Source organism: Falco rusticolus, chromosome 7 (genome assembly GCF_015220075.1).
Source record: "Falco rusticolus isolate bFalRus1 chromosome 7, bFalRus1.pri, whole genome shotgun sequence".
In the NCBI taxonomy this organism is placed as follows: Eukaryota; Metazoa; Chordata; class Aves; order Falconiformes; family Falconidae; genus Falco; species Falco rusticolus.
Window position 1 is genome coordinate 44,521,618 of NC_051193.1, and position 288,358 is coordinate 44,809,975.

The 288,358-nt window shown below is 37.7% G+C and overlaps 1 protein-coding gene and 1 long non-coding RNA gene across 6 annotated transcripts; both read left to right on the forward strand.

Moving 5' to 3' along the window:
- The first annotated feature begins 2,184 nt into the window (after positions 1–2,184).
- Positions 2,185–128,710, forward strand: FUT8 (fucosyltransferase 8). Of its 3 annotated transcripts, XM_037395729.1 has the most exons (12): positions 2,185–2,496; positions 29,944–30,020; positions 36,313–36,483; positions 65,518–65,943; positions 75,514–75,629; positions 75,774–75,939; positions 82,881–82,995; positions 96,759–96,996; positions 114,546–114,792; positions 116,008–116,184; positions 123,193–123,343; positions 127,752–128,710. In XM_037395729.1, the coding sequence occupies exons 4-12, from the start codon at positions 65,741–65,743 to the stop codon at positions 128,067–128,069; spliced, it is 1,731 nt and encodes a 576-aa protein (XP_037251626.1). In that variant the 5' UTR covers positions 2,185–2,496; positions 29,944–30,020; positions 36,313–36,483; positions 65,518–65,740; the 3' UTR covers positions 128,070–128,710. The 3 variants fall into 3 exon arrangements, with proteins under 3 accessions (XP_037251626.1, XP_037251627.1, XP_037251628.1); XM_037395730.1 differs by lacking the exon at positions 36,313–36,483; XM_037395731.1 differs by lacking the exon at positions 36,313–36,483 and having other exon boundaries at positions 65,518–65,592.
- Positions 128,711–187,538: 58,828 nt separating this feature from the next.
- Positions 187,539–243,731, forward strand: LOC119151750. Of its 3 annotated transcripts, XR_005105532.1 has the most exons (6): positions 187,539–188,043; positions 218,650–218,793; positions 223,389–223,634; positions 240,219–240,371; positions 240,488–240,636; positions 240,769–243,731. It is a non-coding gene; the product is annotated as an uncharacterized LOC119151750 (long non-coding RNA). The 3 variants fall into 3 exon arrangements; XR_005105530.1 differs by having other exon boundaries at positions 240,488–243,731; XR_005105531.1 differs by lacking the exon at positions 240,219–240,371 and having other exon boundaries at positions 240,488–243,731.
- Positions 243,732–288,358: the final 44,627 nt, after the last annotated feature.

Below are 288,358 nucleotides of genomic sequence, written 5' to 3' on the forward strand. Positions count from 1 at the left end.
GAAAGCTGTGCCTCAGTTATGGTTCATCTTGATGCAGCTTAGAATCATAGAATGGTTTGGGTTGGGAGGGACCTTTAAAGGTCATCTAGTTCCACCTCCTCTACAATGAGCAGGGGACATCTTCAACTAGAACAGGTTCCTCAGAGTCCGGACCAACCTGACCTTGAGTGTTTCTAGGGATGGGGGCTTCCTTCCCTTACTTGTACTGCATGCACTTTTGGCCTTTTTGCATGTATTTAGACTTTGCAAATGTTTTTGATTTGTGGTACTGTGGTTTCTCCCCCGTCAAGAGATGGTAGGATAGCAAGTTTAATGTTTTTCATAATACTTTAATTTTTCTTACTTTTTTCCTATGCATGCCTTAGCAATAGATCACTAGTGGATTTATATCACAAATGGAAAATGCCTCTAAGCTGTTCTGAAACAATAACTTTTTTTTTCTTTTACCTGTGTAAATATTATACCTAACCCAATGGGTTTCTGAATCCAAATCCCTGACTCTGTTTGAAGGTGTGATCACAATGTAAGTGTTACTTGCAACAACTATGATAGTAATAGGGGCTAGCAGCAGCAACTCAATACTTGACAGCCATTGGCAATCTGCTTACAATTTCAATTTCTAAACTAATCTCTAGTGCTGTTAGTTAGGATTTAAAACCTTAGGGAAAATAGATATATTCATTATTTTTGCATTTCCAGATCTCTCTGGAAGGTTGCTATGGGCACAGAATATTATAATTCTTCTTTCTGTCCCCCAGACGATGCTTGCAGCAGCTGTGCCCCAAGCTCCACGTTAGCAGGTAGCTGACCCATAACACAGAAAGTCGAAAGAAAAACCAAGAGACGCTTGCATAGGCCTTATAAGCACATTTGTGAATGTTTACAGTTCTGGGGAAAAAGAAGAAAGAAAAAGAAAAAAAAGAGGGCTTGTGGAACAAGCTGGAGAAGACGAAGTGTGAACGAATACGTGACAGAGCACTGATACGCAGGACAGCTCTTCTGAGACTGGTAGGGGGTGTAAGAAGGATGCGATAGTTACAAAAAAATCCATCCCTATCAGGTCTGGCTTTTACACAAATTGTAGCAGACTGAAACACACTCCTGCTGTGAGTCCCACTCCACATGCTACCTTGCCACCTCTGCCATTTCATCTCCCAAGAACACTGGAACATTCCCAGCGCATGTAACAAACTCTGAAAACGTGTATAGTTTTCCCATGTGAATGCTTAGGATATTAAGTTACATTAAATGCCCTGAAATCTTGCATCTACCTCAGTTCACCTGTGCTTACGTGCACTTTCATGAAGTATTCTGATAAGCAACAGGAACAGAGGAAGCCATAGGTGCTAAGGCGGCGGTCAGGCAGGGGTGCCAAGACAGCGCAGGCCTCCTGCTCTCGCCCAGCAGCCGCGGAGCACGCCTTTTACTCTCTTAACCCGGCACCGTACCGGATTTCTCTCCTTTGCAGGGACCAGCGGATCAGGAAAAAACCAAACACACCACACTAAGCCGCTCCCGCGGGCAGGGTGCGACGGCACCGCGGGCGGCGATGCGCCTGTTGCGGCGGCCGCTCCGGCGGGGGGCTCCGGGCAGCGCCTGCCACCTACCCGCCGCGCCCGGCCCAACCCGCCGCCCGGGAGCGAGGCCGGCCCCGGCGGAGGAATGTCTCACGGCAGGGCCCGACCGGCACCGAAGGGCCGCCCCGCCCGCCGGCGCCTCACCCCTCGGCACTGCCCCTCGGGAAGGGGCACCGCAGCGGCGGCGGCTCAGCCGGGCGCCGCTCCCCTCACACGCCCGTCGCCGGGATGAGCGCCGGCGCTCCCCCCCCGCCCCCCCCGCGGGCCCTCGCCGCCGCCCCGCGGCCCCGCGGCCGGCAGGGGAGGCGCGGCGGGCGCCCCCGCCCGGTCCCCGCCGGGGGGTGTTGGGGGGCACGGACACGCCAGCCCCGTCCCGCAGGCCCCGGGCCGCCCGCTCCCGCCGGGCCGCGGGGTGCGGGGCGCGCGGCGGCGGGCGGCGGGGGCGCTCCGGGAGGCGCTCCCCCCCCGCGCATGCGCAGCGCGCGCGCCAGCGCTCCGTGACGAGAGCACTCCGGCGGCACCAGGAGCCCGACGCGCGCGCTCATAGGCTGCCTGGCCCCGGCCGGCGCGCGCCCGCGGCGCGGCTCTTCCTAGTGCGCTCGCGGGGGCGCGCGCGCCGTCGCTGGCGCCGTCGGTTGCTGTCGCCGCTCGCTGCACGGCGTACGCCGCTCCTCGCTGTCAGCTGCTCGCGCGGCGCTCCCCGCCCTCGGCGCGCGCGCTGTCCGCGTCTCGCGCTCCGTCGCCTCAGTCCGCCGGCGGCTCCGTTAAGCGGCGGCGGGTTCCTGCTTCCGTCTCCTCGCCGCGGTGTCCCCCCGCCCTCCCCTCCCCCTCGCCGCCCCGCCGCTCGCCCCGGCGTCTCCCCGCGCCCGGCACCCTCGGCGACGGCAGCGCGGGCCCTGCCAGCGGCGCCGGCACTCGGGTAAGGGGATGCGGGGGCTGAGCGGGAGCCACGGCGGCGGGGAAGCGGGTGCCGAGCCGAGACCGCGACCGCGCCGCTCCGGGCAGCGCTCCCCATCCCTCCCCCCGGGCCTGGCGCCGCCGCCGCTGCGACTCGGGCGCTGCTCGGCAACGGCTGCCGCCGGGGTGGCGGTGGCGGGGAGGGGGCCGGTCCCCCCGCCCTGTGCCGGGGTCCCCCCGCCCTGTGCCGGGGACCCCGTGGGCTCCCTCGCCTGAGGGGCGCTGGCGGGGCCTGAAGCCGCCGGCGAGCGCGGCGAGGGAAGGGGAGGCCGGGACTCGGTGGGCGGCCGGGGCATCACCATCGGCAGCGGGGCCGGGCCGGGCCCAGGCGGGAGGTGTTGCCCTGGGGAGCGGCGCGGCCGGCGGGGTCCGGCGGCGGGGAGCGCGGCCGCCGCCGTCCTGCGCGTCGCGGCCGCAGGGCGCGGGGGGCGGCCTCCAACTTTCCTTGTCCCGGGAGCTAGGGCCGCCCGGGGGCCGCCCGGGTTTGGCAGAGGGAGACGCACGGGAAGCGTGGGCTTCGTGCACAGACCTTACGCTCCAGGGCCCCTCGGTAGCTCGAGGAAGTGCTGGGCTTACAAGGGTGCGGAGCCATCGGTTGTTGCCTGGGGCTTTTCCCACGGCGACCCTTGCAGCATCTCGGCACGTTTAACCGCTTTGGTCTTGGATTCTGTTACTGATAAGGCGCCGGCGATTTTTCCTCTAGTCAAGTGTGTGCACAATGTATGCTCGGGTCTTTCACACGCATGTGCGGGTGTGTACCTGCTGTGTTGTAGATGCTCTCCAAAGACCATGCTGTGACCCTCTGCTTTCAGAAACTCATGACTGGGGGTACAGGAATAGGTAGACTGTAACGCCGTGGTGGAGGTTGTACCAAAAAGCCTACGGGCATAGACATCTGCTGAAAAATTGCTTGTTGAAAGACCGTAAGTTCTTTGGGGCTGTACCTGCTGTCCTTGTGTCCTCAATGCACACATGGTGCACTGTGATACACATGCTGTGCGTGTGTGGATGTGGAAAACCACAGTGTGTTCAGAAGGTTCTTCACTTCCTGTGATCTTGTATTAGCACTTCCCACTGCCTTTTGTGTGTGTACTGAAATATACAAGTCTGTTGAAATGTGTATGTTTCAGTATAAACATGTATACTGAAACATACAAGTCCACTGAAATGTGTTTCAGTATCTGCATGTACACATGTAATTTCTCTACCCCAAAATGCAGCATTTTAATGTCTAGACCTTAACTGAAAGCTGATAGAATAAATACTTCAGAAAGGGTGCTTAGGCATGAATTTTTTTTATTATTATTTTATAGTATTAATCTTTTTTTTCCTCTTTTTCTAAGTCATTTTCCACTGTAAATTGTCAAAAACTTTAGAATCTGAACTGCAAAAGCAAACAAATGGCCAACATTGCCTGTGCTGCTGGTGCTTGGGGTAGTTTTACAGAAGGCTCTGTTACAGTTCCTTCCATTATTAAAGCAAGCTAGTTAGCAGGAGTTTGTGGCTATGCTTTGATGTATTTCCAGCAGCGTCTGTTTCACTGGTTATTACAGGTATGCCTACTGCCAGACTCTTATTGATACTCGTTAGGGTTTCATGAATGTGTGTAGCTGAAACTGACAAACTAGTGTACTGCAAAGTTTGCATATTTTCCCATCAACATGTAATGAGACAACCTTTTTTCAGTGGTGAAAGTGTAATTAATTATTCATATTTTCTGAGCAAGCAGTTCAGTAATGAGGGAAGGGTAGGAATCAACTTGGAGAGTTGCATCATGCAAATTCACTCTTTTAGTGATGCAGCTGCCAGGACATTTGACAACTGGGAAATACAGAGGGTCAGATTAGAAGTTGTAGCTTGCTTTCTCTTTTACTCTTGCGTCTTTGTTTAGTATCTTTTAAACTGTCAAGATTTTAGTTCTAGCTAATATTAGAACAAGAAAAAAATGTTAAGTATACTTGCTGGAGTAGAAATGGAGCTAATTCACCTTAAGTGAATTAGTAAGGGTAGTACTAAACCACATAGGGACTTCCTTTTGTTTTGGAACCTGTGGTTTACGATCACTTTATTGGGACTGCAAACAGAGGCTTCATTGTGTAGTGGAATGTTTATATACTACAAATATTGCACACCATTGATAGGATTAAACAGGAAAATTGTAATTTTGGTCCATTCCAGTTTCTCTGTAGCTGTATAGAATTGTTGCTTTATCTGTCAGATCTGTTCTAAACCAAATGATTTTTCCAGTCTTGGAATTTATGTACAGTAAAAAATAATCAACAATAATTTGACTTATACATTATGTGATTAGCCTGTTCATTGACATTTAAGGGGATAAAGATGAAGAAGATTTGGACTTCTGTATTTAAATCTTGTTGGAGAGTCAGAATGTAAAATAAAAAGTAATTACTATAATCTTAGGCTGGTCTGGAGGGGGAGCTAGTGTCAAAGCAAAATGTGACCATTTTTTTCCAGAGGTATTCAAAAGCTTGCTGTTTGGTCATAGAGTATGCTTCTACTACAATAACAAAAACAAATGTAGATGATGCATGCTATGTATGATTGCATTAATATGCATCTCTTATATGATAAACATAATCTTCAAGTGAAGTGATGTGTGTGTTTTTTAGGGAAATTGTGCGTATGTTTTGCTACTATGCGACAAAAACTATCTTCAAAGAACTTTGAAGTTGTGAGATCAAGCTCTGATAAATCATCAAATGCCAAAGTAGGGATTCTTTTAAGAACTGTAGCTTGGCCTGTACATGGCTAAATGTTACACTTTCCCCTACAATGTTTCTTTTAGTATACAGCATGGAATGACATAATTGTGTTCAGTTAGCAATATTGAATCTTTTTCCTTGGTATAGGATGAGGTGTGGCCTTACTACTTGTTATGTGCTGTTCATACTGAACCTTCATCATTTCCTCTTGCTGTTTCATTACCTTCAGTCTCTAGTGCTTGCATGTTTTGCTAGTAATATTTTCACAGAAGTCTCTGGAGGTGTTATGTGTCCCTTCATGCTGAATATCCAGTTTAGGGCCTTTATGATACTATTTTTCAAAATAATCTATCAAGTGTTTTAATGATTTGCATGTTCTAAAATGTTTTCTCATAAAGGTCTGTCTCTATATGTAATTTACTCTAACAATAACCTGGCTTTTTTTTTCTTTTTTTTTTTTTTTTACAGATCCCTTAACAGGGATCCATGAATGCATACGCTAGAGAAGACCTCATTGTTTTAGTGTTTTAGTATGGTGTCTGTTGATTTAGACTGCAAGTATAAATAGTTAGATCTGCTGCAGCATTAACCCTGAGATACTAAGTCCAAAATTTTGATAAAGAGTGGATTGCCCATTGAAAGTGTGTGTGTATGTGGAGGGGTTTGTGGTGGTGTTTTTTTGGTTTGTTTTTTTGTTTTGGTTTTTTTTTTTTTTTTAGAGGTGAATTGCTTGCAAGGGACAAGAAGAAAATCAGATTTCTCTGGGACAATATTAATTCCCTTTCTTTTCCTGCAAGACCTGTCTTATTAACAGCACACTTGCCAACATTTGCAGTGTACATAGCAAAGTCCTTTTATATTATAGTGTCATTATTTAAATATTTTGTAATATCTTGTTCAGTAATACACCAAGAGTACCTTGTGCACAAGGGCACAGAGAACAAGATATAATTTTAAATTTTTGTGATGTGACTATAATTTATTTTTTTAAACCAAGGGCTAGTTTTTTGGTACTTACCTGTTTAAAAAAAATAAAATTCTTTGCGCATAAACAAAATGTTTCAACATGCTAGATCAAAAAATGCAGCAACCCTGATGGACAGGAGGAAGCCTATTAAGTGGGATTGCATTATAGCATGTAAGTCTTTAGAAAGGCTGAAATTTGTATGTTTTTCCATGAGACTTACGCCACTTGAGCTAGCAGAGAATGTGATACTAGTAGTTTCTAATTCATCTGTGGTCCAAGTGCTATGGTCTTGACATGGTTTTCTAAGATTTTCAAGTGTTTCAAGGCAGTGATGAAACTTGGGCATCTTGGGTTCTATTCCAGGCTCTGGGAATGAACATGTTCTGGTTGTTGCTGACTTTTCTGCTTATTTCTTCTGTGATACCTACTTAAATATCTTCCTGTCCCAGTCTTTTTTGCCCTATTCCAAAATTTTTGTTTCTTGCTAAAGGGCTTCTTATCTGAGATCCAGAACTGTTGTGCAGGAAGAGTCTAACTAGTAAATTGTTTAGCCCAGTGTTCTTCCACTGTTTGAATCCTAACTAGCTATTTGCACTCCTATCTGCTGGTCTCAGGCTTCAGTCCACTATCCTCAGCTTCACACCCAGTTCTCTTATTATGGCTAGGATCTGTCCTCTCTGTGTTCTGCATTTCCACTGGCTTCTGTTCTATTTTCTGAAGTTTTTCAACTTCAGTGTTGTACTTCATTCTGGTTTTCCGGCCTAGCTGGTCTCTCATCCAAATTTGTTTTTTTCCTTTCTTGCTGGTCTTCTCACCCATATCAGATTTGGTTTGTATCCCAAATTCAAGATTCTGTTCACAGTGTCAACTGTATTGGCTTTTTCCCTGCATTGCAGATCTTTCTTCAGTCAAGTCCAGTTGGTCCTCCTCTTTTCCACCCTTTTGTTCATGTGTATAGCTTATCTCTTCATGCTTGCTGGGTCCAGCAGGATATCACTGAGAAGCAATTTAGATGCCAGTGGTCCATCCTGATACTCAGGGAAACAAACAGGCCTATCAAGAGATGAGCTTTGCTCGGCAGGGAACTCATGTCTGAAGCTCCAGTGCAAAAATAGTATATACAAGCAGTGGAAGCTGGGATGGGCTACAGAGGAGAAATTTAGAAACATTGTCCTGGTATTTGGGGATGACATCAATGCTTACTTAGAGACGACACTTGCAGGGGAGGTCAAGGGCAGCAAGAAGAGTTTCTTCTAGTACTTTAGTAGTAAAAAGCTGGACTAGTAAAATATGGGCTTCTTTCTGAGTGTGATGTGTCATTTAGTGACAGTGGACAAGGGTAAGGCTGAAGTATGCAATGCCCTTTTTTCCTTAGTGAGTCTTCACTGACAAGGTCTCCCCGGGTCTCTGTGCTTAATGGCAGGGTTTTGAGAAGAGTAGCTACCAGCAGTGGATGAGGATTGAGTCAGGGCTTATTGAGAGAACTCAAATCATACAAGTCCAAATGGATTGTGTCTGAGGCTGCTGATTGTGCTGGACAGAGACACAGTGGGATCCCTCCCCATCATCTTTGAAACAACTTGGATATCAGGAGAGCTTCCCGATGACTGGAGAAAGGCATATGTTTTACCTTTCAAAAAAAAGCCAAAATACAGTCCAAGGAGGTACAAAGCTGGCTAGCTTCCTTTTCATCCCCGAGAAAATAAAGGCATGGATATTCTTGGAATATGTTTCTGGGTACAAGAAGTAGTTGGGAACAATTGGCATGGATTTATCAAAGGTAAATCATGCATGTCTAGCCTGACTGCCTTCTGTGGTAAAATGGCTGAATTTTTGGATGAGGGGAGAGCGGTGGATTTCCTTTACCTGGACTTTAGCAAGGCTTTCAACTCTGTCTCCAGCAATGTTCTTGTGTTCATATTTGGACGTAACAGTCTGAGTGGATGGAACACTAGATGAGTAAAAGACTGGTTGGATGGATAGACTTAGAGAGTAGTGCTTAAATATGTCTTACAGAGAGGTTGGTAACAAGTGGGGTACTGCAGGGGTTCAACCTGAGAAGGTGATAGAGTATGCAGTTGTGCTTGCAGATGACACCAGACTGGGGAGAATAGGTGGTATGCATGAGGATGGGGCTGCTATTCAAGGGGACTTCGGTACTGTGAACAGAAGGCTCATCTGGAGCCTTATGAAATTCAAGGACAAATGCAAAGCTCTGCAGCTGGGAAGGAAGAGCACCTTGGAGTGATGCAAGCTGGGGACTGACTGGCTGGGAAGCAGTGCTGCAGGAGAAACCTGGGGTCCTGGTGGACAGCACTCTAACTGTGGGCCAGCAGCAGCATGCCCCTGCAGAAAAGAAGGGCAACAACATCCTGGGCTCTATTAACAGGAACATAGCCAGTAGATGGAGGGAAGTGATTATCACTCTACATTAGACCACATCTAGAGTACTGCACCCAGTTTTGGGACCCTCAATACAGGAAAGACATCAATAAACAGAATTTAATTTGGTGAAGGGCTACCAAGATGGTTAGGGACCTGGAGCACTTGCCCTGTGAGGAAGGCTGAGAGAGCTTCGTTTTTTTTCCGCTGGAGAAGAGGTGGCTTCAGGGGATCTAACAACCACCTCCTGGTGTCTTTGAGATCTCTGAGAACATGGAGTCAGGCTCTTTACTGAGGTGCATGGGAGGACACGAGGCAGTGGTCGTAAATTGAAACAAAGTTAGTTCAGACTGGATATAAAGGAAAACTTTATCAGTGTAAGCATAGTCAAGCTGTGGAAGAGGTTGCCCAGAGAAGCTGTGTAGGCTCTGTATTAGAGGTTTTCAAGACTCAAGTGGATAAAGCTCAGAAATCTGGTCTGTTCTCATCGTTGACACTGAGCAGGAGGTTGGAGTGTGGACATCTGGAGGTCCTTTCTAGCCTGTGTTATCCTATTAGTCTACAACTGCAGGTGCTTAGCTTCCAGAAGCCTTATACTGGAATGGAATCAGTACAGACAGAATGTGTAGGTGACTCAGCTATTGTATATCAAAACAAAATCAATAATAGTAACATTACAGTGAGCTTGACAAAAGCATCATTTGTGTGTCAAGATATGCATTTTACTTCTCTTGGGAAGATGCATGTCGAGCTTAAAACATGCAAGTGATTAAATTTTTAAAGAAAAAAACAGTCTTTTGTAATGGGGCAAAAGTGGTTTTTTGTAGCTTTCCTCAGAAAGGGGAAAAATATGTTTTGCATACAGTGAAAACATTGAAGTAGTAGCTCAGCTTTGATGTGGATGCCTGGCACAGAATGGGTCATCTTGGAAAGCCTTTGGTAACTTAAAAGAAACTGAAAAAATGAATCTTCAACAAGGAAGTATCTGGCAACCTTAAAAATAGGTGATCTTTCTGGGTCAATTGTCATGATATGAATTTAAATTCATATTATGTAGCTCATAATGCATCATTTCAAGGTGGTGATATTCTGACTTAGCTGTAGAATCAGTTGCAATCAATTCTAATTTCCCCCCCTGCCCCAAATACATGATATACTAGCTCCCTCACATGATTATTGTTTCTTCCTGTTCTTTTCTGCTCTCTTTCCCTCCCTCTCTATGTTTTCAGAGTGGGAATGGAGAATAAATAAAGGAGGAGAAGCAGTCTTAAGATATGAGGAGCCCAGTAACTGTTTTGGAAGACTTTTGGCTACAAGCCATCAAATCAGAAGAGTTGCCTGTAGCAAAGAGCTACTGTTAAGTGGCAGGCTGGGGACTTTTTTTTCTTTATTTTTCATTTTTCTTATTCAAGTATGAGATGCTACATGAGGAAATTTTTGAATGACCCTTTTCTGAGGTTTTTGCTCCTTTATTTGTTTTTGCTAACCTGTAGTCTTTAGGGATCTTCCCTAAGACAAGTGGTGATGCCTGTAGAAAATTGTAGTTTCCAGTGAATCAACCATTTTACTTAGTTCCTTCAAATATTTGATATTAAAAACCCATATATTATATTGCTCATTTTCAGGTATAATACTTTCAAAATGAAATGAAGCACTTCAGGTTTTGGTCATTCTAGAATTTGGTGCAGTTAGTGCTGCTACAGTTGCTTTATGGCAGCAATACTAATTCTGAATGTAAATGCTTTTTAGGAGTTTACTTTCATTTTGTGTTTGTTTCACAACCTTATAGTGGGAAGGTGAATAGTTTTCTGTAGTATCAGGATGTTTCTCCTGTAAGTCAGTTAATAACAATGAGTATCACCATGACATCATTAATAAAAAGATAAAGACTGTTTTTAGAAGTTTGTGGAACATTGCTGTGAATCTCTTATGGAAGTTAATTCTCACTTGCTGTGTTTTAAAATCTTTCTTCAAAGTATTGATCTTCCAAAAGGTTTTGTAAAATGAGTAAGAATTCTGTTCAAACAGCCTCCCAATGTTCATCTTTAGTTATTAAAATACTTATGTTGAACTTCACCATAATTTGATTAGAACTTGCACAGTGTCATAATAACTTTACGGTAAGTCTGATTTGTATGGGAACATACATTTGTTAAGCTTCTTGGATATTTTTTAAAAAAAATTTGGAGGTGTTTATGTGCATGTATGTAACATTAAAGTGTTTATCTGACATGCTGTTTATTGAACAGTGCATAAAACTTTTTTATTTTTAAATAATTCTTTTAAATTGTTAATCTATACAATTACATAGATGTCTTCTTTCACCTCTTTACCTGTAAGGAGATTTCTGTTGACCAAGTGACTTGTTTCAAAATGTGAGCTTTCAGATTGCCTGAAACCTTTGTCTTTAGCTCTGTGCCTCTATTTGTGATGGTAAAATACATCATATACTTGAAACACATATACAGGTTTCTAATATGCTGTACTTAGCTGACATCTTGTCTCTTTTTGGGTGTTTGCTAAGCAACTTCCTCTGTTTGACAATCAGTATGGATATTCACATGTTAAATGATTGTATATGTGACACTGAATGGTTTTTGCTGTTGCAGTGTATGTGGTGTGTTGATGGTCTCTTTTTCTTTCTCTCATTTTTCTCCTACCCCAAGTTGTGTGAGCATGGCAGGGCACGTTGTGTCTTTAGCTTTCTCTCAGCTGCCTAGGCAAGCATTTGCTCCTTATTTAAGGCAAGGTTTCAATGCACAGAAGAAATATATTTTTAAATAAAAATATATTGTTTCCCCTACTTAAGGTTTTGTTTCACTGAGGTACCTTTGTGGTGTTGTGCTATGCCTTGGATAGTCTCTGTACTTCCTTTTTCTGTGGTCTGGGATTTTTAGCTTTTACAAAGGTTTGGAAAGACTTGCTTACAGTTTACTATCTTCTGGATGCGTGTCTTCACATTTCTGTCCATTAAATAAGTCTGTTATTTCTGTTGGGATTTTTTTTTGTTAATATTACAACTTCTTTTTGATTGGTCTGTTGCTTGGGGTGTTTTTGAATAATAGCAGTTAGGACAGTATGAATTACACCTTTTTCCTGATGTGGCCCACTGTTTAGGACACGATGATGTTGAAAGATGTTCTCCTTGAGTTGTTCTTCATTGTAGATGACTATTCAACACTCTGGATTTTGGGTTGAACTGCTAGACATTCTCTCTACAACTTTTGTTGTCTTTTAACTTCAGTGAGGTAGTGCTGGACTAGATATCAATACTCTTTAAGTTTGCCCTACCAGACTGTAAAGATGGATGTCAATTTGGGTAATGTGACAGCTTACGTTATACCCTAAGACAACATCTTCAAACTGCAGATATGGGCGTGCTTTGTGTACTTCCTAGGGAGCAGGTGATGCTGTCCCTTAACAAGTTGTTGATGGTTTTTTCTGATAAAATTTTTCTCCTTCAGTGGCAGCAAGACTCATGGAATGCATGTGAGAAATCTCTTTTATCCTTCTTCTCCACTTGATTACAATGGATATTGCTTTTACAGGATGAGGAGTTCGGTATAACCTAGAGCAAAGAAATGATGGTCTCTCGAAGAGCTAGACATACATATGAGATACAGAGAGTGCAGCATAATTTAAGATGCTTGTTTGATTTTCCTGTACAACGTATTGCAGTGTCATGCATAGGTAATGACAGATAATAATTTTGCAGATTCTGTGTCTATGGAAGTGCTGAGAGAACATTCTCTCTATTCAGTGGGTTGCTCTTCAGACCTCTCTGTGGGTGCATAAAGTTACTTGCTTGTAGTTTATCCTTGGGCATGCTGAACACATCTCTGGTATACCCCAGTTGCTTCAAGCTATTGGGCCCAGAATAGGAAATATCCCAAGTATTGAAATCTGTCAGTAAGGTCATAAAACTGTGTCTTGAGATGTAATGGGACATGCTGGTATCTCTCAGCCAGAGATTTTTTGATTCTAGACTTTCCACAGAATGAGTTTGATACACCATTTTACAGAGCGTTGATTTTTGCTTACTTCCAAGTCCACTGTTTTCTAAGTCCTACAGGAGATAAGATCCTGCTTTTGTGTGACCAACAATATCTTCAGTTAGAACTTTCAGGACTCTGCCTTTCATGGCATGTTTTCTTATATAGATTGTGAGTGCATATACTATTCCAAGCGTATCGATCTCAGGTTCATGATTTGAATGTTGTGGCTGTTTAGGGTAGGCTTGCTCATTCTTCACAAGTGTAGAAGGGGAACTGTCAGATTTGTATGCCTGCCTAAGTGGGTTAGTCAGCCAGATGCATGTCTCCAGTGCTGGTCTGTTCATAGTCACAGTTGACTCCCTGCTTAAGCAAATGCAAACAATTTTTTTTTTTTCTGTGTAACAATTTTTTCTCATTGGTTTGACTTTGTGAGTTTGTCTGTGCTCTCTCACTCTACGGTTCTGGTATTCAAGCAGGTAACATTCATGCCATTTTCCCCATAAAAAAGCTCCATTTATGGGGATACCAGAGTCTGCTGCCCTTTTATAAAGACGTTCTTTGTGTTTTGGCAACTTGCTCTCTTTCTTCCCTTCCATAAGTTATTTTTTTGGCTACTTGTAGACAGTATGGAGGGTCAACCATTGCAAGGCCACTCTCAGTAATCTTTGAATGATCATGGCAATTGGGAGAAGTGCCTAGGGACTGGAGGAAAGCGAATGTCACTCTGATCTTCAAGAAGGATAAGAAGGATGATAGAGGGAACTACAGGCTGGTCAGCCTTACCTTGATCCCAGGAAGGGTGATCAAATAACTAATCCAGGAAACCATTTCCAGGCACACAAAGGACAAGAAAGTAATTGGGAGTGGTCAGCATGGAGTCACCAAGGGGAAGTCATGCTTGACCAACTTTAACCTTCTGTGATGAAGTGACTGGCTTGGTAGAGAGTGGGAGAGCAGTGAACGTTGTCTGTCTAGACTTCAGTAAGGCTTTTGTCACTGTCTCCCATAAGACTGTCTGAGAAACTGATGAAGTATGGGGCTGGATGAGCAGGTAGTGAGGTAGGTTGAGAACTGGCTTGATGGCTGAGCCTAGAGGGTGGCAATCAGTGGCACAAAGTCTAGTTGAAGGCCAATAACTAGCAGTGTACCCCAGGGTGCTGGGTCCAGTCCTGTTTAACTTCTTCATGAATGACTTGGATGTCGGGGATGGAGTGCCTACTTAGCAAGTTTGCTGATGACACAAAACTGGGAGGAGTGGCTAATATGCCAAGAGGACTGTCCTGCTATTCAGAGGGATCTTGACTGGCTGGAGAAATGATGATGGGAACCTCATGAAGTTGAACAAGTGGAAATACCAAGTCCTGCACCTGGGGAGGAACAACCCTATTTGCTGGGCACTGACTGACTTGAATTACCTTTGCAGAAAAGGACCTGGGGTTTCTGGTGGACAAAGTGTGAACATGAGCCATCAATGTGCCCTTGCAGCTAAAAATTTTGGCTAACAGCATCTTGGGCTGCATTGGGATTAGTGTTGCCAGCAGTTTGAGGGAGGTGATCTTTCCCTTCTGCTCAGCACTGGTGCAGCCACACCTGGAGTACTGCATCCATTTCTGGGCTCCTTGGTGCAATAGAGACAAGAATGTACTGGAGAGAGTCCAGCAAATAGCCACAAAGATGATGAAGGAGCTGGAACTCTCTCCTGTGAGGAAAGACAGAGAGTTGGGGACTGTTTAACCCAGAGAAGAGAGAGCTCACAAGAAATCTTACCAATGTATATAAATGCCTGAAAGTGGGTACCAGAGTGGGGGTGAGGTAAGAGAGACAGTGCAGCGTACTTTCTGGATCTTAGTCAGAGAAGTCCAACAACAAATGGCTTAAGATAACTGCAGGTGGCCCTGCTTGAGCAGGGGGTTGGACAAGATGACTTCCAGAGGTCCCTTGCTAGTTCACCCATTCTGTGATTCATTGCAGTGTTGTGGTTTGATGTTTATTTTCTCAAGGGAGGATGCTCTTCTGTTGGCTTTGAACACTTTTCGTTGTAGTTGAGACTGGATTCCAAAAAGAGTTGTGTCAAAACCAATATTGAGACTATTCATCTCATGAGTGTGCAGGGCACTAGAGTTTAAGCTGTGTATGGGTCTTAATTACAAAATAGCTTCTTAGGTTTCAGTTGTGCTTTTGACAAGCATTTTGTTATTTATTGCATAAGCACCAGGAATGATTCTCTCTTTAACTGAATGTCTTCTGATACCTACCAGCTTCTTTCCATTGTCCTGTCTCTGTCATAGCCTTGCTGCTTTTTTTTTTTTTTTTTTAAAAAAAAAAACAACCCAAAACCCAAAACTTATGGAAAGAATCTGAGGATGTTAATGTTCTTTACCTTATGTCAGATGCAGGATGGAAAGCAGTAGACCTGAGAAAGGGTTAAATGAGTTATGAGGGCAGAGGGAGCACAAAATTATTAGTTGAAATGCCTGAAGCATTTAGTTGCTGAAGGTCTGAATGTGTAACAGAATTCTGATTATTGGTTGGCAGTTTTTACTATTATGGTTAGCTTTTGTGAAATAATGTTTGATAAATACATTAACATGTAATAGGACTTGATTTTCCTTTGCTTTTGTCATCAATTGTAATAATTGTAAAGGAGTTTTTATACTAGGTTAGACCTATTGGCAATAGCCACTAGTTCAGGAGCTAGTGACACCTTTGCAAAAGATAGGGAACTGGTAGGCAGCAGTGTGGCATTTCTGTAGGGGTGATGTAATCTTGTTCAGGTAAGTAGAATGATTGAAATTAATTTTTTTAAATAAGAGTCTCATTAGTTTTTGTCTGAAGACATAATTGCAGTGTTTTCTATATTATTACTTGCGAAAGTTCTTTAGTTTTTGAGGGAGTTTTAACTGAATTCTCAGGTTAAGTGCCTGAATTGTTGAAATTAACCCGTGCTAAGTACTTGGGGATACTATTCCTTCTGGACAGTAATTTAGGCAACTAAATATTTTGAGTTTTATCTGACATTAAGATAGCCTTTAATCAAACTTTTTATGTCACGTTGACATCAGTTGACCAAATATAAATCCTTTTTATCTGCAGTTTTTGTTGATGTGATGTGTTTTCCCTGCTGACCAATGTTTGATCGGTCCTTTAATATAATGTAAATTTTTCTTGTTTGTTAACTTTGGGGATCCCTTCTGTAGTACTTTGACCTGATTCAAGGTCAAGGTTCAAGGTTTGCTCTTAGTTAAATAACATCCTGCTTTCTCAGGCAGGGTGCCCTCTCCTTGTAGTAGAGACTTGTGAGAGAATTACGTATTTTGGAAGACAAGCATAAAATTGGCTATGATACAGTGTAGTGAAGCTTTTCAAGTACTGTCAAGTCATGCCATGTTGGTTAAGGCATTCATGTGGTATTTTGAGTGTATTTTGCTACAGATTGTTTCGGAAAATAAAAGATTAATCTTGATGGCTTTTTGCTGCGATGGAGAGACGGGACACTGATGCAAGCAAATGTTGATTTATTGTACAGAAACACGAGTTTATATATACTTTTGGAAGCTTCACGTTTTAAACAGATTGGTTCTTGAAGCTAAGCATTGCATACTAGGCAGTCCCCAATTGGTGGTTAACTACCATCAATTAACAGCAAGGTGTGACCTTTCTTTGGCGCCATCCTTGACGCCATCCGTCCCCCACTCCCCTATGCTCTTTCAGCATGACTCATCATGTTAATTGTTGTGTCTGTGCAAGCTCGAGCACGTTCCCCTCAGCTAACTGATTGCCACGCATGGTCCTTATTTCCAGCCCGCTCCTGCATCTCCCCCTTCCTGTTGCACAAAAAGAACCTATGAAACCGAACGAGTCATTAGTTTTCATAAGCATTGTAAAAAACAAGGTATAAGTAATAGAACAAATAAAAAAGCAACTAAGACATATTATCAATGTCAAAATAACCCACCGTCTCTGTTCCGTACAATTTTACAATTTCCCCTTTTTGTTTTTTGAACAGCTAGTACCAGGTTTGCCATGTTCTGCAGGGCCCTTGCAAACATGACAGCAACCAAGGTAATAGCAAACAAACAATACTGCCAATTGAGTGAATGGATGCCAAAAAGGCTGACATTTTCTCAGATTCTGATAAAATGTTGCTGCAATGGGGTGCCTAAAACCCACGCAGCACATACCATCAAAATCCTCATAGCCATGTCCTTGAACCACCAACAAAAAGCAGTGGCAATTTTGACCCACATTCTTAATTGCCTACCAAACAAGGTGATTTAACTCTTTAATGCTTTCCCTGCTGTTATTCCGGATAAGAGAAGAACCAATCTACAGAAAGACAATTATCGACATTCAAAGTGTAAACAATATCAACTTCTTTTGGATTAACGTTATACATAGGTGGAAGGGCACACCAAACAAGAACTGGTTCAGTCAAAAAGTTTGAAACATAGTGTCCTTTCCTTGAACATACTTCTGGGGTCATTCCCTTCATTCCCTCTTTTTTTATGCAACCAGAGACACTTTACCATAGCAGAGAAGCCCATATTTACATCTCTGAGCCCGGACACAAACCACAGCTGTATGCACCACCAGGCTCAGGGCAAAAACCATTCATGTAGTTACATAGCTATATATCTCTACAAGCATGCAGACACCTATTAAACACTAGATAACCATGTTTATCATAGCGACTCCCCAAACCCCTCACTTAAGCGTTTCCCACTTGCATTCCTGCCACCAATCCCTCAGACCCCCTTTCACCCTCCCCAAAAATACAATCAATGCATCGGGAGAGGGGGGGTGGGGTGGGTGGGTGAGTGGGGGGGAAGGTCTAGCTTCTTTTCCAGATCTATAGGACCTGGATCAAAAGGTTTATCAGTGTCAATGGAATCCTTGTCCGAGTTGTCCTGTTCCCGTGTTTGGTCCTGTGTTGTGAGGGTCGCTGCAATCAGTGACAGAAGCTTTGGGGGCAGAGGAGGTGTGGACAGAATTGCCATCATTGACAGTGTTTTGAGAAGAGTTGCGCTGTCGGTGGAATTTACAGCTTCCTCTGGTTTAGCACCGTTAGTAGAATTGGTCCACACTTGGCAAATAGTAGTCAGAATTTGCCACCAAGGTGCTAAATGCATTCCCGACACGGAGCTCCCCTCTGCGGCAGCATCATACAATTGGCTGCTGTATGAACACACTTTCATTTCTTTCAAAGTCTCTAAAGTTTCTTGGCTGCTCACCTGTCTCGATGCAGGTTGTCTGCCTGGTCCAGCCAGCAAGATGATTGTTCAGCCAAGCCGTCTCCTCCGGAACGCAGCCCTCTTCCACGAGCTGTCTTTTTTATCGACCATTTCCGTCCTTATTCTTGCAAGGCTTCAGAACACCACCATAGGAGTCACCATTTGAGGAGATTGAGGCACGGACTCTCGGATCTGACTAGAAGACCCTTCATGAGTCCATATGCGTCTCTTATAGGGGAAGACACCTGTTTCCCAAGTTTCCCACAGCTCACCTCTCAATTCCAGAGGGACCTTTTTTTTTTTCAATTCCTGCTTCCTTTTAGCAGCTCATTCAGCGTTCTGTGGGACTCGCAGCCTGCCGCTCAGCCTGGCGGTTCTTAAACCCATCACGTCAGATCCTTAAACGGATCATGTCGGGGTCACCAGTTTGCTGCGATGGAGAGACGGGACACAGCTTGATGCAAGCAAATGTCAATTTATTGTACAGAAGCACGAGTTTATATATACTTTCAGAAGCTGCGCGTTTTAAACAGATTGGTTCTTGAAGCTAAGCATTGCATCCTAGGCAATCCCCGATTGGTGGTTAACTACCATCAATTAACAGCAAGGTGTGACCTTTCTTTGGCGCCATCCTTGACGCCATCCGTCCCCCACTCCCCTATGCTCTCTCAGCATGACTCATCATGTTAATTGTTGTGTCTGTGCAAGCTCGAGCACGTTCCCCTCAGCTAACTGATTGCCACGCATGGTCCTAATTTCCAGCTCGCTCTTGCAGCTTTCTGTTTTTATGGATTTAAAAACATAAAAAAATTAGTTATATAAGAATATGAGCTAGTAGATGGAGATGTGGTTTAGTGGCCCATCAGAAATGTTAACCAAGGTGTCAATTATGTGGTTATTTTTGAAAATAAATGTGAAAAATAGTACACAGAATTGTATCTTGTTCATTTGAGAGTGCTATCTCAAAAGTGCATATTGAACAGCTTTCCTCTTAATGTTTATATAGCTAATATAAACACGGAAACACTTTTTCACAGTTTTTCAGCATTTATTTAAATGTATTTTCTCATGACACTGATGTGAACTGTTGCAATATGCTCACAGTGTGCTAGACAGTAAAGGTGCATCCTGGGATTTAATGAAGATTATTGTTTCTTGCTGAGAAGTTTGTAAATAATGGCTGTAATTCAGTGGCAACTGCAAGTTAAATGTATTTATCCAATACAGTTTTTTGTTTATTGAGGGGGTTTCCATTGATCTAACTTCTGGGACAGTAAGGAACTACTTGTGTACTTAATGTTTCTCTGTGCCATTTCAGTTCTTCAAGTGCTCCTCAAAGTCATAAACAGAGAAACTTTAGGTTAATAACCTTTGTTAGTGGCTTTTCTCCTGAAGTCTCTTAGAAATATATGGTATTGATGCTCAAACTTCTTACCTTCCCTGGCAGAAGCAACCACAAGGAGACTGATTATTTATCTGGCTTAGACATATTGAAAGAGGTGATAGCTTTAACTGTGTCTTTTGAAATCATGAGTGCTTTGGAATGGAAACACATGGAATGTTCCTTTGGACAGTTCTTTTCTTGATTGTTGCTTGAAAATGTTGTATCTGTGGTGTTTATTAACGGCCATCACCTGGTGTTGAAAGCTATCTAGAGCTCAGAGCCTTTATGTTATGGTATGCTTATATTTATATGTTAGGTCAAATGTGATGATAGAGGAAAAAAGTGCTGTGAACTGTGGTTTCCTATCTGAGAGTTCTTCAGCTGTGTTTGCATGTGCTGTGTGAAGACTTACTGTTATTTTGAAGGTGGATAGTCCCAAGTGTGCACAGTTGGTATGTACTAACATTAAAAGAACCCCAAAATACAGTGTGACGGTATTTAATAATCAGCGTAAACAATTTTTGTGGTGTATTAGTAGCACATATGTCAGTGTGAAAAGTTTTTGCTGGAATGTAGTAAACCAAAATGGAATATTGTCTTTTGAACTGTGATTTCTAATGGCATTTACAATATTGTGGGGACCCATCTTCAAGCTGCACTTATTACATAGGTGTAATTGGTGGCAGTTACTTGGTCAGCATGTGTAGTGTGTGGAGAAAGATACTTGGAAGGAAGAGTCGTCAGTTCTTGAGGATGCGGTTTGAGCCTCAGCAAAACAGTTGTCTCTCAGCTATCTTTTATCTTGCTCTTTTTTAGCTTTCCTGATGGAGTTGTATGAAGCATAGTGACAAGTTTGTCCTTCTTTATCCAGTAGACTCTCTAATGAGTTCAATGATGGGCAGCACTGATTTCAAACCATCTCTGTAAAGGTATCTCCTGTGTAGTGGCAGCTGCTACAAAATGTGCTTTTAAAACAGGCTTAAGGGTACATCTCAATGTTTTTTAACATTGTCTCAATACTTTTTCTTTCATGCTTCCTGGAGTTCTTACGTATACTGCCTTTTCCTTTCCAGCTGTCCTCTTACTGGGATCAGGGTTTAGCAGAAAACCCAATTTCATGATTCTCTATCCGTTGGTGTTTGAATACTGCCTTGTCTTCCTTGCATGGTGTCTGTCAGCACCTCTTGACTGCTGTGGGAAACTGATCTAGGGCTAAATGTAGCTGCTGTTAGGAAGGAAAACAGAAATTGTTTGGTATAATTTGTAAAGTTCTTTGCATATGAAAAGTAGCTTATACATATAGTATAGATTATACATTTCCATATTATATCTATAGATATACGTGTATACAAATCTGTATACTTATGCTAGATTATATCTAATACTGGTCACATAGGGTAGCTTGTATCACAGTCATTGGGTAGTGTAGGGAAACCTGAATTGCTACCAGTATATACTTGTTCTGGGAATGAATGAAGAGCTTTAAGTTGTGGAGCCTTTAACCCACAGTAAATTCATTGCAATGAGTCTGTTTGCTTTCTTTCATATATTATAGACTGAAAGAGGTAAAAAGATGAAATTCAGCTTAATTAAACTCAACATCTAACTTTAAAAATGATATTTGCTTTTTATCTCTAAGTAGGGAACACATATGTATGATTTTCTAAAAATTTCCTTTATAAATTAAGCATCAGAGGAACGAGAGAGGAATGCAAGATTGCCTAATGGGTAGTAAAAATGGGAGATATGAAAATAACCACTTCAGGAGGAACCTTCATGCATACATTTAGCAATAGCCTCTTCTTAATATCACACTATTTTAGTCTGTGTGGTGAAGCACGCTTAAGGAAAAGATGCATCAAAAATTATTCAAATATGAGCAACTTAAAAGACCTGAAACTTCTCTGAAATTAAATGTACCAATGTGTTAGTACATGATTTTCCCCTAACATTTAGGCTCTATAAAGCTTGGTGTGTAGTATCAAGGAATAGTTTCAAAGGCATTTCCTCGTGTGCTGTGAAGTACATACATTGTGTATTTTTTTTGTGTAACATTCATGCTAATGGAATTATAGTCAAAACAAATTTTCAGCTTCCTTTATTGTCAGGCACCACCAGCCATGAACAGACAAATTTCAAAAAGGTCTTTCAGATTTTTCTTATTGAAAATCCCTGACCGCTTCTTTGATCTGAATAGCTAGAATCTCAGCTTTGATAGTCTTCTTGACCTTTGTTTGAAGATCTACCTTTGATTAGCCTGTGTCTGATAAACATGAAAGCTGCAGTGCTGTCTTGCCTCAGGGGAAGCAGTGTTGTGTCTTCCTTTTCTCTCAGTCTTCCAGGATGCTGAATGCTGCTTGCATCTGTTCATAGCCTTCCCATGGAGCAGCAATGGCAGCAGTATGAAGTAGATACTATCTTTGAAATATGCACAACTGCTGATGTGGTTCTGAGTCACAGCAGTGAAGTTGACCACAGTTGTGTTAATGTCACCTTACTGCTATTTGACCAATCAGTTAATAAAAACAGAATTACTCAAGCTGTTTGAGGATAGACTTTGGACTAAAATGCTATGATTTTTATTTGGTTCTTTGAAAAACTTAAAATAAAAGATGAAATTATGTATGAATTCCTAATGTAATTTCCATAGCGGTATCAAACTGTGTGCTCACTGTGGGCAGGTTTGAAGAATTCACCTTTTCAAGAAGGAAGGAAAAAAAAAGAGAAGGAACAGGGTAGGCATCTAAGGCACAATAGAAGGTGCTGTTTCTTTTAATCTGCTACTACATGAATTGTCTCAATACATGCATAAAGGATTCTTAGTAATTCTGTTGGTGTTCCTATTTCTCTTGTGTGTTCACTTCTCTTTCAATATAAATTTCTTGAACTAAAAGAATGTGTAATGGTATCTGTAGGAGTAGCTGTTACTTGTAGTGGGTAGTAAGGTATACATTTTTTCATTATTTTAAAAACTTTACCTCCTTTATGTCTGAAGTTTGATAGTCTGAATTAAATCCCGCAGTTTAAAATAATCCCTCATAATTAATAGCAAGGTCCTCTATTTTTTTAATATAAATATGAAATAGAAACAAAAGAATTGTGGTGGTGTGTTTTTTTTTTTTTTTTAGCTTACAGCCATGTTCCTTTTTGTTGTGTTTTCAACATCACAATTGTTTTTCAGTGACATCCATAGTACTGTTTTACTTCTTCTGTAAAGCTTACTGATTTAGATATTTTCTTTTGCTGGGACTGTCAAACATTGTATTCATAGCCTTGTCTTTTGATAGGATGGGTTTTCTCTTTTGAACTAATTACTGGAATCCATAACAAATAATCATGAGGCTGTACTGCACAAACCATTTCCTTCCTCAAATTCAAACACAGGTTTGTTTCTTACTGAGTTTCAGACCTTATTTCAAGAGAACAGGTTTTGCCAGCATTTCAGCCTTTATTTCTTCTTCGTGTTGTCTGTATTCTCACTTACCACCTTTCTCAATTGGGCTTTTCTGAGAGCTTTTTCAGTTTCTTCTCTCAGTAGCCTGTGTCTAGAGAGAGCGTTCTCTGTGTGTGATTTCCTTGCCTCTAAATGTCCTCATTATTTTGGTTAAATTTCTAAAGACTGTTACTACTTTCCCCTTTTCTTAGTTTTGTGTACTCTTGCAGACTTTATCTACACTTAGGTTTTGTTTCCTTAAGCTGGTTTGATTTCAAATCCCTTTTGTCTGCATCAACACCGATAAAGTGGACCATTGTCTAATATTGAGGACAACTGGCAGGGATTGAGATTTGTCCTTTATGCTAATCTCCCAGCCTTCAAAACAGGTAGCTACATGCGTGGTAACATTTGGAAGTTTTCCCGGCCATGTGATAACGCTCAGACTGTTCCCAGAGGTTGGAAGTGTGCAGATGGCCTTTATCAGAAGTATTTCAGGGCTCGTTCTAACACGATAATTTGCATTTCAGTGTCTGGGAAAGTTTCAGGCATTAGTATATTGATGTAAGCTTTTAGGTTAACTTTTGTAAAGCAATAGTCAAGCCAGTTACCAAACAGAGGTTAACTGAGTTATATCTGTGATCTGCTTCCTGAAAGGCCTATCCTGTGAATTATTAATATTAAATCTTGTGCTTTGAATGATTCTGTTAGCCGTCTAGAAAGAATCCCGCAAACCAAAAGAACCAAAAAGAAAAAACAGGTTCTCTCAACAGTCCCTCCAAACCCTCATCCACTAAAATTTTCTTGTTTAGTAATTTATAGGAGATCTATACTTCCTTCTTACTGTAGCTTTCTCATTTTAATGTTCCATGGAGTGTTTGGCTTCTGGATCTCAGAACAACTCTACAAACCTTAGATATTTAAGACAAGATCTCCTGCTCCGCCACCTGTATCTGTCCTTCCTGAGCCAAGTACACCCTCTAACTTTATGTAGTATCCCACTAAATATGTTGTGGCAGTTGAGTCATATTTTTATTTTCTTTCTGAGATTTGCAGCTCCTCTTGTTTTATTCCTCATAGTTTTTGCGTTAGTTTACAGAGATTAAGGAAGCTCTGAAGATAGTCTACCGTTTGCCACCTTTTCCTCCCTGTGACCCTTTAACTAGCCATGCTTGCCACTCGTCACTGTGGAGCCATGATCTAGATTACCATTTCTAAGTCTTGTTATTTTATTAAAGAGGACAGTCTTTACCTTTAATTTGCTCACTGGTGATATAAATGACAGCAGATTTTTAAGTTGCCAGGCTGAGAAGCACAGATGGCACTTCACATGGCTGAGAAGAAGTGGGACTCTGGGGAAAAGAAACATAACGTATGTTTTCCTGGATTTGGGAGAGCTAAAAGAGGTGCAGTGCTTGGACTGTTTCCTCAAATTTTACCCAAATTTGCACTACACATGGAAGCGTGTAATGTGTTAGCAATGTCACGGTTACATACATGAAACTTTGTAAAGGCAAAAATGTAGGGCTGGGGGCACTGAACAACGTGACCCATCTTCTGGGAATATTGGGGATGTGTCAGCTAGGGTCATGTATTTTTTAAATAAAAGGGAAAAATGAATCAAGTGGTTGGGCCAATGTGTCTTGGAGGAGGGGAGCAGGAAAGAACTTTGAGAACTGCGTTGTTTTTTTACATTCTGGGTGACCTACCTTCTAGCAAGTGAATAGTTTAAGTGTGATTATATTTGGGATGTTATTAAATAATATAATTGTTTGGCCCTTTAATATGTCCATGAAATAAATCAGATTATGTACTGTTCTGTGTATTGTATCGGTTTTGTAGACTGTTCTTGATTTATACCTTGAGAAACCAAAATCACAGTATCACAAAGGGACTTTATAATTATAGCAGCTGTTTTATATTTTCTTCTGGTACTGAAACTCTTAAATACAATTTGTGCCATTAAAAATGGTGTACTCTTAGAACAAGGTCTAAGTGGCAAAGTCCTATCTGATACGGAAAAAGAAGTGTGAGGAAATCTTTGTCTTTTAGTCTTGTTTTAAGGATTTCTGAGGAATAGTGCTTCCAAATATGTATCTTGTGTGATTAAAGTAGAATTTCATTGAACAATTTTATGTCCTTCTGAAAACTGTGGTAGTCAAAGCTTGTTTGAAGGGGAATCTTCTCTACAAATTTGAACTGCAGAAAGAATCTTGTGCACTTAACTGCAAAACAGTTAATTCCTGAGAGCCTTTCTTCTGTGTGCAGTAGAAGTTAGATAATTTGGCTTTGATCCTTGCATATTATGGATTAAGTATATTCCAGCTTTTCTTTAGCTCTTAGCAGTAAGGAATCTCAAGGTAAAACTAGAAAAAGACATTTTATAATATATAGAATTTATCTATATCTAGATAAATTTTTATTTATTTATATATATATATTATATATATATATATATATATAAGATTATCTTTCCCTCTGTTCCCCTCAGATGTTCGTTCTTCCCATATTTAAGGAAACTTGCTTAGTATTAGCAACTAACAACGATGCCAGACAGATGGATTGATGGGCTTTTCAGCTAAATAACCATTTCTTCATTAGAAAACCACATTCTGTCTTGGCTTAGAACTGGGAAACACTTTTTCTGCACTTCACTTGGCTTACAGAAGGAATTATTTTTCATTTGTTTTTTTTCTTTATTAATAATGAAAAAACATTCAGTGTAACATTTTAGCTGGTTTTGTTGTTTGTTTGTTTTAAGTGGTTCTGATGTTTAAACAGATTCTTTTCATATATATTTCCCCTAACATAGGTTCAGGCACTTCTTTGCCAGCTACTTGAAACAGTAGAGCCAGCACTGAAATAAGCAAGTGACTTCACTAAAAAGCTGGTCTGGTTACTTCTGAAATTGCTGATACTGGAGAATGCAGGATTATCACACTTAGTAGTAGAGGATGGTTTATGTGTTTGGAGTTATAGACAATGATTTAAGTTTAATTAAAAAAATAATTGCAAATTCACATACTCGAGTGCTGTTAAGAGCTTCTGGTATAACTAGACTGCTAATCAAAGGTAGATTGTTGTTTGACCCAGATCCTGATCTGTTCCCTTCTCAGATCATGTGGCTCTGTGACAGTAACATGATTCTAAGACACACCAGCTGGTTTCTAGCTTTCAAAAAAGATTGTTAGGACCAGCCGATAAAGCATCGGTTGATTTGCATTTAGGATGGTATATAGCTCTGATTACAGTCATACTCAGAAAAGATTAAGTCATTTGGAAAACAAAGAATTGTTATGTGATTATGTTGAAGTTGAACTTGCCTTCTCAAAGGAAAGTGAAAGAATTTGGCATGTAAAGCCTGGGAAGAAATAAGAATAGTCTTTCTTGGGTGTGAGTGCACATATGGGAGAGAAATGACTGAAAATAAATACATCTGAGGGATAAACGTAATACCAAATCTTGTTTGAAAATCAGAGAGTGAGGTCTAGTCTTACAGAATCAGTAATGGGGAGAAAGAAACTTAGTGGTTCAAGATGGTGTTTTATATGTTTATACAAAAGACTGTGTAAGATGATAGGGTTGATCCTGGAGTCAGAAATTAAAAATGAGCATATGAGATTTCTTGGTACTGGAATAAAAGAAATACCTGAGAAAGAAGATAAAATAGCCAAGAAAATACTTGTTTGTTATTCATCATAAAGTTTACAATTTTACAAATTTTGTTATTCAGGGCTGTTGCTGGTATCCAGTAGAGATCAGAAGGGAATATTTATTTTTTTATTTTTCTGTTCTTGGTGCATAATTTATATTCTTCTGAAGTAGAGGCAATTTGCCAATGACTAAAGGTGGGATTCTGACTGATGTATCTGATTCTTCCTGTGGTATTGGGAAAGTAGTCTTGGCCTGGCATATGGGTCTAGTGTATGTATTTAAAATTAAATCAGTTTGCCCCAGTCAAATGGGGAAGGGAAGGGGGAAGTGTTTCTTTTTTTTTCTTCCCCCTACCTCACCCCTCTGTATTCCTGAGGTGATGTAAGTATTTTCATCTAACACTTCTGTAGTTGAAGGCACTTAGAGTGTGGCTGGTATCCTTGAATTTTATTCTCTTGCTGTTGTGCATTCAAGTTTTGAGTCTCTTTAAAATTCAACTTTAATTACATGAAAAGTGTTGATAAAATGTTTTGGACTTTGTTTTGAATGGGTTCTTGTAATGCAGGAGACTGGATTAAACACACCAGGTGGTATCTGAACCCTTTGTAAGGATATATTTATTTCATAAATAGATTAATTTTTCTAAAAAGAAAAGGTAGTGACTAGTCCATGTTCACCCAGCAATTCAAAGTCAGAATTAGGCATATAGCTAAAATTTCCTATCTGCAATGACCTTTCATGATCTCTATTTCCAAAAAGATCTCTGCAAGAGGTGCAGACTTACCTGGAAGGCACCATTGTCTAATTAATCTAGAGATATTTGTAATACTGTTGAGGTGGTTGAATAACAAAGGCAAAGATTTTTTTAAATAATTGTAATTTTTACACTATATATAGAATTGCATTGTCAGGGATATATTAGCAATAGTACGTTGGAAAATCGTAAGGATTTTCATGGTTTTAAAGTTTTGAATGACTCGGAGTAGGTTGACTGTTTTTTCCCATGGTTCCATAAAAAGATGCTGGAATAGACAGTCACTTTACACTAGTTGCGATGATCTTGAAACAGAGGGCTTTATTTCTTTCCTTTTATTAATAATTTGCAGACCAAAAAAATAATTGCTGGTCTCCTGCATCTTTATTTCAGTACAGCATTTCTTCTTTGTGAGTAGTACTCTGAGCACACTATGTGTTACAAGCAAATATTTGAAAACCAGTGCATAATTGGTTGCAAAACAATACTTGGAACTCAGATTAAATTTTCATTATCATATAGGTGGAATCTGTTGAGTGGAGCTACAGATGACTTGACCAGGCTAGGTTGGACTGTTATGTTAAACCAACATAACGTATCTCACCGTTTGGTTATGTGTATATATATGTGTGTGTGTGTATATTATATATATTTATTTATTCATGTTGTGGACAAATTTTGCATTGGAACTATGGTTTTTTCCCTTTTACTTTGTCAACAACTGTTAAGTAGCTACTTCACTCTGATGGTACGTTAGTACGGAAAAAAGACCCAGATATTCATGCTTTCTTTTTATTGTTCTGTGTGCTTATATATATTTTAAGATACCACAGTTTAAGATTTTTGGGGAGCTACCTGTAGGGCATGGTGAATTGCCCAGGCTGATAGGACTCTGGCCTTTTTGTACTGTCTGTAGTTCTGTTGCTTAAAGATAAATCAACTTGTAAATCTAGCAATAGTTCTTTTCATTACATGAAATGTACACTTCATGTTTGCTAGAGTCAATCTGTCTAAATCTATTTTCCATACATATGACTCAGATAATATGCTGCCTTCTACCTGTTACTGGGGTTGCAAATACGGTTTTGTAAGAAGATACAGCGTGATACTTCATATAAATGAAAAGTAACCATCATTCTAGACTGTGCTTTAATGGATTCACTGTAGGGCTACCTCTTGGAACAGGTGGGCTCCATGTTCAGTTTTGCTTGGCTTCCTGACTCTCTCCTTCAGCTGTTAGTTTCACCTCTCCATGTTTGTGAAACAGGTGGTATAACTGATTTGATGAGAGGTACAATAAAAGTTTTTCTGGAAAGCTAAACCCCTGATATTACTTTTTATACATGGGGTAACAGTGTTGTATTTTTTTGTTGTTGTTGTTTTGTTTGTATTTCTGAGTTGCTTTATCACAGGGAAAACTACATCCTTTATATTGAGTGCAACCCTAGCTGAAGTATACCCAAATTACCAATCTAAAATGGAAATAAAAATAGGCTATCTCACTCTGTCCTCAGAAGTTTAAGTTTTGAAAGTTCATGGGCTCTGACCTTGTAGGTGCTGATTATTTTAAATAATTTGTTACATAAAAAAGAAAATACAGAATTTCATCTTTTTTCCATTTTTATCACTGTTGCTTTTGAGATTTTTAGAGTTGCTGGTTCACCTTGTTCATTTAACAGTACAGCTGCTGAAGCTTCTCTTTGAAATACAGTCACTTATTTTTCATTCAAACATAAAGAGTGATGTGGCATAATTCTCATTGCAGTAAAACACAATTATCTGAAGCATTTATAATTTTTAATTCACTCCTATTCCTGGTGCTATTGTTGCTTTAATTGATTTCCTATTTATTTTTCTTCCCCAGTTTTATCCCTTTCCTAGAAGTGAGGTTCTCAAATTAGCCTTTTCAACATCCAATTTACTGCTGTTTCAGAGTCTGGTATGTGTAGCTTTTGCTTGCTTTTCTGTTAAATGACCAAGAATCAACACTTAGTTCAGTAGTATACAGGCATTCTGAGTTAGTGAGATCAGTGTTATAAAATGATGTAACTCCATACCTTGATAACTCAAAAGGAAGAGTTTGTTTAAAACAATCTTTTCTTCACCGAAAGGGTTGTGAAGCATTGGGACAGGCTGCCCAGAGAAGTGGGTCAGTCACCATCCTTGGAGTTACTTGAAAGACGTGTAGATGTGGCGTGGCACTCAGGGACATGATTTAGCACTGGACTTGGCAGTGTTAGGTTTGCGGTTGGTCTCAATGATCTTAAGGGTCTTTTCCAATCTTGGGTTCTCTGATTCTAGGTCTACTATGTATGTTATGTTGTGTTATGTGTAAACATAAATATACAAGTGGTACAAACCAAATTAATTTGCTTACATCTATTTGAAAGGTAGAACCTATTCTTTTCCAACTCTGGCAACTATTTCAGCTGGAGGAGTTTGCTATTTTAGTTTTTGGCATCTGGTTTTAGGATCTTGATCGTATAAGTTTTCTCAGCTTTTTATTCCTAAACCCTGGCTATATATATATCCCAGGAATAAATCGACTGCTTTCCCTCCCTGCCCCTTGCTTGCTTTATTTGTTTTCACAGACACCTTGAGGGTCCATGCTTAACCTTTGTTGATGTTTTTGGCAGCAAAGCAGGCAGTTTCTATTTCTTTGGACCTCAGTATAAATAGAGGTTGTTCATATATATAAATTTCTGTTTTCATAATGGTTTTGCTACAAGTAATCTAACCACAAATCATAAAATTCTGAACAGTATTTTTAATAAAAGTGTTCGCATGCATCTTTTGAGTGCTGCATATAATAGTCAAAGGATGAAAACATGAGTAAGATAAAAAAGGATAAAACCTAATGGTTGTCATCTCCTCTTCTACTTTCAGAGAATTTCATAGGCTTCAAAATGAAAGTGAGGAAGAAGAGTCCCCAAAAGTATTAATTTGAAGGATAATTATTGCTGGTAAGTAAGTACTTCTCTTCCTCTGTGATGTTGCCTCCACTGGGATGAAAACTAGATGTAAAGAATCTATATGAAGACCTGTGCTACTTAAACAGCAACTGAAAACTGCCCTTCTGTTCATAAATTCTTGTCAGCTGGGTGAAGCAAACTTTGCAAAAGAGAGGTCAGGTCCTTTGCATTTATGTCAGATCACTGACAAAACTGGGTCAATAAACCACCTGTTTCATCTTTCTTTTCTCCTTACACCCATTTCTCTTCCTTCTTTTTGCCTCTTATCTCTAAAAAGAGAAATTATTTGATAGATTCATTATGTGTTCTCTGTCTTATGTACAAAGCCTTTTCCTTGGCACTATTTTTGGGCCCTTTCATCTGTATTGCAGATACTACATGTATTTCTCAGAGGTAAGCGCTGCTTCTCTAGAAGCTGGGTGCAGGCCCTGTTTGATGAAGTTCCTCGTGAGAGAAACTAAACTGTTGTGGCTGAATATTATTGTGTGATCTGGGATATTCTAGATCAAATGCTAGATTTTCTCAAATGGTCACGAGTATTAAAATCCTAATATTACAGATTCTAACAGTTTTGAAGGTCCAAGCAAGTACCATAATACTCAAATAATTAAATGTATCATAAAAGATACATCTTAGAAGAACAGTAACTCTCTTCTTTTTGAGAAGTTGATTAATGAATGAAGAAAACTTCACTGAAACGTGAATTCAAGTGTGAATTTGGAAACCAAACATGTTATGATGTTATTCTGTTTTAATGCAATTGCAGGAAAGACTTATAAGCAGTGTTGTTAGTTATGGTAAGGATAAGAAGGTTGTGAAAGTTTATTGAACTTTCACAGTTAAACAAATTAGACTGTCAGCTCAAGTGAATTTGTTGCAGATGAGATGCTTTTACTGTTTGCCCAACTTCAGTAATGGTTGTCAAGCTGTAGACATCTAAAGTATTCTCAATTATTATGATTTTTTTATGAAGTTATAGCTCTTGAAGTACTTTGTTAGCTTATGAATTTAACTGATGGGTTTTTTTTGTTTTTTTAAAAAAAGGGGGGGGGGGTGGGATTTCAAATTATGTTCTTTCTGAGGACCTCATGGCCAGGACAGAACAAAGAGTATGGTGGTAGCTTTCCAAACATCCAGTTTCCAGTTAGGTTTCTTGGAACTGGGTTAGCTGTTGTAACTGCTTACTGTTGCTGAAAGGGGTTGTTTCCATTTCCCAAACCCTGCTCTCTTCTGTATCTGACGTCTGCTGAAACCAGTTAACTGATTTATCTCAGAAATGTGTGGAAAAGATGGCTAGTTTGTTTCTTGATTTCTGGGTTGAATCAACTCAGATAAGCATTCAGAAAGTGTTAAAGAGGTGCAGAGGAAGAAATGAGACTCTGCTGGCAGGAGCGAAGAGTGTGGGAGTATGGCCTGACCATTCAGCAGCAGCCAGTCAGTGGATCTGTCCAGCAGTTTGAGGTTAACGCTGTGTTGAAGTTGCCAGACTGGAAATTGATTTGACTTTGGAGAACAGATGGTGGCTTCTGTGAGAGCTTTAGACTGGAAATGGCTAACCTCGCCAGATTCTTCCCAGCTTTTGCTATTAGTAGGAGTGACCTGTCCGTACCGAATAGAAAGAATGATTTAGAGGGGAAAAAAGTCTTGCCAGATAACTAGAAAATCTGTAGTAGTCTTCTCTCCAGGTGGTGGAAATGAATGAAAAGTATGTATGAAGAACTTGCACAAATTGTCCAAACCTCACTTCTTATCAGAATTGTCTGGTCTGTTGTACATGATGTTACATAACACAGCAATTTGTCTTAGTTTACGGTTTTGTAAACTAATTTTTTTTTGGTTTAGGTGTGAGCTTGGATGCATGCATATATGCTTGCTTGTACTTAGTTTTTATCCTTCTTTTTGTACTGTGTTCACTCTGCCTTGATTTGTCTGTAAACTGTGGTGATGGTTGCATCTTTTGTAGAGTTGCAGTCCTTCCTTTAGCAGCGATGACAAAGCACAGTGGTTGAGAACTGCATGAAACCTCTTTTTGCCTTCTCTGTTCAATTTGTGCGGGAAGATAATCAAACGGATTTGTGCAGGTCTGTATAGTTAAGTCAGTGGTTTTTGTATGCATTGCTCAACTATTAAGGGAGATTGAGCAGTGGAGGAAAGCTCATTTGAGCTTAATATCTAGGTGAGATCTAGGTAGTGCTGGTAGGTTGAGGCAAGTAACTAAGTAATAGAGCAAAGGTGATACCTTTCCCATATTACTTGATCATGGCTTGTGTTGGATTCCTGCCTCCTGTCAGAGTGTATAACAAACTGCATGTGGAACTATTTTCTGTTATCAAAGTCCAGCTGGGAAAAACTGTATTTAATCTATCTACCTATTAATACGTTTTTCTTGATGCTTCTCACATGTAAAAACTTTCTAGTGGTAGTCGTTCATCCTCCCCCCCCCCTTTTTTTTTTCTTTCTTTTTTTCTCATATCATATTTCACACTTGATCTAATCCATTCCATCTATGAACTGTGGTTTTCTAGTTTACTAAAAAAGAAAGATCAACTGAGCATTTTTTATTAGATTCTAAAACACTTTCTTATCCTTTATTGGATATACTGTTAGATTTACCAGTGGTAGGCTTTTGAAGATAAACTATTCTCTGCAGAAGGCTTTTATATTTTTAGTTTTAAAGTTTGTTGTAGGGACACCTGAAACCTTGGATAGTTATTTTTTTATTTCTTCATATCGAAATCATTCAACATATGATTCCTGATGGAAAAGGAAAATATTTTTTCAGAAGGGTATGTTGCTGATCTAGCCCTGCCCTTTATATCAGGATCAAAGCTGGACCATCCCTCTGTGTTTCTGGAGTATCTACTATCTTTCATGCTTACTACTTCCCCCCTCACCTGAGGATCAGCGAAGTCTGTTTCTTGTTCTAATACAACTTCAGTTCACTGTTTCATTCTGGTAGTCATTTAGCTTGGATTCTTGTTTGAAAGATGGCTTGTTGCTTGGCTGGCTCGCTGAAATACGTTCTTTATTAAAAGTGTGTTCTCTGTCTAAGTCAGTTCTGCTGCAGTAGTACAAACAACAGTCTTTCATGTCTTTTTTTTTTTCTCAAGAGAAGAGGTTACTAATGTATCCATTGACTTGAACGTTTGCTGCAGTGAAAAATGATACCAGGCTGAAAGACTGCAGAGAAGTTGGAAGATTGGATAAGAATTTAAAATGAACCAACAAATTAGAATGACCTAAGAAAAATGGGATACAAGCCATTGAGGGCAAGCTCAAAATACTGCTTTTAAATTAAAGAAAATAAGCAAAAGGCTGAGAGTTCTGAAGAAAAAAAGGGTTAAGAGCTGACCTTAGGTCAATGGTATCATACACAAAAAAGGTTCTGAAAATGTAACATCATACCAGGATATATAAATGGAAGCACTGTCAGAAAACACTGTGTAAACGCCTCTGCTCAGCTTAGGGTAGAAATGGAGTCAGCTAGCTGATTGTGTCCAGTTTTGAGCTGTGCACTTAATACATGCAAACAAATCAAAATTACCTTGCCAAATTGGGAAGTCCAGAAGACAACAGTGATTGGAACACTGGATCCGTGACCTATGAGGAGAGGCTGAAAAAATTGAGGTTGATTTAATGTAGAGAGTAAGTGCTGTTCTAGGTCTTTTGGAACACACCAAATCTAATAAGCTTAATGTTTTTACCAGCGGAGATTAATGTAGTGTGGCTTGTGAAGTGCTGCAATAGACTGGGAAGTCCATAAAATGTAGTAATACACACGAGTATGTGTGACCTCATCTTAGAAGGGAGGGGTGGTCTAATAACCTTCTGATAACCTTACTACATTTTATGATTTAATGTCTAGTTTCTGGCTGTGTTAGTCTTGCCTTTTTGTTGTTTATTAGAAGAAATTTTAGTTGTCATGGAGAGAACAGGATGTGGATAAGTGCCAAGGGTACATCTACTGTATAGAAATATTCTGCAATTGGTTTGGTTTTACCTTTTTTTTTTTTTTTTTAATCTTGTAATCAAGCTACACTGATAACTCAGTACTTCTTTATTGTGTCTATGTTTGGATTATGTTAAATAGTGGCTAATAAACATTTCGGATATCGGCAGAACCTGTTAGTGTAGGGTAATCTTAATTGTTTTTACAGTTCAGTTGAGGCTTTTTTTTATTTTGGCGACCTCTTTTTTTGTTTTTAAACAAATATTGAAATAGCCGAAGTCTAAAGTGAATGAGAAAAATTAGATGCCTTGCCAGTATGTAGAAAAACCAAGAAAAAACCTTGAGTTAATTATAGGGTAATTCCCTTGAAATTGATCCTAATGATACTGTCTTTTAATCAGATTGATTTTTCCTGAAGATATTTGTTGTAACTCATGTTAATTGTATTAAAATCAGTTAATGAAACCTAAAAACTGTCAGCAAACTGGTAACTTTCAAACACTAAGGAAGGGTCCCTTAAGGCTGCGTGGCAGGGGGTTCTTGGTCATTGTCTTTGGCTCTTAAGGAGAATATATTGTTTCTAATAAAGCTCTAAAAGTTGTAGTTTTAAAGATACGGTGATTTTAATGATAGAAAGAGATCACTACCTTAAAGTGCTTGGCAAGTTGAACTTACTTGAGTAACTTGTGTTTTGATTGAGCCAAATTATGCCATCCCAGGTCTAGAGACCAGTATTGTAGATGGCACTTACAGGTTAGAGACTAGTTTTGAATGAACTACCAGGAGGAGGGATGTAGGGGAGGTGATATTTCTGCTTTATGCAATATGAATGGACTGTTGTGGGTGTACTATGGTTAGCTTGAAGGTCTAGTCTTCAGAAACCATCTTAGGAAGTAGGGAGGGGTTTAGAAAAGAGCTATAAAAATAATTTAGATTCTGGGAAAGCATCTTATTTTAGTACTTGAGAAAACTTGAGAAGTTTTGAAGATTTGTTCTTCAGTCCTATATGAAAAGGCATTGGTAAAAAGCTGAAAACAAAGTGTTTCATAACTAGTTGAGCAGTTTTTCTGGGATTCATTCATTCTCTCTCATTTAATGTGTTGGAATCACGTGAATGGCTTTAGTAAAAGATGCATTGCTTTGGACAAAATGTGTGGTTCTGATAGGAAAAAGTTTTAGTGATCATTTGATTTCAGTGATCAGTTTGTGGGATGTCAGATTATGTTGGAGACAGTATTAATACAGTCTGTATAGACATAATCCCCCCCTTCCCCCCCGCTTTTAAAATTAACCCTAATGGTACTTAGTTCATCAGAAAATTCAGAAAGCATAGAGACTACTGCAGTTGGTCTTCATTCATACTATATAAAAATAGGCTTGTAAGTGGTTGAACTTGAATAGGCTTTTTATTAAAATGGCTTCCTTCGTGGTATGGCCATAATTTTTAAACCAATTTATTGCAACTGGAACAATGTAGATTTGTAGCAAAGCACGCAATTCAACACTTGCCTTTTAGGAATAACAATTATTTATGGTAGCTTTGCATGTCTCAGTTTCAAAATTCAGCTTTTTCTGATAAAGCCTAATCTAGTATTTAAATTGTTTTGTAGATTAAAAAAAGTCTTCTGCTAACATTGTTTCACTCTGTAGATGACACATTCCCTGTCTTGTGAAATAATTGTTCCTTGATGTTCCTCACAGTGTAGTTTGTCAGCAATTGGCTACAACTTCAATTACCTAACGGTGACTGTGACTGGAATCAAGCTGTTGTCTTTAAAATGAACCGATGTGTTTTGGGTAACCTTTTTCATGCTGCAGTCTGTGTAATGTAAACTGCACAGATCTTTTTAGCATGTGTGAATTGTAGAATCGTGCTGGTTGGAAGGGATTTCCATTTAGTCCAGCTTCTCAATAGCAGCTCCAGTTAGAGCAGCTTGCTCAGATCTGGTTTTGTATATTTTTAAGAGTGGAGAGTCCATATCATCTGAGACCTACTCCAGTGTTTGACAGTCCTTACTTACAGGTTTGGTTGGTTTGGGTTTTTTCTTCTTTCTTTTATTGAGCTGGAATTTACCGTGTTCCAATTTTTATTTGTTGCCTCTTGTCCTTCCACTGGGCAGAAAAAGAGTGCAACCCCATCTGCTGAGTACTTGCAGGAATACCTCTGTGTATATCATAGTTAAACAAGAGGAGAACCAAGACAAGGATGAAAAGTTGGGTGATAAGGTCGCTTCTACCACAAGAGGAAAAAAGAATACTAAAATGTTGGTGCTGCTGTCCATGCTTTTGACTTTCTGATGCAGTTTCATGCTATCCCTGTTTGGAATACATTAGGAACATTACTACTGGAAAGTAGATTTCTTTCAAGACTCAGAAGAGGATACCGTAATAACATCTGTGAAAATTCACTGAAAGGGCGTGTACCAGAGGACACAGGCTCTTAGAGAAAGCAAGGAGACTTTGGATACCAACATGAGGCCTGATGAATGGGTGAAGTGAGTTCAGGTAGGTAGCTTGTGTTTATTGTTTTTATGTTCTTGCGGAAGCTCGACATTCTCCCTTCCCTCCCTGGCAACATCTTATGGTTGTAGCTTTGAGTATATGATAAAGAAAGGAAACAATAGAACTAGGTCTCTAAGCATCTTAAAAACATAGTTGGCCATAAAAAGCGCATGAAACTAAATAAGCTATTGTGTTCTGACAACCAGATAGAGTTTCTGGTTTAATTAATTAAATTAATTAATTGCAAACAGAAATATGTTACAACCAAACAATAAAAATAAAATACATCGGAGATGTGAAATACTCTTTGAAAGCAAGATAGTACTTAGTTGGCCAAACTAACTAGTTGGCCAGATTTGGGAGGTAGATTGGAAATATAAATGGTACAAAAGGCATTTCTTAATTTTTTTTCTTTAATTTTTTTCCCTTTCTTATCCTGTTTTCCCTTTTTTATTCTGTTTAAGTTTTGAGCAAATGTCTTTTCCATGCCATAGGATCGTTTAGGTTGGAAAAGACCCTTAAGACCGTTGAGTGCAACCAATAACCTAGCACTGCCAAGTCTACTACCTAAGCACCACATCTACATGTCTTTCATACCTCCAGGGGTGGTGACTCAACTACTTCCTTGGGTGGCCTGTTCCAATGCTTGCCAACCCTTCTGGTGAAAAAATATCCAATCTAAACCTTCCCTGGCACAACTTGAGGCAGTTTCATCTTGTCCTATCACTTGTTACTCAGGAGAAGGGACCAATATCCACCTCACTACACCCTCCTTTCAGGTAGTTTGTAAAGAGTGATAAGTTTTCCCCTGAGCTTCCTTTTCACCACACTAAACAACCCTAGTTCCCTCAGCCACCTCTTATAGGGCTTATTCTCTTAGACTCTTCACCAGCTTTGTTGCTTTTCTGTGGATGTGCTCCAGCACCTCGGTGTCTGTCTTGTAGTGAGGGGCCCCAAAGTGAACACAGTATTCAAGATGGTGGGCTCACCAGTGCTGAGTGTAATGCTTGCCATGCCTGCCTTCAGTGTCATCCAGCAGCCATAATCACTCTTGCCTCTGAAATTCAGCCATTTTTAGTGTGCTGTTTCTATGTTGGTATTTTCAGCTACTCAGAAGTTAACCCTGCAGACGTTTGGTATCTTTGAGCTATGATGAGTAATATACAGTTCTCTTGATGGTGGTAACAAACCACTCCTGAAACAAACTGATGTAATTTGGAGAGATTCTCCTAGGAAAAATGCAATGGTACTTGTGTTGTCCCCCACACTCCCCCTTGTTTAATGTGAACAAAATAAATCTGTGCTTTCCATTAGTGGCCTTTGGTTGAGTTGTTGGATACCTGGAAGACTGACTTTGATTAGGAGAAGGGAAAACATAACTTAGGAGATGATTTTATGAGCTTCTCTGGTGGTAAAAAGGCTACTTGGCCAGCAGAGATGGGAGGCACAGTGTATTAGAGGCAATACATCAAGACTAGAAGAATGGCCACATTAGATGGAAAAAGGAAGAAGGATTGCCATTGGCTTTGCAGACAGAACTGAGACCTCAATTTATTGCTCAGGGAACAAATATGTTAAGAGTATTGCAGAGGAATCCAAGTTCAGTTCTCAGTCTTTCATACCTTTACCAAAGTCAGCATATTACTGGTAACATTTTTGTCACAAATACTATGTAAAATGGAATGTGTAACAGTAACAGGAATATTAAATTCTGTAAAATCCATTCTTGTCTTAAAGCATTACCAGCTCCTTTTCAGCTCACGAAATGCATATTCAAGGGTCATGTTGTATCTTCTTATGCGGTAGTTCTATCATTCCTTTCTCCTCTTTAGACACCGTGTAGAATTTCACCTGTCAGGCTAAAGGTAGAATCTTTCAAGATAAATGTTGTCATTGTGTTTCTGCCACTGAATATGTGCCTTTCCAGGAAAAATGATAATGTTTTCACAAAGTTCCTATTTTTTGAAGACCACTTTTTGCACCTCACTGCCCAACCAGGTTAATATGGATGGTATGCTTTTTTTTTTTTTTTTTTTAACTATAGAAAAGTACTTCTTTCCCTTCTATGTTTAAGACTGGGTGAGGAAAGCAGAACTGCTATATGTCTCTTTCCTCTTGATTGATCACATTTTAGAAATTCCATTGTCTTAAAGTGATCTTTTTCCTACTCATTACAGTTGCAGTGCTGTGCAGAAGGTCATGTTTTTAGCTATTTACTTTGTGTGTCGCTTGAAGGAGATGATCTGGTGACTGATAGTAGTCTGGGACTGTAATCTTCCGAAGGGCATTCATTCCATTTTGCCCTGTTAAATGCTTTTAATTTTGTTGTTAGTGGTGTTATGTAGCACTTGTGTTTGGCATGAATGTAATTTGAAGGGCGTGAGGAGGTTGCCAATTGTCCTATAACTGTAACACTGAATGATCTTACAACTCGGTGCTTTTTTTCACAGATGCAAAAGCACCACTTGACACTCTGCAGCTGGTCAATGAATGCTTGCAGCAGTTGGTGATTTTGCTGCCCCATCTGTATCATGCATCCTTTCATCTTGTCTTAGTTTCAGCGTGATTTGGTAGTTGTTGAAATCGAACAACTATGGAAAAATTATGTATGCTATTGTTATATGTGGATAACACTCATCTGAGAAGAATTTATGTTTCTTCTGGATGGTGGCAGAATGAAAACTGGTATGGTGAGCTGCAGGTATTATCAAAAGGGGACACTAAAAAGCTACAAATGGAGCTGTGGGAAGTGGACTCTGTTTTCATAGTTCCCTGAATGTTTGGGTTAGCATCCTACAGAGCACTATAAAACAGTCCATTAATCGTATCTTAGGCAGTGATAAAGAAGGCTCTGGAATTTCAGCTGTATTGTGCACCTTCCTGTGGTTGCAGGGTTTTGTGAACAGGAGCCAGGATATTTACAAAAACAAATGTATGTATGCTGTGATATGCCACTGTTAGCAGCAGTATGACAACTGATGCTTTCTGGAATAAAACATTTCTAGTGTAGCAACACTGTTAGAATAGGTTCTTAACTTACTTGGTCGAAGTGTTTTATGATGTATGTATTTCTCTGTTACTAAACCATTGCTATTTTAATCCAGATCAAAGATGCTTACACTAATTTTGTCCCACTGGTTCCATTCAAACAATTCATCTAGTTGTTCTCAGTCTTCTGGTCTCCATGTTTTCTTATTGTTTTATAATGTTGTTTCCTGTTTTTCCTGGGATATTCCAGAAAACTAATTTGCATATACATGGAATCTATGTTTTTCAATTCATTATTGTTGCTATTAACTAATACATAATTCTTAAAATGTGTTATGATATGAAAAGATTTGTATGATGAACCTGAATTACTAAACTCTGTTGGAGGGGAGAAGTTAATTAATGCTGATACTTCTGAAGTTATTATGCAAGGACTGAAAACTGAACATTCATTCTATGTGAAATGTACATTTCTGAAAACTGCTTCTTTTCTGACGCATACACTTTAAGTCAAAAGTAATGGCATTTAGATGTACTCTGAACATAGTACAAAATCACCAAATCAGAACTATTCAACTGATCCCTAGATTTTTCAGCTACCAGTTTATATTTAGTTTTGGCTGTTCAGTACAATAGCAGTATTCCAGGGAACACTGCTAGGATGTGACCAGTGCAAAATAATCTCAGCGTTTGGGAGCATTTTACAGCAACATATGTTAGAGCAGATTATTATTTTGATGCCTCATTAGATCAGGGAGCATAGCACACAGCAAGGTCAAGAAAAAGGAAAACTCCAGCTCTGTTTAGTGGAATGCAGATCATACATTTTAATATCTTCAGAGATTATTTAAATATCATGCTCTCCACCCTTCACTCTGCTTTTTTTTTCTTCTATGCACCTTTTTGAAGCAATGATCTTTCAGGCTTGAACGCCACAAATCCCTCAAATTTGGCAGTACTTGTGGGTTTTCCCCGTTTGCCATATATCAAAGGATTGCTTATTGCTTGCATTTCATTTATTCCTTTGCATCAACTTTTTCATAATTTAATAACAGTTGTAAACATGTCATCTGGAGATGGAGTTGATGGCAGAGAGCATGTGATCTTTTCCTAGCCCGTGGCAAAAATAATCAGTAAGTTCTGTGGGATTTCCTAAAATCTATGGATTTTCTCCAGCTTTGTATGTACTGAGATTCAAAACAGGCTGTCGAGAAGCATCAGAATTAACTTAGCTGATAATTTGATATAGAAAATAATCAGGACTTTGTTGCAATTTGGTACTTCCATACATGTATGCGTCTTCCAAATCTCCTTTCCCTGTAGACACTCACAAAGTCATTGCCAGCTACTTGTGCTAGTGGCTTGTATTTCAACAGGATCTTAATCTGTGCCATTTCTTTTAGTGACCTTAAAAGGATGTCATGTGCCCATATGCACACAGGAAAAGTGTTTTAGTTGGGTGTGGGGTTTTTTTTTCATTTTTAATCTATATTCTTTTAGCAGGCATAGTATAAATAAATGCTTTTTCCTCTTTTCGTTTTTGTACACACCTACATTATTTTTTGTGAAACACAATTTATTCTGTTACTCTGCTTAATGCTGTAACTTCTTTTGATTTCAGTCTAATTCCTGGCCTGTTATGATGAGTAATCAAGTGTTTCTTTCATCGAGAAAGATTGTTGTGTTTATGAATTGATTATCGTTCTTCAGCAGCTAAATTGCTCAGCGTGACTGCTTGTTCAGAGTTTTTGAAGGCAAGAAGTATTTTGCCATGTTTTTCACCCTGTTCCTTTGGACCAGTTCATGCAGTCACATTGTGGAGAGGATTATAGGTTTTTCTGTAACAACAGTGGGGGTTTTTGTTTGGTTTTTTTTTTTTTTTTTTTTTTTTTTAATCTTTCCCCACCTGTCATTTAAGTATACAAGATTAAGGAATGAACTATAAAAATATGTTTTTCCTTGGCAAGTTATTTTATGACAAGCTAAGAACCAAGTCATTGCTAAAATTTTATTTGTTAATATCAAATATGAGAATTATTTTGGGATAATTTTGGTAGAACTGGTTGCAGTATAAAGTGTTTGAAAGAGTCTAATATTTTTCTTTCTTTATTGTCAGACTAAGTTGATTCCCCCTGCCTCATTTTATTATTGATAATAGTCTCCTGACATTTTTAAATGATCTTCATTTCTAGAATCACCGGAACTATGAATATGTAAAGAATATTTTTATGGTGTGTGATTGTAATGATTTGTTGGGTTTAATGCCTTTTTATTTATATCCTACTGTTCTGCAGTTTTGATCTAGAATATATGTTTTTGTTAAGCAGAGAAAATCTGAGAGAATGAGGCATGAGAGAAAAGCGTAACACAACAATAAAATGCCCCAAACCAACAAACAAGCAAACTAACAAGAAAAGCTAAGGAAAAAAAGCTTAGGCCAAACTATTCCAAAAGCCTGTATTGCATATGGGAAAGCTTCCTCACCAGAACCGTGACATGATGTGAACCACACTGCTCCTTGGTTATGTGCTTTTGTCATAGGATATAGCTTTATCTTGGTTGACTACAGTTCTATACTAGGACCAAATCCTATTCATATGTGTATATATAGAACTGGCTTTGTTGTGTAACTACAGCTTATGTTGGTCTCTGTACCAGGAAAATAGAAGGTGGTGTATTTAAGAGAACCTTATTTTAAAAGGATTCCAAAGCTGTCTTTGAGGCAAAAGATTTCAAAGTTTAACTTCTGTACCAAGCAAATCTGAAGAGACTGTGAAAATAGAGTTACTGGATATGTGCTGAAGTGTGGGATATTGAAGATGCCAATGTAAAGGTGTGACCTGATCAATAAACTGTAATGAAATTACCTGTTTTTGGCAAGGCTCTTCCACAATCACTTTTAGAAAAATGGAAGTCTGCTGGGAAAAGAGAAAAAGTCTTTTTGCAAATTTGTAACTCAGTAAGGGAATAGAAAAATAGGAATATATGGTTATTTTTCATAATAGAAACAGCGTAATGCAAGGATTCATCTTATCCTGCTCAGGGGTCTGTGCTGGGTCATGTGTAATTCATCATAAGAATAAATTACCAGGAAAACAGAGTCTCCTGGGATTTTCTGAATAGAATCTGTATGGGGAAACTTTAGCATTATATTTGGTTCTAAATAATCTTGATATAATGTTTACATTTTAAGTGCCAGTTTTTTTGTTCACTTCTCTAACATAGATTAGGAGTGAAGAAAGTTAGAAATGGGTACATATTGAGATTTGGGAAAAGATCTTTCTGTGGTCAGGTAACATGTAAAAAAATAAATAAATAAATCTGAATGGTACTAAATGAACCTTGCATGTATAATTTAAGGAAGATATGACTATTTGTGTTACTCAGTATAGTATGTGGAAGCCTTTTGGAATACTATGTGAAAAGACTAAAAAAAAATATTTTGCACTCCTTAAACATAAAGCTGAACTTGGTAGTAAAGAATTTTTTGGGGCCTCCCCCTTGTCTTGTTCTGTATTTGATGGATATTGTTTTATCTGCACTTAAATAGCAACCAGCAGCTTTTTCAGTTTAGTTCAATTTGTTCTGGTTTAGGTTTAACAATAGGTTTAACAATAAAAAAGTCAGAATACTGCTTTAGGTTAATTTCTGGTTCAAGGAAAACTAAGATTTTGGGTGAGGTTTTTAGATGAAGTTAAATTTAACTGGCTGTATTAAAAGTAAAATTCAAAGCAGTGGCCTTTTTCCTGTATATGATCTTAATATGCATTGCTTAAGAAAAAGAACCAGCAATTGTTGCTGTTTATTGCACACATTTCTTTTTGTATATTGCAATATGAATATACTAATAATATTTTTTTTAGAGCTTGTTCTGGCATTTGACAACACAGATTTTTATTTTTTTTTCTTGTACTTATGACTGAATTTCTTTGGTAACTTACTATCATTTAGTGGTCTGAAACAGATGAAAACATTCTGCTTGTTTGTAGATCTGGTTGTCAATACGCTGTTAATTTTGCTAACATCAGGAATCTCTTTTGCAGTTTGGAAAAGGTTAATAGATCCATTAAAAGCAAATCAGGACAGTGGAGATTTTTAAAAATACTGGAGTTGAATTTTTGATCACCCAATGCTATTGCAGACTTTGTCTAAAATCATTGCTATAAAAAGCAAGGTATACTGGTGTATTTAAAATATGTATTCCATTGTATGTGTGTTTTTAAAAGTTTAACTTTTTGTGTACAACTGAAAGATCCCCATACTTAAGATTTTTTGGGCTAATGAGAACTGAATCTGAAATCTTTTATTTCTCTCTGGAGCCATCTATGCAGATCAGTGGCATAAACTCAGTGTACATAATTTCTCATCCCCCCATATTTGCACAGAGAGTTTTCCCTAGAGAGCTGTCTTATGAAATCTATTACTAAATATTTAGACCATTTCTAAATGATTCTGTATGAAGTATGGTTCTTGCATATGTCAATTAAAGAACTTTTTTGTAATGTTATATATATTTCTGTGAAATAACCAGGGTCATTTTGCAATCATAACTTACATGCCAATCACTCCCTTTTTTCTGAAGAAAACCAAAAATACTCTGCCCAATATCTGGTAGTTGTAAATAAGTTTCTGTAAATCATTACCTGGGCTACCAGTAGTAGAGTGACATGATATTGCATGTTTTTTTTCATACAAGCCTGGTTACATTCCTCTTTACTCTCTTGCCCTCAATATTTCTGTCTTTAGTATCGATTTGAAATGTGTTTAGTAAATAGATAACAAAATTAATCTGTCATATGCAGGTAACTTCTTTTTAGTTTTGTTTATTTAAGAAAGCTTACATCAGTTTTGACCTCCTGATGTATGGACACTGATGTCCATCATCACTTATGCTTCTGAAGGCTGATGATTATAGTGAAGTAGAATATCTTGCTGCCAGTCCTGTAAATATTTAAACTGCTAAAGCATTACACTGACCATAGCAAAAGACTTAACATTCACTTGTGTTGAGCAGATACTGTAGTAGCGAACAGTAAGATAGCAATGACAGAATTGATTAGTAGTGCCACTGAAGTAAAAATGAAAAAGTGCAACATTCTCATTGAACCTAGGCATTATAATTCAGTGAAGGAATTTAGCACTTTTTATTTAGTTCTAAATTTAAAAAGAAGAAAGGTTATCACAAAATTGTGACACATTTTCAGAAAGAAATTCAGTGTGACTGTTCCTTTTGCCATACAAGATACTTAACTACATAAAGGGAAGGGCTAAGATTCCACTCCAAGTAAATGCAGTGGCAGCTGCTAACAGTCTTGAAGTCATATATGTGGTGTTAATCGACACCTGAAAAGGTGGCCTAAGAAGCAATAAAACTTTTTTAGAGGAACTAATTGTCATAGCACTTGTTATTGCTATGTTAATTGTTAGATGCAATTGTTATTTTTCAGCATCTCAAAAACTGGATCCAATCTACAAGTGTTCAAATTAGTGTTACATTTCATTTCCAGTTGATGCCACCGCATGTATGTTGTCCAAGTTTATTTAAGTTTGAATAAACTATGAGCAGAAGAGGCAGGGTTAGAATTCATCTGAGATACTGGAATGATATGCTTAGATATTTTGATTCTGATGTCTTTGCAAGTCGATGTTTACAAGTTATGCAGGTTGAGAACAAGAAGACTGAAATACAGTTCAGTCAGAATTTTGGTGGCTGTTTGATTTAGTCTTTATAAAAGATACATATTGGCAGAAGGCAAAAGCCATTGGAGAACTGGTATATCTGAGAAATTCAGTTGAGCATAAGGAATCCTTTCTAAAGAAAGAATTTCAGTGCTCATTATGTTAATAGCTTTGTGTTAAAACTGTGGTGATGGATGGAGAGTGGGGAGAAAATCAGTTACCACTTCATTAATGTTATTTGTCTAATTTTCAGTTTCTGCTTCTCCATGTATGACACTTCTGGGATATTTGAATAGCAGACATTAAGAATTTTTAGAAACTGAAGCATATAGTGTTCTGTGAACTTTAAAAACAAGTTTTAGTATCTTTACTTTTTTCCCCACTGACAGACTTGAAATGTAATGCTTTATGGTTACTTAAATTTTAAATGAAGCCTGTGGGTTTTGATGTTTTGGCAGTCTCAGTCTTTTACTCTGTATAACATGATTAGGAAATAGGCCAGGCACTTCTGCACTGAGAAAGCTGTGTTGGCATTCTGTCGCTTTCCCCCCCACTCTGATAAGTGAATTTAGTGAATGATTTATTTATTTGACATCACTGACACAAATGCATGTAAATAAGAAAAATAAATATAAAAATGAATAGTTCTCTTCCAAACTGGTGACTGAATAGCATTCTGAAAAGATTAGAAATACCTAAGATCAGTTTTGGAAAATGAAAATGTGTGAAATAGTGTAGGTTATCAGGGGTTTATTTTGTTTGTTTCTGATAATTCTTGTATGTGGATTGCAGCTGACTTTTTGGGTATGTATGGATGCTTCTGTGAACGCATCAGGATCTGAGTTAGGGGTGCAAAGCAGGGACAGTAAGTCCTTTGAATATGGTAGGATTAAATTATACCAGCAGCAGCATGTGACACTGAGCACAGTTTTATTTATTACATTGTTTTGAAAAGTGCAGTCTGCCTATGCTTTAAACAGTAAATGTAAACATGAAATGGTGTGATTTCTAAATTAAAACATGAACACAAAGTATTCACATGCACGGATTTCATTAGGATACAACAATCTCAGAAAAATAAGTTTACCTCTTGTAAGTCAGGAGGCCAACTAATCCATCTTTCCTGCTCAAACATGTAATCGGTTTGTATGTATGCGTACTTTATTACGAAGAAGTATTTGGTTCATCTGCAAGGGCCTGCATGTGTGCAGAAAGGACATTTTGAAGCAGACCATAGGAACTGTTCAGGAAGAAATAGCGATGTTTCAAACATTCAGTATATATTATAATGTCACTATTTTTTCTGTAGTACTTAATGTTCTCAGATTGCTTCTGTGTTTTAAAGGATATAATTTTTTTGGTAAACTATACTGGTTGGAAATGAACAGTTACAAATTTTCTTTGATCTTGTTTTCCAAATAGCCTGCTTTTTGGAGCCCTTAATTGTGTTTGTCCTAGTAATGCCCTATTATTTAGTAGAAAAACATAGTAATTACTGCATTTACAAAACTAATTACTGAGATTTTTCAATCAATTTGCTACGAGGAATGGCTAGCCCTCTGATTAGAACAAAATTGTCAGACAAAATGTCTTTTGTAATAGTTCGTTTCCTGTAAGCACAGATACTTAAAAATAAGCCATTTAATAAACTACAGGTAAAAGGTTATGTTTCATGTTTTATTTTACCATCCAAACAACTTTCATAACATTTCTTCTGTAGAAGTGCTTAGGCTGTATGATATCCCCTCGTCTTTCTCTGTTTTTGCATGACTGGTCACACATTGTGGCTTCTTTCTATGGCTAGCTGCTGCTTTTCATAAAGAGAAGATTGTGAGAGAAAATGGTCTTACAAGTAAAATTTATTTTTGTGACTAACTTTTAATCTCTATTAGCATTGACACAGTAAGACTTAGTTTTGCAAAAGGCAGCCCTAAATTCTGCAGCAGTGTGGGTTTGTTGTAGATCTGCAGAATTCCACTCGTGCTGCCTACTTCCAAATGCATATACATGGACTATATATCATTCTAGCCAACTCCCTTATAATTACTTTTGAAATTGTTACAACACAAGTAGTCTCCCTAACTTCAGTGCTTCAGAAGTTCATGATCATTATGTTTGGTATCTTGAAAACCCTTAAGAACTATATCACAACTGTATCAGAATGGGCTGAATTCTGTGACAGCGTTGCTTTACTGCTTGTTTTGTTGCAGTTCCCTTCACTTTTATTCTTCACTTATCTGAAAAGATTTTCAGTAATGTCCAGGGCTACGTGAGATCCAGACAGAAACAGTCAACTGTAAAATTAATTTGGTATGAACTTTTGCCTGAAAAACTTTCCTGTCCTTTTGAAATCTCAGTAGCAGTTCTCTGTGGAAGAAGTGGAAGCAAGCTGCCATGATCCTTCTATTTTCTGAGCTTCCAGAACCTGGGTTGTTCTAAGACTGATGCAGTATAATATCCATGGATGGATTTTTCTAGCAAGAATATTTAAGTCTATTTTTTAACATATCCAATTTGTAAAACTCAAACACATTTTACAGTGAATTTCATAATTTAATTGTGCCTTCTGAAAATCCGGATATGTGACGTCAACCAGGTCTCCTTTAGTTTCATGCAAATTTAATTGTATGTAAACTTCACCTTCTGAGGCATGACTTCATTCAAAACCCATGCTGATTATTTCCCAGGATCTGGTGTTTATCCATGTATCTACTGTTTCTGCTGTGTATTGTAGTTTCCTCTTATTTATCTGTTGTAGACGTCTTAGTTGCTGATCTGTTGTTTCTCTGATCCTACTCAGAGCCTTTTTAAAAAACTGATGGTTATATTCTGTTCCCTTATCATGGAATCTTAAGTGATAAGACACTGTGAAACTCTTAAAGGTTTTGTATTACTTGAGTTCTATTAGAATAGGTATGTGGATACAGTTTGGTCCTGATGGTTTGTTATTGGTCATTTTACTGACATTTCAAGCTGCAAGAATTCTTCTATTGTCTTCTTTGTGAAGAAAAATTTCAGTTTTGATTTAAATCCCTTTCTAGTAACTGGTAATGCATGTACTTCATTTAGCTTATTGCTGTGGTCCTGTATTTTAAATTGTGCTGTTAAAATTCAAACATCATTTGGCCCTACAGAATCTCTGTCAAGTCTTTTAGTTCTATCATGGTTTTAATAAGTTTTGCTGTAGTTTTATGCATGTAAGAATTTGCTTCTAAAAAATTCTATAGCCTACCAATTTCGTATCTTCCAATTAAGCTTCGTCACCACCTCTGTACTTAGCTCATAAGTGTCACAGGGAGCAAACCCTGAATCATTATAATCTTATGAAGCAGCTTAAGTTGTATTCCAGACTTCTTCTGCTGCTTCTTGTGTTGTTTCTCGAGTGGGTGTGGATTTGGTCACCAGCTCCTTCCCAGTGTTTTCTAAAAGACTGTCTCGTTCTGTTATAAAATCCTCTGTCTTTGTATTCAGCAGTCATGTCACCACAGAGCCTTCACTCACATTAAACAATGTGTTCTCTTACACTGGTGATATTTTAATGCCTCGCTGTTGTAACCTTCCTTCTTCTATCCTTTAGAATCTGTGTCATCAAAAAGTTAATCTCCATGTAAGGATATGTTTGTATCATCTACCATCAGATTTATGGGACCATTTCTGTCTCAGAATTTTCTTTATTCTCATTGCCCCTTGACTTATAAGCCTGGAGATGGAGTTGCTCAAGGTCTTTAAAAGTCTGTTCAGTGCACTTCTGCTGTCTAAAATCTTCTGAATTTAGCAAAACCAACTTCAAAAAAAGGTACTTCACTTCTGAACACCTCAAGGTAGATAATCATATATATATATATGTAGTGTTTGGGGTATTACAGGGAAGCCCCTGCCCTCCACTTAGCTTCTGATGCCATTTGTTTTAATTGTAAGTTCGTAATTTTTCAAGGGGCATAGCGGACTGATTTACTTACTGTTTTCTTGATTTTTTGTTGATTTTTGATTATATGAATAACTTAAAGGATCTACATCTCTACTCCTTATCCTCCTCCCTTTCTGCGGAGCTCAACTCAGATGCCATCCAGACTTCACCTTACCTTTCTAGGTTCTGTCCTGAGGCTCACTGTGCTGAAACAAGAATCCACCAGACTGGCACTAGGTTTGTTACCTGTGGCTGGGTCTTAACCAGACTGTTCAGCAAAAGCATTCCTGGAGTGCTTGACTCCCATGGGAGGCTGCTACAGGACCATGGAGAGCTCTCCCACAGACCGGCCTGGGGATAATGGGCATCTTTTGTTTGTTTTCTTGGTATGTTGCTAAAATTAGGTTGAACTATTCAGAAATAAAGGAGGTTGAAGGGAAGGGCTAAACCCCCTGCAATGGGAGCAGGAATACAAATATGTGGCATTAAAAGGGAGTAGATGGAAAAAGCTTAACCTGCAAGTTCAAGAAACTGTGAAACTGCTAAACATAGGAGCAGCTGCCATGATATAGTCACATCCTTATTACAAAGTGTTCACCACAAAGGAAAATATTGCTTTTCTGCCAAATAATGAGTGTATGTACAGTGATTCTGTGAATGCAGTGGCTTTCTTGGTGGAGATAATTGTAAGCTTGCCTAGGAAACAGTAAGAAAAACACATGATGGTAGGTTTTTCCTAGTGCTTGATCTTTTTAAAAAGGCTATTTCAAATGCTGCATTGTATTCCTTATTACCAGTCCAAAATACTTGAATGGGATTTCACTAGAAATACATATGAGAAAAAAAAGCAAATTTAGCTTTTAAGTCTATTTTTACTATACAGTATTCATATTGTTTTAATAATTACAGACTTTATATGACAGTGTAATTGGTCTTATTTTTAGAATGTTTAGCTTATAAAATATTCTTTTTTTAAAAAACAGCTTTCTTTTGTTTCTATTGGTAAAGTTATTTTACATGTATATGCGCACACACACACACAACCCCCCCATCTTGCATATTAAAGAAAATAGCTCACTAATTAAGGCTGGTATTTTCTAACGCTCGCCATGATTTGACAGCAAATCTATGAATTAGTGGTAATTATTTTATAAATAAAAATGGGAATTCTGATTAACAGTGTAATCTTAAAACTTGACATAAAGTTAAACATAAAGCTAATACCTTCAAAGGTGTTTTAAACTCATCTGTCATTTTCCCTTAATAATATGTCACAGAAATTTTGAGAGAAGAAGCCATTTGGAAGCTTCATGTGAGGCTTTGACTTGCAGCTTTCACAGTCCTGTTTTATTCATACCCTTACTATTGTATGAAGTACTTTTGAGTTTTTCAGTTCCTTCAGCTTTAAATAAAAAAATAGATCTTACATCAGCCATGCACTTGAGCTGTGGTGATGGTGAGGGTCAGATACAGGAAGCAATCAAGTTTTGGTGGCATGGAGCTCTATGAAAGCTGTAAACCAATGTAAATTAGACACTATGAACCTATATGCTAATGCACATAAATTGCTTCCCATACTTGAATTAGTTCATTAGATCTCTTTGTTGTGCTTTGTAGTGTGTAAAGTTCTAAAGTAAAAGGTTTTTATCTATGAAAATAGAATAGTGTTTAGAAGAGAACTGGAGTGCCAAGAGACATTTTTACAGGTTAAGATACATAAATGGTGGCACAGTAGAATTAAACTTCAGGCAAATACTTTATCATATGGCAATATTGGTATTTACAGTCTTCAGTAAAATTTGTCTTGTTCCAATAAAAGCACTAGAGAAAACACAGTTCAAGTAAAATTAGAAAATGGTGATACAAAACAAGACTGATTATTTACATAAGGATCACTTCAGACATTCTTTCCCTGATGTGGCCAACTCAAAGTTGTATTCTGGCATTTCTGTTACTGGGTTGTCAATTCACCCAGTCTCCAAGCTACCAGTATGTAACAAGGAAGGCTCTTAGCTCAGTTCTGTGACTCTTTTTTCCAGAAGATTTCCTGAATATTGTATAGCCTTGACTGTGCTTTGTTCACAAAACCTCCTGGTTGCAAATAACACTCTGGTTTTCTTATGGCTGCCAAGTGTTGTGCATTTTTGCATAACTATTACAAACTCAGCAGCTCTTTCATCTGCCTGTTTTTCATCTTGATTTATAAACATCCAGCTGAGTTGTGAACAGGCTGATGTTAAGTTTCTTGGTTATTAGATTTTGCATGTTGTTTTCATGCCAGCCAAAAGAAGAAAGATCTTACCTCTTATCTTGCTTCTGATGTTTCCAGCCATTAAGGAATGACATAAGGAAGCTGGTGGAAAAGAAGATTTAGTGGAGAGCTTCAGCACCAACAAGAGTGGAAAGATCAAATATTAGCTAAACGTTGTCCATCTTTTTTGTCCCACTCTGTTCCTTCCCCAAGGATCATGCTACCAATAGGAAACTTCACTTCCCCCACACAGAAGAGACAGCTGTGCTTTGGTCCCAGAAAGCACTGAAACAAAGCAAAACATTTGTATGTCTTATTCTGATAACGTGGACTCTAATGCAAAACTATGGAACAGAGTCACATCTTGGGAGTGGGTGAACGTCCTTGTGAATTTCTTGGCTGTGGAACCACATGCAGTATGAAAGATGTTACCTTTAGTGTTGTTTATTCTAAGTGATGATAGAAAATTAGCTGTTTTCTTATTTAAGCTTCTAATGAGAAGTTCAGTGTGATTTAAAGTGAAATGTCCAGTAAAATGTGGAGAGCATTAGCTTATTTTTAAAATCGGGCTTTTTTTGTCTTTTGGAGAAAAGAAAATGAAAAGTTTGGCTGTTGTGGATAAAAGGTTGTCTGAAAGATTTGCCAGATCAGTAAGCATGTTTGAATACTTTTTAATTAGGTCATGCTAGAGTGCCTTGGGGTCCATTCTTCTAGAAAAGTGATGGTAAATCTGTAGCTTATGTGCAGTTTGAATGCAACTCATGTTTTAGAATCACATCATGTGACCAGTAGTGGGGTCATGCTGACACGGGCTGTTGGTTAACAGAAATGCCCAGCTATTGGAAGAAATCCACCAGGAGCAGTGAAGTTCAGCAGGATGTTCTACTGAGTCTGGTTCAGGGAAGCTTCTGAGCACTTGATCTTTTCAGGATATGTGCTCTGCTGTGTGGCTATTGACCATGTTGAGATTTTGGTATGCAGCTTAGTGGGCTAAGAAGATTAGCCTTCTTTTATTCTAGAGGTTTACTGATCTCCAGAAGTATTTCACAGAATTAGGGATATTAAGCTCTGTGCTCTATTAAGGACATAGTAAGTTCTAAGTTCTGTTAAGAAAGGGATGTTCATCAACTCTTATCTGAACTAATGCAGGGCAGGAAACCCAATTCTTTTTAAGCTTTTGATTAAACATGTATATATTTGTAAGCATTTTTGGTGCTTCGATTTAAAGGGAATGAGTGGCCAAGAATCTGTTACCACATTAAGTCATGTTTCAATGCCTGAATGCTTTAGCTGTTACACACTTACAGGTTTAGGAACTCTTTTCCCCTTCTTCATGAGCTGAATTTATCTAAGTTAATCCTCAGATTTTGTTATGCCTTGGTTTGCAAGTGTAAGAAGCAATTCACTGTCAGAAATCCATTCATTTTTAATATGTTATCTCCTGCTAACTTCCATAGTCTGTTCTTTTACTATATTGCTTCCACAGATTTTCAGTCTTCCCATTTTCTTTTGGCAAGAGGTTTCTACAAGGGTTATCAGTAGTTTATTAACTTACTACTCTGGAGGAAGCTCATGCTTGATGTTAGAATTGATATTCGAATTTATATTATTCATTCTTGACTGTGGCTATGTTAGATTAGGGTTGTATGGAGTCAATACAGTAAATAAACAAGAATAAATAAACCTGTACTCTTATATAATTGTCCTGTTCGTTTGCTAAGTTAATTTTTATCTTAGAGACATTTGGTTAGTTCAGATAAGACTAAAGGTAACTTCTCACTTTGCTGTGTTTCTGGTTAATGTATTATCTTAAAAGTTAAAAGGGACTAAAACTGAATACTGCTTTATCCGTTGCTTATTGAAATGGGCCTGTATATATAATTGCCGTGGAGGAGTGTATTGTTTCTGCAATTGACTCTTTTTTTTCTTATCTTTCTGAAAGAAGAATCGGCAGTTACTTTTTGTCTAAGTGTTTGACAGAGAATCTTGCATATATTTGACAAGTAAGCTGCTCTTTTCCTTTCAATGTACAATTCCCTCTTTTGTGTAAAATTGCATCAATTGTAAAAAAAAAAATAAAATTACTGTATTATTTTAGGCTTTCTAATGTAATATGTTACAAAAATTGTAAGTACTTGTATTTATTACTGTATCTAAGACAAAGGAGTGCTTAGTATTTTCAGACAGTATTTGTTTTTACAGTTGATGTTTATCTAGTTCAAGAAAGTTCTTAATTGTGAGTAGTTCATAACTCCTGTTAAACTGTTTCAAGGTCAGTGTTCTATGTATATTTTCAGCTTAGAAAACCCATGTACTGTGGGTATGGATCTCTGAACCACTGCCATTGTGGTAAAGGAACCACTTGGCCGTTCATATAGCATCATTTTGAGAATGTTTGGTCTGTGATATTAAAATTACTTAAATTTTTGGGGTGTTTTGGGGTCCTTATTATTTTTTTGATCTCTAACCAGAAACTATATAGTAGAAGTAGGATTGTAGTAATGCTTTGTTCTCCATTCCTATTTTATTTTATTGTTTTTCTAGAAATTTAATAAGTACAGGGGCATGTTGGACATAATTTTGATGTGGTTCTGCCTAGGCTTTCTCCTTATAATTGGCTCCTCAAAGGAGACCAAATGTTTTTTGACTAAAGAAGTACCATGTTTTATTAGAATAACAGTTAGGATAATTAACATTTTAAGTATTGAAAGCTCAGTGAATAGGGAAAACAGAAGAAAAGTAAATTTTTTTTAAACTGCTTTTTCTCTCTCCGTGTTGTCAGTGTGAGTATACTGTTGTTTCCACTTGCTTACAGTTAATTTAGTGACTATAAGCTGTAAAATGCACAGTGCCTTCTGATCTGGTGGAATTTTTTCCTATCATGTGCAAGGTCAGGTATCCTGCTCCCTGCTCCTTACTGCAATTTCATTGCTTGGACTGCAAGCTCCTGTACTGGAATTTTCTCGGCTCCCATACTCTATAGTTTCTCGAACCTCCTGAACCTGAGCATAGTCAGGATATCTCCAAGGAATGCAGATGGTCCCTATTACTCTGAGAGGCCCTACCTGACCCAGTCATATTACAGAAGCATTAAGATGATTGTGAACAAGCAACCAGAATGCTTCCTGCCTCCCTAATACTGTCTGTCAAAAAGAATGGAGGGCACTTCTAAAAAGTATGAAGTTATATGCATCTAAAGGTATTACTAGAATTCATAAAAGGCAGGGCTTGGATCAATATATTTGTTGTCTGTAATAAATACTAAAATGAACAGAGAATTTTGTTACGAGAGCTGAAATATGTTTTTAAACTCAGAAATTATAAAGAGAGCTTATGTTTTTGCAAGTTGGCAGGAATTTTGTCGAAATTTTGAGAGTTGTATTCTTCTGCTATGGAATCCTTTTAAAGGGCTATTCAATTTATTTGTATTTTGTTTTCCCTACCTCTCAAGATCTGTGATATCTCCAGTTAAGTGGTTATTCTAGTGACTTTTAATATTTTGATTAAAATAAAATTCATTTTCTTTGCAAGGTTTTCTTAACATACTTATATTTTTGTAGAAACCATAATGTACATGAAAGAATATACATGAATACTCTTCTATTAATTTTATAAAAAATAGGTTTTAAAATAAATACTCTAACCTTGATTATTTTTTTTTTTCCATTTTCAAAGATGTGACTGGTGTTTTGAACAAGTAGTGCTTAAAGATGGGGAAACAATTATTTGACAAAACTGCTAAATGACTGAATGACTTTAATTGATTACACAGATTTGTATCTTCCATTCAAAATATGTAACATCTTTCAGCTGCAAATTTAATAGTATCTGTAAATATTAATGAATTCAATTTCAAAAAACATTTTGAGATTGGCAAATATTAACAAAGGAAACTGGGGCCTGGTGAGACTGGCTTGTACAAATTACTCATTAAATCAATACAGAGCCTGAAATATTCTTTGATTGCTAGATCACATTGTATCTCATCTAGGTACAATGAAAGATGGTAGCTGAAAATATTCAGATTAAGTGAGTGATCTTTGTGGAAAATCCATTATTAGTTAAATAAAAAGTAGGAAATGTGATATTTTAAGATTAATTAGGTTCTCTCTCAGTGTTGTGATTCAAGGGCAAATGAAAAGGAAGATGTTCTTATGTTTTTTCTCTGTTCTTTGAATGTGAAACTAAAGGGACTTTCTTATTTTAAACAGTTGTTACTTTCACTGGCTACTGGACTAGTGGAATTACTTGTTAGTCTCCAAGCCCATGATGCAGTTGTGTTTATTTCCTCCTGTCATGTAGAGGGTAAACTGTTCTTCAGATATGTTATGAAATTTTGATATTTAAAAATTTACTGCTATTCATGTGAAAGATAATATATGTTGTACACTTGCATGTTATGCCTTTTAGATATTTTTTTTCATACCAAAAGCTGTAAAAAAAATGCTGATTAGATTTAATTCCTGAGGAGTTCTGTTATTTCATGGAATCACAGAATAGCTGACTTTGGAAAGTACCTCTGGAGATCTTCTAGTCCAACCCTGCTGCTCAAAGTAGAGTCTACTGGAGCAGGTTGCTCAGGTCTGTGTCTCAGTCTCCAGGGATAAGACACTTTACTGACCTGCCCAGCCTGTTCCAGTGTTTGATGACCCTCACATTAAATAGTATGTTCTTAGGCTTAAATGGAATTTTGTGGTTTAGATTGTACCCATTAAATAGAATAGAGTATTTCAGTTGGAAAGGACCTACAATGATCATCTAGTCCAACTGCCTCACCACTTTAGGGCTGAGCAAAAGCTAAAGCATAGTATTAAGGCCACTGTCCAAGGGGCATCAACCAGCTTTCTAGAAAGGTGGTTCCAGTGTTTGGTGTTTGACCACCCTCTCTATAAAGAAATGCTTCCTAATGTCCAGTCTAAACCTCCCCTGGTGCAGCTTCGAACCATTCCATGCATCCTACCACTGGGTCCCAGGAAGAAGAGATCAGCACCTCCCTCTCTGCTTCCCTTCCTCAGGAAGCTGTGAAGAGTAATGAGGTCGCCCATCAGCCTCCTTTTCTCCAAACCAGACAAGCCCCAAGTCCTTAGCTGCTCATCGCAGGACATTCCTTCCAGCCCTTTCACCAGCTTTGTTGCACTTCTCTGGATGTATTTAATGACCTTCACATCTTTCTTAAGTTGTGGGACCCAGAAGTGCACACAGTGCTCAAGGTGAGGCTGCAGCCATGCTGGATACAGTGGATTAATCACCTCTTCTGACCGGCTGGTTATACTGTGTTTGATGCACCCCAGGGTGCACGTCACCCTCTTGGTTGACAGCAAGCCTAATACAAGTCAGCAGTGTGCCCTGGCAGCCAGTGCCCCCAGATCCCTTTCTGCAGGGCTGCTCTTCAGCCGCTCCTCTCCCAGTTTGTACTTGTGCCTGCCATTACTCCATCCTTGGTGCAGAATCCGGCATTTTGACTTGTTAAATTTCAACTTATTAATGCTCCAATCTAGATCCCTCTGCAAGGCAACTTGTTCCTCAAGAGAATCAACAGCACCTCCCAGTTTGGTATTGTCAGCAAACTTGCTAATGGTACATTCAACTCCTGCATCCAGATCATTGATATTGAACAGAACTGGCCCTAGAATTGAACCCCGCGGAACACCACCGGTCACCGGTCCCCGGCCAGATGTAGCCTAATTCCCTGCTGTGCTTTGAGCTCTGCCCTTCAGCCAGTTCTTCACCCAGCACACCATGAACCTGCTCACCCCACAGCCGGACAACTTGTCCAGAAGGATGCTGTGAGGGACAGCATCAAAAGCCTTACTAAAATACAGAAAATCTACATGCAATGCTTCCCCTTTATCCACTAGTCAGGTGAACTTACCATAGAAGGATATCAAATTAGTTAAAAAGGACTTTCCCTTTATGAACACATGTTGGCTGCCTGATGATTGCACTATTCTTTAAATGCTTTTCAATAGTACCCAGTATATTCTTCTCCATAATTTTCCCAGGAACTGGTGTTAAACCAACAGGTTTGTATTTCCCTGGGTCTTCCCTCACACCCTTTTTGTAAATGGGGATAACGCTGGCTAGCTTCCACTTTGCAGGGACCTCCCCAGACTCCCAAGACCTTTGACAGATGATCGAGAGGGGTCCTACCATTAACATCTGCTAGTTGAGCTGTTAGCGGGTACCACTGATGAGTCTTACTCTGTTGTCTTTACTTCCTGCCTATCAGGTATTTTTATATCTTGACATATATAAATATTTATATGGAATACATTAATCATATATATGTAATGTGTATATATGATATATATCCTGCCCAAACTTTCTCTTCTACTTGCTGAACAATCCCAGCTCTCTCAACCTCTCATTGTATGGGCACATTCTTCAATCTCATAATAATCTTTGTCACCCTTTGCTGCACCTGCTCCAGTACAACCATGTGATGTACTAAAAAGAACTTCATCCAATATGGCATGTTGTACAGAATAAACTATCACGGGAACTTTTAATAGTGAACTATTTATTTGATCATGAAAAAGAAATAGTAGTCTTTAGTTTTCTACATATCCTATTGAATCTATTTTCTCTGTCTTTTACTTTTCACTTTATAAAATATTTTGAATCAAATATTTGTATCTTCTATGAACAGATTTTTGGAGTTTTTTTAGGAAACATTTGCAGTAACGTCTCCTGATTGACATGAAACTTCCTCAGCTTTTCCTGGTGGATGATGTTTAGACCTGTGGTAGATAAAAATCCAGAAAGTTTTAAAGATTGTTTTGTTTTGTTTTAAACTTAGCTTAACACTGATGGGCTGAGGGTCTGTCAGTAATTGAGGTCGCTACACAAGATGCTGTATAAGTACTAAAGTAAAATGAGAGTTCATGTCTTAGGGAAGGGCAACCTAGGTAACAACCAAAGGGATACACAGAAGAGAATGAGGAGATACTAAAGCATATTTAATGCAGTAGTATTTAGTCATGGTAGTATGCTTTCTAAGAAGATGATTTTTGTTAGTGAAATCTTAAAAATACTAAACTAACTTTACTTCACTTTTAGGCAAAACTAACAGTGATGTGCAGGCTCAATCTAAGTTGCGCATACAGTGTAACAAGTTTTTGGAGTGTTTCACATTTAGTGGTAAGTCATTTTGAGTGAATCTAGGTCAGTAGGTGATTGAGCCAAAAGTAGACTTGCTTAGCTTGCTTTGAATGGAATCTAAAATAACTTGAAGCTGTATATTGCCAAGAAAAAGCATAATGCTATTCTGGGGTCATAATTCTGGATAGGAAGCAAAAATACGCATGGAGAAAATCTCCACTCCGTCACTGAATTTGTTACTGAAAGTGTGTTGGGAATAGTAAGTGAATAAGTCATGGAAAATATCCTTTCTTTGAAACGATGGTACTGGGCTATTCAGGTTTCTAATTTCTAAGTACCTTTTACAATAAACAGAAGGCATTATGGGTCAAGATGAGGAAAGATAGTATATATTTATTTTTTCATTGATTATTCATTTTTGCTATAGCAAAATAACTTAGGGGATGTACATCATTTGTCCAGATGATGTTGGAGCTACTCTTCAGCCGCTCTTTTTATTATCATTTTAATTAAGTTAGTGTTCTCTTTACTGTTTCCTTTAGTTGTTTTGTAAACACTGCATTGCATTGTATTGAAGCAATGGTTTTTAACCAAAACTTCCCTGTTAAGCTGATAAATATTTTTATATGCTTACAATCAATTGTGGCTTACATGTATAATATACACAGTTTGATTTCCTGATTAAGGCATTGAAGCAGTCCCTTGTTGTTATGTAAATATTCTGTGTTATCTTTAATGGGGTCTAAATAAATCTGTGACACTGACCACATTTTCTGTGCATTGAATTTAGCAGTAAATAAATTTTAATTTTTCCTTTCTCACAATGTTAGTTTCCATTCAACTGATGCATTAGAGATTGCCTATTCCTAATGATTTATAATAGCAAGTATTTAACAGAACTTTTTTGTTTGATTAAATAATACTGCATATTTTGTATTGAATTTTTATGATAGAGCTACTGGATTAAATTAAACCTGAAAAATAACTTAGTGTAGGTCATACTTTCCTTTCAACTTAGTATTTGCTTTTAAATTACTTTGTTCTTATTTGCAAAACTTTTTCCTGATACTGGTTTGATTTCTTTAGTAGCTGAAACAGAAGTTTGAAATAACAAGTGAATTTATAAGGTGTGACAGAAAACTCCTACATTTAAATACAAACCCCCTTGATGTTAATTACCACCAACATCTATTTGTTTCTTATTGTTTTGAGAAGGTTTCATAGCTGTCTGTAGTCTCTTCTTTTTCAGTCTCCTATGCAACCAGGAGTCCCTTTGCATTCATATGCACAAGATTTTTTCCATTGTTTCTATGTGCGAACTGCTCTATTTCAGATAGATAAAAGCAGTGTCCTTTACAAGCCTGCATTCAAGAATCCCTGAAGGTTACCAACTTATCTGTGGCATCTGCAGCCCCATGCTGATAGTGGCATTTTTTGCTTCTTTTGCCACTATGCTGTTGTGTGCTGCTGCTTCTACTGAACTTTGTGTCTTTCAGTCCACGCCTAGCACCTACATCAGTGCTGTGACTGGGATTTCTGTGGATGTTAACTGGGTTCTTCTGAATGGGAGATGATTTCCCTGAGAGATCAGATTGAAACCCTCCTAACTGGGTGTGGTGATAAAATTTAAAAAGAAAATTAGCTTCAGAGATTGCTGCAGAGATAATTCCAACAGCTGTTGGAGGGAATAGAGGAATACATTCTTTTTCACCCCAAACATCTAGGGTAAGCCCTTCCAAAGAGATAAAAGAGGTATCTTACTACACTATTTTAGAAGGTGACATTATAAAAATGTAGTCAACCATTCTCAGAATCCCCTAGAAGGGAGACAAGAACTAAACTAAAATTGCATGGAAGAAAATGCAAATTAGCTAATTGTCAATACACTGTTTTAATGTGCTTATGCACTGGAAAATACAAGGGTATGGGTAAATCCAATAAAATATAACACAAGAAATCATGGTAAATCTCAAGGGATAATTAGTAAATTAAAATACATGGCTTCCTACGGTAAAAGAAATTAACATAGTATTTTGCATGTGGAGATCTTTCAGAAACTGGTTATAAGCTGTAGAAATTGAAAGTTTAAAAAATGTGATAATTTTGCCTTTTCATGTCCCTATTTGCTCTTTTATTTCTGGTAGTCTTATATTTATTATAATTTAATTTATTTTAAAGGTCTCTATGGACTTTGAAATATTGAAGTACTTTGACATCTTGCATTCCCAGAACAGTAATGAAATGGAAGAAAAAATGTAAAAGGCACATGACAGTATAAGTCAGTAGTTAAGAGTAGTTAAAACTCATGTATAATTAGAAATACCACATCTGAGATACAGGCTGACTTGTTTAATGTTAGTTCAGAATGTTCTTCCTATTTATTCAGTTTGGCATCTTTGTATTTAACTGTACTATGACCTAACTTATAAAAAGAACAATGACATCATTAGAGATTCATAGGAATCAGGTAAAACATGCTATCTTTTGTGTATTATATAAAATGTTTGAGTAGTTTCAGAACTCTGTATTCTTTAATATATGAAGTCCATTAATTTTGACATAATTTTATACATTTTCAGGAAGTAAAAAACAGTTTACTATTAAAGAAAGTTAAATTTAAAGGGTCGGTACTTTAAAATCACTTGTATAAAAGCAATGTGAAGGTGCTACAAGAACAATGTACTTGAAAATAATTACTGTACACCATTAATTGCTTGAGATATATGGTGATGTAAATAAAAATATTAGTGATTTTTTCCCCCATATATACTTGAAAATTGTATAAGCTTTTGAGAGTCAGAGGTACTTGACAATTATATCCTCAGAGCCACAGACAAGTACTTGATGAAGCTATCATTCCATTCTCTCCCTCAAAGATTGTCTGTTAGTTCTCCTGTCTGAGTTTCTATTTATCATTTTAAACCAAACACTCAAGAAGTTACTTTTTTTTTTTAATAATGAGTTCTAAATTTTTTTTTAATGAAGTATATATAGGATGCTTTAACCCTTTTAAGATGTGATCTTTTTTGTGTTTGATAACACAAACCCTTCAATAATACTTAAAATACTGGGTTTTTAACATTTTAAATATTGTCAAAGTATTTGCATCATATCAGATCAAAGGCTTATCTAGCCTGATTTCTCTCCAAGACTGGCTTGTAGTGGATGTCTAGGGAAAACTGTAAGAACCGGGATACTATGGTGATACTACCCTGGTATATTCTCTGGTTTCCAACAATATGTGACTTGGGATTCTGAGAGTATTGGGTGGTATCTTTGTGGCAGTCTTTGAGTTTTAATTTTCCTTGAAATGGTCTAATGGCCTTTTAAATGTAAACTTTTAACACCTACAGTGTTTGATTAAACTGAGTTTCACGCTGGAATTACACAGTTTGAGAAATACCTTCTTTGGTTTTGAATCTATTAAACCAGAATGTTTTATTAATTATCTCCTTGTACTAAAAGTAGCAACAGACAATTATACGCTCTTTACTTTCTCATACCATTGATGATTTTTATAGATTTACCATGTTAATTCCTCAGTTGTCATTTCTACTAATCTCTTTACTCACACATAGTTACTGAGGGCCATTCTTGTGTCTGTGGGTTTTTGGTTTGTTTGTTTAGTGTGGTTTTCTGTTTGTTGTTGTTTTTTTTTTTAAAAAAAAAAAAACAAACAACAAAACAACAAACACAAACTGTGAGGACTTTGTTGCTTTTTGCCCAATGTTGAGCTGATATTTTGTAGAATTACCTATCATGGCTAAAATCCATTCCTGATGGATAATGATTCAAAGGTCATCTATACACAACTCTACACACTGATATAAACTGATTTTTAATTTTATTTCTTCACTAGACAGTGTCTTGATATATTTCAGTTTGTTGCTATCACCTGTTGTACTACATGTACAGACTTTGTTACCTCCATTTTCACCTTGTTTTCCAAATAATTTATAAATATATTAAACTGTATGAATTCTGCCATGAGTCCCAGTGAGGTCCATGATCATTCTTTCTACTTTGATTGCCTAGCCTTACTGTACGTTTATTTTTTAATGATGTGGTGACTCACATGATGAATGGCCTTCCAGGCAGTTTAGTTTCTTTGAAAATATCAACTACATAACAATTAGAACTGGTTCTCTCTTGGTTGTGTGTTTATTTGCATCTTCAAAAGGACTTTAATAAATTTATGAAGCACAATTTCTTTTTCCAAAAGCTGTCTTAGTACTTTTTTACTTTGGTTACATTCATCCTTACGTCTGCAGTTTTATTTCCTGTTATTTCTACCAGTTTCCCTGGCCTGTAGTTGTTGGGATGTCTGCTGTAGCCCTTACGAAGAATTCAGTTTACTGTTTTCATTTTCCATTCCTTTGGTACAAAGTGATTATAATTGAGAGGTTAATTATTAAACTATTGCATCCTTTAACTTCTTTAGAACTGTTGGAAGAATACCATGTGTTCCTGACGACTTGCTGTATTAATTTTGTGGATGTGTTTGGTAGCCTGACTAACACTATTGTTTGAGACAGACCAATGCATCCTCTTACAAAGGAGATACCTGATTTGTGAATCTGCTTAAGCTCCTGTGTTATGAAAAAAAGGATTGAAAAAAAGAAAGGCAGTATTTTCCTTGCAAAGTACTCTAAACAGTTCTTATATACTTGCATTGTTTGTTGACCTTGGAGACCCTAGTAAGCCATGTGCTTTGGATGAAAGGTTCAGTATTACTTTTTATGTCTTTAATCATTTGGTCATGCTTGTAACTTTTAAAAAGGATACTTTCTTTGCTCATTATAATAGTCACTAAAACTACTGTTTTAGTTAAGGCCATGATATCTTTCCAGGTGGCATGGAATACACTTCTTTTTTAAAATACTTCCTCTTCTTGAAATTAATCACAGCTGTAGTGAATATTTTACTTTGTTGCTCCTAAAAGGAGATGATATCTGATTATATTATGCAGACCGTTAGGAAGTAGTCCTCCAGTGGAAACTTTTTGATCTAAGTTCTGCAAACTGCTTGTGATTGATTAAGCAGTAATTTTGTGTCTGTAGCATCTATTTATTCTCATCACAATTCCCAGCATAATACTTACCCAATCAGCAGAGGAATATTTGAAGTCCCCTATTATTTTTTCTTTCCTTGCCTTCACAGACTTTGTGATTTCACTTACCCTGTTGCAGCCACAATCAACCATTTTGTGGGTGATTGGTAGTATAGATTTAAGAATACACTTTCCCACTTAAATGTCAGTCCATTGGGGTTTTATATTAATCACTCCTGCAAGTAACCAGGCTTGGTTTGCATATAGCCCCAATCACTTGTGGGTTGTGCATGGCTTATTCTGTTTCATATAATGTGGGTTCTTTTTATTTGTGCTGTGATCTGTAAAGATTGTTGAAGAAACCACTATTTTCTTGAAGGCAGTCCCAAACTTTTTTGAAGCTAAAGCAAAGCTACATAAAGCTTTCTTAGAAATCTGTAGAAAATGACATGCTCCTAGTGTGGGATTACGTTAAAAAAGAAAACTGATCTGCTTATAACACCTTGACACAGATACATTCGATGGAAAAGCCCGAGAGAGGTACTACAAATGTTTTCCATTTCATTAGTAATACTCAGTTTACAAATAAATTATCTTGTGTATCATCTTACTAGTCTTAAGTGGAATTTTTCTGCCTCTTTCAAAAATATGCAAACAAAACCACTTCTGCAAGATAACTAGAGAAATTTTTCAGCATTTTTAATAGTGTTTTAGATTTTTTGTAACTGGAAGTGTGTGCTCCAGGCATATCTCTGTGACTGGGTGAGTTCTTGCAAGTTGGCAAGTCTTGAAATGAGTTGGAAGAGAATAAAAAACCCAAATGAAATAAAAAAGAAAGTGAAAGAAACATTAACCAGAGAAGAATGACTTGGGAGGAGGTGGGTATGGATAGCATCTCAGAGGAAATATGGTGGATTTTACAGAGTTGAGAATTGAAAATAGGTTATTTTGGAAATTGAGTATAAAGAGCAAATATGTGCCTTTTACAGAAGGTAGAAATGTTATATTGCAAAGAAAGAGGAAAAGAGGTGAGAAGTACTTCAGATTTTGGATGTGCTGATCAGTTAAATTTTGAAGTGTGTTCTAGATAGAATGAGGAGACTCTTAACATTCATTGAATGATGTTTTGACAAGTAGAAAAGGAGTTGAGGTGAGTTTGCATTTTTTAAAATGCTGTGGTGTTCTTAGATGAGAGAAAATAATACCTTCAGACCATTTTTTTCCAAATGGGTTTGATAGTTTTTAAAGCAGAAGAAAAATGTTTCTAAAAGCCAGGTTTCTAAAGTCATGCCTGGTTTTCAAATGTGTGAGCATAGCAGTGCCAAATAAATTCTACTTGAAATCCCTCTTAAATGTTCAGTGTTCCTGTCTGTTTTAACAAGTACAGTGGAAGGGTAAAGAGAGAAGTTGTGATGTCTTGCAATTTTAATCAAGACATAAAGTTTTGGGTTTAATTTTAGGTGGGCATTTTAGAGGCTACTATAGATTTAAGAGTAAGATACGCAATGGGTTGTTTGTTTAAAAATTATTGCTTAAACTTTTTGCAGTGCTTGGAAGTTGCTTAATTGGTATTACAGCTGCTACTAGGCCAATCTACTTGCAAATAGTAGGATACGTTATTAGAATGGCTGTAACTTCTGTTACAGTGTGGGAGTCATGATAGCAATGGAGAAGAGAGTTCATAAAAGTGGAAAAAAAGGTGAATTTGTGTTTGAATAGAAGCTCTTTGTTGGTACTAAAGGAGACTAAGTTTAGCACAGAATGATTTTTGAACTATTTTAATGTGCGAAATGACACATGACTTAGTAAATATTTCTCTTACAAAAAACCGGCCATTTCAAAACCAAAATTAATTGCATATTCCTTAGTGGTTCATACTTGGACTCAGCATATTTTTTGTGGGAAGTTAAAAGCTTTTCTCTTTTTCTCCTTGACAGAAAGTAGTAAAGTTGTCTATCATCATTCTTGAATGTTAATGACAATACATTTAGCTTAATTGCAATCTAATATATTTTTATGTATCAGAATTATAATTTCAGATTTTTTTTATTCTTTTCACAGAATATAAATGAAGAATGATGCAGTATTAATGCTATCTATGTACAGCCCCATAAGGATCTTCTCTAAGGAGTTGCAGTAAGATAAATATTGCGAATAATTTTTCTCTGGTACAATGTGGTGAAGCAGAGGAACTGAAATTGTCTGCTCTTGTACAGGCTAAGGACTTAAAATGTTTGTTATTTTGTGAGCAGAAGTAGTTCTGGAGTGAATTGAACTTCTGAAAATGCGGCCATGGACTGGTTCCTGGCGTTGGATTATGCTTATCCTCTTTGCTTGGGGAACTTTACTCTTTTATATTGGTGGACACCTGGTACGAGACAGTGAGCACCCAGATCACTCTAGTCGTGAATTATCCAAGATACTTGCTAAACTTGAACGTTTAAAGCAGCAAAATGAAGACTTAAGGAGGATGGCAGAATCTCTCAGGTAGGATCTAAAAGTAATTAAAACTTTTCAGAAAATGGTTGAAATATGAAATACCAGAAATTAAATTGAAAGGGCTGCTTGTGGGTTTTTTTTGTAAAATCATGTTTAATATTTAAAAGTACAGATACGTGTTTTAATCGGTGCTATAAGTAACTGAAAATACATTGCAAAACCTTTAAACAAATAATGTACATCTAGTTTTGGTCTAATATAGTTATTATTTAACAGTCATTATTTAATGGTGTCCAAGCGTTACTGTGTCACAATAACAGAGTTCTGTAGGTGATTAACTTCTCAAGGCCAGCTTCAAACATGTGCAATTATGATGTTCAAACCAATTAGAACAGCTAGTGACTTTTCCACACTTCTGCATGCAGTAGCTGGAAAAACTTGTTTTAAAGGTGCTAAAAACATTTGTACAGCTTGTTGAAGATAAATGTGGACTTGCTGAAGATGAGGTGCAGTAGACTGCTGCATCATATGAATTCTTTTAACTATTTTTTTCCTTGTCTTGCTGCTAAACTTGAAACAATAATTGTAAAGTAGTAGGAACATCTCCCTTCTTATAATTATTTGTATTGTTATAGATGGGTACAATTATGTGGTATATCCAGTTTTATGAGTACGAGTATTTTCAGACAGACATATACTTCTGGTCTTTCCTAAGAACTTGGAAAGGAGAGCTTTTTAGGCAGGGTACATGCCAGAGTTAGATTGGACCTAAGTATGTGGACATCACCACGTGCGACCTAAAAGTCCTGATGGATCATGGGGACAAGTACAGAGGCTTCATATGTTGTAGGAAGCTAGAGATGAGCAAAACTCAATACAAGATTTTACAGTAATGTGTGGTGATGATTATTGGTCAAAAAGCTCTTAAGTGAGATAAATTCATTTACGGTCTCTTTCACAACTACATGCTCACAAGCACCAGGATGTGTGTGTACCAGTAGACTGGACAGGATCTCCTGTGTAGAACATGGAGAGTGAGGGGCACTGGCAGCTGAGACTTCATCATGTTTCTTGGGTGGTTCTTGCTTGGCAGGGGTACACTGATTTTGGACTTGCCTTTTAATATGCTTTAGGAGAAGATGCCGGTTTGGATCTTCTATCTTGCTATTTTTCTTCATAAATCATAGGAAGAATGATGGAATTGCAGAAATCTGTTTACCTTATTAGGATGTTTTATGGTTCTAGTCCTGCTCTGGTTGCCTTATCTTTAAGTGAGTTTGTTTCTTCCCTTCATTGAAATGAAATCACACATATGGATGCTGTAGCAGTGAAATTAATACTTTTCCTCTTAACCCTGTTGTGTTGTTTATTCTGGTGCATGCTCTCTCTTTCATGCATAGCCAGGGGTATTTGATCTGGTAGGCTGGCTACCCTGCCTGAAATTTCTTTTCACTGAACTCCATTCCTTGTTTCTGGAATGCACTGTAGGTATGGCTGTGCGCTGGTGAGGCTTTTTAGAACAAATACCTTAGTTTTGAACGTGTCAGCCCTGAAGAAGTACCTCAGCATTCATGTGATGCTGCACAGAGGTGGAGAAATGCTGCTGACCCAAGTGCCCTCTACATGACATATAAATAATCTTCACCTTGAGCAGTGTGGCCATTAATTGCTGAGTGGGCTGTAGTTTTCTGAGCTCAATTTATTAATACGTGATAGCAACTGCACTGGGAAAAAGCTTAATATGTTTTTGTTGACAGAATGGTGTAATGTAGCATATGCTGCTATGAAGAAACTTAAGCAAGATCCTATATTTGAATGAATACAATATCTTTAAATTCCTTAATTTTAGACAATAATAGTCAACCTTAGGGTTTGTTGCCTTAGAGGGGGAAATAGTTGGCCTTTAATGTAGAGATTACTGCCCTCCATGCTTTCAGCCCCCATGTTTGGCTGACTTGAATAAATGGTAATGTGATATATTGCACAGTCATTGAAATGTAACCACTTCAAAGTACACAGTGATTAGAAGAGAGTAAACATTCTTGATTTTACTGATGAGGGTACTTTTTTTTGAGGGTAGCTTCTTTTTTGTGAATACGTTGCTTAAAAATATTTCTGAGACTTTTCTTCGAAGTCTTGTATGTCACCACAGACGAATGTATGTAACCACAGGAGAATCTGAAACTCTTGCATGAGAAAGCCTGAAATGCCTTTATTAATGATTAAATGCCTATATAAATGACTTTAAATGCCAATTTTAACAGCAGCACAGCTCCAGGTTCAGTAGTCGGTGCTGGCCAGAAATGAGCCAGCTTGGGACTGGAAGATATTCAGGCATAGTTGTTTTGCTGAAAGTGAGCTGAGATTAGTGAGGTCCTAGACTTTGAGGGAAGTGCTGTATTGCAATGCAGAACGTTTTCATTATTTTTATTGAGCAAAATCCATGATACTTTATAGAGGCTTCACACATAGGTTTGAGAAATATCCTTGTCAACCTGCATCATTTAAAGTATTAAATGATAAATGTGAGATAGAATTTCTGTATGTCATTTCTTTGTTTGCCAGGTGGAAAAAGGGGTGTTAAAAATAACTGTCAGCTTTAAAATTGTCCCATTCAGAGTTGTATAACAATATGGCTATCTAAAATGAGGCATTAGCCAATAGTCCATGGTTTCAGTATCTGTGTCCTGGAAGAAATCACTGCTTCTATGAATATACATTAAAGAAGCATAAAAGTTAAGAGTGTTTTAACTTCAGAAATTTAATTAGAATTAGACAGAAAAGATTACTTTTGCTCCAGTTAACATCTTAAAGTGAAGACATAATTTATTTTAGGCTTTACTGATCAAAGGCAGAAAGGCTGGAACTATTATCTGAATATTATTGAATTGCTAGAGTTTTTGCTTTTTATACTGAAAACTCTAATTACTGATACTGGCTGTGAAATTTGAGTGGCTAAGACTACAGTCTTTATGTCAGGTTTAGCTCGTAAAGATAAACCCTATTGCCAAGTTGGGTTTTGTTACACTAAGGTAAAAAGTTGTTTTTGCTGCCCTTCTCCACTGAGATTTTATTTCTAGAGAACTAGAGTGTTTGGTTTTTTATTTCAACAGAAAAGCAGCAGACTTGTTGTGGTAAAGCTATAGAATATATTATGGTATGTGAAAGGGTTAAGCTAATGCACGAATTTAAGCATATTTCAGTAACTAACTTACAGTTAGTTTGGGAAGAGTTTAAAAAAGACCAGAGTTCCTACTTGGAAAATTGTAACAGTAAACAGGCATCTGATTAACTCTGCTAATTAAAGTATTTTGACATAATTGATAAAACTTTTGGATGGTAGAAAGCTCCAAGTTAACAGAATTTATTTGAGTGGGCAAAGGAGCTTTGTAAATGATAGAATATTAACATAGTATCTACCTGTGCCATTAATAATAGCTAGTTAGGGCAGGGACAAAGGGACAAAAACCAGGTATGATTACAAGAATTGAGTAGATGAATAAAGTTGTAACAAATTCCATTTTGAAGTTAAAGAAAATTGGTATTTCATCTTTAATTACCTTGGGACCTGAGTTAATATGGTAAAATACATTTCAATTGCCTAGCATTTCCCATTATAACGGATTCTCGTGACTTCTCTGACTTCCTTCTCACCTTATAAAAGTGTCAGGCCTCTGGGAATGTTTGAAAATAGGATCTGGGCTCTGCTTAGTTTCGTCCAGGTGTCCATGAATGCCAATGTACAATGACAAGAAGTGATCTTTCCACTCCTAGCTTTGAATGCTCTTTGGTTGCCAATTTATATAGCGGCTCCGCGTCCCCAAAGGGAACAGAAACAACAAAAAACCCAAAACCATGCCTTATGAAATATGCCTATGTGCATGCAAAGTCAAGCATTCAAAAACTGAAAAATGTCCTATCTGTGACAAAGCTTTATAAAATCTTGCTTCGCCCTTTCTTGTTGTATGATACTTAAATCATATTTGATCTTGTAATTCTTTTTGTCCTGGTTGCTTCTTTTCACGCAAGATGCATGAGAAGTAGAATTAAGGTTTCAGGGCAGTAAAGAGGTCTGTAGTGGTGTTTTGGTTTTGATTTCCCCCACCCCCAGCATTTGTTTGATTTCAAGAACTACCTCATGTTCTTCTTATTTTTTTTTCTTTTAAATATTTGTAATTTTTTACCCATATTGGTTAAGAATAGTTCGTATTTTTGTAAGGATTTTGGTGAGGTTATTTTGAGATATGTTTTTTTTTAATATATGTACCTTCACAACAGTGCAAGTTGGAACAGTCACATATTTTTGAAAATTGCCTGAAATAGAAATATTCCTTTAGGAGCTGAGTACACTTTTGTGGTGCACTTCTGATGACTTGAAATGACTTCAGGCACCACTTAGTTTTTACAGTGCATTTGGGAAGCCTTAGGTGAGAAGCTACTGTAGTTTTTCTTTTGCCAATATGATGCTTTGTAAAAACCTTACTTGTGGGCTGTAAAGAGGCACAGAGGTATATTAATGATGCAGAAGACTAACGAAATTAAAGGTGTTTTGTATTGCCTGAGTTTTAGAAATTATGTGCATGAATATTGTGGTATAATGAGATTTGGAGAGTTACCATAGTCCTTACATGCTTATTAAAAATTTTGTGTGAGCGAATCTGGGTTGATTGTGGAAGTGGCCTAGATCCCATTGGTGCAAAATTGTAATATAACTGATTTTTTATATAGATTGTTATTTTACTATTCTGTATCCAGTAGGATTGGAAGAGCCCTTTTAAGTAAACTTATTACAGATGTCACAGGTCTCGCAGCAAAAAGGGAAATCTTTACTGCAATTTTTTTAGTTATTTAGGGGAAACTCAATAGGGAGTAATAATCGAATCGGAGTATTACATAATGTTTCATTATGTAATACATAATTGTTTGCCTGTAATGTTGTTTTACCAGAAAGTTTTGTTTACTATCAGGATTATGATATGACTGCTACGGGCTGTCACTGTTGCATCTAGATGATACAAGGCTTTTAGGAGGAGGAGGAGGGCTTAAAATTACTACTCTCATAATGTCTGATTTTCTTAAATGGAAACTGGACAAGTTGTGTGTATGCCTTCATCTGTGTCCTAGACTTCCTTTTTTGCAATACATGAATGGTTCATAGTATTCATGTGCTTCTTTGTGTCCTGCTGGTTGATAGTCAAATTTTTATCATTTATGGTATATTAGTGGTATCATCTCCTGGAAGATAAGCCTGGCAGTATAGGAAACAGTGGTTTCAGAGTTCTCTTCAGGAAAAGAGAATCTTGTTAAATGCATTCATATTGTGTTCATATTAGTAATACATCACATCCCATATATATTTTCATCATAGAGTCTATTAAATATTACGTTTTGTAGAACCTGCAATTCTTCTAATAAATACAATAACCTGTTTTTTAATCTGAATAGGAGCATGCGTTAGAACAGGAATGGAAAAGGGCAAAATGTAATCCAATAAACCCAAGCACCAGTATTTGTAGACATTATTCTCATTGTTCTGTGTGTAGCTTCAGAAAGAAGAGGTAAGATTTTAATTTTGGAAGAGCGCTATAATTGCTTTAATGTAGTTGGTGCTGAGGCTGGTATAGATTCCAAACTCTGGATCAATTAACCATAAGCAAATCTATTGAAGTACTTCTATCAATTACTGTGGGTAGTTGCTGGGCCCAGTAAGCCTGTAGTAAGCACAGAAAGGGAGTTTGATACAAGAATAGCTTTGGGTTGATAAAAATTTAAATACATATAATAGAAAACTGTACTTTAAAATAATACTTGACATGTCTTAAGTTTTAAGCTGAGGGTACTGCACAGGCCAGTGAGTGAGGGAGGAACTATAAAACTATATGGTCTGCATCTCTGCTCTTACTGGTTTTTGTGCAGTTCTCAAATTAAAGGGAAGGGACACATTTTCAGTGGATATAAATCAGGACTGATCAGGGCTGTGCTGATTTATTTTAGTTTGTGATGCTGCTTGCTCTTTATTTGTGAGTGACATTTTTATGCAGTGTTTTCTTTCAGTTTTATTTACTTAGGAGGTTTTATTTTAGAAGGGTGAAGTGACAACTTACATTCTTTTTGTGTGTGTGTTAGTGGTCATTAATAATTAAACATGATTTTCTTCTTGGGGGAAAAAAAATGTGAAACAAAAGTTAGTCATAATGTGTCTTTAGTCAATTGTAAACCTTCCAGCCCCATACAAGGAACTCAGGGAGACATTAATGAAGGAATGAGAAAATACATGAGTGTGAACTTGTAAAATCTTACATTTTTCCTTTTGCTGATAAATTAGTGTAACCTTTTAAATACAGAATGGGTTTTATAATTTATTTCTTGTTCTAATTTTTTTTACAATTATTTTACACAGAATGGCAATTCTTCCAGCTAAACTGAATGTCACTACAATTAATTTTTGAGTGTTTCTTTTTGCCTTCAGAGAATGAGATTAGAGATCGCTACTTTGCCATTGCCCATCTGTTACCTGAAGGTGATGAGAAAGTGGCCTCAGTGTCATGGCTGATGTACACAGAATTCTTTTTTCTGTCTTCAAGTGTAGATGTTTTACTAAACAAGGGACAAAGCAGAAACAGATTATCCCTACAACATAATCTTTTTGATGTTTAAAATTACACAGTATTATCTTTATTTGATGTGAATTCATTATGGAAAATATGATTTATATTTACTATAAAATGGTAGTAAACAGCAAGCAAAAATCATGTCTTGTAAATAGTAAGAAAATTAATTCAAACAAAACCACTGTTTGGTCTATTATCATGGCTGCCCCTGTAAGTGGATTATGATTTTGTTTATTTTGTATTTATAACTTAATTTACAATGTTTTCATAGCAATAAGTGAAGGATATTCTGTGCTAGATGCTTACTGACATGTTCTTTTATTGTTCATTAGAATCATCATAGCTTAGATGAACTTACTTTAAACTCACTTCTCAAATTTTAAGGAGCAAGTCAGTTTTCAGGACTTAATTTGGTTTGAAAACTTACGTATATGTTTTTCAACAGGAATTCTTACTCATAACAGTGCATTTTTCCTAGGATATTCTGCACTAGAAGTTATCTAGATAGATGGATGTCATGAGTACAGATAAGGATTTTAATTCAGACACTTTTCCCTCAAATATTGCCTTATCTCCAACTCAGATGATATAGAGGGCAGTAACAAGCAAGCTGTGCTGGTTTCAGAAAAGAACCTTTTCCTTAATTTTGAGACTGGATGAAAGTGAGGAAGACAGCAATTCCATATCTGATGAGTTAACAGATGTAGAGACAAAACTGCAAAAAGAATAAGTTATATTAGTTTTATCCTAAATTTATATAATTTTTGGAAGTCCAAACAACTAGATGAGGAGAATGCCTTCCACCCCCATCCTAGCTCCTTTTATCTAAGTATGTTATTCCAAAGTATGTTGAATGTTAAATGGGATGTACTTTTCTTTTTTAAAAAACTTAATCATATCAAATGGTCAGAAATATTGTCTTTCATATCATCCACACCCATGCTTCTGTAGAATTCTGTAATTGCTACTTTAACAGACTTTCCTTATGTTCAGAGGATGTCTGTGCTGGCTGAAGATTTCTTATGGTAATTTTTTTGTATCCTTTTACCTTATTGTTATTCACAAATTCTACCTTTAAGCAATGTGACTTATACAAGATAAGCCATTCCATTTTCCTGATAATTTTGTGTTTAGTTGTCCTGTCACAACTGAAATTGAGATACCAAGTTGGCAAATCACGAATATATTTCAACCTTGTGGTTTTAAACTCATGCAAGTGCTTAGATGTGTTTTAATATGATTTTTAAAGTTTTATTGGTACTTTCTTGTACATGGCAATACAGTACCATGTCTCAGTTTGATATCATACTGTGCGTTTGTTGCAGAAGCAAATTCATAAATGGATTGTTCATACAGAGGGAATGTATTTATGGAGTGCACGTGTTTAAGATTAAAATATTTTCCTCAGTTTCGTTGTGCTTGTTCCTCAGTGTATAAAAGAAAAGATTATATGAGCAATTACTGTTAATTCTTTTTTATTTACCATGGTAGTTTTAAAACACAATAGTTTTGTAATAATTTAATTATTTCTAATTTGCTTTCAATAGAGAGCTTTAAGAATGCAGGATTTTTTACTAAATTTCTGTCAGGCTAGGTAGCTTCCTTTTCCACCTCTCCCACCCACCTCTGAAAAAAGGGGCTTAAATTCTATGCTTCCTGTTATATACCTTTCTGATGCTCATACTAGGTATTTAGTCTCTTCAAATGGAAATTTCATCAGTTCATAAGTTTTTATTGGTATTTAATTATCCAGATCTGAGAGACGTTAAAGACATCTCAGTAGCATCTTTAGAATGCTGTCATTTCATCTTTAGGGTGAAGATACTGCTTCTGACCAGTACTTTATGCTAGATGTCTGGCAAGGAGTCTTCCCGTATGGTGCCTTGAATCTCCATGTGTATGTGTGTGGAGAGAATATTCCTTTCTTTTTATGCTCACATTCCATTATGAATGAAGAATCGTCTTCATGGTCTGAAAGAATTCTGTATTCTTTACAGTCCATAAGACTTTTCCTTACACATCTGCTTCCTCTTTTCCATTTCAGGGCCAGGTGTTATAAAAGTCTTAATAAAATGTGGAATAATTTTTAATCCTTGGATCCACCAGAAGTATCATTTCTCTAGATATGAAAGGGGGTTTTATTTTCACTGCATTGATTTTTACTTAGTGAGGCAAATAGAAGATAGCCTCTTATTTCTGTACTTCAATGTTTTCAGTGTATTAGTATGTGGTTTCAAGCTGAGATTATGAGCAAACCTCAGTAATAGCTTCAGGGCTGATTTATGGCTCATAGATTTCTGGATACGTGTTTCCATACTTCTCCTGTGCTCACACAGTTGTTATAGTTGCTGGTGTTGTTTAAGGTGATCAACAGTTTAGAATACTAGAGTTGTCATAAAAAAAATCATGATTGTATATTTAAGAAGCCAAGATTTTGTTCCGAGTCCAGTAAATACAGTGAAATCATCTTGTGCCAATATGTAGGAAGATTTAACTTGAAAGTGGAGTTCCAGTGCTGGACCTCTGCTTCTCTAAGAATATATGGCCAGCATTCAAGACCAGAATGTATTTCATGTGTGAATATAAAAAGTAGCTAGAACTTGAGTTTTGTGAAGGAACATCCTTCAATTAGGCTTTGCTTGTGTGCCAGTCGGCCCATGAAGTGGTCTCAGTTAAGCTGCTGCAAATACTATTTTCACAAGTAGAGCCTAGGATTGATCTTGTCAATGAGTGGAAGTCTTGTAAACAGCACAGTTTAGCACCAGGTTGAGTCTGTGTGCTGTAACTGTGTTATGCAATGTTTTTCTTCTATGGAATTGCCTTTCAAAAATCTGTATTTATGTTAATATGTTTAATATCTTCTGTTTTTTAAAAATTGCCAGGAAAGCCTATCAGCAAAGCAGTGTAGAACAAATATGAGAGGAGAACTGAGCTGTTAATGCAAGTAATTTATCAAATAACCAATATATTTCTAAGTCATGTAATTTCTTTATTTTCTATTTCCTAGGATACCAGATGGTCCCATTGATCAAGGACCAGCTGCAGGAAAGGTACATGCTTTAGAGGAGCAACTTTTAAAGGCCAAAGAACAGATAGAGAACTATAAGAAGCGGACAGGAGATGGTTGGTAGATAAGTTTTTCTTTTCCTTCTAAACAAGTTTTAGTATTCCATATCACAAATACATTGGTTTCTTAACAATAATCCAGCTACAAGTGATTATGCTTTTCTGGTGTTGTTTTTTTTTGTTGTTGTTGCTTTTTAATAGGAGGCCTTGGAAAAGACCATGAAATACTGAGAAGGAGGATTGAAAATGGTGCTAAGGAACTTTGGTTTTTCCTCCAGAGTGAATTGAAGAAGTTGAAAAATCTAGAAGGAAGTGAACTGCAAAGACGCATTGATGAATTTCTGTCTGATTTGGGTCATCAGGAAAGGTACATGTATTAGTTGATTATGCATATATGTTCTAAGGATTGTGTATTGATTTAAGTAAACTACTGATATACTGCTTAAAAATAAATCTCTTGGGATAAATTACTGGTATGTGGGCTAAAATATCTTGCCTGAAACATGGATATAAAAGTATTACTTGTGTTTCATGGGACATAAAGTTTATAACCAACTTATGACACTACAGCTTAGAGTATCACCCTTTGACTTGATACATTTTAATTTTTTTTTTAATCAGAAGACCTGGGTACTGGATGCTAGTTGCTGCTTTTCAATTGCATCCATCTATATATGTGCATATTTGTACATATCACAAAAGCATTAAAAAATCAAGTTACATTTATCAATGGGCTATTTTATAATTTGGACTACTTTAAAATTGGATAATATCTTAGTTTCAGGACTAATTTTCATTTGGAAAAGTCACTACTTTTTGTAATCAGAATTTTAACAGAGTATTTCAGATAGAAATGACCTTTAATTACACTGTCAGGTCATTCAAAGATGTATTGGGATTGTATTTTCATTTGTTGTTGGTTGATCTTCTGGCCCCCCATTGTTGAAGTACCTTTTATGTTACACTAAAACATTCTGTATGGGTTTTGTTCATACTGAACAAAATTAATCCTGGCACTGTTAAAAATTCAGTAAAATCTGTCTGTAAGCCTAGTATATTTATAACTCTGTTTCTAACAGAATTGCAATGGCAATTTGTGTCTCTTTAGTAAACAGTCATAAGAAAATAGTTGAATTAACTGAATTACCACCTTAAACAAGTATCTCTTTCCCCCAAAAAGCTGAGATCTGCATGTGTGAACATCAGTAGTAAAGCATCAAGAATAATATTGTAATAAAAGAAAAAAAATATAATTTTCTGTTCTTTGGAAAGAATATAAACACTATTTAAAATACAGTTGAAAAATAATATGTATTTTATTATTAATATGGACAAATAATATAGTCCATTAAATTTTGTAATTTAATATTCTACAATTCCAAAACCCAGTTTCTCACAGATTGATGGAGTTTAAAGTGAGAAGGGACTACTCTATCAAGAGTTATTATCTATATAAAATAAGCTATTACATTTAATCCAATTATTTCTCTGCTGAGTACAGTTATGTATGTTTGGCTGAAATAAAAGTATGCTTGGCTGAGGCAGATTTTTCCAAAAGACAGGTCTTCGGTTAAACAGTCAACTGACAGAGAAGCTGTTACTTCCCTGGACAGTTTCTTTCAATAGTTAACTCAATTTAGAAATACTTGTTCTCCAGAGGAGTTATTTCCGTTTGGGTTTCTTAGACTTCAGGTCATTGATTCCTGATGTACCTTTTAAACTATCTCTGCCAAAACAGGAGCAAGTAGTCTGATGCCAGACTTACTGATGTCCATTATGGGAACAAAATAACTTGTGTACACATGACTTCTCTGTTTATATAGCGAGGATCACATCAGGCAGTTGCCACAGTGGAACCTTGAATGATATTGTATGTTTAATGTGAGAAGTTTTTGTCCCTGCCTCCCAGAATTAATCCGTTTCTTCTCCCTTTCCTTCCTACACCAATACTTTTAATTCATTAAGCCCAGCTTGCAAGTTTCTGTATTTTTGACAGCCTTATTATCACATCTGTCTGTACTTTAGGATGAGGTGAAACCCATACTAGAAATGCACACTCCTTTGCATTGAATAATGAAAGTCTGCTGGGTAGACCTCTGGAAGTTATGAGGTGAGCCCCATTGTGAAAGTCTGAAACCACTGTGGTACGCTAAGGAGTTTGTATGATGCAGGCAATCACACATGCTCTTTTTTTTCCCCCTGTACTTAAGAACTTTCTTGTTGAATAAAAGTATTCTTTAGACTGACACAGCGGTTATCAAAAGCAGAATGTCTTGGAGTCTGCTGAGTTTTAGTACTAGTAGATTTGTGTAGACCTTTCTGTGTGGTGAGGTTCCCAAAGAAGTCTGAAGTCATTTAAGTTAAAACCAAACAGCCAGGAGCTAGGTTTTACCAAAATAAAATGTAGACAGGTATTTTTTTTACAGTATGGAAATTGAAAGGACTTGCATAAAAGAAAACAGATAAAAAAAATTCTACAACATTCAGGCTGTGTTCTTGGTGTATTTACAACAGTGGCTTCAAGTAATCAAATAGTCTTATATTGCAGAATGCTCTTCTCGGTTGCCTCTAGTCCCGAGGAGGTTCACTCTTTCATCTTTGAGGTCAGGCTGCCTGCTTCTTTCCCTCTAATCTTTCAGTCTTGCTGAGTGAGCTGCAGGAAAACTCCCAGCTACTTGTGGGCACATCCTTTGACCTTTGGTGTATTGCTGCTTCTGGGGTGTTCTTTTCCCTTAGGATGCACAGTAGCTCCCCAGTGAAGGAGCAGTCTCTTTTTACCTCCACACGGTCTACCTGAAAGGAAAATAACATAAGTTTAGAATGAGCAAATCAGATGCTCTCATTCACTCTGAGAATCATAGCTTTCTGGAGCAGTGTTTTTGTTATTGCTGTTACGTTTTGTGGGTGGATGGGTTTGCTTGCTTGGTTGGTTTTTTCGTTTTTCAAAGTACATGTGCACTTGTTTCTTTTTTTAAGGGATTTAACAAGTTGCTGAATGCCCTTCTGTTGATGGTGTTGTCTTAAAAAGTTGTTACCTATGTATCTTAGATAAATAGAACACAGCGTGTGAAGCTGGTATTGCTTATTTTTATATATTTTTATATATATATTAAATACATAAACATGCATTTTAAATATTTTAATATATATTATAAACTAATACTTGGATTAGATAGATTAGTGTTAATTATAAGTACTTAAAGCAGTTTGTAATGCCCTCCTTATCTGCTTTCCCACATCAAGTGATGAGAGAGTTGTGTAGGGAAAGTGGCTAATATTTTTGTTTGTTGTGAGGGAAGTCTGTTGTATCATAGAGAAGACTTGCTTTTTAAGAGATGATAGACAGTCTCTGTGACTCTGAATAAGTGGTATTAGTTAGTCCTTGTACTGTTAGGCAAATGGTCTGCTACTAATATGACAGTGCTTCTTGCTGGATGCCTTAATTCTGTGTCCTAGGGGTTGTGTGGTTTTCTCCCAGAGTGTGCTGGTGTTGGCAGATGTTTTTGTCCAGTATTTCACTGCTGATTCTGTTTAAGAAACAATGTAGCCCAAGGCGGAGCTTCTTGCAGTATGGAATATGTAATTGTGTTCTTGTCCTTGCCATAGGGAAGAGGGTTTTTGAGAGTAACTTCATCTTAACTGTGGAAAGACTATTTGATACAAAGTTATCAAAAAAGAACACATTAATTGCCTAGTGATCATTGTTGTTTTTTATGTTTGTGTTACATTATTTGCAAACTGGCAGTTACTGAGATAGTTTCATTCCTTCTCCTGCTGGGGAACAGCTGTCTCCAGGGCTTTTGTGGTAGCTGGCCAAGGTTTGAGGCATAGTGTTTGGGTGTATTTTCACATTATTTCCTTTAAATTTGGTGGAACACATCAACATTTTTTTCCTTCGAGTTTTTATTTGTTGATGTAAAGTTTCTAGGAGGTTTAAATTTTGTCATATGGCTGGAATAAATGTCTAGACTGATCTTTAAAAATGTGTTTAAAATGCCCATCCTCCACTCTTTATTTGTGAGTCAAACGCAGGTGAAATACAGGGCCAGATTCTTTACTTCATTCTGCTTTCCAGAAGCAAAATGCTTTTAAGAGCACCTCAAAGAATTAGTTTGTGGTATGAAACAGAAATAACAAGTTGATATTATTGATTAGTAACATAATGAAAGACCAAGTTTGACTTACTAAATTTCCATGAGTGCCACTGTATGAAATCCTTTCTGCCATTTTACTACCCGCAGTAGCCTCTAATAATCCTGTGAGGCTGGTCTTTTGTCTGCATGTTGCTGTCTTGGGCTGATGGATCGTCAGTCCCTCTACTTTTTAGCTCCCCACATGGACTCTGGTCTTTGGTATTACTGTGTCTATTCTAAATCTGTATCAGTAAGCCATCATGATGGTCTGTGACACTCAAAAGAAGCTAGCAGATGTAAACCTAAAAAATGCACATTTCCCAGCAGTAGCAATCAAAGAAAGGAGGTGTCTGTGACTGAAAGTGTCTTAAAATTGCACTACCCTGTAACAATTTCTGTGTAATAACACCTGAGAATTTTTCAGTTCCTGGTTTACTTCAGTTTTGTAAGAGTAAATATTTTTTTAAAAAAAGATTGTGGATACTGTCTGAAAACTCTTTCATTAATTCATAAAATTTCCCACAAATTATTTGTTTTTCTTTATGGTTTGTACTGAGCTAAGCTGCTGCCTTTCCCTGAAGTGTTGAGTCATTCAGGCTGTGTAAGGACTCTCTCATCATTCTTTTTACGTCAAAAGTGATGGAGAAGAATTATATTTCACCTGTTAGGTGGATTATTTAAATTTACCTACTGCCTTTGCTTTGTCATGGTCACCATGGCCAGTAATATAATAAATAAAATTTGGACCAGACTTTTTTTTCCATAGAAATAGGAAAAATTAATTAACTGCTGAGAGTTTTGTGGTTTGGGTTGGGTTTTTTTGTTTTTGTTTTTTTTTGTTGTTGGTAGGTTTTATATTTTCAGTTATTTTATGCCAACATTTAATAGGAATATATTTCTATGAAGTGAGAGTATACTGATTACTTACAAGTACAGAAAAGACTTTTTTAAGACCAGTGAAAGAGTATTTGAAAATTGTTTAAAATGTGGCTGTGGTTGTGAAGCTGCTTTTAATGCTAGTAGAGAATTTTTTTTAATGTTTAGACCTGAATTTTATAGTTTTTCTTTAAACATCCAACATGATTGCATCCTGATTAGGAAGAAAAATATATTTAAACTCCCAAGAAAATGCATGGGTTTCCTTTTTTAATTTGCCTACTAGCCTGTAATGCTTTCTATAAATTGAAAAACACTGCTTTAAGAGGAGCAGACTCTTTTATCTGTTCAGTTATTTGTATATAATACATTGCGTTAGATCTACAGCATCATTAATTTTTAATTTGGTTCTTATTGTCCCTAAACTGTGTTAACATGTTACTTTGAGTATTAAGTGTCTTTAATAGTTTGTCATTTGGATCTAGTTACCTGATGATACTTTGAATTGTTTAAATTGTTCATACAAAGCCAGAATAGTGTGTTTCAAGCTCAGTTACCTTGTAAAAGAAAATTCAACTTATACAACTTGAGATCAGAATATAAATATGGTACTACCAATTGATTGACAGAAGGTGAACACTAGGGCTGCTGAACAACTTGGGTATAGTGTTTAATACAGCAACAGTAGATGATACAGTAAATCATTGTCACTGTGATCCTGTGTAGAAGTATGGGCATGAAAACCAGAATGAGTGTATAAGAGTGGAAAGCTATAGATCCATAGATCGTTATTAGCAAGAGAAGGTTGTCTGATAACTCTGCTGATAAAAGTGGCTCTGCCCGAGTTTTATTTATCTCAGTATTTACTGTTTAAATACCGTGTCAATGGAAATAGTTATCTAGCAGAGATATGTCATCTGCTCCTTTCTCACTTACTAGCCTTGTTTTCAGGGGATAAGCTTAGCTAATGGAGTTTGTGGTTCTAGTACTAAGTGCTGACAACAATGGTGTCTTATATTACTTCACTAACGAGACCACTTCAAAGGTTTTTAGGAAATATTCTTATCTTGGCTCACACTCTTTTTTGTCACCTCCCAAATTTCTCTGCTTTTGTTCTGTTGCAGCTCTTCCTAGTGATCAAGCTTTTCAGGCAATAAATTGCAACATCTGAAGTCCAGATGAAAGAATTAAGAAAACTGATTCAAACTTAGAACCTCAGCATTGTTATGGAGAAATGTTTAGCAATTTTAAATATTCTCCATCTGTAAAGCCAACTCTGAAATTATTGGTTCTGAGTTGAACTACTGGTTACTTGTAGACTAGCCATTAATGTTTTTATAAATATTTTTAATAGTTTGTCTCTAGTTTTCTTTTTCCTCCCAAAACAATAGACATAAAATCTTTTCCTGGCTGGTACTGTTTGGGCTGTTTTTCACAAAATTCCTGGCTAATCTTAGCAAATATATGTCATATACCATCTTTCTTGTCATGACAAGGAGTTCTTTATCCTCTTATTTGGCCATTGAGATGTGTTAACCCAAAGAAAAACAATCTTTAGTGTAGTAGGTAACCTCAATTTAATATTTGATAGTTTCATAAAATTCACATTCTGTAGTCTAGACTTGTAATACGGCCATGAGTCTGTTTTAGATTTTGAATTTTTATTTTTTTTCCATGTGGGTATTAGTAGCGTGCAGTCATTCTAAGCAGGCAGAAGGCTTATCTTGTTCCAGAGCCAGAAGGAGCTCCATACTGTAGAAAATACTGTTTACTAAATGTAAACCTTGTAATAATGTTCTATAGTTAGCTTTAACTGACAAAAATAGAAGGGTTACTGTCGTTGCTGTGCTAAAGACACTTGTAATATTACATTGTATAGAAGCATAGTAAGATGATTGTAGGAGGCAAAGTAATAATGCACTAAAATAGAAACCACTGTAGGAATCACTGTTGCACTTTCATCTGGAGCCACTGGATAATGTATCTAGCACAGAACTATTCTTTCTTTTTAGTTTCCTTTAGTATATACCAGAAACAAATGCTTTATAGCAGGCCCAAGAGTTTTTCTAATTCATCTTCTGTTTAATACTGTAATTGGTGTGGAACATATGTTAAATGGAGGACAGAGTCTTTCTTCGCTGTTGTTTGGATTGTGGGGTGGGAGGTGGCATGAAGAAACTGTTTTTGAAGCTATAATTGAAATACCTGTTTAATTTGTCTTTGTTTTCATCTAATCCAATTTAGTAATGTTAAAATTGTTTCCCATTTTTTTAAGATGGCTTTCCATTGTTGCTTACAGGTCAATAATGACTGACTTGTACTACCTCAGTCAAACAGATGGAGCAGGAGATTGGCGAGAAAAAGAGGCCAAAGATCTAACAGATTTGGTACAGAGGAGAATAACTTATCTACAGGTAAGAGGGTAGAGCTTTTAAATCAAGGTAAACGTTTTTTATTTTAGCAATATGCTTGCAATAGAATTGCATGACAATTTTAAGTGAATGTATGTAAATGAATTACAAAAGAAATTAGAACATATGTTTCAAACATTATTTTATATGTATATTGAATGACAGTATTTCAAGCAAATCTTTGGGTTTTGGGTTTTGTTGTTGGTTGATTTTGTTTATTTGTGGGTTTTTGATTATTGGTTGGTATTGTTGGTTTTTTATCTGTGGTTTTCACTGGGCTGATTTTACCTGTTTGGATTCTTTGTTTTATTATAAAACATAGGTCTCTGGTTCCTGGTTTTTTATGCTTCAGAGTATCAGAATGCATACATATGTTTGCATAGTGTTAAAAATGAAAATATGAAAGTCCTTGTATGGAACTTCCGAACACGCAGCCATTTTAAAAAATATAAGTATGCAAAATTGGAGTGCTTGTATAGTATATTGTCCAGTCCTTGACTGTTTCAACAGATGAGTGAGACTTCTCATAGATGCTCATATTAGCCTTTTTAAAAATGTCCTATTGTGTGGCTATAAAATTTAAACAGATGTTGATCTGAAGGTTTTGGGACTTAAATTCATGTATGAATGCATGCACCTATTAATATAGTGATCAAAAATGTTAGATGTAGTCAATTTTATTTTTACTTGGTTTGTTTTTCCTGGCATGTATGCAAGTATTTCCTTGCACCTCTCTACTGTTTTGTATGGTCACCCCTAATTCTCTATGTAAATAGCTGAATGAGGTTCTCAGATTTTCATTATTTCACAGTTCAGCTATTGAAACCTCTTCTGTGATCAAGCTGTGTATTTGCTGCTTGTTAAATAAAAAAAGACACCCTTCCGTGGAAAAAACTCCCTGTAAATTTTACAGGAGACATCATGTTATTATCTTCCTTCAGCTCCTTGAGAACTGTTCCTTAGTCTTTCATTTTTGATGTCACTGTTTGGCAATGTTGTACTGTAACTGCTTTTCATGCTGATAAATATGGTCTGTCTGTACCTTTTTCTCTTCTTCCATTGCATCCATTTGTTGTCTTATCTAAGTGTGTATATGTCTCTGGAGAGTGATTGTCTTCCTGTTGCACATTTTACAGTGTTCAGGGCCTTAGTTCAAAACTAGGACCTCCAAGTCCGTACAATGAATAATAAAAGTCAAAGGAGGTTAGGAGAACAAAAGCTCAAAATTAAAGCATTAAATAAATGCTTACATTGTTTTCTAGTGAATTTGAAAAAAATTTACTTACTGAGCGAAGAGCTGAGAGCCTAATTAGCTGCTTCTAAAATTTATTTAGATGCCTGTAGTCTGATAAAAGGCTTTCTTTTGTATAGTGGTAATTTATTCTCATTTAAAAAAAGTAGTAGAAACAATATCAAGAATGAAACCAATGCCAAGTCACAACACATATATAATCTTAATATTTCATATTTGTAGCACAATCAAATAAAGCCTTTCAGAAACTGTATTATATAGTCAGGCACTTTACCAAGAAAGGTAACTATCTTTATCCTCATTCCCTAATAAGGAAACATGATGATTAATGTGAGCAGGTAATTTACAGAAAGTTGTGGCATTAGGTGCAGAATTAGAACAGGTCTAACATGCTTGGCTCAATTTCCATCATACAGGCCACTTTTGTTTCTGGTTTATTTATAAATTTCAGAAATCAATAAAATAATGTCATGGGAAGAACTGAGCTTTTTTCATATTTATGCATTTAAAATATGAAATTAATCATTATGGGTTCATCCTATCACACTGAGAAACACATAAGAAAATGAGTATTTCCCTCATTATTTATTTATTAAAGTTCTAGTATTTTCTATATTACATTGGAAATTACTTTGATTTTTGTTTTTAATAAGCCATTACTGGTAGATTATAGAAATTAGAAACATATAAATGTATTACTGCTGCACATCAAGTTGCATATGACTGTTTCACATGGAAGGATATAGAAATTATACAGGAAGGACTTGTATTTCCTTAGTAACTATCTCGGAGGTTTAAGTTGAGGAATGGTGATACATATTTTCCAATTCTAGCTTCTATAGTTGTTGACATTTTTAGCATTATAATTGTGCAGGTCATCAAAAACAGCACTAAATTCTTGGGGATAGCAAATATGCAACAACATATTCAAAATTATTTGGGTATTTCATGAACAAATAGTATTACCCTGTTAATATGTCTTTCAAGTTAGTTGAAACATTTTAGCTGTATTGGATGCTCGGTTTTTATTGTAATAAAATATGAAACAGACATAAGTGATGAGCCTTCTCTTGCTAAACTATTCTTTCTTTTATATGCTTACAGTGTTTCTTTTTATTAATACCTTTTCAGGTTAAACATACCTAACATTTTCAATCATTCTTTGTGTATGAGAATTTATAATACCTTTCATTTTTTCTTCCTGATGTCTTCCCTTAACACTAATTCTTCACCAGGCTATTAGAAGTGAGCATCCACTAGCTGAGAAATTACAATAGACTATTGATTTATAGAATAGCACCAAAATACATTTTTTTCTTATCTTCCTGGGGTTTTTTTGGGTTTTTTTTCAGTCTAAGGTATTAGCTAGTAATAGGTCTGTCCCCCTTGAGTTCATGTCACCATGGAGCTATTGAAAATGATGCCCAAAATTTTTAATTCAGCTGAATTTTGAAACTTGAGTATTTTTTTCTTCCACCATGATTACTTTAATTTTAGTTATCAATACAAAATTTCATTTGTCATAAGTCATGCTGTTTACTTTGATTAGTTTCTTCTGGAATTCATGACAATCTTCTCTAGGCTTGACTAATTAAAATGTCTTAGACTTTTAATTTAATGGCTTTGCCTTTTACCAGTTCTTCCATGTTTCATGCAAGGTGCTAGTCCTGCTAAGATAACTAGAAACAACTTCTCTGTGTATTTGCCACTTCTTGCTCATTTTTTATAATCTGGATTTGATCTTTGTCCCTTACTCCATGACTACTTTGTTTCTTTGAAGGTTGTTAAAAGACCCAAAGAAACCCCAAAAACAAAACCCCAGAAAAATTACACTGTAGCAGGAAATTGGATAGGATGGTTTGATGCCTACGTATGTTTATGGATGCTCATTTACCTCCAGGTGTATACTATTGCCATCAGTCATATAAAAGATTCAAACCTGAAGGTGTGGTAATTCTCAGTGTGCCACATTACTCAAAGTTGGTTTGGAAACTTAGCCAACTCTTCAAAGATAGAAAATACTCTTTTTTTATGAGCAGTTACAGTCTTTGAGATGGGTCACTCATATATACAATTACTACCATCTCTGTTTTCCTTTTTATTATTATTCCTCTGTCTGAAAACAATGAAGGATCCACTCTTGCCTATATGCCTCTAAGCCAGACATAAGCTTTTGGAGCCCTTCTAAAGACTGAATTATCTCCGTGTTGAATCATAGTTGCAAGTAATCATGCAAAACTAGAATATGTCTGTGACTACACATTTGGAAGCCAAGTTGACTTATTTTCTAGTGTGGGTTTCAGGATGTTGAAGAGTACAGGGCTGACTGTGAGTATGCAATGTAAAGCAGTCCATGGTCTGAAATTAAACATATACACCTCTATTCCTAATGTAACTGTACTATCAAATCAACTAAAATAATAAAAAAATTAATAACCCGTGCCCCCCAATTCCATGCCAAAAAGAACCGTGTGGAACATATTTGTAATTTTTTGTTGTTGTTGTTGTTGTTGTGAAGAATAAAATTACTGTATATCTGGTACATGTTGAACAGTGACAGCTGCTTTATTTTGGGACAACTCCCTGGGAAATCATTTAGCTGAATGATTGTGAATAATGATGACTGCTACTTCATTTAGATAACATTACCATAAAATTGATTTAATGAGACTACATTTGGCTAGTTCCCTGTAGTTAGAGCAACACTTAAAAAGCTAGGACCTTTACATTTAACCAAAAGACCTTATTTTCAGAGATGTTCATTATGAAATGACTGAAGAGAATGTGTAAGAGAAGTCAGACAAGGCCTTCTGTAGTAGTATATGTTCTGGAAGTGGTAGAGTAAGTGATTATGAGGGCAGCAGTTTGTTTTCTTCCCCTTTTGTGCTTATTTTTGTTCTGTTTAATTTAGGAAGTTCGTGATTCAGCATACATTCTCCCAATAGCAGAATATTTTTGCCTCTAATTTTTTAAAAAAAAACCAAACCCATTTTGTTTAACTTTGAAGGTTAAAAATATGAGCAGGTGAGAAAGGTTACTAAGTACTTAACAACATCATGAATTATAATAGTTTGCCATATTCATACTATTTAGTTGGGATTGTATATGTATGCGAGGAAAAGAAAGTTGCTTACAGGACTTTATTCTGAGGTTTCTGGATTTTGCAGTATTTTTGGTGATTTAATATGTCACAATGATCTTTAAGACAAAACAATTTAAATTCTCTCTTCTTTTCTTCCCATCAAAATAAATAATATGTATTTCTAATAAAAGTACTCATACTAAAATAACAACAACAATTAAAGAAGCTCTGGGCATTCTGCATATATACAAATGACTTCACAACTGTCAGTCTTGAAAAGTGTAAACTTGTATCCTTCAATAATTTAAATCTAATGTATTATATCTTTTCCCAGTAATTCAGTGTCACTCATGAGGAACAAATTGTAGTGTGTTGTGGCAATTGTAGTGTATTGTTGGTGTTGAGAAATTCAAAATAATTTGAAACAAAGGCAAAAGTAAATTCCAGAGAGGAAAAAATCTCATAGAAAATTCTCCATCAGTATTTACTTTTTTTTTTTAGGGAGGAGGAAGACACTAGCTGAGGGACTTCAGCTATATGTCTGTATGGGCACTGTTTTGGGAGAAGAGATGATTTCTTTAATGAGCAGACTTTGCAGACTTTTTTCTATTTTCCTGTGGTAGACTCAGCATCCTCAGGTTTATTTGAAAGCTTTCTGGCTTTTAGTCCAAATACATAGAACCCTAATAAATCACTTAAGGAGAAAAATGTAATTAATGCTAGTTCCAATTTCTGAATAGAATTAAGTAGTAGACCTAGGAATAGTGTTGGACAAGGTGACCTTTAAAGGTCCCTTCCAACCCAAACTGTTCTATGATTCTATGAATAGCATACTTTAATAATCTCATCTTGTAATGATAAAAGCAAGATTAGATACTGGCAAGGCAAACGGTTGAAAAACACCATACCCTTAAGCTTAACTGAAGGGTTCCTGGCCACAAGTGCTACTTGCTTAGCTAGGTAGCATAGATCCAGTCAAGATTTATGGTTATGAATTCGTAATGTTGACACATTTGGCTATGTCTTATGATTGTCTTAAACTTGACAACTATGTCTATTAGTAATTTGATTAAACTTCAGTCATTTGACTTTCATACACTCATTCATTTAATTGTAAAAGAATCAGTGCCACTAGTGGTCAACAGAATTGAAAGGAGATAATGACAGTCATGTGGTTGTCTAAGGGGAAGTCACTGAACAGAACAATTAATAGATTCTGTCTCAGATCCAGGTTTACTGAGAGACTAGTAATGCCTAAAAATGTAGCATCTAGCAGATGGTTATTGTTACCTTGTTACATTCTTTTCTACAGCACCATCAGTTTAACATTTTCTTAATGCAGTTTTTTCTGTTGAAATCCGTGGGGAAGGTGAAGGTGAGAAACTCCTAGTGCATCAACTGGAGAAGACTGAAGTTTGCACTTGCCTTTCTTTAGGCAGCAAAGAATCCATGTAGGAGGAATCCAACAGTTAAAAATAAATAGGAAACTTGTTTGATTAGTTTTAGTACTTCCAGAATTACTTGAATTGTCTTGGGAAATGATGTCATTTAAATAGTTAATTAAAAAATGAAACTGTCTTTAAGACACATTTTGTCAAGTAAGGTTACTGTAACTGGCCTACTTCAGGTTTGGATGTGTGGCTTGAACTGAAAATTTCTTACAAAGCCACAGGAGCTCAGTTCACTGGTTGGAGGGCTGTGCCCGGTTCTCCACCCTCCCGTGCAATCCAAAACCTACTTATTGAAAGATTTAGTTATACTTTTGATGGATTCGCAGGAATGTTTGTAATTTAATGTGCATTTTCTTTCTATTTTACTACTTATATTTTAATAGTTCTGAATTACCTACTGAAAGTCTTTGATTTTTTTTTTTGTAGTTGTGCATCACTGGTGTTTATTCATGTTTTTTGTGAACAGCTTCTTTCATTGTGTATTGAACCATCTTTACTGTTTGATAGTGTAAGCTCATCTGTATTTTGCAGTTCTTTTCCCATTTTTGCCAGGTTTCTGAATTAATTGCCCAGCACTGGAAGAGTGATTTGATTCCTTCCCAGTAACGCTAGAAAAGAAAATGTAGGCATATGAATGAATCTAAGCATTTAGAAATTTAATCTTTTGGGCAAAACAGATTTAAAAGTAGAATGAACTGAAGAGAAAATAGCAGACAACAAGCCAATTTTTCTGATTTTTTTGAAAAGGTTTAGAAAGGGACTGAATAGTTTCTATCACATGTTAAATGTAGAAATTATTTGATTTTTGAATATGTCAAGAAATGTCTTGGGTCATCTTCATTAAGTTACCTAGTAAATTCAGTATCTGAAAGTATGGTATTAGTGTAATAACCGCTGAATCAAGTGTGATTGCTGCTGATATCTATATTAGGTTTTCTTTAGAATTTCTATATAGTGGACTGAGGAGTGTAGTGTGGTTAGTCCGTCTGCATGCTGGGATGTTTTACTCATCTGTAAGTTGATAATAATAAGCTGAAGCTTGTGTATTGTAGGAGGGTAGGTGCAAGCTAGAGGAATTAACATTAGAGGCAAGTAAGTCTTCCTCTCTCAAATCAAATACATAATATTTCTGACTAGGGAAGGAAGACAATTATTTTTTTTGTTGATGGTTGGTTGTGTCATTCCCCACCCCCCCACAAGTATTGAGGGGAGCTGGTAAGAAAAGGAACCATTACAAGTGGCATCAAAAAAAAAGGGGGATAGAAAATGGTGTGAATTAGATGTATGATCACTAGAATGAGAAACACCTCTCATTGACACCGTTCTCTCAAAAAATGGGATTTTCCACAGAATTCGGGTGGGACTGTCTCCTCCAGCACACTGTGTACCATTAAGGAATAAAATATTTATTGAAAATATAAAAAGTAACACCTTTGTTAGTAAGCATATGCTGAGAGTACATTTCTCTAAACTTTTTAAAATTTGAGGTTGTCCTGCACCTGGGTTGGGGCAACCCCTGGTATTCATAAAGGCTGGGGGATGAAATGATTGAGAGCAGCCCTGCTGAGAAAGACTTGGGGGTACAGGTGGATGAAAAGCTGGATGTGAGCCAGCAATGTGTGCTCACAGTCCAGAAGGCCAACCGTATCCTGGGCTGCATCACAAGTAGCATGGCCAGCAGGTCAGGGGAGGTGATTCTGCCCCTCTGCTCTGCTCTGATGAGACCCCACCTTGGAGTACTGTATCCAACATAAAAAGGACATTGACCTGTTTGAGCAGGTCCAGAGGAGGGCCGTGGAGATGGTCACAGGGCTGGAGCACCTCTCCTAGGAAGACAGGCTGAGGCAGTTGGGGTTGTTCATTCTGGAGAAGAGAAAGGGGCCCCAGGGAGACCCTACAGCAGCCTTCCAGTAGCTAAAAGGGCTGACAAGAAAGCTGGAGAGGGATGTTTTACAAGGGTGCATAGTGATAGGACAAGAGAGAATGGCTTTAAACAGAGAAAGGATAGGTTTAGGTTAGATAGAAGGAAGAAATTCTTCAATATGAGCATAATGAGGCACTAGCACAGGTTGCCCAGAGAAATTGTGCATGCCCATCCCTGGCAGCGTTCAAAACCAGGTTGGATGGGGCTTTGAGCAACCTGGTCTAGTGGAAGGTGTCCCTGTCTATGGTGTGGGGGTTGGAACTACATGATCTTTAAGGCCCCTTCTAACCCAAACCATTCTATGATTCTCTGTTATGATTCTATGAAATTTACAATCACCACGGTCATTTATCTTATAGTAAAAGTAAAATGTATGTTAAACAGCGGTTTACTTTTGCCATTGTCATGAGTTTTGATGGTTAACTGCACTCTTGAAAACGGTGGAAGATAGACATTTAGGCAGCACTTCTGACATCTTTCCCATCTGGTCCTATTGACTCTTGTAAACAGGCTAATGAATAGCCCTGAAGAAGAAGGTTCTTTGAGCACCAAGAGAAGTAGAAGAAGGAGACCTGGAAATAGTTCTAAGACTATTTGTACTGTAGTCAAACAATGGCAGGGAATGTTCCTAGGCACTGGAACATAATATTCTATACTGTTAAGTTCTTAACTGTAAACAGTTCCTGGCATGGTTTTGACTCACATCAAGTAGCCTTCTCACAAACAATTCTTTGGTTGTGTTTGAGATTTAGCACAATACACTCTTCATAAATCTGCTGTGAGTGGCTACCCTGTTTTAAGAGGTTTAGCAAGTTTAATAGCATGGATGCAGTCATTTCTGTGCCAGCTAGAATAAGTCTTGGGCACATTTGATTTGCTACTAAAAATTTTGCTTATGTTTATATGTTTCAAATTATCATGTTTCTAACAATTTTGATTTTATTTGATTTTTGTTGCTATTGTTGTATGCTAGTAATCTGAATGTAAAAATACCACATGTAATTTTGAAGCCACACATTACATTAAGAAAGTACTGTGGTGTTTCATTATCTTTCAGTAGCTTATGGAGTTAGTGAAGTGTATTTTACTCAAGAGTCCTTAGTCACCTGATAGGAATAAGAAAGAAGAATGAACTCATGGTACCAATAATTTGCTAGAGAGCATTATACTTATTAACTCTTTTGTTTAATATGTAGAATTATGTGAACAGAGATATGGTCTGTTCTCATGATTCTTGCTGATGGTTCCATTTAAAATGTTGCTGTTTACAGGAGAAATAAACACCCACTTTTTAGCAATGGGTATTTCCCACTATAGCTATAATTTACCCTCAAAACTTTTTCCAGGTCTTCAGATCTTTTACAAAAAAGTCCTGATTTATTCTATTACTTCCCAGGATTTCAGTCTCTCTGTTGTTGTTGTTTTCTATTTAATTAGAGGTAGAAAATTAAGACCATAAAATCATTGCATTTCAAATGAATTATTTGAAATGTCTGTCTTTAATACCGCCAGTATTCTGTAAACTTTCTGCTAAACAGCTTGAGACTATCAGTTGCAGAATTTTATGCTATTAGCTATAACCTCAGTTGTGTTATCTTTGACTGGATATTAATATTGTAGTTTACAGTCATCTGCACCAAATTTTGAGTTATGTACATGGGGGAAGAGAGTCTTCAATGCACATACACATACACAGTTGATTAATACCATCAATTAACAAGATCTTGGAGTTACCACAGACAATTCTGTGAAAATATAATCTCAGTACTCAACAGTATTTAAACAGTAGGTCTGCCTCAAGGATAGACTGTGCGGTTCTAGTCCCTTACTGTCAGAAAGGCTATAATAAAACTAGAAAACTTGAAGAGGAAAGTAATGTGGATGATCAGATACATGAACTTGATACCTCTGAGAGTTAAAATTAGATGAAGATTTCATTCTGCTAGCAGAAATGAGAAGGGGATGTGATACACAGAGGTCTACAAAAATCTTGAGTGCCCTGGAGAACTTGAGTAGGGAATGACAGTCCTGTATTTTGAAGTATGCCTTCTTTAGAAGAGGCAAGGCTCATACTGTGCTGCTTTTGCAGAGTGAAGTTGAAGGTTGAATTTCACAGGGCATACATGTTTGGGGCAGTCAGTTATAATAGCACAGAATCTGCTTCAGTGTCATTAATCTTGTAAAGTTTTATAATGGCAGCATTCCTTTGGCGGACCATAGGTACTAAAAATAACTTCTGAATAATTTTTATTTAAAGGCTAGTGGTTCCTGTTTGGTTAAAATAGTTGTTAAATAGATGCAGGAGAACAATTTTGAATCTTAGGAAGATCAGGTCAGTTATTCAAAATCAGCCATTCCTTCAAACAGGCAAACCAACGAATGTTAATTAAATCCGAGGCTAACACTACTTACTATTTCTCTCATTGCTAATGCAGTTTTGTAGGTCTGCAATATAATAGGTGATTTGCCAGCTCTATTAGTAAAGGAGATGTCAACCAGACTTCTGTAACTCTGCTACAGTCATGTGGCCTGCATACCTCATTACAAAGGTTGTGGTGTACTACAGAAGAATGAGGGAGATACATCCCTTGAAGAGAAAACCTGGATGCACTACTTCCCTTGTAACCTAGGCAGGAGAGGTAATTTGTAGCCTAAAGGACTGTAAAACTTCTTAAGAGGGGGAGCTGGGATCTGCCAGTGCTTAGAATAGGAGGGAGTGGCATATTGCATTTATTTGAGACTTTAACTGTATCAATTTAGTGGAAACCCTGAATTTTGTGAGAGCAATGGTGTATGCCCATGGTACTAGTGATGAAAGATGATCAAATCAATTTTGCCTGTTATAAAAATCCACTGTTATTTTAGGTGACATGCAACATTCTCTTCCAGAAAAATACATGATTTTAACCATTTTACAGTTCTAAAAATTTGTTACTGTATTCGGTTGCAGTGTCCATAGAAGTAATTCTGAGAAAAATAAAAAGTGTAACCTCTGGCATGGCTTGATAATCTACAGTTCTGTATATTGAAGTATGTTTTGTGTGCTTCGTTGGGTGTTTGGTTTTTTTTTTTTGTGGGTTTTTGTTAAGTTTTTTAGTGCAGTTTTATGGCTGTTACATTACAGGGCTTGACAATCCCGGAGGTCCCTTCCATCCCTCTCTTCATTATGTAGACAACTCAGTTGTGTGTGTGGTGAGCAGTGCAGTTAAGGATGAGAACAGAGTGCACTGCTCATTCAAATCAGAGATTTATAATGCTTTTCTGTGACTTTGTGCCAGGAGGAAAAATCTTGGCAGTCTTCACTGGATTTGAAATTGGCTGTTATTATCCTTTATCAACTCAATACCTTTATAGGTTGCTTTGGTTGGCAATTTTGGCTTATGAGCACACAAGCTATTATGATACATGCAATGTGATTGTAATTTGCATTCCTTCTCAACAGTTATTAATTCTACCTTTTTTCAGGAAATGCCAGTTGAAACTGCAGTACATCTAAGTATCTCCACTTTTTTTTTTTTTAAGTTCTAAAGAAATGATTTAAGCTCAAATACTGCATTGTCTTAAAATTTCAGTATAGAAATCTGAAAAAACCACAGTCATAAAGAAATTAGCTTAACTAGCTTTCTATTCAAGTCACAAACTAATATTAATATATATACTTTCTAGTTAAGTCTCCAAGTAGTTAGAACCCAAGTGAGTGCATTATATTAGCATTAGTAAGCAGTCATGGTATCAAGTTATGTTTCTTTATGTGATTCCTACTTGATTTCCATAATATTAATAAGCTATTATATGAAACTGCATTTGCATGTAAGAATGTTAGAAGGGCACACCTTACCTAAGTTTACACAACTTCAGATATGGCGTCAACTAAATGCTTTCAGTTTGAAGAAGACACAGGCATTTAAAGGTAATAGAAAGTGTAGACAACATTATTAGTATTTTCTAAACATTCTCATAGATTACCCCTTCCAAAATAGTTACAAAAAGATTAGTTTCTGTGACAGTTTTTGCTATGTGGAAAAAAATGGGAAGACAGTCTTAATAAAATGCTTTATGGTTCTGTTGACATCTCTAATGTATCTGTTGTCCCTGTTTATGTGCTTTCTTTAAAAAAAAAAATCTTGATTTTAAATGTCTCAACAAAATTATATTGCAAAATCATTAATTAATTTTATAAATAAATAAAATTCTAAGTCAATTGATACCTTGTGACAGGCTTGTATGTCCTGCTTTTTGGTAAATACAGTTTGCTAATGGTTTACTTTTGTCCATGATAGTTCTTTTTCAATCTGGTTATAGTATGTTACACAAAGGTATTAAAACTCTCCTGAGATAGTCTATATAATGCATGAATTATTTTTAAGTAGCAGTTAAAACATCTAGATACATCTTTCAAAAACACATAAACACAAAGTACAAATTTTCAACTTCTGCAACTGAATACTTCTGTCTGCTTCTGACAGTTCTCTAAATGACAGAAAGAAGCTTCTTATATTTTTTTTATTAGACCATATTTCAGTTGTAAAATTAGCAACATAACAATAGACACCATTTTCTGGGTTTTGAGCTGAAGTATTTTCTGCACAGGAACAGTTAACAGCTGAAAATGACTACTTGCACCTGCTATTATTGCACTTCATTGAGTGGTGGAAATATGTCTGTAGATTTAGGGAGGAGATATTTTTTCATGGAATTCTTGCTTTGTGGACTTGCACACAATACTAGAAAACCCTTTTTCTCTCCTAAAAGACTATGGGAAGTAGATTCGTTATAGTCTCAAAGATACCTGTTAGGTTTAGTCTCAAGTTACTCATCGGATGTTGTGATAGCAAGAGTACTGCTATCTGAGCAACAAAAATTAGGAACAGAAATTTTGATTTATTGCTTTTCATAGCTAATTATGCTTTGAATCATTTTTTTTTCCTTAAAATGAAAAAAAACCCCAAATGTTGAAGTAACACATTATAGGGTTTGTTTTCTCTCTTTTTTTTTTTTTTTCCAGATCTGAACTATTTTCCCCTCTTTTACACACCTGAATGAACAAATTACTAATTTTTTTAAAGTATTTTACGAATCAGACTATTCAGATGGAGAGATCTCAGTTCTCTGGATGGTGGTTGTTGGTTTTTGGAAAAACCTGATTTGTTGCAAATTTATGAAAAAAAAAACATTTAAAGTTGCTTAGATGTAAGAGAAACAATTTTTGTTGACACTCAAATATCAGTAGTCTTGCAGCCGAACTGAAAACTGACTTTTCATCCTTGAGATTTTATAGAAAACCTTTTTGGAATGCAGAAGTATGTCTAGAGGCATGCAGGTATGAATGTGTACAGCAAAGTACTGTATTTTACAGAAAGAAGAACTTCTGTAGATTCTGTGGTTGTGTTGTCCACATACATTAAAATGTTTATTAGTTTGTACTTCTAAACATAACATTCACATCATGTAGACATTTACCTCCTTTGTCGTTTCTTGGATTGTGGAAGTGTTGTATATTATTCTATTGAGAGTGCATCCAGATTAAAATACTGTCTTTTTATCAGTCTGCTCAGTTATCTGTTCCATATTCTGTATTTGGTATGTGGTCAGTTAGTCTGGGAAGCAGTCCATTAATAAGCGTTAGCTTTATTCTGTATCTAGTAGACAGGTGGAAATTTTCTTTTGTTGAGTGACATGCATGCTCATTGAAAGAGAACTAACAAACTTGGAAAAATGCCAAAGGAAAAAGCATTGCAGCACTGAAAATCATGTTGATGAAATGTGAACCTTGAGTCCAAATGTTAGGTTATTCTGACAGATTTACAAATGAGAATGTAATTTAAAATCTTGAAGGTACTCTATTTTCTGTTAGGATAGTGAAGTATGTTCAATAACTGTTCATGTTCACAGTGAAGAATTCACATAAAATTTTCATGGAGCTGAAGCTTACTCATCCATTTTAATATGAGATGTATTATAGCAGGATGGCTGGTGTGATTTATGACAGTTTTTCAGAAAAAGTATGCCTTCGTGTATATCTTCTCTTCAGCTTCACTTTTTCATCCATACTTACAGAACCCAAAGGATTGCAGCAAAGCTAAGAAACTTGTGTGTAATATTAACAAAGGCTGTGGCTATGGCTGTCAACTTCATCATGTAGTCTACTGCTTCATGATTGCTTATGGCACTCAGAGAACGCTTATTTTAGAGTCTCAGAATTGGCGCTATGCTACTGGTGGCTGGGAGACTGTATTTAGGCCTGTAAGCGAGACATGTACTGACAGATCAGGCACCACCACTGGACACTGGTCAGGTAAGATTTAATAATTCAAATATCTTCTCCCTGTTTTTTTCAGCTTCATTTACAAACTATTTTGATACCTCTTTTTTAATGTTCTGTACTGTGTAATAACTATTGACTGCAATTGTATATGCAAGTCTCTTCTAAATTTTATTTTTGCATTGTATTGAAAACCTATTATTGTTATTAAGATATCTCTGTTTTGGAAGAGACTTTTAAAATATAAAAATTCTGTATTTCAGATTTAAATCATAATCCTTCAGCAGTCTGCCACTGTGTTATGTGCCAGATATGAATTCAATTTTTATGGGAACAAAGTATTAAATACAGACTGTTGTTGGTAAACTTTAAAACAATAAAGCATGTTTCAAATACAAAGCAAAAGAAATACAAAGAAAATGGTATCAAATAGTCATTCACATACCAACAAAATAATGAAATTGAAATAGTTTTTAATGTAAACTTAACTGACTTGAAATTCAGGGTGTAAAAACAGTGGTGATGTTAAATACCTTTTTATTTGTAGATCAGTAAGTTGGTCCATTCTTAAACTAGGCTGAACAATTTTGCTACAATGCTTAGGTGGACATTCATGTTTGGAGGATCAGATAGCTTCGTCTCAAAGTAAATAAGTGTTCATTTTAATGGAATTCTCATGGTCGGCGTGTTGAAAAGTTGTGAACATCTGCATGTTTTTATATTTTTTTCTCTATATTTTAAAGAGTTTTCAGGTATTGGTCAAACTGAGTAGGTATACAGCTCAACTGGAGATGCCTGGCAGTATGCTGACATTTTGCTTTCAATTTATAATAAATACTATGAGTAATGTTTTAAAATTAAATTTCTGCACAGGTAATTCTTATGTGAACAATTGTCAGCTTTTTAAAACATAGATTTTGTTGATTCTTCCTCTGGTTTTAGATATACTTATTTTTTCTAAATCTGTAAGTGGGATTACAGTGGGCATTTATAAACGTTACAATGACTGCAGGGAAGACACAGTTAATCAAAAATTATACAACTGCCTGTTCTTACCCAAGATCAGATGAATTTAGTGAGAAGTGAGATGTCTTCATTGATAAAAGGAGATTCTTGGAAAAAAGCATAATTAAACAATTGGGTTACAGACAGATGGAATGTTAATTTTAATAATATTTTTTATTATTGACAGTTATAGTCCATGTAAGTATTGCGTGAATAGGTAAGCTAACAATGGGTAGAGAATGGGCTAAGCTATGGACAAGGCAAGTAAGGGGTAAGCTGTGTCAAAGAGAAATTCCTTCAAAGGGTTGGGTTTTCCTGTTTTGATAACAACTATGAATCTTCATATGTGCAAGTGAATCTTACATCTTCCTATGTGGTTGATAGTCAGAACATATCAGAATCTCCAGTCTTTTCAGTAGGATACTGCATACCTGGTGCATGTGGAATCTTCAAGAGTTTCACTGTTAATGTGTTAGAAATCACGAATTAACTTTTCCAGATTTACAAAATCCAATTTACAGATTGGTGTGTAAGCGTACTTGTGTGTTTACGCATTGAAACAACATCTGCGCATTGAAGTAATGTCTGTTCCTCAAAGTTTCAAGATGCTGCAGAACTTTTCTTCGAAAATTCTAGAAGTTTTTGTGAATGAGAATATTTTCCAAAAATTAAATTTTAGAAGTGGTTGAATGTTTTCTAAGAATAAGTAGAAATGGAAAACTGATATTTGAAACTCCAGCTGAAGTTTTATTCATGTTTGGCAAAATTAGCAATTGAAACTGCCATCTGGTCATGGTTCTGGGCAGACTGCTCTATGTGATCCCAGAATTTAGTTGCAGGCAGTTCTGTGTGTCTTGCATTTAGCATAATAAGCTGTAAACCACTGTTCTGGAGCACTTATGCACACATGCCTTAAAGACTATATATTTTCATGAAAATCTGTTAAAGTAGAACATGATTTCCTGCAATATGGGCTGTTGCTGATAAACGTACAAACAATGTTTGCTTTTAGCTCTCTACAGTTTTGTTTTGTTTTGAGATTAGTTTCTAGATGAGAATGAATGGTTTGAAGGCTGAACTCATGCAATATCTTGATCAACTTTTTAAAAAAATTAACTAATGCCACTAATTTGCATTTTGATATTCTAGAGATATAAGATATTCAGCTATGAAAGACAGTGTCTATGGTAAGCCTACTGGGTAGCCACACACACTGTAAACGTGTTAAATTCCGGTCTTCTGCAGTGGACTGATCACTGAAGGCGGCTACTGACAGTTGATTGCTTTTACTAGCTTCAATGTGGCTTCAGTAGGAGTCTTCACTGGATACTTAATTGCCAGTAAATCTGAAAGACACTCTATCTTGTCAAAGATTTGTATGTGCTTTTTATGTCTTTATAAATTTATACAGATTTTGATTTTTTTTAATTTTGTTTTTATTCCCTGTACCTTTACAGGGACAAATTAAGAAGAGTTTGTGTGCAAACCCACACCTTTAATTTTTTTTTCTACCGTTTCTGAAATCTGTCTTCTTTTTAATTATATTGCATCTGTTTGACAATTATTTTAGTTGTATGAGCAACATAAAGTTTCGAGGTTTCTGAAGTCTATCTTCAGCAAAATAATTGAGATAATAGTAATCTCTTCTACAAAAGATTGAGGCTTACGTGAGCTGAGAATATATATTATTGGTCCAGTCCTTTCCTAACTAGGCATAAAAGCTAAGCTTGTCTGTTTCAAAAGAAATTAGCATATTTTAAGAATTCGGGAAGTAGGGTGAATTTTAATAAGCAAGCTGACATTAGTCTGATAGCAAAAGATTAGTAAGGCATGTTCTCATCTGTGCAGAGAATTAGGGGTCATCTCATCCCTTGTCATCTCTGGCAGGAGTTGTTCTTTTTGTTTGACATGGTATTCCTACAAGTCAAGTTCAGTTTTTCTAGCTTAAATATGTTAAAAGACTGAGAAATCTGTTTCAGGTTTTGGCAAATACAAGAGTTATTTTACACTGTGGCGTAATTTTTCCTCTTCCTTTCACTTGCTTTCATACTGTCATTCTAAAGGGAAAAAAATCTTAAGAGATGGTTGTATGCCTGTTCTTTTTCAATTTTAAAGTCGTTCCTTGCCTGTAACTGTAACTTACTCATAGTTCATTTTTCCTTTATATCTGTGGCCAAACTATTTATGTAATTTAGGTAGGAAGTGTTATAAGAAGCATGTGTGACTCCCTAGTAATAAGAACCAAAGTTCAGAGAACTTGTGAAGACATGTTTATCATTAAATTTTTGATTAATTTTCTTTAAAATAGCTATATTGAGCATGAATATTTTTAATTGGCAGTTCATAATATTCTGTTATCATTGCAACATGCTGAAACAGGTTAGACCATTTTTTTTGTCATTTTTTACTAGCCGATTTATGGTAACGTTGTGTTATTCCCCACAATACATTGAAGGAGGGCTAGAAAATAACTAGATAAAAAAGTGGGACCATATGATAAATGTGAAAAGAAAACAGATTAATAGAAATCACAGATTAGTATATGGTTAGAAGTCATATCTGCATTACATGATGGGAGAATGAAGGGATATGGAGGTAAAGAAGCCACGTACATGTTTTAAATAACAGCATGTGCTCCTTTCCATGAAGGCTGCAAACCAGTAAAATGAAAGATAACTTGAAAAACCAAACCCGGAATAGTTTCCTGCAGTTACCTTTGAATATTGACTTTGCCTCTACCCGTGGTTTGAGGAATGAATGCTTTTAAGGCAGATGTATCCAGAGGGGGAAAAACGGCAGAGCTCTTTATTAGGTGGTAGTGCCAGCTTTTAAGTATTGATCGAACTGTAATGTTAAAATACGAATCAACTAATATGTTTATATATATAATTAAAGTGGATGCTGTGGTTTCACAAAATTAATGTTTAATTTATTAAAGCTAATCAGGCCACAGTAATCAAAAGACTAAATGAAATTTGCAAACCCAAACCATAAAAGTTCTGCAGAATTTATTGCAATAAGTAAGGAAGTTTAATTCCATGAACTAGATCTTCCTTGACAGTAGTTTTTCTTTTATGTAAATCAGATTAATATTTAGTATTATACTAAAAAAAAAACTTTAACTTGCATGTGGTTCTGTGAATTATATTTTGCTCCCATATCTCACTCTTCCTTATAAAGTCCTGCAGAAAAATTTGATCCATTTCTGTTTCTAATTCTTAGTGTCTTTTTCAATACTCATTTTCATTTATATCTATATGTATCTATCACATTTCGCATATATATATGTATCTTACACATTTATGTGATTGTGAAGCATACTGAGGAATGGTGATTTGAGAGAACAGAGCAGAACAGCAATGTCTGGTATTTGTTTCAATTGTGTTCATCTTGAAATCAAGTACTGATATTGCGTAGAGTTTTTGTTGTGAAGGTGTGTTGTAAGATGCACTTTATGAAGACATTTCTGTATGTAAACATGACAAAATATTTAGAAAGTTGTAACTCCTAAAGGACTATAGAATTCTAATGAGATAGATCTGTGTTTTCAGAGCAATGCAGTAGTCTAAGAGAGCAAAGTGTGATCCATATTTCTGTCTACATGGTAGAAAATAGCAGCAAGAAGCTATTTTCACCTTGCAGAGCAATGGCCAGGCTGCAGCACACTGTCTATCGAGTTTTGTTATCTGGCCTTCAGAATGGAAATTGATAAATATGAAAAGATTCTCAGAAAGTACTACATTGATTCAAGGCCAGAAAAGTCTGCTTTACAGTTAGTGATTAAAGAACGTAATTCAATTTAAAAATGAAGCAAGTTTAAAAAGCTCATCCTGCCACATTTTATAGGCATATCTATATGGGAAAAATTTCCACTTTTAGATAAAAGCATGTGGTTGGACAATTCAGATTGGAAATAAGGTCTGTTTTCTGCAGAAAGATTGGCTGACTGCTGTAATTTATTCAGGCGATATGGTACATTCTCCATCAGTAAGTCTTAATTTCATAAAGATTCTGTATGTTCTTGAAAACTGAGTATCTATGCCTTGCATGAGGACAAGTAGACTCATTTATTTTAAACAGTCCTTTACCTGCTATTACTCAAGAGATTGGAACAGCAGAAAAACAAAAGGAAAAAGAAGTTGACATGTTTTTAAAAATGTGATTTTACTTTTTTGAGTGAGGTGAGTCAATCCATAAAAGGTATAACTAAAACGTTAGTTGTTATCTTTGAGTGCATGGCAATTATTTTTTTTTTCACTTTCAAATATCAGATCAGCGCTTAACTTCATGAACAAAACTGCTACTGGAATAAAAGAAGCAAAGTCTGAGAAAAACGAAAGTCAAGTTCATTTAATCAGCTGATCTTACACTGAGGGAAAACATGTATTTAGTGTCAGTATTTAGTGTTGTTTTTTATGAAACTTTCATAGTTTATAAATATAAGTTGGTGCTTTCTCAGCATGCTTTGTTGTAGCTTTACTAGTAATTTAAAAGACGGTTTGTGAACCTGTTTTGACTCATGGATAGAGAAGATTGTAGTTTTTGCTTTACTCTGAACCGATTCTCACTAACATATTCACATAAAAAATAGTTTCTGGAAAGGTGAGTTGTTCTCATGTATGTAAAAAAAAGTCAGAATACTGTAAAGAGAGTTGTATTTAGAAGATATCTGGTAATGTAATTGAACTTAGTTCCAACATCCATGTGTAATAAAAAAAACCCTGTTCAATATATTCCTGGGGTTTTTTTTCCCCTTTGCCTTTTAAAAAGGGTTTACTTCTATAGATCATCTCCCCATTGCAGTACAAGGGAAGAGACAGCCTTCCGTTAGCCCTAAAATAAGTTAAATTGTAGCCTAAGAGTACATTATTTATTTTTAACTACTTTAAAATTTTTGCTACAGCTTTTTCTTGTTATGAAAATGTGGCTCTCCAAAATCAGGAAAAGAAGTATCTAGAGTTCATCTTAAGAATATATTAGTTATTGTGATAGTTGCATTTATGTAATATAGGTTGTTATCTGAAAATTGGAAAATGGTAATTATTGTTGCTGCTCCTGAAGCTCCTAAAAGCCTTGTTGCAACAGGTATTTTCCAGGGAGATAGTGTTATAGACTGTAGAATGTTGCAATTGGAATTAGGACCAGTAAGATAGACACAACAGAAGATATTAGGAGTGTGAGTAATTTTATGCATAGTGAAATTCGCATGAAGACATTTAACTCTGCTTGATTTTTAAATATAGTATGCAGCAAAGTTATTTATGGTTATAATCCTGTCGTGCTGTTTTAGCAGCCTGGCATCATTTCAGACATAGCAGAGAAATGAAGATACCTGCAAAAGTAATTTCTATACCTGGTAGGAAGCAGGATCAAGTACTAAAACAGAGAAGCAGGCTTTAAAAAGAACAGCATTGTTCTGTTCAGAGACCTGAGAATACAATGAAATCTTCAAAAGAACTTTTAGTTTGGAGGGACTACAGGCAGAAGGAGTAGAAGTGTTACAGTCAGAAAAAGTCTAGATGATGTCACAACATTAACTTAAATGTTGTGAGTATTATCATAAAGTTATTAGTTATCTCCTTAACAATTCATAATTAACGTGGTGTACTCAACTTGTCTGGAAGAATATTACTTCGTTAACAGAATAAACAGAACATTAATGTTATGTAGTACCCATTCATTGGATTAAGCTTCATATGTAAAGAATATTACCAGTTGTAGTTAGCTAATTATTTGTTGATAGTGACAGATGTTGAAAGATTTTGGTTTTAGCTATGGGTCTAAACCAAAGCTGCTTAGGAAGTCAAGCGTGCTGTTGGAAATTACATTTTGAGGAAGAATACAATTTTTAAATTGTTATTATTTACATCATTAACTTTTTCAAAAATTGTCATAAACCCCAATGTACAATACAAAATACTCAGATATTACTGCAGAATACCTTTATTAATATATTGTATGAATAGATAATAGTTTGATGTTGTAAGAAAATGTTTATTACATAGTTTCATATTTCTTGTCATTACATGTCTGTGAATGCCATCTCATCTAACGTGTTAAATTGCAGTTCCTTATGCAAGTGAAACCCATAATCATGCAAAACAATATGAGATTAGTGTACATGGCAAGACAGGATAGTATCTCTCATGACATGTCTTGCAACGTGCCTTGAAGTTTGGGTTTAATACTCTGCATTCCAATGAACGTTTTAGTTTTGTAATTTTACTTTTTCCCACTATTTGACATAAAAAACAGCTACAGTTATCTTAAATAATGTAAATTAACCCAGTGTGTGCTCTAAAGAGATTATACGCACATTTTAGTTATTTCACAACCTTGATTTTATTTTATTAATGCATCTACATACAGTATCTTGTCAATAGTTGATGTGTTCCAGTGGAAATGTGTTAGGACAGTTGGCTTACTTTATTGGTACACCACTCTTCAACATTTTGTAGCTACAGTGGAAATTTAGTTAGGTAGGAAGACTAAATAAGAGAAACCAGATAAGTGAATTTGGTAGGGGAAAAAAAATCTGAAGTGGCCATCTGCTTATCTAAGAGAAAATAAAACAGTTAACCCTGCATCTCAGAGATTTTGGAAAGCAGCATCCAGGTAAATTAAATTTAGCTTGCATGAAGGTAGGGATTTCTCAGTCCACTACACTATGTATCATTTGTAAGGTTATATGCTGTGTGTGCATCTCAGCCCTCAGAAACAAAGTTCTGTCTTTCAGGCAGAGGGATGGAACTGAGGAAAAAAGAGGGTAGAAGCATAATTGAGACTTTCAGTGATATCACAGAGTTGTCCTGCCTTCAGCTTGCAATTCTCGTCTTGGGGAAGAACATTTTCTGCTAGGGTGATAAGAAGGTGCCAGAAGAAACAAGTCTACAAATAGCATGGGGGGCTGAAATTCCTGATTTGAAGTGTGTGCGTGGTCACAACAGTGTACCATAAACTTATAGGATGTTTCAGTACTCACAGTAATTTATGTGAGAATAACAGCTGATATCATGCAGCAGAGGTATAGCTATGTCTGCTTTAAATAACAGTAAATAAAAGGAATCCAAACAATCCACTACAACGTTTCATTGAAAAGAAGAGAGCTACCAAAAAAAAAGCAAAACAAAAAATGAGAATGCTTACAAGAAAGGACTAAATGCTTGCAAACAGCATGGAGATTGCATAAAACATGGACCAAACTCATACCACCAGTAAACCCCCTTTTTTTCAAAAAGGCAAATGTGATGAACTTGCTCAATATTGTTAGGCATTTAAACTCCACCCCACCCCACACCCCCCCAACCAAAAACCCCAAACCAATTTTGTACAAATAAGAAAATAAGCAAGAATATAATCTCTAGCAAACTACATATGAAAGCATGGGAAGAAAGGCCAAAAAAGGTTTTGAGGAGAGGTTTGCTACAGGCAACAAAACCTGATAATAAGTCCTTTTTAAAATACATCATAATAAGGAAGCCTGCTGGCAAGTCTGGAGAGCCACTAGATGATCGAGGGATGAAAGGAGCACTGAAAAAAGTCAAGACTGTAGTACAAACCATAAAAATCTTTCATATCTGCATTCATTTTAGAAATGCTTAGGGAGGCTTCCGTGCTTTGACCTTTCTTCATAGGGGACACTCTAGATGCTCTTTCTCAAACAAGTGTCATTGAAAGTGTTTTACAAAAAAACATTTTGTTTATAATTACTGTTGTACAGAACAATTGCTGTTCTACAAGAAAGTAGCTGAAGGAATACCGATTTTCAGAAAGGGTTCCAGCAAATCACACATTCTGTATTGGACGAATTGACAGACATTGTCATGAAGAATCAATTTAGGGAATACACAGAAAAATACGTTACAGTGGAGTAGAGTAAATCAGAGTTTTATAGAAAGAATAAATTTAGTAGCTTTATTTGAAAGAGGCAAAAAATATGTAGGTATGGAAGACTGAGTACACTTAATATCTTGCACTTCAAGAAGGCGCTTCAGAAGGCTTCCCCAGATGTAAACTACCATGAGACAGAAGTGAAGCTCCTGATGTATATAAAATTGGGTTAAAAGAAACTTCAGAGGGAAAGGGTAGAAATTAATGGTTAATATTTTAGAGGAGTAAGTCACCAGCAGAGACCAATGCAAACTTTACACTTCAACATACTCGTATGTTACACTTCATTATACTCACATGTCACCTGGCAAAGAGAGAGAACATGAGATGGCAGTATTTCTAATGATAATAAGGTATTTTGGTTAGTGAAGGTGAGAATTCTTTGTGAAGAGTTGCAGAAGATACTTGCAGTAGTAAGCAACTGCAAACTAAAATAGCAGATAGAAGTCTGTGTAGATAAAGACCCAGGTAATGGGGAACAACCACCCTGAAATATACACTCAGTATTGAGATCTGACTGTATTGCTATTTAGGAACTGTGGAGGGGCATATCCAGTGGTCAGTATACTGTAGTAACATGTTTGCGTAAAAACTTGGGCTTAAACTTAGCACGTGATTAAGATTTGCTTTTCAATATTTCAGCTTCAGGATTACAGAGTCCCTGTTTAAATGGTTGTACTAAAGGAACTGGGTGGCTCAATTAATGTGCAGTGAGATCTTTTTTCAGATCACAAGTTTGTATCTATGGTTCAAAACCAGTCTGACGGGTGTTTTATTGCATCTCTGAAATAAGTATAGGGACTTCTTGAGCCACTGCTGCTGTTGACCCCTAGTTTGGCAGCCTTTCCAGAAGCGGAAAGCCTTGCATGGACAAAGCAAGTTGAATTCTATTGTCCTCTCTCTCCCAAGTTCAGAGTAAAGTCCTGTTGATGATGTGGTGGTTTTGCCAGTATTTAGCATTTTTTGTGTGTAAATAGAAAACTACGGTTTTCTGCACAGCTGTTTTCACAAGAATACTATTTTCTTTCTTAAAAATATAAAAATATAAAAAGGAGAAAGTATATACAATAAAACTTTTTCACAAAGCATGTTATTTGTTCTCAGTATTAAAATCAAGTAACTGTACAATGTCATTCTGCTTATTCCTGAAAGACCTAATGATCTGAAATTAGAGTTATGGGAAATGCAGTTATTTCTTGTAACTAGCTTTATTTCTTTTGTTTCTACATAGAGGAATGTTTGCCTTTGGTCTTTCAGTGTGTTTGGTTTGTTTGGGGTTTTTTTCTTTTTTTTTAATTTTATTTTTTTGTAGCAATACTTTTTACATTGCTTTACTTGTGACACATAGTTCACTTCTGTAATCCCTAATGTGCCATACTAAAGTAAATCCACTTTTATTTTAATAAGTATCTGTGTGCTCTTTCACACTGTATCAGTCAAGCCCACAATATTGAATGCTGATTCTGATTAAGCCATTTATATAGGCTAGGTGTATTCTTGGTTCTCATTTAATTGTATGAGGAGTTACATTAAATCTATTCTTGATAAAGGAATGATGTTCTTAGAGGTTGTTTTCCATGTCAGCAGCTTTTTGTAGCAGGATGGATGGTTAATGTGGAATACATTGCTTTTAAATACATCCATTGTTAAGTAAATTTTCCAGTGGCAGAAGTAAGGATGTATATGTTTCTTGAATGTTTGATGTATATAATTGTGCTGTCTATCCAATAACGTTCAAGGGGCAAAAATGCAGATATTTTATATAATGACTTCTCCTTATGTCATTGTTAACTTAGATTAAGATTTGACATCTGTATAAAATGCAATTGACTCCTTGATAATAGTTCCATGCATGGGAAGGACTATAAGCAGACTAGCAAACACGTTGTTCACTGAGAATTACGTAATAAGTATGTTGAAGTGAATGAAGGTAACCTAGAACAGGGGATTTTTATTCATGAATAAATGTGTCTACTGAAATAATTATGTTCAAAATAGTAGGGGCTTATTTCCCTACATTTCGTGATTAGGGGAAGCTGAAGCACTGCTGTTACTTTGTAGACATGGAAATCTAAGGAGTGCATGAAGCGGGGAAAAAAGGAGTCCTGGCTCTGTTCTCTGCAGTGGTACCAACAGCTGATCACGTATTTGATCAGATATGTTGTTCATATGAAATATCTTGTGAAGCAAAGCTTTCCCATTTTCCTAAAAGGTTGATGTTGTCTCAATATACTAACAAAACTAGTACTAGTAGTTAAACTTGTACAAACTTTTTTTTAACTTGTAGTTAAAAAAGTACAAATTTTTCTCACGAGCATTGAATCATGGACAATAAATTGTAATTTGTAAATAAATGTCAAGTTTCCATTACAAACTGTAAAGCTTTTACTTAACTGTCAGTCTTCTAAGAATTGTTCCATAAGCAAAAATATAAAAATTGGCCTAATATTAGAGTTTATTTGATGTAAGGTAACTGTTCTGTACTTGAAAAGCTGTACTCTGTGTGTGTGCACACTAGGGAAAAATACAAGTGTGTTTTTTTGTTCAGATGAAAAAAAACAGTGTTTTTGGAATATCAGGAGACAGCATTAGGCAAATTGAGAGTAAAATTGCCTCAGAAGTATGTTAGGTCTCAAACAGTCATTACAAAATTGCATATGTTAATCTGAGTCCTTTGTTTGGCTGCATAAATTTCCATCCAAACTGAAACATTCTCAGATTTTGAGGAAATTATCACCCGCATTCAAATTTTGAGTTACTTCCTAATGTATTGCACTAGTCATTATAATGTCAGCAATGTTAGGGTTAAATAATAATACGTATTTTTAAGTAATATTTAAACAAGGGTAATCTGAACTGGCAGTTGTGGGGTCGAATTCAAGTCATGAAAACTTTTCATCCAAACCCTTCCTATGTCTTGAAAATGGGAATTTATCATCTAGTATGGGCTCATCCTTTCTATTAATACAGATACTATTAATACTGTACAGAAAGGCGGTAGTTCAAGGCTGGATGTTTCATTCATTTCAGTATAATTTTGCCAAATCCTAAAGGGTTCTTGTCTTTTTGCATTTGAGAAATGAATTTTAAAAACCCTAAAAATATCAGTGAATTATTCAAGATCTGTTTCTTTTATAGATTCAGAAGGTCATACTGAAGAAATGCTTTTATTGTTACAGATTTTGTTAGACATGAAGAATCATCTGAGTAGGCAAATAGTACTGAATATTTTTTCCACCATACAAAATAACTGAAAGCTATACCAAGACTTTTAAGGCAGAAATAATTTCTTAGGTTTTATATTTCTGTTTCTCAATTTTCAGACCCTCAGCCCACTGATTTCTTCCTAGTGTTGAGAACAGATAAGAAATTTGAAAACCTGCATTTTGTTACATTGGTCTTCTACCTACATTGGAAGACAACATATTTCTTTTTTTAACATTTCATGAAACAATAAATATTTAATAATCCAAGAAAAAATCTTTACTATGATCTCATGTTTTTGGCATTACATGTCCATGAATGCCATCTAACACATTTTGTAGAGAAATCATTAGAACCTTTTATGGAGAAAACTTTTGTATTTATATGTGAGTTATCTTGGGAGTTTTGTTGATTCTTCCATTACAGTCCCATTATTTTCTTCGGAAAATGCTAAATTCTGTCTTCAGATTATAGACCACTCGAAAATGGGCAGACATGCTATGACTGAAGGCCAGGAAAATTTCCTTTTCTATTATTGCAGGGTTACACTCTTGTTTTTTCCCCTTGTATGTTAGGAGACTATGTGAAGTAGAGTATATCCCTTTTTCTCTCAGTTTCCTTCAGGTGCATTGTTAAGGTGAACTGTGCCTCACTGCTATGAATATCCAACAGCATAGCAGTTTTATTCTCTGCTGTTTTATTTACGGCTAACTAAAACATCTTTTTGTCTACATGCACTTTGAGGGTTGTGTTCCATCTGGACTTGCATATGAAGGTATTTTTACTAATTCATTGAAAGAAGAGTCTTCCAAGTGTTCAAATTAGGACAAGACAGGATTGGGAGCTCAAGTTACAGACCAGTAAGTAGCTCAAAAAGACAGTAAATGTCTAAACTGGGAGCCCTTCTCCACTAGATGCCTGGACAGACAACTCCGAATATTAAGCTCCATTCTCATAACCTGCTGGAAACTTTTAAGTCGCCTAAAATAGTGTCTTGAGGTTGTCTTGTTTTTTGCATGCTTATACATGCTTGTTAAAGGCTCATGCATATGTCCAGCTAGCATATGCATGCCAGAGATCAGTCCCTGCAGATAAGTCCCTGAAGCTGTTGAAGGATTATTATAAAAGCAAGCTGTTTATCTTGTGTTCCAGCAGACAACCTAATACTCAAAGCAAGTATTTGGAAGTATCTTCAGGTATATAGTAATTAACATTACACTGAACTAGAGAATAAGCTTCAGTGGAAATGTTTCAAATCAACCCCCAAAATAGTTTTTCTTTGATATTGCTGTAAAGATCTTTTCTGTATATTTCCTAAGTTATTCCATCTATCCTTATGTAAGATCTTACTTTTAAATCATCAACTCTGACTACTGTTTGCATGAATGACTAAACCTGGATAACATGGCAAAACCTCTTTCATTTGTAAAAGTGTATTTGCCATTGCAAATACATTTAATGGTATTTTTTGGTAGCCAGGTAGCTGGAGCTCTTCTTGGACAGGTACCCATTTCATGTAAGGTGTTTAGATGAAATGTGGCATTGTTCAAAAGCATTTTGAGTATATAAAGATAAAAGGAAAAATAAATTACTAGTAAAGCACTTGATTTTTACTTAATTGGACAGTCTGCTGAAAAAGCCTTCACTAATTGTTATATGAAGTTAATTTGTGCAATCACACACTTCATCTGTATACTTTCCAGCTGGCATGCTGGGTATCTAAACAATTCAGGAAGGGAAAAAATCTTTACATTTTAATGTTCTCTGAAGGTGACATGACAATGGACATAAAAAGCTTCTAATAAGTGATGAGTAATTTCCAATACAGCGAAACCGAAATATAGGTCTTTATAAAGCATCTTACCTGAGCTAACTCAAAAGAAAATGCAGTCCCTAAAGGCATCAGCAGATATTACTGTTTTAGTTGTGATAGGCTATTTCAAATGCAGAAATAGATGCGCTCAGCTCATGCTTTCATTAGGTCCAAGAGGGATAATATTCACTGACATCTCATTACTTACTAGGACAGTTAAGAGCACTGTTTATGTTGTGGTTTTGATTATGAGTAGGATTTTCAAAGAACCAGAATGACATGGGAAAATAAATACTATTGGAAGACGGTGGAACTTGCATTACAAAGACATGTTGGTAGTTGAGCAGCTCTGGAAGTTAGGGGTTTTGATGGAGCAGAAATAAAACTACCGTCAAAGTTTTATTTTGGGGGGAGAGCTGATAAAACGGTGTCTTTGGCAGAAAATTACTTTAGCTGAGTTTCTTGTGAGAACAAAAGTTTCGTCATCATACTGTACCTTTCTATCTGCTCCCTTTTTTCCCCCTAACTTAGTACAAGTTCTGAATATTGGATTAATTTTGGCCAGATTTGACCAAAAGAAATCTAAGAAATTAAGGTCTATCAAAAGTCCTTAAAACAGATAGCTTGGGTATGTGTATACAGCTGCTGAAGTCAATATTCAGGCCTACCAGCAAGTGAGAAGCAGTGGATGATCACAGATGTCACTTTCCAACAGGCAAACAGTACTAGGAGTGGTAAGAGACATGGGAGTATGTGAGGGTAGTTGCAAGAGTTGTGCAGGAGAGGAGAGTAAAGGGTGTAGGAAAAAAGCCTTGGGGGCTGCTGGGTTGAGAAAAGTAATAGAAGGCGTGTTGGCATGTTTGCAAACATTTTCAAACAAATAGCACCTGGAGAATCCTGTGAACATTAAACAAGCTATAAATAGAATTACAGAGGCAAATTTTGGCACCCGTAAAAGCAAAACAAATTACATTGGAAGAAGTAGCTTAAAATATTGCTGAAATGTAAATGACATGTAACAACTCTAGAGGTATCATCCAATGTAAATAATGCCATGATTCTGTGATCAAATGTCAAAGTTGGACCTATGCTGAGAGGGAATTGGACCTGATTGCCATGATGGTACTGTGATTTGAGCTACCAACATGAGAAAAAGATAAAAGCATTAGTATGGATTATTACCTTTTATGGCTTATCTATTAGTTAAGAAAATACAGCTGGGAAGTGGAAAAACTGAAGTATTTTAAAATTTAGGGAATGCATAGCTAAAAACTGAAGAAATGTGTGGATAAAAAGATCATTCCATATTTATAACCCGACTTCACTGTGTTCAGTTGAACAGCTACAATTCATATCAGTCAAGGGTGTGATTTAATGTTTTTGTAATATATGTGCTTGCCTATCAATCAGACTTGAGTTTTGATTATCTACTGTATCATTAATTTTTATTGCAGCTTATTTCTGAGTAAACTAAAACAATATCCTGCTATCTATAATTTCAGTTAAAGATTTTTAAATTATGCCTGTTGAAAATAAGACAAGATCATTGCCTATTAGGAATTTTTCAATGAACACTGAAAAAAATAATAAAAAAAGTGATCAGTTGGATAAGAAAGCTGTCACTTGCCTATATGGCTGTTGCAAAGAGTTGTTTACTCCTTCAGGTTACCAGAGACTTACTCTTCACTGTTTTTATCCAAGCAAACAGTTGCTCTAAGTTTTACTGCATTTGCTACGTCATACTTTTTAAAGTGAGTGAAGACTAACAGGAAGTTTTTTTTTCCATTGTACAGAATGATAATAAAGGTGATAAAAACTAGAAAGCTGTCAAAAAGTTTCCTAGAATTGTTCACACATCTGCATGTTTGATTACACAGTTGTGCTTAATCAGTGACGTCAAATGGCTGTGCTTTATCAGAAGTTTGTGTGTTTGGATTAAGTAGACTTATGCACCTTGCCCACTTCTAATTTTATGTAAACTGTTAACAAAATAGAACGTTGTTAAAAACAGTGATAATCACATTGATTCTTTGGGGTTTTTTTCATTTAAAAAAAAAACACCACAGTTTAGGCATTGTCTGAACGCAACACTGTGTCTGTCAATTACGTTGTCAACAGTAACTGGCAAAAATCCTGAAGCATGAGGGGCTTCTGTAACCATTTCAAAATTCTAATTATAATAACAAGACATTCTTTGATCTGCATTTGTGAATATTTCACTTGATTTTCCATTTGTTAGCCATACTTTCAGTAGTAGTTCCCTTGTTGGGTCTCATACTGTGTAGTTTTACAAAGTAAGGAACTCTTAATCTTCTATATGAAATAACCATGATATTTTCAGTTCCTTTTCAAAAAGTAGTTTTTCATATATCAAAGTGCACTCATTAACACACCTGACAGTTAATTTTGCACAACCATAGAATTTAGGTAGACTCACTGGTATTAATGCAGCATTCTTGGCAATGTATGATGTAATCATGCGATAGTCATGATATTTCTAGGATTTTGTCACAAATATACTGAAATGTCTTTTAATGCATGTGAAAGTGTTCTAACCTTAGGGCTTTAAAACTGTTTTTAAAATAAAAATAGTTATCCTTGCACTTCAATGATTTTTTTCAGCCATTAGATTTACTTGATCATCAACAGTTGCATGAGTTTGATTTGCTTGTATTTAAAACAGTTTTCTCTTCTGGCTCTTGAGCATTAAACAGAGAACTAGCCACCTTTGCCAGTAAGCTCTGCAGACAATGAAAATATTCTTTTGGAGGAAATGAGTACACTAGAAATCTTATCTGAAATGTTCAGTTTTTCACAAATGTAATGCTTGGTATTATGTTTTCATGTATTATGATTCATTACAGTATATGAAAATAGCTTCAAATTATCAATTATGCAGACATGTTCGTGTAATTTGTAAAAACACTTAAAAATATTGAGTGCCTATTGAGCCTTGAAAGTCCCATCTAAAACATCTGTATTATTACAGTTTAGTTAGTATTTAAAAGGTGAGAAATTCTTACCTGTATGTAAATCACACGCTTGTATAGTGCTTGGCTGTTTTCCTTGATCTATTTAATTTTATATTTATCTTCATAGTTTAACTTTCAAGACAGGAATTGTTTCTCTTCATGTCCTTTCTCCCCTTCTGTCAGTAGAGTGGCTAATTCAGTGGTTCAAATGATGTCTGAAATGCTGAGATTTACTGCAAGAAAATGTACTCAAAAGAGCAGCAGAGTTGTATATTTTTTAGCAACTTCTTATGCCTTAAAATATTTATTTGTTTATTTTTTAAACAAGTAACTGATTTTTAAGCATTTTAGGTAACAAGTCTGTTCAAGTGAGCCTTAGCACATAGTAATGATGTATATAAAAAGGTATGAATATATAATGAGGTACACTTTTTATATTTTATTAACTACTAGCTGCTAAGAATTCAAGGACCTTCAACTTCATTCTACTGGAGTAGATTGTTAGATACAGTTTGTACATAAATCTAGTCTAAAACTGATTTTTATTAATTTTTTAATGCTATTTGAAAAAGTAGAGCAAGGGTTTTTAGGTAGTCCTTTTGAAGTTGAAGATACAGTTTAGCTGATATGTTTGGGATGTTACTTGCCAATGGTAAAAGTAAACTACTTGACTCATCCTAGTATGTATTTTCAAACAGGTGAGGCTAATGATAAGGATGTTCAGGTGGTGGAACTTCCCATTGTTGACAGCTTACACCCACGGCCACCTTATCTACCCTTGGCTATCCCTGAAGACCTGGCTGATAGGCTAATTCGTGTACATGGGGATCCTGCAGTGTGGTGGGTCTCACAGTTTGTGAAATACTTGATTCGTCCACAGCCCTGGTTAGAAAAAGAAATAGAGGAAGCTACAAGGAAACTTGGTTTCAAACATCCAGTGATCGGGTGGGTATTTAGTTTTCTTTTTAACTGCCTGTGCTTTAATATGTGCATATAGTGATTCCTGTTCAGGACAAACTGTTTTACGATGGTTATCCAAGAGTCTCAAACATTTTGTGGGGAGAGAGGATGCTTTCTAGATGAAGCTGTTATTTTTCAACTGTGCATAATACAAGCTGATCACAAGGACTTCTTATGCATACTTGCCTATGTATAGCGGGACAGATGTATGTACAGGGCAGCTCAACAGAAGGTTTTTTTTTTTCATATGTCCTTCCACACCTAGTAATGTAATACGGAATTCCATTCATGTAATTGCCTTACAGCTTGTACTCCAGATGTTTTTCTGTCTGGGTCTTCTTTTCGAGTGTGTATAGCCTTTGCCTTTGAGGAAAAAAGGCTAAGCCTACATTTTACATGCCACAATCCACAACTAATGTTGTTGTTGGCTGCACTGAACATGGTATGTGCCTTTCCTTTTCCTGCTGATGTTTTCACTATTGTTGTTTCTTACAGTAGCTATGAATTGGAAAGGTCTATATAGGGACATGTGGGGAGAAGCAAGGAAAGCACCTATGGGCAGTAAAGAGCAGCTTGTGGAAGAAAGGTTTTACTGTCACGTAATGTGAAAAATATTGCTGCCGCTGTCTGCTTCCCTTGCCAGAATTTTCCTTCAATCCTTAATCTTTCTTTTGTAGGAGTACACAATATATCTGTCTTAAAGTTAGTTGGCTTTTGACCATTCAGTTGGTAGGCTGCTTCACCACTGGCAGATCTGAAGACTTGTTAGGTTTCAAGCATATTTTTAACTACCTTCATTCAAATGCAGCATTGTAGCTGGTGTCCCAATATATCCATGATGCAAACATTCTGATTTTGCTTTTGAGCTATATTGATCAAGCATTATCTAACTACACTGGATAGCTTAACCTTCTGCACAAAAGGAAGACTTCGTGTGCTATAATTAAATCTCTTTTATTCTTATCTTTCAGTTACCCTTTGACTTCCTTGCAAGTTTATTATATTGCTTTCAAGAACAGGCTGACACCTAACTTCATGTTGTCAGTGTGTCAATGAGTTTAAATCCTTCCTCGTTTTGTGTAGGGATTCAATTTAGTATGTATTCTAAAAGTACAGGCATGAAACTTAAATTTAAAATTTCAGTTGCTAAATTATGTATTGTACTCATAAATTGAATTCCTAGTTTCTGCCTTTTTTCAGTGTTCACGTCCGAAGGACAGACAAAGTAGGGACAGAAGCAGCATTTCATCCCATTGAAGAATATATGGTACATGTTGAAGAGCGGTTTGAACTTCTTGCTCGCAGAATGCATGTTGATAAAAAAAGAGTTTATTTGGCTACAGATGACCCTTCATTATTGCAAGAGGCAAAATCCAAGTAAGATGGCTTATGTTTTTATTACAATTTTTCTCCTTCTGGTTAGCTTTATATTTTCTGACTATTGTGTATATCTTAGTACCTAAATTTTGTTGTTATTATTTATACAGTTAGGATTGCATTTCAGCTTTCAGTGATTTTGACTTTTCTCTCAGATATTCTCTTTTTTTTGATGATTGTTCTTCCCAAGTATGATTTTCAAACCATAATGTTAGAAATCTAGAAGGCTGAGCAAGATACCTGTGACTAAATAAACCGATTCTGTAAAAGGGAAGTGAAAATACAAATAATTACGTCAAACTTCTTATAGAACATATGCATTGAGAAGAAACTATTCAGAAATAATGTAAAAACTAGTTCATGTATTAAGAAGTTTCACCTGTCCAAACAATAATAATCTATTATTGCACTGTATTTTTCTTAGGTTATGATGTTTATGATGTATAAACAATTTCAAAAATGCTTATTGCCATGACTATGGAAACTTGGATGGATATTTCAGATACCTTGAACTTAATCATATTCATTACTGAGTACAAATCAGCATGTTTTCAATTTCAGTACTGTGTATTTGTCTCCTGAATAACTCCTATTTCTGTTTCCAACATTTTATATCCCTTGAGCAGAATAATACGTATTTTTTTTTTCATTTAAGCAGAGAATTTAATACTTTTAAAAAGTAAGGTAACTCAGAAGTGGCAATTTTTTGAGCTGTTTTACTCTTGGTAGACTTGCTTAGAAAAATTGTAAGAGAACATACTGGATTACAAAGTTTCTTTGGCAGATACAAGGTAAGCAGAAAATGTTATTTTGTGGTAGAGGAATTTTCTACAGCATTGCAAACCTGCATATTTCAATTGTGATATTTATATTTGTCTTTCAGCCTGTAAAGGGCTGCTATTTAAAATTACGGAGTTTTGAAAAAAACTAAATGAACATACACAACTCCAGATGATGACAATCTAATCCTTCCTTTTTTGTATATGTAGAGACAAGAACAGTAGCAGAAACAATTATGATAACATAATATTTAAAGTGCAAATCTGAACAATGAAAAGACAGGTAATACAAAATTGAGGCTATAGTATTTAATTTGTTACATTGTCCTAAATAATTTTAATTACTGTTTGTAACATATTCGAATTCAATATTGCTTTAACAGCTTTAGTTATGCATTTGTTTTTTATTTATATTCAATTTATAATCCTTAGCACTGTATACAATAGCTTTGTGAATAATAGAGATGTACTACTTACGTAAATATATCATCCCAAGATTCCAATAGTAACAAAATCTAATAGTCAAATTGTGACTTGCTCAGTAGAACAGTACTGAATTTTATTAAGCATTGCAGTTTCTGTGGCAGTTTGAAGTCCATTCCAAATCATACTTTTATTGAAGTATGATAAGATACAGCTCATTACAGGTTGCCCAGAAAAGTTCTGGATGCCCCTTTCCCTGGAAGTGTTCAAGGATAGGCTGGATGGGAGTTTGAGGAACCTGATCTGATGGAAGGTGTCCCTGCCCATAGCAGGGGGGTGGAACTAGATGATCTGTAATGTCCATTCCAACCCAAACCTTTCTGTGATTCTGTGATTACTACAGCATTGATTTTTACATATTCTGAAGAAAAGCCATAGAATCTAAGTAGTGAAGAATTTTTATGTGTTGCTGTTGAGTTTTCACATCATAGTTTACACTGACACTAATTTCCTAAATTGCTTGCACTCTACTGTTGCTTACAATTGAGTAGGCGGCTTTTGAAACTTCCTGTGATTTCGTAGAACACAGGATGTGATTTGTTGCTTCAGCATCGAAGGGCATCTGAAGACAGGTTAAGGTCAGGTTTTGGGGAATAAAGAACATTTTGTTCCTCCTCTTGTGAAGAAAACTACGAATCAGTTTACATTTCTGTCAAAGTTCTAGTCACATTGAACTACCAAGCTTTGATAGAAACAGCTGTCACATTGTAGCGCAGTAGCTTATGTTGCATTCAGTATTGGGAGCAGTAATATTAGTAAGTACTAGATATTTTATGTCTCTCTACATGACAGTGGCTGTCAAGCAACATTGGCATTTAAATAATGAAAAATTAGCCAACATTTGCATGAATAGGCATGTTCTTTCTATTAAGAGAAGTATTTCAAACTATTCATAGTCATGAAAACAGAAATGTTTTGACTTAAGTTTCAGAAATTTCCTTTGCAGTCTGATGTCTACCAACTGCAAGTACAGTAGTAAAGATAGTGGAGTCAGTACTATCAGTTTGTAGAGTTTTTTTGTTTGTTTTGTTTTTTTAAAAAAATAGTGATCCATTTTCAGGATTAGGATGATACAGAACAACATGATTAGAGAGGAACATGGTTAAGAGTTGAACAGCTGTAAGATTATATGATTGAAGCACTTGACAACTTCTGGTAAGCAGAGGTCATTGTCTTAGATAAGTGATATGTTAGTGATGGTGTAAGTTTCTTTTTACTTGATTCATTTAATAGTTTCCAAACACAAATTTTTGAATTGCTAGTATATGTGTTTCTTGTCTATAATGTTATTTTAGAATCTTCTCTCTTTAAAGGTAGAGTATTCAAAATAATGTAGCTGAACAACATACACATACATTTTTGAGAAACTGTATTTAATGTCTTTTCTGTTTATGTATGAATCTCTTTAGGTCTTTTTCTCATGTATATTCAAGAAATTACATTCTTCCTTTCAGGATGTCTACCTGTGAAGTCATCTGTATTTTTTTTTTCAGTAATTTGCCTCCTTTATGAGCTTTTTTCCAGCACTTATGAAAGCTTTTTTTCTACCCTATTTCACTGTTTACTTCCACAATAGCAAGTTAATGTCTCTTCTCCCTGTGTACTATCTGTAGTTTAGCTGTTGCAACTCTCCTTGCCCCCAAGTCATAGTATATCTGATATATAGAATTCAGTAGTGCTTCAAAATTCTTCAGTCTGATGAACAGCTCATACATTTTCCAATTATTTTTAGAGCAAGATTTGAGCAAACATTATTTCTTACTTCATCTGTTTACACACATCCTCACAAGTTCTTTCAGAGGGAAGAAAACTCACATTGCCCATTCTGGACACTTCCCCAGTCCTAGTGAATTGAAAACAGGAGCTTGGGACTCATCTTGGTTTGCACCTGCTGCACAGCATAGCAATGAGTTGTAGTTACACAACTAGTTGATCAGCTTCTGAAACCAATTGGAACTTGAAATAGTGTCATAATTGTGATTGGTTTGTATCCTTATCTGAGGCTGGTAGGTGCAGGATGGAAAGATTTTGAGCTATCCCTTCCCTACCTTCTTCTGACTTTTTCTTATCCCCTTTTCCTTGTGGGAAAAAATAAAATCCTTCCTGGCCTGTATATGTGTTTCAAAAATCTGTTAGTAGCTTTAGAAGAATTACATATTGGTTTTAGATATGTGGAGGAGATACTAGGGACAGACTTTTTAGTAGGGCATGTAGTGATAGGACTAGGGGTAATGGCTTTAAAAGAGTGTAGATTTAGATCAGCTATTAGGAAGATATTCTTTACTGTGAGGGTGCTGAGGCGCTGCCACAGGCTGCCCAGAGCAGCTGTGGATGCCCCATCCCTGGCAGTGCTCAAGGCCAGGCTGGATGGGGCTCTGGGCAACCTGGTCTAGTGGCAGGTGTCCCTGTCCATGGCCGGGGGCTTGGAACTAGGTGATCTTTAAGGTCCCTTTCAGCCCATTCTGTGGTTCTGTTATAATACTACATATACGTAGTCAGATACAAAGAAAACAGTATTCTGCCAGTTTCCATTCTTTGCTTTTATCTTAACAGTCTCGTTGCTTCCTGTTATAGGGAAGAGAATGTGTGGGCAATTTCTCTGGAAAGCTAGTAAGGATCCTACAAAATACTGTATTTAGATGATTCTGTCGGTAAGAATATGACATCTTATTATTTAATATTCATTTACCATGCATTCAGGAACCCTAGTAATAGGATCATGCCTGAGTTCTCCTTAAAAAGAAAAAAAAAAAATCCCCCAAAGCTTACAATGTAAGTATTGCATTAATCATAATATAAATACAAATGGAAAAGGGAATAGAAGGAAGCAAGAGCTAACTATAGAGTTTTAGAAGTTTCATTTCCTTTATTCTTCGTAGTCGTTGTGATAAGTATAGGTTTAAATAGAATCTAAAGCACTATAGTGAGTGGGAAGGAGAATTAAACCTTACCTGATCCAGTAAGTTCAGGGGGCCACATATGGCTAAACTTGAGAGGGGTATTGGCTTGGCCTTTTACTGTATTTTTATCTTCTGCTTTCAACCTGTGTTGGAGACAGGATGGTAGACCAGAAGATTTTTGGTCACGCTGGGTATGGCTGCTGTTATACTCACATGTTAGGGTGTTTAAAAGAAACCTCTTTTCCCAGGCATGAATAATGCATTTTGTATGTGGGGCAGTGTAAAAGTACTTGTGTGAAAACTTAAACATGTGAGTAGATAAAAGCTAAGCTTGGATCACTGGTTTGAAGAAATAGGTTCTGAAACTGTTGGTTAGGTGAATTTGGATCAACTTTACAAAGTGGAATTAAAAGCATCTCAAAGACTGTTTCCAGGAAAAAAAGGGGAGGAAGGAGAAAATTTTAAATGTATGCATAAGAAGATGTATAAATAATTTTGATTTTTATTTTTTTTTTACCAGATCCAGTATAACACATTTTGGTGTGCTTCGTTTGTTAAGTTATTAGACTGATCTTTTGCTAGTAAGAAACCAGATTCTTCAAGAAAGGTTCTTTTTTCTCTACTCAGGATGTGGATTATGATTTTTGAAGTCTGAAGAAGTGATTCATTTTAGCAGTATTCCTGACGTGATGAACTTGCAAAGGGATATGCAAATATCTTTACTATGTTCACTGTCCCTAGGAGTGACATCTTCTGTTAAACTTTCTTCATGTTGCTTGTTGCCTCCTGCTCAAATTTGTGTCATGGAAATAAGACTGATGCCCATTTCTGTTCCTCAGCTAGTTTTCCCAGCAGAGTATGACAGATGGGTTTGGTCTGTACTTTTTGTTTTTAAAAAGTACTAATGTGCCACACAATAGAAACAGAAATAGAATGTGTCACTAATATTGTGTTGTATTTTGTTGTATTTTGAGAGCTGGTTAAATATTGAAAAAAACAGACATGAGAAGATAAGAAAGAAAATTATCGTCGTGATAGAGTTTATCTTGAAAAAGTCTTTATTGATCCATATGCTCCTGTAATTTCTCAGAAGAGGTTTTATCAGTTATTCCAGATGAATAATATTTCCGCCTTTTTTGGCTGGTTTCTTTTGTTTTGTCTAGTTCTTAACTTAACATGAACTTTCCCTGACTTTCATGATCGGATGCACACTTCAAAGTTGTCATGCGATCTCTGGGAAACTTACCATACGTGTATTTTTTCTTAGAGCAGGTGTTTCTCTTCGTAAGAAAAAATCTATTAAAATCACTGTGATGATAAATTAAAATTCTTCCTCAGATTTCCAAGTTTTGCACACAACTGCCTGATATGCTCTTGAGATAAATTTCCTGACTTGGTAGTCATGGCTAGTGAATGTTAGATGGAAAAGCCCGCTATCTTTTCCCTTTTCACTTTTGAAAACAGTTTTCCCATTGTTTTAACATTAAAATTGAGTAAATTAGGCATATTCTTACAAGACTTTGTCATAGTCATGTCTACCATGTGTCCAGACTGTATTCACGTGCTGCACTGCTGTACTGAAGTGTGTGCTAACTTTTCCAGAACCCGTGAGTGTAAACCTTATTTTGAACAATGTTCAGTATAGGACCGTCAGGCTTTGAAGCATCCAGTTACAGGTCTAAGTTATTGTTGCTCCAGCATTACAGCCTGCTCTATATTCTGATTATCTTTATTAAACAGTATAAGAAAGTTTAATTCTTACAAATGTAATATTAGCTGCCTTATTATCGTATGTAATATATTGCTTTATAATTGCTGTGGAGTTGTAAATTTGAAAAATAGATTTTAATTATTTTATAATTAGTCCTGTAGTTGAAATTTTGTAGTTGGCAGGTTAGTCTTATGAAATGCACTTCATGATTAGATTATAGTTATTGTGTGACAGCAATGTCATTATCACCATTTTTACATCTACCTGGATTTTTTCTTATAAAACTTATTTTTGTTGGGAGGCTGACTGAAAATTTAATGAATTTGTGCTACATTTTATAGTTTATTTCAGTTTTTCAGTAAAGGGGTACAAATGTTTTGAGAAAGATCATTCCTTTTCAGAATTCTAAAAAGTGGGGCTTTTTTCCTTTAAAGATCATTGTTTTAAAAAGTGAATTTTATTTTTAAAATAATATAAACCAAAGTTTTATATTTCAAATAAAACTATTTTGACTTAAAGTATTACTATTTTATGATACGTCAAGAAAGGCATGCTGACATGAAATTTTACATTTCTTTTATTTCCTTGTGACCAGTAAATTGCAAAAGTAGTTCTCCATGCAGCCTTAATATCTGTGAAAGACTACTTTTTTTTTTTTTTAAATTTAGCTTAGTTTATTTAATATGTCCCTTTTACAGGTGACTGTTCTCGTACAGTGTCATAATCGGTATGTAACGGAGTATGGTAGTAAGGAAAATGTAGTCTAGTAAAGACACAATTCTGTGTTCTGTTTAGTAGTAGAGAACTTAAAGTGATCTGAGTATATTTCATCTAAAATCAGTAGTGTTAGCAGAATGTGGTGTATACTTCCTGATACTTTTTCACTTCCTTTACAGTGTTGAATCTCAGACAGACTTACAGCATCTTTTTATTTAATTTTCTTTTTTTCTGGATAAAGGCATCCTTGGAGGCAGCAGAAACATTCTAGAGCGTTCAACAAAATTATAATTAATTCCCTGTAAAGTAGAGACTCACTTAAAACAAATTAACAACCTTGTCTTGCAGCAAACATGATGATGCTTTAAAAAAAAAAAAAGACAACTTTGCTTTTTAACAATTTATTATATTTTTACAGGTATCCAAATTATGAATTTATCAGTGATAACTCCATATCCTGGTCAGCAGGACTTCATAACCGGTACACTGAAAACTCCCTAAGAGGTGTTATTCTGGATATTCACTTTTTGTCTCAGGCAGACTTCCTGGTCTGTACATTTTCATCCCAGGTAAACTGCAATGCAAATACAATATACAGTATATATACCAATTCTAATCTTAGTTTTCTTTCATGCCTCTTTATCTTATTCTCAGTGCACTCTCATGAAAATTTCAGGGAAGGATTAAAGGCTTGGTGTGCTATGTGAAAATTTAGAGGATTGTAAGCAGTGGTTGATTACTTCAGTTGAAGTTACTGGCTTAATTAAGACTTTTGAAATAAGCAGGAAATAATAAACATTTTAAGAGTTCCTTGCTTTGCATAAAGTTAATGTATAACTTGAATCCATCCATTTCTGTGCAGCTTAGTTAAGGCATCTAAACTTTTAAGCATGTTTAACACTTTTAAATTTTGCATAAAATTAATATATGACTTGTGTCCATTCATTTCTACACATCATTTCACTCTAGTGGAGCTCAAACGTGTCTGCTATTGCCTTAGTTGATTGTCGGAATGGAAAGAATGAAAAAAGCAGACCTTTAATTTCTCTTAAGTCTGTTGTGTTTATAGCAATCCAGCAGCAGCACAATAAATATGAATTCTGACCACTGTAATCTGTAGAGACTTCTTGTTGCAGATAAATTATATGCTACAAGCTTTCTTTCTTGAGTGATCTGATGAAGCAAGTTCGAGTCCATTAGAAAACTAAATCATGTAATGTCATGGTTGGCATTTTCTTCTTTGTTACGTCATATTGTATATTAATAAACTATATAATGTAAAGCTGTTGTAAGATTACAGTAGATCAGAAAGCAGTATTTTGTGACTGATATGCTGATTCACCTGATTGAAGTATAGCAAAATATGACTGAAACCAAAGAGAGTGAATGTTTTTTACCTGCTCTTGTCATACATGCTCTTAGTTGACACTCCTAGTTAGGAAAGCATTCAACTATAGAAGGTGATTATGATCACCCATGATCATACTGTTACACAGAAGTAGACGCAAAATGGAAAGTTAAAATTCACTTTAAAAAGACATGTTATCCACAGTCTCAAACGTCATTACAGTGCAGAAGACAATTTGCAATTAGATAGGTAATAAGCATAATAGTAATGCTAATATATGGTTAATACAGTGATACATTGACCTTGACAGCCAGAATTTGTAGTAACATTACTATTGCAAGAAGACAGCAAAACCAGAAAAAGTATAGAGAAGCCTCTTATCCCTCAATCATGCTCGTGGATACATTCTCTTTTTTTTCACTGTTAACCAAACCCAGTGAAGAAAATTACATTTTATAGTATATTTAGAAGGTTATATAATATAAGCTACATCAAGATATGAATAAATTCCAAAGTAAGAAGCCTAAGAAAAGCTTGTGAGGAGCCATCCACTTTTGTAATAATGTTTAATCCAGCTGAAGTATATCCACTGAATGCATATCACAATGAAAGAGGTGATTGTCAGTTAAGACCTAGGGCTGTATATCTTAAATGCAGCACATGCATTGGTGTAGAGACAGTTACTATTCTGAAGGAAGAGTTACGTGCTCTTGGATAAAAGCTTAATAAGAAACCTGTAACATTTTCTCCTGTTATTATATTCAGATAGCTGGTTTAAGTGGTAAATATTTGCTTTAAAGAAAACACTGCGTGTAGACATAGAAGAAACATTTAAATATAGGTCAGACTGCTTGGACAGAATATATTGTAAGTGGTGGAGTCATTTCAAAAGAAGAATATATGTTAAAATACATTGACAAATTTAAGGTAATATAGGTTGATGCCCAGAGGTCATCTGGTACAACCCCCTTTGAGGGTACCTCTGAGGTACCTGGTATCTCTGAGCTTGTTTCTCATTCTGCACCTCCCTGCATTTGACAATAGACATGTTTGCTGGATGACATACTTGGTTTTCCAGAGTTGCAGAAAATTCTACTGAAGTCTAGGAAATCCTGTATTAGACTCTCAATAGCTGGGACTGTGAATTTGGACCAACCATCTCTTAATTTATTCTGGGCAATTTCTTGTACTTTAATAACTCAAATTCTTCAAAAATCATTTTGCACCAGTTTTGCTGGTCATATGGCAATGTGAATCTCTACAGTATCTTCATATATTGGGCTTTTCTAAGGTCTTTTGCAAGTTTTCCCACTGTTCAGAGAGATTTCTCTTTTATGCATTTAAAATTTGATCCTCTGATCTCTAACATTTGAACTACCATCTCCTTTCATCAATGAAATAAACAGCTTGGTAATTACTTTGGCATTGAAGGTAAGCAAAATCAGGCTGTTAATGACAGTCTTTTGTCCAGTCTGTATGAAGATAAAGGATAAGAGTGTAGTCTAATTTATTTCCAGTGTGATTTTGGACTTTCACATTAATCAATTGTATGCTGACTTTTTTTCCATTTTCTGTTCCTTGCCAAAGTGAGTCAAAACTTCATTACAGAGGTGTTAAGGGAAAATTACAGTATATGTGAATAGAATCAGGCTCTTTAGGAAGTCACCTATATTAATTATTACTTTTGCTACCAAAACTAAATGAATACTGATATAAGATGAAGAATAGATATTTCATTAAAATACTGTTGTTAAAGCAATTAGGCCCATCAAGTGATGTGGAGTCAAGGAAACAGTCTACCTTGGCACTGTATTTTGGCAACGTTGCCTTAATTGAGATGCATGGAAAAACCACATTGTAGTTACACAAATCATGACACAGTAGCAGAATTAAGATTACACATTAAAGCAAAAGAGGTTTTTTGTCTCTTCAGTCTTAATTTAGATGAAATTGTAGCTCCCTCTGCCTGATTTTTCTTCATAATCTCATTTCCTTCTAGGACTTATTAGTCTTTGTATTTTGCATTGTACATGTAAGTATGCAGGCTGGAAGACAAATGAACCTGTAAATAAAAAACGGGAGGCTGGCTTTAACTATAGTTCTCTATGTGGATTCTTTGCCTACTGCCTTCAACAGCTTACAGTTTAGTTACTGAGGTTTGGCACTACAAAGGAAACAGTTGCCAAGAGGAGATGTTGTATGTTTTGTATCAGGTATGCAGAACACTTACACTCACTAAAAAGTATTTCTAATGAAAAGATTTAAAATTTCTTACGGAGTGTTTGTGTATCCTCCTCCTGGGGTGCACATGCGTGCAGAGAAAAAAAACATCAGAAACAATTGAAGAAGCTATAAAATAAACTCTTGCCAATGTATGGGTAATCAAATTTGTTTCTATATTATGGGGCGTAACAAGTACTTTGAAATAATTAACTTCAACCTTATTTTCTGAAAGCTATTTCTTCAAAGTTATTTCCAAGAATAGGGAGGGTTAAAAGGTATTATTACATTTTTAAAGTAAATGCCTCTCTCGTGCTAGGAAAGTACAAATATGTCTAGTCTGAATGATTAAAGTTCTATTCACCATATCTTCAGAGGGAGAAGAGTAAAATAAAGCTTTACCGTATTTACCTAAAGTGAAAATTATGAAAAAGCTCAAATGCTTCTTCATATTAAAGAAGCACCTTCTACTGTACTGTTAGTTTATGAGGCTTACACAAAATCAGAGAAAGATATAGTGATGTAGGTTAGAAGCCAGAAAGTTAACAGTGGCCAAATCAGACACCTTACAGAGAAGAGCTTTCTAGCCAACTGTTGAAAAGCGCTTTGTTTAAAATAGCGGCAGCCTTTTGTGTGTCTGGCAGCTCTTAAGAGATACAATGTGATTCTGATGTGGGGTCCTGTTTTCAATCGGAAGAAAATTCCCTTCATAAAATGTGATACAATGACACTTCAAAATGCATATATCTCCTCACCATCATTATTGTCTTGCTGGAATTCAGTTTCGTTTAGTTGTCTTCCAAGTTGCCAACAGTCATAATTCTATTACTGTTCTAATATTAACAGCATTTTAAAGCCTTGGACTTCTGGAACTGCTTGATTGTGAAAATTGGAGCTTGCTTTAGAAAAGTAAATATAAAGCCTCTTTATTGCAGAATAAATTTTGAAAATGTAAGTTCTAAAGTTTTGAAGGAAAGTAAAATACATTTTTTATTAGTAGTAGAAAAGGAAAACAGGTTGCTTTTACATTTGATTGGCTACATAATCATTTTAGAAATCAGGATGGCTAGTGTTCATATAGATGTTACCAGTTTTTACTCAAAGTAAACTGTTCTAATTATCTGTTTGTTTATTTACCAGATCTGATCACCAGAGTACTAATTGAAATAAGCAAAATTGAATGCCTCTTGTTAGTAAATATGCAGGCTTTTTGTGTGGGGTTTTTTTTCTGGTTGGTTTGGTTTTGGGGGGTTTTGGGTGGTAGTGGTGGAAGGTGTGTGAATCTTTTTTTATTTTAATTCAACTTGATCCTTTTGCGTGTCCCTTTGTTACACACTGGTTGCTGACTTCTGTGGTTTATTGCAGGCATACACAATATTTATAACTTCTCTTTTGTTTTTATTTCTAAGGTTTGTCGAGTTGCCTATGAAATTATGCAGACATTGCATCCAGATGCTTCAGCGTATTTCCATTCTTTGGATGATATCTACTACTTTGGGGGACAGAATGCCCACAACCAGATTGCTATTTATGCTCATCATCCACGAACTGCTGATGAAATTCCTATGGAACCTGGAGATATAATTGGAGTAGCTGGAAACCACTGGGATGGTTATTCAAAAGGCATCAATAGGAAATTAGGAAGAACAGGCCTGTACCCATCCTATAAAGTTAAGGAGAAAATTGAGACAGTCAAGTATCCTACATACCCAGAGGCTGACAAGTAGATTAAAAAGAAGACATTTGGTGGTAATTGTCAATTTTGATTGGTTGAAACCAGTCAACACACTAACTAATGGCTTATATGGGATTTCGATTTGCATTTTAACATGCAGTTAAAATCAAAGCCTTTAGCAATGAAACTGGATAAGAAGCTGAGAACAAATGGATGGGCTATTATCTGGACTTACTCTTAAACATTTTTTGTTATATGCACTCTCACACATGCACACACAAACCCACGTACAACAGGAAAACTGTTGTTTTATACTTTTTGTCTCTTTTCAGGATTTGTCCCAGTCATTAGTCTTACATGAGCTTTGGGCTCTTTTCTCTGTCTTTAATTGACAATAATGTTCAGATTTATAACACTGCCACATTGTGTAATTTGAGTGATATGAACATATTTTGTATGTGCAAAATTTAAAACATGGTGCCTATATTTGAAAAAATTGTGACCTTTTTAGAAGAGCCATGCCTATTTCACAGTGGGCAAGAGTCAATCTTCAACTGGTGTTACCGTGACCACTGAACTTGCTTCAGACAACAGATTCAGATTTCAGACTAGATTTCTTTACACGTTTATTTTTAGCATTCCATTGATTACTTCTCATCATTAATAAAATAAAGGATACATCCAACAATAAAATAGTCACTGTCTGTTAGGAGCTTTTGTAAACAATACCATGAACAGATTCTTTAGTACTGATGGTGTTCTGGACATTGCCTTTGAGGAAAAAACAACCAAGCAAACCACAAAACCTACAGAGAAAAAAATAGCGCAAGTTTCACTGAATTTTTAAACACTTGCTATGTAGTAAACAAATGCTTAGTGACACAGTGGTGCTCAGCTCTCTGGACAGTGAGTTCCAGCAGAATGACTTCAGTTGCTCAGTTCCTTACACTTACTCGCTAGCTCTGTTCTTTTACTTTCTGTGTTTCTTTTCTGAAAATACTTTTTTTAGAGTATGATAGATGTCCATTTATCACTGTGGCATTGAATGTAGTTACTTTTAAGTAAAATACTTAAGGTTATCCCATTTATAGAAGATGCCAATCTAGAGTGCTCTAAAAAATTTGAACAATTTACCCCAAAAATAGTAGGCTCCAAGAAAACATAGGCAAGGATTAATTTTTATGCATGACATAAAATTTTTACTAATTCTTAGTTTTTTGAAATCTGTTGCTGGTCTGCTCTTTATTAAGGAAAGAGATAATTTACAAAACAATTTTACAAACACATTTGTAGATTTGGGGGTTGTGTGTATATATACATATTAAAAAAAATGTATAAGATATGAAGAGATTGTTTCCAAATGGGAAGAATATTAATAGCATTATGCAGATTCCAGTACAATCCAGTCTAGAGTACTGGAAGTGCAGAAAATGTTTGATGATCAGATACCAAGAAAATGCCATACGTGTAAAGACTAAAAAAGCATGGTTGGTTGACCTTAACAAACCAAAAGTTATAAGGATATTTAATTATATTTATGAATAGACTAAAGACGGTGTTGACAGAAAGAATGGATGCACTTGACCATGAATATATTTTAGACTGAAAAGTGAAAGGAAATCTTTTGCAGTATGAAATTCAGCAACAGTCTTCCAATTGAAATAGTGGTGAGTAAGATGGAATTTGCTGGGTATGTAAAGGAATTAACAAAGTAGTTCTCTCTGACATTACTTGCAGGACTGATCCTGTAGATCCCTTTCACTTTTGTGTTCCTCAACTGAAAAACTATTTTGTGTCTTGCAAAAGAATAACAAAATCAAAGTTAAAAACTGCTGGGGGGGTGGGGGGTGGGGTTGGCGGGGGTGCGGCGGGGAGTTCAGTTGCCTGTTAGTAGTATTAAATAGATGTATCAGTAAAAATGAGCATAGATACCAAATGAGATTTAAAGATGAATTGAAGGATGAAGGCAAATGAGTAAGAGTGGCTGAGAAATGCTAAGGACGAATTTTTGTAACTAAAGATGGCTAAAGTTAACTGGTGGTTCTGTACTTTGGAACTGCTAAAGAAACTGTTTGATGTTAGTTTCCTGTCTAAGTGATTCTGATAAATTTTCCACTAACTTAGCCAAACTTCTTGTATTTCAGAGACGCAAGTGTAAGATGAATTATAACTTATTTACTTAAATTTGAATTGTACATATAAAGCTATTGTTACTTAATGCATTTTATCTTTGGGAAAACTAATTTAATTATTTCTCCACAAATACTACATTATCTATTTGATATTTATAGATTTTGAAAATGTTTTGGTTTTGAAGCTCTGTACTTACAGCTTCAGAGCTCATAATTTCTTAGCACGTGATGCAGAAATAGTATTCGTAAATGAATTAATGTATGAAAATTCCTCCATAGTCAGGTTAACTCAAATGAAGATATCGCTAAAGAAGATAAGTAACAAAACATCTCAGATGAGCCCAAAGGCAAGAGCAGATCTTCTGATGTAGTAATGAGAGACCTGAAAACTCTGATGTTATAGAAGAGATACCTATATAATGTGTCAGTTCCTTGACAGACTATATTTGACAAAACACTGGCAAGGTACATGTGCCTCCTTATATATATTCTAAGTACCTAATAAATAATTACCTTATCATCTTTAAGAAAATGATCATGAAATGGTATGGAATTATAAAATTATCATTAATAATTAAGAAATGTACTAATGTAGATGCTATGACCTTATTCCCCTGGGCCGTATGATCCTTTAGTGTTTATAATGCATTACTTTTCAGAGGAAGAAACATAGCAATAGGCTGCTTGCTAGATGCTTCTGTTTCTAGAGGTTTGTTTCCTTTAAGACTACCAGTTAGTTACATCTTGAAATTCTGGGACCTTGGGACATTAAAACTGGATTTGTTTTATATTAAACAAAATTAGTATTAGAGGCTTTATTCTCAGTTACAGTGGAGTCAGTATCCTTCAGTATGGAAGGATCCATGGATAAATGAAAATAAGACCCCCAGATTTTTATTGTAGTTCGCAGAAAAGTGAAATAACAAAAAATGAATACCTGTCTTAAATACCTGAAAGAAAGCTGAATCTTTTAAAAGTTGTGAACTCGTTAAAATACTAGCCAGAATGCTTGCAAGCAAGCAAGTATATATCTTGTTTCTTCCGTTCACCTTGTAGCTCTGCAGCAGTCCAGTCATGTAATTTTTGCCTCATACCAAACCACCATGTCTGACATCCGTAAAACACTCAGCCTTCATACTCTCTTAAGCAATCTAATATTTAATTAAATTTTTCCTCTTTAAGAAGCATTTGTGTGTGTGTGCGCGCGCGCGCGTGCTGTGTTCATAGAAAAAGAATATGAACTGTACTCGTCTTTGGTATTTTACATTATCATTATCACGTTCTCTGTAGTAACTGATTTGCCAGGTAAGTGATTTGCCTCTGGAAACTGAACAGTCTACTTGCTTCTTACCAGCTGGGCTAAGAAATGTATTCTGAGTAGTTCAGAGTTAACTAGTCTTCCGTGGCATTGGTGTGCCTAGAGACTGGGACCATCTGCTGCGATTACAACAACCTGAGTTATGTCCTTGATTTTCAGTCCACCCTATGGTCAGATGCATGGGATTCCCAAGCCTCCTCTTCCAACATCCTGTCCCTGTGTACTGCAGGGTATTATGGATTTGTTTGTGAAGGATGATGTTTTATTTCAGATTTTTTTAATATTTAAAATATATTCTTCTTCAGAAGTCTTTTTTCTTTTCTTCAGAGAAGTCTTTTGTCTACCCCTTCTGCCACTGAATTTTCAGAAAACTTGGAATTATGAGAAAGATTTCTCTCCTTTACCAGTTTTTTCAGAAAAGAGAAATTATGATACCCTCTTATGGAGATATAGTAACATTGTAAAAGTTTCCTGCATAATGGGTGTTACGTTTCTTTGGTATGCAATTAAGGTCTTGTCTTCTGAACTAGGAATGTAATAGAATATAAAATAGAAAATTTTCATTACAAATTCTTGGTAAGGGGAGGGAGATTTTCCTTCATGTCAGTGGAGTAGCAGCTACCATTTGGAACTATTTTGAAACTGTGAACCGAACTTTTGTTTTTCCAGTTCATAAGTTTCTTTGCAATGTAATCTCTCAAATGTCTGAAGAATCCAGGTAAAAATAATTTGCTTAGTTTGGGAGGTGGGAAGGAGAGAATCTAATAACACATGATATTGTACTTGTAATTTAAGTTGCTGTATCAGTTTATAAAACCACAAACTTTTCAATGCTGGGTTAAGGACCTCTGTCAGCAACATCTTTCTACTGTCTGCCAGAAATACTTAAAATTTGCAACCCCTCTTCTAATTTTGCCTAATACCAGTCCCAGTCATGTATAAGTAGCATGCTGGTCATAGTCTGATCATTGATTGTTACTGTATTGCAGTTTTGGTTCCTATTTGGGTGTCTTGGGAGCAGGCTGTCAAAGGGCACAAACTTTGGTTTTGTTATCGTGTTGAATTAAAATTGCATTTAAAACTTACAAAAACGCCATTTCCCTAAGGCACCATTAGAATTCTAATTGTAGCGTACAGACTTGTCAAGTTTCTCTATATGTACCTGCAAGCTTATCAGGAGTAAGACTGAAGCAAAGCAAATTATGTGTAAATATCAACCACAAACAGATTGGGTTGGATTTCATAGTATCCTGTTCGTTTCTAAAAAGCGTGAGATGTGGCACTGTATGATACAAATAAGGGGATAGTATGAAGTTTCCAAGCCTGGAAAAAAAAATGCTAGTCTACTTGCCTGCATCACTCATTGCATTCACTGTGTGTACAGGATTATTTCAGAATCAAAGTACATAAGGTGGAAGTCTTCCAGCATTACTACAGGCATCTGAGAATCCCTTCCATTGATGTGCTTTCTCGTCTTTACCTGTTTGGTACCATGTACAAATGCCTAACAATGTTGATGATTGCTACTCAGTGGAACCTTCCTTTTTTTTTTTGTATGCTTATTCCCTTTGACTCAACTTACTTGTCAGCAGAATCCTAATGCCACTGCAATTCAAGCACATATGGATTAATGCAAAGGCATGCCAGTTTGCACCAAAATGCCTCTACTGTTGCTGAAATTAACTTCACGCTCTTAAGCTGAATCCTAATGAGATGCTGGTGAGAGAAGAAGCTATCTCCACTCAACTATACTGTCCATATTATATAACTGCTGACACATACATGTACTGGCTTTACTTTGAATTTTGCATGATTTTTCCACTTTATACAGACTCAATAATTTGTTTTTATTTTAGTGTATTTATGAAGGCTTTTCTTGAGCATGGTGAGACTAAGTCCTAACTATACTACATTTTCTTCAAGAAGTATTTCTGACCTCACCCCATTTTCTCCAGTTTTCTTGAAGGCATCCTCCAGTCACACCATTTTGGTAGAATCATCTGGATTGATGTTTACTGAGAACTATGACATTTTAATGCTTTTCTATCAGCCCCACTGCCTACTTATATCTGAGCCTGGTCTACCATGGCTGTATGAATCTTCTTCAAACCTTTCTGCTTAGTGTGTTTTGATTTCCTTGCCTAGTGGCTAGTAATCATTACTTGACCAGGAATCCAAGGGATAGCAAGTGTCTATATTTTCCATGATAACGTGTGAAAATCTATTTCTTGCAGGTTATTTTTTTTTTAACAAAATACATTTTTATATTTTCACTAACTGATATAGTCAAGGATTCAAAGAGAAAACACTATAATCAGATGTGCCTAGTAAGTCTTTAGGAGGCTTACAAGGCACAGAAGTTCCTTATCTAATAAGATTTACAGCTCACACTGTGGCAAGTTTTTTGACCAGATGAAAGATGTATTCTCATAGCATTCCCTGTCCATTTTGGCTGGCACTTATATGCTGATGCCCACAGCTTAATTTACAAGCAATAGGGACACAATCTGAATACAGTCTTTTTACAGGTAATTTTCTTCTCTTCAGTCTTAGACTATTTTAGCTTAGGTTTAGTGTTCCTGTTCTCTTTCTTTGGCAAGTTTTTTCATACAATACAGCTGCGCAATTCTCAGTTACTCCAGTACAGGTGTAGCCACAAGAATATTGCATCTCAGCTGTGAGAATCCACTGAATGTAGAGATTGCTGGCCAGTTAGGCTGTCTATAAAAGAGCTGTCTCTTAAAAAGCTGAGTGTGCTTGCTATCTTTCCAAACGGTAGCAACCTGCAAGAATGGAAGGAGACCAAAAAGCAGGACATCGTACTTCCTTCTTTGTGAATGAGCAGGAATCAGGCATCTGTTATGTCCAACCAAGACGCTGGAAAGCAATTGACTAGTTGATGGGTGTAGTTTTCTTCACTACTTCAGTTTATCGCTGGAGAATGAACTGTTACAAGTTTATAATGTTAAATCTGTGGTCACTTTGTAACATCTATAAAATTTTATTTGTTTTCACTTGAGAATAAAAATGTTATATGCAAAGAATAAGTTCAGATTTGTGGGATTAAACTGACAGTTTTTCTTCTTGCCTCAGATGGAGTTCATTGTACACTAGTGTTTCTTAAAATTATTTTTGCTTATGACTAAACTTCAATTATTCAGCAAAGATAGTCAAATCTCATTAGGCTGGCTTGACCACTTTGTTATTTTATGTGTCACTAGACCTTACACAGAGGCTAGCACAATGAACCTTCACATAGTAGATTTAGGAATGATCGATTTGTTTAAGTTTTTCTTTTGTTTATATACAACAGAAAAAAATGTTCTGTAAATATTAAAAAATGATGGGATGTACCTGCCTGCTAAAAATGCATTTCCCTAGGGCTGCTGCTGTGTTATGACTACACTCATTCATACTAGCTCATGTTCTCATGTTGCTGAGTGTGTTGCTCATTTCTTTTGTCCTATGTTTAGATTATAAAATTTATTATCAAGGAGTCTCCTTTTTTGTGTGTTTCCAGCGCTCTTGTCACAGTGGGATTCTTGTCATTCAGTAGGATCCTTAGACAGTACAGAAATATGAATAATAAATATGGGTTAAACATTTAATCTACAATGCTAAATTCAATATGATTTTGTAGTGCTTGCTTTTTATTTCTGTTGCATTAATAGTTTTAGTTATAGGTATTGCTTATTTGCCATCATGTGTGTATGAAAAGAAATTCTTACAAAAAAACAACACCAAATCCAATCTCAAATATTAGAAGTCAGATTCAGGAAGTATTCTTAGTTCCTTCCTATGTGCTGATGACCTTTGTTATTGGTATGTTTGGTTCTGAAGCAGCAGATTTAAGAAACTACCTTGTGTACTTTGCCGTCATTCCTTCTCTTGGGTCTTAGTAACTGACCATGTGTATGCTAAATCTACTTGTGTGAGTTGAAATGGTTTCATATCTATGTCACTGCTGATTGGGTTGGTATATATTAGTCAATGAGAGTTTTGAAAGTAAACATGAATGTATATGCTTAATTTCTGTGGTTTTAAAATTGAATGTAGGAGAGTAAGTGTAAGAACCATCGGAGTAATAGGCGTTTGTCACCTTCTGTTGAACTTCCTAGAGTTTGCTCATGCCCTTTTTCCTTCTCAAGATAACATATTGCAGGAATATGCTATGGAGAGAAATATGGACACCATAGACAATTATGTGTCTAATAGGAAGGGATAAAATCTGTTGAAGAACATGAAGAAACTTCTGGAAGATGAGAATGTTACCAAGGTAATGGTTGGCTTGACATGAAGTTGTTCCAATCTTTGCTTTACCTGCTGATGTGATTGGAGGTTGTTGTCATCATCGTTGTCTTGTCTTCCTGGGCTGCCCCTTCAGACTTACACTATTTTCTCATGGCTTCATGCTGGATGGATGTTGGTTCCAGAACATGCTGTTCCTTTCTAATAAGATGCATCAAGGTAACGCAGGTGCCCTGCTGTATTACCTCTGTAGTGAAATGGTCTAGATTTTCTCAGTGCAGTGTTTAGTTGAAGTGTCTTCAGAGTTTCCTTTGAAGTCTTTCCTTTCGGTAAAGCCATACACAATGGTTGACAAAAAGAAAAGAATACTTTTCTTTGCTTATTTGAGTCTGATATCTTATTTGAGATACCTGTAATTTGCCTTGTTGACCTACAAAACCACAAGGTAGATTTTAAGTCCTTTTTTGTGGCAGGCAGCTTACTACTGTTGACTGTAGCCTACAATTTGGTGCTTTAAGCCTCTGCAAATATTTCTGGCTCTCATTGTTGTCTGTGAAAGAGTGGTGACCCTCCTGACAGTAGATATTGGGCCAATTCTATGTGATACACTTTTTCCTACCAACATTCCCACTCTTTTGCCTAAGTCTGTTTTATCCAACTTGACTTTGTTTTAGAATTTATCTTGCAGTTGCAGGGGTACAGGACAATAGTGCTGTCTGTACCTGAAAAGCAGTTGTAAATGAATTTTCTAAGCATGCTGCTAGTAAAAGGCACAACAGTGTCCATTAATCTCTTCAATTAAGCAATATTTTTTCTAGCAACTTCTCTACCTGTGGTACCAATTAGTTTTCTGGTTTCCAACTGATTTCCTCCCTGTCTCTTGTCTTACAAGTCAAATGGTTGTCTGCTCATTCAGATCTCTCGAAAAACTGCGTATGAAGAAAAAATGAAAACAAAATTAAATACAATTAAATTATAAACACGTCTGCTTTTTAAATCAAATTTTACCTTCTATATATGGCATTTTTGAATTTTAAGTTCTCAGAAGTTTGAAAATTATTTTTTTATTGTTCAGACTTGTTAATCCTGAAACAATAAATAATAGACAAAAAGGTTTCTAGGAGTAAAGCTTATCCAGAAGCAGTAGGTTGTTTAGGCCTAGTACACACATAAAAAATAGAAATCACATTAGATTCCAAAAAGTAGAACTACATGAAAGATCACTCTGAATGACAGAGTAAGAAACACACAGGTTTATAATTCTTTTTTACTGATGTTCTGCTGTTGTTTTAACTGGCTCATCTAAGTTGCTGCTTATCTGTGAGGAGTCAGCATTAATTAGCATCTGGTGAACTGAACAGACTCTTCGATGTACAGACTGCCTATCAGAAAAACTATGTGAAATTTTATCTCAAGGCATTTTTAATCTTAATGCAAAATCACCTTGATGTTCTGTTATAGCTTTTAATATTTTTGCATCTTGAGGCTTTCAGAAAACCACTAGTGGGTGGTATATAACATGAATGATAGAGCTTTAAGTATATCCATCTGGAAAGGGTAGGAACAGCTGTCTATGCATAAGGCAATACGTTAATATGTCATGTTAGTTAATCATTTTAATTTCAGTTACAGGATGTGCAAAGTGTATCACTGTTTACTTCACAGTAGTAAGTCTAACAAATGATTTGTAAAATCGTTGTCCATTCTGAGATGTTTTTATTGGAGAACAGTAGCTACGACTAACAAAACGTTTTCATATTGTTTTGGTTTGACGTCTGTCACCTGTTTATCATGGCACACAATGACTGAATAATTACATTTTAATATTGCAGACAGATTCAAAGGGTAGTTTATTTCCACCCAGCAGCCAAACAAATTGCTTTGGGGAAACTCCCCAAATTACTTAATTTAAGGAAAGAGTAAGTTACTAGATAAAAATGCTCATACTGAGTTGAGAAAAAAGTCTTTGCTCTGGAGTCTTCAAACTTTCCATCTAGGGAAGTTAGTTTTCAAAGAGTGCATCAGAACAGTACACTGTGCCCATGTTTTCTCATTATTACTATTTCTATGAGGATCTATTAATTTTATGTTACTTTGACCTTACGCTTTTTCAGAATTCCTTATATTTGTCAAGATTGTATTTGTAGATGGCAATATAACAGTATATTACATAAACAAAGGAGTGTTTCCCAAATTTCCAAATGCTTTTTCTTTCTATATACATTCTTATTAGTGTTCTGGAATTGATGCATGCATGCATCATCAGATTACCATGTCAATACTAGAGTTAACTATCTCTAGCATGCTTACAATTGCAGACAACTTTTTTCCGGGAATCTCAAATGGAAACCCCTTAGATGAGCAATCCTTATTTTCAGTGATAGTATCATTTAGCTGCATGTCTGTTTGCAATGAAAGGAAACAAGCCTTTTCTCAAAGATCGTTGGAATATGTGTTTTCCTGAGGATGCCTTCTTGATTCCAAAGTCAGGTGTACTTGTAGGTGCATTCCTTACAATACTCTTGTTTATGAGACTTCTTAAAAAATTAGGTAAAGCATTTTATACTGGTAATTTCTACATGGAGAAGACAAAGTTAGTTTGCAGTGTTGTTCAAATTCTTTGCCAGTTTTCTGGCAAAAAAAAATGGTGATTTTTTCGACTAGACAACAAAATATTAGTTTCACACATTAATCTTTTTCAACTGTACCTAGTAAGATTGCTTTCATATACATTTCTGGCCTAAACAGACTGTGCTTAATAAAAGGTTAATCTGAATACCCGGAAAGAAATCTACAAAGAAAATTTAGGTATGGAAATAAAATCGGGGGGGTGTTTGGGTTTTTTTTGGGTGGTGGTGGTTGTTTTTTGGTTTGTTTTTGTTTTGTTTTGTTTTTTTGTGGGTTTTTTTTTTGGGGGGGGGGGATGTTTTATTTCAGCTACTGAAAATAATGGGTGTAATTTTCTTTGCGAGCTTTGGGCCACTCCCAGGATTTACTTTGTACTTGCCAGCAATTAATCTTCTGTCCTTTAAAAAGCAGTATCCTTTGTCTTTATATTCTTTAATTAAACTAAATTTTAACCTTGCTGTGTGCTTCAGTCATATGTTGCCTTTCTTAATAATGTTGTGGTATGTATGTTTTTTAAGTCTGAAACAGCTGGAACAGACTTTTGAAAGTTTTGGTATCAGAACCCCCCGATACACAAGCACATATACTCTGTGTTTCATCATTGCAAGGTTTCCATTAAGTCATAATCAAAGCTCTTAAAAATACTGATAAATATACACAGCTCAGGTGACATAATGGTCCTAATACTGACTTGGTTTTGAATTAAGCTGTTCCAAATTTGTCTCTTTTGGGGGACTGACAAATTCCCTAGTATGCACCAGAAATTTTCTAACTAGATATGCAGTAGGGTGCCCTGCTATGATGGTCAGAGACAGCCATGCTCATAATTCCAGCATGTTCAAAAATTTTCACCAGCTTTGCTCATTGGCCAGTACAAGAAAACATGTACTTCTCTATAGTTCTTACACAAAGCATTTTGGACAAGTACTGTTCTGGGTATGTTTTCTAGCTAGTCATTCCTTCCATCAGTACTGAAAAGGGACTGATTACTTACTTCATTTATTTATTATGTGGGAGAAAATGACGACTGAATAGGAATAAACACATGAAGAAAAAGTTAATTGCCTCTATCTAATGGATTTACCGTTGAAACATGCTGTTCCCATATGTGTTCCACTTTTTTCCATCTTTCCCCTTTGTTTCAGATTTCTGTATATGTCATGAAGTCTTTAATGGAAAAGAAATAAGAGTAGAATGTTTCCTTTATGCTGTGTGTAAATGACTGGTGTATTTATGAACTGAAGGGTCTCAATTCTCTGACCTTAGGTGCAGGAATATATGCCCAGCACCAGTGGAATGCACACAGTGACAATACATCTGGAAAACATAAGCTACCATATGGGTATGTATTCTTTAATTGTTAAGGAGTTTATGTTGAGAGACTTGTGCATTAGTTTTTCTCTCAATAGTTGTCTTACATATGTATTCTGCACTTCAGTATGTGGTGTCATGGCTGTTATCAGCTGCTACACTCTTGGACTTTAATACCTCTTATGGCTGCTGTTCTTGAGGGTTTAGGGCAAGAAGACTAGACCAGTCCTGTCAGTTCTTTCCCTGACAGTGTTGGTTAAGAGATGGAATAACTAGCAGTGGTTTTCCCCAAATGCATAGTTCCCAAATTCATAGTGACATTTTTCTTTTCTAGAATTATTTATCCATTTTCTAGAAAGTGTATATATATAATTCTATTATATTTTTAGGCATTTTATTTTGAGACAACATTGTCAGAGCAGATTGAGTGCTTTTATGAGAAACCTTCAAGTCACTCATTTTAGGATTTGTTCCCTTATCGTCCAGGTATTCACAAACCATGATGACCGTTCTAGATGTGCAGATGACAGTGTAAATGGTGGATCAGATAGCAGTGTAAATGGTGGATCTTCATTACCATTTATCCCTGATCCTTCTGGTTCCAAGATCCCTATAGTTTCATACTTTTATCTTGCCAGAGCTTGGGGCCGGCTCAATTATTTTCTTGAAAACAGTTAGTTTTTCTTCTTCATTAAATTAGAAGTAATGCTATCATGAGATCCTAAGGAGACCTGAAATGCAGGTCTCAAGATTTTGGACTAGCTGTAAGGTTTAGCTTTTGTTGGTGCTTCGAGTAATTGCAGTGATTCTAGCACTGCTGCAGAATGTAGTCTAATCAGGATCAGCTACATACTAGCTGTAGCTATTATTGCAATGTAGTCCTTTCTCTGAGAGAAGTCACAGAATTCATTCTCTGGCTCAGCAGGATTAAACAATGCATATTAGTGAGACACAAGACAGTTATCTCTGAGCATTTAACTGCTTGGAGGTAAAAATTAGTTTAATCTTAATCCAACTTTGGGGGACATGCTAAATGCCACTCAGCTAGCAATTTGCTTTGTTGTGCAGTAAAATCCACACATTCAGCACAGGTACATATATTCTTTTGGTTAGAGATACCAGATACTTGTTTTCCATGTGGATATATCAGTAGCCTGTGCATGCATGATGCTGGAGTTACAGTCTCTTGATAGATGACTATGCTTAGACAGTATGGTATCTGAAGTAGTAGTTGAAATCTAGCAGTATATTTAATGAGGGTCTTGGGGTTTTGCGTGTATTGTTAAGAGGTTTACAATAAAACACTAGTGTTAAGCAGCCTCACTCAAGTGAAGAAAGGGGATAAAGGAACCGGAGGGAGGTAGAGGGGTCAGTCACTTAGCCATCCCCACCTTTAAACACAAAGATAGTGTGCATGGCACTGTGGGGGCTGAGGGTACATGTGGCTGGAGCAAGCTGTTAATTTTTAGTGAATAAAATGTCTAAAATAAGTTGTGGTTTATGACATCAAGTATGTATAACCTCTATATATGCCAAGCTGTTCCTGTAGGTAGGGTATTAACCATCTGTTGCAGCTTGTTAATTTCTTTACTGAATTTATCACAGTCGCTCTCATATTCAGATTGATTCACCACTTCTCCACTACTATTTATTCAACTGCATTATCATTTATGCATGCTGTGGTTCTCTCTTTATTGCTCCATTTTCAGGAGCCATGTTGGTCTCTAGAAATTGATACTGATAAAACTATAACAGCTGGGAAATTAGTCTAATTTGAGCATATATATTCTGAACAGGGGCTGTTACTAACTGACCTAAGTGTTACTAATAAAAATGTCATCAGCTGGTGATCTCTGTTTGCTTTTGCCCTGACATCATTTAGATTAGAGCAGTGTCAGGACCCTCAGCCTCCAACCTACCAGTGTGCAATAAAAGCCTTAAAATATGTGGAACATAGGAAACTCATGTTTGAGTTTATACTGTGTCACCATTTATTGACATTAATGATTTAGTAAGTTTTTCTTTAAACAAAATATTGCTGTTTTCGAAGTTTAGTAATGTACATTTAATCTATTTTCAATCCGAATAATTGACAATTTGTTATAAAAATGTGGTAGCATTTCTATATTGGAAATGAGAATAGAAAATCTAGACTGAATTGCACATCTCAAAAAATGGCCCCAAAAAAGCAGAAAACATTTAAACTTCTCTGATATATTTGCATTCTGATTTTATAGAAAATGAAACCTGTCAAAGAAAAGAAGGAATTCTGAAAACTGAAGATTGACAATACACTTTCTTTCAGATAAAAAACCTTGTCATTTGTTCTTGATCCTTACTCTGAAGGCTTCAAGTGGCTCATCTCATTTAGTTTGAAAGAGAAATTACATTTACATTTCATCTTCCAAGAGCTGTTAGCTGTTTGGTTTTTTTGTTTTTGTATTGTTACATCTTTCCTTGTTAATTAAAGGCACATATACTCATTCCCATTTCAGCATGTATTAAACCCCTGTTGGAGAGTGATTCCCCACAGCATCACAGCTCAGAGAAGCAGGTGTTTGACTAATGTTCAGTGAAGATGAAAACGTTTTGTGACAGATGTTCAGAGAAAAAGAAAACATAATCGTTATTGCTTGGTAATTATAAATTAATTGAGTTTTGCTTTAATTGTGCCTTAGTCCATGGGTGTTGGAACATGGTAAACTATAGGAGAAGTCCTTATCATCATGTATGTCTGTGTCTGAATGGTCTGCTGCCTGTACTCCAGTGGAATATAGTCAGACATACTTCAGATAGTTTTAATACACCAGTGTGGGTAACAGCAGCAATATAACCATAGTAAAGTGAAACTCATCATAGCCTAATTAAACCAAAGTTTAAACTACACAATGTGGAAGTCCTAATTGTAGATGCACTTGTGAAAAATTAGGTAAGCTGACTTGGCATTCAAGAGCTTGCTAGTTGCTCTCTTGAGAATATGACTTGAAGAGTAAGATTGATGTAAGATACATTTTCTTTTAAACTCCTGATGGCTATCAAACCTAATGAAAGCTGTTTGAACCATCCAGATATGGCTACCTAATAGTGCTTTAATTGCTAATTAAACATACTTATCCGGAATGGGGAATGATAGATTTATTAAAATACCGTAACCATGGGGGAGGTTTTTGTTTGCTTTCTTTTCCTGGAGAGAAAAATGACATCTTAGTAGATTAACTTGGCAAGCAACATTCTGTGCTGTGAAAAGATCCTAAGTCAATGTTCTGTTTGAAAATGTGAAGGTTTCTCAAGTCTGTTTACTTGTGACAACTGTCTCTCAGAAATAAATTTTAAGGGAACAGTTAAGGCTATTTAATGGATGTTGTATTTTGGATTGAGTAGAATCTTTCTCCATATTTGTGCTTCATTCTCCTGTGACTTCTGAAGATAAAGTGTGACAGAATAAAACATTTTCTTTTTGTTTGCTACCTGTCATTTTTAACCTGTTATGCCTTGATGGTAGATCCGTTGTAAGATAAAACTTTTCAGCATGTTCTGTTACCCCTGCTTCTTAACTGCTCGGATGCTTGCTATTTGAATAATGTTAATTATGGCTGTTCTGAGAACATGAAAACAATTTCTTCTGCAGAACAGAAACCACTATAGAAGGAATCTCCTCCCCTGCCCTGAGGCAATGGCTGTTTTCTGCTTTGCCAATCCAAAAGGATCTGGCTTCTGACACACCCTTCATTTTTATCAAGTTTTTAAATACTTATTTATTTTTTATTTAGGCCATACAAGTTTTCTGCAAATACTGCTGTATTATTTCCCTGACAAAGACAAGATTCTTCTCTTACTGATGCTACTCTTCATAGCATAAGTGGAAGGCCCACTGAGGTAACATAATTTGACCATGATAATGCTCTCTGCACTATTTAACACTGAGGATTTAATTCCTGATCATGATATCCTCAGTCCAGAAGAAACAAAAGTGCTAATCAGTTTTCCTTCTTTACTCTCATCCATGGAAATGGTATTGCAATGAACATGTTCCAGAAGGTTCACTGAGACTGTGTTTCCTTTTCTGATCATTGTATTTGTCATTCAGGTGAATCTGGTGTAAACAAGACAGGATTAGCAGATTCCCATTCAAGGTTCATTCAGACAGCTAGCATGAGTATTGGTATCTTCAGTCATTGACTGGTTCAAGAAAGTCATACCTTCTTGAATTTTAAATGCAAATGTGTTCTCTGAAACTGGTCTCTCACTGGCCTGAGACTAGTGGGAAGTTTTAGGGCAAGGAAGACTTGCCCTTAGTGGAGGAGAGTTATGTTAGCGAAGATTTAAACACACTGGGCTTATGCAAGTCTGTGAGTGGACCTGACTCAGTAAGTGCTAATGGAGCTGGCTGATGTCATTGCAAGGTCACTCTTAATTCTTTTTCAACAGTCATTGTGTTTGGGGGAGGTTCCTAAGGACTACAAGAAAGCAAATGTCAGTCTTATCTTCAGGAAAGGCAAGAAAGAGGATCTTGGTAGCTACAAACTCTTCAGCCTTGTATCAGTCCTTGGGAAGCTGTGGAGCAAATAATAATCAGAAACCATTTCAAAACATATTAAAGACAGAAGGGGATTTAGAGTAGTTGGCATGCATTTACGGAAGTCATGCTTGACCAGCCTGACAGCCTTCTGTGAAAGGTTGGCTGGTGCGGTAGATGAGGAGAGCTGCGAATGTTGTTTACCTTGACCTTGGTAAGGCTTTTGACACAGTCTCCGGATTGTATCTTCTAGACAAACTTACAAAGTAAGTTATGACTAGAGAAGTGGACAGTGGGGTGGACTGAAAATTAGCTGAACTTCTGGGTTTAAAGGTTTTTTATCAGCAGTGTGAAGTCCAGCTGGAAGCCAGTCGCTGGTGGTGTATGTAAGCACTGATATTATGATCAACACTGTTTAGCATCTTCATTGCTGACTTGGACGGTGGGGATAGAGTGCACCCTCAAGTTTGCAAGTGATACAAAACTGAGAGGAGGGGCTCACGCACCAGATGGTTGTACTGTTATTCAAAGGGACCTTGACAGACTGGAGAAATAGGCTGATGGGAACTTCATGCAGTTCAGCAAAGGGAAGTGCCAAATCCTGCACCTGAGGAGGAACAACCCCAGGCACCAGAGCAGGGCTGGGGACCAAGTGGCTGGAAAAGAGTTTGGCAGGAAAGGTCTAGGGGTTCCTGGTGGACAGCAAGCTGAGTATGAGTCAGCTCATACAGCAATAAACATCAACAGCATCCTGAGCTGTATTAGGAAAAGCATTCCCAGCAGGTCAAGACAATCAAAAAAATTTATATAGCCAGGTTGGTCTGATAATTTGTGTAGCCTGATCATACGTTAACTGTACATAGTTACACATTAGGTTGCTTCTGAGTTTAGCTGAATAATGCAGGTGACAAGCTTGCTTATTCTGTGGATCTGCAGCACTTTTTATGACTTCTGATACCCTTGACCACAAGAGTATTGTCCTGAATTTCCTTGTGAACTGAGCATAATGTATCTGGGAGAAAAGATTTAAGCACTTCTGACATTTCTTGTAGCATATTTTTTTGCCTCCCTGAGCCAGAAATTCTAAGCTCTTAAATCATTATCTAAAGTTAGAGCTTCTACAGACTTACGAAGCTGCTTCCTTTCCTTCCACTTCATGAATTTTGCTTCTTTAATGGTATTAACATATGCACTCATCTCGCTGTGTTAGTCAGAGTAAATGTTCCATCACTAACTATCTTCTCTCTGTCTGCTTTCAGCTAAAACTTAAACTGATCAGGCAAAAAAAATAGAGAGCTTTTTAGCATGCATTTTAGTGTTTAAGTAATTTTCACTTTAACATATTACTTGGGATTTAATTTGAAAAACTTCAAATGATCTTGTTTTTTCCTGTAATAGGAGCCAGAGCAATTGCCAGGAAAAGTATAAGTAGAAAATGCAGAATGATATTTTCAATGGATAACTAAAATAACAACTTATTAATAAATGGTGATAATGGCATTTGTGAGATCACTGAAGGGAAATGGAAAAGGCTTTGTGTGATATCCCATTGTGTTTGTAGAGCTCATTGAGTTTAGGCTTTTTAATTTTTTTTTGCCATTGTAAGGCCATCTAGAAGTTTGCCTTTGGGGTTTTGGGAACTGTGTACACATGCAACAAAAATATATCAAGAAACCTCATATAAACTCCATTGATAAGTATAAAGTAACAGTTTCAGAATAGAGATAATTTTGTTGGATAGTTATAATGACCAAAAGCATACTTATTACACCAGATGCATGTTTAATTGTCAGATCGAAAAGCCTGAGTTCTTTCTATCTGCACTGTAAGCAAGTATGAGTGCTGGGAGTTGAAAACTTACTTATTCTGGTACAGTCTTTAAAAGACTTCCAATTCTTTTAACTGCTAGGGAAGAATAGACCTCATTAGCTAAAGAGTAAAAATGAACACGGAACTCCTAATGTAGTTATAAAAGAAACAAAATAAAACATGTGGAATCATTATTAGGAGAGCAAATAGTGAACCCTCTCTTACATCTCAAGATGTAAGAACATCTCAAGAACTCAACATCTTCCATTATGTAAGACTTCTGTAATACATTGGGGATTTTTCCTCAAAGCTTTAATACCTTTTTTTTTTCACCAACCTTTGAAGTTTGTCAGGATCAAAGACCTGGAGGTAGACAGGTCATGGAATCATAAAATGTTACAAATTGTTATTTCCCTTATTTCATTTGCATTTCTGAACGAGGTTTTTGTAGGCTGCCAAAAGTGACTGGATATAAAGACTACAAGTCCATGGTGCTGCTGTGATAGAACAATGTGTATTGGAAACATTCAGGACCTGCCAGAGCACCAGAAAGTAATGGTGCTGAAAGTAAAGTGTGATTGATTCATGATTGATCATCTGACCCAACAATGCATCCATTTTTCCTGAGGCTTCTTAAGGGGTGAAAGAGGAGGGGAGAAAAAGTTCCATGTATTTCCTCTGTCCTAGCACACCGAGCACATGACACACTATCCCATCTCCCCATCTAGTGTGAAAACCTTTGTTCAAAAGCGAACATTATTTTGATTCTAAGGTCATGTTCTCAGACATTATACTACTTTCCTAGTTGCTCATGTGAATTTTATGCTTTTCCTTTGAATCTCTGTATTCTAATAGTTATGAATTGCATGATGACATCATTGTTATGTAAGAGTTGTGCATCATTTAATACATGAGAATTTTACATAAGGCAAAAGATTAAAGCTTGATTAGGAACTTCTTCTGTAAGGTATTATTTTTCATACAATATTTAATGTAAAGAAGGAGAAATAATGGCATATTTGGAATATTGCTTTGTTTAAAATACCAATTCTAAAGGAAGAGTCAGCATGAGGAAAGTAACAACCGTATTTTTCTAAGAAAGAAACATCACTGTTCAGTTGGAAGGTTTGCTCCTTTCCAAAAGGAAAATAGTCTAGAGATGTGGTCACCTGAGCTGGTAGGGATATCATTCTGCATACTTATTTGCTACTTTTTCGGTTTTAGAACTGTGCAAAATAATTTCACAAAGTAGTTTGAAAATGTAGGGAGAGGTAGGCATGCTAAGGGAAACCTGTTGAGTTTCTAGAAGGAGTTAGAGGCAAGGAAAGGAAATATCAAGAATTAAGATAAAAGAAACAGCAGTCTACGAGCATTTAAAGAAAAAGCGATGTGATAATAGGGTAAATTACTGTTATAAACATTTGCAAGTAATCAGCCATTAGATTAAATACATATCAGGATCTTAAATTTTTAATGATTATAAATAATATATAGCTAATTCAGGTAGGTAGAAATCATAGAAATTTACAGAAAAATTAAACACAGCCATGTATATTGTAACACTTTTATGCTATTTACTTAAAAAATATGCTTAGTGAAATACTTGCAGGACTATAGTCAAATACTTTTTTTCTTTTCCCCTAATAACCCACAGCTACAAATCATGGAAGACTTAAGACCATGACTGGTAAGGCTGGAGAATCCTCAGAAGGTAGGTGTCGTTACTGGGTAAGACTAATGTGTGGTGGTGTCTGGCACTTTAATCTTCAGTTATTGGTATTAGTGTTTATGAAACAGAGAATGCAAGCAAAGCAGTGGATAAAGTCAGGATTCCCATATTTACTTACTTGATCGTATTAGACCTACTAGTAATGACACTTATATGTGAAATGCCTGATGGAATCTAAGCAGAGAAAACATACATATAGAGAGGCTTGGTGTGATATACTGTTTGCACTAATTCAAGCAATTTTATATTTATCTCTAAATTTGACACAGATGCTGTGAAGGTTGAATAATTGATGCAGACATTTTACATCTTTCTGTTATGCAGAAATAGGGCCCTAAAAATGGATAATGTTTGAGAGGACAAATGTAGGGTTTTTCCCTTATTTTGTTAGTCATGTATAATGTAAATAGTAGTAAGTTATAAAGAATGTATACTGTCTTGATGCTGATTAGGTTATCATTTGCCATGCACTTTGAGAAACAAAATCACGAACTGCATAAATACCTATGATGCACACTTTTTTTCTGGGGACTGTACGTTTTTGACATGATAGAGGCCAAATTTTCAGGTAAATGGAATGAAAACACTTCCTGATATAATGTCCCGGGTTTGGCTGGGATGGTATTAATTTTCTTGTTAGTAGCTGGTACAGTGCTGTGTTTTGAATTTAATATGAGAACAATGTTGACAGCACACTGATGTTTTAGTCATTGCTAAGTAGTGCTCACCCTAAGTCAAGCACTTTTCAGTTTCCCATGCTCTGCCAGGGAGGAGGTGCAGAAGCTGGGAGGGAGCAGAGCCAGGACAGCTGACCTAAACTAACCAAAGGGGTGTTCCATACCATAGAACGTCATGCTCAGTGTATAAACTGGGGGGGGGCTGGCTGGGAGGGGCCGATCACTGCTCAGGGACTGGCTGGGTACCAGTCAACAGGTGGTGAGCACTTGTGTTGTTCATCACTTGTTTTTTTTTTCCTTGGGTTTTATTTCTCTTTCCCTCTCTTCTTCATTACTATTATTATAGTTGTTGTTGTTATTGTTAATATAATTATTCTGTACTTTATTTCAGTTATTAAATTGTTCTTATCTCAACCCACAGATTTTATCTTGTTCTGAATCTTCTTCCCATCCCACCTAGGTGAGGCGGAGGAGTGGGGAATGAGCGAGCAGCTGCATGGTACTTACTTGCTAGCTGTGATTAAACCACAATGTACAGTTAGTAATTTAAAGCAAGAAATATGTCTGGGTGGTCTATCAGACATGCAGTTAGTACTTGCATATGCTGATATGCAGCTATGCTTATTTTAGCTATGTCTACTATGCTGTCTCTGCAGCTCGGTCAGGAGTAGCTGAGCCAACACTAAGGTATATAGGAAAGAAAGTGGGTAAGAGAGGAGCTGCAGAATCAAATAATGCAGTGTATACCATTGGCCTAAGTATTTTCACAGCTCCTTAAGTGGGATTTTAGCCATGCATTCTGTATTGGAATTTGTTTTATACTCAGCAAATAGCAAGGGCCTATTGTTTTGGAGTTTTAGTCTTTATTACAGTTTACTAATACCCTGGTATTAATATAGAGCTGTTGATGATTAATTGTCTGTCTCTCAGGATCATCATGTCATTTGTTATAACTGATTTACACATTCTGGAATAGTCCTAGGACTTGGATATTAGTGTGCCATGGTGCAAAGCTGCACGTATAGTTTTCAACTGGAAGAGAGGAGGATATATATGTCATTCTTGTGGTTCATTTGCAGAATCTCTGTGAAGATGATCGATAATTTTAAGTCAGAACACAAGTATATGCATTACCAGGGCTTCACAGAGTTGTGATTTGAACTTTGAGAGGAATAAAAACATGGACTATAGTAGCTCAGAAGCTCAGCATGTATTTACATACTACAATAGTTGCAGAGGTTCTGCCTGTAAATGATTCTAGATAGCACTAGCACATAATTACATTTTCTAAGTCTGTTCTTGTCAGAAAAGTAATCAGTTGGTACTGTTCATGTAAAAAAACTAAACCATACACACCGCTAATTTAAAACGTACTTACTTTCTAAATTAAATCAAAGGTACAGATCTACATACCTTTCATATTTCTATGCAGAAATGCTTGACATGAGCACTGGCCTTAGAGGGCATAATACTTGAGTATGGGAGATTGTTTAAAAATAAACAAATGTTAGGTAGCCTCCCTGACATTAGTTTTATAAACTGCTGCTGATACTGCAATGACTTGTGTATTTCAAATTAAACCCAGTTTAGGATAACTTCTTTTTCTACTGTTCAGACCCATCAAGTCAGCGTAATTGTCACAGCAGGGTACTAGTGATACAGTGAGAATGTCCAGACTTGTTTTCTCTGGAAGGAATAAATGATAAATAGAAGAACTCCTAGCAATTCTAATGTAATCCAGAGATTTTGAAGAAAAAACATTTTTAATAGGATCCACTTAATTTTCTGGTCCTTGTTTATCCTCACTGGATTAAAATTTAATCCAATTGATTAATTAGCATATATCATAACAATATCATGCACAATTGATATATAATCAACAAATATATACATTGTGTAAACAGTATTATGGTCTGTGTTTCTTTCTATCTCCACTTGAAGATATCAGAGACCTACAGATATTAAATGAAAATAGATGAGTTAATTTGTGTGGGATTTATAATTAATACCTGAAAATCCCATGTTCTGTCCACAATTTTGAGAATGGGAATGCTTTGTGCATCAGATTGGGAGGAGCAGACAGCTTTTTTAATCTTCTGATTTTAGTTTTTCTTGAATACCTGTTAATGTGCTGTTTTTGAGATCAAGCATTACGATATTAACCTTTAGCCTTTCAACCCCCCTGATTTTTGTACCCATAACAAAACAAATAGCTGTCCTCTGAGGAAGTGTCACTTTTGTTTAAGTTATTTAGACTGCAACAGCTTTGTTTTCAATCTTTAGAGGATGTAAAGTATCTGTAAAACAGAAACCAGTTTGTTTTGTCCATATCTGAATTGATCCTTTTCCATCCGAGATGCTACAAATGTGAAAATTTAATGAAGTATGGAAAGAACAGCAGTACTATAAATGTCATTACTTACCTATACCTGATGCATCTTCTGTGTTCTTGTTACAAAACTGTTCAGGTTCTTTCTGAAGTAAGCTAGAAATTTTCAGTGAGTGAGTTGAAGAAAAGTCAGAAAGTAGCAATGTTGATTCCAACAGCCTGGATTTTAGACAAAGGCTCTGGTGAGTACCCACAATAGTGCAGTAGTGCCAAAATATTTCTGACCTTTTCAAGTTAATTGTCTTGAAATTCACTGGTATTCTGTTTTTGTTACTAAATCTTTCCCCTTCCAGTGTTCATAATGTAAATGTTCTCGGAGTTATTTAGTTTAAAAAATCTGAGATTGTACAATGTGATAATCTAGAAAGGACCTTGATATGAACTAAGGTAATGATTAGGTAATAGCTGGTTACTTTTCTTCTGGTTGATCTCTCTTCTCAGTATTTCTATTACCTCTCTTCTTAAAAATCTTACTGGACTGTTCTACCCGGGGAAGGTTTTTTTTAGGGAGTAAGGCAGTAACTAAGGCTGTGGTAAACAGGAATATCTGAAAATAGGGGACAGTATGGAAAACTAGATTTAACTCAGCCCAAGACAGTCAAAGACTGAGATGAAGACAGCATTCAGTACCTCAGACTTTTCTGTGACCTGTGTCACCAGGGCCCCTGCTCCATTCAGCAGTGGGTCCACACATGTCCTAGTCTTCCTTTAGCTACTTAGGCACTTCTAAAACACTTCACCATGTCCAACATCACGTGAGCTTTCCTAACTGTGCCTCTGCATGCTTAGGACAGTCTCAGACAGTTACCCATCCCTGTTTCCGCCTTCTGTATTTGTCTTTCTTTTTGTCTGAGCTTTGCCAGGAACTCCTTGTTCATCTCATGTGCAGACCTTATGAAACTTTTTGCCTGGCTTCCTGCTCTTGGCCTTGGAGGAGGTGTTCCTTGAATATCAACCAGCTTTTGTGGACCACTCTTTCCTCAAGGGCTTTATCCCATGGGACTCTGTGAAGCAGATACCTGAAGAGGCCAAAATCTGTTCTCCTGAAATCCAGGGTTGTGATCGTGCTTTTTGCCATGCTTCTTCCTCTTAAGGTCACTGCAGGCCAGCCAGCCTTCAACCTTCACATGCCCTTCTTTGTAAACAAGGTCCAGCTGAACACCTTGTTTACAATGTACATACCAACCCCATTAAGAAGGCAAGATGTGCAGTTTATTGTTCAAAGAAAACATCTAAAGTTGACAGATTCCCCTCCCCTTACCCTTGTCCACCAGAAACTCTTCAGACCCCTTTATTCCAATTCTGTTGTAATTTTCAGACCTCTGTGTGGTTCACAGGGCTGCTTAATGAATACATGTCACATAGGACATCAGTTAGCAAGGCAGAGATCACGTATATCTTCTGGCTGCTGTTACTAGAGTCATACTGAACGGAGCTATTCTTTGGGGCTTTTAGTGCTCTCTGTGTGAGTGTATGAGAACTTTAATATTTATAAGTCATGTATACACCTGAAGTTACAATTTATGTCAAATCAACAATTAGAAGATAGGTAGATGAGAATTTTTAAAGTCATCTTAAAGCAGGGGAATGTGTATATTTTTTCAGAGCTTTTTTTCTGGGGAGTTTCAGGGCACATTGTCAGGCTGTACATAAAAGCTAACACTTGGCCATGGTTTTCTCAAGAAATTTCAGATAGGATAAATACCCTGTGTACCAAGGAGAAAAGCTAAAATGATGGAGCTGAGACAGACGTGCTGTATGTAATATGAGATGTGGGTGGGGAGGAACCTGTACCTGACAATACAGTTTGAACAACGGAAAGCAAGACAGCACACGATGAACTTCAAGGAGGTCCATCAACATGTCAAATTGTGTGCTTTGTGAAGCTATGGGAGTAAGTACTGTCTGAATAACTATTGAGTTTTTTCTGTGGTTCCGTCCTCCCCCCGCCCTCATTTCTGAAACAAATTTCTCCTGAGTGGCTGACTGAATGTTACTCAGGTTGAATGTCTCATTGATAAAGAAATCGTTCCAGGTATAGCTAAGTGCTGCTTGCTCAAAATTATCAGCCAGGAGTATCAACTTCACAAGACTGGATAGGATGCAGTGCTTGCTGACAGTAATGGTAAATTAGGAATTGGAAAGTGAGTGTCTTTTGAAACTTCTTTTTACTGTATAAAGGAATGGAAGCCAGACAGACAAGTTTTTTGTCTGATTCAGTCTTCAGATTGTATAATAAATAATAAAAAAAAAATGACCCCACCCTCCCTAAATCTCTAGTAGAGGAATAAGAAGAGAAATCTAGGAACTAATTTAGAAATTAGTTTTTCAAGGATTTAATGATAAGGAATGTGGAGAAGACAGACAGAAGTGATAGCCATTGTCACAGTTTCTGGGATACCTCTGCCCAAGGTCCTGAAGGGCTGGCCATCAGGATGGGTAGGGTGTGTTGTGTTTCGTTTAACTGCTGTGAAGTTAAAAGGACACAGTTCTGCACAATAAACTTTCTGAAAATCTTGGTCTAACCTGATACGCCTCTGTTGAGTAAGCACAAAATTTGTTCACAATTTCATTTATGAAGAATAACAAAACATGTTTGAGAGAGGAGCAGGAAAGACTGAGATATTGTGATATAGTTCCTTAAAATCTACAAAGCAAGCAGAAGAGAATTTGTGATGTACTTGATTTATTGATTTTAATCTACAGTGAACTGGCAGAACACTTTGGTCCTGCAGTGTATCTGTTAAAGAAAATATAATTGCAGAGAAGTATATGAAATAGATCACGGAAATGTTTCCTTCTGGTGTTTCTTCTTGGCAGATGTGCTAAATGGTTATTCCTTTCGTCAGATGGTTCTCGCACTGTAAAATATGACCTGCTTTTTCTCTACTACATAAGCCAGGCAAGGTGTCCATGCACTAGCAGAAACAAAATAGGTGACCTTTCTGAAACACTGGAATTTATCAAGCTATTTAACTGGCACTTAATTTGTGTGTGCTGCAGACATTTGAATTGGCAGGTTTTGTGACTTCACACTTCTGTTTCTCCACATAAAATATAATTTGTTGGAAATTAGCAGACAGTAAGAATTAATACTGGGGCTTTATTAATCTTTAAAGTGATGAGATCCAGGATTTTTTATAACTGGGGCAACTGTGGTATCTCTAGTTGAAGCCATTGCAAGCTAATTAGAATCACGCCAATAGTTCTGTAGAGGGCAATGGTTGTAATAAGGTAAATCATGGGAGTGGAACACTTCTAAACAATACCATTAGGGTTCTTCTAACAGGAGCAAGTTAATGATATGGAAAGAGGACGAAAATAGATGTTATGTTAGACTTAGAAAAGTCCAAAGCTGGCCTAAAAATAGCATACGCATTTGCATTGGGATACTGGGGACATAGTCCTCTTGCCATCTCCTCCCTTTCAGCAATATTTTACTGTTTTGAGACACTGATATAACTTTAATAAAGAAGCAGCTGTGGAAATAAAAAAAATATTACCCTGAATATATACTTTGGAGTTTCAATTGAGTGACCTAGCTGCTTTTTCTGTCTAACTCAATCCTGTTTCTTATTCATTAAAACTTTGGAATTTGTAGATGAATGAACATAGGCATAATAACTTAGAGGAGCTGGTTCATTTAAATTTCTAAATGGGATTGTATGTGTTGTTTACTGCCCTCTAAAGATCAAAAAAATCTAATAACACGAGTATGAGTGATGACAAAATACTACGCTCGCATTGTTGAAGGCAGATATTCTTTAAAAAATATTCAAGAAAAAATAATTAGCTCATGTCTAGGGACTGCTACACAAACATACTTCAGTGAAAAATTACTTAGACATTCAACACGTTTTGAAAGGCTTTATCAAAGCATAATACAAAATTCTTTCAGAGCACTGACACATGCCAGAGGGCAGATTAATGAGAACTGGATAGCCAAGCCACCTGCCTGATTTCTGTACTGACAATTTGCTGGGGTTTTAAGAAATTGCTGAATGAGTCTGTAATTTTTCATTGCCAGAAGTACAGACTCTTAAGACTTTCATTGACTTCCTGTTCAATATAAAGGGTAACAAGAGAAAAGCAGACTTCGCTGCAGGGACACTTGTACCACTTCTGGCTGTAATATCAGTGTAGCTGTCACATTGTCACCTGACATGGTAATTATGTGTATCTCAAGGGTGAGGCACTTGGTGTGCTGTAGAGTATTATGGTTCCATATTCACAGCTGCTTAGCTAGAGTCAGAAAGATTATTATAGAAAATAGCAATTAATTACAAAATTGATACATAGCATATCGTGATCAAAACTGATATCTCTCACTAGTTTTCTGAGCTCTTAAATAATTAATAAAGCTACGCTGGTTTGAAGAGGTACACTAGTAAAACACTTCCTTTGCTGTGGCTTGTTGTATCATAATATATTCCGTTTCAAAGAAAAAAAAAAGTCTAAAAGTCTTGCAGGTTTCAGTGATTCTTATTTCTCAACTTTTCAGAGTTGTCTCTGGTAAAATGCGATGAAAATGTTAATTTTCCTCCTAGAGAAGCACTGTGTTCCTGTCTTGCATTTACTCAGCTCTTCATGTTCAGTTGTTGATGGAAGGGTCCTTTTGCATCTCTCCTAATTATTGACTAATGCTAACTGGTCACAATCCATAGTAAAGAAAGATACCTCTCATGCTGCTTGTCAGGTTATCAAAATCAGCCATCTTCAGTCCTGCTGCAGTCTGCAGGCTGTCTCAGTATCATCATCTGGCTGGCATGGTAAAAGGTTTGGCTGAGACAGAAGCTTTATCTGTGGTAGCTGGTCTTGGAAATGTTTTGACAAACTAGCGGCTAATGTCTGTCTACTACTACTGAGCGTTTATAGGGTTGTTACTCTATCAGGAATGGCAGTAGCTATCCGGGTCTCAGTCTAATTCATGTAGTGGTTATAAGGTGATAGAGATGAACAGACTTTTAAATAGAAATATTTGGGGACAGACAGCTGATGAAACCTTTCTGCTGCATAGTTAATGAGACTCCTTAGAGTATTTTATGGCAGTTTAAAGTACTGAGAACGACAAATACAGGAAATTTACCTTTAAATACGCTGGTTAGAGGTCTACTCCTCATTTTCTCAGTTTTACAGCTGTGATGGCTTGCTGAATATCCTGTATAGAATGATCTGAGGAGACTTATAACCTATGTCCTACTACACAAGTCATCATATTGAAAAAAAACCTGTAATTGGCACAAAGTGCTGTCGTAGACAGCTGTCTCAGTAGAGACTCTAGGAGGAAACGAAAAACTAAGATACCTTCTCAATTCAAGCTGCAGTTCTTCTGTGCATCTACATTATTGGCATATTTCCATTTCCATATCTTTATTTTAAAGCACAAAGTCAGTGCTGTCAGTAGTTTACTCATATGCCAGGCTTGCAGATCATTTCCTGGAACCATTACTTCACCAACAATTTTGAATGGTCTTGTTTTTCTACTGGAGTTCCATTTATGTGTGATCCTCTCTGTGGAGTTTTCCTGCATGATACTTGTCATCCACCTTTTCTTTTACTACTGCTACCTTTGTTTTTTCAAAGAGTAGAAGATCCTATTGATCACAGTTGTTGAAAAAGGTTTGATTGAGGTGAAAATACTCAAATTGTTTACTAAAGACATCTCAGTGGCCAGAAATCAGGCAGATAATAGAAGTTGCCATCCCTTTGTAATTCAGTTGTACAGTGTGAAATCAGGGTATGACTCCCTACAAAAGGGGGAAATTCTATCTGGAAGAAGATTCAAACTCATGCAACCTTAGGTACAGAACTTTAGAAAAATGAAAAAAAATGAAAGCATTTAAACTCAAGTAGGTCATCACTGCCCACAATCTGGAATAGAGTGTGCCAAAGATTTTGTCTTCTAATTTAAGGACTATTTAGGTGTACCCCCATCTACAACTTCCAAAAAAGAACTGGCTTCCTTATCCCAACTTTCCAGAAAATCTGGCATCTTTCATTCTTTAAGTGCAGGAGATATATAATAGGTTTCATCCCAGGAAACCTGAATTTGAAGATTTTTTTTTTAACTTTCTTTTCAGGATTGTCTGTGATTTGGTGCAACGGGGCTTTTTCCTCACTTTGCTACCTCTATTGAATTCATCACTTGCTGGGAAGCCATTCTGATTGAATACACTGTAGGGAATTCAAACTGAATTATAGCACATTCATTCTCACCACAGAGCAGGGTGAGAAGCTTCCATCATGCAGACCAAATCCATCATACCAGAACAATTAATCTGGCTTGCTCCCACCAGTCATCTTCTCAGAAGCCCCTCAGAGAACAAGAGTCAATGGGCTACAGGCATTGTGCTGGCAGTGTATTGCTTGTCACCCTGCTCCTCAGAAACCTTGCTCTCTGAGATCCTCCCGTCCCCATCACACAACTGACGGGTGATATGACAGCCATCCTAAAACTGCAGTTCAGGTGATAGGTGTAGATTTGGCTATGTGAGAAGACTGGTTGTCAAGCTGTGATGTAGGAACACTGATATGTTCCTGTTACATGATCAACATAGCATATTCTTCATTATTTGATACGCTGATATTTTTAGCATAATTGTGGTGTAACTTCACCTGTGTAAGAGGGGATGGATGGGGAGATCTGGCCCCAGGTGCTTCTGTCAAAGCCTTTGTGGCTTGCTTGCTCCAAAAATAATTCACCTTGTTGTAGAATATAAGGTCAGCAGAAACTGTTTTCTTCCTGTATTTACTAGGAGATCTGAACAATGTGGCTTACAGGGAGCAAATTTATTACTGTTCCTCTCAGCTCAGCCAGAGAAATTGCATGTAGTTCAGTTCTTGCCTACAGAGCTTGTCTCAGGTCAATGCATACACAAATTAAAATTCCCAAATGTGACAGATGGTATTTGTTTTGCGTGCGTGTTCTCAGTTGCATGCTGTGTCCCTTCAAGAATTAGATGCAAAAGGGGAGCCCTTGGAAAGAACAGCAGGGGGTGGGTGCAGCTTTGGGGAGCTATGGAGCCTGTTTGGGGGAGAATGTTCCAGGGCTGGCAGGAGAGTCACTGTGCAGCCTGGGAGGCTGCAGCCTACAGGGACAGAGGCCACTCAGAGGAGCAGTCATCAGGACCCAGAGATAATGGAATGAACTTCCTTGGGATCAGAGGAGACTGGCAAAGTTCGATGCAGTTCAGAAAGCTACTGAGCTATCCAAAGCTGTGCCTGCAAGCATGGAGCTGTCTCGAAGGACACAAGGAGCAGAGGGGAGAGTTTATGAAACTGTTCCGGTTTCATTCTGTTTAATGTGGTCACTTTGAATTCTTTGCACTTTAAAAGCTGGATTACTAATGTTTTTCTATATAACTTGTCCCTTCTTCAGTTTAAAAGTCTTTTGTCTTCTTATGTTGCAGATCATCTTATGTTACAGATGGCAGATCCAGATCAAATCTCTAATCAGTACTAGCTTCCTACAAATCAATCATTTCTGGGCGTTTCTTATTTGTATAGTTCCTGTCCTGTAAAGGACACCCTCAGCTGAGCTTTGCTATGTCTTTCTGTTGGTTTTGGCAGGATGGTGGAACTAAGAATAACTTCCTGAAAGTGAAACCTTTGCTCTGCAGCTTCTGCTTAGTCCTTCCTTCTACACCAATACCGTGTCTGGTTTCAATGACTTACAGAAAATGCATATTTTTTTCTTTTTCTGGCCTCTGTATTTTTCTTAGCTACTCTTCTGCTTATGTGCTTAAGTCTCTAAAGCATTTGATGACTCAGTTTATTTGAAATATGAGGTTCTTCATGGTGCAAGTAGGAAGAGACCTAAGCAATATAGTTGACTTTGACCTGATTGTGGGCAGCGGGGTTCTTCCTGTGCTTCACAAAATCTGCTAGGATGCGTGGATTGTGAGAGGAAATGGAGTCCAATGTCTTGGGGGTAGATTTCTCAACTGTGTGTGGGACTCAAGAAGTATTTATATTGTCACTTAGAACTAATCAATTTTTTAAATTATTATTATTATTATTTTTCCCAGCTCATTCCGATTCTTTCTGCTAAGCTCTGGGGTTTTTTCATACCCACTCGTAGTGTTCACAGACTTGCACAATCACACACAAGTGAGACAACCTGCATGAAAAACTAATAGTAGTTTTTTAGATCACGACATTATTTAGGCCTTTAGGGAATGTGATTTAGTCACTTGTTATGCAGAAGTGCATCTTATCAGCAGGTGCCCTTGCCATGTTCAGCAAATGATACTTCTATTCTTTCACTGGCAGGTGGTCTCAGAACTACAAGTGTTCAACACATCTGGCCCTAGTGCTTGGGGACCACATCAGCATAAGGACTGCCATTTCTAATTACTAGCAAATCAGAAAGTGCAGCAGGAGGATCCTTCCAGTCCTGACTTACTTTTGAGTTATGTGCTACTCCTGAGCTGTAGCAATGTGTAATTAGCCAGACGGTGTTTGTTCTCTGCAAAGCTGCCTTCATAGAACCTTTCAAAAAAGGCTCTGCCTCATATTTAAGTATATTCTTACTGGGCTTTTTTCGTCAAAAGGAAATACGGCAGGAAGATAAAGAAGTAGAGCTATAAAATACCCAGATAAGGAGACAAAAGACAGTGAGTAAATCATCAGTGTTGCTTGTTGATTCAGACAGGTAGGACAATAGCAAGAGACTGTGTTTTACAGTCATTGTCAGTCTTAGGGTTGAAAAGCCGTAAGCCAGTGGTATAAAAGGCACATCCAAACATTAGACCATAATTTCCAATGTGAGAAGGACCTGGAAGACATTCTGAGGACTTGACTACTATCCTTGTCCATCATGGCCAGATGACTTAGTACTTGTGAATATATCAATATGAACGAATGATCATAAAAGAATGAATGAGTTAAATTCACGAGAGGACTGTAAATGAAATTATTTTTGCGTGAAATAAAATTCCCCTTCCTTCTTTTTATGGTCTGTCACTGAGTTTAATCACCACACTTGTGCAACATCAGCACCGTAAGTTAAATGCAGTAACATGTAACCATTTTTACATCATATTAGTGATCTTATGACATTTAGAGGAGGCAGGAGAAACAGCTCAAAATATTTGAATATTGAGTAAGTATAATTCAAAGCTTAAGAATGAGAAGCAGGAAAACAGCATTATTATTCCTTTCCTTGATATGTCAGTAGGTGGGTAAGCAGGTCCTGTCACTATTAATTCAAATTAAAAATATATATTCTGTTGAGACGTGGCTGCTCTTATTAACAGCAGTTACAGTTTATGAAGTTCATTTCTGAGGAGAAGCAATGTTACATTTCCAAAAGTGCATTGCTTATGATTATGTGCATTGTTTGTGTAGTATTTAATTCTCAGTGCTACATTTCTCAGTTTGAACATAGTCTTAGACTGTAGTGTCAAATCCACAGTTTTCAGTTTGCTTTTGGGTCAAATACTAGCATAAAGTAGATCTGTTCAGCCACAGCTTTAGAATGTTCTCACTGCTTGGCATTCATTGAGGCTCTAATTTCATGTTATTTGCGTGCAGAAAAGGAGACGTGTCTGCATTCACACACTGAAGCAAGAGAGAAGTGGGATCATGAACTGGGAAACACAAGGGTGTTACATCTTGACCGCTGCCCTAGGCTGATGAATTTCCCCTAAGCACAGTGGAAAGGACACTATTGTGGTGCTCAGTACTGGTCTATGAAATGCCATTTGATCTTTACAATGTCACAAACCCCTCTGTGGCAATAGGAATTTTACCTGCTATGAGCCATTAATACTGAGGTCACCATCTGCTTGTTTCTGTTTCTGGGTGAAAGCAAGGACTGTCTTTTTTCACAAGGTGGATCTGTAGCCAACATTTGGGTTTTTAATATCTTTATTAAAGGAAGAGAAAGAACCTGCATCAAAGGAATAGTTACCCTAGAGGCTTTGTGCCCGTTAGTGACACAGGAAAGGTTGTCAGACTGCAATCCTGAAACCAATAGTGGGAGTTCGTAGCCTTTGTAAAGGTGACAGCCCAAACTCTTCCTCTGTACAGCTCTGTGAATGTGCTGATGTGGTTTTACGCAGAAAAGCATTGCCTTCAAAATATTAGTCACTGGCACTTCATGTAGTACCTTCTACAACACAAAGCATAATGCTGCTTTCTGATACAGTGTATCTGAGTCTTCTCTGTATGGCCATTAGCACTCTCCTTGCAGACGTTTAAAACATAACCATTTTTATTTTCTAATGTTGCATCTTGTTTGTGCAGGAACACTAACTATAAAAGATGCAGAGCAATTGAGAATGAGTTTGTCTAAGTCAAAATGTCAGTGACTGTCATCATCTTGGAGAGACATGCAGTCTCCACTTAAAGTATCATTAGCCTTCAACTAAATCCAGGACCAAACCATCATGAAATAGGTATTAACAGGAAGCTTGCAAAATGAAATGCTGGACAGTCCTGCCACTTTTTCCAGGAAGAAATTAGCAAAATTGTACCTTGTAGCACAAACCAATATGATTAAACGAACTATATACTGTTTCGTTGTTGCAGTGTACTTGTAGCAATTGAGTTATTTAACCATCCAATAAGAAATTGTTATATTAATTTTGTAAGTTTAACTGTGTTTTGGTTTTCTTAAACCAACTGCTGAGGTTTTATTATATTAAAAATATTAGAGAAGTTTGAAACATTTGCTTCCTACAGAATCTGCAATTTCTCATTTTCTTTTTGATGTTTGCCATCATATTACTGAAGAGGATAAACTGGGAACAGAAACATGTTCCCTATTACAAGGGCCATTCTAAGTCTAAGAAAAAAGATGGGTGTTGAAGGGAAGGAGGTTCAGGAGATGAAAATGTAGTAGGCTACATAAGAATTAGTAGCTAAATTCAAGTTAAGATTTCTATGGCATAAAAAATAAAAAAAAATAAGAGAAGATTTTGCAAACATTTAAAAAACCCTCCTCAAATATTAGAGGAAATGTGAAAGGAAGTATAAAAAATAGTTGGCATCATTAAGTAGTTGTTAATCTTTTAATGATGAATAAATGATTGCAGAATCACAGAATGGTTGGAAGGGACCTCTGGAGATCATCTAGTCCAACCCCCTGCTAAAGCAGGTTCTCCTAGAGCAGTTTGCACATTATCGCATCCAGGCAGGTTTTGAACATCTCCAGAAAAGAAGGCTCCATCTAGTTACAAGTAAGAGTCATTAACAGAGTTATGGCTGATATTAGGGTTAAGATAGGTGGGGAGTAATTTTCAGGTACCATGGAATATGGCCACAAGTTCTTAGTAAAAGGAGAATGTCCAAAGTACCAATGCACACCGTGGCTTTTGTACCTCCATTTGGGAGCACAGAGAAAGGTCAATTTGTTACCTCTATAGGCTATGTTGGGTAGAGGACTGACACTACTGATGTGCTCTGTAACTAGGATCCACGAAGTGTGCTGCTTTGCTTTTCTGACTCCACCTTATCACTGTACAGCACAGTTCTGGCAGCTAATAGGACTCAAACTATGATCTTTATTTTTAATCAAAACAGCTTTTGCCTTTTTTTTTTTTTTTTTAACAGAGGATCCTAGCTAGTAGATGTGTAAAGAGCCATAGCAGATCCCCATTACTTCTGTTTTTTTCATTTGGAAGCACAGGTGTGTTTCATGTATATGAAAAGGTAGTTCAGTGCATTGTTCAAGCTATTTTTCACATGCATTTAGCAGGACTAGGCTTATCAAGTAATAATGTACACTTTTATTGGTAAACTGAGCACTTTTAATATAGGTAGCGAGACACAGTAAGCATGCAGGTCCCTCATACAGTTTTTCTTACTGCTTTCCACATTAAATCAGCAGCATGAATTCTTCTTTCTTTTCTGTTGTAGTGGAATGTTTAATATAAGTCTGAGTACTGCTTCGAGATGCATTTTGCATGAAGGATCTTTCACAGAGTAACATTGTTGTATTTTTACACTGTCAGGTCTAAGAAACAAATGGACAACCAGGAGATATAACACAGAGGTTGCTTGAGGTGAAAGCTGAATAAAGTAAATAGCAGATCTAGTGTTCAATTACTTGGATTAAACAAACACTGGATGCCTGGGACAAAAACTGGGGAAGTCCATTTTCCTTTGACTGTTGAGAGTTGCACTGCTAGTTTTAACCTAATCTTTCCTGCTGCAGTTTCTGTTTGTTTTAAGAACTGTCTAATTGAGGTTTTAATGTGTCCCCTACTCCTTTTCAGATGAATGTTTATTGGCTTGTTACAGCAATTTTACAGGTAAAAACATTGTTGGGGATTATTCACTATTTTCTATCATGTTCTAAAACTGCTTAAATGATCAACAAAGAATTTTAATATTTCAGCTGGCATTTAGCTTTTGAATGATTTCATGAAACAGCCAAACATTTCTTCTAATGACTTGTCTGGGAATCCCAGATAAATAATGTCAGGGATGAAATACATTATTCTGTGTAGTCTGTTTGCTTATTTGTTTAGACAGATAAAACTGAGTAGTTTAAACAATATGCACCACTGTAGAACCAATATTCCACCAAATCTGACTATTTTACTGCTTTCCAGATGTCATTTTCAGAAATTTAGTACCTGTCATTGCTAGCTGGGGTGAAAGAGAAAGGTTTTCAGTGGTATCAGACCGAACTACATTATGTCTTTTGTGCCAACAGAAATTCCGTTTAAGATGAATGTGGCCAGTACGTCTCAGTTTTGTGACTGGCTGGAAAGCAGGGCTGTTCCCAAGTTAAGCTAGAGCAGTTGGGGCTCCTTGTATAAAAGTTGGGTTCTTGTTTTTCTGCCAAGTCCCACCTGTCCCCAGGAGGTGGGGTACCATCAGCGAGACCAGTACAAGTCATCAGTACTTGTAACATCTCTACATTGCACTGTACTCCTCTCAAACACAGGAATGTAGATGATGGAAAAATTAAGCCTCTGTTGTATATTCTTACTTGATGTCTCTGAGAAGTCAGATGATGGCTTTTCACACTTCGCTGTCTTTTTATGCTATGCGTATCACCTTATGACCATATGGCTGACAAGAACTTCTGATAGCAGTAGTAGTAATGATAGTAGTAGTATTAATGATAGTAACATTTTTCTATTTCACAGAATGGTTGAGGTTGGAAGGGGACCTCTGGATTTCATCTAATCCAATCCCCCTACTCAAGCAGGGCCACCTAAAGGCAGTTGCTTGGGAACAAGTCTAGAAGACTTTTGAATATCTCCAAGGATGGTGACTCCACAACCTCTCTTGGTAACCTGTGCCAGAGCTTGGTCACCTCCACAGTAAAAAAGTGTTTCATGATGTTCAGACATAACCTCCTGTGTTGAAGTTTGCGCACATTGCTTCCTGTTCAGTGGGCACCATTGAAAAGAGCCTGAGTTCATCTGCTTTGCACCCTCACTTGAGGTATTTATATAGATTGATGACACCCCCTTGAGCCTTGTCTTCTCTAAGCTAAACAGTCCTAGATGTCTCAGTTTGATCTGGTAGGAGAGATGTTCCAGTTCCTTAATCATCTTTGTGGCCCTTTGTTGGACTCTCTGCAGTATGTTCCTGTCCTTCTTGTACTGCAGAACACCGAACTGGACACAGTACTCCAGGTGTGGCCACACCAGTGTCAAGTAGAAATGATCACCTACCTCAACCTGATGGCAATACTTTATCTAATGCAGTCCAAGGTACCATTAGCCACCTTTGCTGCAAGGGCACATTGCTGGCTCATGTTCAACTTGGTGTCCACCACGACACCCAGGTCCTTTTCTGCAAAATTCTTTTCCAGTAGGGTGGCTCCCAGCACGGACTGGTGCCTAGGATTGTTCCTCCCTAGGTGCAGGACATGGTAATTCTCCTTGTTAAACTTCGTGAGGTTCCTGTCAGCTCATTTCTCCAGCTGATCAAGGTCCCTCTGAATAGCAGCGCAATCCTCTGGCTTATCAGCCACTCATCCCAGTTTTGTGTCATCAGTGAACTTGCTGAGGGTGCACTCTGCCCCATCATCCAGACCATTAATGAAGATGTCAAAGTGTTTTGGACCCAGTATTGACCCTTGGGCTGCACCACTAGTTACTGGCCTTGAACTCAACTTTGTGCCACTGATCACTGCTCTCTGGGCCCTGCCATTCAGGCAGTTTTCAATTCACCTCAGTTTGCTTCTGATTTTCTTCATACTGAGTATGGTTTATTACTCAAATATAAGAGGAGCTGAAACAATGATATATCAAGAGAAAAAGTTTGGTCTTAATATATTTAATTTTAGTCTTGTAGTGGTTGGGTAATATAAATGAATGTTCAGATCTGTCACTTCATCTTTTTGTGCAAATTCCTGTAAGAGTTTTCTTTTAGATAACTTCTGGTAGGTTTTAAAATAGTATTGCTTTATATTTAATTTTCTTTCTTCACCTGACTACTTTGCTACTAAGTAGTGTTAAATTTAGTTACCTTTTTTCTTTGCTGAAGGAATATGGGAAGTACTTATAGACACCCATGCTGATACTTTCATTACAGCCTGCAGAGATGAGAAGGTAAGCTTCTGCTACTCATTCTGTTCTTCGTTCTCTAGCAGTTCATGCTAGGTATGGATAACTGGGCATTTTAAGATGTCCCCAAACATTGAATTTTGAAATTTAGAAATTATGAGAAGACAGTTCTCTTCAGCAATAAGTTGTGTTCAGAATAGTGTCCTCTTGCTTATTCCAGAAGTATTGGACTAACTCCTGTACTTGTTGGTGGATTTCATCTGAACATTCAGCTTTCTGCATCAAGATGAAATTAGATAGTGTGAACTAACTTGTAATACTAAAGTGTTACTATGGGCTTTGCTGAACAAAATCTGGAACCACCAACATCCTGTATCTGTGCTTTCAAATTAACAGAGACTGTTGATGATTGAATTCTAGTAGCGTAATTTTCAGTCTACTCACATGAATAAAAAATTACACAAACCATCTCTAAAATAGGAACGTGATTTGGTCTTTGGAGGAGATAAGGGAATAGCTGTGTACTTTTATTTTGTTCCTAAACATTTCATTTTCAGTGTCCCTTTTACAGATGAAATGCTTTTGTGACAGGTATTGTCAAATACTGAGAGAACACCTTTTTTTTTTTTTTCTGAGAAGTTGCTTTTATTTTTATTTATTTCCCCCCACCCCCAGTATTTCTGGCCAGAGCACAGAAGAGCTTGCTTTGCATGGCCAATCACAAAAATCCAGGATTCATTAAAATATCAAGGTTTCTGAGGGCACCATAAACCCTTTGAATCTTTTGAGTTTTGTCTAAAATTTATAATATATCTCAGTCATTAGATTGTGCGGGGTGTCAATGGAAATACCACAATTAAGATGACAATACTTATTTTTAAACCAGCCTTTTGTCAACACAAACCCCCTTAGAGCTGCTCATTTTGCTTGTCGGCTGTCATGCCTCTTTTCCCAGGAGAAAACATCCTGGGCTGGTTGCGTTGTGCTGTGACACTGACAGCCTTTTGCTGCAGGGAATCTTCACATATTTTCCCCAGGTAAAGAGACAGCAATATGAAGTCATTTTAGCTGTTTTGGGGAACAGATGCAAGTAAGAAAGGCAAACGCAAAAAGTGAAACTGTGGGGCTCACAGGATTAACAAGTAGCTATGAGGTGCCTGTATTCTGTTCCTACCTCTGTCATAGTCTCGTGCTGTTGTGAACTAGTAGAATTAACCTTGCTCCGTGACTGCAGCACCATTTGTAAAGTGGAAATGATAATGCTTAGTACCACAAAGGGGCAGTGTAATTCTTTGCTAATTAATATTTATAAAGTGCCACATTCTCCATTGCTCTGCACCTTTGCAGTCATTTACATCTGTGCAAAATGAAGACAAAGTGGCTGAAAAGTGCTGCAGTATTTTATACCTACTCTGTGCCAGTGTGAAGGGCTGTACAAGCATTACAGTGCTGGAGAATCTGTCTGAAGTAATTTTCAAGATACTTTTGCCTATAGGCATAGACCTACTAATTCAGGAGTGAAAGCACTGATAATAGATCCACCGTTCCCCTTCTTAGAATATGGCACACAAAAAAGTTACTGTGGTGTTAGTTAAGGTACAAACTTGGCGGGACACTACTTCACAGCAAGCTGCTTGTTCTTAGATCCTAATATAGCTGTGAAGAATCTGCTAGTGAAAGAGGATCAAAGTGTATTTTATTTACTATGCAAATGTAAAAATTAATACCCTAGCTTAACTTTGCAATAACTATTTCATACCTTCAAATATTTTTATAAGCTTAATGATCACATATTTTTATGTCTCTTGCTGCAATATCGTAGCAAGTGTTTTAGGGGTGGTAAGGAACACAGGAGATCAGTGACCCAAAGGAAGTCAAAACTTTTGGGGTTTGGTCCTTTACCTGCTTTCTTCTCTTTGTGAGAGAAGCTTTTGGATGTGAGCATACCAGTAATGTTTCCTTTTGGAGTTCTTCCAGGTGTCCCTGACAGGTGAATAGAATCACTACTCTGTCCTGATTCTTGGTTAGGCTGCCTGGAAGACAGCAAGACATACTGCCATCTTAATTAATTGATGAAAACGAACACAGAGAACAGGTAACAAAATCATCAAGTCAGCACAGTATGAAGATGTATTTTTTGTCATATGGCAAGAAGATCTTTGCAGACCCCTTTTGGCAGGTTGGTACTGATCAATGCCTGTTCGCCATGCCTAGCCCAGCTTTTCTTGCAACTAAAGAGAAAACGTCTTTTGAAATCTTAGTATATGACATATTCTAGGCTATGAGGTAATGAATAAGGAGTGTCAGTAGTTTTGGAATTAGGAAAAGGAAATTTATTACTTACTAAGTTGTGCACCTAGTGCTCTCATAGGCTGAAGGCAGAAGGTGATTGCAGCTTTATTCCTGCTCAGTTCAGGTTTCATTTGAAAAATTATGGAAATAAGAAATTTTGTTCACTTTGTCTGCTTGTTCTCAACACTTTGCTTTGCATGCAGCAGTGGCCAGTATCAAGTATGTGTTAATCACAAAATTGCTTTAGTGCATATTTTTTTTAATTGTCTCTTCGATTATGGGCCTGTCACCAAAAGCCTAGCTGTTCGGGATACTTTCTGATTAATCATGCTCTTCTCATCAGACACTTCACTTGTAGAGTATCAGATAATGATCCTTCTCACTGAGAGTTAAAAGTTTCCCAATAAATAGAAACTGTGACTGTTGGGAACTCCAGACAGCGTGGTATCCATTAATTAAAGTGATGGGAAACTATTCCATCTGCGGCTTGTCTCTAGAAGGTTAGCACATTAAAATATACACTCTCTATGATTCCAAGCAAAAAAAATTAGGGTAAGAGAAACACCGGATGAGGTGATAGGAAGTAAGTGTGAGCATGATCAGGAAGTATGAGCCAGTATTAAATGAATGCCCTACCTTGCAGGCTCTATGATGATCCTCCATCTGCTGTTACTGCACAAACAGAAATGTGTTTTCTTTTGACATCTGTTTGTGTTTATGTTTGCTCATAGAAAGCATCATGTAACTGAAATAATCCAACTTGTCCTGTCATAAATCCAGGGACAGAGAGGCCTCCACCCTATTCAGTCTGTCTGTTAGCCACTGTAATGTGTTCTGTAGTTCCTGGTCCACATTGTAGCTCAGGAAACAGGAGTTCTACTGTTGCCCTGTGGAGAGTCCTCTACAGTCTGATACTGTGGGTAATAGGCGTTTTTTATTACAGATTAAAATGGACCAGCTAGAAAATAGCTCTTGATATCTTTTAGTATGAAAAGTAAAACAGGTTCCAGAAGGCAAAACTGGATAAATTCAGGAGGCAGGAGGGACAGAGCTAAAATCTGCTTTTGGGCCTTGTCTGCTACATAAATATTTTGAAGATTTAAATCTTTGTGTTGTATGCCCCCCTTGATATTTACCATCTGCTGGAACGTTTCCTTGTTCTCTAAGGCTGCAAGATGTAGAGGCATAAAAAAATCTGGGACTGCTATTTTCAATGATGTGGTGATGGGTGCATCATGGATGGATAAGTCAGTAATCAGTAAAAAAAAAAATATTTTACATATTATGTGTGTGTGTGCATATATATATATATATGGTCGTGCTTTGGTAAGGTTTTTTAGGTCTTGGGCAAAGTGAGATTTATCTAATTGAAATATAAGGGTTTATCCTAGTAACCAAGTTATTGTGGTTTACCAAGTTACTGCATAATGCCTGACTTTCAGTATTGTTTATGATTTACCAAATTGCCACACAGATCCTGACTTGTACTATTGTTTATGAGTTCACTCTTAGCCCATGGCAATCATAAAGCAAATTTGATTTAGTTTAGTCAGCAATGAAGGAATCCTAAACAGAATCAGACTTCCGCATATTGAGATCAAAATAAAGGTAATTACTCACAGTGTGGTTCAGTTGAGTTGTGGTGACCTGTTAGACCACAGCAAGGTGACTGTATACATTATTCCTTACTCTGCTCTAAGGTGCAGACCACACAGAGAACAGAGAAGTGATGAACACAATAGCTGATAAAAGGCTCCTGAATTTCAGGACACTGTCGTTTGGTCTCTGCTTTTCTACTGACTTGAAACATGACACTGAAAAAATCATTACAGACTCCACACTTTAGCTTCTCCAAATGTTGGCGGTGAATGATAATTCTCAGCTACTCTTGTAAGACATTTTTATATCCTCTGATTAAAGGTTGAATTTAAAGGTATAGCCTTCCATAAAGACAAATTAGGTCAGGCTTTGTTATGTAGCAGATTTTTTATGAATAGGACCCTTAACTGAGAAAAATCCTCTATGTTATCAAGTAACTGACTAAACATAAAATTCTTTTTAAGTGCAGCTAAAACCAGGTATTCCTTTAATCAGATGAGTGAAAACTGTTCAGGAGGGTGAAACTGAGTCCTAAATGTCCAGTGTGTGCGAGACTTACTTAACTCTGTTGAGATTTAATTTTTGCAGCACAGTGGCTTCCTGAAAGCACGGGGAATCATTCCATGCGTGTTTCCTTGACCAGAGTTAAAGTTCACGGGGTGGAACCTGTTCTGCTCTAGACATGATGTTAACCCCAGTCAGAGCTAATATTCCTTTGCGCTAAGCTAGGTAACAGGACTGTCATGCACAAATGCTTACCTCCTTTCTGGGGGAGCTGGAAATCACACGAATGATTTGTTTCTGTTCTCACAGGGCACACAGGAGGAAAGATGGCCTGTTTCTTTAAATGTACATCCCCTAACATCTTTTCCTGAGAGGAGGAATTCTACAGATCTATGCCTGGCAATTTGAGCAGAAAATGGTAGTTCTGTAATAAGTCTTACGTTCTTTGGGAGGTGGTTGCACAATCTCATGATGACTGCTAAAAAGCCTCTGACTTCTCCACGGGTGAAAATTTCTGTTTGGTAGTGAGCATTTGTGTGTGTGGGCTGTTGGCCCTGGACTTTCTCTGGTACATGGCAACATCTAGCATGGTCCCTGAGCACCTTACAGGTAGGAACAGAGACTTTGAACGTGGCTGTCATGTGGAGCTAGGAGAGACAGTGGGTCAGATGTATCTGTGGAATAAGATTGTAATTTTCTGAAATGGAAAGGAGCAAGAAAATGAAAACTCAGGGGCAAAGGTTTAATTTAGGAGTTATCATTGGAAGCAGCATTAATTTAAACAAATATATTCTCCCTTAAATATTTGCAAGTTTCAATCCAATGATTGTAAGTTGGAATTTACTGTTTAAATTACACTAACACATTTTAATTCCTTTTATGCTAATTCATTAAAGTCTTTATATGTAAAATTGCCGTTAAGTTTAATCTGAAACTCAGCCTTAACAAAATCATTGCTTAGCAAATCTCTGCAGTCTGCCCAGATTTGTTGAAACAAGGAAAATACCATTTCAGCTGCTACATTTGAGGTAGGAATGGACTGAGTAAGTTTTCTGTAACTTTAAGAGAGAGAACTAAGAATTGGATGTAGAACTACATTAGTTCCTACAAGCCTCTTGAGGAACATTCAGGCTCATTACTGAGTCTCTCAGTATCCCACAATGAGCTGCTTCAGGGAGTTAAACTCATTAGGAACAAATCGAAGAGTTCAGATTTCCTTTTCAGAATATATCTTTTTTACAAACAGTGGATTGGATGATCAGTGCTGGCAAGTGGGAGTGAAAGGAGGACATGACTGAGAGTGAGGGAGACACGGTTCCTCTTAGCAGTAATGCTAAATTTGATTGCCTCAGTCATATCATAAACCCACCAGCAGCCAAATGAAGTTACTGTGATTTTATTCACTGAAGTCAAAGAGTGAAGTATTTCAAGCAAAGTGCACACTGGCAAATTAAATCTTTTTCAAGTTTTTCCCCTTTTAATAAGTTTTTTAGATAAGAATTACACTTATGCCAAAATGTTGTCATCAAGCTTTTGTTTTAATTTACCTTTTAATCAGGTTATTATGTCATAAAGTTCCGCATGCATGGTTCAGCTTTCCATTGTTTTATTTTATACATTATTAAAAAAATTACTAGAAACATTCTAGTGAAACAGAACATTCAGTAAAAAAGCTGTTCCTGTCTTCAGCATAAAATGAGATTTGAAGGGACACAGTGTTGTATGATATTATATGTGTTTGTTAAAGGGAAGAACTGCTCATTTCAAATAGTTTAAACCAACTAGGATGGAACTGGTTTGTTGATTTATTAACGACATGTAGTTAAAAAGCAATTATTGAACTACACACTCAGGAGCTGTCTCAGCAATGCAACACAATATCAGGCACTTTAAAAATGTTAATGAACATCTGCAAATGCCAAAATACTCTTCTGTAGCTAATCCTAAAAGTTCTAATGCATCCTACCCATCCACTAGAATGGCTGGGTGCATGTGGGCTGTCTGGGTTACCGGCACATGTCACTCATTGGGGCACAGAGTGTTCCCCTACGTACTCACCCCTCCTGTGGGAGCTGTGGTCCTCTATGTGGACCTGTGCTACTTGCTAGAATCCACTGGTGCACATGCTGGTGAGAAAACACCTCATGAGTTCATGTGTGCACACCCCATGTATGGGTCCCTCCTTGTTGCAGCCCATACTGACGGCCCGTGAGCTGCATGCCGGCTGCCCGTGGTGTCCGGGAGGCAGCTCTGGAAGGGCCCGGTGGTGCCAGGAGGGCAGTTTCTGGCAGTGACAGACAAGGTTTGACTGCTGCTGTATTCACTCCAGTGTATGTTTCATATGCTACAAGTGCTTCTATTATACTTCCTCCTTTGTTTCAAAAGTCTCTTTGTAATTCCTTAGTTATTTTTCTGATTGATGCTTGTCTTCCTCTTTAACATGACCATATTTGATGGCCCTCATCTTCTTTAGCATGACCACTTTTGGGCACATGGCCTCCAGATACTTTTGTGTGTTTGGTACGTACACACGCATGCTCTATCTACATTTATATTTTAACAAGTGTTGTTATCCAAGCCGTTTGCCAAGGTGGGCCATGCAGGCACCCCCACAGCACCCACATCTATTAAATGAGTATTTCTAATATCCTACGTATTTTATCACATAGTTGTCTCTACTGTTGTGACCTGGTCAGTTTGCTCTTTATTCCATTGAGCAGGTCAACTAAATGTGTTTGCTGCTTATAAATTAACAAATGGTCACATACATAAAAGGCTTTGAGAACAGTGAATGTAGAATGAGATTAGTGTTAACCATTAGTATTTTTATTAATAACATATTATATAATATTGTATGACAGAAGTGGAAAATGAGTGAAAAAAAGTCTTTTATGTGCAATCATTTTGAATTCTTTTATTTTCATTGCCTACTTCTATCAGGTAAGCAACATAAATAAGGATGCTATCCACATGTGTGAATTAACTGTCTCTGACTTAACTGTGTATTGCTAGTTTATCAGAGGATAATATTTGATAATGAATGAATAAATGAAAAAATTCAAAGCTGTGCAGAAACTATTCACTACCAGAGATGAAACTTACCTTGGCTTCCACCCTTGGTGATGATTCTATTTGCATGTTTGATAATAACATTGCATTGGCTTCTTTTAGAAATTATCACATGAACTAACTTAATTAGATGCATTTGCTATATCAAGGATTCCAGAAAGACTATTTTTGAAATTGAGTATGTGTATGTGTGATGTATTAAATTGCTGTCACTGTCTACAGGTCAACCAAGGACCTGCATACACAGAATGTTTGAATCAGCTTGAAGATACTCAGTTTTCCTCACTGGCATTGTTTCCTTAAAAAAATCAGATTTTGTTAAAGTGTTTCAGCATTAATTATATTTTGATAGTTAAAATGGTACCAGAGATGAGAAGCTTCACAGCTGATACACCTGGGGGCATGGAGCTGGGCAGACCCACTTTGAAGATGAGTATTCATGGAAGCACAGACAAGTTATTGAACCTCTCTATGACTGTTTTTCTTGTAAGTAGTATACAAGGATTCACTAAGCAGGATTTATGGACTGATTCCCAAATATTTCAGAGAGCATACCTCATGGATACTTCATTTTTTCTCTTTTTGCCCTTATCAGACCATTACTTTGTGTCAAAGTTTCTTACTAATATTAGTGTGATGATCTATTAAATCTATTGAAGGGAGTAAGCAAACCCTTCTTCTGTGTTTAGGAACATGTAAGGGAGAGACGCAGACTGCGTATCTACATTTGTATGAGGTACTACATGAGCTGATAGTTTAGAAGATCTCTTGCAGCCCTATGGTGCAGTCATCAGATTTCATTACCAAACAAATGATGGGAATTTCATAATTATAATTTATACAAAAATAATTATTAAAAAAGTGAGCAGTCAGAAGGGACAGCCTAACATCTAGAATCTTTCTACACCACAACAAAAAGGCAAACAATCATCCAGTGTTCCAGAAATAGTAAATAATTAATCTTTGCATTTTTCTTTCATATTTTAATTCATTTTTTAACATATAAATTGGTAATTGGTTTTTGAAAGTAGTGTTGTGTTTCCTATGTGGTTATGAAATTAATATCCTCATTGATAATAGCGGTTGAGTAAACCATATTCAACCTGGTGATTCACAATTGTTATTCTAACTCATAGGAGGGAAATGGAATGGTAATTGCTCTAGCTTAATTTTAAATTAAAAAGTCTTGGGAGCTCTACAGATTAGTACTTTCTTGCAGAAAGTTTGGATATGTTTTCTTTGGAACTCAAAAGGTGGTTAAAATCTTGACTCAGACCTGCCCTTGAGGATCAAAAAGTTTGATTCTCCTTGCTCCTATTTCCCCCCTGCTCCCTAACACTAGACTAGCTCCCAGGCATTCATTGAGCATCCTCACTGAGCTGCTTCACAGCAATTTCCTCTGAGACTAATTATCTGTGGAGAAGGTTCATTCCAAAAGTTACTATTACTCTTCTTTGAGGCTCTTTTCTCAAAATACTTCTACTTTTTTCCTCTTTTAACACCCTTTTTCTCAGTGTGTTTCCCCATCGTCTTTTTTATTTTCTGTATCTTTTTCTCCTTTGTATGCTTTGTGTGAACATTTTTCTGTGAAGCAGAAGAGCTTGCAGATTTTCTTGCTTTATTTGTTGCATGAATGCAGTATCTTTTTAGCAGTTTTTGCAGTTTACTTTAAGGAAGCATCTGCTTCAAGATTTTAATCTGCACCTGACCGTGAAGTTCTGGGTTGTGCTGTGGTACCTGGGTGGCAGACCGTTCACATTTCCTCTTGTAAAAATGGCTTCAGAAGTATCATAGTCCTGAAAGTGGTACTGGGTATTTCAAGGCTAATGTTCCACCCCCAGGGGGGTGTGGGGGGTGTATGTGAAGAAACCATGGACTGCTGTGTGAATAGCAAGTCACTATTAGCACGATCCCAAGGTTGGAAAGTAATTATTATTTTTACCTGCGTTGCATATTGCACGTAGATTTGTTTACAAAAACAGATCTAAGGGCATTTGAGTCAATGTTACTTGTGTAGGAATTCCAGAAGAAAAGAAAACTGAACTACTAAATCCTCTTCATACTCCTTTTATTCACTGTTTTCTTTCTCCTCTGATTTTTTTTTTAAACTTTTGATTCTCCAGTCACTTAACATCATTAAATGCGTTTTTCTCATTAAATCATTCATTCAAGTAATGCATGGGACATTAGGGAATATGTGGTCAGTAATTCACTGCACTTGAGAGCAGGGGCTGTCTGAACTTCTCTTTGTGGGAAGCCAGCAGAAAGGTTGTAGACCTTGCTGCTCTTTCTTATAGCAGCTGGGAGGATGGAGGCAGTTGGCTAGGCCATGTTGACTTTCCTACATCCCCGTGTCCATTTTTCTGTGAGGCGGAGAATTTCTACATTGAATGTTTCCCAGATTGCACAGAAGCGGAGATAACATTTCAGTCAGGCTGATCTGGTAGGAAAAGCACAGGGTAGGGAATCAGAATGTGCAAGTGCTGTTCCTTTTTCTGCTACAAACACCTTACATAACCTTTAAGAAGCCCCTGAGCTTTCTTCAGTATTCCTTTTTGTGTGATACCTAACCCACAGAGAAAATAGGAGATTTAATATATTTGCCTTTGCCAACACTAAGTACTTCTCAAATAGGAGGTACTATAAAAATGGAAAGTATTAATTCTTCGACATTTTTAAAAATGAATGATAACATTAATTTTTCTTTTTTGTTGAATTTTTATGTGCACAAAGTTAGATTGGTAGTAATGGCTGAATCAGTACCAAACTGATCAGATCTGAGTCAGCAAGATAAAGTAAGCAAGCTTTAATTTCCTATTTCTAGTACTCTGGAGTGGCTTTTACAGGAAGCAATTAATGGAATATTCATTGAAGAAGCCCTGCTAATATTGCTAGTAACAATGTTTTTTCAGTGATGAACCTTTTTGACTCTAGACATGTAACAAACCTTGCATTTTACTTTCAATATAAACATCAACTAAGCTTGAATAATCCGTATCCTGCATCTGGTTAAAAATCATCAGTTTATAGGAGCATTTTCCTATCTACTGTTTAATCAGTAATTACTTTCAAGTTAAAAAAATACTTGTCTAAAAAAACACATTAGACTTCTAGTTCTCATGGGAGATGAATACTGAGGTTGTATATTCATAACAGTTTAATGCTAGTAACTGGATCAGTGACTGTTTTGACAGACTTGGGCTGTGCATGGTATCCAGAATTTTTTGGAATTTGAAGGAATTTGGTTTAAGGAGGCTAGGAGACAGAAAGGATATTTGTGGAAGCCAGAAGAGTCAAGTACAGTTTCACTGCTGCAAGGGACCACTGCGTGCAAATGCTGGTCTGTCATCATGACTTGCATTATGGTAAGTGACTGGTCCTAGCCCACCTTAACCTAACTTCGACATAAAAAATGAACTTAATTCCTGGATACTAAAAAGGTTTATGGAGCTTTCAGATTGTCCAGGACTTTCAGCCTCATTCTAACACATAAGGGAGGCAGCTCTTCCATGAAGCTCATGGAAGAGCATTGTAAAAAATGTGTTTGGACCCTGGCTTGCACCAAATACTTGAGAACATTACAAACCCAGGAGAGATTGAAAAGGGTTGATTCAAATGGTTCCTAGACAGATAGAAGGGACAGCACTTATTAAAATAACAATATATGGTAATGTGCTGTCCTGTTTCTGTAGAGTACAGTGCGTATTGGTTGTCTAATCAAGCCCTTGGGAAGCCTAGCAGTGGTGGTGGATCACTAGAGACCTGACACTGCTTCTCCATGTTTTTCATGCCTCTGCCTTTGGGCAATCTATATTCTTGAAAATACAGGACTTTTTTTTTTTTTTTTTTTCTTCTTGTTCTTCTGTGGTCATGTCTTTCTCATAGAAAGTTGCCTTCAGAGTCGTCCACAAAGAAACAAATTCATATATTGTACGGCTGTTAAGGGGAAAAGGAAGGCAGCCTGTTACTTACTACCTTAGCTGTAGTCTCTTCTCAGGCTTCTCTGAAAAGGCAGGCCTTTGCTAAAAAAAAATATAAAAAATAAAAAAAAATCCCCTTTTACAGTCTCACCTTTGCTATGTTCATACACTTCAAAGGAGATTGGCTTGGTCACAGTACCTACAGTGATGGATCTGAAGAGCTCTGTGGCTCTTAAAACATTAGTGGTCTGTGATGAGCAGTACAGGGCAGTTATGAAGGATGGAAGGATGGTAATTTTGGTGAAGGTCTGTAAGCATTTGCTATATATCTCTCTTTATTGCATCTGCTTACCCATTTTATCACTGATATAGACATAGTTATGATTTGCATTTTCTGGAAGAGTAAATGGGTAATGCTGTAAATTATTTATTACACCTGTATATTTCAATCGGGACAGGAGACAATAAACAGCACAAAAAACAGTAGTAAAGGCAATGAAACCTCTATTAGAGTCCATTCTTGCCAAGGTACTGGCAGACCTAAGAGATTGCCCCAGGTTGCCCACAAACATGTTCTGCTTCTTTTTATGAGGAAAAAGCATTTCCATTAAGCAGTGTATGTTATTGATCTCTTGTGGAGCAACTTAAGGTTTGAGCAGAGCTGACACTTTATGAATGGTGCGGTTACACGAAAGTTCCACATCACCATTCATATTTTTTTCACATCTCTATCGTGCTGAATAACTCTTTCCTCTAATCAAAATGTTATCTATATTTAGTTTTGGCAGGAGTGATTTATATCATTTTAGGAGCTTATTTATATAAAAAATACATTTAAAATGTATTTATAAGTAACATTGATTTTTTGTTTGTTTTATGCTTTAATGCCAAGGTAAAAAACCTTGGCTATATTTAAGTAAGCATCTTAATTCAGGGATTGTGTTCTGTCTCTAAGCCTATGGCTGTCAGTGCTAATGCTTATATTAGTATACTAATATCTTAGCTAGCATGGCTTAAAGTCAGGCCATAGAATAATCTATGGCATTCCTTGTTACCTTTTCTAATATAAGAACATTAACAGCAGAATTCAAACAGTGCAAAATTGGAAAAAGTAGAGTTTGATCCCTGAAGCTTTAATACAGCAATTACACATTAAACTTAATGAAGAAGTTAAGAGAAAAAAGGACGCTTTGTAGTCAGTGCTAGAGCCACCCTTTTTCTGATCTTGGGACACCATCGTATCTTACTGATTTACAAGAGAAGTTTACTCTTAGTGCCAAACCTTGCTTCCTTAGAGTCTTATCAGTGGAATGTATGTAATAGGATTTGGGAACAGAAGTCAGTTATGTTTATAGCATGACAGGTGAATTCAGATTAGAAGGGAGCACAGGAAGCCTCTAGCCCATTGTCCTTCTCAGGTCAGTGTCAGCTATGGGGTTGGACTGGGATGCTCAGTTGAGTCTTGAAAACCTGAAAAGATGGAGGCAGCACAGCCTCCCTGGACAGCCTGTTCTGCTGCTTGACTGCCCTCGTGGAGAAAGGTTTTTCCTTATATCCAGTCTGAACTTCTCTTGTTCCAGCTTATGCCCATTGTCAGCCCAGCACGCAGCATGGTGAAGAGCCTGGCTGTCTTGCATAAGCTCCTATAGGTGCAGGCAGGCTGCTACGAGGTCCCCTGAGGCCACCTCTTCTCCAACTGAACAAGCCCAGCACACTCAGCCTCTCCTCACAGAAGAAGCAGCCCCCAGTCATCTTGGTGGCCCTCTGCTGAACTTGCTCATCTTTCCTGGCAAATAAAAAAATAAAACTGGATGCAGTACTGTAGATGTGATCCAACATGGGCACAGCAGAGACAGATGATCACTTCCCTCGATCTACCGTCTGCGCTGCTGTTAGCCCAGCCCATGATGCTGTTGGCATTCTTTGCTGGCAGAGCACACTGTGAAGCTTAGTGTCCACTGAGGCACCCAGAACCTTTTCAGCACAGCTGCTTCCCTGCTTGCCAGGAAGCATGCTGTAAAGTTCAGATCATAGAATGAAGCTGTCAAAATATTTTATTCCAATTTCCAAACAAAGCATTTTGACATACTTTTGTTCCTTCTATTTTCTTTGAGCAATTAAAACTTAATTACATGGATCTAATTTTGCGAAGAACTAGGATTATGACAGAACATCATTCTGTCTGCATTTCTTAAATCAGTTGTAACTGCTAACCTATCTTCCTTCTCAGAAATATCCTCTCAAAAGGTTTAAATAATATTTTTCTATTTATTCAATTCAGCTTGATTGAAGTGTGTGTTACGTTACTGAGATTTTATGGGAGAGGAAAATATAATATGTAAATTGCCTGTGCAGGAAGAAAAATGGTAAGAGGACGAAAAGTAAAGCAAAAATAGTATCTGCCAGAAGTCCAGCAGTTATTGACAACTGACTTGAAAAACAGGGATGGGATTTGTTTGTTTAAATTATACCAATAAATAAATAAATAAAGCCCTTATGCAGCATTTTACGCAGGATACTGTGGACTTTACAGCTTTTTTTTTTTTTTCTCCCATTTGTAATGAGAAAGGACAACAGATTGGAAGAAGCCAGCATTAAACCATAGATTAATGAACCATAATGTCTTTAAATCCCATTGTGAGCTAATGTTAGATTGTCATTGGTTAAATGCTTTCAAGGACTGATATTAATAACACTCTAAAGTGAGAGATGTCAGTTCCCTAATGGAATGGGGCCATTCAGGCAATATCTTTGAAGACTGGTCAGCAAGCTAGCAAGAGCGAAGGGTATGCGTGGAGCCAAGGGAAAAGGAAGATCAGAGGATCACCACTTAATCCTCCCATCTTAGATTGTCAGTGTTGTGAGAATAAATCATTTTTTCACAAGAACAGTTTGTCCTGCTGGGCTCGTGTGATGCTGCAGTTCAGGAACAAAAGCATCGGGAAGATTTTTATTACAATACTGCTCTGAAAATGAAGTAAAGGAAAATAGAAAAAAATCCTTCTCCCTAACTACAAAGCAGGAATTCTTAAAAATATCTTTGTCTTCCAATTCTACGGTAACATTCAATCCACAGGGGTTTAAAGATTTTTCTCACTAAACTCACTTCTCTCCCCTTCGTTAAGGATGGGCATCCATTTCTGCTATAGAATTATAGACTCATTTAGGTTGGAAAAGGCCTTTGAGATCATCAAGTCCAACCATTAACCCAGGACTGCCAAGTCCATCACTAAACCATGTTGCTAAGCACTGCATCTACACATTGTTTTACATGTTCCAATGCAGCTGCTTAAAAAATGGAGATTAGAGATCAAGGAGAAACAGCTCTTTAAATGAAAATACAGGGGTATCGTAGTAGAATGTGATGGAATTTAGCCAGTTCCTGGAATAATAACTGCTTTGGGGAGAAGTGATATACTATACTGAAAGGCATATGCTGATGGATCTGTACAATTTCAGAGTATTTGTCTTTTTTGTTTGAGGAGGTGAAAGTACATTTGGGACAGAACTGTACGGTCAACAGAAATCCAGCCTCTTTTACTGCCTTTCTACTGATATGATCCATAGATGCTTAAACATTCCTGTAGGCCAGAAGCCATTCTCTCTGAGCCAAGATAGCCATGATAGAAAAGGAGATCAGTGTAGGATCAGACAAGATAGTGCTAGGAGCATGCTGCACTAAGGAAGCTATGCAATGATTTTGAAAGCCAAATGGGATGCTGGAGGCTTTAGGATGGATTGAAAGCCATGAAGCTTTCTCAATAGAAGGCATGAGGAAGTCTGAGGTGGGAGAAAATTTGATAATTATATTCAAGGTACTATTGGAAGCTCTGCCTAGACCTAGTTATGCTTTTGGACATTAAAATTGCTCATGTATTTACAGGGATTTGTAGAGGTTGTAAGCAGGCAGCATCTTGTCACCTGCTGTTAATAGGAGTGGGTTCATTTGGGAGGCAGGAATGGAGAAAATGCTTCTAATTACTCTAAAATAAGAGCTGTGGAGATTACAGTGTGGGTGATCCAGAAACAACCAAGGAAGTACATGTAGTTGCTGTCTGTTAAGAGTACCATGTTTTTAAAACGATCAAACAGACCAATACAAAGCATTATTTTTCATAATGCAGGGCTTGATTCCTGATTCGCCTTGACTTAGGGAAATATACAGTGGGTACAAAGGTCATTAAACCAAAGTGTTGCATCTTTTCACTATTGGAAGATACAATCAGCAGATCATGCTGTGCTGGTGGGCATATTGGGAGGTTACAGTCCCCATACACAAGTCAGGTGATGTAGATACATCCTTTGGAACCTGTTTTCTGTGTGCCAAGGAGCACTCCCACCTGCAGTGTGACTCTGAGGGTTTTGGCTGTGCCTTTGTCATGGTTTTGAGGTCACACTCTAATATATGGGATTGATTACATTATTATTCTGCCTTAATTAGTACAAACTGTACATTGATGTCAAGACTTCTTTCTTCTAAAATGGAAAAAGAGAAAAAAATCTGTTGTATATCCACAGTGGTCTATTCTTAACCAAATAGTAAATTCATGATGGCCAAAAAGGTAATATAGTGAATACCCTGCAGGCTCTTGTTCCAGTTAAACTTCTGGGAGAGATGGATGTTCCTTTCAAATGTTTTTATTGGTTAAAGGTAATCACATGAAATAGTCCAGTCCTCACAAATTTTTAGAAGATTATATTGCAACCCATAAAAAGAATATATTAGTCTTTATTAATTTTCACATTAAAGACTTTCACTTTCTATTAGAAGGTAGCTTTTTTATGAGTTGTTTGAAAACAATGAAACAGTGAATTTTTACTTTTGGTTGAACACAAAGGACATTGTATGCTGTTTGCACAATGCTAAATGTTTTTTGGTGAATCCAGGATAGGAAGAAAAAGGGAGGCTAGTAAGAGCAACAGATGGAGTATACACTGTGACTGGGGATAGGGGATCATCATAGCAACGTAAGTGTTTCTGACTGCTTTTCTGTTTTAATGGTATTGTTGTTCAAGAAAATCCTGAATAAGGACTGCCGCGAGCTTGTCTTTTTACACCTATTCTGTGTGAATCAAAAAGTCCAATAGTTCTAGCATACCTGGATGCAGTTTGCTTGGATTTTCATCATGGGAAGAGAATTGTGCTTTAGCGTGGTGACAGCAGAAGCTATTAACACTGTGCCAGGCACAGAAGGTGGCATGTGGCTGAAAGGAAAAGAAGACAGCATGGATTAAAATAGGGTTTAGGCACTTTTGAGGGTGTTATGCATGGCACTTTAAACAGTTTAAAAGTCGGTAGTGGTCCACATAGTCATTTGGAAACCATCACTTTGTAGTCAATCACAAGGGCTCATGAGGCAGCGGTCATCCACATCTTCTGCCTGGGTACGTGGTGGGGACTCCAGCCCCTTTTTAGAATGATAGCAGAAATTTTGCAGATATGTGACTGCTGGCACAACACTAGGAGTGATGGGGAGAACCAGTTTCTTATTTTTCCTTCCCCACATGGACTATCAGGGTAGCAGTTGAAGAAAACCAGTTACTGCTGTTTCCCATACTTCAATTCCCTTCGTGTACTGAGAGGAAGTGGAGAGAGTGTGCAAAAGAGGAACAGAAACAAAGCTGAATAGCAAAGAAGGTCAAATATCAGCTGATGACTGTGAATCTTGAAATATATGTCCATCCCTAAAAGACATGATTCGAGGTGGCCACCCCACACTTTACCCTTAGTAAGTGAGAGAGATTAGCATAGCTGATGATCATGCGTAGTTACTGATATTCCTTTCATTCCCTCTGCACAAACTCTTCAGCTCCACATCTGCCTTTCCTTAACCTATAAATTCAATGCCCAAATCGAAACCTGTCCTTTTCTGCATCTCTTCGGTCTGTTGGTTTTTTTGGTGTGGTTTTTTTTGTTTTTGTTGGGTTTTTTGTTTGTTTGTTGTTTTTTTTATAAGAGTTTGTTGTAATTTTTCCTTTTTCCTGGCCTTTTGGGCAGGGTGATGTCTGTGTTTTCTTGTACCTGGCATGGTTGGTGCAGGTGAAAGGCTGGCTTGATCTGCAGCACCTCTCTGCTTTCCTCCAGCCCTTGCTCCTGGGAGAACAATGCGACTCCAAAAAGGAGTTCTTTTCCCCATTTGAGGAAGACGCTTCAAAGTGGCTTCCCAAAGGAAAACTGGAATTCATGTGAGGGCTGGGGACCAGCTTAGCCAGCTGCAACCACAGTGGCGTGACTTGAGAACAGCACAGGCAATGCTGTAATGAGCAAGATGCTGCCAACTGTTACTTCATCTGCCTTGAGAGTTTGGGAGTAAAGAAACAGAGAAAGGAAAGTGCAGCCAAAGGCACTTAAATATCATTAGAGTTATGTAAATCAGGCAAGTTAAAAAGACAGAACTGAAGTGTTATTTCCCTCTTGGGGACTTCTGGGGATAACTGGAAAGGGGAGGGATGTCTTGAACAAAGATGAATTAACAATTTTTCTAAAATGTGAGATTTTGTGGGTAGACAGGAAATAAACTCATATTGATGTCTTATTTTTCATGGTTGATAAATATAGATACATGTTGCAGCACAAACAAACAATCAAGCTACAACAAGGTCTTTTACCATCTCATACCATCATACTCTTCATACAGTCCCTCTGCTGCCTTCTTCACATCTCACCTCATCCAGGGCATGTGTTCTCTCTCTTCTTGCTTCTTCCTCAGCTGCTCTCTCTTCATTGGCTCTCAACTACTTAACATAACCAGCCACACCTGCACCTTATCCACATCAGCCAACCCGCCAGCCCACAGCTGTATATTATCAGTGTTAGTTAACCCAGCTTCATTCCTCTACAGATACAGAATATAATCCTTTAAGAATAATATTTTTCAAAAGGTTCATACCTGGCTTTAACAGTTTAACTGTGATGAGTATATTGATTCATGAAAAAAAACTTAACCCATTTATGTGATTTTTTTTTTTTTTTTTTTTTACTCTCCCAAAGTGATTAAAGCAGTTTATTCTTAACTGCACGTTTTTAGGTTGTATGTAAGTAATTCAGAGCTCGGAGTAGCTAGTAAAAACAGGGCTATTGAAGACCACAACAGGTCATCTACTTCCCCAAGTCTTCTCATCCATGGGCAGGACCCATTACACCTGTGACTTTTCCCTACAAATAAGTGCTATCAATGATGATGTTCAGCCGGGGTACAGAAGACCGGTGCAAAGCAGCCTGTCCTGCACACCTCTGCTGTAACGGGGGGTGTGTGTGGGGGGTGTGACTGATGGGAGTGACTGCTTCTGCCCAGTGCTTGCCCTTTGAGGAGTTTTGCTCAGGTCAGGATGAGGTGACTGTATTTATAATTGTATGTCTCGAAATGCCGCAGAGCTTTGTGTCAACATTCAAAATTAGGAGGAGTTGAGTTGTGGTAGTCTATGAAACAGTAATCAGAAAAGCATGGCAGATTACTAAATATTTGTCTGGTCCACGTGGCAAAGGACTGGCAGCAGCACATTATGAAACTCTTGATCAGGTTGATGTTACAGATTCTAGCTCATGCCTCTTCCTATTCATTATATTGGAGAACAAAAATCTTATCTGAATTAAGGTGTTAAGGATTGAGAGATTAACGTGGAGATAAAACTTTCTATGTGTAACCAACCTTCTATTGTTGGTTGCGATGCCACCTGCAAAGAGAGAGACATACTGTAATGATGGCTCTCTGCAGCGTGCAGAGAAGTAACAGATGAAGAGGCAGGAGCTGACCTAAGTGCCGAGGAGCACTGAGCCGGGGCAGTGCCAGTTTTTATGGGGAAAAAGAACATGCATAAAGGGGTCAACAGCTAATGGAACATGGGCAAAGCCTGGGCCCAGCACATGGAAGCATTTTTGCCTGAAACTGCTAGTACATCTGCACTGCAAAATACTGTGCCACAGAGAGAACCAAGAAAGCTGACTGTGGCTGCAAGCAGTTCTGCATGGGATTGCTTTACTTCTTAGGAGCATTTAAAGCCTGCCCTATGCACCTAAACCAGCTAACATAAAGCTTCACCTTGCAGGCTCCCATCTGTTGTGGACATACCCTGATTCACAAAGTGTAGAGGTTGAGGCTGATGAAGGTTATGACAGCTGATAAATCTGAGCATTTGTTACAAGTAGTGGCTTTAGCATAATTTATGGCCGAGGCCCTGGCTTTTCACATCAAAGCAAATTGAGGGATTCAGAAGCTATTCATAATAGTAAAAAAAAAAGTATCTGATATTAAATGAGGTTATCTTAACAATGTATCATGGTACTAAAAATGTGCAATTATTTTAGCCATCTTGAACAGGTGTTAGATTTCAAATGTTTGAGAAGTGATGTGCTACAATAACTAGTCCAGGGGTTTTCAGTGAACCACAGTATACTCAGCTCTAGATGTGCAGTTACAGATTGATGACTGGGTGGAGATTTCTGGATTTGTTTTAATGGTTCAAGCAGCAAATGAGAGTGTAGGCGCTGCAGTTCCTGAGACAGGACTTTTTTTTGGAGACAGTTTTTGGGGTGGATTTTAGCAGCTAGTTCACCTGAGCAGTGAATGCCATCTCTAGTGCAGTCCTTGTGAATGTGCAAAACCAGGAGTTTGGACAGACAAACAGCAGCATTGTAGCCTACTTGCTGTTTTGGAAGTACAATTTTCTTCTCCAGTGCTGCCCACTGGACCTGGTCAAAGTGGGATTTCTCAGCTTTTTTGCAAGAAGAGAATAATCAAATCCTGAATTTAAGACTTAAATCCCTAGGAATGAATATCCCTAGAATTTAGTAAATGAACTACATATGAAGAAAAACACCTAAATGTTGAGAATTTTAATGACCAATGAAAGGATTTGAAAGGATTTTTTTGCTTTGTGTGGATATTGTGTACACACCACAGTGTCCTTGAGAACCTTCTGCTCTGGGGACAGAAGTAGTGCGACAGAGGTGTTGTACATTGTGCATCAGGGTTAGCCTGTCTGCTTTGCCCACTGATTCTGAGGGGACACTGGATGAAAGCTCATATTTAAACTCTGGGTCTTTCCAACACAACTGGTTGTTCTAGCTTTTTCATGAAGTTGCATGAGTTTCTCAGAGCTGTTAGACTAACCAGTAAGACAAAATTCACGTTAAGGAGCAATGCATGACACTGCTTAGAGGAGGCAGAAGATACCGTGTTTCGAGAATGACAGAAAAACTGTCTTGAAAGAAAACCTGCTGTGCTTCAACCTTACAGTAAGATGCTGCTTGGATAATATTGCAACAAGGCTGTACTTTTCAAAAGTATCTAAAAGATGTCTTTAAGTGTGAGCAATAGGAAACTGCACAGGTACCTGCTAATTGGGCCACTCTACTTGAGAGGCTTTTGACATGAGTCATAGGTGAAACCAAGTCATACATTTGTAACACTGTTTTATTCATAAATCTTAGCAGAGAGATGCAGAAGTGAATTATGCTTTTAGACATACAGGAGAAAAGATGAGCAATGGGGTGCACTTTTTAGAAACCTGAGAGTTGTGCTGAGAAGATGGAAAATGATTCCCAGCTCAGCAGAGCCTCACCTGCAGAGCTGCAGTCCGCAGAGGTCAGCTGTCCAAGGGAGACCACAGCCTTCCCCTCAGACAGGCAAGTGGGTAACCTTAGCGAGTCTGGACTCAGGCAAGTTGGGCTATAAGAGCAGCTGCTGCTCACACAAACAAAGTATGATACAAGGCAAGGATTTCCACCTGATGGTGAGTTCAGGACTCGGGCGAGGCTTGTAGGTCCTGATGCACAGTGGAAGAGAAATTGTGTGGTCTAAACCAGCAGCAGCTGCTGTATTACAGGCTTAGTGATTTCTCACACCTGTGACAGGCAGCTGTTTGGGATTTGGTGGGGTATGTAATGCTCTCCAGCACCACTGTGGTGCCTGCTGAGTTCCTGCAAGTGTTGTAAATGGAGATTTTTCTGCTCTGAATAGGCAATGGGACTCTTTCAAAACCAAGGAGGTGATCATGTATGCTGCTCTACCTTGGTGCTGTCCGGAGGTGCAGGGGAAGAGGCAGCTGGCTGGTTTTGGTCCTGCCTTGAAGTGCTGTCTTACGCAGTTCTCCGGGTGAGTAACCTGGGAGCTGCTCATGCTAGTGCTCTCTGTGGTGCAAAAAAACCTGGCTTACCCACAGGGCAGCAACAAATGCCTGGCTGAGGTGTGCAACAACCCAGTTGCCCCAGATAATCAACTGCCTCTCCACCGAGTTTGTGTAAAACGTGCTCCAGTACATTTTTGTAGCTTATTTGCAGAGATGTAAATGTTTATCCAGAGTGTAAAATCACGGTGAATCTGAATGTACATCTCAATCTCGGTTATTCTGTAGCTTCGTCCAGAAAAGGAGCAAGTCAGTCACTGTGCAGAGGTGCTGCATACCATCCCTTGAACACACTGGCCTTGTCTAATATTCACCTGAACTGAAACTGTGACTTAACTGCCTGCAGGTGTGGGGACTTTCTCCTTGAAAACAATGTAAACCTATGGAGATTTGATTCATAAAATATGTCTTGACTCTGTTTCACAGCTTTTATTGAAGTAGCTAACACTTAATGAGGCCTCGGAAACATTTGTATGATTTTTTACTTGAGGACCTAAACCAAGTCCTGACTATGTGATTCCAGTTTGATTCTGTTGCGGTCAGCTTATTAAGTTCTTTTCCTGGGAATAACCATCAGTTCCTTGTTTTTTCTGTTTTGTTTGTCTTTACAGTGCTCTATGAGAACATTGACCTCATGCACTGCTTTCCTTGGCAAGTGATGTCTTCAGCTCAAGTTGGAATGTGCAATTTGTATAAGGAAAGTAAAAATCATCTCACACCCTATTGAGAAATATTTGTTAGAAAATAGAGCAGTATAATACAGAGGGAGGCTGCAGAAGAAAACACATTTCTCACAAAAAAAGGTCATTAAAAGCAAAAGCAATATATACTTAAATTGCAAGAAAATACCCTCTAGAGGGCCGGGAAAGACAAATGCACAAACACTCTCAGATCAATATCAGGAAAAGCAAAAAAACCCAAGCAAATAACATAGCACGTCTCTTGCAGACACAGGGAGAACACAGATCTAAGGGGCACGATGTGGCTGGGGTGGGGGGCAAGGAGGGTTATATTCAGCCCTCAGGTGCAAAGAATAAAGCTTCCTCCTCTCCCGACAGGTGACCAGCTTTCCATAACCCAATGAGAACCTGTCTGCTCTAGCCCTGTCTAATAGTGACTTCATATTACCTACACCTGCTTCTCATGCTTAGCTGATTTGCATTTCTCTGCCTCTTTCAGTTTGAAAGCTGGATAATCCTGAGCTCTGTTAGTATGCTGAGGTCAAGTGCTGAAAAGACTACTAATCTGTTTCAACTTGGTCATGTAGCAAGTGGGCAGTATTTGAGGTATGGTCTTTCTTTACTATTTTTATGTTTTGCAGATAGCTACTGTGTGTATCAGTATATTCTTTTAATCAAAATTCCCTTTCTCTTGATCCTGTGAGTGCCTTGAGGTCCTCTTGTCTCCTGGGACAGGCAATTGTATGGTGACGTTACTGAAGTGTAAGGATCACTGTCTCTGAATTTTTGACTCTCTTCTAGAAGCTAAGAATTTGCTAATGTGTTGTGGCTGGTTTTGCATATCTTCTGTGATGCTTAATCCTGTTTTAAATGACTATCTTGCCGCTGCTCTGTATTAGAGGGCACATGGCCATTGAATTTCTCTTCTGGTAGACCTAGTGTGTCAGTCCTGGTGAACAGGTGTTTCCTGTGTCAAGTTGTATTGTTCTGGCCTTGCATTCGTCGATTTGTCTTCAAAGACAACCATTTCTAGCCTGGTCAAGGGGAAGTTCATTTTTTGGATGAAAAAGGTATATGTAAGAAATTGTGAGGAAACCAGAAATCCTGGCCCAGCTGGAAGTTGAATATTGCCTTCAGTGGGGCCTGAAAATGAACCTGAGACTTGCAGCCTAATTACTCCAAAAGGCAAAGCTTAGGGCTTCAAGTTCATTATCTCTTTGCTGTTCTTCTTTATTCCTCCTCCTGCCTCCTTTCTTCAAATTATTTCCTTAATATAGCAGTTCTGCCTGTATTTTTCTTCTTATTATACCTAACCCTAATTTTAGGCATAGGCAGAATGGAAGGTGGCTGCCTACTTGGCTTTATGCTCACATTAGACTTGGTGAAAGTGGCAGTGGCTGCTGCTGAGAGAGGCGTTGGTGTCGGTAGGGTGATAGCAACAGTTGACCAAGGGGGAAAAAAGGTAACAGAAAAAAAGCTTTTCTCAAATGTTTAATGCTGCTTTTCATCCCAGTTTTGTCCTACCTGCTGTGATAGCAAAAGTAACCTGTCCCTGTCTTCTCCTCCTCCAGTGGTACTTAATATTGCTAAAAATACTTAAGTCAGTTCTACTTACAGGCTGTTCTGCAGTAACAGTCAAGGCTAGTTTTACTGGAATTAAAGAAAGGCCCTTCCTCTTTTGACTTGAATGCTTGTTGGATCTGGGTTACAGCTTGTTAGAGACCTGTGTCTTGATTTAGACTCCCATCAAATAAGTTAATGCTAGTGGGAGTCCTCTCTGCAGGATTCTTCAGTGTCTAAAGACATTTTTGGTGGTTCCATGTCCTAGTAGCTTAATGCGTCTCAATTGTTTTACTGTTTGGTTTTCTTTCTTAGCTTAAAGCATTTTCCCCATTTGCCCCTATTAAGTGGTCTTTGAAGCCTACTTTTTGTTTAGATATTTAAAAAGCTGAAATGTTAATAAAAATGTTGCTGCTTGCCTTACTTTTATTAAATTCTAGGCTGTTCATATAAACTAAGGTTGCTCATGCCAAACCTGTAGGCTAATTGCTTCTGGGCCGTGCTCCAGGCTTGTCTATCATTGTGCGCCGTTATTCCTCTGGCCTTGTTGAACACGTTTTGCCTTTGGTTATACTCATTTCAGTTGGTGCAATAGTAAAAGGAATGAGTTGCTCTGAAGATGGTTGGCAAAGATTACCCAGATGTTTTTTTAAAGATTTATCAAGGGACAATAGGAAATGCATTTGTCTCCTGGTAAATTTATGAGGCCACAGCACCAGGTGGTTGCATTATATGAAGACTGTTCCTTGAACAGTCTGCTGTCTTCTGGGTAGTTTTATAAGTGATTTTTTTCTTCAAAGCTTCTGTGTGTTTGTGAACTGAAAAGTTCTGTAACAACATTTATGCAAGTTTGTTTTTTTCTCACAGCAAGTTGAATCAACTTCAGCTGTGCACTTACCAGCAACACAACACTTCACACGCAGAGTGCCCGCTGGGCAAAATTAGCTTCCAAAAGCAGTTGTGTTAGAAGTGGGAATATATTTTATCCAGAAGAACCTCAAGTATAAGAAAAACCCAAACGGCTTGCAGGTGGCCTAACAAATCACTGGCATAACCAGGACTTTTAATTTGTTGACACCCTTTTTCAAAGTTACGAGCCTGCCCACTGGCAGCTCGCTCTAGTTGATGTGACACCCTGAAAATCAGCCTAGGCTAAGGTTCTTAGCTTATAAATGCATCTCAGACACTAGGCTTATACAAATATGCATATGCTTCATTCAAAGTTGGTGTCAAGTTAGCTGCAGTCACCTTGTGCTGGTTCCCTAAGGATTTATTCTGTTTCTTATGTTACTTGTGCAGTCCATGTTGTTACAACTGCTTAGCTACCGCTGCCCAAATGAGTTAGCTTAAACCTGCATTGAGCTGCATTGTAGACAGCCTAAACATCTCTCAGCGGAAGAATGCTTACTCATGATTTTAAAAATGCAGTTTACTGGGGTAACGATCTGGCTGTGGGATGAGGAGGCTGTCTATCTGTGGTCCTGCTGTTGAGAGTGCTGGCCCCTGGGTTTATCAGTCCTTGTGATTTGTGTAGTTATAAAAAAAGCCCTGCTTACTAGTGTTTGCATTAGAGATGTCATCTTCATCTGTGTGTATAAATGTGTTGCTGTTTCTATTATTTCCACAAACTGTCGATTGTTCATCTGTCCTTTTCAGTGATCACACCCACTGAACTCCAGTGTGCAATAAATTACCTTCTGAACAAACTGGGTTCATTTGCCAAATGTTGCAGGGAAGCAGCCTGGCAGAAATTTATACTTAGCTGATAAGAAATGTCAGAGCTGAGTATTTATGTGTTAATTGCTGTAGCAACAATATGCTTACATCCATAATCTTGCCTACAGGATCACCACAGAATTACTTCAATTAAAGGCAGAAAAGATTGGTGTAGACAGATCATGTTAAACCATTCCCACAGTCTATTGCAGGATTCCCCTGTCTTTCCCGTAATGGCTTCTCGGGGCTTTTCCAACCTACTGTTAAAGGAATCAAGAGATGGAAGATTTCACTGTGTCCCTTGGGAGATATTTCTACTCTTGGAATGTGGGGGTTTTTTTCTAATGTTCATATTGCATTCTTGTTTACTTACTTTCATTCCTATTAATATTCTTCTATTATAAATTATAGCAATCATTGATGTGTAAAATCAGTGTAGAATCAGTGCCATATTTAAACAGTACAGTAAAATAAATGTAAACTTAACTGCGCTCTGTAGATTCTGATTCTTTTTAGGTTTTTTTTATAGTTGATATGCTATCAAATATAAACTGCCATAGTGGGACCTAACATGAGCCATTGTTACCATTAAAAGTGCATGGAGATTAAAAGACACTGACTTTTTTTTTTTTTACTGGTGTTTGGATGCTTGAATATTTCAGACAAAAGCAAAGGCAGTGTAACAAAATGACTGTATTTCAGTATAAAGTTATGTATTGAAGAGAGGTGTGCCAAAGAGTAATATGGTTATTATTGCTATTAATGTGGCCATCCAGATATTTCTGCCTAAGTCAAGACTTGTGAAATGCCACATGGATAATCTAGCAATGCTCAAGAGCTCAAATTGGTCCTTCACTACCACCTTTATGGCTAAACAGAGCCACATGATCTGCAAAACCAGCAGTTCCTTTACCACATACACAGAAACATTGGGATGTTTTGTGGATTTGTCCAGTAAATAGAACAAAATTGCTACTTTACATTTGTATCACTATTTATTGAGGGTTGAACTGAAGGAACCTGTGTGTATTTCTTCTGCATATGCTTTTCAGAGGTGTATATGTTACACATTGAAGTACAGCATTGTCAATTTGTGCAGTGGAATCACTGTCAATTCAGATCACCTTTCCAAACAGTTAGCTGTAAACTTAGTGGAAAAAATGAGTGCATGCAGTCTGAGCAGAGATAGGAATTATGCATCATCAAAGTGATGTGTGAACTGCTGTGACGTTATTAGATTTATTATTTTTTTTAAAGGCATGCACAGAATCTTTAGTTGTATTACATGTTATTGTAACAGCTGGACGAAACCTGCAAAAAGTTCTATTTAATGCTATTAAAAATGTCATTTAGGTGACAAGAATCTGAATACTCTTTACCTTTCCCTTTATTCAGACCTAATTGTCTTCTCAAATGCTTTTCCTCATGTAGCTTTTGCATTCTGCTGGAATAAAGCAAATGCAAACCTGTGTGTTGCCACAGTTGGATTTGAAAAAGCTGTGCTTGGTTTTGCTCTTCCTTTAATGGGTGTTTGAGTTTCACTTAAAGTTTGTGCTTATTTTGATCTAGAAAGTGTAAAGTGTGCATGGCTGCTGTGTGCCTGCTTACTGTGCTCTCTACTGGCTGGAGGTCTGTTGTTTGATTATAACATTAACACTGGTGCTGTGTGTTGGTGTGGCATGTGAAGGCACAGACTCAGGTTGTGGTGCAGCCAGAGACACTTTATTGTACAGAGAAGCTCATATTTATGTCTCTGAGCCTGGATACAAATTCCAGCTGTATGCACCACCAGGCTCAGGGCAGAAACCATTCATGCAGTTACATAGCTATATATCTCTACAAGCATGCAGACACCTTTTTGCTACTCAATATCCATGTTTATCTTTCTTTCTTTCCTTCACAATACCTAGCTGTTCTCTCATCTCCTGCCCGGTCAGACATTCTCCATCTTCTTCTCATATATATCTCTTCAGACATTCTCTGCCCTCCTCTCCTACATGTTGGAAAACCTTAGATTGCTGTGGTGGTTGGAGCCAGTGAAATACTTGGAACAAGAAGTCATGTAGGATCACCCTTAGGTGATGGCTAGAACAGGCTGCCCAGAGAGGTTGTGGAGTCTCCTTCCTGGAGATGTTCAAAACCTGCCAGGACACAACTCTGCAACCTGCTCTAGGAGAACCTGCTTTAGCAGGACTAGATGATCTCCAGAGGTCCCTTACAACCCCAGGCATTCTGTAATTTTGTGATGGTTACCCCTAAACTCAGTAGTTTACATTCATAGGCGCTTTTGAAATTGTGCAGTGCCTCCCTAGCTGTCAGCACCTCCTCTCTGTTGTGTTATAACCAGAGGGTATTACTGCCCTGTGTATGGTGACAGTCTGCATACCACAAGTTGGGAAAAGAGCACAGTGGCTGCTCTGGCCATTAAAAGCTATTGATTCTTGCTCTTAATGATTTGCAAATAACAATTCAAATACTTGATTAAAAACATGAATGTGCTGCTGTTTGGTGTTATTGCCTGTAATCCCCACCTCCGCCCAATTCCTACAGCGATAAAGGCTTGACCACTTGCATTTAAAGCTTGCTTTGTCTGGAGGGAGCAGTGCAATAGAGAACTAAATGTGTCATTCCCTGTTTAACTACTGTAGTGTGCGCTTCTAATAGGAAACTATGGACATTTCTAGTAGAGCCCATTTCTGACAACTGTGATGGTGTAGGTAGGAGTGCCTCTGTAAGGCTGCCTCTGGGGCAACAGCATGTCATGAGCTTGTTATTGCTGTGGATGTCAGTGCTTCTGTGCAGGTATTGCTGACAACTGGCTTCAGCATTTAACCCTCGGCCTATTTTCAGCTCTACCCAACTCCTGCTAGGGCTCTCCACTGTAGCTAACCCTTGATATCCTCCGTTCATGCACAACAACGCTCTCCTTGATCCTTCTTCCATTCTGTTTCTCTCCCTTGCTGCTTATCTTTGCTGGGCTTTGCAAAGAACCCTCCATAACTGAATGCTGGGTTAGATCACTTATCAGAAAAAAACTGTAGTCCCAGCTCTTCCTTTTTGTGTGTGTCAGGGGTGTAAATACTGTTATTTTCATTTGAATCTGGTTTCTGATGCACATGTTTCATCTCTCTGTCTTAAGCAAACTGCCTTCACAAAAATTGAGAAGTTTAGCCTTAACCCTTTCAGAAACGGTCCTCTTAAATCCTTCTGTGGAGAAGGAGAAGGAAGAGAAATCAAGAACTTTATGGGGACGGGGAGGAAATAACTGGATATAATCTTGCAAAATCCTATAAACAACTGGGCACTACCAAGACAATCCTCTTGGTATCATCTCAGTAAAGAACAGGCCATGAGAGAGCCAAATTACCCTTCAAGCAAATAATCCTGGAACTGGGAAGCAGATGATTTTCTCTGTTTTCCACCAGAGTGAGAAATTTTCAAGTCAGTCAGAGAAGAACAGGAACTGTAAACTGGCTGCATGGTAACAGTACCTCAAATGTGCAGCAACAGCCTGGTTAAATAATACTGCTAAGGTTGCATGGCCAGAACTGTCAGAAATATTTCCAGAATGAAGTGTGGCTGTGCAACCTTAATTCACCTGTAAACATGTATCTTTCACAGTGTAATCCTTAATTGCATTTATCATAACATTGTTCCCCCTGTACGGTATTGCATCAGCCTGTGCACAGCAGCTATCTAATGTAGGGATGAATTAGGGGTATAGTAAAGGAGCATTGCTGCAGCAGGCAAAGTGTGTATATATAGGGTCTGTATTGGGACCAGTACTGTTTAATATCTTCAACAGCAGCATAGATAGTGGGATCAAGTACACCCTCAGCAAGTTTGCAGATGACACCAAGCTGAGCGGTGCAGTTGACACGCTTGAGGGACAGGAGGCCATCCAGAGGGACCTGGACCAGCTCGAGAAGTGGGTCTGTGTGAGCCTCATGAGGTTCAACAAGGCCCAGTGCAAGGTCCTGCACCTGGGTCAGGGCATCCCCTGGTACCCATACAGGCTGGAGGATGAAGGGATTCTGAGAGCAGCCCTGCTGAGAAAGACCTGAGGGTACTGGTGGATGAAAAGCTGGATGTGAGCCGGCAACGTAGACTCACAGTCCAGAAAGCCAACTGTATCCTGGGCTGCATCCCAAGCAGCCTGCGCAGCCGGTCAGGGGAGGTGCTTCTGCCCCTCTGCTCTGGTGAGACCACACCTGCCAGACTGTGCTGTATTAAGGCACGGACTCGGGTTGTGGTGTAACCAGAGACACTTTATTGTGTAAAGAAGTTATATCTCTAAGCCTGGATACAAATTCCAGCTGTATGTTCCACCAGGTTCAGGGCGGAAGCTGTTCATGCAGTTGCATAGCTATATATGGTTATAAACGTGCAAACATCTTTTGGCCAGATAAACATTTTTTTTCTTTCTTACTTTCCTTCATAAGACCCAGCTGTTTTCTTACTTCCCATTGGTAACAATCAGACGGTCTCCATCCTCCTCTCCCATACAGGACTGTGTCCAGCTCTGGAGCCCTCAATTCAGGAAAGACATGGACGTGTTGGAGCGGGTCTGGAGGAGGGCCACAAAAATATGGAAGGGATGGAACACCTCTCCTATGAGGACAGGCTGAGAGAGCTGGGTTTGTTCACCCTGGAGAAGAGAAGGCTCCAGGGAGACCTTATTGCAGCCTTTCCAGACTTAGAGGGGGCTTGTGTGAAAGATGGGGACACTTTTTAGTGGGGCCTGTTACCAACAGAACAAGGGGTCATGGCCTTAAACTAAAAGAGCGTAGATTTAGACTAGATATAAGGAAGAAATTTTTTATTATGAGGGTGGTGAAACACTGCCACAGGTTGCCCAGAGAGGTGGCAGCTGCTCCATCCCTGGAAACATTTAAGGTCAGGCTGGACGGGGCTCTGAGCAATTTGATGTAGTAGAAGATGTCCCTGCTCATTGCAGGGGTGGGGTGGACTAGATGACCTTTAAAGGCCCCTTTAATCAAGTCTGATAAAGAATTATTTACTAGTTTTGTGTGTTTGGCACCTAGAAAATACTGAAGCCAGGGGTTTGACTTGCAGAATAACTGACTATGTGGAGATGTAGTTGGAATCTAGGTCTGTAGACGGTTAAATAATCAATGATTATGTAGTTAGAAGAAAACAAGAGAGATGTCTTGCATCATATGGTGGTATCAACTATACCTTTACTAGTCTTAGACATGGTTGTCTAACTTGTTCTTAATATCCTTCATGGCAGATCTTCCAAGCAGCCTAAGCATGCTATCATAGCATTTAAAACAAAATAAAAATAAAATTGCCAAGTGTTTTGTCTCGATTATTCATCTGGCAATAATGGATAGGACAAGAAAAATAAACTGACATTGACAGCATATTATTGGGTTGGGGTTTTTGGGGGGTGGGGTGGCGGGCGCGTAGCACTGTTTCACATATATGACGATTTTTGGCTTCCCTCAGCCTTTTAAGGCTGTACAGTGCTTAGCTGTCTAACCTACTTCTTATAGGTGGCATATTTTAGCTTTCTATCATTTTCCTTTCTCTCTATCTGGATGTTCTTTGGCTCGATTTTATCATTCTTCCCTCAAATGGGTAGAAATATTTCTAATGAGACTTTACCAGTGCTCAGTGCAATAGAAAGGTAACCGCATGTGTCTTGAAGGCTCTTTTCAGCGTGATACAGGAAAGCAGGAATTTGTACTCCTATCTCATCTTGGATTTTAGTAGACACCAAACAGCTGTTCCACTGGTACTGTTTTCAGAAATGGGTGAAACAATGTGACTGAAAATTTCCAAAATAATTCAGCTCAAGGGGAACAAAAATGCTTCAAGCCAAGTAGTTGGAGTCTGGTGATTATAGACACCAGAAAGGCTCAGGTCATCTTGAAATCAGCTTGCCTCAACTCTACCTGTAATAAAGCTCTGTGTAGTCTAAGCATCTTTACAGGCCTTCAGGCAGAATTTCCTTACCTCCTCAGAGAAACCTTAAATGTGTTTATTGAATGAAGATGGTCAGAAAGTGAGCACAACAACATAAACTTCACCAGCCAGTAACTTCCATGGGAAACTCCTTTAGTGTTCAAAGAAAAACAGTTTGCATAGTGAATTGCCGTCCTTGTGTCTTGCACCATAGGGGTGTGTATGTGTTTTGGTTTTAGTGTTTTGTGATCTCCCATGTAAGCTGACTAAAAACTCATATTGGATTCAATGCTGATAAAGATGTAGTCTGTCATGTTACAGCTGCTTTCAACATAGCAAAGTTGTGTACCTCTTTCATATATGAATAGATTTCTTTTACTAGAAAATAAATCTTTAGTACTGATTGGTTGGTATAAGCACATCAAATATCATATCCAGTATCTGCTTCCCATACTCTGAAAAGCATTTGACTATTCGAGAAGGCCAACGTTTGACTCGGACGCTCAGTAGTTCTAATGAATGTTTCAAACAAAAGGCGATGCAACTGTCAGCCATCTCCAACAGGTTTCTGGCTTTGTGTTGACAGGCCATGCAGGAGAGTGCACTGTGGTTCTCAACCCCTCATCAAGAATTTACAAGAATTCTTGTAATACTTTATTCTGTGGTTAAAACCTTCTGCTGTTTAATACTTGCTGTCTGCTTCCGAGTGATTATTTACTCAAAGCTGGCATAAGAGATGTACTTATGTAAAATGTTAGCCACAAATTCTGGTGTCTAATTTGTATTAAACTCCATCAAGTGAAACAGTGTATTAGTTCAGGGTTCCAGATAGTTTGTGGTGGTGTTCGGGCATTGTTGAGTCTTGTCACTGTAAGACTCATTAACAAGATTGCTCTAAGCTGCTAGAGAAACTGTTGCATTAATGTTATGTCATCGTCAATGTCAAGAGAAATGAGATTTGAGCTTTGAGAACAGTGGCAGGGAAAAATGAAGGACATAGTCTTAAAGGTGTCTTGCTGCCTCAATTCAGAGCAGCAATTACCTTTCTCGGACCCAGATACCAAGACTTGACTGGATACAAATGCTACAAAGATTAAAATTTTCTCTAATAAATATGATAGATTTCTCAGTGATGCTTCTGATATCCAGAAACATGAATGTCATAGACTTAGATGCAATTCAAGAGGAAGGCTGAGGAGATCCCCTACTTACATAAACACTCCCAGTTGCTTCTCCAGGATGTGAGATCTGTGTTCAATAGTACTAAGTTTTGCAAACCTTTGGTAGAACACTTCTTACAGAACATAGCCTGAGTCTTGCTATGTATATGGAATGTTTGTATTCTTCATTTAATTATCTGTCATGCATTTTTAGTTGCTGTCATTGATGTGACTAGAGCAGAAACAATTTATCATGGTTCTTAATGATCCCTAATTAGTTAATAGTCAGTGAAGCTCTGAAATGCCTTCCCTCAGTATTGGGGCTATACTGAAGTTATGCTAAAGCTCTTATTTTTGTAAGTGAATTGCTGTTACCTATTCTTCTTTTCTATTCACTCACCTCCTTGGAGTCCCTCATGTCTTAAGGAGACCGCAAGCATGCACTTGGTTAGATGAAGGATGATTTCACTTCATGACAGATACTGGCATTTCTCTCTTACCTCTTCCTGGGAAACTGCTACCTCAGATTGTAGTTGGTCACCTACATACCCTGGTCGTGGCTCTGCCTGAAAACTCCTGAGGACAGCTGCTTAGATGTGGATCCCCTGCAGTATTCACAGCCAGTCCAGTTCAGCGTAGTGAGGAGCATCAGCATTTCTGTGGTGTCTGGATTGATTTGACAAAAGCATGTAATGCCTTCACTTGATATACTCTCTGAAAGTTGGAGTGAATTGGACTGTTCTGATAGTCCTTTGGCCCATTCTATTAATGATGAGAGAGATCCTGTGCAATAGGAAATCCTCCCTCAGTGGGGTTTCTCATAAAAAATGGAGCGGAGCAGGGTTGTATATCCATATCTATTCAACTTCTCTTTTCAGTACTGCAGATCTTGACCTTAGCCTGTGACATACTGAGGGTAATTTGCTCAGCCTTAGCAAAGTTATTCAAATCTGAGTTCTGTGAAACCAGCTGGCAGTAGATCTACAGGGTTTCACTGGCTGCTTTATGACCTCATCCAAACACTTTCATCTTGTGATTGGTATCCAAAAGGCGAGGCCATATTTCAGCTTGCCCAAAGCTAGCTCTGCAGCCCTCTATTTGTTGTAGTTGCAGACTCAAAAATGTACTGTTCTTGATACTTTACTCTCTCCTAATTGATGATAAATACCTCTGCATCTCTGGAAAACAAGTGTATCTTGAAAGATATATGCAAAATTTTCTTTTGCATGGAGGAGTACAGTGATCAGTACATATCACTGATGTAAATATTTGGCTGTATTCACTTGCCACAGGCTGGGCACAACATCAGGGTGCACATTCCAGAATGCCCAAGCAGGTCTTCTAAGTTAGCTTGTTTGTGGTGACAGACCACCTGAGTGACAGTGCAAGAGCAACCCAAAGTCCTCCCTTACAACATGCCACATCAATAATTCTGAGGGATAAGCTCTGAGACACCTGGAGACAAATCTTTCCTTGTGTGCATAGCTCTTGACATGAAACATGCAGCTAAGCTAGAGGTCAAGAGAGAAAAGACGTTTGGAGAAATTCTGTTGCCACATCTCAGTCATCTGAAAGTCTCATGTTCAGCTTGTAACCATGCATGTTATGTGTGGGATGATGAAACTAAATATGGCTACTTAGCACAGAAGAAATTGAAATTGTTGATTAATAGAAGGAGAGAGAACTAGAGGGAGTTAACCATTTTTCTTGGAAATGTTCCTTGATATTACAGTATGACCAATGCTGTGCTGCAGTCAGTGCCCTTCTGACTGAACTGAAATGAGTTGTTTCTGACGTTTTAAAACGATGAATGTGCTCTATTTCTTAGCATAATACATACCTGCAGTCTTAAACATAAACTATATTGCCTTGTGATGGCAGCTCAATGGTGTCTGTAAAATGGTTGGATGACTCGAGCCTAGCTAAGGCTGGACTGGAGCCTGTGTTGCAAAACCCCCCTTAAAAGCTGAAAATCTAAAGCCCAACACCTTGTGCTAAAGGACTGAACTGCCCGTAGAAACTTTTGTTCCCTTCTCCTCTCCTTTTGGCCTCTACAACAGCAGCACCAATGCACATGTGAGAAGCCCTGTGTGTGAGTGTTATGCAGTTGTGTAGTTTGGACTCTAAACAGAGGAGTTGAGTCTCTGGAGCCTTTGATCTTTCCTTAGAGCTAAATTCAGGATATATTTTATGTTTTCCAAATTGGAGTGTAAGCTAACGGGCTCAAGCAAAGCTGAAGGGAATAATATTAAGATAGAGAGGAGGCATTTGTAGAGGAGAGAATGAAAAACAGTCTAATCAGATTGAAAGACACTTTGTACCCAGTGCTGCATACATCCCTTGCTGTATTGGGACTTTGTTGTACTGTGCATGGGTCGTTATTGTATTAAAAGAAGAAAAAAAAAAAAGGCGGTGGGTGGGGGTGGAGGAGCAGGGGAGTGGAGAGGCAACAGACTGCTTTTTGAGAATATGTGATAGAGGTCGCCCACAGAGAGGGCAACAGATCTGGTGTAACAGCTTCTCCACTGTTTCTCAATTGTAGATTAAAGTGTTCTGTTGACGTGGTAAAGAAAAAAACCCCACAGTTTCCCGGGGCAGTGGTGCTCTCTGGTGCTGTAACAGTGCCTGGATGTGTGCTGACACTGGCTATGAGACCTTTATTCCAATTAAAGGATTATTAAGCAGTGCACAGTTCAGCTCAAGACCTTGAGAATGCAACATATCTTGAAGCTTCTTAGCTGTGGACAGATGAACTTCTTCCTGTTATTGGTGGTGCTGTCTGATTTTAATTTCAAGGGTTAATTGCTTGTAGATGTATATAGCAACTGGATTTCAGTCAAGAAGACAAACTTTAGAAGTTGAGAGGCTGTAATGTATTAATAGTATATATGGCAGTAACATGTTCTGGCAAGTGAGATCCTGTAGCTTCATCATTGTTCTTAAGTAGAACTATTTGTAAATTGACTTGCTCTTCTGGGGAGAGACTAGTTTTGTGATTTTATTTTTATTTTTTAACTCTTGGCCAAACTTGAAATGTAAATGTGAAATATCAAGGGGGTTTGTATTCAGCTGATTGAACTCCCTTAGGTCTAAAGGCTGGACTCAGTAGTTAGCCTCAGCTCCTGGGAAGTGCCCCATAACTATTGGCATCTCACTTCTGTCTTGTACTTGCTCAGGAGGGCAGAGGAGCAGGAGATGTGCAAGATGTCTGGGCAGCAGAGGAGAAACAGGACCCTAAGCTAAGGTCATCTGTCACTGAGGCAGCACACTCAAACAATGTAGATTAATGTTGAACTCATCCAAAACTGAATGGGTGATTCTACTTCCAAAAAAAAAATCAGTGGTTTTGTTTTGCAGCAGCTTGGCTCAGGTTTTTTTTTTTGTTTAGACTTTACTGAACAAAAGCTGTAGATCTGTGTACCTTCCAAAATTTTCCTCCAGAAAATTTCCCTGAAGAAACAGTCTTTTTTTGCTGAAGAGTGCTTCTTTGTCACTCAAGTCTACTACTTCTCAGGGCTCTGTAAAAATGTTCAAGTTGTGCATATCTCTGTCCTAAGATCTATACAGTCTATGTATATAAATAGATAAGGGGTAGGGGGTAAAAGGAAGCACAGTGAAATGAATCTGCTAGTTGTCTGTCACATCTTTGCCAGATAAACATATCACATTTATTTGAAGATTCACGTTATTTTGACAAACTTCTACACTTGGTACCAAAGCTTTTGGGCCTGAACCCAAACCCCAAACTCTCCAAAGCTTGCAATACCAAAGGAAAAGGCAGAGCAAGCCTGAGTGCCTCTGGTAGGAGAGTCTAGGGTAACAAACATTTTAGAGAGGTCTGTGCGTAAAGGTGGAGGTCAGGATGTCCCGTATAAGGGCTCGTTCTTAGTGCCTCAGACAGCTGTGCTTTGTGATAAACTAGGCATGCTGTATAGCTGATACAGCTGAGAGAAGGCTGAAGGGCAGTGTAGAGAAAAAAGCCAAATTGCTCTTCTTGTGCTGGGATGAACTGGCCTTACAGAGACCTGTGCTGTGAATGGTAATACTGCCTGGAAGGCTGAAACTGCAGCTATTTTATTTTGATGTGGCTGGGTAAAATAGGTTGTGGAAGACATCTGCTTTGGAAGTGTATTTGGCACGATAAATAACATTTACATGTCTCTTCCAGGAAATATCGCTGTGACATTTACTGTTGGGTTTTTTCCGGGTTTTTTGTTTGTTTTGTGGGGGTTTTTCCCTTGATTTTGTGTTTTTTTTAACCTGTATCCTTCCCTAACCTTTTTTGAGACTGACAGATCAGCTGCTTTAAAGAGATAGTTCATACTTTCCTTTTCTCCTCTGAGAAGTGGTTTTATTATTATCACAAGAGTGCTGCAGAGATGTATGGCATTTTACAGACACTTCCAGTTTATTACTCACAAGGATTTATAATTTGATCCCTAATCCTACACTGAGTTTTTCAAGAACCATCCACTGGGTCTTGCAGAGTCATAGCAAAGTGAATGAGGTACCCCAAGGTTTTAGGGTCTATGTATAGTACAGCAAGGGAAAACAAGAACAGCAAATACCACCCACACGTCAGCAGCTGCCAGAGGATCTGAGCAGATAAAACAGCAATGCGTGTGTATGCAATTCTTATTGTTACCTCTGAATCTTTATAGTCCTTCATTTAAACAGAACACATACAACACAAATTAATTTGTAGGCTAAAATCTAGAAATACTGGAATAAAGAGCCATGTGAAGATGAGTGGTAGAAATAAATTTCCAAGAAGAAAATACAGGAATGAGAAACTAAAGTTTTAATTTTTAGATTATATCTGTGTAGCATGAATAATAGAAAGTCACATCAATTTTAGCGTTACTTTTCACAATTTGTTGATTTAACTCTCACCAATCCTCCTCCTCCTTCCCCTCTGCCCCTTCACCCAAACCTACTCCTGGCAAATAGCTTTGTGGGGATTTTAAACTCTTCAGGGTTTTCTCTTCTTGTCCCCATTACCCTTTCCCTCTTCTTTCCACACCTTTTCTTTTTTCAGTAAAGGAATTATATCAGAATGAATAATGAAAGGTGGTAGAGTAGTATGGAGTGTTTGTGTTAGCATGAAATCATGCCAACAGAACATGTACTCATATTTCTAAAACTTGTAGTTTCAGGTCTGATGGTTAGTAGCCCTTCTATCATGGAGGAAATTAGGGGAAAGATAGAAGGAGAGATTCCTTTATTTGTAAGGTCTGCTTCAAACCTTCTTCAGGTTAGCAATGCAGAAAACCTGCCTGTATTGCTTTTAGGGATCCCATAGGGAAGAAAATGGTACTTTGTTCTTTTTGGACAGAAAAGGCTAGGATTATATTTGTCATGGGTGACATCACTCAGCTCTCTTAAAAGTGAGGCTAAGACTCAATGGACACGTGAAATGAAGCGTCCTTTATATCTTTGTGTCATTTTCTCTGCCTACAAGTTGCCCATGATTTTGCAAGTGTACCGTGAATAACCATGTTGAATCTCTTGCCATGACAAGTAAAAGATGGCAGGTCCTAGAACTGCCCACCTAGATTTTTTGGTAGTATTATTTTGAGAGGAGTATTCGGAGAGCAAGATGTTTTGTGAACAGTTTAGTCTGTAATCTGGTTCCTGCTTATTCCAAGTGGCATCAGCCACAACACTGAACAAATGCAGAGCAATGCTTTTCAGTTACTCTGCTTTGTTAGACTGGTTAGGTGTCTTACACAGTCATGAGGGCAGCGGTTGCTGCATTTGGAAAAAGCAGTGAGGGGAAGGCTGATGACATGTGGCAATGAAGCAGTATTTGTGGAAAAAGCTATGGCAGGTGACCTCTTGGATATCTCCCCTACGCATAAACAGGATTTTTAGACCGGTGATTGTGTTGTGATTAAAACTGGTTATTTCCCCTGCATCCTCCCCCACTTTCTCCTACCCCCTGCAGTTTCCTTGGAAAAATACTCCATTTATCACAACTAGAAATTTCTGGAAATGTATCAGTTCTGATCAAACTTACCAAGAATGTTCTCAAAAGCAGGAAAAATTGTGGGGAGGGTTTGAGAGGATTGACTGCAATAATTGCTTGAGTTTTGCATGCTTGTTGCATATGACCAACTTAACTATTTTAGAGCGCATTCCACTCCACCCCCAGCCCCCACCCCCACCCCCTTCTCTCCCTTTAAAGATCTAGTATCATTCTGGTACAGAATAGAAATATTTTAAGAATCTTAAAAAAATGGCATTGCAATACCAAGAACATTTCCCTCTCTGATCTGGTTGAGACTGGAAATTCCAAAATAAGGTGATAGAAGATGTAGACCACATAGTGCTCTCATGAGATGTGATGTTTTCAAGCTGCCTATGTTCTGTGTGCAGCTAATCCATTTCCATTGGCATCGTGGCTGCAGATTAGGCATGGTGCATCTTCACACAAGCATTACCTTTTATAGGGCAGAAATAGTCCTGTGGGGCTGACAGCCTTCTGGTTTGCTGCTCTGGCCCATACAGCTCTGAGTCACAATCCCACATGGGTCAATGTCAGTCATTTGAAAGGCCTAGCTCTTACAGAAGTTAATCTAATTCTTAGCTATATTTTTAAAACCCCATACTTTGTATTTCTTTAGTAGCGAAACATCCTATATGTTAGCTCCCAACCTGTATTAGTCCAATAAAGGCAATTAGTTTTTCCTATGGCAGAAAGCCTGCTCAGCGTTTGGCAGCTGCCCTTGGAGCATATCCTTGGAGCAGATGGCTGCTTGCCTGCCAGATGAGATACAAATTAGATTTCCAGATGATTGAAAGACGGTGGCAGGAAAGCAGCCATTCATCTTGACTCCTCCTCTATTACCAATCTGGTTAATCAGCAAGAACATAACCACTCACGGTTAGTGCATGTGCTCTGCACAGCCAAGATACCAGCGCATGGGCCCCATTGGGAGGAGGTGGGATAAGTTAAAAGGAAATGTTTTGTTCTTTGTAAGCATTTGGTTTATGATGAATACCAAATCTGCCTTCTATGTGAATGAATTGCTAAGCCTGATTTAGTCTGTAAGGAAAGCAAGAAATCTGTGTCAACAGTCCCAATACCCTGTCTCCATCAAAGTCCTGCACTGGCTCGTAACTAGGCTGGGCTCCCATGTAGCAGGAGGATAACTGTAGAGCTGTGTTGTGCAGCAGATTTATTTATGATCAGCTTTTAGATTCAAGCACCAACTTGACATTACCTGCATTTGTGTATCTGTGATCAAAGTATATGGGAGCACGCTCTGCTTGGCGCAGGAGGACAGGCAAGCAACCTAGTAACCTGTGCTCCTCTTTTGTGGTGTTTCTTTCTGAATTTTAAGTAAGATGCATCTTTATCTTTGAACATGTATTTTCAACACAGTCAAAGGTGAGCAGGTGATTGCTGACAGGTAAATTTAAGAGCTGGACAAAGGGCTTTAGTTCTGTTCCAGCACCCTTGGAAACAACCACAGACTTGCTGCGCGCTTGTGAAGTGGAGCCAGGTTCCTCATGTTCTAGCTAGATAACTGGGAAAAAAGCATTAAAAACAAAATAGCTTTGAAAACATAGTGGGGGAAAAATAGAAATATTTTTATTTCCGTAACAGGTGGAAGAATAAATACAGTAGGGCTACTATATGCTCAGTTGAACAAATGTGTTTCCAAATAAGTTAACAGAGTTATACTGATACAGTTGTGAAGGGAATTTGGCTGAGCACAGAAGTCAGGGACTAGATCTTCAGTTGATGCAAGCAGATGTGATTTCTGCTGAAGTCCGTGAGGTTACACTGATATGCAGAAATGGAAAGGAATAGCCCCAGGACAAGTACGGTTCTAGGGACAGCCTCTGTTGTTCCGTGTTCAAAATGCAGGTTTCTCTGTATCTTTATCATCTCTTCCTTTCATATAAACAGTGGGGAGAGAAAGATTTGTAAACCTGTCCTAATTTTATGAATCTCGTTTTTAATATTCTTTTCTTCCAGAGGATTATTCTTTCTAGTTAGTGTATCAATGTGTATATAGCTGTGAAAACATCTGTGTTAAAGTTACCGTGCAGAAAAAAACCCACCAAAAAAGCTTAGAAAGGTAGAGAAAAATATTGCAGCTATATCTACAAATGGTTTGTCAATTTTCTACCCTTGATTAAAAATGCATTACCTTCCAAAGCTGTTCTTCGACCCAAAGAGACGTAAAGCCAAAGAAATACATATTGTTACTTATGTTTTAAAGAAGAAATCTGGGAGGGCGAGGTCAGAGTCAGCACAAAGCTTTTCAGTAGGGTCAGCAACACTCAGGCTTGCTGTTCCAAGGGTACCTGGGGCGTTGGCTGCTGAGGCAGGGTGGAGGAGAGGCAGGGAGGGCTCGGCAGCATCCGAGGTAGATGCAGGGCCTGGGAAAGGGAAGGACAGCTGGATGACCACCAGAGCTCTGTGCAGGGGGCAGAGCTAGGAGATTACAGATTACGTCAGGATGTCAAGGATTAGCAATAGTGTTGATAGGTCAAAATGTTTAATAATGGCTAGTATGGAAGATTAGGAGTCTTCCCAGCAGGGTTTGGGGAAGGTATGGGGGGGGGGGGGGGGGCGGGGCAGGCATGTCTCTCTTCTTTCCCCCACTTTTTTCTCCCCCACTGTTTCCTGCCTTCTGCAAGGAGGGATTGCATGATGAAGTGGCAGGGCCAAGGTGAAGTTCCACAGGAAGGTCCCAGAGTTTGTGTTGGGGATGGGGCTGCAAATGAAGGTGACAGTCGCTGTTGCTGTGTGGGGCTGCCTTAAACATCCCTCAGCAAAAGCAGAACTGTGCTGGCAAGAGGCCCACTGTGACAGTCACAGAAGAATCACATAGTAGCAAAGCAGGATGGTTTGCCACCCCAACCCAATATGTATTTTTTGTGTATAGGTTCTCTGGATGAGAATTGAAGTTTGGCTGTGCTCTGAAAAGAAACTAGAAGGGCTTTAAAGCTTCTGTGTCTATTATTTCTCAAAAAAAACCCACAACGGGTGTTCAGTTTAGAAGTAAAAGAAGGTTCCTTGTCCTGCTGTTTCTTTGAATGTTCAAGCTGAACTTTTTCTCTGGCTTTCACCTGTTACAAAGGCATACTGCCCTAGATTTAGACCTTCTAAAGCTGTATCTGCATTTGTTGAACAGATATGGTTTTTTCCTAGTTTCATCTAACGCGTTTGTGTTCAAATCTTAAAAGCAGACAAAGTGATTAGCAATTCAGGTGTATTTAGCTAGCTGAGAGAAATGCGTAGATTGTCCAGTGTCAAATTTTCATAGTTCTTCTGTATTTTATATATATATATATGTATTGCCATCAATGCACTAGAGATTTAGAAGGAACTAAATAAAACTTCTGCAAAGACTCTTTTTTTTTTCCTAGTAAAAGCAGCGCCAATGTCACTCCATTGCCTGAAAGCAACCAGCTCTATCGATTCAGGGTCAAAAAAGAGCTCACTTAGCTGTATTGGCTCTGCATTGGTATCACAATAAAAAGCCAGTGGTAGCCTAAAATGAATGAGGCTAAAGTCACTGCACTAAAATCAATAAGCCTAATAGTCACTACATAAAGAAAATGCATCTGAAGCTAAGCCTATGTCCTCATAGAATCTGTTCACCTTGGAAATATTAGTGGATTTATTTCTTGTTTTGCAAGGTTGATAAAAGGTTATTGGGTTTTGGTTTTAATTTCTTGATGAGGAAAGTGAGGCATAAACAGTACAAGACAGCTGTTGTAGTGCATTGTCTGTGGCACGGGTAGTATTTGAACTAAAACTTCTGCAATTTCTATTTTTACCTTCCTATAGCATCTCTAACATCCAAGGCCTAAAAAAGGCACTATCTTGGTATGTGCTGGCTGCATACACTCAGTATGCATATCTGCACGCTGCCAGTAAAATCTGTTTTGAGAGCAGCGTAGGGGCAATACGCAGACAGGGAAGAGAAATCTTTCAGCAAAAGTGCTTTTCAGAAATCATGTGGAACTTTTAACTTCCCATGAACTTTATTTATTTATTCATTCATTTTTCACTATTACATTTTAATCTTCCCTCCCTTATGAGGCAAGAACTTGTACAGCTAAATGACATATTTGGAAAGCCTGACATGGATCACCAGGGTGAATTGGTGCTACGTACAAAACTATATGAATACTTAGAGGTGGTGGATGGTCAGTGTAACAGAACAGAGCCTGGCTGCCCACTCTGTGGAAGAATCTAGCACCTAAAATAACTTGGGGGTGGTACATGTTTTATTTAATAATTTTGTCTTTCTCTGTTATGAGTCAGGTGAGTGCCAGTTACTAAATGGTCCTAGGATGTGTTGTGCTTCTTTAGGACCAAGGACTTGGTTATAGTTAGAGAAGATGCTGGAACTTACTCACAATTGTCTTCATGCTCATAAATCAAAGTTTCACTGTACACTTAATCCTTCAATTCCCTTCTCTCCCATAGCAGATTTTTCATGTCAGTGCTGAGCTTTCCTCCCAAGCTCCCTCTCTCCTCTTCCCTCATTTGTTAACCCTTATTAGAATGAATCTGCCCTGATGGACCTGTTCTGACCAATGTATCGTGCTTGCTTCAAGCAGTCTCAGATCTATTTTAATTACTCTCTTTTTCGTAATTACTGTCTCTGTCTTCATGCTTTTTTATTCTTCTTTCCCCACTTTGCTGATTCAAGCCTTTGAAAAGAGGTTTTGCGATTTCACAGCATCAGATAGAAGTCTGTTGATCAGCTAATATTGTTCCAACTCCTTGGTGAATTGCAGTTTCTCTCTTAAGCTGTTGAGGAAAGCAAGAAAAGTTCATATTCTGTATTACAGCAAAATTCTCCGACAGTTCACAGGAAGGAATATCCATCACTTCTACCTATTTACAAAAGTTAGGCTTCTGTCATTTTGATAGAGAACAATAAGAAAGGACAGATATCAAGGATATCTTGATAGAAGTTTATCCTCAAAATTAAAGTCTAACCAATATTGAAGTACATGTCTTACATTTTCACAGCCACTTTAATCCTAAAAAAAACCCAAGCTCACAAATAAACAAACCTCACCCAAGCCCACAAACAAACCTCAAAAAAAAAAAAAAAAAAAAGCCCCTCGCTTCCCCATTAAAGTTGCTTTACCATGGATGCATGAAAAAATTAGAAAATGTTAAGTTTCATTTAAGGTTGTCATTGTCTGTTCAGTTAAAATCTAAAAATAGTCTTACGAAAGGTGGATGTTTGATGTTTAGATCTAATTTGAATTAAAATTGAATCAAGCAAGACTAGAAGGAACAGATTCCATAAATAACCTTAACTGATGCTCTGCTGCCTATCCTTGTGTGGTGTGAATCATATATACATATTCTATTGTAATGTGCTTGTAAGAGTTAATGAAGTAGCCAGTATGATGTCTAGGCTGTGATGCTACTCAGGGCATTTTTACGGTTAAGAAGAGAGAAACTACAGTTTGTTGTGTGTAGATTGTGATTAAAATGGAGAAGTGTTTGCAGGTATGGCCCATATGCAATTCATGTGGAAGATACTGATGACATTTTCAGTTTCTTGCAGAACTAGTGCTTAGACAACTGTAATAATAAAGTGCTATAAATCATTTTCTTTAGAGCTTTGCATTTCCTTGATGGTACTCTCATCTATGACCTACTATTAGTATTTCTTACAGGAGACTAAAATTATCAGTTCAGGAAAAAAACCCCACCTTTTAGTTTATTGAGCTGGGCATTTTATTGCTGTATCTATAATGTGTTGTCATTAAAAAGGGTGTATTTGGGAGAAGTAGGGAGAAGGCAGTAGGCTTTGATTCATGCTTAAGTTTCCACTGCTCTCATTACTAATTGTTAACCGATGAGACGCTGTAACTGGTAGCTAGTCTAAACCTGTTCTTAAATATTGGGGAGTAGGCTGAGACTTGCATCAGTGACAGATAATCTTCTATCTGGTTACTAAGATTATTATTTATTTTTTTTAATCTTCCTTAAGCGTTCGGTGTTGCTGTCTTTCAGCTATAGAATGCTGAACTAGATAAACCAAAAGCTTGAATTGGGTACAGCAAATAACAACTAGTCAGTAACATGTGTTTGCTTGATCAGTACTGGTCCCTGCTTCACAGTACTCCATATAATAGCATCCATATCATGTTCTTTAGAACCTCTAAACAGAGTGGGGAGTTTGTGTTATTCTCAATGGTTTGCTTTTTTTTTTTAATTATTCAGCTATAAGTTCCTGATTAAATGTTTATCCTAAATGGTACTACTACCGGGTCTTTTTCCAGTTTGCACAGATTTTCACTGAGATTAGTAATTTTAATTCTGTACTTAGTGTGATGTAGATACTAGCAGCTGCTCTGATTGCACTATTCCACTTTTGTCTATGATACATCCTGTTTTAAAGACTGGCATTTTATCTGGATTATGCCATTCAGATTTCAGTACTGAACTATTTGTGCTGCCGTTTCATTTCTTCAGAAGCCTTTTTGTAGTCTTGCTTATTCCTGCTGTAATGCTATAATTTGTCAGTTGTCTCCAAAAGCTATTTTTTTCACCAAGGAATGAATGAAAAAATTGCACAGGTTATTTGCTCTTCCTTTGAATATCGAATGCTGTGTCTGTTTACAGATGCAGTGTCTGAAGAGGGCTAACAGCTGACCATGACTTGCTAAGGGAGTGGGGGTGACTTTGGTTTTGCCCGTGTAACTTGCAGGGGTTTGGATGTCAGCAAATGCCACAGTGAATGGTATTTTCTCTGGTATTTATTTGCTTGGAAACGTTTCTAGATTCTGATATTTCTTTCTACATTTTTTTGTGGAGAATTTGTGTGTGTGTGTGTGTGTGTGGTTCCTTCAGTAATGGAAGTTTTCCTGCAAATGCTCTGCTACAGTCATTCAGGTACCTGATGCAGTTTCTAGTGAAACACCTCTGGAAGTCACTATAATCCCAGTGGCATTCATAACAACTGCTGTCTGCTAAACAGGACTGCAAAGGAGAGCCACTGTTCATAAAACTCTACATGCCAAAATCCATTTAGTGTTTCCTTTTAAGGCCCCCAGCTGAGAAAACGCTGAGTTTTGTTAAACTTGACAAAGTAACATCTCACTCCCCAACCAAACGCAACTTGGTAGATCTGTTTTAACAACATCATCGGGAAGAGAATTTATATGTTTAACAGTAGCTAGTTTAAATGCACGTTTTCCTCTTAGTATGCAGAAACCTACGCTCTGCCCTACTGCCTGTATGTAACTGTCTGTACCTCTTGACCTCTACAGGGAAAAAGTGAGTTTCGTGCACTTAAAAAGAACCATGTTTGTGTATCTCATTCCCTTTGGGTTATCTGCTGGGCTGGCAGGAGTTAAGGTAGGAAATCACAAGGAAATGCATAACAAGGCCCTAGAAAACAACAGGAGAAGTATTGATTAGGAACAGCCTTTCTCTGCATTGTTTCTGTGCCAAACCTCAGGTTGGCAGGATCCTAGTGACTGAAAATCCTGACTGAAGCAAGAAGGTGAGCAAACAAGTTGTGAGCAAATTGAAGCTGAGAAAGAAATACAGAACAGTAAGTGCCTGTCTGATGGACTCAGCCCAAAGATGGGAGTCAGCTGATCTTACCCAAATTATTCATTAGAGACTGAGCTTTTGTGAGAAATTTTGTTTAAATGTCTTTTGTGTTAAGCTAGTATCCCGAATTTAAGGATCCTTTTGATCATTGAATAAACTGTCTTTAAATGAAGGCAGAATTTTGGCCTAGTTAACGTTATGGGTCCCCATAGAAAGTGGTCTAAAAAGTGGTGCATTATTACCGCCCTGGCCAGGTCTTAACATGGTTGACAAATGTAGCAGGACCATGTTGTTGTCAAGCAAGGGAGATGCAGAAGCTGTGGCTGTTACCTGAGACATGCTTGAGACAGACTGAAAGTGTACAAGGCACAGTTAGACCTGTAACACCCTCCCTGTTTCATTCCCCTTCTACTGCAGAATGTGGTTGCTGTAGTAGTGTTCACATTTCTTGCACTTTCATCCACAGGATTTTTCCTCCCTTTTCTTTTTGTAAAGCTTACTCATTGACCACAGTGCACTGGCCTGCTTACATGCTTTTCATGACACACTGGATGTTAATCCCAAGAACATTTATCAGTCTCATTATGCTCCTTCTGTTCAGCTGGATGTTTTGGTTTTGGGTTTTTTTAAATGCAGAATGGGCTTCGTAACATTTAGTGCGGGTAGACCACATCACAGATTTGTCTCATCCATGAATAGTTAGAAATGTACAACTTATGGGGTTTTGCCAGTATTCATAAAACTGTGGTTGTATGTTATGTTTCCTGGCTCCTGATCCACTGATGCCAATTTATTCTTTTTTATTGTTTCCTTTATTTGGAATTGTAGTATTCATAAATTATTATGGTTGTCTCATCTGCACCTGTCTGTCCTGCCACTTCCCCCTATTATGAACACTTGGATGTACAATGATCTTACTTTTAACCAGAGCACAAAATATTGTTGCTTCACATTGCTTTTTCTTTTTTAACTTTGTTCATTCAATGTAGAAACAGAATTCTTCTCTTGTATTACTCATGGAAAATTTTATTGCTACTGCACCATAGTCATGATCAAGCCTATGTTTTCTATCGATTAACATTTCAAGATTTTGAGAAAAATATGTACTGCTCCCATCTGAGATTGGAGAACAGCCAATATATTGGAGAACAAAGAAGCTTGATTCCCGGTAAAGCTAAGTGCTTTGGGCAGACAGACCTCAGCAGGCTTCCCACCTCTGCAGAACATGGAGAGAATAAAGCACTTCCAGCGTCGCCACTCCGGACCCTAGAGCAGCTTTTCTTGAATTAGTATTTAGAACCACATGCGAGGATTCATTTACTCAGTAAATTAAATGCTTTTATGTGAGCCTGGGTATATTTGGAGCTTCATTAAGGGGCTCCCACAGTAGTTTGAGTACTTCCCCCCTCTCCATCCTATTCCTATTGTCACTAATATCTATAAATCTTAATTGAAATTACAGAGCTGAAAAAATGTGCTAGTCTGTAGTCTGCTGGGATAAGAAGTGACTCCCCGGTCCTGGGCCAGCAGAGGAATCCACACTGTTTAACCATTTCTGACTGCAGAGGATCAGTGCTTTAGGGTTTGAAATAAGATTGTCACACCTCAAAGTTAAATGCAAGTGAGGGGGATGTGGGAGCGACAGGAAAAGTCCACTGCTCAGGGCTATGTATGATCAGTGTGTGGCTCGGAATGCTAACCCAGTAGCAGGCAAGGCACTTTTTATTTAAATGCTTATTTCCTCTGACTGCATGTTACTTAAGAACTTATTTTCAGAATTAACTTTTGGAGAATGGTCTATCTAAAATGAGGATCTTTGTATTTAATCATAGGTTGAATGATTTTCAAGTAGATGCTAGGGAACTGCAGAAAATACTTGTTATCTAGTGAATTACTGTAATCTTCTGGTATAGAAATGATGCTATGTTTAATTTTTTTGTTGTCAAGCTTGGTGGCTGAGGTGCCATGGCCAAGGTAAGTTGTAAAATGAAGGATTAGGACTCTGTGCAGGAATTAAGCTGTCTTACCCCAACACCGAAGGAAAAGATCTGAATGACCCACATTAGAATTCTGACCTATTTAATGGATGTAATTTCAGTTGCGCCTGTGTAACACTTTCTCTCATGCATCCAAATTCCCATTACAATGAGTACATCCATCTGTCTACAGCAGGAGTGTGGGATATGACCCTGCTAATCTGGTTCTGAAACTTCCATCTATTTTTTCATTGCGTAATTCAGTTCTCTCTGCAGGTGTACTTGTGTGTGTGCGTGTCAGAGGGAGCAGTCCTTTGAGGAATTATTCTGCCCTGGTTTTTTGTTTTTAGCTAATGTTGTGGGTCAAGAATGCCTTTTGGACTAATTCTCATTTGTCTCCTAGAGCTCAATTTAACTTTTACAGCAAATACCACCTCTGCTGTGCTTCCTGCTCTGAGCTATTTGCAGCTGTTAATATCTGTAAGTCTCAGTGAAATGAAAAGGTTTGTTTCTTGTGTTACTCCCCTATTTGAATTCTTACTGGGACACTCCACAGGCTCCACTGACGTAAGGTGCCCTCCTTTAAAGCCCTTGGCTTTATCATGCACCAGGTATATTTAATCTGCCCCCCAGCCCACCCTCCCAATGTGATCTGAGGGCTTTAGCAAGCTGTTGCCATCTTCCTGCGGAGAAAGGGCTCTAGGGAGAGATGTGCTAGACTGATGGTGGAGGGAGAGAAGGCTTTTAGATGCTCTGTGTGCTACCTGTCTGAGAAGAAAAACACCAAAGTTAGAATAAGCAGGAAGAGTCTCCACAGACTTGACAGTTGAACTTCTGAATGAGCTGTAAAGTGCTTTTTAGCTCTTCTATGTGTTGGCATTTAAGATAGCCACTGCTTCTGAAGATGAGCCTTCTCTGCCTTCTGGTGACTTCTAGTGTTCATCCAGAACACTATGGAAGGTATGAGGAAAATGCAGTTCTTAGGCTTTGCTTCAGGAAATGAATTATTCGTCTCGGAGGCTGTCCTTCAAAGGATAATGCTCTTTATAAGCAATTAGACAAAAAAAAAAACTCTCAACCACTCTTCAATGGAGGATCATATAGATTTGAAACAGATTCCAGGATTTAAGTGATCATCTCAAGGCTCTTTGAAAAAGTCAGTGCATCTAGATTGTTCTGGTAGATGGTGACAAGTCCATTAGGTTCTGTGTGAAATGTTGCATGGTGTTCCCCTGTGAGCATCTCAGCATGGGTACAGAGGGGGGGCAAGTCAAAAGACAGTGTCAGGGGAGAGGTTATCAGAACATGAAAAAAAAAAAAAAAGGGAAGGTACATACAGTATCCAAATGGTAAGGCATTGACATTATTCCAGTCCCATTTAGTCACAGAATCTAACTGTGAAGGCATGAGCAGTGATTAACACCACAATACAGACAAATCTCGTTTGAGAGTTGCTGTGCATAGATGCATCTTCCTCAAATGAATGGGTTTTGGTTTAAGTAAAACACACAGTGTGCTTTTAAGTAAAATAAGTAATAATGAATAAATAATAATTTAAAATAATGACTAAATTTTAAGAGAGATTGTGTTATGCATTAATTGTGGATCTTAAGGCTCACAAGTTCAAAGGAAAGATTTTTCTTATGTATTGCTCTCTATACATCTGAGTATAAGACAAATACAGATGTAAGAAAAAATGATATATTGTATATGAGTACAAATTAAGCATTCTGCTTATATCCTTGTGTCATAACATGTGAAGCCATGCTAAAAAGGGGAAGGAAATAATGACCAACTCAAATATTAAATATTTTTTTATAATAAAAAATAATCCAGATTTACTTTTACCAGTAATCGCTTGGGGTGATAGTCTTATAATGCCATAGGATTAATTCTTTACTATTTCTTATTACAGTATGTGCTTAAATGTATCAGTGAACTGTGTGGAAAATGTAGGTTAAGAATGGTGGTGATATTCCTAAAGCTGTACGTTACTTACTGAGTCAGTCATGCTTCTTGAATTTTGATCTGGTGTCAGCTACAAGAGATGTATAGAAAACGGACTTGACTTGTACAGTCAGATGATTGGCTCTGCTCTTGTCCCAAATTCTTATTTGCCTAAAACAGTTTTTCTTGGAGACAGTAAGGCTTCTCAGTTGTTTTCCTCCTCCAAGTCTATGGTCTTACGGAGCCAGTTTCTCCTGTTCAGTGATGTTTTCCTGGGGAATGGAGTGGTTGTTCCTTGTTTCCATGTTCAGGAATCCTAACTATTTATTTGAAGCAGCCATTACCTTTCATCCTTGGTGTTTCCTAAAGGCTTTTAGGTATCTTTTTGTGACGTTTTTCCTCTGACTGCTTTCTGATGCTTAAAAAAACCAGAGCTCCTCTGTAGACTCCAAATCTACTATGCAACCACTCTGTGTGCCTTCTCTGTCACTTTAGTCAGGATCTTTTCCTTAGTTGTTCATCTTGCAATACACTCCATGCTTTATCTGGGCTTGACAGGCTTTCCTTTTTTACCTTTTTATTGGGAAATCAATATGTAATCCAGACCTAGATTTTGCTGTGTTGTAGTTTTGTCTAATGCTTTAAGGAGTTGATCTTCCACACACCAATCCTGAAAAATAAGTACAGGTATTATAAAAATGCACAAATTATTCTGTTAATCTACAAGGAAAAGAAAGAATTTTCGTAACTGTATTTACAGTTGCTCCTTTTTGTCATTCAGAAAGAACTCCAGAGTTCTGTTTCAGTTGGGAGCTTTGTAGTAATGGAAAAACATAATTCCTTATATGATCCAGCAACCAGTTCCTTTCAGTAGTAATATGAATGCAAATTAAGACCATGCACAGGGTTATTAAGACCAACCTAAGAATGTAAAATGCTATTATTTTTAACTCCTTTTTATTGCTAAGAGTGCTGTTATTCTCATACCTTGTTTAGCATCACAGCGGTACTCACTTTTTGATTCACTTTACCTGCTTACAAATAGAGCAAAACCAGTTTTCTTTTGAACACAGGTAGTGTTTTATACAGCACAGTATTGAGATATGGGGGTTTTGAATATGAAGTATGCCTAGAATTTTAATAGGGTTCAATTTTCATTAAATCTGTTCTAGATGAAATATAATGATGTATTCTTTCATGATTTTGCATCCTAAATCAAGAGTTAGTCATGTTGAAATCTGAAACTTTGAATCTTCTGTCAAATGTGACAGTATATAAATAGATTCAACTAGTAGTTTGGCAAATATTAGAAGTGCTTCTAGATTAAGAACTTTGAGGCTGAGAGTGGCAGTTGAATTAGCCAGATTCAATGAGGTTAAGGAAGCTGAAGGAACTTTCTTGTAAGTAATTTTGTAAAAAGAACTTTTTTCTCTGCCATTTATAACAGATCTATCAAGGGTAGCAAAGTTTAAACATTTATCAAAATTGCCACAGATCTGTGACCCATAGAAGAAGAGCTATCAGATCTTAATTGCAGTAGCTCTGTAATTTCAGAACTTCCCTTCCCTTGTTCACCTACTGTCTGACCTTTATGTTAGCTTCTAATTTCCTTCTGTAATTGACTCTTTCTAGTACAGGAAACTATGGCAGCAGACACATCTTCTTAATATGGTGGAAGACCCAAACAGTATCATCAAATGCCTAGCAAATTTACTTTTATCAATTTTGCAATCAAGCTTTTGGAAAAAAAGTAGTTTGAACAGTTTCAGATAGAAAAGGAATGAATTTCCCTAAATCTTGATGTTGTGGCTGTTTTGTTTTTAATACATAAACATCAATAAGGACTTAGAACACTATCTTCAAATTTGTGCTGAAGAAACTGTTTGGTTCAAGACTGGCTTATTTCAGTGACACATGCTAATGGAAGCAAAACCGAAGTTTATTCTGTTTTAAGGACAGCTGATCAATTGAGACAGGACCTAAAGAAAGGAGTTGGGTTAGCCTCTGATAGTACACTGAAAATGCTTGTGTATTCTCATCCAAAGTAAGGTTTCTATATCATACATGTTTCTGTAGCTTTTCTATATCACAATACCTCTCTATATTTTTTTTCTTGAAGAGATTTCTGTTTCAGCACTACCTTTCCCAGCTTTCCCTGCACACCACTGTGTTTATTGACCGGCACAGGACAAAGTGATTTGTGGACCTACTCATGAATGCCCTTACCTTACCTGGTGATCAACAACACTGACAGTCAGTAACTGGAAACACAAAAATATGTAGACTTTACTTCCAGCTGAAATAGCCTGGAAGTAATGTTTAAATAAACCAAAGTATCAGTTAATAAGATAATGTCGGCAATTAGAATAACTGGATTCCTAGAAATGACCTACTTTTACGTACCTGGTAGCCACAAACTTAAAAAAATCAAGATAGTTAATTCTTGTCAAACTATAATCAAACAGGCCTACCTACAGTTTTACAGGACAGAGAAGAAAGTACGCTAGCAGGAAAAAAAAATGTTGTAACTTTTCACGTCCTATTCATGCCTGGGTTTAGGGGAACAAACCGCTAATACACTGTATTTGCTTTAGATATTGTACTGTCTTGTAGTCCATAAACATTTTCTGCTGGCCATGTCTTTTGTCACTTGTAATTAAAATGTTTAGGCCACCAGAGTGTAGAGGGCCAAGACTAGGTCTTTACTTGGGTGTTTGAATCGCAAAATCTATGTGTCTGTATATTCTATTCAGAATTCAAGAACAAAACCAATACTATTTATCATTATGAACTATTTATCAATATTGCTATATTTTTAATATAACATTTTGCTATATAATATTGCAAATACTATTTATCAATAGGAACTGAGTAGTCTGTATGACAAAAATTAATAAACCCAACCCCAGTAAAAAGTTTTTAGGAACTCACTCCTCTACAGCCACAGAGAGCTCATGGTGCACAAGGGGAATGGCACCAAGAATGCATGTGTGTAGGGAAAAGGACAGTGTAGTCCTGTGGCACCCACTAAGCACAGGACTCCTTACCTTGCCTTAGTTCTCTCTGTTTTGTTTTTTAAAAAATTAACTTACGACAGCAGAAAGAGCAGCCCTTTGCCTTGAGGAAAGAATGGATTGTTCTTCAGAGTTTAGAAGGCAGATATGTACTCTTGTATCTCTATCCCCCTCTTAAAGATAATTATCTTTATCCATGCCAGAAATAGCATAGGCCTCCCCATTCTTGTCTTTATTATCTTTTGTGCTCATGCTATATTTCACCACTTTGGGCCTGGATGGGGATATGTATCCATCTAGGAAAAGTCTACTTACCCTTCCCTGTCTGTATGATTTCCTTTCCTTTCAAGGGGTTATTCAAGACATCAGCTCATACCATCGTTGTTGAAAATCAGCTGTGGTTTAAAGAGCAACCATCTCTGGAGATCAAGTATCCATCATCAGTTTCATTCTTATCAACTAGATCACTTCAAGGTGCTCCTTGAACTATTAAGGTAAGCAAAAAATATGCATGTTTATATTATTTTCTAAAATTTCATAAGTCAGTGAACATTTCACACTCTTCCATGCCTGGCAAGATAGATTGACTGTCTCTGAGTATTTTAAAGAAAGACCGCATCCAAACAGGATGGAAAGAACCGAAGTGCAATCCACAGAATGAAAACTTAGACATCACTCTTTACGCCTATCAAAGAGTACAGGAACTTGTTAGGATTTAAAAAAAAAAAAAGCTGTGAATACCTACTGGACTAAAGCTGTTATACATAAGAAACTGGCACACAGTCTTCACTTTCCTTGGATCAAAACATTCCAACACTCCAGGAACACTGTGTACTAATCAGACCGTAGTAAGAATTTGCCAGAAATCAGTAACAATATCTACGTTTTGTTCATTATTTTTGGGGTGTTGTTGTTGGTATATTTCTATATTTAACAGTGCTAGTCTTTGATACCAACTTAATACAGGTAACCATCTAGCATTCTTGGAGTGTGGTCTAGGTATGCCACTTAGCAAAAGTACAGTGTGTATTCTAAGACTATACAGAATTAATCAATAACCTTCCTGAAACAAGTATCTTAGCCCTGGAGGTATCTGCCTGTTTTCATGAATTCAAGCGAGGCTACAGGATATGGCATAGACACCACATCTAGATTAAAAAGATGAAGTTGTGCAAGATGATTTAAATAGTAAGAGTATCCTATGAGTTTTAAGAAAGCACTAGGAAGCACCAGAAGTCACTTCAGTGAAATGGAAATGTGCATTCACGTGCAAAACTGTGAGTCAAGTGAGGTACAGCTGAAGGAACAGATTTGGTAAAAGATTAGATGGAAGGGGAAGGGAAGAAGTAATACACACCGAAAACAGAAATAGGATGCATGTTTTGTCTGATGTAATAGTGCCTCTTCGGACTGAGTGAGAGGTAGAAATGGTAATTAGATGTGGCTTGAGACATGCTGGGTAACCTGAGCAATGGAAACTAGCAGAAGAGATTAGTTTCCCCAGGGAACACATAGTGTGCATTGGTCTAGCTAGACAGCCTTGCTTCTGCACCTTGCTTGTAGTGCAGCTGCTCCCAGCTGTCAAAGAAAACTTTTTATGATAATCTCTAGGTATATTGCTATTATTACTTTACATATATTGAGGAAAGTATGAACTGACAACTTACTCCTTGGTTAAGGTTTCTTAAGCAGACAAAAGTTTCCTATTCAGCCTAAAAAGTGGTTTTGCTACTGCAGCTGCTGTCCAGTCCAGAATTAGTATGTTGATAGAGATTTTAAATGGCATTTTCTCTGCATATAAAGAAAGTATTTGTCCCATCATATTATCTGAAGATAAGCACTGATCCAAATGTGGCGATATGTTTACCTTTTTCATAGTTATGCCCTGTAGCTTCATATACAGACTAAAAATTGAATCTATCCCTTTTGTAGGAATGAAAAGCCATTGACAGCTGAGGATTGGAGAGCAAATTGATCCAATACCCATGGAAGTTAGTGTTTTTAACCTTTTTATCTATAGTATGGAATGGTAATACAATACAATGCTATGGTTAAGGGGGAAAAGTAATATTAAACCACTAGTTTTAGTTAAATACTTAGCTAAAACAATGACAACTCATATCTAATTCCCTCAGTCATAGATCCTTTGTAAGGATTATTTTATTCTTGAAATCACCAGCATAATCGTCAGGGACTACTGTTACGATGGCAAACTGTGATAATTAAATTCCCATTCTATGAAGTCTAGAGAGGCCTTGCAGGAAACACACAGAGATGCTTGGTAGACAAAACAGCAAGAAAGGTCCTTGGCCAAGGGAGAACAGGTACAGAACTTCCAGTTCCATGACGGTCACTTCTTTTCTTCTACTGAGTGCTAAATTTCAGTGGAAGATTTTCTTAAACCCTCAACCTTTTGTTCTTCTCTTCATTAGCTCCTTAATAATTTTTAAGGCAAACTCCCTTAGGATTACAATGTCTGAACTCTTTTTAGATTAAGAGCTTTTGTTTAACTAAACTTTCCACTTTTCATTAAAACCACTTTGCTCATGTTAATTTAAACCAACCTTTGGAGTATAATAGTGATTACAACCTGATCTTCTGCTCTGCATACTGAACTGGGACACCTGCTCTAGTTCAGAGTGATATAAAGAACTTATACTTGATCAGTTTAAACATGATCTTAAGTCTTTTGAAAGGGGGAGAACTAAACATGCTGATTTGTAAGCACAACTTGCTAAACATTTTAGTCATTTCCATGAAATAACTGAGATATGCTCCAAAGAACTTGAATCAAATGTGAAACTGGTTGTAAAATCAGTGAGGTAGCACTGAAGGAAAATTTATTCTGTAAAAAAATGCAGTTGCCATACAAATATGTTAATTTCCTCTTTCAAGAAATTAACTGTTTTCTAGCTAATATTGTTTCCATGCAAAACAAAGCTGCGTAATCCTTGTGAAATATTTCTAGTCAGAAAAAAACATGTTTTATGTAACACACAGCTCAACTAATTATCTAGCTATACTAGAAAGTCCTCTTTCTAAACATGAAAAGAAGGTGAATGCCTTAAATACTGTAACTTGTGCTTTAACACAAAATCTTGCTCCTGTTTGTGTGCCAGCAAGTCTTATAATCCATGGCGAAGGGAGGTTGGGGGAAAAATCACACCAAAATTGTACCAGAGAAACCTATGATCAAGCCCTTATGCTGAACCAAATTACAGAATTGCCTTTTTTGTTTTAGCTGTGTGTTCAGACTCACCCTGGATATAATCAGACTCATCCCTAGTTGAGCTCTAGAGACTCTAAGTGGAAGAAAAATGTTCAGAGTGGAAGCTTGGTTTCATATACTTAATTTCAGAGCATGCAGAAAGACACTTGTCTTAGGGGTAAGCCTAGGACAGCAGGGTATTTCTTACTAGGACGGTATTCAAATAGCATACGTCATCAGCTGGTGGTGTAAGTCTAGTCAACGGAGCCACTGGCAATTCAGGTAAGTTAAGAATCCTGCCTACAATTCTGTATTTTTCTTTCCCCCCTGCCCTTCTGGAGGATCTGGAGCAATTACCTGCTTTGGAAATTAGAACAGGGAGGTGCAAGTCCCGTATCTTGCTGACAAACTGAACAGCCTTGAGCAAGCAGCCTGGAGAAGCCTCCAAAATGGGATGTACTGTGCTTGTCACTCTAATTAAATGCGAATGGTGTGGACACAAAGCACGAGGTTTCCAAGGCAGCAAAACTAGGAAAAACATGGCAAAATGAGCTGGGCTGCATTCTGCAAGTGGCAACATCAAGCCATTATATTTTGAGGTGAGGGAAATATTTCTGTGTTCTGCTCTGTATTCTTTGAAAGGAGTTTTTTTAAGGAAGAGATAGCAGAAGAAAACAAGATATTGACATAAAGGTCAGGAAGCAAAAGCAGTCTAAGGTGAATTGGCTACTTCCATTTCCCTCCAAGCTCTGTTTAAACAGTTAAGCAAGACCAAAAAAAACCCACCACCAAACAAACCTAGAATTCCCAAGCAGAAAAAAAAAAAACCCAAAACCTAAACACAAGCCCACCAAACAAGCAAAAAAAACCCCAAACCCACAACCCCCCACCCCCAAAAAAAACCCACAACCCCACACCTTATCTACCACCTAGTGACTGTGTTGCTTTGGCTTAGGAGTGTAGTGCTAGATGCTACTGTAATAGAGACAACCCTTGCACTGTACTCACATGTACAATAGATACCAAATGCTGTACAGGTGTCAGAACTGGTTTTGTTCAGCAATTTTCCAGCTGTCAAAGTTACTGAAGACTAGAAAGCCTGATCTACTTACTCTAGCAACTTAATACAGTTTCAAGTAACTTCCCCCTGCCATCCTCCCCCAGTTTATTGCAGTTGAATCATATACCTCAAAATCAGAACAGTTTAAGAATCATGATTTCTGAATGATGGGAACTGACCCTATTGCTACACCTCTTGCCCTGGGTTTGGAGCAAGCATCTTACTGGAATTCTTCTAACAGTGCAAAATGCCTCTTAGGGGAATCCCATGTGACCCATTTAAAATGCCTAAATAGCAATTTTCAATTAAAAATTCTCTCTACCTCCTATTTACTAGCTGCATCTTCAAAGATAGCTTTGTATGCAACTAAATAATTCATCGATTTTTAGTATACAATAGAACTTTTAAAAATACAGAAGTGGTAGTATACTTTCTACCTAGACATTCAGAGTCTTCACTGGGACTTACCAGAAAGTGCAAATATAGATTAATCTATCACAGTCTTAAGTTCTAGTTGTTTCTTTAAATGCTAATTTTACAAAGGCTTTAATTCCCCATATGGAGGCACTAAGCACCAGCCCATTTTGTTCCTGGCAAAACTGGAGGAAAGCTTACTTCAAATTTCTAATTAAAATTCTTTCTTGCTGCCTAAGGAGCCCTGATGAGATTCCTCAGGGTAGTTGGATGGGTTTGTGATTGAATTACAACTGGCCCGATTGCGTGAATATTTCATTTAAATGTTGTGAACTGAAAACATCAATTAATGACAACCTGAATAATAAAAAGCACTACTTTACCTTCAATCCTGTCTTCTCCCACAGTTGATTCAAATTAGATGCTTAGTCACTGGGAGAAAAAACAAAACACAAACCAACCCAGAAACAAAAAGCCAAGCAGGAGTCACTACGTGGGAAGAAGAGGTGACTGAAGTCAGAAACACTTTGCCTGGAGATGGTTGTGTATGCAACATCGTTGGAGAACTGCCCTCATGAAGTGTGGCCATGCTCCTGATCTGCCATTTATTCAATATCCTACATTACTTCTGTTTCTGTCCAATCTCACTTAAGGTAATTTCAGTCTATCTTCACATCTTTTATTTATCATTATCATTGCCTTTTTGGTTTTTTGTGGTGGTTTTTTGGTTGTTTGTTTTTTTTTTTTTTTTTTTTTTTTTTTACTAGAGAACCACCTTGCCTGTAGGTTCATTGGGGAACATATGCTAATCTGGTTAAAAATTCTGAATCATCAGATTGGCCAAACTCTTCCAGTCCTAGGCATGAGCTTTTGGTGAATTGCCCACACTTACAAGTGAACGTTTTAGCTAGGGTGATTAGGAGCAATCCATCTGTGTCTGATTCCCTGGCTGGATTATAGGTGTCTCCTAAAATACACAGTCATATGAGCTGCTACTTGGAGTGAAAATACAAGAGTCTGGGAAGTCTTAAAGTAAAACTAAATGCTGAGGGTTGATAAACTGATAAAGATGCAGTTTCTTCTGATTGGTGCTGGAAATCCACAATTGATGACTTTGACAGGTTCTGTGTGCACCCTGCCTGCAGGGAGTCTGCTCCTTTTGGTTTTTGTAGCTTTGTCAAAGTAGTAAAATTAAAAGGCTCATGACAATTGGTCTAAATCTGGCCCAAGTTCTGCTGTTCCCAAACTGTTCTTAATAGTTGATGACTGATAGGACCTTGACAACTTGAAGAAAATAATTTTATTAATGATAACTTTATTGTTAATTATTAGTGATCCACAAGTTTAAATTGTCAACTTGATTGTCATAACAGCACAGTGACTAAATCAGGATAAGTTTTAGTAGGATTAAGGTGTTCCTATAATAGAGTTTTCAATGACTGTATCGATATCCCTAGATCAGAATAAAAACCTTCCTTGTGTTCCTACATCAGGAACAGGTCAAATGAAGCTAGCAGAGCTATACCGGGGAAACAAAAACAAAAACAGAAACCAGAGCCAGTGAAAAAGACAGGAAATAAACCCACAACTTAATTAGTCTTCTGCAGCAGCCATGGTGATTTCCTACGTAAAAATGCAGTCAGCACAAAGCACTGCGTGAGGATCAATATTACAAGCCTCACATGCAAGGATATAGGCTTATTCTGGCAGCTGCAAACTGTTCTGGTGCTGTCACCTGTCAGCCACGGAAGAACGCCTTTCACTTTGTCTTAGTAGTGTACCATCTCACGGGCTGATTCTTCCACAGAAACATGACCCCCCCCTACTTAATTTCAGTACTCCTCAAATTAATTTTCAGCTGGAAATACACCAAAATTGCACTTAATTATTTACTGATGCCATTCTGCTAGATTTTGGGGCTTCCTTCTTTGTGGCAAAATTCTGTAGATTACAGCAAATAGTCATAACATAATCTATATTTATATATAATTATAGTAATATAATTTAGCAAATACAATTTGAAACATATTCTGCATATGACTTCCTAAATTTAGTGTTTTTTTCTTTTTCTACAGGATAAACGTCACAATTAGAGTGTTTATAAAGCATTTCCTCCCTTGTACAGTTTTTCCTTTGTTTTTGAGCTACTATCCTCACACTAGGAGCAGTTTTCTCAAATCTATTCTGCCTGAATTTCTCATTCTATTTTTAGTTCCAAATAAATCCAAATCTGAAAGCAAAACTCAGCTGAAAAAACATATGATTTGGATTTAAGAAAATCTCTTCACAAGAAACCTTATGGTTTGATGATGTTTTGGTGCAAGTCTGTGAGCTGATCTCGGTACTGCTGGGAGTAAACCACAAATTTAGTCTTAGATGCTGGAAAAAAACCCAAACCTGAATTGATAACCTGGAAACTGTAATTCAGACCAAAATCTCACACAAGTTGCTTCTATGTGTCAGTGGCCTAAGCAACATATTTCTAATCACCCTTCAATGGTAACTCTGATCTCAAAATTCCACCAATACTGAAAACAATCAGACTGGATTTGGATTCTAGACTACAGTCATCTGCAGAACAACCTTTAGGAAATGTTTAGACATGGATCCATTTTTATTTCAAACTGTTTGCATTTCTAAGAATATATCTGAGAATCAGTTTGGTTCAAGCCAGGCTTTGGCTTCTAGGGAAATGAGGCGGAAATACAGGCAGGAGTTTAATTGTTTTTTAATAAGGAAAATACTTGGCTTTAAATTCCTTCAAAAGTGCATGGGCACAAATTTTATGTCAAACTTGGTATTTGAGCTGTCTGCGATAATTAGTGGCTCAGTCTGAGTGAAGATTCAGTGTCAGATCATTGCCTCTGCATGCACTGATGTCAGTCAAAGTACCATCTTGACTGTACATTCAGATTATGTAATTTTTTTTGGTAAATGGGGTGATTTTTGGGGGGGTGTGTGTGCTGGTTTTTTTTTTTTAACTTCCAAGAATTACTGACTTTGTAAGAAATATTTTAATGGGACTAAGAGAAACATTGTATTAAGTCTGCATCTTTTTAAATATAGTTGCCCTAGACAAGATAATAAATTCCTCAATAAGAAAAGTGCCTCTTAAGAAGAGTTGTTGCTTTATTGACAAAGAATTTTATCTCCATGCCTCAGTGGAGATCATGGAGTAACACTGGTCAGTGAAGTTACGTGGGTTACAAGGAGTGGAGTAGGCAAGGTGGAAAATCTAGAGATACTTACCTTCCATTCCTGGAAATCACGCTGCCATCAATACCAAACTAAATTTTGCTAGCCTGTAGATGGGCTCATATGCAAAGAGGCAAAATTATTTTTCTGCCTACATGATGAAAAGCCTGGAAAATGCACACTCAGAAATTATGAAACACTCCTCAAAGTGCACCATACATTTTAGTTGTACTGCAGAACTGTTTTACTGAGTCCAAATCCCCCACCTCCACATTACGTTTTTGTTCCCTGTGGGATTAGATATGACCTTAAAAAACATGCTGAACAGCAGTGTAAGACTAAAACCTTATTTCTAGAGAAACTGGCTTAAAGATTTGCCAACTTTGTTTTTCATATGGAAAACATTTTCGTGAATCTTTTTATTTAAGCTATTTCAAAGAAGTTTCATTTTGGAAACACAGGAGAAACATTAAAAGCATCCTGTTTGACATTGTTGAGAGTAGAACATTTTGATTTTGGTCCAAAATAACATGTCTAAAACTAATTTTAAAACTTCTAGAAAATTCATAAGGGGTCAAATTAGGGTGACATATTTTCATTTTAAACCAAAATAATTTTGTCACCCAAAACCTCAGCTTTCCTACATGAATTTCACTTTATAGGAAACCTAAATTCCTCCTTTTGTTTGAAAATTTAAGAAAATTTATTCTTTAAAAGTCACAAACCCCACTAAACAGAAAGCCTGTAGTTCATTCCCATTTCTTATATAACAAAAGCTGCCGCATTTATGGCATTAGATTACCGTTTCAAAAGCCTACAACAACCACAAATTTAATATAAATCATCATTTTAATGATTACTCATCAGCAAATTCTGTAAAAGATACATTTTTTTAAACCTTCAAACTTCTCACATCATTCTAGGTATTAAATATTCTGATTATTTTATAGCTGAATTTAGAATTCTCAGAACTGCCAAATATGCAGACCCAGGATTACTCTAGAAAGTGTCTCCAGTTTTACATGACTGCATCCCTTTATCTAGACAGTTTAACTCTATTGCTGCCAGAAAAGAAAATTTGTTTGTCTGCATAGGCAGCCTGTAGGTTGCGGGTACAAAAAGAGTGCAAGATGTACAGCCTCCTCTGTCTTACATGCAGTGGGCTCACAGCTCATTAGAGTTTAGATTGTAGCATTTTTATTTGTAGAAATGAGTCAGAGCCAGCTGTATTTCCAGAGACTAGTTTGAAGTTCTAGTGCCAACTTAATCTGTCTTTTCACTGTAGAAATAGTAAAACTAGGCAAACTGAATGTAAAAATCACATAGTGATTATCATAACTTACAAAAGCAAGTTACACTAAGCTTTTGTTCACTTTTTATAAAGGGATACAAGAGTCGTCACTTAAGGAATGTGTGATGACTGACTTTTTTAAAATAAAAAACTAGTTAGTTTTTCATCCTATGTCAAATGCTGAGGTCTCAAGGCTGTAATGTAAACAAAGTTTCTATTTCATTATCACGTAGATTCACACAGGGACCCAACTATTTAAATACCCCTTTAAACACATAAACCCACAATTTAGATCCTCAACACCCCTGCTCAGCTTCCACCCTGGAGAGAACTGAACTTGTGTGGCACTTTGTGTTTTCCACTAGACAGGCACAGTACAGCACAGCCCGAGTCCTGGTGACGATCAAGGTGCCTGGTCATTTTCCACCCTAGGCATTTCTCTTCCTAACTTGAGAAATGATCCAATGATACGTTTGTGGTTCAAGTACTCCAGCTGCCTTTGACTTCCCAGGAAATACGTGCTGTCTGGAATGTTCACCTTTTCTCCAGTATCTCCATCACTGAGGTACTCGCTCATCTGCATGATTTGGTGAACAGAACTGGCCACCTTTCTTAAAAGAGAAGGTACTAATCATTAGCCTGCAGCTTTTCTCCCTCTGTGGCCCAGCAGCTATGAAAGTCAGCATGTTTCACCTGTGTCCCATTCTTAAGACAATTTCTATTCATAACCTCTCCCTTACTAGCCCCTCCTCAAGGCATGCAGCCCTGTGCCAGTGTGCAAGGTCAATCCTTGCTCTGGAGGCACCTGGGACAGTACCTAAAGTGGGGTGTCAGCAAGGACTGGGTTTTGCAGCTGTGCCCTACATCTCTTCTGTGCCATGGTCTTTCAACAGCATAGCCGATTTACTTGTTTTATACACAGAACAGCTTTCGACAGGACAGAGACACTGGATGGGAAAAGGTGAGTCTTCTGCTCCTCAGTCACATGAAGGCCATCTGTAAAATATCTACTTCAAACCTCACTGACTTCAATTTGCCAGCTGCAAAACACTCCTGAACACTGTTGTAGAAGACTAAAAGCCACAAAACATTGTGTCATAACAACCCCCAGTTCCTAGCCACCTGCAAAAGGAGTGACAGCATCCAGATAGATCAAGGAACGTAGATTTGACCATTACCTGTTAGGATGCAAATCACTAAGCAAGCTTGGCAAAACTGCTGTTTGTCCCTATTCTCATGAAATACGGACATTGTTATATTCTATTTAATATGTCTCCTCAGACATACTGTAGCTGTAATGCATTTGACACAACCTATTAAATAAATCAACATTTGGAATTTCCCCAGGTAGGGATTCTTTTTCCTCATAATTACTATAGGAATCAGTTTTACAGGTTAAATTGTACTTACATGGATTTCATTGTTTAATAAAGGGACGCCTTTCAATTTCAGCTTCCATAATGGTACTTAATTTTATATATTCTTGCTTAGAAGTATAAGAGCCGAAAAGAAAACACATTTACGTGCTAGAGTGCCTTTCCTAAAACTACCAAATTGATGTTTTTAGACAAGAGTAGTGAAATCGTATCCTGAGGGCAAGCAAACTATGTTTCAGTGTTTTGTTGATTTTCAGAAGAGGCAGAAAACAGCAGATCACAATGCACAACACTTCCCGAATTACCTTAATGTTTAGATTATGTGGATTCTGTATGAAAGGCTGTCATGTACCTTACATGCTTCAAATTGACTGCTATGTGAACAGCTGAGTATTTCCGATGAGATATTTCAAAACCTGGAGTTCATTAAAAAACCCTCCGATCAACTCCCCTCCCACCCCAATCCTAATCAAAAAGACCCAAACCCACTGAAACCGCACTGACTCTGAAACAGTGACCTGCCCCTCTGACTATGAATAAATTGCTTTCTCAGTATGCTGTTCTGCAGTTTTCACTTTAAAAAAAAAAGACTGGAGCATTTCCAAACAGCTTTTCAATTATAACAGAATTCTTAGTCTGGCAACTTATAGACTGTAGGTTAAGAAACCACATTTATTACTGAAGACCTGAGAATGCAGCAATTAAGTGGCACAATGGAATCGTAACTAGATGAAATCTCAGATCAGGTTACATGCACACAACTGTGTTCCTGCTCCCATACACACAACACACACACCTGACATAGCCAAGTAAATTTGCTCCATGCCACAGCAGCTGTGAGCAAGAGTATTTCCAGGAAAACTGGGAAATCAATACCATAGCATACACTGATCACGGACACGGTTGTTTTCCACTTACAACATTCGTATCTTGCTGAGTCACCCATGAAGCACTGATGTAACTGGGAAACAAGTATGAACTTCTGACTAGTCCAGCAGTCTCAGGAATCCAGAACTCTGTTTGGTTTTTTATTATCATTAATTTTATTTATTATAGTAGCTGTGTCAGAGCTGACCAGAATCGGGGCACCCCTTTTTGCTGAGCACTTTAAGACAGCATAGCTGAGGCAATTTCTGTGTGGGGAAACTCAGGAAAGCACCAAACTGAATTTCCAGAGCTTTGCATTTAATACATACTGGACCCCGCTATAGACAATCACTTTGAAATAAGCTTATTTTCATTCCATTGACTCGGCTCAAGTGTAATATTGAAGTATCTGCCAGTATGTTATAGCCACAAATATTCTCATGAAAGTACAGCATATATAAATCAAGTTTCTTCCCAAATACAGCCTTTGGTTACAGCCTTGGGATTGTTACCACATTTCAAATGAAGTACAAGTCATAGGAATTTGTGGTTTGTTTGTTTGGTTTTTTTCCTTCTGCCCCTTCCCCCCTCCCCTGCCCCCCACCTCCCCATTAAAAACCAGCAGCACTAGGGTTTTGTTGCTGACACAGCTCTTGGGTACATACTATTTTGCCAGTTTTTAACCAACAAAACACCGTGCTAGCAACAGTTTGCAGTACAAATTGGGTCTGTCATTTAAAACACACAAACGTCCCTTTTTAAATACACTTAGAAAAAGAAGAGAACAAAAGGAAAGGCACAAAGGACTATGGTTGCAAATGGGGCAAGCTGTTACATTGGGTACCGCTACAATTTTCCTTTTCTCTGATACTATACGTCCCTGTGACATCCATTTTCATCCTTTTTGCTAGTGACCACACAGCACGACACAAACTGAAACCTGTCATCTTGCTGCTACAGTTCTGGCAGGAGCACACATTGTGTCACACTTCTCCGCAATGTTTGACATTCTCAGAACATATCTTTCCCTCACAGGCAGCATAGAAAATAAGATGTCCCACCTGAAACTTAGTATTGAAATAGAAATTTTCTTTCTCCATATAGGAACACAAGTTCAAACGTGCCCAATCCCAAGTGAATCCAGTTCTTCTTTCAATGTACCCCAAGTTTCAGGATATTCATTGGAATCTCAGCATCTCCTGTAGAAGTTCTTTCACTTGCCATAAAATACTGAAATGGGGACTGACAAACAACGGGGTCTTCCAAACAAGTCTTCCAACAACCACTCTAGAGAGTAATAGTCTTGACTTGCTGAATCTTGTGAAATCAAACTAGAGAGGCAGAGATTTAGCCAGTGACTACAAAACTTTTTGGGGCAGGATACTGTCTCCTGAGCAGTACAACTAACTTTGTATGGAGTTAAGCAAAAGGAAAAAAAATATATTTATTTTGGTGTCTCACCAACCATATGTGTGTTTTAAGTATTAGCTGTTAAGTGTAAGTGAGGCACTGGTGCCCATCTTTCCTTTAGAAGAGAGGTCAAAGCTATGAAGCTGAATGGGATATTTCCCTGAACCCTGAAGTTAGATGCTTGGGTCTGGAAAAAATAGTTCAAGAAACCATGCTTAGAAAGATTCCTGGTGAATTTTCTGATTTGTGTGAATTCCATCAGTATTCTGCCTTTCTATACGATAGCCTGAAAGTTACCCTGAGCTTTCAATAGGCTTATGTTAAAAAAAAATTAAGATCCCACAATCACTGTATATGACATATAGGTCACTAAGTATAATTCTAAAGACAGAGCTGTGCAAACAGTGTTTCCCAACATTTGCATTTACCGATGCAAACCATAGGTAAAGAAAGAAAGAAAAAAAACAATCAAAATCCTGATTTTGTTTTTCCACAGTGCAGAGCATGATTTCTTGCTATTTCATTTGGTTCAAGCTTGGTTGCTTTTGTTATTCAAAGGTGCTGGACAAGCTCAGCAGCCAAAGAACATGGGAAGAAGTTAGTTTTGCAATTCTTATTTGACCTGAAAAAGAACTGAACCTGATATCTGATGGAGAATATTTGTTTTAAAGACAATTTTTTTTAAAGCACAAAATCCTCACCAAGTGTAAGGCAGCATAGCCCCTCTGCAGTAATTGTGCATTTGTGCCATCTGAGACTACTGACTTTTGTGCTTTTTTTCTGGGCTTCACCCCTCCCCACCTTCTATCATGAAGGCTGCATTGCTACAAGTGTCAGTTAAGACCCCATGAGATACAGGATGTCTCATTACATTTAAAATCCAGTTTAATCTTAGAATATAGATGGAGGATGAACCCAAAGGTTTTTTTGCTTCTTTTAAATTCACTAGGGGACTGCATAATTCCACAAACATTTGAACAATGATGATCTATAAAAGGACAAGGAGGGGAACCCAACCTTTTTTTGCTTTAATTCCTCTACTTCCGAGCACTGTTTTGAGATATCGAGGCTTAAAGTGAGAAACATACATCAAGATTTATTTGCATTTAAACTGCACTGATTTTTCCATGTCAAATCTGACAAAGCTGAGGGCACGAGAAGAGCAATATTTCACACAAAATACTCATAGCTTCCCAAATTTACTAAAAGCTCTGAGGAATTCTAAATGACTGGGTCTTGTTTAGCCCATGGAGACACAAACTCATCAATTCTGCTGTCATACATGGTACATCATTTTCTTCAGCTTCTACAAACACACCTGCTTTAATCAGGATCCTTCCCTCTCAAACAGGAGATTTTTGTTATCTCTTGGATATGCAGCTAATACACACTCTGTGTCCCCCTCCCCCCTTAAAAGCAGTATTAGTTCTCTGTCTCAAAGAAATGGTTAAATCAAAACTGTCTATCCTAAGCAGCAAATAGAATAGCAGAAGCTCTTTGTTTTCAAACTAATTTGCACTAGTAAAGTCAACCATTCCTTTCTCTGGTGTCTTAATTAAAAGTCTTAATCCCTCTGATTTCACACTAGAAAAAGGAGGAATGTGGTAGTGGGACATGAGCATATTTATTTTACACAGGCACACATGATTTAGAAAGTCCATTTTACACACAGTATTAGTGTTAGTGGCATATGTTCTTGCTAATGATAATTCCAGCCTTTTGCTGGAATATTTAACCATACTCAAATATAGTTTTAGATCAAGGATCCAAAGTCCCCTGCCCAAACACATTGGCCTGGGTTATGATCTGGATCTGTAGCCTAATTTCATAGCTACAAACAGCCTGTTGATACCTTAACCACTTTAACAAATCCATAGATGACAGTACTGAGCTGCACATAGCACCTGCCACTGGTAGACTTCCATAATCATCACCCTTAAAGGGAAAACTTCTCAAAATGAGCCAGAAAAGAAATTTTGTAAGACACTTACTACATTTTAGCAGAGAGTAATGCTCCATATTTGCATCACACTGTACATTGTAATATGATTAATGTTCTTTTATATCCAGTGTCTGAACATAGTTTCATGTAACAAGGTTTCCTGAATGTTTTTCGTCTCATTACTACATATTTCAACCCCAGCTAGAGAAACATTTAGATAATGACCCTTAGTCAAAAGTCTTTGTATTCTTCTGCAGGATTACATCTATTAGACTCTGTTAATCTAAACCTGAATGTGTAATTACAGTTCTGTGGAGTAGGGAGCAGATGCTTCTGCCCCAGCAAAATCCTGCTCAACCTTTAGAACATGCTAATGTACACCAATTTATAGACAGATCAAAATGTGTTATGTGGGATCACCAGACAATTAGCTCGCAGCATGAAATAAATGTAGAGTTAAAAAGGTGTTTGAAAATGTTTTTTGCCCGTAAGTACATAAATCATGGTTATCTGAAATGAAAATGAGGGGGAGAAAGAAAGAAAGAAGTCTATAAATTCAAGAATATACACATAAAAAAATTAGAATACTATAAGAACCAGAGGACCTACCATCAAACCTACTTCAGTTGTAACCTTCTCCTGGTTTCTCCAGTCACTGCAATTACCAGGAAGAAAACTATGCTTAGTGTATACTTCTGCTTTATGGCACACAACACCCTCCTGAAGGCATTTTTTGGATTATGAGATGAGGCATGTGGCAGCACTGCTTCCAACAGCTTTTGGCAAGTTTAACATACTCCTTTCTAGAAAATGTGCTCATGACCACACTGTCATCTTTTAGGTATAATCCAGAGCATAGGGAGGCTGCCTTTATCACTTTGCTAAGGGTAGCCAGTGTTTACCAGGCATAGATCCATTTCCAGAATTTGCTCATTAAGGCCACTTCATGCCTGAATTCAAAGACTAAAAGCTACTCCACACTTATCAGAAGCTCTCCTTAAACTGATACAATTGAATGCTAGTCAAGGGCTTTCATAGATATACACTGTTAAAAAATCAAGAATAGTTAAATGAAGTGTAGAAGAGATACAAATTCAATTCATTCAGAAATGAAGTGCTGAAAAAGTACCTATTAAAGCAGCTAAGTAATGCAAATGCCTAGAGAGTATGTTAGCAGACACCCCAATCTGACTTTACTCTCACTGAATGTTCACTGTTGCAGAAGAATCATTTTCCTTTTGTCAAGTCAGAAGTTTCTGTATAAAATGTCATCTAAATTAAACACTGCAAAAGAAATGTCACCGACAGCTTTTAAAGACAAAATGCATGGGAATCCTCCGAGTTGATTCTTACGCTGAGAGGTGGGGAGAGAAAGAGACTGTGGCAGGGATCAAAGAGAGGTTTAATACAGCATTGTATGTCTTCAGTGGTTACTCAGTTTTAACTACACTTTTGCAAGATTCTGCAATATAAATTTAATTTCCCAAGAAAAGCCTGTTTTTCTAACTGGTTCATGATTACCAAAGGAAGAGGTGTCTAAGCCCACAAACAGATGTTGCTCAACTGCCTCAGCTTTTTGTTTGATACAGAAAAATAGAAGTGTGACTCAATAGTTATATCCTATGGAATTAATAAGAGGATTTTATATAGATGCTTTAAAACTACAAAACTGAAGAAAGCAGCAAAATACAGCACTCAGAAAGCTGAAGGTTTTTTTAAGTTGTCAATTAATAGGAAGAGCGGCTGGTGAGACCATTTTCAGCTTGTCTAGCAATATTTGCAACTATTTAGAAAGGAAAAGCAGGTGAAGAATGCATGGGGGAGAGGTTATAAAAGTTACAGCTGTATTAAAGTCCTTCATCCAATTAAGCATATAAACTGGTGTTGCAGGTTTTACCTGCAAAAGTTTGTTTAATATCAAGAGATCAAAAAGAATGTTATTGTGAAGTAACTCTCCCCACCACCACCCCAAAACATGACTATTTCTCTGCAAAACTGAGCAGTCTTGTACAATTTTCTTAGCTGTCATTTCAGCTCAGAAGGAATGAGTTTGCTCTCTCCCTTCTGACACTCTCCTAGTCTCAGCTATTCAAACTTCTGAAAAGCAACTAGATAAAATGAACAAAGTGCAAACAAAACATGGCACCCACTCCTCCTTCGTCCTACAAATTAGTACATGCCAGGATCCACCATCCCAAACACCTGCCCTACATATTTTTTCAGAAGCCGCTTAGTACTACCCGTCATCCAAAGCCACAGAGAAATCGCTCAAAAACTTGTTCTGCTTGACCTCCTTGAATCAGTTCCTCTCATATTATCTGCTGCCTCTTGCTAAATTATTTGACCTAAGCTTTTGAACCGGTCACTTAGCATTTTGTCCTTATGGTATTTTTGATAAGGATTTCCTCTCTGTCTTGAAAATGAATTAATAAAGTTGTGACCAAGTTTCATTCCTAATCTATTAAATCCTTCTTTCTTTTCTTCTAGGGGACTTGGATACAAGCAGAAACTAGTCCATCCTGAGCTTAAAACTTACATATACCCCCTGAGATAGATTCTTTTTTCCCCTTCCAGTTATTCAAAGCTGTATTCAAATCTTATATTTCCAGCTTCAGTTTTAATTTGGATTGACAATAACAATCTTTCCTGAGTTCTTTGACCTTTCCCCTCCAGGAACTTATCCTAGTTATCTCCCAGGGAATACAAGGGACAGGCCATTACAGAGCTGGGACAAAGTGCTCCATTAGAGTTCAGTGCCTGAATCAGCAGTATGCCAGCTTAACGAGCTGACACAAATTATTGTGCCTTTCTGGAAACAAGTGGACTTCTTGTCTCAGGAGACCAATATGAAGTGACATATTGAGGCAAGCACTGGCATTTCCATCATCACTGTTGCCAGGGCTTAAGCTTAAGGACAAGCCTACCGCTGATCTAAACAGCATGCAGCATCAGTACATAAAGCCATAAGAAAATTGCCAGGTCATAGCAGTGAGGCATCACTTTGACTCTCTGAGAGCCGTGGGTTAAAATGACTCAAGGAAGCTTTAAAAAGAAATTGCATTTGTTACATAAACCTTTATATGGGGCTCTGTGTCTTCTCCCAGCACAGGGCTGGCAGCAGGAATAAAGCCTGGGAAATGGATACCAGGAAACAAAAAAGGAAACCCAGTCATTTTCACCATTTTCATGCCTGCTTGCCTTCTTCCCACCCCCTCCACCACCTACTTCTGTACATATCTTGGTCCAAGTAGAGCTATGGTAACAGAGAAAGAAACATATATTTCTGGATTAATAACCCTGTCCCACCATTTCAATCCAGTGTCTAATACTAACCTACTAGACACTGAGAACCTGGTACAACATCCTATGGGTATCCCATTGAGCACAAGCTGTTGTATCAGGTCTAACATAAAAGGAAGTTCACTTCAGTGTGACAGCAATGGGAGATATCAATGTGCTGCAGGTATTCAGGTTACCTTAAGGGCTCTATGACCTCCTTGTGCCAAAATCTCCCTTTAAAGTAAAGCAGCTTTGTAGACAAATAGGCAGTTTGTATCAGTTTGACCCACTTTGGGTTTATGCCAGTGTGCCTCCACTAGTAGGACAGAACATAGAGAAATGGAAGGAAGAGATGGAAAACTTACCAAAACATGACCTAATTTATTTTTTTAACATTGACTCTGAAATGGTTTTAAGGTTATTCCTTTTTCCTCTACCCTTATTGTCCCACCTTACTTCACACAGAGAAACACACAACACCAGAACACAGAGGTTCTGCCTGACAGCTCACTGTGCACAGCCACACCAATAAATAAAAAAATCCCTGCAGCCCAACAAACAGCAGTCAACTAAGGTGACTGGAGTAGAGAAGCACTCTTACTGCAAAGAAATACATATTATTACTAGCTTTGAGTAATGCCTTTGTGGCTTGCAACAAGTGTGGTCCCCATTGTGCAACACTTTGCCCCCAGCAGCATCTTTGGTCTCCTACCTTCCTCATTTTTGGTCATTTGGCGAGACATGAGCAAGGAGGATGCTGATCCACTGAGCAATGGGGCAACTGAACAATTTTTACTCATCATCTCTGTCTTTGGCCATTTCAGTTCTCAATAGATGCTGCCAGCAGACAAGAAGGCAATTTGAGAAGTAAGCTACAGCCTGTCTTGGGTAAACACAGGAAAAGAACGCTACGTTTTAGGAGTCCAGTCTGAATTCAACTCAGAGCAAAAACGTATTTCACTGCAGTCTACTGCAGTTCATTCTGGTACCACAAACCCTCCTGGAACAGGCCACTGTCCTCCTGGTGTACTCCTGTTCATGCCTGCGTGGCTTTTGTTCTGTAGCTAGTGGGAAGTTAGTCTTTTGCTAAATAGCAAAATTATTCTGTGCTGTTCTCCTCGGTCCCTGCTGTCTCACTAGGTGGTGGCTCTCCAGCACTTCTCTCAAAGCATAAGACAGTAATTCCTCATTTTAAATTATGTTTGTCTCAGTTTTTTAAGTGTGGTTGTTACTGTACTGTGAGCATACATAATACTTCGCAGACTAGGGGAAAAGAATTGTCTGTCCTGTCTGGCATATATCAAAAAATTCAAAGTGTGCTAAACAGAATACCTGTTGAAACAAGGGAAGACAGAGCTGTACTTGATTTCAGTTCAGCTTTTCCTCATACCTGCAGCTGCACAATGCTGCAATTCAGCTGTATCCCACTGTGCAAAGAAAGGATTTACTGACACAGAACAACTGAGTATTCAATATCTGCACATCACCTGGTCTTAAATAACCCAGCTGGGGTATCAGAAGCAGCTTACATCTGTTAGCTCAGCACTCTACACAGACCATTGTACTCTGCTTAGCAGGCAGAGCACAGCACAGCACTAGCACAGCTATGCTGCTGGTACCAGCACAGGTAGCTCTGCTTGACCCCTCACTGTGCTATACCTAACATGCTTCAGTCACAAAGTTTGATGCATAATGGAATTAACCAGGCGTAAGTGAAGCTCAGATGGTTATACTGGTCCAGGACCGGCATCACAGGAGAAAGTGAGGATTGTTAAGATCTGATAACGCCCGTCAGAAAGTGTTTCTGTAATACACTTCATGGGAATTCACTGATTTGCAGAGGGTTTTTTTGGTGAGGAAGGCTGAGTTTCAACATTTTTAAAATTTACATCTTGAAAGCATTTCAAAGTCATCTAAACACTTTGTTTTGACATTTTTTAAAAATGAAGAATTGTCTTGCTTTGGTTCAGAATGATTGCTTTAAAATTGAAGCAGTTAAAGTCTAAATAAAATATTTGCCTTCAGCTGATACTTTGCTTATCAACATTTTTATTCAAAAAATTCAAATGGGTCTAAAGTTTGATACAGGAATATCTAATACAGTAATATCTCAAATCCCTGGCTTTCTCAACCTGTAATATCCAACCCAGTTCTGCTTGTCAGCAAAGAAATCAGATGCAGAAACTTTGCTGAATCACTTGTGCTCTGTGGAAGGATCCAGGCTCTCACATTCACACCGAAGCGAGAGCACAGCAAGCGTAAGAGAGGTTCCAACACCATTGTTACCCTGCTTCAACGGAGACAACTTGAAAGTTGAGGCTTAAAGTGTCATAAGGATTGAAAAGTCGTGGTAGGTGAAAGGATCAAAAGAAGCAATTATATATTGGAGTAAGGGTAGGTGAGAGGAGCACATGAAAGAAAGTTTAAGCTGAAGCTCTGTGTCATTGCCCAAGGTAAGAGCTGCTCCTGTCCATGTGCTGTTTGAGAAAGGAAGACCTTACACCACAGGATCATGCTTGACATGACGCAGGATTACAACATCTTCATTTAACGTATTTCCTAGTCTGAACAATATTCAAAAGGAGCACATCTCACAAGAAAGCATCCATAAATCCAAATACTATTCTTAGCAATTTCCTTCAACCTTCAGTAAATTTAGTGCTGGGTAAAAGGCAGCCAAACTGACAGCCCTGAGAAATGAAGCCTTTAGTTATCCCAGAAATGCCAGAGAAGGTGTAATCGCAGACTTCCTACATTGCTTTGGTCATCTCGATGGAGGATATCCAGGGCTGAAGAAGAAATTCCAGACCAAGGTCTCTGTCTGCAGCATCTGTCATCAAATGCCTAGCGAGCCTGCTTTTTGTTTTCATGGAGATTCTTCTCCACTAGAAACTGAACAGAATTATTTTAGCAAATCCTCCAGAGACCCATTAGACAGGAATAAGCTTAATTAAGTGCTAGTCAATCCAGATGCAAACTGGTAAGGGAATCTGCAAAGCGCAGATCATCAGACATATCACATTCAATGAACAGAAATCCTTCCTCTGTCTTCTTGCTCTATTTTCTGAGCCCTCAAGGGAGTTCTTGGTGACACCCATACTCACCAGTACTGAAGAAATTATATTAGATGCCTTTTTTGTTTTGAGGTAGAAACATGCCGGCATGACGTTGTATGCAATGAGACCAGCAAAGCTCTTACAGACCCTGTGGCAAGACAAGGGTCACTAATCAGACAGAATAGGTTTGTGCATGTCCCCTCTGCTTGTGAAAGATACACGTGGTTTCTGGATGAACAATTAATGCTGCACTGGGTGCTACTCACATCTAATAGTAACCCTTTTGAGAGTTTTCTTCTGTTTTCCACTCCTCAGTTTGAGCCAGTCTCTCTCACATTGGCAGCATTTTCATCATGAAACATTTATTCATTTAAAGTTCTTAGTCATCTAGATACACTTCCTTTTTCATTTGCATACATAGCTTCCAACTTGTTAGCTTCCATGTGTAACCTGACCTGTCATACATGGCAGAAATTGCAGAAATCGGGCCTGATTGTTACCAGGCCTTGTAGAGATCTCTCCCTGCAATGCCTTGTAGATACTTTGTGTTTCGAGAATCCTACCCTGGAAAGACATGCTAAAACCAGACTTCATCCAAAGAAATTCAGCTTTAATCTTGCTGTGCCTTGGGTCCCCAGATAAGCAGAGGAGCACTATCTCACTTTTACAGATAGGGTTTTATGGGAATAAATATCACATTACTTAAAAACTATCTTGATTCTGTAGCATTCAGAGAATGCTAAATGTACATAGCCTAAACCAAACCAATGCACACATACATCTAACTTCCTATTTTTTTCCTTGTCACTTCTTTACAAAAGTTTATTCTGGATTTATGATGGCAACATTGACATACCAATCCATCATGGCATGCTACCAAAGTCCAAGCACCTATAAGAAGTAGGAGTTTGAGCAGTAAATATCTTGCCAATACAGCTTTGATAGAAGTTCACACTCTCTCCCTCTACAAGCAGGTAAGTGACAGGCACTGGCTATGATGCAGAGAGCAAAGTTTGTGAAGAGCAACAAAGTAGCTTTTAGGTCCCAGATTCCTTCATCACTTGCATGACTTGTATTTTCTGTTTTCTAGAAGTGCCTTAAAAGAAAAGAAGCAGTGGATGGAAATTCATTTTGGAAGTTACCCGAGCTCTGAGATCCCGAGCTCATCAGTCAGCACAGCTCTATACAGGCAGAGAATCTCACACCAATGTTTCAACTATGACCGGCCATCCTGAACTGGTAACAAGGTTTAATGAAAGCTCATGCCCTCCTTCCCTGAAAAGACTTTCAGATTCTGCTTTTCAGATCATAAATTTCACATGCAGGCCATCAATGGACTAAATTTCTCCCCCTTTTTGGTTCACCTTGTAGGACAGAAGAAGATCTTGCAGCAGAACCAACAGTAGAACCACTGAAGTCACTCAGTGACCAAAGTTACATGTTAAACCATGTACTTCTCATCCTATTATAAACCTTTTATGCCCATGTCCCACCTCAAGTTCAGATCACACACTATGAAGTGAACTTAGTTCTTTGATTATTTGCTGTACCTGGGAGGAATTTTCCCTTCTCAGCCCAATTCCACCATCAAGAAGGGCCGAAACTTTACCTGCAGATCATACTGCAATTTTGTGAGGCTTTTATCTTCCTGGTTTTTTTTTGCCACAATGAGCTTAATCTCATGTTGGAGCACAAAACCTGTCTTTTCTGATGGAGAAAAACAATGGGAGGTTATGAAATGATTCTGTAATTGACTGACTGCACATGCACAGGGGAATTATAAGCAGTCGTTAAGATGCTAAAACAGGAAAAATGCATCATGAAGAATTCACACTAGTTTACCTGGATATTTTCACATAGGATTTTAAATAGATCTTATTGCTTATTCCCAGATAAGGTTACCACCATACTGCCACAGAATACCTTGTATTCCTGTGTGGACTTTCTACCATTTCTATAATTCTGTTACTTTTTTTTTTTTTTCTGTTAAGCCGCATCAGCTAAGGGCAGTGCCTTGATAAGAGGTCTTGGGGGTGATGGTCAGGAGACTAGGTACATAGCAATGACTGATCACAGCATGTTTTCTCTTTTCCGTAGTCCTGGAGCAACAACACTTAAAGAACTTACATTGTTAAAGACACATGTGATACACCTCATGATCTTGAACACTTGCAGTTTTCCACACAGAGGCGTTATAATCACCTGGTTTAGCAATTCTGTGCAGCATCTTTGCAGGATGTTTTAATCCTGATTTGTACCTAAACTTGTGTAATGTTTCTATAGACTATTATAAATTGGCTGTACTCTCTAACTGCTGTATTTCAGTGGCTACAGAAGCGATCTCTCTGGAGCTCTTGCAGGAGAAGTACTGTATTTATCATATTTAGCTAACTACCTGCCTTCCAAACTGTCATACTCAGATGCCTCTCTACCTTTGGCGCATTTTCCCCTTCATATTACTGTTTCGATTAAGGAGCTATTATTATGCAGGCATACAGATTGGGACCCAACATACAGAAAATAATTAATTACCTGTAGCCACACAGACAGGGAGCTTGAATCAACATTTTTAGTTTCCAGCAAAGCACCTCAAAATTCTTCAGCGATTCAGTAACAGTCAAGTAAAGATTTTATAACAATGTTGACAACTAAAACACTTGCATTCTGTTTCAACTGCAGGGAACCTGGAGATCTCTGTTGCATTTATTTCTGTGTGAAACAAAGCAGCACATCAAGTGTTCTGAAGAATTGTTACTTCTTTCCAAAATTGTCCAAGTTGCCTAGTGTTTGCAAATATGCCTGCAATTACTCTTGAGACTGGGCAGAAACAAGCAATAGTATTGTAAGCTCACTCAGAGAAGCTTAGAAACAGAATGGACAGGTAAATTTAGCATACTGTATTGTTTGCACTGGACTTGATGTCCAAATTTCAAAGAACAACAAGAAACAGCACACCTCCTGCTAGAAGGCCCTAACTCAGGTCGCTGATTATAAAGATATGAGAGAGCCAGAGAGTAGGCTGGCTGAGTTTTCTCCCACCTTTGGATATTAGATATCACTGAAGTGGAACCAAAAGAAAGAAAATAGAAGTTTGGCAGGGAAATAACTTGTGTTGAAAGTACCTGTGTTTCAGTATCCCACTGCATCTGACTTTGATCTGACAGTGTTTGAGATCTCTTTTGCGTGACTATGCAATGCAGTGGTCTGAATACCCCATTTTTTTGTCAGCAGCATTCAGACTGTAGTCTGCATCCATTGCTCACACAGCCTGTTTCTGCATCAGGTGTCCAAGTCTACCATCCCTAATTAGTATGTTTAGGCTAAGCCACACAGACTGAGTATTTGAGCATAAGGGTGCTGTGGCACACACTTTCCAATGAGGCTGGGTGGCCATAAACTAACCTCAAGACACAGCTGAGCCCAAGCTGTGCAGTGGAGCACAGCAGACTAGATTGGTTAGGCCAAGAGCGATGTACTGTCCCTTTGCCACGCTGCCTGTAAGTCCCTTGTCTTGAACATGCCTCTGTCTCCATCACAATGAAACAGAAATGAAATTAATGCATTGATCCTAAATTGGTTTATGTAATTTGTTTTAGACATAGTATGTCATCTCCATATGAAGGGAATCATGTAAAGAATACATCATCTGTTCTTCTTCCCCAGACAAAAGACAGAGCCAAACTAGAAAGATACAAAAGAAAGCGCAAAGTGGAGCATACATGCAAAACAGACTGTTATTTGATAGTCTCTTCATCGTTCTGAAAGCCAGCATCTAATGCAGGCTTCTGGCACAAGCTGGATACCTGCTAAGAGTGGGCATATTGAATTATTCATGCTTTTGGTTATAAATAATGCACTGCCGGCATATATCTAATTTAAATAGACCCACAAACCCCAGCGGATTAGTCCCTGCATGCTGCCTAAAAGTAACAGATCATCTAGCCAAAGTCTCTTGGCTATTGCCTGCCCTCAGCAAGGCTCTTCTGGAGGATAACATTTTAAAGAATTTTTCTCTGATGTTTTGTTGATACAGCGATAATATTTTGTATGTAAGAGCTTAAGAGACTTCAGTAGTAGCACCGCACTATACCAGGACACTGCCTGCTTGGAACTGTTCCTGCATAATTTTCCTGTATGATCATCCCGTAATGACAGCACTGTTCTCGCTAACAATGGGACTGCACATCCCATACTGCAGACAGAGTTAAAGAGTTGGTAACCCTACCAAGGAAGGAAGCTATACCTCAGGACAATGGTTCTTAGACATTATTTAAACAACAAAAACAAAGCATGCACTTAGACCTTAAGTACCATGTTTTAATAAAAAGGCTATATCCCTTGCTTCTCTGTACTTGAATTTTGTACATCAGTATCTACCTCCTGAATCTTTGCTGTGACCAGCAAACAATAGGGTAGTACTAGCTCAACAACCCTCCTGTCCTCAGCATAAATCTTAATGTAGGCTACAATCAAGGGAAGTTGGGGTAACATTCATTTTGCAGTATCTCACAGGGAATCCAAGGAGGATTTGTACTTCTGAGATAACAAAAACCTTGTAGACTGCAAATTTACCAGCTTCTCTAGAAAAGATTTTTAAATTCTGACTGACAAAAACAGTCCTGTCTCACCTGAGCTCCCTTTGTGAGATCCTGAGAAGTACTGTCTATCCGAGGTTATGAACGCCCAGTATAAGCTCAGTTCTGGGCCAGACAATTGTCTCAGAACTGCATATTGCCCCCTGCCCTCCCCCCAGATCCACACCTCCAGTTCTAACACAACAATGCTCAACTACTATGCATTTTCACAGAGCACCCAAAAATCAGGCCATTGTCACACCAACTTTTAAAAGGACGTAGCAAGTGCGTATCTCCTCAGCTAGTGAGCCAGGTCTTGATACTGATAAATCTGGCTCTTGGTTTCTAAATAATGAATACTGAAGATCTCACCTAGTGTTTTCCCTATCAATCTGAAGAGGAATATTCTGATGAAATCAAAGTTCTGGTTTTACTGAAATCCAGTATTTTTAGGTGTAAATCCCTAAGGCTTCCTCCCACAAATTATTATTTTTTCACTTTGGCTTAAAAAAAAAAGGAGGGGGGCAGCAAGGTGAGAGAAATAGCATTTTAGCTTCCTCTGTCAAAATTTTTCTTTACCCAATGATTTCAGCACAGAATAGGACATAAAACATTACAAAAGTCATGTCTTGTTAGGCATTACTGACACAGTGATTACACAGCAGCTTAAATATTCTCCCCTTAATTCATAAGGGGAAGTGCTATTCAGTGTTGAAAATCTTTTATATTTAACATTCAAGTATTCCCTTTTTATGAGATTAGAAATTAAATTTGTTCAGCTGCCACAGAGTGAGAAGACAGTATCCTGGGCTACATTAGGAAGAACATTGCCAGGGGGTTAAGGAAGGTGGTCCCCTCTCTGCTCAGTACAGGTGAAGCCTTATCAGGAGGAGTGCTGCCTCTAGTTCCGAGTGCTCCAACACAAGACATGGACTTCTTGGGCAAGGTCCAGCAAAGGGGCAACGAAGACGTTAAAGGGACTGGGGCAGCTCATACAAGGAAAAGCTGAGAGAACTGGGACTCTTCAGCTTTGAGAAGGTTTGGGGCAGGAGGGGGAAGTCTATAAATGCCTAATGGGAGGGCTTAAAAAAGATAGAGCTGGACTTGTCTCAGTGATGCCATGTGAGAAGACAGGAGGCAATGGGCACCAAAACTGAAGCACAGGTGATTCCACGTGAACACAGAACAATTTCTTTACTGCAGAGGTGGTCAAACACTGAAGCAGATTGCCCAGAGAGGTTGTAAAGTCTCCATCCTTGGAGATATTTATGACCTGACTGCACACTGTCCTGGGCAACCTGCTCCAGCTGATTCTGCTCGAGTGGGAGGTTGGAGTAGACAGTATTAAGAGCTTTGTTCAAACCTCAACTATTCTGTGAAAAGAGAGAATGGTTAATAAATACCCAAGGTGAGAAAATCTGGTCTTTGGCCATCAGAGATATGCCCATTAACACTGAATTGGGGATTTAGAAGTTTAAAGGAAAACCTCAGCTTTCAATTTAAAATGAACCAAAAAACAAGCAACCCCACAAACCCAGCAGTTCTTTGTAACCTTAACCTATAAAGTGGAAATTAAGGAAAGCCAATAGCCAGGTTGGTTTCCCGTTCTTCTTCTCATTGTAGTTAATGCCTATTGCAGGTTCCCAAGGCTGCTTCTGGGGACAGGCAGAAGCCTCTCTTGTCAGGAGGGCCCCAAATAGATTTGTTGCTAGAAGGAGAGGATCCACTGACTTTCCTCCATCAATATCAACTGAGTAAGTCTTGCTTCTGCAGCTGGCTTTTAGCCATGATTTCAGCTACGTTACAGGCTGCATAGCCTACCTCAAGAGACATGGAGACCTATTCCCAACACAAAGTTCAGCATTAATCTTTGAAACAGCTCCTGCATTTACCAAGAAGCAGCAATGCCCTCCTTGCTCTCGTAGCAAATTAGAGACATGGAACAGTCAATGTATGTACAACCGCTGTGTTCATTAGCATTGAATACTATGCATTCACAGCAATCTGATACTTTGCAATATAGTGGCATCAAGAACATCAGGGATCAATTTTTCCCTGAAGAAAAAGGATGAGGTAAACCTTATCAGCAGACAGTGGATTAATTTCTTATTGAATCACTATTAGCTGTGTCTGCTCCTTTTGTTACAGTCCTGAGAATTCTCAGCTGGCCTTTATCCGACTGGTCACACAGCACACCATGGGCCAGTGTTTAGGAGATGGAGGGGAGAAAAGCTGGTTTTGTGGGGCCTCTCCAAAGGCTAAGATCAGCCTTCAAAGGCAACACTGGCTAGAAAGTGGAATTATGCTGCAGAATTCTACTAAAGACATTTATGTCCTCAAAAAAACCCCAAAGTACACTCTAAAAGTAAAGCCATATAACTTGAAGAGGGGATTGGGGAGGAGTCAGTGCAGGCTTCAGGAATGAATCCTACAATAAGTTCAGAAACAGTCCTCTCCAAACAGAAAAATCAAAGCTTCATGATGAAAAGTAGGGGGGAAAAAAAAAAAAGAAAAAAAAAGGCAAAAAAAACCCCCAACACCCACCACCACCACCACATTACTAATATCAAAGGCGTGAAGGTAGAAGGAAGTACTGAAAATCAGGGATGAATGGAATTATATTGTCAAGTTAGCCCTTCCAACTCCAATAACGTAGATAATACATTCAAACTTAACAAGAGATCAGGCATTGTAGAATAGCACAATGTACCAAAGGAAATTGCTCAAATAGAAAACAATGCGGCAAAGCAATAATTAGACAGTACAGCCTTATGTCTTCTGTGACAAGGGTTTCAAGCGAGAAAATCGTGCCAGTTGTTTGCTTCATAGTTGGACATTTGTTTGATATCCGTTGCCTATGGACACATGCTTCAAAACTGAACCAGTTAGAAACCAAGGAAAAGCATTCATCATGATCATGTAGTTGTTATCTCACTTGCCACCCTATTATTTTTTCTTGATAGCCTTTGGATGTAAGGTTCTCATCTTCCCCCCTTCCACATTCTCACAGACAAATCCTAAACCACCCCGGATGCTAACAGAAGTTGCAGTCTGCTGCTTGTTGCTTCTCAGCAATCCCAACATACATACTTCTGACTTTAATTTACTACTAACCTTTATTTGGTATGTTTTCCAACTCTCATCTACTAATAGGAATTTTGACATTTGCACATGCCCACTCAATCCGCTTTATTTAAAAAAAAAAATAAATTAATCACATAGAATTTAGAATTAAACACTAAGTTGGTAATTATGGATTCATTCCAGACACAGTGATCGACAAGATCTCCAAAGATTTGTATTGATTCTGCAAAACTTTGAGGGCTGTCTAGGGCAGCATGTCTGCCCTGCAAGAGATGTGCTTTTTTACAAGCAAACAGACACCAACACCACGCCCACCCCAGCCCAGTGCTTTCACTGGGAAAGAAACATAAACACTGGATAAGGGTATCCACTTGTTAGACTGGAGGACTGACCAGTGCACTCAGTCTCATTCACACATTCTAAAACATGCTGTTTTCTTGATGAAGTCGCGCAGACTTTTACTTAATCTGGTCAAGAACAAGGAGGCATCAGGAGGGAAAGCCATGCACTATTTAGAAGGTATTTCCAAGAAGAGATACACCACATGCACTGCAGATGTGTAGTATCCAGTCTGAAGGAGAGCAAGTGACACACTGAAAAAAGAGCTGAGGGTGAGTTTGAGTGGGAAGGAAAAGAAAAACTTGCCTGAGGAAAGATCATCATACCATCCTGCTGAAAACCTTGTATAGTCTCGAGAGCATTTTCCTCTGTATCCTAAGGGCAGCCACTTCACAGATGACACCGTTTGGGGAAATCTCCTTTATTAGAGATGAAAGACTCCTTCAGCACAAGTATGTGGGTAATTTGGAAGAAAAGGTTTCCTGCTGGGCTCCTTCCACAGCCCCTCTAGACTCCAGTATCTTTTATACATCACTATTATGTTTTTCCTTTCCCTATCATATTTAACAACAGTACATGTGCCTGCAAAATGTTTAGGCATAAACGTACACATCGATTCCCAGATCAACAAGTTCCTCTGGATCCAATTTATATAGATCAATAACATTTCATCATCTCAGCACTGTAAAGCTGGCTTTATTTTAGCTTAATTAAAAAAATATAATAAGCCAACAACAACCACCAAAAAAAAACCCAAAACACCAGAGAATTTGAAAGCTTTCAGATTTCCTTAGTGGAAACCTACCCTGTTAATCCCACCACTTGCTAGCATACACAATCTATGTTCTCATTTCCCCAGAGGATTTCAGCACAGCCTGCTTCCAGGGTGTGAAATGTCCTCTTACAAAATGGTTTCCTGTCGCCTTCAGTTTTTCCAAAAAAACATCTGAGTTCCTGCAAACCAGGGATTATCATCTCTATCAACAAGAACTTTGTGGGTGACCATTAGATAGAAGTCACCAGAAGCAGTAATAGGTGTCTTGCCTACTACTTCTACCCACCACCAATAACACTCTCTCAACAAAAACCCAGCTCAACACAAACAATGCACCACCTCCAAAAGAAACCTTGTTAAAAGAAGATACTCATCTTTCCCTCTCTTTTGTCTCAAGTTTTCTCCCCTTAGTAAAAATGGGGTTAGTTTACCCTACTCTTTATCCAGACTGCAAATATTAATAATACAGAATAAGATTCTCAATTGCCTGAAGCAATTTTATTTTCCACTAGCTGCCCACTAAATAGCAGTTAGGAGCTATTCCAGCAAATGGAGTGCTCCATGGCCTAGGGGAATGACGTGCCACATTCTCCTTCACAGTCACTGCTTTAGGTCCCCTACAGATTATCTAAATTATCCATAATACAGCCTTCTTCATTATAGCTATATGAACAGAGTAGGACTTCATGAAAGTTAGGCATCACTAGCCCCCATCATCAGCTCAATATATTCATTAATATTTTGAATATTCAGAAGCAGAAGTTGGATAAATCTGTTGATCCACCAGATTATTTTTTTTTGCGGGGGGGGGGGTGTGTGGGGGGGGGTTGGGGGCGGAACAACATGCGTTTCCACAGATAAATCAACATAGAATTCAGAATATTTTTGTTCTGTGAGACTCTTTAGCAAAACATTAGACACAAAACCCAACTGCAAATGTTTTCAACTGTGAAAACTTTTCTCTTCCTAATGTTAGAGCAGAAGTAAATCTTTTGTGATTAAAATGTGTCTTTTTCCTAGGACATATCTATTTGATATAGATGGAGTGTGAAGCCAGTACAAATTTATCTGGAGCACGAAACTCAGAAAGGCTGTTTTCATCAATTTATAAAAATACCTAGGCACACATCGGGAAAAAGCTTACATGAGAGGGATGGACTCCGTCAGAATTATAATGGGACCAAGCTGCTAGTACTTTAAACAGAGACTGCGAGTGAACTCTGATGAGTGAGAAGAAGCTAAGCAAGTGCGGAACTCCACATACTTTGAAATAGCATTTCTTAGTATGCAAATATGAACATTCTTTACCTTATCTAAATGATAGATCAGAGGATGAAAATCAGATCAGAAGAAGAAAGCAGTTTCCACTAGGTGGAAAGGGTGGGCACCTACAAAAATACAACCTCCTTTAGACCTCTGTACCATACATGGATACAAGCACAGGCTCTGTAGAGGGAAATCTTGTCTTTCAAATTACTTGAAGTTTTTTAAGAAATCACCAAGAACAGAAAAACAGTTGATATAACCAAAAGGTTTGGTTTTTTTTACAAACTCACCACAGGCTTTTAAGAAAACTAAGCAGAAGTAGAGTAAGTGGGCATGTCCAGGAATGAGTAAGCAATTGGCTAAGACAGAAGGCAGAGGAGGTGGGATACAGATAATTGGTGAGTACCACCAAGTACAGTAGAGGGAAGCAATTAGTGAAAATTACTAGGTCTGTGCTATTCATTTTATTTATTCATAACCTTGAAAACGGTGTGAGTGGTAAGGCAAGGAAACATGCCAGTGATACAAGTACATTCAAAGGAGTAAGGATGAGATTGGGCTGTGAAACTTGAAGGACCTAACAAGACCATTCAATAAAGCAGCAGGTGAAACCCAATAGGAATAAGTGTAAAGCGATGCATACAAGGAAAAAGAATCCTAGCTTTATACTTTAAATGATGTCTCTGAGCTGGTCATTACCGGAGCAAGAATTGGAGGTCACAGTACTCGGTTGTACAAAAAAAAAAAACCCAACAAACAAGCCAGTATTCAATAGCAGTGTAAATACTAAGGAAACATTTGGAATTAGGAAAAGAATGAAGAACAGAAGAGGTCACCATGCCACTGTTTAAATCTACAGTTCACCTTACTGAACATTATATATATATATATATATGTATAGACATTGTGTGCATTGCTGAACACCTTGGCTTGAAAATCATCCATTATTAGAAAACCAGAAACATTCAGAAGAGGGCAACAGGGATAGTCAAAAGCATGAAACAGCTTCTGTATGAGGGCAAAAGGTAGAAAAAACATTGGCAGGGATTAAAGTGTGATATGACAGGTGTACAAAATAATGAATGACACGGAAAGACTGGATAGGGATAGACAGTCTTCTCAAGGAAGTCTGGCAAATTAAACTAGAGGGAGCCATGCTCAAAATAACCAGGAGGCCCCAGGGCAGCATGATCCTGGAATACCTTGCTGAAGGAAGTTTTGAATGCAAAAACATTTACATGGGCTCAAAGAAAGAAGGGACAGATACTTTGAGGTGAGATTCATTGGGCATTACCAGACAGACAAACCACAACAGAACTGGAAAATCCCCTGAACTGAAAAAAGGAGGAGATTTGGAGAGAATGCACACATGTATGTTAAACCTTGTACATACTTGCCCCATTTTTACTCTTCCTTATGTATTTGTTTATGAGCATGGTTAATTTTTGTTGATTTAGGGATTAACTGTTTCACTTCAGAAAACCTTTAAACACCCTGACACCAAAATAAACCCTTCCTCTCCCCCTGTCTTGTGCTACCTCCCCCAGGAGAAGTTAAAGCCTAATTTTCTACCCCATGCACTTCAGTATCTGTACTTTCAATCTAGACTTCCACTGAAACCAAAAGAGTTTCCATACTTTCAGTGTCATTTCCTTTAAGATGAACACCAGCCCTACATTAAATATAGCTCCCCATCCCCAAGACAAAGCAAAACTATTTTTGTAAGTATTATCACCTTTATATTACAAGTATGCACTCTCAGTGGGGGCTTTTTTCTTCTCTGCCTTCCCCCCACCCCTGAAGTATCAGGAGTTCTGCTCTCCAACACTATAATTGCATCGAGGTGAGTAGTTAAACTAGTATAAAATCAATGAAATGGAGAAGAAAGCTTAGCCCATACTATACACAAATTACTTCATGCACTACGTTTAATTTATAATGCAGCCCGGCAGTTTAATAGTGAAGAGGAGAACAACTACACAGTTTATAAAGAAGGAATTAGAAGCAGAACAATTGCTAAGCTGAAATTTGGCTGCAACTACTACAAATAAAGACCCTTGCTCTTGGGAAAACAGCAATAACGTTCTTCTCCTGTTTAAGACATTGACAATGCCGGGGAGCTCAGTCAATTGTGTTGGTTCACATTTTTTCTATACATATAAAAAAAGAATGTATATGTGTAAATATTATATATATATGAATATATAAAACCACTTTAAAAAAATATTTTCCTGTTACTTAACTACAGAAGTACAAGAGGAAAGGAGAAAAGTAAAAAGAAAGATTTCCAGGGACAAAAAGGATAACATAACCTTTGAAAATTTGCTAAGGCTTAAGATTTGTCTACTCAGACACTGCTTTATACCTCCATTTAATTAGATTTTAATTTTATTTTTACACCCTTTTCCTCTACAGATTCTGAGAAGCAATTATTTCAGTATCAATTGATTTGAAGGAACAGTCCCAAGTCAGAATTAAGCAGCTTATGGAAGTTTGTCTTGTTCCTGGTTAAACATTCCTGCTATGCAGCTGGGTAAGCTGCTTGCAGTAATAAAATCCAGCTGAAATAATGGAATTGTGCTTGTGAGCCCAGACTTGGCCTGGCTAAGGGGAACTTCTCAAATGGCTGTCATCAATGTCAGAGATTTAGAGAAAGCCTTCCCAAGTAATCAAGCAGAGGCACAGAAACAAAAGTACAAGCTCAATCTCTTCCCTCCAGTGTGCCTTTCATCAAAACAGTATCAAATTTTTACATGTTTCATACACAGCGTATAACATAAGCAGTTAATCTTCTGCTTATGTTGTAATAGGCAATCAGGTTCACAAACAAATATGGTCTTCACATTCTGTATACAAAATGCCAATCCGCTGTAAAGAGAACTTCAAATATACCTGAAAGTAAGAACTGTCTAAGTTCAGAGAACTTGGCAAACCAGAAATATATTTAAAATAATAATTTTTAAAAAACTAAACCCAAAATAGTGGATATTTTTGAGGGGTTTGTTGAAAATTATTTGCAAGACCCAGAAGGAGAGGGAGAACTTGGAAATTCTAGAAACTTAGCCTTATGCTTTGGCTTTTCATCTCTTTTATCCTTTTACTTACAGCTGACAAAAATAGTAGGAAAAAGAAAGCATAAGACCATAATTTTTAATAACATCAGTTACTAAATGAAGTGTAACTAGGGGCTGTTCGATAATAACTGTAACAAACCACAGAAAAACAATGCCTCAGTATCACTTGAGATCTCTTAAATGCTCCTGTGATTCCTGCCAGTCACTTTGCCCAAGAGCTGCAGCAGCAGGCTGCTATCAGCACCCCTTTTCTACAAAGTGGAAATCTCTGCTGAGATTAGAAAACGCATAGTATATCTCAGGATCTATAACTGTGGGCTTCTCAAGACATATTTTATAATCCATTCCTTAATATATATATATTAAATATGCCACAGAAAGCTACTTTTAAAGCATCTGCCTATTAGCAGAAATGCAAAAAGCCATTCTGTGCACCCATGCAGACAGGACATTTTCTTATTATCAGGAAGAACAAAAACTTTGCTTTATGGAGGTCAAAACTAGAAGGCAGCATTGCACAAACAAAACTCAGGAGCACTATTTCTACAGCCCTGGTGGGCACCCTACTGGAATGCTTCCCAGACTTCAGCAAGAATCTCCATTCTCTGGATATCTCGTGTTCATAAACTGCAAGAAGTAACCAGATTCCAATGGTATTTCACAATTAGCACTTCTAATCGTGCTCTTTGGGGTTCAGATGGTCTCACTTTTGCTCTTTCCTGAAAACGAGGACTACAGTCTGACAGCCCATGACCACCTAATATTGCAATTTTCCAGACCCTCTTCAAGAGCAACTGCACACTCCCCCAAATTCTGGATTCTCACCGATTAAAACTGATGTAACAGCTGAAGCGAGACTGGGAGAATATTTTCTGTGGGACTCCTTAAAATAAATTATGCTTCACACATGGACACCACACACAATATGATCAGAGCTACCAAAATAAACAGCCAGACATAACTGCCTTTCAACATGTTCAATTTAGTCAGTCCTTTCATTCCTTTAAATCCTCCCTCATTTTCCTGTGCAAGCCTCTTCATTTCTCCTAAATGCCTGTTACTGAAGTGGCCCCTCTGTAAAGTTTCAGCCCCACTTAGTGACCTTTTCTGCCACCCCCAGCACAAGTCAGTCAGTATTTTTGTTTGGCTGCAGCCCACCTAAATTCCTTACTGTTCTCTGTAGGCTGCAGCTATCCTGCTGGTCAAGAACAGGAAAGCAGACTCTGCATTTCAAGCTAGCATCATACAATCCAGCAGGAATAAATACCCAGACAGAATCCAGGATACAGCGTCATTTATAAATCAAATCAGCATTCACAACCACGAGTAGAGTTCACAGACTGATATATGGCCATATAGTGTTCCAGCCTAATTTCTTAACAACCACCTACCCAAGATGTACAAACTGACCTTAAACAATTCCAGAAATAGGACAGGATAAATCCCATATCTGTCACATTAAAAGCACTGTGCAAAGAAAATAATTTACAGCACATAAGAGGATATTTCCTTGATCTTTTGAAAATTGGAGAGCATCATATATTGCTCACTACTTCATCCTTTCTATCCACTTCTAAATATAGTTCAGAAGTTCTAAGCACAAACGCTGATCATTTTAAAAACTGTTCCTACTGTTGCCTCTACTAGACTTTCCTAGGCCTGGAACAGACTTGGGGGAAGGGTCCACGACAAGGTGTCAAAAATAACTGCCAGGAAAGCCACCACCATACTACATCTTTCAATGAGGTCCCTCCTTAGATAAATTGCTTTTCAACTTTATCTGTACATTCACCTTCCTGTGGAATCACAGTCTTTTGCTGTTGACCTCAAAACAGCTTCTGCTCAGAAGACCTTGAGTAACCAGGTCATCACCACTACTCACTGGGGACTTTATGTATTTGTTTTTAAATTATTCTATATTGGGGTAGATAAAAACAGCAAAATGAAAAATACAGTCTTTGGTGGACAACTGTGGTCTTGGAGTAACACATAAATTTATATAATTTAACTGATTAATAGATATGTATATATAAAAAGTCATCATCTTAGGTGGAGATGGTTGCAGGCATAGTTTTGTTTTTCGAAAGAGAGCTAATAATTTGTATTTGTACCTTGCATACCTGAGCAAATTCTTGCCCTCACCCCACTTTCTTTTTTATTTAAAACCATTCATTCTCTTATCACAGACCACAATTCTTTCAGGGAGGGTACATTCCTTATTTTAGAGCTGATCAGTGATTAGTGGAATAAATTTTATTGAAGCTTTTAGGTATTACTGCAATACAAGCACATAACAAGCACATTTAGACTCCCATTAGACTAGCTACACACCCCTTTTTTCAGAGGAAAAATGTGGACATTTTTAGCTAATGTCTAATCATTTCATATACAGTGCAACCACCAGGTATATCCTGTATTGAGGCAATCATGGTGTGTTTTGAATATGCTACAATTTATAACATCTGGTTGGAGATGTTATAACAATCCAGTTGGACAACATTTTATGAAACAGTTTTCTGATTGAATCTATACTATTTCAGAGCCATTGCCAGGACAACACAAGAGGCAACAAGCAAGTCTCAGTACAAACCCACTCTGAATTACCCACAGGCTGCATATGCTAAATTGGATTGCTGCTCAGTCATACTAGGTGAGCAAAAGAAGATAATGAAGAAATGACTCACAGTTTTAGGCTCCAGAACTGGCTCACATAGGCTTTCTTCATCTGCCGCTCAAAAAAGGGTGTGTGTGTGTGTATAACCAACCAAAAAAAAAAAAAAAGACCTTAGCAATATTCTTTCCTTCTCTAAACTGAAAAGTTTACTTCTGTAAACACTCTAGAAGCTCAGAGTAAAACCTGTTTCTTCTTTGTGGCCAAAGCTGATTAGGTAGTACCTACACATGTGCCCATCTCTACTGCTGCAGTATCACCTGCCCCCTTGGCTGTTCCTAGGAGAGTCAGGCAACACCTGCTGGCCCACGAACTGAAAACCATTGCACTTTTAACCTCTGTATAGTTGACCACCGCACAATACTGTTCAACCGCACTGAGCTGGACCTAGGCTTCAGAACAACTGGGCTGTGACTGGTCTCAGCCCTGGGGGCTGAGACTGCTTGGATTTGCAGTCCAGTGTGTCACCATGAGGTACTCCTTTACAATTGTAAATACCTCACTGACAGGCTGATGAGGCAACGTGCTGCACCCCCAGATAGCAGCATATAGCCACAGATTAGATTTTTAGTCTTTTTTTTTTTTTCCCTTGTAAACAAAGGTTATATGATCCACCTGTGAGGGGCCTTCTTCCAATGACTTTGGAACCACCTGGCTGATTTCAACCAAATTCAAAAGAAGATTAGATGGCAAAAATGTAATTGGGATCCTAAAAATGTCATGAAAGCTTTAATGCTCTGGCTGACAGAAGAGCTGCAAAGTGACCTCTTGTTAAACACCAGGCAATCCGTGTAGGAGAGAAGCTTCATTAACAGCCCCAGTAGTGACTGCTCACAACCTCTTAGAGATCAAACTTAATTCACCACAGGGTATTAACCTATAGGAAATATAGATTTCTTAGTTCTGGGATGCCATGAACTAGATTTAAAAAAAAAAACAAAACCATACTAAAAACTTCTGGGCTTCGTAATAATAATGAATATACTTTTCTATATTTAACCAGTTAAGGCAAGAGTTTCTTAGGTAAATAACTGAAAAAACAAATAAACATATGAAAGAAGTCTTCTCTTAGCTTTTGACACTGCCAGGTAAACAGAAACAATTGCTTTCATTATCTCTTGTTAGCATAAACAGGACAAAAACCAAACGAATGGTTTACGGATTAGGTTAGCCCAAGGGGATATCAGTTAGTGGGCTATTGACAGATGCCTCCTGGAGAGGTATGTAAACTTGAGGCAAGTATGTAACTCTTAAATTCTTTTCTTGTTTTACATCTGCATGTAATAGGGTCAGTCCAACATGTGAACATGAAAAAGCTCAAGAGCACTCGTCTTGCTGGTGTTGTGATTGACAGTGGTGTTGTTCTGGGATGGAAGCTATTGGGTAATCCCCATTCCTAGCTGTGAGGAGGCATGAGCCGGCACTGAGGAAGCCAGTACTGCTATACCTCTGGGCCCTGCTGAGTGTCAAGTACCTTCCCCTATCTAAAAAGGGGTAGAATGGGCTTGGTTTTGTCAGGGAAGTTATGGTTAGGCTCCTCTTTCCCCTTGAGTTTTGGCTAAAGTGATAAATGGTTTGAGACGTTCTGGTGTGGAGAGACTTTTATGAGTTGGCTCAGAAGCTGAGAGATCTTGTTTAATCCAGGCAAGCAGAAATAAAAAGCCTGTCTACAGGTTCTGAGTGTAAGGTGGGAGTAGTAAGCAAAGTTCAAGCTTCAAATTAGAATTATTTGTATGTTTGCTGCATAGTATTTGATTTAAATTTGTGGCGTCTCTCACTCTACTGGATAGCTCTTGTGTTATATAGTGCTTTATCTATGATTGAGTACTTTATACAGTTAAATTATGGAAATAATAAAGCCAATACAGCTATGGAAATGTGGGTGGGAATCCTACTGAATAATTCTGTGAGTAACAAGGATGGGACAGGGAGAGGGTGGGTAGTAAAGTGCCTCAGTGATTCTTTTAATTTCCTAGGTCTTGTAAGAAAGTGAAAGGCTCTTTGAAGAGATATTTATCTAGTTCTCTCCTTTTCCTTGTAAATACTAATTCAGATAAAGATGAGTTACATTTATTTATTGATAGTTGATGCTTAAGATCACCATGCTAAAATGTTCACAGCGCTCTCATGGCTGAGCTCTCTGCACAAGATACATCAACTCACAATGACAGTGATATGAAGTGGTATACATAGTGTTTGTAACCAGCCTGTGCTAGCATACAAAGGTTACACACGGGGTGTTTGGGGAAAGAGTGACTGAAGTTACCAAACCATTGTAAAAGAAACAGCAGTAGTTAAATTTGGGATTAAATACCTTAAACTGTGCAAGAACTGGAAAATATCTTAGATATTCCACGTGAAATGCCACATTTCTCTGTCTTGTTCTAGCTCAAAAGAAAAGCCCTTTAGTTCAGTACAAGCTAAGAACATGGTTCACGCTAAAAACTGTTCTGCCCATGTTTTCTTTGACCCTGCTTTGGGTGTTCACTGAAAACAGGACAAGGACAGGCTATAACAGCACAAGTGATTATGTATGGATAAACACAAAATGAACAACTTGACCCTGAGTGCCATTTTCTCTGACCTCAGCCAAGGAGCAATGCATATAAACACTATTACAGGAGTTTTGCTGTAGTACCAGTCAATTTCTGCAGATGAAGACTGAACGTCAGTGCTAAAGAAACAACTAATGGTCCTAAGAGGTTCTGCCCTACTCGTCCTTCTCTGTCTCTGTGATTGACTTAAGAGAAGCAGGTCAATCTAACCCTTGCACTGTAAGGAAAACAGTCATAAAAACATAATACAATGCTAATAACACATTTGAGTGACAGGGCTGCTTGTTGGATAAAGCTATGGCAATCCTCTGATGCGCTATCAGAAAGCAGTGCCGGAATACTCACTGAAGATCACATGAGCAATTGAGATGGTTGTACCTTTATGAGCTCATAAACAGAAATTCACCTTGGATCACAAAGATTATAAATTACAAGACATCAACAGTTAAAAATAATATACATTTTAAAGAACCTTAAAATATTAGACATAAATTACAGATTTGGTACCAATTTGGATTAAAGTTTTACTAAAAAACTGCATTCTGATTCCTGTTTCTTTTAATAAATTAGACTTAAATTAATATTCTGTATGTCTTACAACAGAAACAGGGGCTTGGAAGGTGGATGCATTTAAAAAAATGCTGAAATAGAGTGTTCCCAACTTAAGATATCCTTTTTTTCTCATCCACATGGGTAAAATGATGGCTGGAGCCCCCCAGCCTCTATAGCTCTAAGCCAACCAACTCTCAGGCCATTGCTTGCCTGTTGGAAGGATTTTCACCCAGGACTTAGTTGGAATCGGACACCATATCTTTTTAACTCTGCACTCTGGATTTTGTTGATTGCTCATAAATTGGGTATCTTGGAATATTTCTGCCTCCAACTGGCTTGTATGCCCCGGAGCTGCAGACTCTGGAACATTCTTCCAACACTCCTTCAGGCTTCAAGTGTCATATCTTTGATGGGAATTTGGAAGCTGAGTCCCAGTGCATATGGTTTGTGTGCAACAGGATCTCAGCAGCCTGCTAGGAATCAGAGTGTGTTTCCATGCTAGAGACATTAGTCAAAATGTTTTATTTGAAACATTTTATATCCAATAAAGATTTCAACAAAATGCTGCTGAAGATTTGCCGATCAATTGTATTCTTGAACTCTCCTGTCAGGCCACTAAAATAAAAATTGAAGGAAGAATGGTCTGCCTAGATCTTGATTCTCATGCTGCCACCATAAAAATGTTTAAACACTGCATCTTCTGAGCACTTCTCTATAGTATGAAATATCCCATTCTGTGGATAAAATAGTTCAGATACAGAATAATTAAATTATTTTCCCAAGGTAATAGTATCTCTTCAGAAAACTGGGGGGGTGGGGTGGGGTGGGTAATGGGGAATATCATACACAGCTGGTCTATTATGCTATCACAGGAGAAAAAATCTTGGAGTAGAAAATTTGTCTGTCTCTTCAAAAATAAATTGGACTCAGAAAAGCTAGAATAAGCTTGTAGTTGCATTTTGTAACGTGCAATGAAGTCTAATGAACATAAACATATCATTAAGGGGGGAAAATGCTTTTAACTGATATGTTCCTAGATAGATCCATCCAAATTTGACAAAAACAATAACAGATTAATTCTTTTAGTGTGCACCTATCATCTGTAGGGTTTGACTTATAGATGACATCCTGAATGAGAAATCTGCACCACACTCATCAGAGATGATGTAACAGAAGGAAAAGTAGCTAGAAAGATCCACTCTGAAACTCACTGTACTATACTCCGGTATTATAATAAATTACTTTCAGACCTAAAATTCTTGCATAAAATACTGAAATTGCATCCCAGAGCTCCCTCTGGTAACTGAAGATTTATCACAGGAAAGTAGGTATTAGGTAGTGCTGCGTTATCTGAAATAACAGTAGGCTAAAAAGATATTCTATCTGAGCACGTGAGGTACCATTATACTGAAACTTTTTATTGGTTTCCAAAGGTACAAGTGATTGTCAAAATCAATAATAAAATCTTTGATTGGTAAGAAATACATCAACATGCTGATTACATTTCACAAACACCAAAGACGTGCACACATTTGTCTTTTTATCTGCAACGACGCTATTTTAGATTATACTGTTCATTTTTCATGAGTGCCAAATGCCTTACTCTCCTTGTAACCATTTTAAGAAGTCCCCAATTGCCTTCTTTACCCCTGTTACTTTGTGTACAGCAATTAATTGGTACTTGTATAAATGAGGAGGAGGACCTTCTATGGAGAAGGCAAGTAGTGGCTTTGGAGAGGAGAAGAGCAAAATGTAGGTGAGCAGGAAGGAAGCAGCAGTAGCTAACCAAATAGAAAATGTCGCTGTTGGGGCAGTGCCATGCTAGGAGACTCTGAGCTGTTTGTTCCCTCTTTCCTACCAAAGGTTTCTACCCCTTATACATCACACAACACAGAAAACACACTGATCAGCTTGTTGGTCAAACTAATAAAACCAGGACAGTGTGCTCAACTTTATGCAAATGTTCAAGATGAACGTAATGCTGAGAAACATCAATTCAGCCAAACTTGAGCAAATGAATGACCTTAATCATGTGAATGTTCCCATTGGGATCAATAAACTGGCCTGTGCTATTGCCACAAAGCGTACGAGAATAAATATCCTTACTGAAAAACAGAAGGTGATACTACAGAGAGCCCAACATAACTGAAGAAATTAATGATTAAGCTACAGACATGAAAATAAAAGAAGAAAAATGAAAAATAATAGCAATCTGTTAATAGAGACTCTCAACATTTTACAGACATTCAAAACAGTGCTTTTGAATAATGCAAGATGGCACAGATGTGAACATACTTGACAAGTCAGGGCAGACAGCACAGGGTACAGAGACTTGAGCATTAAAATTCCAGTAGCCTACACAATAGCCAGGACATATAATTCCTGTTCCTTTATTCTACGGCCATTGATTGATCTGAAAACAAAGTGTTCTTTTAATAAACAGGAAGGATGATAAGTTTATGCTTAGAACCTTTTCCTGTAAGTAGTTTGCACTCCAGATCAAGAGATGAGTTTAGGAGTTCTTTGGTAGTCTAGGTCCTTATGCCCAACCACCCTCTTGCAACTGGCAGAGAGAGCAGGTGACACAGCTGGGAAATACATCATGAGTTTGGGTTGTCACAATGGTCTGTGCCTCAGAACTGCCCATTTAAGAAGTGAACATGGTTGTTCTAATCTGGTTTTGGAATAACCAACTCAGAACAGGCTACCGCCAACATCAACAACCATCTCTCAGCTGCCCCAACCATTTCTCAGCTCTAACTGAGGATCAAGGCATCATTTCGAGCAACGTGAAAAATACCTTGCCAGTGCCCTTTTTAAAATGTCAGATTCTCACTTTGTTTTTCACATATTCTTAAGCACTTTAAACTAAGATCACCCTTGGTATCATTTTCAGAGGATCAGTCTCTCTGGGAACAGAGATTTTTCTTTTGACCTTTACATTTATCGCTAAAGAACATATTTTTATTCCTGACACTTGCTTGGAGAAGGTTTACAAAAATTGTCTCTTTCCATGGTTACACTGTACTTCCTTCTGTAGTGATGCTGGCAGCTGCTCCCGCCCCGGTGGGGTAAGCGCTGACACGCCGCTGACTTTTCCACTGGAAGTGCAGCTACAGCGTTGGCTCCGGACCGCACGGGGACAGCGGAACAAATGGGAACTGAGAATGCCATCTCATGGTGGAAATATAAACTGCAAATGCAGCCTGTGGAAGTACAAAAATGGCTGTTTCTCGGCTAGGTAAAGCAAGTACATCGAGTGCTTAAGGATGCAGCTGGGTGTGGGTGTATGAATAATTATTAATCTCTAGCCTTTCTTTAAGTGCTTAACAACAACTGGATTAATTTAGATGCCAAAGCTGAAGACTGTTTGTGATGACAAGTGAATAGAGAAGAGTACAAGGGAAAGGAAGAGAGAAATGCTCTTACATTCTTTACTCACTGACTTGCTTTCATTTTCTCTTCCAACTTTTTTAGCTCCCTTAGCATGGAAATAGAACCCACTGAACACGCATGACATGGTCAATATACCAACGTCCTCACCAACTTATCTTAAGCAGCAAACTCAGACCAACAGTTATATCATTGTTAGATACAAACTGGCCATTACAAACAAGACTAAAAGGAAGAAGTACAGGCTACTTCAGTGCTGGACTTCCTCACCATGCACAAAGCATCTCCACACATATGGGAAGCAGCACTTTGTTCTGGAACTTGGGGTATCCAGCAGTTAGGACGGGGGCTGTTAGATGCTCAGAGGTCCAGAAGATTTTACTGTCCAAAACAGCAGGGCACAAGGAGCACTAAATGCTATAAAATGAGTCCATATTGGAGAGAAAATCTGTGAATAGACCCTGCAAATTTCTATGGGAACGACATGGATTTTTATAATTGGACTGTCATTACACTGGAGTTATGACCATAATAACTAGTTCCTGAAACAGTCCTGGAGGGATACTGAGACAAAACAAAGGGAATTGTTACTAATCTAATAGAAACTTATTGGTTTTCAAACTGCAAGATATATAGCACAGGTGAGGTTGCTTTCCTCAGTGTGAAGGCAGCCTAGGGGCATGTATGTGAATGTGTGGCTAACAGAACGTGGGCTTAACCCTGGTACAACTGTGGTGTCAGTGCTCTTGGAGATAAGAAGTTGGAATTCCGACAAGAGCAGATCACGGGAGTCGTGGCAGCTGCCAGTGGGGAAGCATCCTTACACATGGTGGGCTGTGGTTTCACTATTGGTTTTTTTTTTTTAGTGTTGGTGTTGGGTTCTGTTCCTTCATGTCTGATTTTTTTCTTAAAATGCAGTGAAAGTTCCTACATTAAACCACCATCTTTAGAATTTCAGGCAAATCTTGTCATGTGACAGCAGAAGTATTGTGAATTTAACCTGTCCTCAGTGCATAATTGCTATGTGAACCCTGTTAAGTCTTCAGCTGGGAAAGTGTGGGAATGTGCTTTTTTGGAGGCAATGATATAATTTCTACTTTTTTTTTTTTTTTATAATTTTTATTTTCCTGTTGAGATATTTAACTCAAGCCATTGCTCTGAAGCAGAGAGAAAACTTGCCCAGGAGAACCGCACACATGCTGAATATTTATATAGGATGACAATGACATTTGACTTCAGATTTTCTTTGACAGAAACCAGTGCCATTCAGCTGTGACCCATACCTCCTTGTCTTGACAAGCTGAGGAAAACATAACACCTTGGACCAAAATTCAATGAGGCCTGAATTCCTCATTCTGTCCCCCAAAAATACTAACTTAAATTTGATACATCTTAGAGGATGAATGTGTTTTAAAGGGCAAATTTTAAAACATTATAAATGCTCTTATTCTGGCTTCTATTTGTCCATAGTACAATGTATGAAAAGCTGTTCAAACACATGCATAAATTTAGTCTTTTTTGTAATTATTATTATTTGAGGAGATTGAGAATAGAAAACAAATAGATCAAGGATAAGAAGGATGTGACAGAGAAGAAAAGTGGATAATATGATCATTATTCGCATTTTGCTAAAGCTACATTTAATAATAGTGCCTTCTTGAGACTAATAAAACTTGTCCTACTTTTCCAAAATATTCTAGCATATCTGTGAGTACTACAGCTCCACTAGAATCACACTCTATTAGGGTTTGGCCTGATCATTTATGTGATTAGGACAGCTCTCCCAGAAAACTGAGGTAATATGGAAAATAATATTGATGACCTGACACATCATGATTTCTAGAGTAAAATCTTAATGAGTTGCCCTGGAGGCAGCACCTGAAATAACCTCTTTGAAATGAAATGGAAAGCCATAGTTCTGATCACACACAAAAAAACCCCTACACTTTGTAAGTCTAGGAATATTAAATGGACACCAGTTCTGCTGTAGAACCCTCTAGTTTTGTTTGTGACTTCATAGCCTGATTTCTTTGTGTAACTAAAATATCACATTAAGACAATGCTGGTGCTGAATACTGAGGCACTCAAGAAGCCACAGGTGTCAAAATTGAAGTAGCTTGTTCAACTTTCACTCACCACTTTGTGAATAATCGGTTTATCACATACCAAATCTTACATTATAATATACTACTTGAAATTGATACATTAATATATAATAATTTTCCTAGCACAGTAAACACAAATATCATCATTTATTTATACATACTACTGTGTCAAAGATAAAATTCACAGAAATCGCTTTATGAAGCACCTGCAGTAAATATCTCAGCAAGAATGTCTTTCACCCTCTTGTTCACAAAAACATTCCTGTGTTTTCATTAAAGAGTCACTAGCTTTAAATTCCAAATCAAAGCCTCAGCCGCAGCTCAGAAATTTGAATCTGACCTTGCCTTGCTCCTGAGCAGTATACGCTACCCACTATGCCACACAGCTGTGCTACATTTTTCTTGCTCTCCTATGGTGATGAATCTAAGCAATCTGCGTGTTAGCTGCAAAGTCACAAGGGTCACATAAGTATCTGCAAGATAGGCAGACAATGACTCTTCTGGAATTTTTGAAAAATAAGGGGAAACAACAGAAAACAAACCAACCCATCTGGAATCTAAATCAAGGGTTGTTTTCTTTTTGGTGCACACACACAAACCTTGCAAGGAGAATATTCTATCATTCTGGCTCTTTGCGTAATACCTCTGGGCCCTTTTATAACATGTAACTATCAGAAGCCAAAAATCCCAACCCACACAGATTATTATTGCAGTGCTTGGAAAGTTATTCCAATGAATCAGACACACACACCCCCCTCCCCCCCCCCCCCAAAAAAAAAAAAAAAAAGGGAGAGAGATACCCCCGTTCATTCAGAGGCTGTCCCACAGCTGCTTAAGTTTATAGGCCGATTCACTTGGCTTCTCTTGTTTTTTCACAGCTAGCAGAGACCTTGGATGCTCTGAGACTCTTGTATGCCAATCAAAACAAATTCTTAATAAACAAAGAAATCTTGCCTTTGAAATCCAGAGAGAATCATGCTGGAGAGCAGCAGCTATACAATATTTTCCTTTCTGACAAAGCAGCAGTAACCCTCTTAAAAGAATTCACGAAATGTCAGAAAATGTCCCTTCCTCATGCTCCAAACTAGATTTTTTTTGCCATTATCTTCACAGGATGAGCTGTTTGTGAATAGCAAAATTCTGTTTGATTTTTAGCAATGAGGAGTCAAGCAACTTTTTGCATCATGAATATTCCAGTACCTGCCTCAGCAGAACTTGTAGCAGGGCTTCAAAGAGCAATTGCTCCAGTTTTTTTTCCTTTTAAGGTCTGAAGACACTCCACTTCTGATCATAGTGTACCTTTAGAAATCTTGAGTAACAAAGACAGCAAGCTGAGAGTAAGAATAGGTTTAGTTTTCCTTTGGAAAATATAGCTTTACTACCAAGGCTCTTTAGAAACCATTAGAAAGCAAAACTGGTGATTTAGGGTCCTAGAGTGTGAGGGTACCCACAGTGTTTTCAAAAAATATTGATAGATGATGAACCCTGAGAGCCCAGACGCAGCGGGCATGAAGGAGTTATGGGGATGATTAATCTTATCTCATCTTACATTTCTCTATGTTTGCCTATTGCAGTAATGTGTGAAATTGCTGTCAATTCTTTCCACTGCAAAATCTCTAGAAGACACTATAAAATCTATTAATTTCAAATTTCCAGTAGCCCAGACCAGAAGTCTATATGATACCCAAAGAGCTATTGTGATTCCATAGTGTTAGGGATACAGATAGCTCAGCTAAGAAAGACAGTATGCTCAATTTACAGCTATTCATTGACTGAGATCAATACCAACGTCTGACAGACCTTGTTGCACATTGATTATAAGGAGTTCCAAGTGTCCTGAAAAAATCTGAACAGCAGCAAGAGGCTGGGATTTATGAAAAAGCACAGAAAATAAGGGGAGAGAACACACCATTATTCTGGGAATCCAAGAAGACAAGGAATTGTGCTCCTTTGGATAAGAATAAGGAAATCATGCTGAAGAAAACTCTAGACTGGCTGTAACAAAGGCGCCTGCAGAAAGAAATGCATTTGCAATAAAAGCTTTTGGAAAGTCAAGAGGCTCAGTGAGAGTACAAGCATCTTTTCTCTCCAAGGTGACCTCTCTCCAAGGAAAGCAGATATAAGCATTGGAGGGTAACACAGGAGAGAAGTACAGGGAGCAGAGAGTTAACTCCTCCACACATTAGCCATGATTTTGTGAATATCTGTTTTGATCATGGAGAAAGGAATTATCCAATGTTGAGGTGCTCATACCTCTATGGTACTTTGCTTTAAAGGCAACATGTTCTGACTCAACAAATGAGTCTTCTGGAACAAGTGGCCAAAAATGTCAGCTGTCTCTCATCCTTTGCTTTTATCTTGCCAATTTAATCACTGTCTTAAAGAACAAACAAACAAACAAAAAACCCAAAACAAAACAAAAACAAAAAAGAAAATAAAGCTTCAGATTATTTTTGCAGAGCATGTAATTCCAGATTCCACACATGTTTACAAAGACATTTCTGAAGTACTTCCAGCAGAAGTTAAAAAATACCAATTTTCTTAGTTACTTCTTTCCCTGGTTTGGCCCTCTGCTCAGGTACTGCCTTGGGGGGTTACCAACAAACCTGCCGAGGGATCTGTGAGGACTCTGCTGAGTTGTGAATCATAACTAGAGCTGCAAAGTGAAACATCACTTGGTTTTGCTGTGATGCTGACCAGAAAGATGAAAGTAAGAATATTTTGTACAATGTGTCCACATATGCACATTAACAATTAATATACTTAAAGAAGTCTTTAAGGAAAATAAGGACAAATTTATACAATGCTGCTCTGTGAAGTAAGTAGTAGAGTTTGTTCTGAAAACGTGTGGTTTACATGCTAGCACTTACTAACACATCGGTGAGACAGCCTTGAACACCTTTCCCTTCTATGCCTGTGCTGCGCACAGGGTAACAGAAGAGTCACAGAGAGGAACGCAGATGTGCTGACTCAGGAAGCATGCACCAGGAGTCCTTCCATTGTAAAAATGTATTCCAGAACTTGCCAATGATCAACTGCATTTAACCCAGAGCTCTGCTTTCACTCTGCTGCAGTTACCGAACCCCAAGGCCTGGATCTGAGCACTGTGCCGTATTATGAATTTACTGCTGAGAATGATGGCACAGAGAAATATGCATTTAACTTCTGGCATCTGCAACATGCTCACAGTTGTCCTTGGTCAGTAACAGAACCAGGTAAATGCTCATATGTGACTTCTGTGCGCTCATTTATTTCACTTAACTTCTAGCTTAGCGTGTAATATAAAATCTAAAGAACTATATTTCAGCATATGGGTATAGAAATGCTTGGCCCAGTGGATTCTCATGCACACAGAACTGTGCATTACGCACAGCTATGAGCACTGCGAGAGATGAACATTCACACTTGACCCTTAGCTGTCTCTTGTAAATTTGTAGTATAGGCATTGGAGTCAAAACAAATCATTCATTTCTTCCAGAGCTCCTCTGTCCCTCATGTGAAATTTCTATTTAAGTGGCTGGTGATCAGTGCTGCCTGCAGGATGCTTGCTGATTTAAATAGGTTTGTGTCAGTTTTCTATAGCCTTGTATTTGAGCCAAAGGGCATGATAACGTATGTGGGTGAAACCTGTCGGGAGAGCAGGAATAAGCAGATCTGAGTTTGAATGTCTGTAATTGCCGTTTCCCCTTTGAGCAAGCAGTCTGCCGAGTCCTCCAAATTGCGGTTTTCTTTTGTTGTCTGCACAGTTCCTATTCAAGGATAAAAAAGGGTCATGATCTGACAGTGAGACTCACACTTTTCAAATCTAGAAATTGGCCACAGGGAAGGTGAATAATGATGCTGTAGCCCCAAATCCCACTTTTTTGGTAGACAAAGTTTAGCGCCCATAGTGTGTGTGTGTGTATAAGGAAACTCCTTTAGGTTCACTTTCAGAAGAACAGCCTAACTGAAAATGTTTCTCTTCTGCATGACCTCTGATGTGCCACCTCCCTGCTTTTCTCTGTATGCTATAGCAACAGGGAGGATGGGGCCCAGTGGGAGACAGCCCAAGTAAGAGAGGGGAGAGAAAGACAGCATGAGAATAGATGAACGTGGACAGCAGTCAGACTGGTCTTGTGTTCCCCCACTCCCCCCCTTTTGTATTTTAATTACACAGTTTAAAATAATCTCCTCAACTTTGGGAGGAAATCTGCTTGTCAATGGGTATTTGATCTGGCATTGACTCTGTCTGTATCTGCAACCCCGTTACTACAGGGAGATCCTGGGGTTCCTTTGGAAGAGAAGAGGAGATGAAATGGGATGTAATATGCTGGCAAAAAGTGCTGAATAGAATTGGCTAATAGCCATATGGTTTCACTTCTAGCAGAAAGACATTAAATGAGACAGGCTACATTTAATTGAGCTGCTTTCTGATTAAAGAAATAGATAAAGAAACCTCTGTGTATATGCATGTACATTATATATTTTATATATATTTTACCATTCTAAAATACTTTCCTCATTCCCAGCCTACTGTAGACTGCTTTAAATCTTACAATAAGGTTGGGAATACCCAAAGAATGAAAGAGGAGAAGGTTCATGTTAGGATTATGTTTCTTTGCTTATTCCATGTTATCCAGGGCCAAACCCACCACCACGTTGCACATCAGGAATCAACCCGGCCCACTGCTTTTGCAGGTCTTACATAAACACTGCTTCAAAAAAAGCCAAGATGAAGAGAGGTCTAATCTTTCTTCTGTGGGTATTTTGCTGCATTTATTCATTGATCCTTCTTCTGGATGGCTCTCATAAATACAAGATTGGCTAATAAATTGGTCGAGGTAGAACAGAAGTGCTGTCTTGCATAGAGGTTGTCTAATACTCTCTACTGTGACCCTCTTTCTTCAGCTGCATATAACATAAGTAAATGTTAACTATTTGGGCTTGTGATTTCTGTGTTTTATCTCTTTCTGAAGTTGATTTATGTATGCATCAAAACCAAAGATGTCTCTGTGGTAGCTCACCCGCCTCAGACACATATGCTGTGGAATCAAGCAGTAGATTATTATTGAAACTAAATTTTGTACATGAGGAGGACAAAAAAAAAGTTTTCAATGTCAATGGCAAACTTCTCTGCAAGGCATAGAACACTCTGAACATCAAGATTATTCTGCCATTTTAGAGTGAAGTTTCAACTTTCGTTACTATCTATTTCTTTGCTAAAAATGCTGGTCATCCAGGGATGTGTTAGCACTTAATTAATTTACTAAGTAGAGTACCATGATAACCTTTGAAATCATCAACAGTTAAGGAAAGCCCTTGGCAAACAAAAGTTGATGAAATGGCTAGATCTCTAATTTACATTGCTTTCCCTAGAAGTCTAAATTCTGCACATATTTTAGTGAAATATCACTAGATTTTTGCTGCAGATGTCGAAGTCCAGCTACCTCTTTTCAAGTTCAAGATTTGGTGCTGTGTTTATTTTATTTGGTGCAATTTCTGTCCTTTTGTTTACCACCATCTTCTATGTATTTAAATTGGTATTCTCTGACTACATCCTCTGCTGACAAAATTCCTGTGGGGTCATTTCCATTTCTGAAAAATTCATGCAAAGAGGGCGTAAAAAGCTGTCAAGATAGAATAATGGCATTCACTTTGATTTTTCTCCAGTTAGAAGTGACTGTCTAAGCTGCAGAGCAGGGAAGAATCAAATCCTAAGGTTCTCAAGTCAGTATGTTCAAGTGACCCAAGACTGCACTGTACTCCATAGCACTGCACTGGCTTTTGGCACTAGAGTCATGTTTGCAGAACTCCTAATACTTTAATCCCACTGTATTCCCCAGAACTGATTTAACAAACGTCCACTGGCTACAGGGAGACTAACATCCACATTAATTTGCAGTGATATTTAACACTGTTCTGCAGATGTTAAAAATTCATATATATATATATATATGTTGTGTGTGAATGTGTGTTTGTATTTTAAGTTAAAAATTCTACTGACTTCACTTGAAAGGATGGTATTTAGAAAAAATAGTAGTCTTCTAGTTTTATCCAATGGTCTGCTGTTGTAAAATGCTTGAGTTAAAAACCAGCAGGTTTTTAGGGATAAAAATAATACTAATAGCAGAGGTTTGCTGAGATCAGAAGTGAAATTTCTGACTGCACCTAGCTGGGCACAGTATCTAACTTCAAAGAGCTGAGGGAAATGGAGGTCATGAGGCATTAGGTTGATGAAAAGTAGAAGCTTAGGTCTGTAGGAGCAAATCAGATTAGCTGAGCTGATTTCAAAACAACTGAGAATCTACTTTAACATCTTTCATTCTCTTATCAAAGAACTGAGACTGAGTATACTTAAATGATTCATGATGGGGTATAACAATTTTAATTCCCTGATCATTCACATGCCTGTACATTTCTTTCAATTTAGGATTTACTCTTAGATGAGCTAAATATTCCCTGTGGAATATTTCCCTGAGGGAAGGAGAGATCTCCTGCCTAACGTATCTGGCACTAGCACTTGGGAAATCAAACTTCCCACTAAAGGCTAGCGAGTACTTGGCAGGGAAATAAAGGGCAGCATCCTTTTGGTAACAGACCTGCCTTTCCACAGTGTACAGTATGTTTGAGTGCTGTATCTACGGCCCTAACCTCTATCCTGTTGTGGACCACCTTACAGAAAGTGTTATTCCATGGAGTACTGTTCCATGGTCTGATCTGTCACCTGTATCGCTAGTGGCAGCAGTAGTCAGATCAAGAAAGACTAGGTGGTCAGTGCAAAGGAGAACATGAACCACTGTGTGTGGGATTTCACACAGAGCACATTGGAGCAGTTATGGTTTGTATGTGAGGTGGACAGACTGGAGTGGACTGCAGCCCAAAGAAGCATGTGTAACTGAGATGAAAAGGGCTGTTGACAGCAATACTGCTATGGTTTGCCCATGCTAATGTGTAACACGGATGCAACGGTTCCATCCCAACAGGTCAGGAGACTTCAACAGCAGGGATGGAAGCCTCAGCTGATCTCTTGGCTAGAAACTGTGGGATACTTGCCCACATTTATTATTCCTTGTTTATTCTTTCCTTTTCAAATAGCTCCACTTCAGTGAAGTATACTCCTACAAAATGGGAGCTTACCATGAGTAACATTGTTAGAACAATAAAAGGAAGTGACAAAGAATTATAACTCCACCAATGTATATTTTACCACCATTATGAGGTATTTCTTTTGAAGTACAGGTTTTTGTCATTATGTTTTTCCTAGATTATTTCCAGAGGGCTTTATTTTCCCATAAAATAACCATTTCACATTCTCCCTTGCTCAGTTACACGCTGTTACCATAAAAGCTAGAATCTTTTGGCTTTTCTTATGTAAATCCTTTGCACTTGAATCGTGCAAACATTTGTAGATGGTAGGTTATCCTACCTTCCTCCTTAAGATACGGGATTGGAAATGCTTGCCTCTGCATTTGTAATATCAGCAGCATTCCCACAAAGACCTGAATTTTAGTTTTGGGTCAAGTTTGACTATAGGATAAAGTGTTTTTTAAAAGAATTCTAAAATAGTTTTTCACATCTTAGCCTGGTTCAGTCATTTCATTTTGTACTTTTCCTGAAATGTCTGCACAAAACCTTTCAAATCTAGCTTTGCAATGTATGCTTAAAGCTGTTGACATTCTGTATGGCAAGGAATTGATTCTGAAATACTGTAATGTAGCCATACAGTAAGTTGGTATTGATCATCTCCACAGACACAATGGGTGAAATTACACAGGTATTAAATAGTTTAATTTTTATTTATGTATTTAATTCCTATTCTACTTTATACAAACACCAGATTATGTGAGTGGTTACTGGCTAAAATAGTTAAATTGCTGATATCCTACCAGTTAAAAACCCTTGCTTCTTCAAACTGTGAAACTAAAACTAAATGAGATAAATGTGGTATAGGCTAAAACTTGACAAGTTTCATCTGACAAAAAAATTAAGAAAATAAGGAAAGAATGGGTAGTAAAATACCCAGAAAAACTTTAATTTTCCATCTTTAATGCAAACTGACATCCTCAAATTACTATAGATTCTTGAAGCAGATAAATAACAACAGAGGGAGAGGCACAGGCAAGGAAAATAAGAAAAAATTGGTAGTGCCAGTGTACTCACAACAAAGCCACAAGAAGAGAGACTCGAGAAGAGACTCAAGAGCCACAGAAAGACCAACTATATTACTCTCCTTAAATCTTTAAATCCGTCAGCAGTCCTTAGACTATTTGTGAGAATATGGTGCAGATCTTATCACATCTCACTAACCAGAGCATCTGCGTTTCACCTAAATGGCATTTTTAATTGTATGGAATGAATTTCTTAGGTGTGGAGTGCTGTTCTTTGTAATGCTTCACAGCCTGTAGCCATTAAGAAAGGTGATTTGACTATTAAATCAGTTGGTCATAATGAACCAAAACGGGCTATTCTAGAGGTAACAGAGGAAAGCTTCAGAAGTTTCTGGTTTCTTTAGCCACGCAGAATGTGACTTTCTAAATTCAAGCATCAGTAATTGCCTATGCCCTTTTCAAACAAAACCGCTTACTTTTGATTTCAGCATTTACTGTGTCTTTCTCACACAGCTGTGCACCATGCTAATACTGTCGCTTTATCAGCTTCTCTCCAGCATGCTCACCTCACCAGAGAAGCATTGTTCTTTGCAGAACATCCCCTGATGCTTTGCCAAAGCCTAAATTTGAACAGCTCCAGCGAAGGGATTTCCAATGCTTCCCTTAAGAGGCTGATAACACTGTAATTAGTCTTTCTATTTGGCAAATAATTCTAGCTTTTCAGCCTTAGTTTCCCCTTTCTTTGTTTAATAGATACTTTCTTTCCTATGTTCACAAGCAATACTGTTCATCTCTTTAATATTTGCCTTCCAGCATTTACAGGCAGATTTCCCACTTTCTCTTCCTCAGTTTATAGTTATTTTATGCATACTTAATTCTTTTAACCTTTTCCTCATGAGCTTCCTTAGCTTTTCGTATGTCTTTAAAGTAGTTAAAAACACTAGCTTTTCAGACAGGATGTATGTGCATTGCTGATCGTGGTGACTTTATTAAGAATACATAAAGAGCATTCTGCTGAAGACGTATTTCGCTAAATAGTTAAATGTTGCTGGAAAAGCAGATCCTTTCAAAGAAATGTTCTGCAACATCACCAGGCAATTCTTTGTTTTCTCAGAATTCTCTGAGGGCACTTACAGGAGGAAAATTGCCTTGAGCTAGGGATTAGAAGCCCTGCAATGTCCTCATTATGAATTATAAGAGGATGAAGCAGTAACGTGACATTTCTGACACACAAGATTTTATGTAGACTTCTCTTGAAGTATAGAAGTGTTGAGTTACACAGAAAAAATAACGGAATAAAGCACCGTACGTATAGAGATCAAAGAAAAAAAACCCAACAGTTAAGACACATAGTATTATATTACTTAAAATATTTTTTGTTATTGAAATTTTTCATCTAGAAAACTACACAGATATTTCAAATGTCTATTGGAGAATTATTGTGCCATGTTTTGAGATGCAATTGTTTTTTACTCAATTTTCTGAAAATATGGAACAGAAGAATTTGAAACTTCTTTAAGCAGAAATCTCAGTACAGCCTTAACTATAAAGTTATTCTCACATTTTCATCTAAAAAAAAAATTACCATGTGATTTATTAGGTAGGTGAAATATTTAAATTTAATTTTCCTTTGGTACAGTTGTGTGTACACATGCCTTGACGTGAGCTGCTAACAACAAAAGATGTACTCACATCTTTGCTGTGTTAAAGTCTCCTGTACAAGATGTTCTAACTTTTTTATGAGTCATCAATACCCAAAGAATAGAAGTAACCAAAGCAAAGGAAGACAGACTTTATCTTTCAGACTAACATCTTTAAACTCCAAACAGACAGGACTACTTTGCAAGCCAGCAGCTTCACCCAGCTAATGATTGTCCACAAACTGTTAATAAGTATAGCCCCATTCGTCCACCTTAGCTAAATTCAAAGTTGTGTTTCGTGTCCTAAGGATAAGTTCCAGTCACCAAAAAAATGTTGATGCAGGTGATGGCATTGGAACAAAAGTGTTCAAAACCCATTTATTTTAGGAGCCTGTGGTACATGATTCCAAGTTTTAGGAGGTGGGTAAAAGTGCTCAAGAGACTCTGTTCTTCCTGAAGAAGAAAAGGATTAATTAAGTGGGCTATTCTACAGTGCCCCACAGACAGGGCATACTTCTATAGCATACCGTTACTCTCCACAGGGGCCTAGAGATGAAATATAAACACTTGTTATGATAGGAGGTGTTATGATGAGAGGTTACAGGAAACAGCAAGAGACATTGCTTTCAGAAGCAGCAGGGGTATCAGCAAGTGGAGAGGCACCTCATTAGCTCCTGTCTATAGACTGCAGACAGTTTGCTTTGCAACTTCTTGTTTCTCTTTGTGAGACTCCTTATAGTCAACTCCCAGCTTCCTAGGAAGAGATGAAACAAGAGAGAGGCTTCTCTCATTCCATTTGGTTATTTTCAGAGGAAAAAAGTGAAAGAAATCTTTCAACTCTGAATGGAGAATGAATGAACATCACCATCCTAATCACAGTGTCATGGATCAGTTTCCAAGTTTGTCCCTCTAACAGCTTCTGTGTTGTAATGAGTTCTGCCTCTCTTCTCCTACTCAAAAATTACACTCACAGCTACTTCTCCTGCTTGCCATCTTCCTTTTTTTCTCACTTCTTGTCCCAGCATACTAAGCAACCTCATCATCGTGTGATAGTAGAATCCCTGGCAAAGTTCCTTCACTTTTGACCGTATGTCCCTTGGTACTGTGCCAAAGCTTTTATTATTTACACTTGTCTCCCCCTAAAAAGAAGCTTGATTGCTTTTAATTGACATTAAAGCACTTAAAATCCATTTGTTTTACACAGATCTAAGACTGCCTGTGAATCAAAGCTCATCCTGATAGCAGCCATGAGAATCTGAGTATGCTATGTGACACGCCTAACCAGTCACAGCTAACCTAGCTCAGTTTCTTAGCAGTGACAGCACATTGATTGCAAACAGCCAAATAAACAAAGTGATAAAATATAACATTAAACTTTGCCCTAAAGTAAGGATAACTCTAGGAGTTGCAGATTCTAAATGCTATTCCACATGCACAGTTACTCTTCTAATTAATCCTTCCAGTGGGTTTTGTACCTTGGCTAACTTGTGTTGAAAATAAATACAATACAATTTTCAGGAAGAACAAAGTAACTCTATTAACACTGCTTTTGAGACCTTTCTCTTCTCATTTTTTTCATTATCACTGTGTAAAACTAATAACACATGATTATTGGGTATTTTTACTTGACTGAATAAAATCTATGACTTCAGTCTGAGGAGAAGTAAATGATGTATCAGGAAATAAGACAAAGCTAGCTTCTACGCAAAGCAACACAAATCTTACTCTGGAGAAGTCCAGTCTTTAATAGTGTGTTACAATGGCAATAGCCATTCTTCATAAACAGATGAATCACCTCTAACAAATGACTGAGATATTTATTCCATTCTGTCATTATTCATACAGGACCTCTAAGCTGAAATGTAAATGACTTATGCTATATCACTTAAAATATCACTTCCTTTATACCCACCTCATCTTGCCCTCCATTTGACAAAATGTCATTAATTGCTGGAATCGGTTTGCTTAAATATTGTTTGTTCTTACTCTGAACAAAAGAATGTCAAATTTTAGTGATGGAAAGAGAGAAATTCAAACCTAGCCCAAGGTGATGATTCCCTGTGAATATCATATGGTGTTTTTAACAAATATACAATTTACTTACAAATAATAAACAAAAATAAAGCCCTGAACAGACTCAGGCACTTTCCTTTTACTGGAATAACTAGTGTGTTTCAGAAGCCTTAGTGGTTAAAGAAGCACATACTCTGAACATCTAAAAATTATTGTGTAGCAAATATGAGTAAATACAAGTAATATATTCTTTGGCTCAGTGCTGCCAGCACTTTAGTGGCTGACAGTGAAAAAAAAAAAAAAAGAAGTATGCTTTTCAGACTTACACCATGACAGAAACCATGTTCACCATTGTGTTGGTTTTGGCTGGGATAGAGTTAATAATAAAGTAGCCAGTATGGGGCTGTATTTTGGATTTGTGCTGGAAACGGATGTTTTAGTTACTGCTGAGCAGTGCTTACACACTCAGGGCCTTTTCTGCTTCTCATGCCACCCCTCTGCCCGGGGGCTGGCTGGGCATTGGCTGGTTGGTGGTGAGAAATCATTTTCATTTGCACCACTTGTCTTTCCTGGGTTTTATTTTTCTCTCTCTTTGTTATTTTTTCTTTTCCTTACAATAATAATAATAATAATAACTACTACTCCTCCTATTAATTTATTATTAATACTTAAATTATCCATTTTTCTCTCAACCCATGCGTTTTCTCCCTTTTACACTTTTGATTCTCTCCCCCATCCCATTGGTGGGGAGAGTGAGTGGGTGGGTGGCAGTGTGGTGCTTAGTTGCCAGCTGGGGTTAAACCACAAGAGCCATAAAGGGCAGAAAGGCTTGGGCTGATGTTTATATCTGCCATTAAGCAACTCAGAAGTGAGAACTGGGCTCTGCCACATCCCAGACCCAACAAGAGTATGCAGGGCCAAGACTGAAGAGGACAGTATGTAGTCATTCCTGCAGGTGGATTACACAGTTTGTCCTAGTGCCAGGGCAGGACTACCTACTGCAAGTGCTCCCCACCAAAAACACCATCTCCTGCGCAGGGGCACTAGAGTCAATTCATTCCAACAGGAGCAGCCTGTGTTCAGGCACCATCATTTTTTAGTGTCCTGCAACTCTAGGACAAGCATTGCTAAGACTGAGCTGTGAGCCAAAGTAGTTTTTCTGATAGGGCATGGATTCCTGTTCCAACATGCCTAGGTGCCCAATTCATACTGATCATATATGAGCTTCTACGCATAGGTGATATTGGAACTTTCATCAAAGCTTGAAACAAAAGACTTCTCCCTTGCAGTCACTGCAGAGTTCACTAGACCATTTAGCAAGTGTAAAAGCAAATTTGGGAAGGGGAGAACAATTACTCTGTGTGGGTGTAAGAATGGGAAAAAGATGGAAGAAAGGGCAAGGGAAATTGTGCTAGGACACACACCCCCCACCACCACCCTTTTAAATTACCTATTTTGTTGAGAACAAGAACATGTACTTTGATCACAGGCTTCCTCTTCAATGTGTCCCACCGCAGGTTTTATACAATCATTGCAGACAAATCTGATGGGCTTTTTATTCTGCATCCTGTGTTTGGAACAGGTCCAGTTTCTGATTAAGTCAGTGGATATATACCCATTAACTTCCTAAATTTAGAGTCAAACTCGTTTGTAGGTATGCATTTTAGTGGTGGCATACATCAGGTTGCTTACAGCTTGTTACTGCACCTGTTTGGGAAATACAGTTCAAACTGACCTTGCAAGAATTCACAGCCTGCAGAGACAAACCCTTTCTAGCAGTAACCTTGCTTTGACTCAGCTATTAATTACTTTGCATATAGCATTGTCATTAATTAGTTTATCTATTAATTTTTCAGTTCAACATAGAGCATAAGCTAAATCAGTAGTATATAAAATAAAGACCAAACATCTCATCTAATACATATTTAATGTAAGAAAGTTGTGCTTTTCCAAAGTAAGAGTCATGTGTGGATCTCTATTCTCAAAGAAAAAGTTAAAGGACTAAAATTTAAAAATGTTTTTAAGTGTCCTTGTAAACCAGGAGCCTGAGTTCCGTTTTCCAATGTGTCTTGAAGCATTTTAGTTTTCCATGGTATCTGGGAATCTAAATGTCCAAATCTCATTTTAAAATAGAATTCAGATACTTTTTGAAATTTTACTTCTTGTCTAATAGTTTGTAGTCTGTTACATTCATGGTATTGTCAAGGTGGGAAATCTTCTGAGCCTGCTATATGTATGGGTGTTTCAGATTTCTTCTTCAGTTACTCTTTCATATCACAACCTCTAAGGGATGTCTGGAAATATTTTTTATCTTCCTTCAGATCTTTGCAAATCTGTTTTGAGAAGGCAGGGATTCAGGAGGCATTATTATGAACATTTTAGTTTTCCTTGTATGCCAAGTAACAAATGTGTAAAATAAAGGACTGCTATCAATAAGCAGATACTTTATACATTGAACACATGTCATGGATCAGAGTTCTAAGACAAATACCCAGCCTCATGACAAAACCAGAATCAAATTACCTCAGTGGTTTCTGATATACTACCAGCCAGAAGCCAGAGGGCATTATTTTTCACTGGTAGACAACATTTCAGTTCCAGTAAATATTCATTGACTGTTAATTTTCTGAGTAGCTGTGGTGCTGTTATAAATTTTGCCAGTTTGTGTAAGTCAGCAAAAAGCCACGAAAGCTAGCTCATAATATCACACATGGGCAGCTTAAGTCAGCACTGCAGTTACCACTACAGGAGACCAAAGTGACACAGAATAAGCTAAGCTAAATTTTTAAGGAAATTTAAGAACAAGAAAGAAAGGAAAAAAGTTTTTCATGAACTTGTGCGCTTGCTCTGTTATTTTATTATGCCTTGTTCTTTGGACTCTACAGCTCTTCTCCATCTGGCCTCAGGCATATAACTCTGATTTCAACAGAAGAGAGACACTAACTACTTTTGAGAATTGGGCCTGAAACTTTTTTGGATTAGGCACGGTCATTAAAAATAAAACAACAAACCAACCCAAACATCTTTTCCAATGTATAACTCATCTAGATGACCAAGGCGGCTAGACATTATTGTAATTTAAAATTTTAAATACATTGTTATAGTTGATGACAAGAAGACACAAATCAAGACAAAAGTAACAAAATGAAAAAAGGAATAGGAATAATTTTGTGCAGATGCTGTTGATATACTGGTTTAGAAGTACTCCACTTCATTGTGCACGCCCTCTCCAATTTGTCATTTCCTTCATCTGCCCTAGGCACTTATTTCTAACAAAGCATACTATGGAATACAGTATGAGCTGGGTATTAAGAATCATGAATATAATGTTTTAATAAGAATTGTCCCTCTGACTTCTTGAGTGAATTGGGTAAATCACTTCACTCTGTATACTCAGTCTGTCCGTTTGTAGAATGGATTATAACTATACCTGGAACAGAACTTCACCTGCTAACATCACTTTGAGAACTTGGTACCCATTTAACAAATACTTAAGAGCTGCAGGTGTGATTCTACTCTAGATTTTCTTCTGCCTCTTCCTGCTATTTCTAAAGATCTTGAGGAGGTGAAATACGTGGACCATAAATTCTGCAGTGAAGAGAAAGAGAACCATAATAAGCCAGTGTTCTGGGAATGACTGGGATTATAGTTGGCCATTGTGCTGCCTCTATAAAGAGAGGTGCTAACAGCAAGTTACCAAGCCACATTCATGAGAGCATTTGGTAGTCACCACCTGTTGCAATTTGGCGTCTTGTACAGTTTATTCTTTGGGATCATTTGGTGTCCACAGGGACACTATGACACAGGTCAGAAGATGAGAGATCAGATTGGATCAATGATTGATTCTGGTCTACTATTCCAATTTCTATTCAGCATATTACACTTACAGAATTTTCCATTCAGTGACCTCAATAATTTGAAGGCACTAATGAAGTAATTTCTCACAAGGGTACGATATTACTGTCACCACTTCTTAAGGAAGACAGAACTCATACTAACAGTCACCGCAGTTCAGCAATAGAGCAAGGTGAAATTTTTGGACCAAGTATTTTTTATACCCCAAACAAGTAGCTTTGGGTCAACTGACGTATTTAATAAATTAATGTCTATTTTGTGAAATAGTCTGAAATTAGACGAATGGGGAGATGTTTTAAAAAATGCTAATAATTGGAATTCCAAGCAATTGCAACATTATTTTTAAATTAATGTTTTACCTTGAAGTTAAGTTCAATTTAATTTTTAGAAAATAATTATAAATAATCATCTATTCAAAGTTGAACACAAATGAAATAACATTGTGATTTTTTAAAAAAAACAAAATTTGCATGGATATATTCTCAACTGTGTGAAAATGAAATCAGATCAAGGAATGCTCTTTTCTAGCTTGGACCTTCTCTGCTGTCAGTAACACAGCAAATAATTTGGAGCTGACGAAAACTGGAATTGCATTTATAATTAAAAAAAACCCAAACCCAAAGACAAATGAATGTCCACAGAAATGTTATGTTTCTTTCAGAAATTAACAAATGTGTAAACTGAGTACTTAGAAACAAGGTCTTTGAATTTTACTGGGTTGAATGTTAATTGGAAGATCAATGAAAAGGTGACAGACTTCAGCCATCACCATTACACTTTCTAGAGAGAAAATTCTTCGTTGACATCAGTCTACATCTATCTGGTGAACAAAACCCTGATCTTCTCCCACCTGGTTTTTGATTAATTATTGTCTTGGATTATCCTATGAAAGCATCCTCCAAGATCACCCAAGTACTAAACAAAAACAATAATAATCCAGTGACATTTATGTGAACAAGTTAAGCAGTCTGAGGCTGTGGAATACCAAAGTCTCAATGCACTTTCATAATAAGAAATCCTTGTTTCAGAGAATAGCTCAGTGCTGACTACCGAGTGAGAAGGGTAAGTGTGGATGAGCTTATATCACCTCTTAAACTTACATCACTTGTTAAAACCCTTTCAGTCAGCATGGCAGATATAGACTATATTTACCATTGATGAAAATACACATTTCAGTTTATGGTAGAATGGAACAGATTTTTTTTTTTTTTTAATTTTATTTCATTTTGGTAGTATGAAGCTCCTGCTTTGGTTTTACTGACTTTAGAACTCATTTACTGAATTTATAACTTAAAGAATTAAAAGTCACTAAGACTCTCAAAAAATATTTTCTTTTCCTTTAGGAGAAACACATACATTTTTATTTTTTTTTAAATGATCATAGATGTAGTCTAATCTTTTAGACGTAGTCTAATCTTTTAGACGTTGTCTGATCTTTTAGACAGGAACCTCAAAGCTTGTCTGTGAGAAACCTCACACAATCAAACACTGTCTTAGAAGGAAATCTCTAGGATGAGCAAAGTTTTACATCCATAATGCCATGAGAATTTCAGACATGATTCTATTGGTGATAAGAACAAAATTATATCTAAAAATAGAGAGAACACAAATTTAACTTTGAAAGGGTTAAAGTGGGATGACTGTTAATTCCAAATTTGGGTTGTCATTTTGAAAGAGACTCTTTACTTTGTCCAAAGGAACATCCCTATTAGTGAAATTGGTTCCTTTCTGATGTGAGGAACCCTACTGCATTCTGGTTTATCTGTTCCTTCTTCCCATTCTGAAGCAAGTCAAGAAAATAAATAACAATCATTGTATAATAGAAGCCAAATTAAATGATTTGCCACGTGGTGTCTGATAATTAACTAAATAAGACACCCTCAAACAAGCAAATCTAACTTGTTTTTATAGCTACATTAAAATGTGAATCTTAAGCAAAACAAGGACATAAATCTCACTAGAAGATGTTATAGCAAAATTCAAGCAGGATTCTGAGTAAAGAGAAGGCTTTATTGAAAGCCATAAAACTTCTTCAGATGCCAGTGGAAAAAATTATGATAATAAAATCAGCTCCAGTTTAATGGCTTGGTAAATGAAGAGAACATTATGCAGAGTCCTGCAGGGTGCTTACAGTCCACCCCATTATCATCTCCTCCCCACAGTCACAGCGTACTTTCTCTAAATGCCTCTCACTGTTTACTTTGGGGGCCACCCCTCCCTCCCCGCTGACAGAGGTTTTGCTGGCCAGTGCGTCCTTTCAAGGAAGTACAACTCTGGGGAGCTAAAACCTGGTGCAAAGGCTGCAGCCCTGACACGGGTGCATAGCCATTGCTCCAGGGAGAGGCCTCAGGAGAGTACATACAGGACGCTTAGTCTGTTAGCAAAACACACAGTAAGATGGTGGTTGGCACATGGAGGAAGGGCCCATTAACAGAACTATAATATCCTAAACTAGCATTAAATTCTGCTATCTCCAAGAGTTTCTTTTTTCCCTTAAGTTAAAAAGGATCAGCACAGAACCAACTACAGAGATCTTACCATGAAGAGATCTTACCATGAAGTTGGGGAAAGCCTCTGGCTAAAAATTAAAAAAGAAAATAACATGATGTCTTTTCTGACATACAGTCTGTCAGGGTGCTTCAAATTCTAGTCTTCCAGTCCTGAGCCTTACTTTGGAGAGAAAGTCCAAGAGAGAAGATTTTGGTCAACATGCAAACACATCATTAGGCCCTTACACGTGTGCAAATTCTAAATTAGGAAATTAGAATTTCTAAACCAAATGCAGTTATAGAAAAGCACACTGAAAACACTCTCATTCATCATATCATGGAAAGCTCTCTCCTACATGCTAGTCAGTTTACCATACCTTTTATTGGACATAATCTAAAATACAAAGGAGTTGTCAGAAGTTGGAATTAGTTGATTTTTTTCAATAAAAAGCTTTTTCCAATTTTAATTTCAATTCCAACTGTCCATTTAGTATTCCCAATTAAAACAGAAGATTTAAGCTTTCATGGATTTATTTTTTATTTTTTTTTAAGAAAACAATTAGATGTTTCACATATATCGTAAAATTAGGCAGGGCAGATGCTGAAAAAGACTTCTACAGAATTAAAGAACAATGCATGAAAAGGAGATAAAAGTTTCTAAGCCTAAACCTAGCTGTTCAGGACACAAAACCAGAACAAAATTAGAACGAACCATAAGACACATCTTGTTCAGTTTAAAACCACAGTTTTCTTTTGGCCTAGACTAGTAATTTCTCCTCTGAAATGTAACCTTCCAAATATGATCACAGAATCATGGAATAGTTTGGGTTGGAAGGGAACTTTTAAGGTTGTCTAGTCCACCCCTGCTGCAATGAGCAGGGACATCTACTACATCAGGTTGCTCAGAGCCCCGTCCAACCCGATCTTTAATGTTTCCAGGGATGGGACAGCTACCACCTCTCTGGGCAACCTATGCCAGTGTTTCACCACCTTCACTATAAACAATTTCTTCCTTATGTCTAATCTAAATCTACCTTCTTTCAGTTTAAAATCATTACCCCTTCTCCTATCCCTACAGACCCTGCTAAAAGGTCTGTCCCCATCTTTCTCACAAGCCCCCTTTAAGTATTGAAAGGCCACTGTAAGGTCTCCCCAGAACCTTTTCCAAGCTGAACAACCCCAACTCTTTCAGCCTGTTTTCATAGGAGAGGTGTTCCATCCCTCTGATCATTTTTGAGGCCCTCTCCTGGCCCCACTCCAACAGGTCCATGGCTTTCCTGTGTTGAGGGCTGCAGAGCTGGATGCAGTCCTGCATGTGGGGTCTCTCCAGAGCAGAGCAGAGGGGCAGAATCACCTCCCTTGACTTGAATCACAAGCCACACTGCTTATGATGCAGTCCAGGGTCTGGCTGGCTTTCTGGGCTGAAAATGCACATTGCTGACTCATGTCCATTGTTGACTCATGATGCGGGGGCAGGGGGGAGTTTCTTTTCCTATCATTCATGGTGTCTGCAAAAATTACATTTAAATCAAGGAATTTAAATGCAATTTGCACATCGCTATTCTCAGGTCACCTGTGAGCCTGTATCTGTAGGCTATGAAACTGGACGTTTTCTGTAGCTCTTCTTTATTTAAGCCAGCTGATAGGAGCGTGAAGCACATAGGCATGAATACGTTGCTAAAAAACAAAAGATTGATGAATATAGTCTAGAACCAACTAGACAGTGCAAGTCAACCCTATTAGAAATCTTACATATCTTTCTGTGGTCAAAGCTGTGGATCATGTGCATTTGAGGCACTGATGTATTAAACAAAGTGTTGCTGTTACACGTACCAGCACCATCCCTCTATATTGTGTGAATTCCACATGAACCAGGTGAATAGCTTTATGCCCACTATTTTCTTGTTGCTGTGTTTACACTATTTTCTTACAAAGAAATTAATGATGGTAGTGTTTATTCTGCAGCCCAGAATGAGAGCTATTCTGACAGCCTGTGTCACAACTACAGTTTGTAAAGAGAAGGAAAGGTCTAAAGGGTAAGCCTCAAATATTACAGGCTGAGAGAAAGAGAGGGATGAATATGGGTCGTTATGCACTGAAACAATGTGGGAAGTGGGGAGCTAAAAAATTTCTTGAGACAGGAGGAAAGAGCAGAGTCAAGTTCTGATTTTGCAGGGTTTTATGTGAAATACTGGGAAATGGCCATTCTTGCTATCTTCACCTTTCCCTACCATGCACGCTTATCCTTGCCAAACGCTGGGTTGTTCTACACACATATTATGTCCTCCACCTTGTGCTTGTTTAACGATTTGTTGCTATCTATTCAGTCTAGGTAGCCCAAAACTGAAGTCAGAATGAATAGTTAGAGAGTTATTCTATACTGTGATGTGCTAGCAATAGGGTTAAATATGTATGTACATTGAATCAGCAGAGGTAACTGGAATGAGAGGTCAGTAGTATGTGTTGGTTGTTGTGCAAGCTTGCAATGTCACTGATTACTGGCAGGTTACGCTAACTTAGGCTGACTGATTAAAAATGAGCGTATTACTAATGTTTGCATCAATTTGCGTATCTTCTGGGTGGAATAGGGTGTCCTGCCCATTCTTCTCTAGTTGGAAACAAGCAAATTGGAAACAGAATTCTTGACAGTACATCAAGTGTTGTTAGCCAGCATTGTCAGCAACTCTGCCTTTCAGAGTTCTTTGAACCTGCTGTTTCCAAATTGGAGCAGCAGAACAATTTTAGATAATCTTTATATTTCATTTTAGAGAAGGATGCATCTTATCCTGCCAGGTAAGCACCTACAGAAGTAAAAGCTGGGGCTGGGAATACTTTGAATATTAACAGCGCTTGAATTCACTAGAATTAAACGATAATCTGTGAATAAGTCAACCTCCACAATGTAATGGAATTGTACCAATATGAGAACTAGAGATGGACAGCAGCATATGACACGTGAAACAAACCTGAGATATATTTTTAGAAAGATATGTAGTTTTCAATTTGACCCGATTTATTCCAAAACAAAACTGATTTATCAGAAAGACTGAACAAGGTGAACATCAGATTAATCATAATATCTCATGGATGTAGCTGACATTGCCCTATAAATCAGAAAGAAGACATCTGAACTCAGCTTTTCTGCATCTTAAGGTTCACTAAAGCAGCATAACTACAAAATGTACTGTGATTTACACAAGTTCTCTGGATGTTATATTCATTCCAGTTGTAGTAGGCAAATAAGAACCTAAACAGGTACCTTTTATATGTATATATATATATATATATATATAAAATTCCCCTTATTAATCAATATAAAGAATTGAAATAACATTTTTGGAAGTATTCGAATATTTTGTTTGATTTTTTTTCGGAATCTGGGTTTTTTTTACTTTTTTCCCTCCGCCTAAACTGTTCACTGTGTGTGACCTTTCTCTAGGGATATGTCAAATTTATGCTCTGGAAAAATTCCAGGCTTGTTAGTTAGTATGTCTGAATGAATAACTGGTTTACAAAGTATTACTTCATTTTGGCATCTTGTACCATAATAAGAGAATTGAGTGTGTTTCACGAAAAGGAAAAGGGAGTCTATTTAAAACCAGATACAGCAAATCACCATGAAGTTCAATTTCAGCCTGTAGCTCTCTGTACCACTTATAATCATATATTTAAATATCAGCCTAAGAAAATGTTACATTTCTACCTGTTAAGCACTAGAATTTGCATTCCACAACACAGCTGTTAAAGCCTAAGAGCACTAGCAGTTCAGAATAGCTACAAAGAAAAAAGTGCAGGTGAGTCTGGGAAGGGAGAGCACTTGTTAAGTCCTATACACCTTCTAATTTAATATATTATGAATATATTCACTTATTCTAGAAGAAAAATGAAATCGATGGTAGAGTATGGAGAATGACCAGCTATGAACATGCCCAGTTTATTCACTGTTTGGTGTAGTGATATTCATCAGGCATAAGCCGACTGCCACAGGTGCTGAGACCAAAATTCATCCCAAGTAACCTTTCTTCCACATATAGTGCCATAAATTAGGCAAGAATATTTTCAGTGGGGATTGACTGTCTGAAGCACCAGGACTCAGCCACTGCTAGAGCCAAGAATGGAGGTAAGACTGGACTGCAGCTTGATCCAACACAACTGTGCCTATACAAAATCAGCAGTGAGAGCACTCATCAGGTTACAGCACAGCACCGATGAGCAGGACGTTGTCAAAGTCCTTGGCAAGGTATAGGCAGTAAGGAAACTTGCCTGCAGTGAGAATTTAGGCTGTAGGAATTGAGAAGGAATGAACTGAGGAAAGGGAGGTTTCCAAATTGTCAGGCATGCCTCCAGACATATCATCTACAGCGTTGTACCACCAGGGAGCTGTTTCTGATGTCTGTTGAAACTGCTATTCAGTTGTGACTGGAAACATGTAAGTTGTTGGTCAGAGTATCTTTAATCAACTGTTTGCTTCATATAGTTCTAATTTTAAGATTTCTGCCTGTTCTACCACCACTATGAATATATTAGATAATGACATTTTATTCTAAATTTGAATCATCTTTAAAGTTAATCACAAATATTGAAAATGTTGATTTTCTTTTGTAGCTGCCTGGAAAGAATATACGAGGAAGTCTGAAAGTTGGCTTTGTAAGTTTTTAGTGAAATGTTCTTGTCTGAAAACATTAATTCATTAAAACAAAATTTCCAATTGTCCAAATGAGTTTTAATGAATCCTTCAATAAAGGCCTTTCAGCTCCAGTTTGGGATTTGGAGTCAGAGGCAGGCAGAGCTAGCCTGATTCTCTAAATTATTTCTTATGTACTTCAGAGTTCTCATCTCAGTAGTGAATGCCCTCATCAATCCATTCCTGGCTGTTTTGGAAAATGCACTTTGTTATGATTCAACCATCATTTATTTTTATTTTTATTTTTTTTGTGACTGTACAGAGAGAAAAAACTCTAGTTCTCCGTTTCACAGGAAGAGAGACAAGAACCTTTCACAGATCTACTCTATCAATAGTTTTGCTAAGTAGGAAATTTGAGGGCCTTGGGAAGGGGCAGGGAGGGCACTGAGACAGAGGTCACTCTCTCTCTATGATGGTGTTACCTTAAGTTTCACTCCAGAATAATTCCAAAAAAAATGAAATTCCTTTGGCCACTGAGTCCTAGAGATTTGTCTGTATAATTCTCATGAATTTTAGGCTGTGGTTATGCTTATATTTCAGTTATTATTTCATCAAATACAGGGCGTATAGACTATCACCAAAAGTTTTCCTCTGCCACACCATATAGGTACAAATGAAAATGTAATAATTACTGCACTACGGTACACTATTATAAAAAAAATACATTAAGACTAACAAAATACTTACAAAACCAGTGAAAGAACACATTGCTGGTTCATGTTCCAGCATACAGAAACTCTTGTCAGCTTTGCAGCATATCCAGCTGGCGCCCAGTCACAAGTGGTGTTCCCTGGGACTCAGTATTGAGGCCAGTTCTGTTTAATATCTTCATCAATTATTTGGATGAGGGGATTGAGTGCACTCTTAGTAAGCTTGCAGATGACACCAGATTGGGGGGGAGTGTTGATCTGCTGGAGGGCAGGAAGGCTCTGCAGAGGGATCTGGACAGGCTGGACAGACGGGCCAAGGCCAGTTGTATGAGGTTCCACAAGGCTCAGTGCCGGGTCCTGCCCTTGGGTCACACCAGCCCCACACAGCGCTACAGGCTGGGGGCAGAGCGGCTGGAAAGCTGCCTGGTGGGAAAGGGCCTGGGGGTGCTGGTTGGTGGGTGGCTGAACAGGTGGCCAACAGCATCCTGGCTTGTATCCAAAACACTGTGGCCAGCAGGACTAGGGGGGTGATTGTCCCCCTGTACTGGGCACTGGTGAGGCCACACCTGGAATATTGTGTTCAGTTTTAGTCTCCTCACTGCAAGATGGATGTAGAGGTGCTGGGGCATGTCCAGAGAAGAGCAACGAAGATAGTGAGGGGTCTAGAGAACAAGTCATACGAGGAGCAGCTGAGGGAACTGGCATTGCTTACTCCTGAGAAGGAGACTTGGGGGAATCTTATTGTTCTGTGTAACTACCTGAAAGGAGGCTGTAGGCAGGTGGAGGCAGGTCTCTTCTCCCAAATAACTGGTGACAGGACAAGAGGAAACAAGCTCAAGTTACACCAGGGAGGCTTAGACTGGATATTAGGGAAAAAAAATCACTGAAAGGGTGGTCAAGAATTGGTACAGGCTGCCTGGGGAGGTGGTGGAATCACCATCCCTGGAGGCATTTAGAAAACATGTAGATGTTTAGCAACGTGATGGACTCTGCAGTCCTGAGTTAACAGTTGGACTTGATGATCTTAAAGGTCTTTTTCAACCTAAATGATTCTCTGATTCTATGATATAACCTTTCCTAGAACAGGAGGCTTTAGATTTCAGTACTGATGTCTTGCTGGAGAGGTGTGCACAAACATGTCCTAGGAGATGTTCC

What these genes read in the sequence shown, in the direction of transcription:
- FUT8 (XM_037395729.1), top strand. Translation starts at nt 65,741, where the DNA reads ATGCGGCCATGGACTGGTTCCTGGCGTTGGATTATGCTTATCCTCTTT. An exon ending in GATTTGGGTCATCAGGAAAG is followed by an intron (nt 75,940 to 82,880) that starts GTACATGTATTA and finishes TGTTGCTTACAG; the next exon opens with GTCAATAATGACTGACTTGT. An exon ending in GGAGAATAACTTATCTACAG is followed by an intron (nt 82,996 to 96,758) that starts GTAAGAGGGTAG and finishes CCATACTTACAG; the next exon opens with AACCCAAAGGATTGCAGCAA.